The sequence below is a fragment of the Schistocerca cancellata genome, chromosome 1 (genome assembly GCF_023864275.1).
Source record: "Schistocerca cancellata isolate TAMUIC-IGC-003103 chromosome 1, iqSchCanc2.1, whole genome shotgun sequence".
Lineage (NCBI taxonomy): Eukaryota > Metazoa > Arthropoda > Insecta > Orthoptera > Acrididae > Schistocerca > Schistocerca cancellata.
Window position 1 is genome coordinate 936,988,850 of NC_064626.1, and position 267,334 is coordinate 937,256,183.

Genomic DNA, 267,334 nt, shown 5'->3' on the forward strand with positions numbered 1-267,334 from the left:
CAGACGCTGTGTGATCAAAAGTATCCGGACACCTGGCTGAAAATGACTTACAAGTTCGTGGCGCCCTCCATCGGTAATGCTGGAATTCAATATGGTGTTGGCCCACCCTTAGCCTTGATGACAGCTTCCACTCTCACAGGCATACATTCAATCAGGTGCTGGAAGGTTTGATGAGGAATGGCAGCCCATTCTTCACGGAGTGCTACACTGAGGGCGAGGCCTGGCACGAAGTCGGCGTTCCAAAATATCCCAAAGGTGTTCTATAGTATTCAGGTCAGGATTCTGTGCATGCCAGTCCATTACAGTGACGTTATTGTCGTGTAAACACTCCGCTACAGGCCGTGTATTATGGACAGGTGCTCGACTTGTTGAAAGATGCAATCGCCATCCCCGTATTGCTCTTAAACAGTGAGAAACAAGAAGATTCTTAGAACATCAATGTATACCTGTGCTGTATAGTGCCTCGCAAAACAATAAGGGGTGCAAGCCTCCTCCATGAAAAACACGACCACACCATAACACCACCGCCTCCAAAGTTTACTGTTGGCACTACTCACGCTGGCAGATGATGTTCACCGGGCATTCGCCATACCGACACCCTGCCATCGGATCGCCACATTGTGTACCGTGATTCTTCACTCCACACAAAGTTTTTCCACTGCTCAGTCATCCAACGTTTAAGCTCCTTACAGCAAGAGAGGCGTCGTTTGGCATTTACTGGCGTGATGTGTGGCTTATGAACAGACGCTCGACCATGAAATTCAAGTTTTCCCACCTCCCGCCTAACTGTCATAGTACTTGCAGTGGATCCTGATGCAGTTTGGAGTTCCTGTGTGATGGTCTGGATAGATGTCTGCCTATTAGACATTATGACCTTCTTCAACTGTCAGTGGTCTCAGTCAGTCAACAGAGCTTTTGTGCTGTACGTGTCCCTTCACGTTTCCATTTCAGATCACATTGGAAACAGTGGACCTAGGCGTGTTTAGGAAAGTGGGAACCTCGCATACAGACGTATGACACAAGTGACAGCCAATTACCAGACCACGTTCGAAGTCCGTAAGTTCCGCAGAGCGCCCCATTCTGCTCTCTCACGATGTCTAATGACTACTGAGGTCGCTGATATGGAGTACGTGGCAGTAGGTGGCAGCACAATGGATCTATATGAAAAATATGTCTTGTGACAGCCAGAGCGAGAGCACCAGCAGCAGCGAGTACTGTTTGTATAAAGCGTTTACTTTGCATTTTGTTTACGACCTTCCACTAAGGAAGGGATTCTATTTGTGTTTATCTGCTCTGCATAGTAACTAACAGTTCTTGATAAAACTTTACGTAGTTTTCGTGTTAGATTTCTTAGTGTTTTCTTGATCGTTTAGAACAGAAAGCGCCCTAAAACCGTCTTTTGTTTGTTTCGCGGCCGTTAGCCACTAGTCACTTGAATCAGCAGTTGTCTTGTGACAGCCAGAGCGAGAGCACCAGCAGCAGCGAGTACTGTTTGTATAAAGCGTTTATTTTGCATTTTGTTTACGACCTTCCACTAAGGAAGGGATTCTATTTGTGTTTATCTGCTCTGCATAGTAACTAACAGTTCTTGATAAAACTTTACGTAGTTTTCGTGTTAGATTTCTTAGTGTTTTCTTGATCGTTTAGAACAGAAAGCGCCCTAAAACCGTCTTTTGTTTGTTTCGCGGCCGTTAGCCACTAGTCACTTGAATCAGCAGTTGTCTTGTGACAGCTAGAGCGAGAGCACCAGCAGCAGCGAGTACTGTTTGTATAAAGTGTTTTTGTACTTATTTGCTGCGCTTAGCTTTTAAATAGTTTTTCTGGGAAAACCTAGCGTAGTTTTCGCGTCTCGTATTTCAGTGAGTGTTTCTTGATTATCAGAGTAGCTCATCAGAAGATTATCTTGGGAATTTGTCACCGTATAGGGTAGGGTAAACATAGTCATGTGTAGGGACTGTGGTTGTTGTGAGCGGACGCAAGGAGAATTGGCCACTCTTCGGGGGCAGGTGGAGGCTTTGTCTGTTAGGCTCATCGAGCTCGAGGCGCAGGCGTCGGCTCGTAGTGGCGTTGGGGCAACTGTGGTGAGACCTATGCCTACTTCGGTGGCCTTGGAATCACATGGAACCCCTGATGTCGCTGCGTCTTCCGGCAGTGAGCATCTTACCGGTCAGCCATCACTCCAGGGTGAATGGCGGACAGTGGTGGGCTCGCGCGTGCCTGGCCGAAAGGCGAAGGTGGGATCTGGCCGCGTGGCAGCTGCCTTACCCCTTTCCAACAGGTACGGGGTGCTTCCTAGTGGTGATGACATCGTTTCCGAGCCACCACAGGATGCCTCGCCTGTTGGGCCAGTGGCCGATTCTCCGGCAAGGTCCCGGCAGTCACAGAGGGCGGGCCTATTAGTTATAGGGAGCTCCAACGTTAGGCGGGTTATGGAGCCCCTCAGGAAAATAGCGGGTAGGTCGGGGAAGAATGCCAGTGTGCACTCGGTGTGCTTGCCGGGGGGTCTCGTCCGTAATGTGGAGGAGGCCCTTCCGGCAGCTATTGAACGCACTGGGTGTGACCGGCTGCAGATAGTAGCACATTTCGGAACGAATGACGCCTGCCGCTTGGGTTCTGAGGCCATCCTTGGTTCCTTCCGGCGGCTGGCTGATTTGGTGAAGACAACCAGCATCGCACGCGGAGTGCAAGCTGAGCTTAATATCTGCAGCATAGTGCCCAGAGTCGATCGCGGTCCTCTGGTTTGGAGCCGTGTGGAGGGTCTAAACCAGAGGCTCAGACGACTCTGCGACTATAATGGTTGCAAATTCATCGACCTCCGTTATTGGGTGGAGAACTGTAGGGCCCTCCTAGACAGGTCAGGCGTGCACTACACACCGGAAGCAGCTACTAGGGTAGCAGAGTACGTGTGGCGTGCACACGGGGGTTTTTTAGGTTAGAGGGACCCCCCCCTGGGCGAAACGATAAAATACCTGACGGCTTACCAGAGAGGACATTATCATCGTTGATAAAGAACGTCCGTCCTCAGAGACCAAAAACAGGAAAAGTTAACGTAATATTGGTAAACTGCAGGAGTATCCAGGGCAAGGTTCCTGAATTAGTATCTCTTATTGAAGGAAATAGTGCGCATATAGTATTAGGAACGGAAAGTTGGTTAAAACCGGAAGTGAACAGTAACGAAATCCTAGACACAGAATGGAATATATACCGCAAGGATAGGATAAACGCCAATGGTGGAGGAGTATTTATAGCAGTAAAGAATTCAATAATATCCAGTGAAGTTATTAGCGAATGCGAATGTGAAATAATCTGGGTTAAGCTAAGTATCAAAGGTGGGTCAGATATGATAGTCGGATGCTTCTATAGACCACCTGCATCAGCAACCGTAGTAGTTGAGCGCCTCAGAGAGAACCTGCAGAACGTCGTGAAGAAGTTTCGTGATCATACTATTGTAATAGGGGGAGACTTCAATCTACCAGGTATAGAATGGGATAGTCACACAATCAGAACTGGAGCCAGGGACAGAGACTCTTGTGACATTATCCTGACTGCCTTGTCCGAGAATTACTTCGAGCAGATAGTTAGAGAACCAACTCGTGAAGCTAACGTTTTAGACCTCATAGCAACAAATAGACCGGAACTTTTCGACTCCGTGAATGTAGAAGAGGGTATCAGTGATCATAAGTCAGTGGTTGCATCAATGACTACAAGTGTAATAAGAAATGCCAAGAAAGGAAGGAAAATATATTTGATTAACAAGAGTGATAGGGCACAAATCGCAGAATATCTGAGTGACCACTATCAAACGTTCATTTCTGAGGAAGAGGATGTGGAACAAAAATGGAAAAAATTCAGAAACATCGTCCAGTACGCCTTAGATAAGTTCGTACCGACTAAGGTCCAAAGCGAGGGGAAAGATCCACCGTGGTATAACAATCATGTACGAAAGGTACTACGGAAACAAAGAAAGCTTCATCATAGGTTTAAGAGTAGTCGAATCATAGCTGATAAGGAAAAGCTGAACGAAGCGAAAAAGAGCGTAAAGAGAGCAATGAGAGAAGCATTCAACGAATTCGAACATAAAACATTGGCAAACAATCTAAACAAGAACCCTAAAAAGTTTTGGTCATATGTAAAATCGGTAAGCGGATCTAAATCCCCTATTCAGCCACTCGTTGACCACGATGGCACCGAAACAGAGGACGACCGAAGAAAGGCAGAAATACTGAATTCAGTGTTCCGAAACTGTTTCACTGCGGAAAATCGTAACACGGTCCCTGACTTCAGCCGTCGCACGGACGCCAAAATGGAAAATATTGAAATAAACGATATCGGAATTGAAAAACAACTGCTATCACTTAGTAGCGGAAAAGCATCCGGACCAGACGAGATACCCTTAAGATTCTACAGTGATTATGCTAAAGAACTTGCCCCCTTTCTATCAGCAATTTATCGTAGATCGCTGGAAGAACGTAAAGTACCTAGCGACTGGAAGAAATCGCAGGTCGTTCCCATTTTCAAGAAGGGTCATAAATCAGATGCGAATAATTATAGGCCTATTTCGCTTACGTCAATCTGTTGTAGAATAATGGAACATGTTTTGTGTTCTCGTATTATGACGTTCTTAGATAATACAAATCTCCTTCATCATAACCAACATGGATTCCGCAAACAGAGATCATGTGAAACTCAGCTCGCCCTATTTGCCCAAGAAATTCACAGTGCCGTAGACACTGGCGAGCAGATTGATGCCGTATTCCTGGACTTCAGGAAGGCATTTGATACGGTTCCGCACTTACGTTTAGTGAAAAAAATACGAGCTTACGGAATATCGGACCAGGTTTGTGATTGGATTCAGGATTTCCTAGAAGAAAGAACACAACATGTCATTCTTAACGGTTCAAAATCTGCAGATGTAGAGGTAATTTCGGGAGTACCGCAAAGAAGCGTGATAGGACCTTTATTGTTTACAATATACAGAAATGACTTAGTTGACAACATCGGTAGCTCCGTGAGGCTATTTGCAGATGACACGGTTGTCTACAAGAAAGTAGCAACATCAGAAGACTCGTACGTACTCCAGGAAGACCTGCAGAGGATTAATGCATGGTGCGACAGCTGGCAGCTTTCCCTAAACGTAGATAAATGTAATATAATGCGCATACATAGGGGCAGAAATCCATTCCAGTACGATTATGCCATAGGTGGTAAATCATTGGAAGCGGTAACGACCGTAAAATACTTAGGAGTTACTATCCGGAGCGATCTGAAGTGGAATGATCACATAAAACAAATAGTGGGAAAAGCAGGCGCCAGGTTGAGATTCATAGGAAGAATTCTAAGAAAATGTGACTCATCGACGAAAGAAGTAGCTTACAAAACGCTTGTTCGTCCGATTCTTGAGTATTGCTCATCAGTATGGGACCCTTACCAGGTTGGATTAATAGAAGAGATAGACATGATCCAGCGAAAAGCAGCGCGATTCGTCATGGGGACATTTAGTCAGCGTGAGAGCGTTACGGAGACGCTGAACAAGCTCCAGTGGCGGACACTTCAAGAAAGGCGTTACGCAATACGGAGAGGTTTATTATCGAAATTACGAGAGAGCACATTCCGGGAAGAGATGGGCAACATATTACTACCGCCCACATATATCTCGCGTAATGATCACAACGAAAAGATCCGAGAAATTAGAGCAAATACGGAGACTTACAAGCAGTCGTTCTTCCCACGCACAATTCGTGAATGGAACAGGGAAGGGGGGATCAGATAGTGGTACAATAAGTACCCTCCGCCACACACCGTAAGGTGGCTCGCGGAGTATAGATGTAGATGTAGATGTAGATGTCATAAAGATGAGTGTGCAATAATAGGGGTGTGGTTAGGGTGTGGTTACTTTGGAGCAGATAGTGTACGAGGAAGACATACAAACGCTTGTGTCACGCTACGACAAATGCCTGCAAAATGGCGGGTGCTACGTAGAAATATAGTTTAAGATTTGTAGTTTTCTTCCAATAATTAGTTTCTGTGTCTGTACTCGTTTTGCTTTTAAGCTGTCCAATGAGATTAATGTGTCGTGGCGATCTGTCAAAAGCCTGAGTAACCTCTTTTGCAGCACACACTGCTGTGAGTCGTACAGGTAGACACGAAATGAATTTCTGGAAGGTAGCGACAGGGATGTGGAGTCACGCCGACTGGTTGCCATGACAAGTTCGGTTGAGGAACCATGGCGCGAACTGCTCGATTGAGATGGTACCAGAGATTCTCGGTTTGGTTTTAATCTGGGAGTTTGGTAGCAAGGAGAGTTCGGTAAACTGTGGTGCTCTTCGAGCGATGCAGGTACATTGTGAGCTGTGACACGTTGTATTGTCATAGCCACGGTACCAAGGGAAGACACGCTGCATGTAGGGGTGGACAGGTACATACGTACATACTTGTGTTGATTCATTGGCCTTACAGAATGATGATACCACCCAGGGAATACCACGGAAACATGCCCCAAACCGCAACGCTCCCTTCTGCCTCTGATGATTGGTGTAGAGTGTTTGCTCTCTGTCCGATGGGGCATAAAACGTCCTTGTTGTGAAATACCCACCTGTCACCTCTCAGTCGATGTCTAATTGCGGTACTGGCGTGCCAATTCCAGCCTTCTCCCTCGATGAACAACAGTCAGCATGGGTGCATGAACCAGTTACTCTCTGCATAGGCCCATACACAGCAACATCGCTTGATGGTTGTCGAGGAACTATGTTGGTAGTAGCCTCTTGGTAAATCGGGGCAGTTAGTTGCTCAACAGTTGCACTTCAGTTCGCCTGTATACATCTCCGCAGTCATCGTTCACCCGTGTCATCTGTGGACTGTGGTGCACTATAACTGCCGCGACACTGATTTCGAGTAACGAAATTTTGCCAGGAGTGGTATGATTTAACCGAAGCGGTCCCGAAATGTTTACGAACTTGGCCGTCTCGGAAGTACTTTCACAACTACTCCGAAAGCCAGCGATCAGGCAGTTTTTCACGGCAGATAAATCAGCTCAGTTTCTGCATTACAACATTGATTGCATTGTTTTCCGCATCCACCCGACGCGCTTTTCATATCATCCAATAATGGTGCTGCCACTTCGCGTTTGTGAGTGGTTACTGCAAATTGACGCCGAACATAGGCGGTCGTCAGATTAATGTGACTTGATTGTAGTAAAAGGAAGGAGGAAAGAAGCTAGGACGCTGTGGCTGCATAATAGGGAGAGTGAGGACAGGAGGGAGACGTTCAATGCGGTTAGAAAAGAAACAGCAAGAGTTCTACGAACAGAGAAAAGGAAATATCTAACTAGAATCCTAGAATCTATAGAAGTGGAAAGCAGGAATGGAAACTCAAAGAAGTTGTTTCAAAATACAAAGAAAAGTAAGAGAGGTTATCAAAGTGAAAACCTATTCATAAAAGATAAAAATCGAAATATGCTAACGCAGCTGGAAGGTATCCTAGAAAGATGGAAAGAGTATTTCTCAGAAATGTTAAATTGCACTGAACCGCACATAACCTTCAATTATGCAATGTCTGAGAGTGACAGCATTAATAATGACGAATGTAGACTCACAGAACAGGAAGTGATCCACTCCATTCAAAAGCTCAAAAACAACAAGGCAGCAGGCGAGGACCACATATCAGCAGAGATGTTAAAAGAGGGCGGAAACAAACTACACAAAGAAATTTATAACCTTATCACAATGATTTGGAAAACTGAAACACTGCCTGAAGATTGGAAAACTGTGATAATTTGTCCCATACACAAGAAAGGAAACAGAATGGAATGTGGAAATTACAGAGGAATCAGTTTGCTGAACATAACATACAAAATCCTGTCAATGACCATTCTGGCAAAACGTAAACCTTACACAGAAAACATTTTTCAAGATTACCAGGCTGGATTTCGAACAAACCGTTCCACAACTGATCATTTGTTTACTATACGACAAATCTTTGAGAAATACTGGGAATTTAACAAACACATCCACTGTCTAATCATTGACTTCCAGCGAGTCTACGAGAGCATCCACAGAAGTAGCCTCTAGAACACATTACGAGAATTTAGTATACCCAGTAAAATCATTAGGATTATACGACTGTGCATGGATGGCTCCCAGGCAGCAACGAAGTTCAGAGGATCCATATCCCCCACCTTTCCAATTAAAACAGGCTTACGACAGGGAGACGCTCTTTCATGTGTCCTCTTCAACCTTGCATTGGAGAAAGTGGTTCGGGAGAGTAATTTACATCTATACAATGGTCTCCGATTCGAACACAGTGAAGTAAAACTCCTGGCTTATGCAGATGATATACTGTTGCTGGGTGAAACTGAAGAAGAACTGAAAGACATGTACATATCTCTCGGCCACAGTGCCACCAAAATCGGGCTTTTGATTAACCAAGGGAAAACCGAATATATGGAAATAGGTCGAGTCATAAACCCAAGTCCTTACTTTGAAATTGACCAACAATCTAAATTCAGAAAAGTTCTCCAGTTTAAATACCTTGGATCACGTTTCAACAGTAAAAATATCATAACAATGGATACAAATGAAGGAATAGCCTCAGGGTCAAGATGTATGTACTCACTAAGCAACCCACTCAAAAGTAAAGCTTTGTCAATCACCGCTAAGATGAAGATATACAACACTATTATCTGCCCCATAGTACTATACGGCTCAGAAATCTGGACGCTTACAAAGAATGAAAGAGAAAAACTGAATGTTTTCGAAAGAAAAGTAATGATAAAATCTGGGGAGCTGAGTTGGAGAATGGTGCATGGAGAATTCGAACAGCAGGATCACCAAGAAAGCATTTGAAGGAACTCTCCAGGCAACAAGACCATTGTACCGACCTCGTACAAGGTGGAAAGATGACATAGAGAAGGACATCGCATCATTAGGAATTTCCGCAGGGTGGAGAGAGGCTGCGAGAGATGGAAGGCGGTGGAAGCAGATCGTTGATGCAACGCGTGGTCTACAGGGCCTGTGATCGCTGAGAAGATAGATAGAAGATAGACATTGAACTCTTGCAAGATTATAAGGCTGCGATGAGACCCTCGAAAGCAAATGAGGTACCGTGTTGTCGTATGGACCATGCAAAAGTGGGGGAGGCGGGCAGCAGGCAGGTGCGCGCACCGCCGCGCCGGCCGGCGACCTCCAGAGTGGGAGCGGCGGCGTGACTTTCTAGCCGCTGGCCGTGCCCCCGCTGTAAAAAGCGGCGCGGCGCGCGCGCGCGCTCAGTCGCGGTCGTGATGCGGCGCCCCCAGCAGCTGCCGGCGCGCGCGCTAGCCTGGCCCTGGTCGTGGTCGTGGCCGCAGGCGCAGCCGGCCGCCGCCCCCGCCGCCTCTGCCGCCCCCGCCGGCCTCGGCGCCGCCTCCGCCGCCGTCGTGCTGGTGCTGCTCGCCTCGCTCAGCCTTCTGCCCGCGGCCGCCGCCGCCTTCTCAGGTCAGTCACATGACCGAATCCAATTTGCGCAAAATCGCGATTTTGGGACTGCTGTTTTATCGGCAGTAAAAGGACCTAGAGCTCGAGACATTAAAAAAAGATCATCGAGTCCGAGTAGGACTCTCGCACTGTGGGTTCGGTACAAAGTTAATTATGACTATAGGTAGTTCATCCATTCCGGGAATCGAGAATCTCGAAGATTTTTGCCTATTATCAATATCAATACTGGAAAGATATCGGTCACAATAATACCAAGACTGTATCAGAATTTCTAGAGTAGTTCCTAAGACTAGCCTGGACATACAGAAACCAGCGAGCAGAGGACTTAAAGTTTATACGGGCAAAGACAGAAGATTTCATAAAACATGTATTTGCTTACTTATATATGATTACAATAATTGACAAAAATTATATTTTTTCGTGATGTAACTACAAAATAACAATTTTCGAATTTTTTTCCTTTACTTGTACTCTGAAACCTTGCTTAATGCCAAATTTCATGATTCCAGGCCAACAGGAATTACCCTACAGGTTTTGATGAGTGAGTTTGCCAGTATCAAAGTACGTGACATAAATTGCCTGATCTTCTGACTGCATTGACTTAGCGACTTCAATTGTTTGCACCACCAACGGACCGTAGAGCTCAGAATGTGACTCAAATTTCAACTTGATACATCTACTCGTTCCTGATAAAACGGAGTCTTAAGAGAGAGATAGAGTGAACAAAAATCACAAAAAAAATTTTTCGTATGAGATACGAGGGTAATCCCAAAAGTAAGGTCTCGTATTTTTTTATAAGTACATAGACCTGTTTATTTCTACAATGGTTTACATCAGTTTACAGCTTGAATATTTAGCTATTTTTCGACATAATGACCATTTCTGTCGATGCATTTTTGTAGACGTTGTGGCAGCTTTTGTATGCCCATGTCATACCATCTCGCCACCATGCTGTTCAGAAAGTTATGAACCTCTTCTTTCACCTCGTCGTCGGAAATGAATCGCTTTCCGGTCAAATGTTCTTTTAACCTAGGGACTACAGGGTGGGTGGGTGATTATGTTCCACTGAAACTGTTGCAGGAGAGCAACCGTTTCCCGAGCGATGTGTGGGCGAGTGTTGTCATGGAGAATGTGTACGCCCTTGCTCAACATTCCTCTTCTCCGGTTCTGAATTGTCCGTTTGAGTTTTTTCAGAGTCTCACAGTACCTGTCAGCGTTAATTGTGGTCCCGGCGATTCAGCTAACAGGACTATGTACTTATAAAAAAATAGGAGACCTTACTTTTGGGATTACCCTCGTAATTACAAATTAATGTTCTTTCGGATTTTTACTTCTACTGCTAAATGTTGCTCCTTGCCAAATTTCATGATTCTAGGTCAATAGGAAGTACACTATCGTTTTTTGCGAGTGAGTTTCCAAGCATCCAAACATGTAACATAATTTATCGTGTCTTTTGACTGCATTGTCTTAGAAGCTTCAGTTGTTTACAGTGCAAAGGGACCGTAGACCTTAGTATGTAACACAAATTTTAAGTTGATACGTCTACCTGTTACTGAGAATAATGGGTCTTAACAGACGGACAGACAAAGCAGAGAGACCGATGGACAACGAAGCGATCCTGCCGGCCGGGGTGGCCGAGCGGTTCTAGGAGGTTCAGTCTGGAACCGCGCGACCGCTACGGTCGCAGGTTCGAATCCTGCCTCGGGCATGGATGTGTGTGATGTCCTTAGGTTAGTTAGGTTTAAATAGTTCTAATTTCTAGGGGACTGATGACCTCAGATGTTAAGTCCCATAGTGCTCAGAGCCATTTGAACTATTTTTTGAAGCGATCCTCTAAGCGTTCCGCTTTTACCGATTGCGGTACGGATCCCTAAAGGCAAATTTTCAATCATTCGATCAGTATTTCCTTATAAAATGTTATGAACGAAGTTGATACACTGGTACAACAACATCTACACGCAAAACAGATTTATAGGGTCTCCTTACAGCTTCTAGCTTGAGCTGTTGCTTTTGGCTCTTACTATGTACAAGGCATAGTGAAACCTATACAACAAATGTCTAGGGATGATAGATCACGTCAAGGGGAAGAACGTTTGTTAGAGACAAAGTATTCACTGACACTTCCCGGCGATGCTATCGTTTTGTGTTGGCCATGGCCGTGAGGGAGTAGGTGTTCTGCAGCCTGCGAATGTCCTGTGTAGCGCCTATAATCCAGTCTGAGCGTAGGGAAGTACGCCAGGCAAAACTGAAGTTCCAAATTCGCTTCTAAAACACCTTTTTCTGCTCAGAGACGCTCGTTCTTAAAGTTTTTTTTTTTTAAATAGCTTTGTCACTTTGCTTCGGTAGGTGGTATGCAGCACACCTGATTGGCAGACCCTGCTAAACGTGTCTAATCTCGTCGTCCCAGGGTCGTCGAATATTAAAGGAACCTAGTGTCGCCGGGAAGCGTCAACCAACATTTTGCCTCTGAAAAGGTAGTTCCCTACCACACGATCTTTCGTCGGGCGCTGATAACCACGCAGTTGAGCGCCCCACAAAGCAAACATCATCATCATCATCACGATCTTTCGACCCTAGACGTTTGATGCAAAGACTTTGAAACACTGCCTAGATATAACTTCGACCCTTCACGGAATAGGCATTGAATCTGTTCCGTTCTCACTAACTGTCTGGACATCTCTCCGTAGGTCTTCCAACTTCTCTTCTTCCTGTCGGTCTATGAGCTAACGCCGATTTAGCGAATAGTTTACTGTCCGTTCTTTGTACTTGTTCGTACCAGATGTTACACTGTTTAGTTATGCTGCTTACAATTGGCCCTACTATTAGTTATAATCGCACTGTTTCGATTTTTTTTACAGTCCGTTCTTGAGCAGCTTTCTGTTGTTCTTGCAAATTTCATTTCTACACTTTGTATTTTACGAGATGATCTTTATGTAGGTATCCAGTATTCACCTCTATGAAAAATTTCTAGAAGAGCTATAGTTTTATAAAATTTTACTCTCGTTTCTTGTCTGGTCTTATTTTTAAATATATCCTGGGTGGTGTCACGTATATTTCCAAATCTAGCCAGTTTTACACCTAGATCTTTATTACAGTCTATGAAAATTTGACATCCAAACTAAATGAAGAACGATACTTTTTTCTAAAATCACATTATCCACAATGATTCTACATCTGACCTGAACTCTGCCGAGCGGTTGTAGACGCTTCAGTGCGAAACCGCGCTGCTACGGTCCCAGATTCGAATCCTGCCTCGGGCACGGATGTGTGTGATTTCTTAGGTTAGTTAGGTTTAAGTAGTTCTAAGTCTAGGAGACTGATGACCTCAGGTGTTAAGTCCCATAGTGCTCAGAGCCATTTGAACTGGAACTCTGCCCCAGAAAGGAATCATTTTAGTCTTGGTTTCATGGAAACGCAACATTTCATTGTTCACAAAGGTAATTCTGGTAGGTCATTGCTCTTTGTAAGTCGTATTTTTCTAGTTGCAATATTGCGAAAAAGTACGCATTTAGCATGATGGTTTTTCATATACCTTTTGAATACGTAGATATGTTACGGTTAGGTGGGAGTGAAAGTTGTATGTCTTTTAACTAGTCTCTGAAGCAGTTAAGGTTCTCACGCATCTCAGCGCCCTAAGCTACAGTGCTTTTTTCGTAGCAAACGCTATATGGGTAGTGCTTAGTTAGTGGAATGCAGGATTTGTAACAAATTTCTGGAAACATAATAGATTGGAGAAACGATAACAGTTCTAAGATCCATGCTTTTTACCAGTCTGATCTGTACTGCACGTGTGCAGTATAAACAAAGATATTTTGCAAAAAAAAAAAGAAAAAAGTCAATTTGTCATCTGACTCGTATGCTCTTCTATAAGAAATACTTAAAATGGAAAAAAACCATGCGTTAAGTGGTTAAATACGACGGTTCACACGCACAAAAATGAATTGTACGTTTTGTGTTTCTTAAGAATATTAATGAAACTTTGAAACTAAGACGGGCCGATCTTAGGATAGTTAATGGAGTTACTTAACACATCTAATTAGCAGATACTTCATTCAAACTGTATTTACTGGCTTTCGAAATAGATTTACTGGGTGTCCCAGAAATGTTATGACAAACTTCGAGGGGTTGTAGAGCGTGTCTGAAGAAACAAATCGAGAACAGTAACCAGTAGGCTAATCAGAAACGTCATCCAACGACGCTACAGAGCGTCACAGTTACAGGCGCCGGCTCCTGCCGCTAGGTCACCCCTTCAGTAGAAAACTTGACTTTACTCGTTGACGGACGCTAGGCAGACGTCTCGCAATGTTGTTTGTTATTCAGCGATCGCGACTGGTTTCCACGCTCGCCAGCAGAGGAGATGGAGCTAGCTGACAGCGTAGACAGGCCTGGTCTCCTACGAATGCAATTCTCTATTGCTTTGATGGATGACGGCTTCGGACTCACGTTACCATCTGCGAGACGTTCCGCCAACGGTCCGTTAGTGTACAAAGTCACGTTTGCTGCCGAAAGGATGCCTAGTGGCGCCTGTAACTTCGTCGCTCTGTAGCGTCGTCGGATGACGTTTCCGGACACTGATTTCTATTCTCGATTTGTTCCTCAAGACACGCTCTACAGCCGCTCAAAGTTTGTCGAAATATTTCTAGAACACGCTTTATACACTACTGGCCATTAAAATTGCTACACAACGAAGATGACGTGCTTCAGACGCGAAATTTAACCGACAGGAAGAAGATGCTGTGATATGCTAATGATTAGCTTTTCAGAGCATTCACACAAGGTTGGCGCCGGTGGTGACACCTACAACGTGCTGACATGAGGAAACTTTCCGACCGATTTCTCATACACAAACAGCAGTTGACCGGCGTTGCCTGGTGAAACGTTGTTGTGATGCCTCGTGTAAGGAGGAGAAATGCGTACCATCACGTTTCCGACTTTGATAAAGGTCTGATTCTAGCCTATCGCGACTGCGGTTTATCGTATCGGGACATTGCTACTCGCGTTGGTCGAGATCCAATGACTGTTAGCAGAGTATGGAATCGGTGGGTTCAGGAGGGTAATACGGAACGCCGTGCTGGATTCCAACGGCCTCGTATCACTAGCAGTCGAGATGACAGGCATCTTATCCGCATGGCTGTAACGGATCGTGCAGCCACGTCTCGATCCCTGAGTCAACAGATGGGGACGTTTGCAAGACAACAACCATCTGCACGAACAGTTCGACGACGTTCCCAGCAGCATGGACTATCAGCTCGTAGACCATGGCTGCGGTAACCCTTGACGCTGCATCACAGACAGGAGCGCCTGCAATGGTGTACTCAACGATGAACCTGGGTGCACAAATGGCAAAACGTCATTTTTCCGGATGAATTCAGGTTCTGTTTACAGCATCATGATGGTCGCATCCGTGTTTGGCGACATCGCGGTGAACCCAAATTGGAAGCGTGTATTCGTCATCGCCATACTGGCGTATCACCCGGTGTGGTGGTATGGGGTCCCATTAGTTACACGTCTCGGTCATCTCTTGTTCTCATTGACGGCACTTTGAACAGTGGACGCTACATTTCAGATGTGTTACGACCCGTGGCTCTACCCTTCATTCGATCCTTGCGAAACCCTACATTTCAGCAGGATAGTGCACGACCGCATGTTGCAGGTCCTGTACGGGCCTTTCTGGATACAGAAAATGTTCGACTGCTGCCCTGGCCAGCACATTCTCCAGATCTCTCACCAACTGAAAACGTCTGGTCAATGGTGGCCGAGCAACTGGCTCGTCACAATACGCCAGTCACTACTCTTGATGAACTGTGGTATCGTGTTGAAGCTGCATGGGTAGCTGTACCTGTACACGCCATCCAAGCTCTGTTTGATTCAATGCCCAGGGGTATCAAGGCCGTTATTACGGCCAGAGGTGGTTGTTCTGGGTACTGATTTCTCAGGATCTATGCACCCAAACTGTGTGAAAATGTAAACACATGTCAGTTCTAGTACAATATATTTGTCCAACGAATACCCGTTTATCATCTGCATTTCTTCTTGGTGTAGCAATTTAAATGGTCAGTAGTGTATTCCATAAATTACTTGTCAGCCGTATTTCCACTGCCAGAACAAATTGATAATGTGGACGATCGTTCGCTACACGCCTAAAAGTTACTTGCCACCACGATTTTTATTTTTTCGCGCTATAAACTAAAGCACGAGGCGCTCACTGGCACGGAATCGAATAACAGTACTAATTGATGCGCGAAGAGAAGTCACGTCCAATGGATGATCGAGAACAGGAGTGGAATGTCAGGGGGGGCGGGGGGGGGGGCGGGGGGGGGGGCCGGGAGGGGGCTATAGAAGAGAGGTCGAAACACTACTCAGAAAACAGAGGTGTTCGGTGTGGCGGTAATAATGCATGACACCCCGAAAAATTAGTGCATCTGGGAACACTAGTCACACGCAATACCTGAAACACAGCGACTTTCAGTATCCACGTAGCACTCTGTTTACGACACTTTTCGGCACCCCTTTGTATCATTAGGGGGATATTATTTTTGTACATTATTGAACTCGATCGATTGTTCGTTCCATAACTTCGACAGTTTGAAGTTTCTCTTCGATGTAGAATGTATCGCAAAACCATAAGAAAGAGTACACAGTAATCAATATTATTATGTTTAACATTCATTCCACTGATAGCAAGTGGAGTCTTCTGTAGACTCAATGCTCTCCGGCTAACACGAAACTCAGGAACGTAATTTTTACTGACTAAAATGTCGACATCGTCTGCGTAGGAACTATTTTAAATTTATTATGCCGTTTCGGTATGGGGCCACATGCTCATCTTCAACGTAACGCTGTAAATAACTTTATGTAAGTCGTAATCGTTATGAATAATCTTTGAAATACGAGTTACGATAGTGGAAGTACTGTAAATGCTTCATCATGTTAAAAACAAACGGTGACCAAATGCACGAACACCCGCAGAACAACTAGGCTCAGTTATTCTGGCCTTGTCGTTCGCTCTGTTAGTACACTGTCTGATGAATAAATCGGGTTCTCCCCTGTGTTCTATAATTTAGATGCACTTAACTAGATACAAATGATCATGACCGGATGCGAGTCCTGTAGTTAATGTTGTAGATTTAATGTAAAGTGACATATTCGTATAACTACTGTGGCAAATCATGATTTTTCTACAGAAATTTCCATTAACATGTAAATGTGTACTCACTAAAATGCATAAAGTAATTCCTAGGCTATAACAGCTTAATATCGTCAAAAGAAAAGTTTTCATTGTGTATGTGAGTCGATCATATGTTGCAATTATTTTAGAATAGCCAAGAATGACATATAACACATTTTTGTGATGCCATTATTATTAGAGCATAAAAGAATTAGTTGTAGTAAGAAATTCGTATTTGTTCAAATAACTTACGGGTTTGCTGCTGGGTAACGTCGTCGACGTTGTGCCTTGAGAATGGCAGGGTGTGCTCCTGTCGGAATATCGGCGGTGGTCGACGACGTTATCCGGCAGCAAACCCGTAAGTTATTTGTACATTCAATTCGCCGGGAAAAGTTAAGGTCTCAAAATTCGTATCTGGATTATAAAGAACTTACAGTCAACAAATCTTCGCGCTCCTTTTAAAATATACATTATTAGTAGGTATGATACTTACTGTTTCTGAGAAATTATTGAAGATATGTACCCCTGGACGAAGTACACGGTTGTCTCACAGACAATTTAGCCTTTATGTAAATTGTTCTTATCCGTAGTATTTACTGTGAAAACTGAGCTGTTGAGAGGAAGGAACACGTGTTTATAAGGCAAATTTCAGTAGGCTGTTAGACTATTGGGAAGCGGAAGTAAATATAATCGACTCTTAGAATTGCCTTTTACAGGACAAATAATACATCTTACATTTTCAGCCTTAGGTTAGCTTGAGAAATTACTCCAAAATATGTTTCTGTATGACACAGTGAAATAATAGCAAGTCATCTGTACAAGCTTCTATACTTTTATGTCATCCACCTAAGACAATATTCGCGTTACAACATTGAAATAAACCTTTGACTAGCTGTTAAGGCAGTTCTATGATATGTTCCTCCCAAATGAATTTATCACGAAGCTATTATTTCAAGAATTTAACTTTAAGTTTTATATACTGATGTTACATTTTATCCGTAATTTTATCCATATACTAGTTGCAGCTTTCTTACCGGCTCTGAACCACACACAGCAAGTTTTTTTCAGATTTTGATAAATATGCATCGAGTAAACGTTATCTAACAATATCCATGAATACACGCTCTGCTATCTGTCGCAATATTTGAATCATCTACAAACGAAAGAAACCTGGCATCTGGCAGTTTTACAGATGAAATATTTATAATACACCAAAGACAAAGCAAAGGTGTAAGGTAGAACCTTGGGGGACATCAGACGTAATTACCTTCTAGTTGGGTAATGAGTCATAGATTAACTTATGAGTCTGTCTTATTTAAAAACTTCTTTCATGTTAGAGAAACATGACTTAAACTACGACGGTATGCTGAAAAGTAGTGCCCCCGAATATTTTATGTGGAAACTCTTAAAGCTTTTTAAATAAAACAAACGTTATTAACATTATAAATCTTTTTTCTTCACGTCTACATATTTGCAGCCCTCTGCCGCTAGAGAGTTCCGATTCCTAGCGTGGAAAACAGTGGTCTTTAACGTAATTATGCCGCTGCGTGAGAACAGCGTTCTGTGATGGGGTTTCGAATTGGAAGAGTTCGTACACTCATGGAGCGCCTCGTCCTTCAGCGTCACAATACCAGACCACACACGAACGTTGCGACAAGTGCAACAATCCGACACAATGGTTTCACTGTCCTCGATCGTCTTCACTACAGTCCCGACTTGGCCCCTTCCGATTTCATCTGTATCCAAAGCTTAAAGAACACCTTCAAGGAATTCACTTTGGTAGTTGAAAATTGTACAAGCAGAGATGAGGTTGTGGCTCCGACAACAATGTCAAACGTTCTAATGACAGTATCAACAAATTGGTCTCAAGTTTAGAGAAATGTGCTCGTCACCAGCGTGACTATATTGAGTAAACATGTAGACTTGAGGAATAAAAATGCAGAATGTTAATGATGTTTGCTTTCTTTAAAAAGTTCTAAGAGTTTTCACATAAAAAATTCGGAGGCATTACTTTTTACGAATACCTCGTATTTTCCAAAGTTACCTACGATGCTGTATAATGCTAATTTACTGAGACGGTTGCTGTGATTTGCACTGTCAAATGCCCATAGCAAGTAACTGAGAATAACGTAACCTGTATTTCTTTTATGAAATGCATTATATTATAGATGTCACAGTGTTTGTTTCAATGTACGTCTGTACCGTGCATGTGTCTGTAACCTTTCCGGTTAGGTTGTTTTCATACGACGGAATCTGAGAAAACTGTCATTTACACTCAATCAGTTCGCCAACGTCCCATCCATAGCATCGATAACGAAGCGAACATACGACTTGACAGCCTTGTTCAGTTAGCAGTACTTACCGTATAAGGCTTCACAAATTTGATGAGTGGCGCCAAAAGTACATCGCCGTAAGTACAATCTAGCTGATCAGTTACAATTTAAGATTAATCTACGTACGAACCTAGTCACTGCCTCTCATAAAAACGCTCAAATTTTTGAAAAACCTTGCACCTGTCACGCACCAACTCAAAGCTTTCATCTGCTTGTCATACTTTTGCAAATCCTTTGATTACTACGATTAACGAATGACGAATTGAACCAACCATGCCGTATCAATACCAGACATGATATGGTAAGGGGTTAATAAATCGTGTGATCATACAGCTCGTGGTAGGCAATACAGAGGTTACTGGTACCCGCATAAATGAATGCCATGTATTGAAGACAACGCTTTGGAAAGTACTCGGTCCAGTCATACTAATGTGATCACCGCCTATGTTCGACGATAGTGTGCAGTGACCACTCACAGACGGCAGTTGGCAGCACCAGCACTGGAGGGTATACAGGGTGGTCCCTTGATCGTGACCGGGCCAAATATCTCACGAAATAAGCGTTAAACGAAAAAACTACAAAGGACGAAACTTGTCTACCTTGAAGGGGAAAACCAGATGGCGCTATGGTTGGCCCGCTAGATGGCTCTGCCATAGGTCAAACGGATATAAACTGTGTTTTTTTTTAATAGGAACCCACATTTTTATTACATATTCGTGTAGTACGTAAAGAAATATGAATGTTTAAGTTGGACCACTTTTTTCGCTTTGTGATAGATGGAGCTGTAATAGTCACAAATATATGGCTCACAATTGTAGACGAACAGTTCGTAACAGGTAGGTTTTCTAAATTAAAATACAAAACGTAGGTACGTTTGAACATTTTATTTCGGTTGTTCCAAATGATGCATGTACCTTTGTGAACATATCATTTCTGAGAACGCATGCTGTTACAGCGTGATTACCTGTAAACACATGCAATAAATGCTCAAAATTATGTCCGTCAACCTCAATGCATTTGGCAATACGTGTAACGACATTCCTCTCAACAGCGAGTAGTTCGCCTTCCGTAATATTCGCACATGCATTGACAATGCGCTGTCGCATGTTTGTCAGGCGTTGTCGGTGGATCACGATAACAAATATGCTTCAACTTTCCGCACAGAAAGAAATCCGGGGACGTCAGATCCGGTGAACGTGCGGGCCATGGTATGGTGCTTCGACGACCAATCCACCTGTCATGAAATATGCTATTCAATACCGCTTCTACCGCACGCGAGCTATGTGCCGGACATCCATCACGTTGGAAGTACATCGCCATTCTGTAACGCAGAGAAACATCTTGTAGTAACATCGGTAGAACATTACGTAGGAAATCAGCATACATTGCACCATTTAGATTGCCATCGATAAAATGGGGGCCAATTATCCTTCCTCCCACAATGCCGCACCATACATTAACCCGCGCAAGGTCGCTGATGTTACACTTGTCGCAGCCATCGTGGATTTTCCGTTGCCCAATAGTGCATATTATGCCGGTTTACGTTACCGCTGTTGGTGAATGACGTTTCGTCGCTAAATAGAACGCGTGCAAAAAATCTGTCATCGTCCCGTAATTTCTCTTGTGCCCAGTGGCAGAACTGTACACGACGTTCAAAGTCGTCGCCATGCAATTCCTGGTACACAGAAATATGGTACGGGTGCAATCGATGTTGATGTAGCATTCTCAACGCCGACGTTTTTGAGATTCCCGATTCTCGCGCAATTTGTCTTCTACTGATGTGCGGATTAGAAGCGACAGCAGCTAAAACGCCTACTTGGGCATCACCATTTGTTGCAGGTCGCGGTTGACGTTTCACATGTGGCTGAACACTTCCTGTTTCCTTAAGAAACGTAACTATCCGGCGAACGGTCCGGACACTTGGATGATATCGTCCAGGATACCGAGCAGCATACATAGCGCACACCCGTTGGGCATTTTGATCACAATAGCCATACATCAACACGATATCGACCTTTTCCACAATTGGTAAACGGTCCATTTTAACACGGGTAATGTATCACGAAGCAAATGCCGTCCGCACTGGCGAAATGTTACCTGATACCACGTACTTATACGTTCGTGACTATTACAGCGCCATCTATCACAAAGCGAAAAAAGTGGTCCAACTAAAACATTCATATTTCTTTACGCACTATACGAATATGTAATAAAAATGGGGGTTCCTATTAAAAAAACGCAGTTGACATCCGTTTGACCTATGGCAGCGCCATCTAGCGGGCCAACCATAGCGCCATCTGTTTCCCCCCACAAGCTAGACGAGTTTCCTTCTTTGTAGATTATCGTTTGATGCTTATTTCGTGAGATATTTGGCCCGGTCACTATCAATGGACTACCCTGTATACTGTTATTCCGTGTACTGACCCTGTGAACTAAGCTCTGGGGTATCAGTTATCTGTCCGGACTACCAGTTTTCCTCCGGTTACAAAAGGGAAAAGATGAGGTGGTTGCACTGACAAGGACAGGGTTGACTTCCTTCTTCTTCCCAGATGCGCCAGAGCTATAATCCACCACTAATGACGTTTTAGTTGACCGATCATTACGCTCTAATCTCCCTTCGTTCAACTGCCAGAAGAACATATCGCAATGCAAATTCTCAGCCTCGAACTTTTTCAACTAGTCGGGAAATTCCATTGCACTGTACGATTCGCTCTAACTTGAGATACCACATTCTGAATGACTTTACGATACTATACAATAGGATATAATATCTGTCATGCGTTACACAGTGATCAATAGAGATGTAGAGTTCCTGCTACAACCTTTATGAAATTTATTGAATTCTGCTCGTTTGTTCTTTGAAAGCGACTAGAGTGTACCATGTCAGTGTATTAGAAGGCGTTCGCGTTGGAAAGATTTTTAAAGCGTAATGCAAATTACTTTTGGAGCCACTCATCAAATTTCTGAAGGCCTTTACAGTCGCGAAACTGTTCGGTCTGGCACTGTGAAATGTGGTAAATAAAAGTTCTTGAATCATAAACAGACGTACTGAATATTGTGAGAAGAGTGTCGTAGTGAGAAACTGACTAGTTCTCTAATACTGTACCGAACAAAGAGATACAAACACTCATGAGGAAACCCATCGAGTCAATCATTACTCAGCTGAAATTTGGTCAGGTAAAAATATCAGTCGATGACGTAGTCACATGATAAAATAAATTTCAAACAGTTTTCCACACCTGCATGAGTCGCTAGATTCTGCTCTCCAAGATTCTGCTTCATTTGTGATTAAAAGAGAAAATAGTCTGAATGTGGAGAACACCTAGCTCCACGAAGTGTGTTTGTGTGTGTGTGTGTGTGTGTGTGTGTGTATACGTAAGGTGCAGTTGTCAAAAATTAATTCATGCTCTGGCGGGCAACGAAAGTAGCTTTCGTGGATTATTTTCCAGCTTGCTCTTATTATTGTCCAAGACATTTACCCCGAAAAAACACTTACATTCTTCAACTTTAGAAAATAGCTTTCGTGGATTATTTCCCAGCTTGCTCTCATTATTCTCCAAGACATTTGCCTCCGAAAAACACATTCTTCAACTTTAAACCGTGAAGAGGTAGAAAATACTCATATTTATCATTTTGTTTGACATCTTATCCTTTTGCAGATTTTTTTCCCATTGTTTACCTATTACAGCGTCGCTGGCTACCCTCCTTGCGCAGTACGTAACAAACTAAAATGACATTTCTGTAATCATATGCCTATAATTACGCATTTCCTTATTCACTTAGACGCAAGTATAATAGAAATTCTGTTCTAGAGGCCATCTTGCGTTCTAGTGATACATGTCGATGCTCAGCTTCATACAATACAAAGCAAATAAGTAAAAAGAATGAAGTGGTGCAGTAGTTAGGACAATGAGCTTTTGTGTGGGTGTATGGGGAGGAGGGGGGGGGACGGCACCTACATTTATCATTTATATTTGTCGCAATTTCTCAGAATCACTTAAACCAGGAGCCAGGATGATTCCGTCACTAAGGCCACAGCTAGTCCCCACCTGTCATTTAGCAACACTAGCGTCCACTTGTAAGACGTTAAAATACAACTTATCCTTCCTGCTGTGGCGTAAGATAAACGCTCATATTTTCACTTCTTGTAAACACTCGTCGACGTTACTTGAAATATGCGTGCGCACTAATTTTAAATTGAATGCTCGCAAACTTAAGCAGGATCTTCACTGGTTGGCGTTCTTAGGAAAGTAAAAAGAACAGAAATCACTTTGCTATTACATCTTCAGCGCCTCATTGTTCCTGTAGAAGCAGTATATCTGGAAGAATTTAATATAAATTTAAACTGAAAATCTAATAGAATGCGTAATCAATCGACAACAGATTGATGACACATCGTTTAGTTGGGTTATTAGAGTTCAAAGATTGGTTTCCGTTGCCAGATTACGGTAGTGATACTTAGTTTTTTGCCTTTTGTGTTACTATGTTTTATGTAATGCACACTCTAAAACACTAGAGAAATTACATCTATTAGATCCATATGTCTGCTTAACTTCCTAAATCATGGTTAAACAGTTTCATCGATTCTCTTGAGAGAAACAAACGAGATGGTGCGTTGGCAAATATAGGATGAGCTGCGGCTTTCAAACTCGCCGGATCTCCAATCTGGTTTAAATTTTCGCAGTTTTCCTAATTCGATTTGGATGAACACTTGGATGGTTCCTCAGAAATTCACTTTCTCTCCTTCCTTCCACTTTCCTCCACAGTAACTAGTTTCTCTCTAATAACATCGACACTGGCAAGACGTTAAAGATATTTTCCTTTTGTTTAGAACAGAGTGCAGCACTTAGTACATCAAATTCTCCTTCATAGTATTACACGAGTATTGGGATTTATCCTATCTTTTGTTGGCTAAACAAATAAATTTCTGGAGGTATGCACCGTCTATACAATTAATTGAAGGCAGTTTGTTTATTGCTATACGCGTTTCGCTTCTTTTATTTGGGAAGCATCATCAGTGGCCTGTAATACATGCTTCCTTTTATACATACGAATTTAAAGCATCCAAGGGAAAGACGGAAAACAGAAAAAAATTACGGAAATAAATTCCCCACACATTTTCGTCTCTGTTAATGCTGCTTGGTTGTATAAGGAGATTACGCACATGGAAGAATTTTCTCCCGAAACTAATGAGTTGAACATGAATATGAGATCGACATCTCGTCTGCCATAAGTACTCAAAACCTCTCCCGGATGTTTTATATTGGCCTATAATGAAATAGCGTTATTTTTTACCACAAATGTATCATTCTTTCATCTTGTTTCTTATTTTACCAGACTAAATACTATTTCAATTTTGCTGATTCGACTGAATTAAGTGATATACCATGAGATCGATTACACTGTTATCCACTCGAACTCATTTCAGCGGGTTACTTGGTACAGGCAACGTCTATGAGTCCAGTAGTAATCTAATAAATTATTCTCACAGCAATAGCGACAGTCTACTCTTATACCTCTCTTACAAAATAATGTCTCTTCTTCTGCCAGCAGTATAAAAAGACCTATAAAAGATGGCGAGATAAATATTATATTATCTATGCCCGTGAATGACAGAGATGTTTCGCAACGTCTGATGAAGACAGATGCGCTGCAGACTGGAAACCAGTAATCCAGCGTATACAGCCAACTGGCAACAACTAGTTTATCTCGCATAGTAGCACTGACATCAATTCCATGAAATATAAACCTTTAGACGTGAAAACTGTAATCCAGAAAATCAAATTCTTATGGCTGATACCCCAACTGTATTTCCACCTATTAAGTCGCTTTGTCGGTATATTATATATCCACTGCGTTGTCGCCGATGTGGTGCATATGCAGATAATTAATTCATATAAGTTACAGCTTTGGTCGAATCCCACAGACACCTCTGTTGGTAATATCTTAAGGGGCGTGTATAGTAATGCGGTCCTCAGATGCGAGCATAGAAGGTAAAATGTGTATTTCTAACGTATGGATGACTGCATGTACTGTGTATTGTTGCCATGTCTTAATTACGCCGACTTCCAAAGCCGACATTGCTAATCCACGTCAGTGTGGTGGCACGCGACCGGGGACTGGTGTTTCCAACTCTAGTGAAGAAATAATTTTTCATAATGAGCAACTTCGAGTCGCTAAAAGCGAAGACTGTTGATTCGAATACCGCCTCCGCGATAGACGTGTGTTTTGAATCTAAATATATGTCAGACAATTCATAAGACATGTTATACGCTGTGTTTCTTCTAAATACACAGAGACTGCCAATAAGATCTAATAAACTGGCTGAATCGCTAAATTTAAAAATACTAATAAACTTTTTAAGTACCAACACAGGAGCTCGGCAGGTAATTGTAACAGAAAGATGCTGGAGTAGATTTGCTTATCAGCAGACTGGACAGCAATATCCTGGGACGAATGTCAAAATTCGCCAAAGTATATCCAGAATTGTACGTGATAAAAGTTCGGTAGCTCACATGATGCTGTTCGAGAGGAGCAGGTTATGTCCTGGTATTAGATTTCGCCCTCTCTACTGCCATTAGGATCAGTCTCGAAAAACAGCAGTGTATTTCCGCTCTCCACAGTCATTTACAACGAACAGGTTCACTAAATCCTCTTCACTCTTGCTTCGCGAAGATTATGTCCCTAATGAAATTCTCATCCCACTTCATCTATCAAACAGCCATGTCATTTCAGTGTCGAGTAGATAGAAGGTAGAACACGTGATGGATTTTGACTAGTAGCAAGTGTACGCAGACCTATTTGTTCTTAAATATCATAACAATTTCGTTACCCACTCCCCATTACTATTACCTCAGACCCTGAATACACTATTGTGTAAATAAAGAAACCATTTCCGACTTAAGTCTATTGAACCCCCAGGGTCACGTCAGCTAACAATACTGAAAGCTTCTTTATGTGTTGGAATAGAATCAACAGGAAGGAGAACCGGAGAGACAGCGCAGTTTAAATACTGGTGTAGTATTCTGGAGGTGCTGCCTTCAAATCCCCGTGCGACCGCCTTTATTTATGTTTTCCGTTGGTCCCCGAAATCGCTTGAAGCGAATACCTATATGGTTCCCTAGAACAGGCCAGAGCCGATTTTCATCTCTATCCTTGTCCATCCTGAACTAGTGTTCCGTTTCTAATGATGCCATAGGCAACAAAATGCTAAACTCTAATCTGCATTCCTTCCATTAGAAAGAAGATAGAGGTTCCTCCTGCCACCTCACAGTCTGTTCTCTACCAAAAGGAGCGATAGTATAATCAGTCTTAACTCTGAGATCCGACGGGTAGATCACCATATGGTTCCATAAGACCAAGCGATTTTCCGTGTTACGCAGAATATCGGAGCTCAGATCAAATTGGTTCAAATGGCTTAAACGTAACTAGCCTAAGGACATCACACACATCCATGCCCGAGGTAGGATTCGAGCGCGGTTTCAGATTGAAGCGCCTGGAACCGCTCGGCCACCCCGGCCGGCTCGGAGGGCAGATCGTCGGAGGTAATGTGCCACTGCATGTCGTACAGTCACACTGCATGTTGCTGTAACGCAAATTAGTTCCCCCACCCGGATAAACGTAGGTTACCCCCAAGTCGTGTGTCACCACTACTAACGTTTTATGGTGCTGCACTTACAGAAAGACTGAAGCGCCTAGAGCCGCTCGGCCACACCGGCCGGCTCGGAGGGCAGATCGTCGGAGGTAATATGTCACTGGATATCTTACAGTTACACTGCATGCTGCTGTAACGCAAATTAGTTCCCCAACCCGGACAAAGTTGGGTTATCCACAAGCCGTGCGTTACCATTACTAAATCTTACAGTTACACAGCATGCTGCTATAACGCAAATTAGTTCCCCAACCCGGACAAAGTTAGGTTATCCACAAGTCATGTGTTCCCATTACTAACGTTTTATGTTGTTGTTGTTGTGGTCTTCAGTCCTGAGGCTGGTTTGATGCAGCTCTCCATGCTACTCTATCCTGTGCAAGCTTCTTCATCTCCCAATATCTACTACAACCTACATCCTTCTGAATCTGCTTACTGTATTCATCTCATGGTCTCCCCCTACGATTTTTACCCTCCACGCTGCCCTCCAATACTAAATTGGTGATCCCTTGATGCCTCAGGACATGTCCTACCAACCGATCCCTTCTTCTGGTCAAGTTGTGCCACAAACTTCTCTTCTCCCCAATCCTATTCAGTACCTCCTCATTAGTTACGTGATCTACCCACCTTATCTTCAGCATTCTTCTGTAGCACCACATTTCGAAAGCTTCTATTCTCTTCTTGTCCAAACTATTTACCGTCCATGTTTCACTTCCATACATGGCTACACTCCATACAAATACTTTCAGAAATTACTTCCTGACACTTAAATCTATACTCGATGTTAACAAATTACTCTTCTTCAGAAACGCTTTCCTTGCCATTGCCAGTCTACATTTTATATCCTCTCTACTTCGACCATCATCAGTTATTTTGCTCCCCAAATAGCAAAACTCCTTTACTACTTTAAGTGTCTCATTTCCTAATCTAATTCCCTCAGCATCACCCGACTTAATTCGACTACATTCCATTATCCTCGTTTTGCTTTTGTTGATGTTCATCTTATATCCTCCTTTCAAGACACTGTCCATTCCGTTCAACTGCTCTTCCAGGTCCTTTGCTGTCTCTGACAGAATTACAATGTCATCGGCGAACCTCAACGTTTTTATTTCTTCTCCGTGGATTTTAATTCCTATTCCAAATTTTTCTTTTGTTTCCTTTACTGCTTGCTCAATATACAGATTGAATACATCGGGGAGAGGCTACAACCCTGTCTTACTCCCTTCCCAACCACTGCTTCCCTTTCATGTCCCTCGACTCTTATAACTGCCATCTGGTTTCTGTACAAATTGTAAATAGCCTTTCGCTCCCTGTATTTTACCCCTGCCACCTTTAGAATTTGAAAAAGAGTATTCCAGTCAATATTGTCAAAAGCTTTCTCTAAGTCTACAAATGCTAGAAACGTAGGTTTGCCTTTCCTTAATCTTTCTTCTAAGATAAGTCGTAAGGACAGTATTGCCTCACGTGTTCCAGTATTTCTACGGAATCCAAACTGATCTTCCCCGAGGTCGGCTTCTACTAGTTTTTCCATTCGTCTGTAAAGAATTCGTATTAGTATTTTGCAGCTGTGGCTTATTAAACTGATTGTTCGGTAATTTTCACATCTGTCGACACCTGCTTTCTTTGGTATTGGAATTATTATATTCTTCTTGAAGTCTGAGGGTATTTCGCCTGTTTCATACATCTTGCTCACCAGATGGTAGAGTTTTGTCAGGACTGGCTCTCCCAAGGCCGTCAGTAGTTCCAATGGAATGTTGTCTACTCCGGGGGCCTTGTTTCGACTCAGGTCTTCCAGTGCTCTGTCAAACTCTTCACGCAGTATCGTATCTCCCATTTCATCTACATCTACATCATCTTCCATTTCCATAATATTGTCCTCAAGTACATCGCCCTTGTATAGACCCTCTATATACTCCTTCCACCTTTCTGCTTTCCCTTCCTTGCTTAGAACTGGGTTTCCAACTGAGCTCTTGATGTTCATACAAGTGGTTCTCTTATCTCCAAAGGTCTCTTTAATTTTCCTGTAGGCAGTATCTATCTTACCCCTAGTGAGATAAGCCTCTACATCCTTACATTTGTCCTCTAGCTATCCCTGCTTAGCCATTTTGCACTTCCTGTCGATCTCGTTTTTGAGACGTTTGTATTCCTTTTTGCCTGCTTCATTTACTGCACTTTTATATTTTCTCCTTTCATCAATTAAATTCAATATTTCTTCTGTTACCCAAGGATTTCTATTAGCCCGCGTCTTTTTACCTACTTGATCGTCTGCTGCCTTCACCACTTCATCCCTCAGAGCTACCCATTCTTCTTCTACTGTATTTCTTTCCCCCAGTCCTGTCAATTGTTCCCTTATGCTCTCCCTGAAACTCTCTACAACCTCTGGTTCTTTCAGTTTATCCAGGTCCCATCTCCTCAAATTCCCACGTTTTTGCAGTTTCTTCAGTTTTAATCTACAGGTCATAACCAATAGATTGTGGTCAGAGTCCACATCTGCCCCTGGAAATGTCTTACAATTTAAAACCTGGTTCCTAAATCTCTGTCGTACCATTATATAATCTATCTGATACCTTTTAGTATCTCCAGGGTTCTTCCATGTATACAACCTTCTTTCATGATTCTTAAACCAAGTGTTAGCTATAATTAAGTTGTGCTCTGTGCAAAATTCTACCAGGCGGCTTCCTCTTTCATTTCTTAGCCCCAATCCATATTCACCTACTACGTCTCCTTCTCTCCCTTTTCCTACACTCGAATTCCAGTCACCCATGACTATTAAATTTTCGTCTCCCTTCACTATCTGAATAATTTCTTTTATATCATCATACATTTCTTCAATTTCTTCGTCATCTGCAGAGCTAGTTGGCATATAAACTTGTACTACTGTAGTAAACATAACTGAAAGGACTCAAATAAAAGGAGCAAACAGTAAAAACGAATCGCTAAACCAAACCATAAATAAAAAAATCAATTAATAATAATACGCCTTCACGTTAATAAAAAGCTCATTAAATAATAGAGAGAATAAAAATAAGAACTTTAAACACTCTACTGTGCGTCAGTGGCCACGACTTCGGCACAACCCAAAGTAAATCCTAAATAGCATTATGGATAGTGACACCAGTGCTGCATCTGCGTCACACTGAGGTTACGACGAGGTTTTGACACTGTTGTGTTGTTCTTTGTACTCTAGATCTGTCTTCTCAAGAACCTTACATAAGATATCCTTGTGTGAAGCTCTTGCCTGTCAGAATTATTTCTTCTCTGCTACCGAGGTAGGGGATTGTCCCTTAGCTGCTCCACAATCTTGTCATTTATTCTTTAAACCCGAGCCCTCTGCAGCGCTTCAAAGCCTTATTTACGAGATGTCTAATGTCTACAGTGGTCGGCCTACACACGGTCGCCAGGAAGTGAGAGAGGTAGGGCAGCGTGTCTCAGATCGCTGCCAAGTGCCGTTTCTATTCAGTCCGTGCGCTCCACGTGAGAGGAGTCTGGCCTTCGTGGAGGGAATAAATCATCCAGACAGCGGCGAGCACCTGTGGACGCCGTGCCACTAGCGTCCGTCCTCAGCCCGTCATCCAAGCGGATTGAGAATGAGATTATCACTCTGCAGCGGAGAGTGCGCTGGTATGAAACTTCGTGGCAGATTAAAACTGTGTGCCGGACCGAGACTCGAACTCGGGACCTTTGCCTTTCGCGGGCAAGTGCTCTACCATCTGAGCTACCCAAGCACGACTCACGCCCCGTACTCACAGCTTTACTTCCGCCAATACCTCGTCTCCTACCTTCCAAACTTTACAGAAGCTCTCCCTCGAACCTTGCAGGACTAGCATTCTTGAAAGAAAGCGTACTGTGGAGACATGGCTTAGCCACAGCCTGGGGGATGTTTCCAGTATGAGATTTTCACTCTGCAGCGGAGTGTGCGCTGATATGAAACTGCTAGTTCTGCAAGGTTCGGAGGACACCTTCTGTAAAGTTTGGAAGGTAGGAGACGAGGTACTGGCGGAGGTAGAGCTGTGAGTACAGGGCGTGAGTCGTGCGTGGATAGCTCAGATGGTAGAGCACTTGCCCGCGAAAAGCAAACGTCTCGAGTTCGAGTCTCGGTCCGGCACACAGTTTTAATCTGCCAGGAAGGTTCATCGAAGTGGATTGTTTGTACTCAACACCGGTCAACGCCAAAGGCACTGGAGATGGAGCCATAGGCCATTTGGAGAAGGCTGGCATAACAAACCCTCTGGAACCTGTTTAAGGAGCCGTCAGTAGTTTTACACTGCTGCCTACTAAAACTTAAAAATCATTAAGGTCACATGCAGTATACGTCATATTGGCATGAAGTGTACTACATGCTTGGATATACAAATGATTAGCATTGCAGCGAGACTGCGCAGAAGAGATAGGGATCACACTATTTAGTTTATGTACGCATGGTTATTCTGTGATGATACAAACTTTCAGGGATCATGGAAAAAGGTAAATGTATCAATTAGAGGTAAGGCACCATGGTCTCTAAACGACCGAGTTGAAATTTATTAGTGAAATTCATTGCGATACCTCTGACAGTATAATACATGCTATCGGTACTGTTGTTGGTAAGATTGTAGGCTAGGCAGCTTCCAGAGGTGGTGGTATGGACTAAATCAAAACAGAATCTAGCCTCTAAAATGCTATGAGTACTTGGTTATCTTCCATAGTGTAAAACAGATCTCTTCTGCTGCTAACTCTTTGGTCCATATTTTTTTGAAAACGTAGTAAGACCAAAAGAAGGAAAAATATCCAGTAAATATGGGCTGTAAAAGTGCATGCTTTAGGTGCTGTAAGCACTGCTCGTCTTTGCTACTGTGAAACACGTCTCTTCTTCTGAACAAGTGCCCATAGCTCTTAAGATATGTATTTTATAGCCCACATTTACTGGGCATTTTTCCTTGTTTTCTTTGTTTCCTCCAAAAATATGGAAAACAAAGAGCTTGTAGCAGAAGAGATGTGTTTAACAGTATCGAAGATGGACAAGTGCTTAGCTTACAGCTCTTAGGATATGCATTTTAGAGTCCTCATTTACAAAACATTTTCTGTGGCCCATCCTATCACCTCTAAACGTTGCCTATCGTGCAGTCTTACCAACAACAGTACCTCCACTGTCAGAGGTATGAGAATGATTTTCGCTTATAATTTTCGGCTCGGTCGTTTTTGGATCAGTCTCCTTTACCTCACATTGATTTATTTGTCTTTCTCCTCATCCATGTGAGTTTGTAACGTCCCACGGAGTCACTCTGTGTAAGGAAAATTTACGCAGAGGGGTCCTCATTCAGAAATTGCATTTTAGTGTTGGTTGTAATCATAAGATCGTGTTACGCGTCGTGTAAGAAGGAGAAACGCACAGCAGTAAGCTTCGGAATTTGAAAGAGTCAGGCTTGTGGCCTGTTAAGGCTGCAGTTGATAACTGTACGATACTGTTGCTCACTTTGATCGGGATGCAACGACTGTCATGCGAATACCGAATCGATGAGTGCGGGAAGGCCTCATTCAACGTCACAAAGGCATTCAAATCACTCACGTGACTAGCGTCCGAGACGATAGGCATGTCGCTCATTTGGAAGTGCAGGATTGTACAGCCACGTCTTGTACATTGAATCAGGAAATGTGCATTTCTATAACCAGACAAGTAGCCACACGGACAGTGTGACCCCTTCTGGAACACCGCGGACTGTCAACATGGCAACTACTGTCGTGTCTTCCATTGGGTTAGCAGCAGACACTGGCGTGCCGGCAGCAGTGTGCCCAAAGGCAACATCGGACACCGTGTGAAAAGGCGAGACATTGCTACTCCTAAGTCCTGGTACTTTGTACTGTATGACAATGGGCGTGTCCATGCATGGAGTCTCCGAGGAGAACATGCTTTGCCAGATCGCCTTCATCAATGACATGCGAACCCAGCACCTGTCACGATGGTATGAGGAGCCATTGGATACACAACACGATCAACTCTGGTTCACACGGCCGGTAAACTGGACAGCAGGCGCTACATTTCTGACGTGTCAAGACCTGCGTGTGTGCCCTATTTCGAAGTCTCCGTGAGGTTATCTTCCAACAAGATAACGCAAGGACGCATGTTACCTGTACGTCCTTTACCTACCTCGATACAAAGGGTGTACGATTGTTGCCCTGGCCAGCACGTTCTTCCGAATCTCTCACCCATTGAAAACACTTGGTCATGGATTGAAAAGAACCAGGCAAAGTCACCTATTGCCAGCAGTACGGAATGACGTATCCGGATGTCTCATGTAAGTTCCGCTCGACACTGCCCAGCCGTGTCAAAAACACTATTGAAATCTGAGGCAGCTACTCTGTTTGGTACATTTCACCCATAATCATGTATTCTTCCTGCGATACTGTATACGTACAGTAAGGGCTATTTCGTTATTCGTTACGCTTCCTGCTGTTGCATTTGTAACCCTTGCAATACCAACAGGGGGCGGGCGGCAGCTTTGTGCGGATCTTTTGAAAATCTTCTAATCTAGTCAGGTACTTTATATTTTAAAATTTTGGAAAAAATATTTATTGTTTTTAATGAAGTCTTTCAACAGATTCCACAAAAGTTTTAAATTTTTTGGTTAAACTTAATTTTTCACATTGAATATCATATTAAATATTTTCAGGTTTAGGATCCCACTTACACGTTAATATATCTTTAAAAAGAATGTTGTGAGTACAATTCAACAATAATTAATAATTTTTTGTGTTGGTCATGAAGTATCTCCCAACCTTGGTAGTTCACATTGCCCAAAGTGCGTTTTAAGATATATCTGAAAGTGTGCTAAAAGATATTTTTAAGCTCTGGACCCTACTTAGGTATCAGTATCTCTTTAAAAAATTTGTCGTTAATAAAATTCAACAACTATTAACAAATTCTACTTTTTTAATAGTATTTTAGGGTGAGCATGAAATACCGCCACCCCCTTAGGTAAGACACGTTATTGAAAATGCTTTGGTATCTGAGAGGGTTAATGGCCAGTAATATACATGCAATGATCGTGGGAAACGGCAGAAAACCCAAAGTACAAGGACCGGACGGGGACTGGAAAAAGAAAGAAGGAAGATTAAGATTTTCCGTCCCGTCGACGACGAGGCTATTAGAGACGGATCGAATTGACGAAAGATAGGGAACCAAATCTTCCGTGCGGTTGACGTGCTACCATCACGGCGTTCGTCTTAGACAATTCAGAAAAAATACGGAAGCCTTAGATTAGGAATTTGAACGGCCGTGCCGCCCTCCTTAATATGTTTCCAATGCATTACCTCTGCGCTACCTCGCTCGGTTCGGGGATTGCAACCCTGCTCATCCAAGGAACGCCTTTGGTGTTTTCGTCAGTGTATCAGATCACAGCTCGACAAGATACAACTGCGCGATTCGTATCTTGACCGTTGCAGTGAATTCAACTTTAAAATAGGTGTTAGCTTAAACATGCTGTTGTGTGATGGTCAGTGTGTGATATCTTTAACAACTATTATAATTTTTTTCTAAAAAAATGCTTCATACTAATTGGAAAGATAAAAATTGTTGAGTCTTACTTCGAAACTGACAACTTCCCACCTCGCTGAGCATACGGGTGCACAAATCGACTCCAATACTTAACCCGCCCTTTTGAAGACTCGACTGTATTTTGCTGTCAACTAACACTTTCACTGGTACAATAGAATGGTGAAGAAAAGGGTCTACTAGTGTTCAAAAGCAATGCTAAACGTGAAATGTAAGCAAAATCCGTTCTCTTAATCGATTGTTTTGCTAAACCAGGGAACTGTTAATCAGAACTTGAAAAGAGAAATATTTCCAAACATTACAACAGAGAACAGGACATACCTCCGTAAATTTTGACCTATACTCTGCAAGCCAAACGTACATGGCTTACAGTATCATTCTCACAGTCTTTCTAGTTTCGCTAAACGCGGTAAGTATGTGAGAAGCGGTAAAACGTTTCCGATACTTCTCGGAATGACCGCTCTCCAACTTTCAAGAGTAAGCAACGTTCACAAAAAACTTATTTTCAAGCTCTGAGCTTCTTCAGCTGGAGTTGGTTGATAATTTGTATGATGCTAATGCGCAACAAGCCTGCGTGAAATACTGTACGTCTCCTCTGAATCTTCTATATCTTTTCCGTTAATCCAGTGTGATAAAGGTCCCACTCAGCCAATCAACACTGAAGAATCGATCAGAAGCGAGTTTTATAACGAACCACCAGTGTGAAAGGATTATACTTTTTAAATATTCTTCCAATTATTTAATTATAATTTATATTCTCCTGACAAATATATTTCTCTCGTCGTTTCATTTTAAGTTGTTCTCGATGGACACCGGTAAATAACTGACGGACGCGACTGATAACGGTGATTGATCGATGGTGCTTCATGAAGCATTATAGTGTCTTTTCTTCAAGTCCTATTCGTTACATCAGAACTGCGTACGTTTGGGGTTCGGATAATGTCTTCGCACAAAGTGTTCATCATCTGCAAGTCATTCCACATTAAGTAACAGTTTTAGACTGTATGTTCTTTGTCAAGCCTCAGCTACCAACGTCATCTGCCATCTCATTTACATAATTAGTGAATACTATTTACTCTACCACATTTATTATATGCAGACTACACCCGGCACTTGTAATAATCTGACCTCATTCTTTTAAGCACTCTTCAGTCCACTCGCATGATAACTCACTGTCCCGAAGCACTTTTTATCTTTTTATTTTAGTAATAAGCACCGTAGAATCTAATGGAAGGCTTTCGCAAAATTTAGCAATTCGGCGTCAACTTGGACTCCGCTGTGTGAGGCAAATGAACGGAAACAAAAAAATATCATATGTCATGGACGGGTGCTGTAGATTGCAAGTGAGCGGGGTGTGAGTGGTTCTATAGGTTCTTCACCAGCATAAAAGGCTTCCTCCCAGTAATCGACCGGATTTCGAAACTTTCGACCGTCCCAAGCACGGTACATACTCTAATGGCATAATTAAAGCCGTGGATCAATATAATGTGAGCCTATCTCTTGCTTTTTCAAAAGCATTTCATTCAGGGCCACACCGTCGCTGAAAAGGAATATATTTTCTTGTGTCACAATCATAAACGATTGCAGTTACGTTGAGTAATATCTAACTGGTAAAACACAACCTACTCTCAACAGATAAAAAGCTGAACTTTAATGTACGGTGAAGCAATGTAAAAGAATGGTTAGCATCTAAGTCCGCATTAAAGACCGAATACACCTCCTTTCGCTATAGGCGAATGATAAACTCGTCTAAATCACAGTGCTACACCAAACAGGACACACAATTATTCAACCTGATCTTTTTTTTTTTAAAAAAAAACCTTGCAACTTCCTTTATTTGTTTCTAGCACTTAGTGATTGAGCCATAAAGCCCGACTGCAACAAGCCATAGACCGTCAACTAATGGTAAATACAGAAAATTGTACGATACTGACGTAATAACTGGACAGCTTTTGATTACAAAACAAGTAATTTCAGGAATTCTTATGAAATGTAGAATTAACACTTCATAGATTAAAAAAGGGAAAATGTTTTCACGGAATTATGCTTTCAGTTTTGCATCATTTTAGTTAGTACAGTGTTCTACAGTTGCCCATTTCACGGAGCCTTGAGCAGACAAGCTGGAGCATCCTCCTCCAAGTTGTGCCACAAAACGCCCATTCACCTCACGCAGTTACCAGGAATAAGCGGCGCAGATCACTCTTCCCATTACCACGTATCTACAGGCGGTGATTCCCTGTTTACTAATGACCTCTGTCAAACGGAGTAATGTCTAGATCAAGCACGTGGTGAAGTTATTAAATGGAGCAGTTTCTCTGCCTGCTACTAATGTTCCATGTCTTTTGCGTCTACAAAGAGACAAAATGCTTCAGAATTTACAAAAACTGGGAGCTAATATGAGTGTCAAATTGCATTTTTTGCGCAATCAGTTAGATAAATTTTCTGACAACTTGGGCGATTACAGCGAATAACAAGGGTAATGGTTCCACCAGGACATCAAGATTATGGAGGAAAGATGTCAAGGCCGCTGGTATCACCATATGATGGCAGACTACACCTGGAACTTGCAGAGAGGCTGTCCAGACCAAAAACACCGAATCAAACCCCACACAAAACTTTTTCTTAATTCTTATTGATATGTTTTTGTTGATATGATTAATTTTATTATTCTTCATATCATTTATAGCACTTTCTTTGTCTGAATCATCTAATAACTTTAAAATAAACGTTTTAAAAAGTATTCTTTTTTTATAATTTAATTTCCAGTATAAATTGATTGCCTTTATCTCAAAAAGTAAAATCAATTCAACAAGAACATTATTATTTCCGTATTCGGCAGCCCAAAATTACCCGAAATTCATTAGTGAACCCTGCGCCGCGAAACCAGTGTTACCCTGTGTAATTAATACATGAACAGTTCGCCTCTTTATTATTATCAATTGCATACGACCCATATTTTTGGTTTTAAATCTTACAGTTATTTTCATATTCAAAATCACTCATTTCAAGACTATCTGTATGAGGTTAGGAATCTGTATTGGACTAGGAGAAATTATTTTATACGTTTTAAAAGAGTAGCGTTATAACAATTAATTTTTATTTAAGTAATTATTTTTTGCTCTTTAGTCTTGTGTGTGCGCATTTTTCAATCGATTTCAAACATTTTGATGACGTTACAACAGAGACATGTGGTAAATTTGTTTTATTTCAGTTTCTCTTCACCTGACTCAATCAGTATATTGCTTCCTCTTACGTATATCTCGATAAAAGACCGTGAGGGTAAAAATTTATAATGATTCGAGCTCGTACGGTTTGCCAGCATGTTGTTGGGCCCATCTGTACCGCGCTGCATGGCGTCGTGGTTGCAAAGATGGACCTCGCCATGGACGTCGGGAGTGAAGTTGCACATCATGCATCCTATTGCGCACCATTTGAGTCGTAACACGACGTCCTGTGGCTGCACGAAAAGCTTTATTCAACATGGTGGCGCTGCTATCAGAATTCCTCCAGGCGATAATCCGTAGGTTGCGGTTATCCACTGCAGTAGAAGCCCTTGGGCGTCCTGAGCGAGGCATGTCATCGACAGTTCCTGTCTCTCTGTATCTCCTCCATGTCCGAACAACATCGCTTTGGTTCACTCCGAGACGCCTGGACTCTTCCCTTGTTGAAAGCCCTTCCTGCGACAAAGTATCAAAGCGGACGCGATCGAACCCCGGGATTGACCCCCTAGGCATAGTTGAACTGCAGACAACACGAGCCGTGTACCTCCTTCCTGATGGAATGACTGGAACTGATCGGCTGTCGGACCCCCTCCGTCTAATAGGCGCTGCTCATGCATGGTTGTTTACATCTTTGGGCAGGTTTAGTGACATGTCTGAACAGTCAAAGGGACTGTGTCTGTGATACAATATCCACAGCCAACGTCTATCTTCAGGAGTTCTGGGAACCGGGGTGAAGCAAAACTTTTTTTGATGTGTGTGTGTGTGTACCGAATGGACAGATAGACAAACAAGAAAGCGACCTCATAAAAACGTGGTAAAAATGTAAAATACACACTCATTCCAAAAAATATTTTTGGCAGTGCGGCGCTGGCAGGCGCAATTCGATAATAATGAGTCGTGAGTCTTTCACGTCCTGCACACAGACAACGCGCATTTTTCAGTTCAGGAAGTGAGAATATTCGCAACCACAAACTGCACTAAACTACTAAAGAAACAATTGACCCAACCAAAGTCGCAATCGAAAAAATAAATATGCTGCTCCAATCTTTTTTCCTCTATTGCAAACACTCTCATATCTTAATGCCTGCACCTCTAAAAATCGCTTGAGAATCGTTCGAATCACCTTTCATTTAATCCATCACATTTTTTCATCAAGTGTATTCCGTTTGAATCTTTGTGTAAATTCCAAGATAAATAAAGGATATGTAGAAGAATTCAACTAAGGGGTATTGCGGAGCAGCATCGGCCACGCAAATGAGTAGAATTCCAGAGCAAATGCGACCTTTGCTTCATATTGCCTGCTGAACGATTAACGTAAATTTAAGGGTTCTAAGGAGCTGGAAGAGAAGTATACTGTTCTTAGTGAACTGGAAACACTGGCAGGTGTAGCTATAACACATCATCATTAGCCTTAATCTATTTAGGAAGAGGAACGGAAAAGGTAAATCTTCACTGTCGGACTAGGATCTGAATCCCTTCTCCCGAATGCGAGTCCAGTGTCTTAGCCATTACCTCACAAATAGGTTGTACACCAGCACCCAACTACACACCTTTCCTCCGTAGCGTCAATAAAGCACTAAAGAGGCATTCAAAGACTTTGAGGGTTACATTAGTCTATGCTTTCTGGATTACAGAAATATTAATTTTAGAACAGTGATAGTTCTATATTTCATTTGGGATGGCTTGACCATACCGTCGTCTATAGGATCATGTATGAAAAGGATCGAGATAGTCCAATCTATCTTGGTATGAACGACTGGTTTACATTTTACTTTTTATATGTGAAATAAACCCTTACTGCGGAAATACTTTTTATCGGCAAACGTAAGCAACTCACGTCTACTAGCGTACAAAATCAAATGTATGTTCATATTGACAACTGTGTAGACTATAAACCTTAAATTTTTTATTTCCTATAGTTCCTACATTTTCGCAATGGTAACTAAGGTAGCACTCACGCAGACCTCTGATACGAAGAGTATTGCAGAGAGTAACAAAACACGTAAGTATTTCAATGTGGCTCGTGAAGAAGTGGCTCTGAGCACTATGGGACTTAACAGCTATGGTCATCAGTCCCCTAGAACTTAGAACTACTTAAACCTAACTAACCTAAGGACATCACACAACACCCAGTCATCACGAGGCAGAGAAAATCCCTGACCCCGCCGGGAATCGAACCCGGGAACCCGGGCGTGGGAAGCGAGGCTCATGAAGAACCGCAGTTGAGTTGTGAGTGCTACAAACAGATTTCGCAGGCTCTGGGGCTTAGTGTCTGCTCTCAGTTCCCAGTCTCAGAGCTGCGTTTGGTCTGAGAGTTTGCCGCTGCATCGTGCTGTGTTTTTAAACATTTAGCAGTCACAGTGTAACGGGGGATCCACCTCTGCAAGCGAGTTCATTAACTCCAAGTGACGGTGTGGTGCCTCAAGATGACTACAGCGTACACAGGCAGTATTTCTTTGTACAAAAAGTTTCGAGTGTCATGTGACCCAGTGCTGGGTGCAACCATTTATTCGACGGCACTGCGGTGGATTGCGTGTCAACATCTGTACAGTCAAGATGCTTCTTAGATGGCCTCAAAAGGCAAGTCTTCCCAACTCAGAAAACGAGAGGTGCGCTCTAGAATCGAGTTTGGAATCTGTAGGCCACAAGTCAACGACGCTAAAACGACACTGGAGACACGTCTTGGGGGCTGACGTGAGACAATGTTATAAACAGACTGCAGAAGAGGAGACCATCACAATCAACGCAATAGCTAACAAACATATTCTCAGCACTTACATCGAACGTCGAAATTTACATTGAGTCGTACTGTTCAAAACCTGTATTCGTCAGTCTCACAGTAGCTGGTACAACTATCGTAACTCACTGAGGCTCAGGAAAACAAAGAGCAACATATGAAAATCACGCAATATTAACGAGTGACCTCTTGACAGCATTCCTCGCGGCATTCTTCCCCCATATCTCAGCTGTGTAGTATTCCCTAAAATAAAAGAAACCTTTGCCCTCTTAAAATACAAGGTACTTTCATCACAGATATCTACGAGCTGCTTCACGCTCTTTGGGCGTAAAACTACATGAGAAATGAGATGGTGGGCCCACACAGAATATCGCAATGTCTCCTTCTAGAGGCGATCAGCCCAATTAATACAGGGTGAATAAAAAATGCCTCACTTGGCGGTCAGTATGAGATTCTTCATCCCGATTCAAGACAAAAATGTATCTAGCGAAGTCTAGTCCCGCCAATAGGTTTAATAGATATGCTATTAAAAAAAAAAAAAAACGAGGCTCTGGCAATGCTATAGCTGAGTATAGCGTGGCCAAAAACAGGTAGCATGAACTTAGCGCTGCGCTGGAGCCGTCCCATTAGTTCACTGAGACGAGGCATTTTTTTTGTTTTTCAGTTACATTGCATCCAGTTTACACCTCCGCAATGCGGTATCTTGAGTATTTCTTTCTGTTACTGTTATCTTCATTTAAACATTAAGACATAGCGTGAACTTCTGACAGACGTAAAAGACCACTTTGTTTCGTCCATGAAACAAAAAAATTCAACAGACAATAAAAGTGGATACAGTAACATCACCAGCGTACAATGTCGTACAAAAAACACAACAGGCAGGCTGTACTAGATGGCTTATACTGCTCGTATTAAATCCATTCCATGTGATTGAAGTTCTGGTTTATCTTCACTGAGCCGGTGCGTTCACGTATGACCAACGTTCACTTTGGAGAAAATGCTCAAAGCGACAACTTCGCCACTCGCTGGATCATACTTTGCTGCACCCTGCGCAATACACTTGCCGAAGTGGAATGCAAGCGAGCTATTATGTTGTATAATCTGTGAACATTAGACTTCTGTGACCAATCCATTTCGCTGGATTCACCTCATTTAAATAGTTATGCACAATTCATTTCAAAGCAAAGTGTGACGGTGCATCACTAGGCTGAAACCATAGCTATCGCGTCATCTGTTTGTGGAGTACGTCTAGACCTTACATAACCTCTGCCCATTACTTGTGGGTGAAAATTACCAGTTTCCCGAAAGCGTTGCTCCAAGCGACGAAAAAATTCTTATCGGGATGGCGCCTTTGAGAGTATCGTCCACGTACACAACAGCAGTACCAGCAGCTCTGTTATCGGATGCACCCAGCACCAAATGCATATCGACGTATATATCGTATCTGTATTCCATCGGGAAGCCTTCCTACATGAACTTGACAGGACGGCAGGATCAGTTAGGGTTGTGCACTGCGCGGTTGGTAAACACCAGCATGCAGTTTAATGGATTCACTGTCATGTGATAGGCTATTGTCATGCGACAAAATGATGTTTTTTTGTAAACAACGAAAACTAGGGAATGGATTCTAAAAACTAAAAAGGAGCCTCACGAGGATTCGAGCCATAGCTCCATGTTGGATGTGCGTTCGATGTCCCACCAGTCTACTAAGTGAGTTACGACAGCTGGCTCGGTAGTGCGGGATACATTGCGTTGCGCTGCATGATGCGACGGTGTTGCCAACTCTTTGTTTTAACGCAAGTGTTTTCAAAATTCACACTATCTGATTTTGCTACAAAAGCTTTTGTCTTGAATTTGGATGAGCAATCACATGCCGACCTCCAAGTGCGGCATTTTTTTTTTTTTTCAGCCTGTATGCTACATATACTGCTACTACTGAAACTTCTCTAACAACGACCCTTGAACTATTGCAACATGTGGACGAAATATGCCTAAAGTCAACTGCAACGTCTGTCCATGCCTGCCACAGACTATATCGTGTTGCCATGCTACTTGACGGTTGGCTGATAAGAAATAGGCCAGTAATATCACCTCACAAATACTGGTGTTTACTTGCAAAAGTCTACAGCGCATGTTTTATAAATGAAATTGTGACACAACAGTAACATCAATTACGCAGTTCCTAGGTCTATCCAGGAGTGACGTAATATACCTATTTTAGACATCTGCTTCCGAGGCTCGAACAAGCAATGAATGTTATCCGTTCGCTGGCCCAATACTCGCTCCTCGCGAATAGTCGCCTTCAGCTTTTTCTCCGTTGCCCTTCCTTTCGTTCACCAAAATCGACAGATATAAAGGTAACTTCGGGGGTGCCCCAAGGGAGTGTGATAGGACCGTCACTGTGTTGTCTATGAGAAAGTAGCAACACCAGAAGACATAAAAGATTTGCAGGAGAACCTACAGAGGATTTATGAACGGTGCAGCCTCTGGCAGTTGATCCTGAACGTAAATAAATGTAACATATTGCGCATACATAGGAAAAGAAATCCACTACTGTTCAACTACACTATCGGTGACAAATTTCTGGAAACAGAAACCACCGTAAAATGCCTAGGAGTGTCTTATTGCACTTAAGCGGTTTTGACAGACTAATTTACCATTTGCGGAAGTTCAGTACTGGTTTATAATATATCTGGAGCAACGTAAGTGAAATGTCCACATAAAACAAATAGTAGGAAAATTAGATGCAAGACTGAGATTCAAAGAAAGAATCTTAAGGAAACGTAACTCATCCACAAAGGAGGTGGCTTACAAGGCGCTGGTTCGACCCATTCTTGAGTATTGTTCATTATTCTGGCGTCCTTAACAGGTAGGACTGATAGAAGAGATAGAGAAGATTCAAGGAAGAGCGGTGCGTTTTGGATCGTTTAGTCGGAGCGAAAACTTTACAAAATGGTTCAAATGGCTCTGAGCACTATGGGACTCAACTGCTGAGGTCATTAGTCCCCTAGAACTTAGAACTAGTTAAACCTAACTAACCTAAGGACATCACAAACATCCATGCCCGAGGCAGGATTCGAACCTGCGACCGTAGCGGTCTTGCGGTTCCAGACTGCAGCGCCTTTAACCGCACGGCCACTTCGGCCGGCGAAAACTTTACAGATATGGTATGAAGGCTTTCACGACCGGATGACATATCTTCCGGTAAACCTTCCGGGATGTAAGGTCGTGGTCCATGAAACTCTTCAGCTCCTAGCGTTTCGTCCAGAGCTGCACTGGACATCTTCAGAGGGGTGTTTCTCCTCCGGTGAGTCTTGCCGACTGACGGGTCGGACGTCTGAGAGCGACTTATACATCGTAGAAAGTGGGCGTGACCAGAGTTACACGTGATATGCAGAGATAATCTTTGTCAGAGATAAAACTTAACTATCGATCGTAATCTCGTCACGGATAAAACTGTCTAGCAATTCTGTAGTGCTACTGTCCAAATATCACTAAGTTTCATGGTCTCTTCTTTCCGATTAAAATTATCCCTATGTTTATATATTTCAATTGCTTCTCTACAAAGCCGTGGATAATAGTTCGTCGTCGTAGATAAAATTTTTGTTTCGGAAAACTTCACTTGATGATTTCCTCACTGAAAAGCGTATTCTGCTACAGCCGATTTATCTGTTTTTCCTAATCGGCAAAGACTTCTGTGTTCTTTTAACAGTGTATTTATGCTTCATTTTGTTGTTCCAATATAAACTTTACCACATGTACACGGAATTCTATATACGCCACTGGCTGATAGAGGAGCGCGTTTATCTTTTACAGACCGGAGAACATGACAAATTTTCTTCGTTGGTCTAAAAACAGGTCTAATATCGTGTTTACTTAAAATCTTTCCAATCTGGTCCGTTACTTTCTTTATAAAAGGGAGAGAGACTGTATTCTTCCATCGTTTTTCGGGCTTGTCCTTAGGCTTTTTGTTGTTTGGGTGCAGAATTCTGCTTACTTCTTTCTTTGAGTAGCCATTTTTCTCAAAAGCGTGCTTCAGATGTTTTAATTCGACGTCTAGATATTCCGGTGTGCAAATCCGTCTGGCTCTGTCAACGAGACTTTTAATCACACCTCTCTTTTGTTGTGGATGGTGGTTAGAGTTTTTATGTAGGTATCTGTCTGTGTGCGTTATTTTTCTAAAAATCTGTTGTTTCAATCTTCCATCTGTCTGTCTCATAACTAGAACATCCAAAAACGGTATTTTATCATCATTTTCTCTCTCCATGGTAAACTGGATTCTTGGATTTATATTATTAAGGTAATCAAAAAATTCGTCTAAGGCTTCTCTACCATGTGGCCAGACCACAAATGTATCGTCTACATACCGATATCAGCGAGATGGTTTCTTATCTGATTTTTCCTAGGCTAACTGTTCGAATTTCTCCATGTAGAAATTAGCTATTGCAGGACCCAATGGGTTACCCATTGCTACGCCATTAAGTTGCTCATAAAATTCATTATTCCACTGGAACTGACTGGAAGTAAGACAATGTCTGAAAAGAGCAGTCAGATCTTTGATGTAGTATCTTTATTTACTATGATTCCAGTTAACGAAGTTACGGATTTTATAACCCATTGGGTCCTGCAATAGCTAATTTCTACATGGAGAAATTTTTTGATTACCTTAATAATATAAATCCAAGAATCCAGTTTACCATGGAGAGAGAAAATGATAACAAAATACCGTTTTTGGATGTTTTAGTTATGAGGCAGACAGATGGAAGATTGAAACAACAGATTTTTAGAAAAATAACGCACACAGACAGATACCTACATAAAAACTCTAACCACCATCCACAACAAAAGAGAGGTGTGATTAAAAGTCTCGTTGACAGAGCCAGACGGATTTGCACACCGGAATATCTAGACGTCGAATTAAAACATCTGAAGCACGCTTTTGAGAAAAATGGCTACTCAAAGAAAGAAGTAAGCAGAATTCTGCACCCAAACAACAAAAAGCCTAAGGACAAGCCCGAAAAACGATGGAAGAATACAGTCTCTCTCCCTTTTATAAAGAAAGTAACGGACCAGATTGGAAAGATTTTAAGTAAACATGATATTAGACCTGTTTTTAGACCAACGAAGAAAATTTGTCATGTTCTCCGGTCTGTAAAAGATAAACGCGCTCCTCTATCAGCCAGTGGCGTATATAGAATTCCGTGTACATGTGGTAAAGTTTATATTGGAACAACAAAATGAAGCATAAATACACGGTTAAAAGAACACAGAAGTCTTTGCCGATTAGGAAAAACAGATAAATCGGCTGTAGCAGAACACGCTTTTCAGTCAGGAAATCATCAAGTGAAGTTTTCCGAAACAAAAATTTTATCTACGACGACGAACTATTACCCACGGCTTTGTAGAGAAGCAATTGAAATATATAAACATAGGGATAATTGTAATCGGAAAGAAGATACCATGAAACTTAGTGATATTTGGACAGTAGCACTACAGAATTGCTAGACAGTTTTATCCGTGACGAGATTACGATCGATAGTTAAGTTTTATCTCTGACAAAGATTATCTCTGCATATCACGTGTAACTCTGGTCACGCCCACTTTCTACGATGTATAAATCGCTCTCAGACGTCCGACCCGTCAGTCGGCAAGACTCACCGGAGGAGAAACACCCCTCTGAAGATGTCCAGCGCAGCTGTGGACGAAACGTTAGGAGCTGAAGAGTTTCATGGACCACGACCTTACATCCCGGAAGGTTTACCAGAGGATTTCCATAGATGCTTAACTAACTCCACTGGCAGACGTTACAAGATAGGCGTTGTGCACCATGGAGAGGCTTACTATTGAAATGCCGAGAGAGTACTTTCCGGGAAGACCCGGGCAACGTACTACTTCCTCTCACGTACGTCTAGCAAAAAGACCACAGCGAAAAAATTCGAGAAATTAGTGCTAATGCAGAGGCTTACTGGCAATGAATCTCCACACACGCCATTTGCGAATGGAACAAGGAATGGGGATCCGTTAGAGATACCACAAGTACTCTCCGCCACACACCGACAGGTAGCTTGCAGAATATTGATGTAGCAATGCCAGGTTTGCCGATGTTTCACCGGCATGTTTGTCTTCTTGCTCCGCCTTCTTATTAGAAGGTGTTGCATCGTTGTTACATTCTTGCTGTTGTTTTTGTATCTTTCCCCATAGTCCTCTATATTACATAGTAATTATGATGATAATAGGAGAAAAATCTAAAATATGCAAGTAATTAAAGAAAACTGTGACAAAATCAGATGGCACTCGCAGATTTCCTCGTCAGTTTTTAGCAGAGTTACGAACTCGAAGTCTGCGTACAATAAGAAAATAAGTGTTCCTGTAGTGAAATCTTGGTCAGCTTGCGCCATACAGCTCATCTATCACTATCTATCGTACGTATTACAAAGTACCACGCCACTTTTTTCCGTCTACATTTGAAGGCTAGTCTCAGGAACTACTGTAGGAATTTGGATACGGTTTTCACTAATAGACTGATTCACGAGGAACGTTTTTTGCGCACAGTCCATTACAGCCACGCTAGACAAGCCGAATTGCAGTGAATACTTAGTGCTACCCGCACGAAAGCAGATCGGATCACTACCTAACATAAAATTTCCAAGCGTTGCGGTACCCGTGTCTGTTGATGTGCCCTCAGAAGTCGTCCTCTTTCCTAAGTCATTCTGTGGCTCAAACGAAATTAAATGCTTTGTTTCTTATCCTCATGATACTCATATATGGTACTCATATAAGTATTTTGACTTTAAAATTGCAAGAATTTGCTAGAGAAATAACTTCTTCTACCTACAATTACAAAACCATTTCTTCTGAACCACTGGAGCTTTGTTTGACCAATTTGCACACTCGTTGGCGTGTTATCGAGTCAAAATAAGCGTCTAATTATCCCACTTCCCAAACTAAGCTTACTCATTACAAACAAAAATTGATAAAGAAAACAAAACTCAGATCTATTTGGTACCGCCATTTTTCAACTTACCAAAGAGAAACAAAACTTTTCCTCTTCAGTCGTTGCCTTTTATCTTTCACCAGAAACCTCCCAGTATAAATCTACACAATTTCTTCCAATCCTCTTCAAATACCATTTCTGGCTTGAGAATTAAAGAACGCTCTTCTTCTATATTCCAGTTTATTAACATAAACGTATACCATATTGTACGTCACCAAATTCCTATGGCTGGCTCCGACTTCATACTCTTGATAAAACGTACGCAGATAATTTTACTACGGACAAAGAAAGCTTGTTTTTCATGGTCCCCTAATTCATTACAATCACTGTAATAACAACAGCCTTCGCTGTTAACGGCCACATCTTCTCCGATTCACGATGTAGACGCCCGCCAGCTTCTGCGGTCCAAGTAGCTCTGCTGTCACCATAGCTCACTCGGACAGCGTACAATACGTACTACACAATAATTACCACTGCAATTAACATGCACTACAAGGTATAAATACAATATTGTATATCCTTTCCTTAATTTAAAAAACGTGTGTGAAATCTTATGGGACTTAACTGCTAAGATCACCAGTCCCTAAGATTACACACCACTTAACCTAAATTATCCAAGGACAAACACACGCACCCATGCCCGAGGGAGGACTCGAACTTCCGCCGGGATCAGCTGCACAGTCCATGACTGCAGCGCCTTAGACCGCTCGGCTAATCCCGCGCGGCTTTTCCTTAATTCTTCAAGAAAAAAAATATTTACCGTCTCGAATTCTGCGTGATGGAAATGTGCAGAACACTTGCACTACAAGGTATAAATACAATATTATTACAACACACTTTAATCAGAAGAGCAAAGTGGTATCTTACATAATCTCTTGTAAAGATGTCACAAATCCGTGCTGTGGTGCTTTTGACATCTGCTCGCTTTATTCAGATTATTTGTAAATAGTTTTGTCCCAGTTATGTTACCTGGGTGTTAAGAGGGACTAAGCTGATCGCAGGGTTCAAGCTCTGGAAAACGTCTTTAGGTGCCATTTACGATCTTAGCAGAGCGTTTAATGTAGGTGGCCCTACAGTGCCCTCAAACGTTGTTCAATCCATAACCTACCTTACTGCATTTTAGCGCTGTAGTTTAAAACGCGACTTTAAACAGGTTTAGTTGCCAGATGTGCGAACCGGCCACCTTTAAAATGCTTTGCGCTATCGCTTTAATTACAGGTAATGCTGCCACTATGTGACGCAGAAGGACGATGACGTAGTTATGACCATATGACATATGTGACTGTTTGTACTCCGTCCATTGCCCTCGTATACTGTTCCCCAAGATTGCCCTAGTCATCTGTACTTCGGATTGGCAACTGATGTGCATCAGCATGTTACAGACAGCTACCTATTCTGTAAGTTACAACATTGGGCCATCTGTCGTCTTTTAGTGCGGAATTACGACCAGCTGTACAGATATACGTACACATCATAATTATTTTGCAGTTGTTTTCACTTAATAGTGTGTGTGCCAGTTATGATGTTTTCATCAGAACCTTTTGAGGCTATTTGGTCGTGAACTTTCAAGTATATAACCTGAACAAGGAGGTAAATCTGTTCTTCTTTTTCTGCCGTACAACTTCAGACACTTACATGGCTTGCTTCTTGTTCCTGTCTCTAAGTTCTTGGCAGGTCGCTATTTTGCCAACGGTCTCACTGAGTTGTGACTACCAGCTGGGTACTATCCTCTTGCATGCATGACAGCGTTGAAAGGTAAGGGCTTTTTAACGGTTGTGTACCGGCTACTAATAGTGTTTCGCGAGTCGATTTGCACCGGTTATTTTATTGAGCATACATTATAGTGTTTTTGCGCGCCGGTTTGGATTCTCGCGCTTGTAGTGTGGGTCGTGTTGCGCGCATTCTGCCAGCAAGGCGATAGCCTGGGTGTGGTGCTACGCCTTTTTCCAACATCGCTCTTTTCAGTTAATGCTGGGATGGTCCCAAATTTTCGCCTCACTAAGTACGATATACAACCAGTTAAAATACAATAATACCATGAGCTAAGTTTACACAGATAGGTGCCGCACGAGACTTCCCTTCCTTGGGTTAACTGACGACTTTCGCACCAGGAGGGACTTAAGGCCACAAAGTTATAAATAAAACAGATGTTCGCAAAAAATACGCAAACAGCGGGTTCTGTGCGATGGGATAAACCCTAGAATAGAGAGAAAGACCGAACGAGGCGGCGCAGGGATTAGGACACTGGACTAGCATTCGGAAGGACAACGATTCAAGCCCGCTTTCGGCCATCCTGATTTAGCTTTACCGTGATTTAATTAAATCGATTCAGGCAAATTCCGAGATGGTTCCTTTCAAAGGTCACGGCCGATTTCCTTCCCCATCCTTCCCTAATGCGATGGGACAGATGACCTCGCTGTTTGGTCCCCTCCCCCAAATCAGCCAACCAGCCAGACAGAAAGTACAATTGGTTAGTTTCATTAAAGCGTCATACTAGAGTGGATATCTCAGTTTTTGAAACGTTTTCCGATGATTACCTTATTGGCTATTTACACGGCCTAACAAAAATGTGAAACACCAAGAACACATGTTGGGTAACAATGTAACTTCTTATACGTACACATCAGCAGCGGGTGTTTAAAACATCAGAGTTACAATCCTCTGTGAGAAGTAGAACGGCCACCACAATGCATTAGTGTTGTTCTTGTTGCCAATGTTATCACGCACCGTTAGGTATACGGGGTGAGTCACTAACTATTGCCACCTAGAATGACTCCGAAAGTATGATAGTAGCTGAAAGTTTGTGGGACGAATGTTGCATGGGACAACGGGGGCCATAACATAACGTTAGTTTTTTGTTGATAGGTGTGGTCGTTTCAGAGATATGAAGGTCAACTTTTTTTTTAAAGTGGGATGCTATAAAATGAAATTTTCACGCTACAGAGGAGTGTGCGCTGATATGAAACTTCCTGGCAGATTAAAACTCGGTCCGGCTCACAGTTTTAATCTGCCAGGAAGTTTCATATGGGATGCTATAGTTTGGTACTTATTTTCTGATAGCGGCTATCGAGACGAATCCAATTATGTGTAACAGTAAGGTCTTTGAAGGTCAACGAAGGTCACAAAGGTGGCATGAACGTCCATTTACAGACGGTGTTCGAAGTGATGACCTGTGGTATCAATGCAGTGCTGCAATTTCTTATCATAGATTGAGTGGTATACCTTATCATTTCGGCGCTTATCGAAGCACATGCTCTGACAATTCTCTCTCGTATATCGTGCAAATAGTAAATATTCGCTGAATACGGCGTATCCATCTAACGTGCCATTGACATGTAAACACCATTCGACGGTTTCGCAATACAACACTAAAAGGAACGGTAAGACTAGTATCGTAGAATCAAGCGAATGTGTATGATGTATTCCTTCGAAGAACAAGTCGATATGCTTCTCATTTATGGAGAATGCCAACGAAATTCAGTGAGAGCTAGAGACTTATACGCTGAAAGATATCCTCAACGTACTCATCCTAGACATCGTGCTGTATGATAAATTGAGAACAACTGAATCTTTAACGGGTCTGAAACATATCCGACAAAGGAAAGTTACCAACGAGGAATCGGAAATTGGTACTCTTGCCTCTGTGGTTCGAGATCCTTGTGTTAGTTCGCGTCAAATCGCAAGGGAATCTGGCATGGACCAGAGTAGTGTTGTTCGTGTTCTGCATCGCCATAAATATCATCCTTACCATATCAGTCAGCACCAAGAATTAACTGGTACGGACTGTATGCGCCGCATTGAATTCTGCCGATGGGCTCAACTTCAGATTCAGAGGGATGCCGCGTTTATTAATTTGATTTTATTTAGTGACGATGCTACACACGAACCATGGAAATGTTAATTTGCATAACATGCATTATTGGGCAACTGAAAATCCATGTTGGCTGCGGCAAGATGCACACCAAAAACCATGATCGGTGAATGTATGGTATGGGATTCTGGAGGACAGAATTACAGGCCTCTATTTCACCGAAGGAAATCTTAATGGTAGGAAGTATACCACAGCCCTGCAAGAAACATTAGGTCTGTTATTGGGATAAATACCTTAGGAACAAGTAACAGAATGTGGTATTAACACGATGTGTGTCCCGCACATTTTTCGCTGATGGCTAGAAATGGGTTGCAGAGACAGTTCCCATATCGTTGGATTGGACGCGGAGGAGATGTGTCGTGGCCGGCTTGTTCGCCAGACTTGACGCCTCTGGATTTTTTCTCGTGGGGATACGTAAAAGACATTATTTATAAAAACGTTCCAGCTACACCTGAAGATATGTGAGAGAGAATTGTCAGAGCATGTGCTTCGGTAAGTGCCGAAGTGATAAGGAATACCACTCAATCCATGATAAGAAGATTGCAGCACTGCATTGATACCAATAGTCATCACTTCGAACACCTTCTGTAAATGGACGTTCATGCCACCTTTTTGACCTTCGTTGACCTTCAGAGACCTAACTGTTACAAATCATTGGATTAGTCTCGATAGCCGCTATCAGAAATTAAGTACCAAACTAAAGCATCCCATTTAAAAAAACAAAGCTGACCTTCATATCTCTGACGCGACCCCACCTAGCAACAAAAAACCAGCGTCATATTATGGCCCCCGTTGTCCCATGCAACATTTTTTCCACAGACTTTTCAGCTACTTTCGGAGTTATTCTAGGTGGCAATAGTGACTCACCCTGTATACGGGGAGTAAACAGCGTCAGATTTTGAGTGATATCTGTGAAGGACACGGAGATGCCACTGATGTGAGGCAGCGTTATCAGCACCTGACAGGGTTTGAAAGGGCCCCATTGTGGGTTTCCATTTGGCCGGCTGGTAGGAACGTCGAAAATCCAGGTTTGTAGGGCGTTCGGAAGTGACAATGGCCCACTGTTGGATTTCAAGGGAACGTGAGGATAGTGAATCAAGTAACTCTTTGACATCTGCGCTTGCCAGCCGAGCACAGGTAATAGACTCGCTGTAACATTCTTTGTCATCCCGTACCTTTGGTCGGAGACTACCGGCAGCCGGACTAGAGAATTACAGTCACATGCGTAGGCTGCCATTAATACACGAAAGGCTGCTTTTGGAGTAGTGATGTGACGAGGAATCAGGGACTAGTGATAAACGGCGCCGCGTCGTGTTCAGCGATGAATCGCGGTTCTGCACTGCCCCCGAATACCATCGTCGGCGAGTATAGAGGCGACGTGGGGAGAAATACCATTTTTCCCATGTTTTGGAGAGGCGCAGCGGTGTCACTCCTGGCATCAAGTTGTGGGGAGCCGTAGAGCATGACTTCAGGTCACGGCTGGTAGTGACTGAGCAGTTTCTGCCGGCACAACAGTACGTCACGGACTTCCTGCGTCGTCTAGTTTTACCTCTCATGCGACAGTATCAATCTGCCATTTTTCAACACGACAATGTTCGTCCAAGCGTTGCATGTGTCTCTATCAACTGACTGTGTGATGTTGAGGTACTCCCGTGGCCATCGAGATCTCCAGATCTGCCCCCTACATAACATACACTACTGGCCATTAAAATTGCTACACCAAGAAGAAATGCAGATGATAAACGGGTATTCATTGGACAAATATATTGTACTAGAACTGACATGAAATTTTCACGCAATTTTGGGGCATAGATCCTGAGTAATCAGTATCCAGAACAACCACCTCTGGCCGTAATAACGGCCTTGATACGCCTGGGCATTGAATCAAACAGAGCTTGGATGGCGTGAACAGGTGCAGCTGCCCATGCAGCTTCAACACGATACCACAGTTCATCAAGAGTAGTGACTGGCGTATTGTGACGAGCCAGTTGCTCGGCCACCATTGACCAAACGCTTTCAGTTGGTGAGAGATTTGGAGAATGTGCTGGCCAGGGCAGCAGTCGAACATTTTCTGTATCCAGAAAAGTCCGTACAGGACCTGCAACATGCGGTCGTACATTATCCTGCTGAAATATAGGGTTTCGCATGGATCGAATGAAGGGTAGAGCCACGCGTCGTAACACGTCTGAAATGTAACGGCCACTGTACAAAGTGCCGTCAATGAGAACAAGAGGTGACCGAGACGTGTAACCAATGGCACCCCATACCATCACGCCGGGTGATACGCCAGTATGGCGATGACGAATACACGCTTCCAATGTGCGTTCACCGCGATGTCGCCAAACACGGATGCGACCATCATGATGCTGTAAACAGAAACTGGATTCATCCAAAAAAAAAATGATGTTTTACCATTCGTGCACCCAGATTCATCGTTGAGTACACCATCGCAGACGCTGCTGTGTGTGATGCAGCGTCAAGGGTGACCGCAGCCATGGTCTCCGAGCCGATAGTCCATGATGCTGCAAACGTCGTCGAACTGTTCGTGCAGATGGTTGTTGTCTTGCAAACGTCCCCATCTGTTGATTCAGGGATCGAGACGTGGCTGCACGATCCGTTACAGCCATGAGGATAAGATGCCTCCCATCTCGTCTGCTAGTGATACGAGGCCGTTGGGATCCAGCACGGCGTTCCGTATTACCCTCCTGAACCCACCGATTACATATTCTGCTAACAGTCATTGGATCTCGACCAACGCGAGCAGCAATGTCGTGATACGATAAACCGCAATCGCGATAGGCTACAATCCGACCTTTATCAAAGTCGGAAACGTGATGGTACTCATTTCTGCTCCTTACACGAGGCATCACAACAACGTTTCACCAGGGAGCGGCAGTCAACTGCTGTTTGTGTATACGAAATCGGTTGTAAAGTTTCCTCGTGTCAGCACGTTGTAAGTGTCGCCACCACCACGTTGTGTGAATGCTCTGAAAAGCTAATCATTTGCATATCACAGCATCTTCTTCCTGTTGGTTAAATTTCGCGTCTGTAGCACGTCATCTTCGTGGTGTAGCAATTTTAATGGCCAGTAGTGTATAAGGGACCACTCCGGAGCCGGCCGGTGTGGCCGAGCGGTTCTAGCCGCTTCAGTCTGGAACCGCGTGACCGCTACGGTCGCAGGTTCGATTCCTGCCTTGGGCATGGATGTGTGTGATGTCCTTAGGTTAGTTAGGTTTAAGTAGTTCTAAGTTCTAGGGGACTGATGACCTCAGCAGTTAAGTCCCATAGTGCTCAGAGCCATTTGAACCATTTTTGAACCACTCCAGACGTCAAATCCGTCACAGTCGCAGTAGTCAATGATATCAAGCACCAGTTACAACAACTGTGGGCCAGCTTACGTCACGGGAGGATACACCGGCTTCAGAAAACACTTCCCAGTCGAAACAGTGAGTGCGTTCAGGCCAAAGGGGGCGTGACGTCGTACGTGTAAATGGGCTAATACTGCGAAGTTCTTTGTAAATTTGGCTCTATGTAGTGTTAACCGAAATAAGATCAAATGCTCTCTTAACACTTTTCATTGATTTTTCTCATCTTCTTCTGGGTGTTTCACTTTTTTTGTCCGACAGTGTTGCTGGCAGTTTAAGGTACAGTCTGTTGTGGTGCGGACAGTAACTACACTCTGTGTACCACCGAAAGGTAAGTTACAGACGTATACTGTGTTACGATTGGATACTGAAGAACAAATAGCCACGTCCGTTTCTTATGACTTTCTCTGGGGAATGGCGAAATCGCACAAGTCCGTGGTAATGTGTAGGTAAAGGGCGTGCCGGGTTTTGTACGGCTGCGCTTGCAGGTGGCCTCGGCTGCAGAGAGGGCAGCCATCTGCGGTCAAGGACCATGTGCGATGGGCCGCGCCAAGCCGGCGGGGAAACCAGAAGCTCCGGGTGGCTGCACCCGGCGGTCTGTTTCCATTCAGCAAGGCCAGCAGGCTGCGGCAGCTGGGACGCGGCATCTGTCCTTTTGTTGCGGACAGACGACAGTCTGACCGTCGTGTCTGAAAGTGAGCCGCTGCTGCCGTTCCAGAAACGATTCTGTATTCGCGCTTCTTTCCATTTCATCGTGGTCGAGTTTACTTTCGCTGGCCGCTGCGGTGGCGAGCATACCCTGAGGTAGACGATGCGAATCCTGGCAGCGGAAGAAATTTTCGTCACCGGTGCTTGGCCAGCAACGGGGAAGAAGTAATATTGTAGAGTTCTTAAACATTAAGCCTTGTGACAATGTACAGAATTAAATTTTAACCCCTGCACAGTGTGAAAGAATTGACATTCGGGAACACGGGGTTCAAATCTCCGACCTGACATCAAATTTGGGTTATCAGTGGCTTCCTTAAATCGGTTAAGATGAATGCCGAGATGGTTTCTTTGAAAAGGACTCTGAGGATTTTGTCCCCTATCCTTAACCAGTCCGAGGTTGTACTGTCTCTCCAATCTCCTAGTCGTCGACAAGGCAATAAATCCCAGTCCTACTTTCTTCCATTATTTTACTCAATGCTCTGTGGTCTGTGGGTAAGTGACACAGTCGCTGGTTGACCGCATTCAAAATAGTACTGTTCGAATGAAGTGTGCTATGTGCAGGCTAGGATTTTTCCCGCCTCTCATCGTCATCAACACCACAAATTCAGCTTTACTCTTTACAAGCAATTGGCAGAGTCACCTACACGAAAAAGACGGGACTTAACGCTTCTGAGATGACTTGTGGACAATGGATAAAAATAACGAAATCCTTTCTAATTTATGAGGGTTATCCTTGGGAATTTCCCAGATAACAGTGCCTTAAGACATTCATCAAACAGACATTATCAAACCAGTGCCAGAACCTGTGACAGTAACAACTCGCACTAGAAAGGTGACATTAAAGGATATTATGCTCTGATTGTAATTTTCGGGATTCATGAGACTGTCAGTCTTAAAAACCAGTATTGATAGTTCGTTCTGATAACCAAGAGCAAACAAATAAATAAATGTTAAATATGTTGCTGACCGACTTTGTATACTGAGTCAGTTTGATCTGTCTGAGTCGGACGAATTGCTTGAGGCAGAGACGTAATGGTTAATAGTCATATTCTAGAAGAGCTGCTTTCAGCCCACGTCCCTTCATCTCATTTTAGGTTTTTTTTTTTTTCTTGTTTGACGTGACATCTCTCTAATTAGGAGCTGTGTCTTTCATTATCGGCATTGTCCTTCTGATCTGTCTGAATACGGCTCTACTCCTTTACACTCCCAGCTCGGATAGTTACTGACGTGAGACATACGAAACAGTTTATTAGGTGCGCTTAAAATATTGGTAAATGGAATCTACATCGTTGTTTTCTTATAAGACGACATGGAAAGAGAGCCGCTAAATCGAGTTTTTAAAGTTAAGCGAGGGAACAAGATTCGGCTGCTGAAGAAAGGATGGAGGTATCCAAGCAATCCAATTCCATGAAAATAATGTTTTCCGCCTGTAGTCTACTAGTTCTGATTGTTATAGTCGCAATACCTCGCATATGCTGAAGTGTCCTCTAACTATCTAGTACTGTCCAGCTAAAACTGTAATTATTCTTCGCTGTCTTTGCTCTTTCACGCTTCAGCGTCGTTCGCTTATTCGGAAAACAATTTTTTTCGGTTTCTTGCGTCTACCTAGAAGAGATCAAGCATCTTATCTCTGTTAACGACCTATTGCTATCTCTGCTTGGGTTCCCCATGTCGTCACCTGCCTTTGTTTTCCAAACTGCGTGCAGTTTTTCCCAACAGTAGGAGATGCCACTGTCGTTCGCAGGAGCATCACCGTCCCTTCATTTTCTTTTCAGTGATAGATAAGCCAAATTTCTGCCGCGTAGTGTTTTTGGAGACAGGATCAAATAGAGAAATACCGATTACTGCGCATAGCATACGTGTTGCCATAAGATGAAAATGTCTCTCTGTAGCCACTATTATTGCTTAGCACATGGTGCCATAAGACTCTACGGCATGGACGACGATCTTGTACATATTGACTTTCCGGAACACTGACATTTGTCACGTATGACCAAGATGAGCCCGCGCCTTTGTATCCAGGTTGCTTGATTTCCAAGTCTTTCATCGCTGTTGATGGTGCCAACTCCTCGTAAATGGCTCAACTCTGCAGTTATTTGGTTTTGGGGATACTCAACTGGAGTTCAAATGGTTCAAATGGCTCTGAGCACTATGGGACTTAACATCTATGGTCATCAGTCCCCTAGAACTTAGAACTACTTAAACCTAACTAACCTAAGGACAGCACACAACACCCAGTCATCACGAGGCAGAGAAAATCCCTGACCCCGCCGGGAATCGAACCCGGGAACCCGGGCGTGGGAAGCGATCAACTGGAGTCCAAACTGATTAAGTCAGTCGCACAATAACTGGACTTGCTACTGCAGTTCCTGTCTTATCGAATCAGCAACGATGACATCACTGGCGTAGTGCAAACTCTAGAGTATGTCTGCTACACGTATCGTGTGTCGATGACCGTGAGCAAGAGGAATAATAGTGATGGCACAGCTTGCTGACTCCTGGAGCACTCTACTTCTCGCTGTAAAGCTGCAGGGTGTCCCACATACAACCGGTACGCCCTCACGTAGCTTGAGATGTGGCAACACTGTCTCGAAAGTTGGCTACACTGCATTTTATCGAAAAGCTGTGTGTTGGTGCGTCAGTTGTTGAGAGAAACTCATATTGTTCAGTTACAGAAATGGGGCAGTTTGCATTAGAACTGATATTGCGTAGTTTTACATGAAGACAGTTTCCATTAAAGAATTTTTAAAAAAAGTTTCAAGTTGAGTATCCTGGTGGGATACTCCCAACGAGCGGCACTATTCAACATCTGCACAAGAAATGGAGGGCTCTAGAATCCGTTGAGAATGTGCAGAGGAATAAGCGACCGACCGTGAGGACCCCTGAAACTATAGACAGAATTTGCATGGACAATATGAGAACTCGCAACTCGGTAAGGAGATTATCACAGCGGGTTCTTGAATCTCGTACATCGTATCATCGTGTGCCAAAAGATATGAAATTAAAAGCCTATCGTATGAAATTCGAGGATCAGGAAAAAAGAGTTCATTACTGCAACTGAACGTTAACTTCAGTTGCTAACGGTTACTTGGTCACCTAGCTTTACCAGGCCTCAGATGGGGCCTGGTTTCGTTTGTCAGGTTATGTTATCTCCCAGAATTTCAGATACTGTTCGCAGGACAACCCACACATTCTGCATGAAGAACCTCGTCCCAATATTTTTCAATTAAATCTTAAATAGTACCAGATATCTAGAGATCTTTGACTCTTTCGATGCACAATTAAGAGGTGCAGAGAAACTGTATGCAATATTCCAACAAGATGGAACAACCGCTCACACATCCAACCGAAGTATGGCCCACATAATTAACGTGTTCCCTGAAGACAGACTTGTCAATAGACGCTCCTGGCCCCCAAGATCCCCGGAGTTAACATCCTGTGATTTTTATTAATGGAACACACTAAAAAGCAAAGCGTATACTGACAATCCTCCCACAATATATGATCTTAAAAAGAACATTACTATATAAATTAATAACATCACGCCTGCAGAATTATAGCGTGCTGCTGGTAATGTCATCTCACAAAGTCAGCGATGCATGGATGTCCATTGCCAACACTTCCAGCATCTCTTATATAAATAGGTAACTACATGTTCTTAACATTATTATTATATGTTCTTTTTTAGTTAGTTCATTGTTACTTGAATCTTAGGATTGAGGCGTGCCGGTTTTACACTGAAGAGCCAAAGAAACTGGCACACCTACCTAATATTGAGTAGGGCCCCCACGAGCACGCAGAAATGCCACAACGTAACACGACGTGGCATGGACTCGACTAATGTCTGAAGTAGAGCTGGAGGGAATTGACACCATGGATCCTGCAGGGCTGTCCATAAATCCGTAAGAGTACGACAGGATGGAGATCTCCTCTGAACAGCACGTTGCAAGGCATCCCAGATATGCTAAATAAAGAGGAGATGGTTTCACACTAGCGAAGATCAACAAGTGCTTATAGCTCCTCTGGTATATATTTTAGAGCCGATGTTTACTGGAACTCTTTACTTGTTCAGGCCCATACTACCACCACGGAAAGTTGCGTACCCTATGTTCTTAGCAACAACAGTTGCGGTACAGGTATTCCACTGTCAGAGGTTTAAGAATGATTTTAGCTTATAACTTTCGACTTGTTCGTTTCCGAAATAGGGACCCTTATCTCAAATCGATACACTTACCTGTTTCCGTAGTCCTTCAAAGTTTGTATCATCATGACGAAATCACGCTGTATATACACTCCTGGAAATGGAAAAAAGAACACATTGACACCGGTGTGTCAGACCCACCATACTTGCTCCAGACACTGCGAGAGGGCTGTACAAGCAATGATCACACGCACGGCACAGCGGACACACCAGGAACCGCGGTGTTGGCCGTCGAATGGCGCTAGCTGCGCAGCATTTGTGCACCGCCGCCGTCAGTGTCAGCCAGTTTGCCGTGGCATACGGAGCTCCATCGCAGTCTTTAACACTGGTAGCATGCCGCGACAGCGTGGACGTGAACCGTATGTGCAGTTGACGGACTTTGAGCGAGGGCGTATAGTGGGCATGCGGGAGGCCGGGTGGACGTACCGCCGAATTGCTCAACACGTGGGGCGTGAGGTCTCCACAGTACATCGATGTTGTCGCCAGTGGTCGGCGGAAGGTGCACGTGCCCGTCGACCTGGGACCGGACCGCAGCGACGCACGGATGCACGCCAAGACCGTAGGATCCTACGCAGTGCCGTAGGGGACCGCACCGCCACTTCCCAGCAAATTAGGGACACTGCTGCTCCTGGGGTATCGGCGAGGACCATTCGCAACCGTCTCCATGAAGCTGGGCTACGGTCCTGCACACCGTTAGGCCGTCTTCGGCTCACGCCTCAACATCGTGCAGCCCGCCTCCAGTGGTGTCGCGACAGGCGTGAATGGAGGGACGAATGGAGACGTGTCATCTTCAGCGATGAGAGTCGCTTCTGCCTTGGTGCCAATGATGGTCGTATGCGTGTTTGGCGCCGTGCAGGTGAGCGCCACAATCAGGACTGCATACGACCGAGGCACACAGGGCCAACACCCGGCATCATGGTGTGGGGAGCGATCTCCTACACTGGCCGTACACCACTGGTGGTCGTCGAGGGGACACTGAATAGTGCACGGTACATCCAAACCGTCATCGAACCCATCGTTCTACCATTCCTAGACCGGCAAGGGAACTTGCTGTTCCAACAGGACAATGCACGTCCGCATGTATCCCGTGCCACCCAACGTGCTCTAGAAGGTGTAAGTCAACTACCCTGGCCAGCAAGATCTCCGGATCTGTCCCCCATTGAGCATGTTTGGGACTGGATGAAGCGTCGTCTCACGCGGTCTGCACGTCCAGCACGAACGCTGGTCCAACTGAGGTGCTAGGTGGAAATGGCATGGCAAGCCGTTCCACAGGACTACATCCAGCATCTCTACGATCGTCTCCATGGGAGAATAGCAGCCTGAATTGCTGCGAAAGGTGGATATACACTGTACTAGTGCCGACATTGTGCATGCTCTGTTGCCTGTGTCTATGTGCCTGTGGTTCTGTCAGTGTGATCATGTGATGTATCTGACCCCAGGAATGTGTCAATAAAGTTTCCCCTTCCTGGGACAATGAATTCACGGTGTTCTTATTTCAATTTCCAGGAGTGTACATACATTTACAGGCACCGGCGCTTATAACTTTGTCGCTCTGTAGTGTCGTTGTATGACGTTTCCGGACATGGGTTCCTGTGTAAAACTTGATCTACAAAGTACCCTCTACGAGCTGTAGAAGTGTGTAACATGAGTTGTGACACACCCAGTACAGGTCGGACCTGGTGGTATAGAGGTAAAGCGCGTCCACGAAAACAGAGAAGTCGCAGGAAAGCATATTAGCCAGGCCATGGATTTTAAAGTATTCGTTTTAAACTAGTCTTCAACTCTGAACGATGTGGGAAGTCCTCAGAAACAGCTCTAGGTTCGGCTTCCATGTTAATCTGTAGGTCCCCTTCCCTGGTTGGATAACTGAGGTGGGTTAGGGAAACGCAAGTTGCCAAAGTGGCGTCCAATAGAAGGACTTGCATCAGACCACTGAGCTAGACGAAATTATTATTATTATCTGTATACCTAACTAAGTTCGTATGGAACCCTCAGAGGGCGAGCCCTACTCGTATTTGTCCGATTTTTTGTTATTAACCTGCTGCAAAAGAGCATGCGTACGAGAGAATGTGTGTGTGTGTGTGTGTGTGTGTGTGTGTGTGTGTGCAATTTGTACACAGGTTTTATAGCACATCCTGCTGCAAACCTTAATGCCAGGAACCTGCTAAAACAACGGGACACGTTGAGGCAGCGATAAAATCCATTCAGGAAGTTCATTGTTGGCGGTGCCGCTCTTGTAATACTGTGCTCGTTATGTGGAACGAGAGGATGCAACGGGAAGTTACGCTGATGAGACTGTGTTTTACGTTAATCATTTGACGTTGCTTCTGTACAGCACTATTTTTAGATCCGCTTGAAAAAGACACGATGTAAATGCAATTCTTCTTAGCAACTGGAGCGGCTTTTTACTAACTGAACACACAGTTGCGGACTCAGCACCCTCAGAAGTTGGACAACTACAGGATCATACATTTTATTTAATTCGTTCAAACTGAGTGCCAGTAGCGTATAGCAGTCTTGAGCTTATTCCTCCGCTTGTCCTTGACAGCAGGTTAACGGTGTCCATTGATGTCGTTGTTATAGGAAATCGACGAAAACTGTGGACACTACTGCAAGTACGATTTACTTAGCTATTGATAGGATGTTTAGCATATCTTTAGTACGATAGCACGATAGTGTCACACCTAGCCGCAACTAAGGCAAGTACTAGGCCCTAGGGTTTTTAATATTGTTTTTCGCAGTCATTAGACATTGGTAGTGTATGACTAAAAAAAACGTTTAATCATTCATTCTTATCTTAACACTTCAACATATTCAAGCACAGGGTTCAGTATTAGTATTTTTTGCAGTTTCTAAACTGAGAAATGTTCTAGTATAGATCCGCTTTTGATTTACTGTTACTTACCGAGGTGACGTACGTCGCTGCACGTTCAACGACTGGGTTTGTCGATCGTACCCTTGCTGGCAGAGGACAGTGATACACATCGCTCCCCTGAGCCAGTCTGCTTTCGAACATCTTTTGTAAATGTGATCTGTCGTCGGAAGCGTTGTTGTTGTCGTGGTCTTCAGTCCTGAGACTGGTTTGATGCAGCTCTCCATGCTGCTCTATCCTGTGCAAGCTTCTTCATCTCCCAGTACCTACTGCAGCCTACATCCTTCTGAATCTGCTTAGTGTATTCATCTCTTGGTCTCCCTCTACGATTTTTACCCTCACGCTGCCCTCCAATACTAAACTGGTGATCCCTTGATGCCTCAGAGCATGTACTACCAACCGATCCCTTCTTCTAGTCAAGTTGTACCACAAATTTTTCTTCTCTCCAATTCTATTCAATACCTTCTCATTAGTTATGTAATCTACCCATCTAATCTTCAGCATCCTTGTGTAGCACCACATTGCGAAAGCTTCTATTCTCTTCTTGTCCAAACTATTTATCGTCCACGTTTCACTTCCATACAAGGCTACACTCCATACAAATACTTTCAGAAACGACTTTCTGACACTTAAATCTATACTCGGTGTTAACAAATTTCTCTTCTTCAGAAACGCTTTCCTTGGCATTGACAATCTACATTTTATATCCTCTCTACTTCAACCATCATCAGTTATTTTGCTCCCCAAATAGCAAAACTCCTTTATTGCTTCAAGCGTCTCATTTCCTAATCTAATTCTCGCAGCATCACCCGACTTAATTCGACAACATTCCATTATCCTTGTCTTGCTTTTGTTGATGTTCATCTTATACCCTCCATTCAAGACACTGTCCATTCCGTTCAACTGCTCCTACAGGTCCTTTGCTGTCTCTGACAGAATTACAATGTCATCGGCGAACCTCAAAGATTTTATTTCTTCTCCATGGATTTTAATGCCTACTCCCAACTTTTCTTTTCTTTCCTTTACTGCTTGCTCAATATACAGATTGAATAACATCGGGGAGAGGCTACAACCCTGTCTCACTCCCTTCCAAACCACTGCTTCCCTTTCATGTCCCTCGACTATTATAACTGCCATCTGCTTTCTGTACTAACTGTAAATAGCCTTTCGCTCCCTGTATTTTACCCCTGCCACCTTCCGAATTTGAAAAAGAGTATTCCAGTCAACATTGTCTAAAGCTTTCTCTAAGTCTACAAATGCTAGAAACGGATCTTATATCCTCCCTTCAAGACACCATCCATTCCGTTCAACTGCTCTTCCAAGTCCTTTGCTGTCTCTGACAGAATTACAATGTCATCGGCGAACCTCAAAGTTTTTATTTCTTCTCCATGGATTTTAATACCTACTCCGAATTTTTCTTTTGTTTCCTTTACTGCTTGCTCAATATACAGATTGAATAACATCGGGGAGAGGCTACAACCCTGTCTTACTCCCTTCTTAACCACTGCTTCCCTTTCATGTCCCTCGACTCTTATAACTGCCATCTGGTTTCTGTACAAATTGTAAATAGCCTTTCGCTCCCTGTATTTTACCATTGCCACCTTTAGAATTTGAAAGAGAGTATTCCAGTCAACATTGTCAAAAGCTTTCTCTAAGTCTACAAATGCTAGAAACGTAGGTTTGCCTTTCCTTAATCTATTTTCTAAGATAAGTCGTAGGGTCAGTATTGCCTCACGTGTTCCAACATTTCTACGGAATCCAGACTGATCTTCCCCGAGGTCGGCTTCTACTAGTTTTTCCATTCGTCTGTAAAGAATTCGCGTTAATATTTTGCAGCTGTGACTTATTAAACTGATAGTTCGGTAATTTTCACATCTGTCAACACCTGCTTTCTTTGGGATTGGAATTATTATATTCTTCTTGAAGTCTGAGGGAATTTCGCCTGTCTCATACATCTTGCTCACCAGATGGTAGAGTTTTGCCAGGACTGGCTCTCCCAAGGCTGTCAGTAGTTCTAATGGAATGTTGTCTATTCCCTGGGCCTTGTTTCGACTCAGGTCTTTCAGTGCTCTGTCAAACTCTTCACTCAGTATCATATCTCCCATTTCATCTTCATCTACATCCTCTTCAATTTCCATAATATTGTCCTCAAGTACATGGCCCTTGTATAGATCCTCTATATACTCCTTCCACCTTTCTGCTTTCCCTTCTTTGCTTAGAACTGGGTTTCCATCTGAGCTCTTGATATTCATACAAGTGGTTCTCTTTTCTCCAAAGGTCTCTTTAATTTTTCTGTAGGCAGTATCTATCTTACCCCTAGTGAGATATGCCTCTACATCCTTACATTTGTCCTCTAGCCATCCCTGCTTAGCCATTTTGCACTTCCTGTCGATCTCATTTTTGAGACGTTTGTATTCCTTTTTGCCTGCTTCATTTACTGCATTTTTGTATTTTCTCCTTTCATCAATTAAATTCATTATCTCTTCTGTTAACCAAGGATTTCTACTAGCACTCGTCTTTTTACCTACTTGATCCTCTGTTGCCTTCACTATTTCATCCCTCAAAGCTACCCATTCTTCTTCTACTATATTTCTTTCCCCCATTCCTGTCAATCGTTCCCTTATGCTCTCCCTGAAACTCTGTACAACCTCTGGTTCTTTCAGTTTATCCAGGTCCCATCTCCTTAAATTCCCACTTTTTTGCAGTTTCTTCCGTTTAACCTTCAGTTCATAACCAATAGATTGTGGTTAGAGTCCACATCTGCCCCTGGAAATGTCTTACAGTTTAAAACCTGGTTCCTAAATCTCCGTCTTACCATTATATAATCTATCCGAAACCCTCTAGTACCTCCAGGGTTCTTCCATGTATACAACCTTCTTTCATGATTCTTGAACCAAGTGTTAGCTGTGATTAAGTTATGCTCTGTGCAAAATTCTACCAGGCGGCTTCCTCATTCATTTCTTAGCCCCAATCCATATTCACCTACTATGTTTCCTTCTCTCCCTTTTCCTACTCTCGAATTCCAATCACCCATGACTATTAGATTTTCGTCTCCCTTCACTACCTGAATAATTTCTTTTATCTCATCATACATTTCATCAATTTCTTCGTCATCTGCAGAGCTAGTTGGCCTATAAACTTGTAGTACTGTAGTAGGCGTGGGCTTCGTGTCTATCTTGGCCACAATAATGCGTTCACTACGCTGTTTGTAGTAGCTTACCCGCACTCCTGTTTTTTTTATTCATTATTAAACCTACTCCTGCATTACCCCATTTGATTTTGTATTTATAACCCTGTATTCACCTGACCAAAAGTCTTGTTCCTCCTGCCACCGAACTTCACTAATTACTACTATATCTAACTTTAACCTATCCATTTCCCTTTTTAAATTTTCCAACCTACCTGCCCGAGTAAGGGATCCAACATTCCACGCTCCGATCCGTAGAACCCCAGTTTTCTTTCTCCTGATAACGACGTCCTCTTCAGTAGTCCCCGCCCGGAGATCCGAATGGGGGACTGTTTTACCTCCGGAATATTTTACTCAAGAGGACGCCATCATCATTTAATCATACAGTAAAGCTTCATGCCCTCGGGAAAAATTACGGCCGTAGTTTCCCCTTGCTTTCTGCCGTTCGCAGTACCAGAACAGCAAAGCCGTTTTGGTTAGTGTTACAAGGCCAGATCAGTCAATCATCCAGACTGTAGCCTCTGCAACTACTGAAAAGGCTGCTGCCCCTCTTCAGGAACCACACGTTTGTCTGGCCTCTCAACAGATACCCCTCCGTTTTGGTTGCACCTACGGTACCGCTATCTGTATCGTTGAGGCACGCAAGCCTCCCTTACCAACGTCAAGGTCCATGGTTCATGGAAGCGTATAAGTCAAAAAATTATTGTCCTCACTGTAACAATGCAAAAGCTGTTCTTATTTTGTGTTTCTTTGCTTTTGTTCCTTCTTTTTTTGCTTACAGACTTTACTTAGTAAAGAAAACGTAGGTCACTCACTGGTAGCAATGCAATTCTGAAGTTTATATTTATTTACTTGTGACACAGTATGGCAGGTTTTTGTTAACAGGCGGAGACCGCAGGTCCAGCAAAACAGGAAATGAATATTATTTCCGTATAAACACACACTTGTCTAACGCAGTGCACAGAAGTACCGCCTGTCGCATGCAAGACTCGAACCTTGATTCCCACGCGCTAAAGTCGCGCGTGTAGGTCCGCAACCACATCGACGTGAATATCTCATTTGGTTTGGGATGATCAGGAGAGAAGGACCGATAGGCCCAACCGCTGCAAGTGCGACGAGGCAATTCATCTGTTGACGTCACATTTTCAACATTTTTCATCCACTTTTGGGGTATTTCCCGATATTTCCGACCGCATGCGTCTCGTATTAAATTATTTGCTTCATTGTCATCTGTGTCGCTTCGAGGATTTATAAACATTAATAACGTAACTCTCAGTCGCTTTCAGAAAACCGAGGTTGAAAATTTTAGGCGTGATTATATGCTTTGTATGGCAGCTAGTGAACAACGAGCCCGCAGCCGAGAGAATAAGAACTAGTTTCATAAGCACGAGCGCTCTGGATTGAATCTCGCCGCCGGTACAACTTTATTCTGTGAGCAGTCCGCACCAATATATGGTGATATGTTTCGTGATGCGTTGTACGCCACTAAATTGTGTGACGACCGAGAACCGTTTCTGAAGCCGGCCGGTGTGGCCGTGCAGTTCTAGGTGCTTCAGTCTGGAACCGCGTGACCGCTACGGTCGCAGGTTCGAATCCTGCCTCGGGCATGGATGTGTGTGATGTCCTTAGGTTAGTTAGGTTTAAGTAGTTCTAAGTTCTAGGGGACTGATGACCACAGATATTAAGTCCCATAGTGCTCAGAGCCATTTTGAACCGTTTCTGAATGTAAATCAAGTTTTTTTTTTGCAATAGACATATTGAAAAAACAATGCACATGCTAAAATTCGCCGTTCATTACATGTGCTGTACACTGTGGGATAGCATACGCAAATATGCAGATTACGGTAGTATCACGTAAAAACGATATAAAAGGGGAGTGCATTGGGGGATCTGTCATTTGTACTTAGGTGTTTCATGTGTAAAGATGCCCGACTGATTATTAACAGATATTGAAAGCGGAATTGTAGTTGGAGCTCGACGCATGGGACATCCCATTTCGGAAATCGTTAGGGAATTCAGTATTCTGAGATCCGCGGTATCAGGAGTGTGCTGACAATAGCGAATTTCAGTCATTACCTCCACCAAGGACGACGCATTGGTCTACGGGTTGGGCTATGGCAGCAGAAGACCAATGCGAGTACCTTTCCTAATACATAGCACAACATCGCCTGTAGCGTCTATTCTGGGCTCGTGACCATATCGGTTAGATCCCAGACGACTGGAAACCGTGGCCTGATCAGATGCGTCCCTATTTCTGTTCGTAAGAGCTGACGGTAGTGAACGAATATGGTGCAGACACCAGGAAACCACGGACAAGGCAATGTGCAAGCTGATGGTGGCTCCATAATGCTGTAGGCTGTGTTTGCATGGAATAGACTGGGTTCTTTGGTCCATATGAACCGATCAGCGACTGAAAATGACTATATTAGGCTACTTGGAGAGCATTTTCAGCCATTCATGGACTTCACGTTCCCAAACAACGATGTCATGTCACCGGTCCACTATTGTTCGCGATGAAATCCATATGGAAAAAGAGAACATTTCGACCCTTTTGCGCGTTTTGTTACTGTCAAGGTACAACAAATTAAAATATTTATTGTCGCGTTTAAAGTGAAACTACACATGGCGTGGTCAGCGAAGTGTGCTTGGCGAGAGTAAGGTTATCTGTTGTACTTCGCTAGAGAGAGTTCACACGAGTTACAGCCGCCTGGTTCCACTATTTATAAAGTTATTCTGAAGTAGAAACGTTATAAATTTTATGAAACTTATAAATCTTCCGGCAGGCTGAACAAATTAGCAGAGATAGCGTCGATTAAAAGGCTACCCTTCACCAAACGTCCTAATCAAATTTTTTTTCAGAGACTGACACTACCAGTTCAAGTGCAAAGTTCATTAACAAAATATTCCGTCCAGAGGCATTAGAACTCGGTTACGATGGGACTTATCACGGGAAAGAATGCGCGACGCCGCTTAGAATGGATCAAACAATCCTGTGGAGCAACGGAAGAAGCTGCTACGGAGGGATGAACCACGATACACCATGACGAACTCGGATTTTTGCGTGAGGTGACTGGCGAACGTTATTTACCTGAGTGTGCTGTGGCAACTTGAGAAACTCGTTGAATGCGTTGGGATAATGTGAAACTCTTTAGGGCTGACTGTCATTCTGGGCAATGACAAAACGATCACAGGTGTTGCTAGATACATTTAGTCTACAGCAAGCGTCTCATATATGACAGTAGAATAGAACTGGGCATTTGCTGTATTAACATGATAACGAGCCTGTCGACCTACAAGCAGGCGTATTTACTGAACTGATATCATGATCGAAGTACTGACCCGAACCCGGTAAATCGTCTTTGAAGTTGTGTAGACAGCGGTTGTGTGCCTCATCAATTGGCACAGGTACCCAGCAACAGCTACCCTCCAAATTCCAGGGAGGCTGGTATCATAATACACCGCCAGTGCACTGGAACCTAGCGGATTGTGTGTGTATATGTGTTTGGTTCTTATGGGGGGTCAACGGCGGGTTTATCAACGCCCTTACACTCATTAAAACAAACGAATGTGGAGATAAGCGCCGGCCGGAGTGGCCGTGCGGTTCTAGGCGCTACAGTCTGGAGCCGAGCGACCGCTACGGTCGCAGGTTCGAATCCTGCCTCGGGCATGGATGTGTGTGATGTCCTTAGGTTAGTTAGGTTTAATTAGTTCTAAGTTCTAGGCGACTGATGACCTCAGAAGTTAAGTCGCATAGTGCTCAGAGCCATTTGAAGATAAGCTATAAAACTGTTGCACTCTCTGGCACTCGTAATGATCACGCAGGCATTCTATCTCACATGCGCTAAAGCAATCAGAAAGAGGGAAAGTAGCTACACATGAAATTAAAACACAGAGAAAACAAAACACAGAGGAGCTACAAGAAAAGCATACGGAAATATGACTTGTGACCAATTACAAAAAACTTGGGTGAGCCAGTCACCCTTTTAATACATTAAAATCATCTCCCTATAATCTTGGGAAAAATTTTGGTCACTTCACAAAACTTTAAAATTGGAACCACATTCGTTTAGCCGTTCCTTAAAATAGAGGGCATAACCGCCACGGCCCGCTGGTCAGAAAATAAAAAGCAGTCCAATAAAATGTGGTGCACAGTCATCTGCACGCACACATTGGAGGGTCCTCTCGCCGGAGTAAGTAGCCATGCGTCACAGGACTGTGGCCTACGCGATGACGAGTAAAAAGTACCTCGTCCCGTCCACCGGGCAAGAAGGATGTAAACCACGGCTGAGTTATGGGCTTTACTACACGGAGCTTATTGTCGGTCACTTCCAGCCAAATCGGCTTCCCATAGACGCACGACTTTGCATCTCAACAATGAGGTGACAGCGTGCAGGGAGAAAGCACACTGAAATAACTGAGGATCACGACACGCCTTCTTGGCCGCCGTTTCGTTCCCCGCAATACTCATGTGCCCTGGTACCCAGCAGAATGAGACTTCCCTCCCCAGTCGTTGTACAGAGTGGTCCAAAAAATGTATCCACTGTTTAGAAGTCCATAACTGGCAAACTAATTGAGGCAGTTGTTTCATCTTTGGTAGTGTAATAGTTTGTAGTTCCGGCAAACTCCACACAAGCGTTGTATTGCGTTGTTTTGTTTTGTCAGATGACAGTCGCCAGATAGTCAGTGTTTTGTTCTTAGTTGCACCTTGTTGCAACGATGAAGAGTTTGCAGAGATGATTGTGTGGTCTGATGAGGCACAGTTCAAACTCAATGGTACAGTAAATGGCCACAATTGCATCTACTGGGCCGCCGAAAATCCGAACGTCCATGTAGACAAAGCCGTGAATTTGCCAGGAGTAAATGTGTGGTGTGGGTTGTCTTACCGGGACTTGATTGAGCCATTCTTCTTTGACGGCACAGTTACCGGTGAGATGTACCTTCAGAAGCTTCAGACATCCAGTTTACCTGCCATCCGAGACTTGTATGGAGACGGAAGAGTTTTCTTTCAACAAGATGGTGACCCAGCCCTCTACCAAAATCGTGTTAGGGCGTATCTCGACGAAAATCTACCAGGAAGATGGATAGGCCGTAGAGGTGCTGTGGAATATCCACCACGTTCCCCAGGCCTAACTCTTCTGGACTTTTACCTGTGGGGAACACTAAAGGACGTCGTTTATCGACAAAAACCACGCACATTGGATGAACTTCCAGAATCCATCGTACATCCATGTGCAAATCTCCAACTGAATACGTTGCAGTCAGTAGTTCGTGCTGCAGTTCGGCGGCATCGTTTGTGTGTGGATGTTAATGGTTCAAAATGGCTCTGAGCACTATGGGACTTAACATCTGAGGTCATCAGTCCCCTATAACTGAGAACTACTTAAACCTAACTAACCTAACGACATCACACATATCCATGCCTGAGGCAGGATTCGAACCTGCGACCGTAGCGGGATGTTAATGGTGACCATATCGAACACCTGCAGTGATATCTTTAAGTTGGACTTTAAGCTACACTTTCACCAAAAATGAGACAACTCCGTCAATTAGTTTGCAAGTTATGGACTTTTAAACAGTGGATACATTTTCTGGACCCCTCTGTAGTTGGAGGAGGGCATCCGGAACCCAGTGGAGAGCTCGTATGGTATAACAGTAGCAAAGCGAGATCTTACATCGCAGTGGGTGTCCGGGCACTTTTGATCACATGGTATTTACTTGTGTCTCTTCCGAGAATTTATAATACAGAAACTTTCTTGTTAATCTCGGATAAATTCAGGCAGGTAATGAAACGACGGTTCATGAAGCACCTGTATCACGAACTATCAACATTCATGGCGTAATATGTTACTACCTGTAGACTTTGAACCTGTGCTGACTGAAAAAAAAATGGCCCTGAGCACTATGGGACTCAACTGCTGAGGTCATTAGTCCCCTAGAACTTAGAACTAGTTAAACCTAACTAACCTAAGGACATCACAAACATCCATGCCCGAGGCAGGATTCGAACCTGCGACCGTAGCGGTCTTGCGGTTCCAGACTGCAGCGCCTTTAACCGCACGGCCACTTCGGCCGGCTGACTGAAAAGTGAGGAGGAATTAGTTGTAGTGTGATCATCCATTGCGTGACTTCAGTGTCCGTGGAGCGCCTTCTAACAGGGCTGCCACAGGCCGCTGGGCCTTGACATTTGGCCATTCACTGCAGAAATCCCAACCAACTGGCTTCTGCTCTCTCCCATGTCACGAATAGCAGACATATACAGTTTGCGCTGTAAAGGAACTGATTATTATATTGTTAATCACTAAGTGACGATATTTTAAGTACACGCCGCCTCTTAACAGTCACTGTGTTTTCACAACGATGGATTTACGACGCTCGGGCCCATAAGCTACGTTCGCGTTAAATTCAAAGAGGCACTTGAGTGTATCATTGTGATGTCTATCTATGAAACGGCCTGTCTTTCCCTCCGCTCTGCTCCTTCGGTGCATTCATTTTAATGTTGACTTTTCTGCTGTGTCAATCCCAAGTGATTTTTTCCAAAGAGGTATGTACATAAGAACCTAAATTTTTCTGCATATCAACTAATTTTGTGCGTAGCGTCCTCTTAAATGAGTGTTTCATATTTCCTTTTATTTAAACGTCATAAAATTATACGCATCTGATCAATTAGTTACTGTGTCTGCTGTTTTTGTTTTATCTTAAGAAGATAAATTATCTATCGCTCTACACCTAACTGTAACGAAAATTTAGTACATAAAAAGTGGCAAATATGATAGACGTCGAAAACTACTTGCCTTTGATGAGCACATGGCTATGAGATTTTCATCTTAAGGCGATTTTTCTTTACGACGGTTCACTTTTTATGTCCGTGTTTCGATTTATAATAAATGCGTTTAAGAGATTCTGTCTTGAGCAAAACAGAATTTCTTATTGTTTCTGCACTCATCCATGTTTCGGTGATGTTTCACTGAAGTGGGTTTCCTTTCACTCAACAAAACACGTGGTTACTTAAATCGCTACCTGTCTTCCGCAACCCAGTCGATTTTTCGACACACTTTGTCACATGCAGTTCTGTTGTCTGTGGCTATGATTTCCCGTTATCAACCCTCCGTGAACCGTATTGGCAACGTGCTGTTTCACTGTTTACGATACTGTCAACTGCGACACATGGTTATGTGAGAGCAAAGGGAAAATAGCTTTACATAAATCTCACTCTGCGCTGACGTTACATAATTTTGTTGCCGTTACGAAGACACATCTATTTCATTCCTTCAGTGGTGATGGCACCAGCCTGTATATTAACCATAAGCCGCCACCGCATTGTTGTCATGGAATAAATATGGAACGCGTGGCAGCACCCTTACATATTCATATCATTTGACAAACGATGTAAATTAACTTGGTCACCTCGTTGAAGAAAGGTAGCCTTAGGAAGCAGTTAACTGCTGTGGAAGGCGTGCCACAATCAGTCGCTATTGTGTTATCAAATTCGTTTTATCCTTCTTCAGCGATTTCTTTTGTTCTCACACCCATCTGCGGGAGGTGTACAGTTAGTTTCTCATACAGAAAAGATATAAGGCCCTACATTTGTTCTCAACGTGGTATTCTCTTCTTCCATTCCGTTGGTGTGACTACCAAAAGATGAGCACAACGCATCGAAAACACAGTTACGAAGTTACAGCACAATAGCACACAGCTGACAGGAACCAAAAGTTGCAGTCGACCTTTTTTTTAAGTAACCTGTTTGCGCAAATTTTGCCAGTTGATTGTACTCAGTTTTTTCGCGTATTGTACTTGCGATACTGGATAACGTTGCAGATTTATGTTATATTATTATATACAAACTATATATTTCATTTAAATAGGCTACGGTAAACAAAATGGATCAAATGGCTCTGAGCACTACGGGACTTAACTTCTGAGGTCATCAGTGCCCTAGAACTTAGAACTACTTAAACCTAACCAACCTAAGGACATCACACACATCCATGGCCGAGGCAGGATTCGAACCTGCGACCGTAGCGGTCGCGCGGTTCCAGACTGAAGCGCCTAGAACCGCTCGGCAACCGCGGCCGGCTACGGTAAACACTAATATATGACATCTATTATGATAATATTGTTGTATGCATTTCCAGGGCTAACTTTTTTTTTAAAGATCATCGCATTTGCCAGTTACTTCTTAACAACTACAGAGATTGACAACAGGTATAATTCAAGTGTGTGTAAGAATTGGAGGGGCATGTGGATTGACATGATGTATGTGTATGTTTAGTTTAGTCATTCTATAGAAAATTGCTGTATCACTAGTTTTATGTGAGGATTTCTGTTTCTCATAGGAGATCCATTTTTTTAGTTTTCTTTATAATGTGTATTATTTCCGTATTCTTTTCAGTGTCTGTGGTTATGTTCGTCTCAGATTGGTGGCAAGCAATGGCCGACCTGCTTATACTGTTTAATCGTAGTGCATCTATATCTTCTCTGTATAGGGCGCCGAATCTTCTCCCTGCCTGTCCCACATAGTAACAGGAACAATAATCGCAATAATCTTATAAATTACTGACAGGCTGTGAATTTTCAGGTCTTTTTTAACAGTATGCGTACGTCTGCCACACTTTACTTATTTTCATACTGTTATTACAATTTATGTTTTCATTTCTACATGACAAAGATTCTATCAAAAACAGGCTGCCATACGTAATTTTCGTTTGTGGGGACTGAGGAGGAACACTGGCTATACAGTTATTGTTGATTTTATATGATTTCGTCTTAATGTTACCTTGGGGATTATCAATTAATGCAGGAATGTAACTATTATTTTGTATAATGGTATTATGTTTTGTAACACAAGCTGTTCTTTTCGATCTAGTCGCATTTCACATAATCTGTTAAACATTGCCCTGAAATAAGTTACTTTATGTTGTTTTGGGTGACATACACATGTCGTGAAAGGGTTCCTAAAGATCTGGAACTCTTGTCTGTTATTACGTCTAATTATTATGCTGTCAAGGTAACTCAATGCACCCCCATTTGGTTTGCTACTGTGAGTGTGATCTTGTGTTGCATTTTATTTAACTCATCTGCAACTAACTGGATTTCATTTGTGGAACCTCGAAACAGAATCAGAGAGTTATCAACATACTTTCTACAATCTACAGTTTTGCTCTTTATCTGGAAATACTTTGCAATAGAATTAATTTCTGTGCTATTGATTTTTCCTTAACGAAAAAAAATGAAATTTGTGGTAAGGTCTTATGGGACCAAACTGCTGAGGTCATCGGTCCCTAAGCTTACTCACTACTTAATCTAACTTAAACTAACTTACGATATAGACAACACACACACTCATGCCTGAGGGTGGACTCGAACCTCCGACGGGGGGAGCCACGCGGACCTTAATGGCTAATATGTATCGCCTTTCATGGAAAAATTTAGTAACTTGTCTTGAAATTGCACCCCTCCTCACTGCTATCATTGTTACTTTATAAAACATTGCGCTTTCCTCCTCCTGTGTTAGTTCAAATGGTTCAAATGGCTCTAAGCACTATGGGACTTAACATCTGAGATCATCAGTCCCCTAAACTTAGAGCTACTTAAACCTAACTAACCTAAGGACATCACACAAATCCATGCCCGAGGCAGGATTCGAAACTACGACCGAAGCAGCAGCGCTGTTCTGGACAGAAGCGCTTAGAACCGCTCGGCCACAGCGGCCGGCTCCTGTGTTAGTACTGCAGAAAGTTAGCATCGAAAATAACTTTCGGCACTTAGTAAGAGTAGGACGGGGTACACAGCCTCTGGGGCCTGCCAAACGTCTACGGGACCAAGCGCAGCGCTGCGTTCTGCCAGTGCGAGTGAAAGCTGCAGCGGACTGCCCGCTCCCTCATCTGTTGCGTAGTGTCAGCTATCCGGAAGCGTTAACGGCGCAGGCGCCACACTGCAGGAAAGCGAAATCACCCATCAGCCTCCGCCGTCTCGTCGGGCATGCAGCCGTTAGCACTTCTGGTTTACGCACAGCGACGCACAATAGTCCACTTTCAGCACGCTTTCCCTCTCTTCTGTTTACAGCTGAGTTGCAGCAACAACTAACAAATACGTACTTTCGTTCACTTCATGTATTTTGCCGTCTACCTCATATTACGTTCTTATTTATGACGTAAATTTTGTAAGGTTGGTCTGTACACAGTTTCATCAGTCCATTCTTATTATGCGAATCCACACCGTAATAAAAAGTTACAGGATTCCGCCATATACTAATATACACTGGCAAAAGTCATGGGATAGCAATACACACATAAATGGCGGTAGCGTCACGTACACAAGGTATGAAAGGGCAGAGTATTGGCGGAGATATCACTTGTACTTAGGTGATTCGTGTCAAAGGTTTGTGACGTGATTACAGGCACAGAAAGGGACTGTTTAATGTGAAAAGGTTTCCGACTCGAATAAAAATGGAAATGAGCGTATGGCATCGTTGGCCGGGAGGCCCCTACACGGGGAAGGTCGGCCGTCAAGTGCAAGTCTTATTTCATTCGACGCCACATTTTTTTTTAAATATATATTGCTCGTTGATTTTGTTCGTGGCGGACGTCCGATGACAACCGTTCAGGTTGTTCGTTGATCCATTCACTCAGGTTTTTTATTTATTTATATTTTTTTTATTTTTATTTTTTTATTACAGAGGGGAGCTAAACCCTCTGATCGAACACGCTGAGCTACCGTGCCGGCTGCACTGGGTGACTTGCGCGCCGGTGATGAAGATGAATTGATTATGAGGACAACACAGCACGCACACGGCCGGGAATCGAACGCGGGCCCGTTTGCTCGAGGGCAAGCACGTCACCACCCAAGCTAAGCAAGTGGACTCCGACTTGAATATGGGTGCACGACGGGACTTAACAAACTTTGAACGCGGAATGGTAGATGGAGCTAGACGCATAGGACATTCCCTTTCGGAAGTCGTTACGGAATTAAAGTGTGCCGAGAATACCAAATTTCAGACATTACCTCTAACCACAAACATCGTGGTTGCCGACGACTTAACGACCGAGAGCAGCGGTGTTTGCGTAGAGTTGTCAATGCTAACAGACAAGTAACACTGCATGAAATAACAGCAGAAATCAATGTGGGACGTACGACGAACGTATCCGTTAGGACAGTGTGCGGAGATCTGGCGTTAATGGGCCACAGAACCAGACGACTGACGCGAGTGCCATTCCTAACAGCACGACATCGCCTGCAGCGCCTCTCCTGGGCTCGTGATCATATCGGTTGGATCCTAGACGACTGGAAAATCGTGGCCTGGCCAGACGAGTCCCGATGTCAGTTGGTAGGAGCGGATGGCAGGAGTTCGAGAGTGGTGCAGATCCCACGAAGCCTTGGAACTAAGTTGTCAACAAGGCACTGTTCAAGCTGGCGCTCTGGGCTTTGTTTAGAAGGAATGGACTTTGTCATCAGGTCCAGCTGAACCTATCGTTGAATGGAAATGGCTTTTTCGGCTACTTGGAGACCATTATAGCCACTCATGGACTTCGTGTCCCCAAACAACTATGGAATTTTTATTGGTCGAAATGTGCCATGTCATTGGCCCAATCGTGCGCAATTGGGTTGAAGAATAGTCTGGAGAATTCGAGCGAATGATTTGGCCAGCCAGATCGCCCGACATGAATCTCATCGAACATTGCTGGGACACAATCGAGAGGTCAGTTCGTGCAAAAAATCCTGCACTGGCAACACTTTCACTGTTGTGGACGGCTATAGAGACAAATGAACAAAGTAAGAGCATATGGACTATCAGACCAATTGTGTGATTGGATTGAGGAGTTCCTAGATAACAGGATGCAGCATGTCTTTCTCAATGGAGAGAAGTCTTCCGAAGTAAGAGTGATTTCAGGTGTGCCGCAGGGGAGTGTCATAGGACCGTTGCTAGTCACAATATACATAAATGACCTGGTGGATGACATCAGAAGTTCACTGAGACTTTTTGCAGATGATGCTGTGGTGTATCGAGAGGTTGTAACAATGGAAAATTGTTCTGAAATGCAGGAGGATCTGCAGCGAATTGATGCATGGTGCAGGGAATGGCAATTGAATCTCAATGTAGACAAGTGTAGTGTGCTGCGAATACACAGAAAGATAGATCCTTTATCATTTAGCTACAAAATAGCAGGTCAGCAACTGGAAGCAGTTAATACCATAAATTGTCTGGGAGTACGCATTAGCAGTGATTTAAAATGGAATAAGCATATAATGTTGATCGTCGGTAAAGCAGATGCCAGACTGAGATTCATTGGAAGAATCCTAAGGAAATGCAATCTGAAAACAAAGGAAGTAGGTTACAGTACACTTGTTCGCCCACTGCTTGAATACTGCTCAGCAGTGTGGGATCCGTACCAGATAGGGTTGATAGAAGATATAGAGAAGATCCAACGGAGAGCAGCGCGTTTCGTTACAGGATCATTTAGTAATCGCGAAAGCGTTACGGAGATGATAGATAAACTCCAGTGGAAGACTCTGCAGGAGAGACGCTCAGTAGCTCGGTACGGGCTTTTGTTAAAGTTTCGAGAACATACCTTCACCGAAGAGTCAAGCAGTATATTGCTCCCTCCTACGTATATCTCCCGAAGAGACCATGAGGATAAAATCAGAGAGATTAGAGGCCACACAGAGGCATACCGACAATCCTTCTTTCCACGAACAATACGAGACTGGAATAGAAGGGAGAACCGATAGAGGTACTCAAGGTACCCTCTGCCACACACCGTCAGGTGGCTTGCGGAGTATGGATGTAGATGTAGATGTAGATGTAGATGGCTCAATATTTCTGCAGGGCACTTCCACGACTTGTTGATCGCATGCCACCTTGAGTTGCTCCACTACACGAGGAAAAAGGAGGTCCGACACCATATTACGAGGTATTCCATGGCTTCTGCCACCTCAGTATATTTTTTTTATTTAAGTCGGAATCTTTTCTACACCAAATTATGGGGCAGTTCATTTTAATTTCGAAGAATTTGTAAGAACACATCACTGATTGACCCTAATTTTCAGGTACTCATGACGTGTTCTGAATAGTATTCTACCATTAGCTCAGTATCATGTGAACTTGACCGAAATCGGCGGCGGGCTTGTTGAGGCAACGGACTCACATACGGGATTTCTAATCACCATCCAGGAAATCAGATTCGTCAATTTTAAACCATACTAGCTGCTACCCGACCGCAACTGTTAAATTAGTTATCTCACAATTTTTTTGTTAATGTGCTTAAATTACGTAATCTTGCAACATGTTTCGAGTTATAACCTCGTCATCAGGCGAAAAACGCAATACATAAAACATTTAACATCAGAAACGTAGATCCTAAAGTAGTTGTATTTCATCTTGGCATGTGCTGTGGCTCTTCTTCTGCAGGTAGGCCACAGCTCACGCTAAGATAGAATTCTTCAAGGTCTATGTTTCTTTACGTTAAATGATTTTATACTGCCTTTTTCATCTGCTGATGAGGTTATACTTGGAAACATCTTATATAATTCAAGCAAGTTAACAAAACAATTGTGACGATTGGCGGCACTTGAAAAACCTGTTCATATTTCCAAATCCATTTTTTCCTGATTTCGCTATATCAATTAAAGCAAATGATTGGACGGCTCCCTTGAAACTTGAAAGCTTATACTTTGTTCAGGCCGAGATTATTTTCCATTTCCTGGTAACCAACTGTATGTCTAGTCTTTATCTTCGCATCTTCCTTTTTTTATTCATTGACTCCGACAGGAGGCACTCACAACTACACAGGACACAGTTCTGGCCACGACTGACACTTGCAAAGTATTGAGGACATTGCACAGGTGCCGTTCATAGTAAAATGCAACAGCACAACCTGCATGCTTGGCTAGCGTCTGCATTTGTGTTCAAACACGTTTTTCTCGCAGTGTTGCCATATTTCTGTCCACCCCGTGTACCGGTTCCAGTACTATCATCTTCGACGGCAGTGATCTTATTGGGAAACGGTAGCTGCAGCATAAATGATGCAGGATTGCTGCCCATAATCCATACATCGAAAGCAACAACAGAATGAACGGAATACCATGAAACCGTGGTACCATATATTATAAACACTCCATGTCGGAGTAGGAATTAGGATGTCTGAGCCAACTTTCTCTTCGGAGGCTTGTTATAAACAAAGGCAGCGTGTTGTTGAAAACAAGGTGAAATTTGCCTCATCGAATTTTTTCGGTCACTTGTAATCATCTTTGTCCGCTGTCAATTAACATCGCGGTTGTCTATGTCGTTCTGCGCAATTATAAGGTAATGAATATAAAATGATCGTATCGTATTACTGGCCGGGAGACCCTATCTGTTCGGCTGTCTCGTGCAACTATTTTTATTTGACGCCATTTCGCGAGCTACTCGTCGATGATCATGGAATGGTGATAAGAATAACACAACACCCAGCCTCAGAGCGACTATCTTCAACCTGCCCGGAAATCGATGCCGGGCTCTCTGCAGGGTTGTCAGCCGAACTGATTGCTGAGCTACGCAAATGAACGATAACGTAATGACAAGAGGTTGGAGGGTTTCTCTTGCCACTTGAAGATCTTATGCAGCCCGGGATGGAGTGTGATTACTACAGAATATTCTTAGTTATTCTGATAGGGTCCAGAAGCAACATGAACAAAAAATGGTTCAAATGGCTCTGAGCACTATGGGACTCAACTGCTGTGGTCATAAGTCCCCTAGAACTTATAACTACTTAAACCTAACTAACCTAAGGACATCACACACATCCATGCCCGAGGCAGGATTCGAACCTGCGACCGTAGCGGTCGTGCGGTTTCAGACTGTAGCGCCTTTAACCGCTCGGCCACTCCGGCCGGCAACATGAACAGTGCAGTCCGTTATGAAAATCATTTTCAATAGTCGAGTACTGATTTTCGTCCACAATCATTATTTAAAGATAACGAATGGTCATGAGTAGTCTGAGCGGTGATCACCGTGCACACAGTTGCTCTCTATTCGAGTAATACACGGGCGGTTGTCGGTACGGCTGCACCAACTGACCGCTCTCCACTATTGTGCTCTTGTTGAAAATCAGAGGTTTCTCCCATTTCGCTTTCCTTTCGGTTGGACAAGTGCAAGGACGAATACGTAATACGCCGCCTATCGTACCACACTGAAACTTCCTTTCCTGTAAACATGAACGACATTTACAGCGTGCAAAAGATCAGTTTTATAGCTCACAAATATGATCGTTTCCGGGACACTGGAGCTTCTATCACTGTGATAACCGTTTTACGTTTGTACTGTTCAAAAGTGAATAAAACTGTGACAGAAAGTTGCAGCGACCAGTTCTCCTATCTCTGGCCTTATTCACTAAACTAGGAGCAGTCAAGTAATAACCCAGAGACGTGAGGCGCTGATTGGGCACTAGACTCGCATTCGACAAGGAGGAGGTTCAAATCCCCATCCGTGCATCCAGATTTAGGTTTTGTTTCGTGATTTGTCTAAATCACGTAAGGTACATGCCGGAATGGCTTCTATGAAAAGGACATGACCAATCTCCTTCCCAATTTGAGCTTCTACCTCGTCTTAAATGACCACGCCATCGACGGAACGCTAAGCCGGATTCTTCTTATTCCTTCGAAAGAGGCATACTTTTTCCAGTTTTTCCTCCCTCATTCATTCTTTCTATGTAAGTTATGCCATGAGTTCGTTCTTGACCTGCTTTCGTAAGTCACTGAAATTTGAATAGTCTTCTGTGAATATACCCCGATCTTCCCATACCACTTCACGTCCGTATCAATTGAGGACTCCCGCAATATTATCGTGCTAATCAATGAGTTCTGTCACATTTAGTCAACTCTTCATTGGACATCGCAGCATTTTGTGGTTTCAATTTCTCACATCCGAAAAATATTCTCATTCGCAAGCTACATATTAAAGTGCTGGTGGCTCGTACTCAGCAGTTTGACCACGTCACTGCTTGCTATACGAAGGCATATGAGCCGATTTTCGAGAGAGATAAAAATAGTTAAATCAAAAAAAAGTGTTGTTAACTGCTTTTTACACCATGTTATCAAACGTCTTTGGATACCTATTGGATCACCACCTGTATGACGTCGGCTGTGGATAGAGGGATGTATTTAAAACTGTTGGACAGTTAACATCGCAGGAAGAAAATCGATGATGGAATAGAAAAAGTAAAGTAGTAGAGAGGCAGTAAATATCAGATGGGTGGGTCAGGAGAGCTCGATGACTTCGAACGTAGAATATTCATTGGATATTACCTGAGTAACAGATTCATCATAGACGTATCAACCCTTCTAAAGCTGCCCAAGTCGACTCTTGGCGATGAGATTATGAAGCGAAATCCCGAAGGAACAACAACAGCTAAACCAAGACCAGGCAGACATCATACACTGACGGACAGGGACCGTCGAGTACAGCATAGGATGGCTGGAAAAAAATCGCATGAAATCAGCAGAAGGAATCACTTGCGCCGGCCATTGTGACCGAGCGGTTGTAAGCGCTTCAGTCTGGAACCGCGCCATCGCGACGGTCGCAGGTTCGAATCCTGCATCGGGCATGGATGTGTGTGATGTCCTTAGGTTAGTTAGGTTTAAGTAGTTCTAAGTTCTAGGAGACTGTTGACCTCAGATGTTAAGTCCCATAGTGCTCAGAGCCATTTGAACCATTTGAAGCACTTGCAAGTTCCAAAGTGCAACCAACTAGATTGAAGCGCCAAAGAAACTGGTACAGGCTTGCATATTCAAGTACAGAGATATGTAACCAAGCAGAATACGGCCCTGCGGTCGACAACGCCTACATAAGACAACAAGTGTCTGGCGCGGTCGTTAGATCGGTTACTTCTGCTACAGTGGTAGGTTATCAAGATTTAAGTGAGTTCGAGCGATGGGACACAGCGTCTCCGACGTAGCGATGAAGTGTGGATTTTCCAGTACGACCATTTCACGAGTGTACCGTGAATATCAGGAAACCGGTAAAACATCAATCTCCGACATCGCTGCGGCCGGGAAAATATCCTGCAAGAACGGAACGAACGACGACTGAGGAGAATCGTTCAACGTGACAGAAGTGCAATCCTCCTGCAAATTGCTGCATATTTCAACGCTGAGCCACCAACAAGTGTCAGCGTGCGAACCATTCAACGAAACATTATTGATATGGGCTTTCGTAGCCGAAGGTACACTCGTGTACCCTTGATGACTGCACCACACAAAGCTTTCCGTCATTAACACCAACAATGAAGTGTTGATGACTGGAAACATGTTGCCTGATCAAACGAGTCTCGTTTCAAATTGTATCGAGCGGATGGACGTGTACGGGTATGGAGACAACCTCACGAATCCATGACCTAGCATATCAGTAGGGGACTGTTCAAGCTGGTGGAGGCTCTTAAATGGTGTGGGGTGTCTGCAACTGGAGTGATATGGGACCCTGATACATCTAGATACGACTCTGACAGTTGACACGTACTTAAGCTTCGTGTCTGATCACCTGCATCATTCATGTCCATTACGCATTCCGACGGCCTTGGGCAATTGCAGCAGGACAATGCGACACCCCATACGTCCAGAATTGCTAGAGTCGCTCCAGGAACACTCTTCTAAGCTTAAGCACTTCCGCTGGCCACCATACTCTCCAGACATGAACATATTGAGCATGTCTGGGATGCCTTGCAACGTTCTGTTCCCATCCCCTAGTACTCTTACGGGTTTATGGATAGCCCTGCAATTCCCCCCCAGCAATACTTTAAACATTAGTCGAGTCCATGGCACGTCGTGTTGCGGCACTTGTGCGTGCTGCGGGTGCCCTACGCCATATTAGGCAGGTGTACCAGTTTCTTTGGCTCTCGAGTGTTGATGATGACGATGTTCGGTTTGTGGGGCGGTCATCAGTGCCCGAACAAAGTCACAATTTTTACACAGTCTAATTTGAATTCAATCCAAATTATCAACTGCCACGAAAGATGATGATGATGATGACACTATGAGGACAACACAAACACCGAGTCCCCGGGCAGAGAACATCCCCAACCCGGCCGGGAGTCTAACCAAGGCCCCCGTGATCCAGAGGCAGCAACGCTAGCTGCTAGACCACGAGCTGCGGATCTTTTGAGTGTAGTGTGGTGACTAATATACAGTTAATGCATAAAGGACGAAATATCTTCGTACAAAAATGTGATAATATAATGTTAAAACGATATCGATACACTAACTTTGTTGATCTCCAGTACTGAGTACGGAAACATGTATCTGAATGTAAACCATTGGAAGATGGGCACAAGCCTGAAATCGGTCGTGTGTTAAATGAAATCACCTTCCGTTGTTACACCTACATATATAGTCCGCTAGCCTCCATGCGGTTACTGGTAGCGGTTATTATTCTACACTTTAGTGAACTATTATAAGGAATACTAAGATATTGCAAGGTTTCAAGATGCCCTCTCAAGGGCTTGCACACATAAATGCGCTTGTGGGCTGACCCTCTGCATTCCAGCTCGATAAGAGCGACCGTCAATAAGTTGGTCGTACCGGCTGTGAACGACAAATCCGACACAGATCTGGAGTTGACGGCTGGAACCTACAAACCACAAGAAACGGCAGAGGTGCTGACTCTCCTGGCCCTAGGTGCAAACGACTGAAAAAAAAAGCCTTCCTCTTATTTACACGCTGGCATGCTGATATTCCGCAAAACCTGTGTTGACAGTCATAATGCTAAGTGAAATACTGTGAATGCACAATTCGTTTTTATGTCGGTTGAATCATTATTCATGTACATTATGCTAAAGCGAAGTACTAAGCATTAATGTTAAAAAATTATTATTGTTTCGTTATTGAATTATTTTACGTATGTTATTGTCGTTATTATTAAATCATAGGGAACTGTGGTATGTTAGAAGTTGGAGTGATAACAAATTATATCTGGGGAGGAGCGGTGGAGAAAGTAAGAACTGTGACCCTTCCCCATCCCCAGAAATCACCCTGCACCTGTGACTGTGTCTACTACTGTTAAGTACATTTCCTGACGAAAAAGATGAAGCACCCAGAGGGCATGGTTAGATATCACTGTAACTTTCTACATGAGCAGACCATCGGCGGGTATCTGAATAACTAGAGTTAATTCTTTGTGTCAGATGGAAAGGCCAGAAAATGCATTAATGTTGTTCGTGTTTAGTTTTCTTCCCAGACCTGGTAGGGTGTATAACAGCGTCAGATGTAGAGTGATGACTGTGAATCACACTGAAATGCCGCGTACTCGTGTGAGACAGCGTTATCTGGACCTGGCAGTATGAAAGGGGCCTCAAAGCGGGTCCCCATTTGACCGGCTAGTCGAGGCGTGCAGCATCCAGATTTGTGAGGAATTCGAATGTGACAGTGGCCCGCTGTTGGAATCCAGGGCAGCCATACACGTCGTCAAGTTTGTGGTCGACCATGTCTGATCACCACCAGGGAAGATCACAAAATTGTGCACCCAGCACATCGTAATCCCTTGACATATTCGCCCTCCATCCGAGAACAAATAACGGACTCCGTGCATTATTCTGTGCCACCCCACACTATTGTAGGAGATCGTCAAGATTCATACTAGATAATTACCATCGCACGGGTTGGCTGCCGTTAACACCACAACACAAACGGCTGTGTTTGGAGTGGTGCCGAGACCAGAAAGCATGGACTGCTTATGTATGGCACTGCGTTGTATACTACTGGCCACTGAAATTGCTGCACCAAGAAGAAATGCAGATGATACATGGGTATTTATTGGACAAATATATTATACTAGAACTGACATGTGATTACATTTTCACGCAATTTGGGTGCATAGATCCTGAGAAATCAGTACCCAGAACAATCACCTCTGGCCGTAATAACTGCCTTGATACGCCTGGGCATTGAGTCAAACAGAGCTTGGATCGCGTGTACAGTTACAGCTGCCCATGCAGCTTCAACACGATACCACAGTTCATCAAGAATAGTGACTGGCGTATTGTTACGAGCCAGTTGCTCGGTCACCATTGACCAGACGTTTTCAATTGGTGAGAAATCTGGAGAATGTGCTGGCCAGGGCAGCAGTCGAACATTGTTCTGTATCCAGAAAGGCCCGTACAGGACCTGCAGCATGCGGTCGTGCATTTTCCTGCTGAAATGTAGGGTTTCGCAGGGATCGAATGAAGGGTAGAACCACGGGTCGTAACAGATCTGAAATGTAACGTCCACTGTTCAAAGTGCCGTCAATGAGCACAAGAGGTGACCGAGACGTGTAACCAATGGCACCCCATACCATCACGCCGGGTGATACGCCAGTATGGCGATGACGAATACACGCTTCCAATGTGCGTTCACCGAGATGTCGCCAAACACGGATGCGACCATCATGATGCTGTAAACAGAACCTGGGTTCATCCGAAAAAATGACGCTTTGCCATTCGTGCATCCAGGTTCGTCGTCGAGTACACCATCGCAGGCGCTCCTGTCTGTGGTGCAGCGTCAAGGGTAACCGCAGCCATGGTCTCCGACCTGTTAGTCCATGCTGCTTCAAACGTCGTCGAACTGTTCGTGCAGATGGTTGCTGTCTTGTAAACGTCCCCATCTGTTGCCCTCAGGGATCGAGACATGGTTGCACGATCCTTTATAGCAAAGCGGATAAGATGCCTGTCATCTCGACTGCTAGTGATACGAGGCCGTTGGGATCCAGCACGGCGTTCCGTATTACCCTCCTGAACCCACCGATTCCATATTCTGCTAACAGTTATTGGATCTCGACCAACGCGAGCAGAAATGTCGCGATACGATAAACCGCAATCGCGATAGGCTTCAATCCGACCTTTATCAAAGTCGGAAACGTGATGGTACACATTTCGACTCCTTACACGAGGCATCACAACAACGCCGGTCAACTGCTGTTTGTGTATGAGAAATCGGTTGTAAACTTTCCTCATCTCAGCACGTTGTAGGTGTCGCCACCGGCGCCAACCTTGTGTGAATGCTCTGAAAAGATAATCATTTGCATATCACAGCATCTTCTTCCTGTCGGTTAAATTTCGCGCCTGTAGCACGTCATCTTCGTGGTGTAGCAATTTTAATGGCCAGTAGTGTATTCAACGAAGAATGACGGTTCTACACTACCCCGGATGACTAACGTCGGCGACTGCACCACCTACCTGGGGAGAGGTCCTACTCTTCGAATGATTTCGAGAGGCACAGCGGAGTTACTCCTAGTGTCGAGGTGGGCAGGGACCCATCGGGTATGGTTCAAATGGCTCTGAGCACTATGGGACTTAACTTCTAAGGTCATCAGTCCCCTATAACTTAGAACTACTTAAACCTAACTAACCTAAGGACATCACACACATCCATGCCCGAGGCAGAATTCGAACCTGCGACCGTAGCGGCCGCGCGGTCCATCGGGTACGACTTCACAACACGGCAGGTAGTGACCGAGGGAATTCTGACGACGCAACGGTATGTCACGGACATCCTGGGTCCTCTTGTGCTACCTCTCATACCACAGTATCGTGGTACCATTTTTCAACAGGACAACGCTCTTCCACACATGGCAAGTGTCTCTATGTGCCCAGTCCCAGTGCTCTTTTCAAGGATATCAACTACCAGTTGCAACTGTTCTGGGGCTGTTTGCCCCAGAAGAGGATACCTCGGCTTTAGGACACCCTTTCTAACCGAATCAGTGCGTGCATCCATAACTACTGGGGTTGAACGTCGTACTAATAAATGGCCTCATACTACCAAGTTATTACTAAATGTACTCTGTTTATTCAGCCTCTTCCTTTCCTCCTCCTCTTCTGGGTCCATCACGTTTTTTGTCGGGCTGTATAGACTGCAGCTCCTTTGGTTTTCCATGTCGTGGTTTTGCACCGCACCAGTGTTGTAACAACAGGTACGAGTAGTACCTTTCCTGAAGTGACTGCAGCCTCTCCCTGTAGTGACGCAGAGCTTGTACGGTGTTGCAGGCCGCAGCTCCGCGCAGCCGCACTACAAGCGCTACAGCGGGCTGCGCGCCAGGCAGGACTCGCTGCTGCGGCTGGTGCACCACGAGCAGACGGTCGCGATCATCGAGCTCGCCTCGCCGTCCGGCCCGCTGCTCAGCTGCGAGTTCATCGAGGTCTAGTGAGTGCACACCCACTTTTTTCCCTTTATTGCTGCAGATGAATGTAGCTGTTCATCAGCGGTACAGTATTTTTATTTCTACATTGTTAAAACAACCATTAAAAAGTGAAAAACAAGCGGGTGATATTAAAAAGTACCATCATGTGGCAATGGTTGTTCTTGTTGTTGTTGTTGTTCTCTTCAGTCCAGAGACTGGTTTGATGTAGCTCTCCATGCTACTCTATCCTGTGCAAGCTTCTTCTTCTACCAGTACCTACTACAACCTACATCCTTGTGAATCTGTTTAGTGTATTCATCTCTTGGTCTCCCTCTACGATTTTTACCCTCCTCGCTGCCTTCCAATATCAAACTGGTGATCCCTTGATGCCTCAGAATATGCCCTACCAACCGATCCCTTCTTCTAGTCAAGTTGTGCCACAAATTTCTCTTCTCTCCAATTCTATTCTACACCTCCTCATTAGTTATGTGATCTACCCATCTAATCTTCAGCACTCTTCTGTAGCACCACGTTTCGAAAGCTTCTAGTCTCTTCTTGTCTAAACTATTTATCGTCCACGTTTCACTTCCATACATGGCTACACTCCATACAAATACTTTCAGAAACGACTTCCTCACACTTAAATTTATACTCGATATTAACAAATTTCTCTTCTTCAGATACGCTTTCCTTGTCAATGACAGTCTACATTTTATACCCTCCCTACATCGGCCATCATCAGTTGTTTTGCTCCTCAAATAGCAAAACTCCTTTACTACTTTAAGTGTCTCATTTCCTTATCTAATTACCTCAGCATCGCCCCACTTAATTCGACTACATTCCATTATCCTCGTTTTGCTTTTGTTGATGTTCATCTTATATCCTCCTTTCAAGACACTGTCCATTCCATTCAACTGCTCTTCCAGGTCCTTTACTGTCTCTGACAGAATTACAATGTCATCGGCGAACCTCAAAGTTTTTATTTCTTCTCCGTGGATTTTAATACCTATTCCAAATTTTTCTTTTATTTCCTTTACTGCTTGCTCAATATACAGATTGAATAGCATCGGGGAGAGGCTACAACCCTGTCTCACTCCCTTCCCAACCACTGCTTCCCTTTCATGTCCCTCGACTCTTATACTTCCCTTCTGGTTTCTGTACAAATTGTAAATAGCCTTTCGCTCCCTGTATTTTACCCCTACCACCTTCAGAATTTGAAAGAGAGTATTCCAGTCAGCTTTCTCTCAGTCTACAAATGCTAGAAATGTAGGTTTGCCTTTCCTTAATCTGAGATAAGTCGTAGGGTTATTAACATGTTATAATTGCAGCACTGACTTTGGGTATGCAGTATGGTGATGGTGGATCAGTAGAGTGGCTGGACGACTAAGACTAGAGGCTTCATGACCAGATCTGGGTGAACAGTTAGATGCAATAAGATAATGAGATCTGTAGGAGGGACGTAGAAGTGAAGCTATGGTAGGGAGCTGATATATCGGGTACTGGGACAGGATACGGCTGTATTTGTTATGAGGTTTTGGAGAAATAGGACCAGAGTTGCGATGAGAGTGTGGTGAGAGAGTGGTATCTAGGCGGCAGAGGTTGACATTGGTTCAGGGAGTATGTAGCTGAGTCATAAAGGCAAAATATGGGACAGGCAGCCAGTGTGATTTGATGAAAGATATGGAGTAGCTCAAACGTAGTCATATTTTGGAGGACAACGGTGACGAAACGGATTATGTATCGCGTAGTGAGGATAGGATGTAGAGAGATATTAGGATGGTGTTGTGTTTGTGCTGGGCGGTTGGGTACACCCATTTTGCTTTTTGTGAGACTGGTTTTTTTTTAACTTGTATTTGTAGAAGTGCAAATGGTTTCGATAACATACTAGACCTCTTAACGACAAACAACTCAAAGCAAATAGAGAGGGTCATGACGGGTACACGAATTAGTGCCCATAAGGCCATTATACGGAGATTGAATATCGTTAACATTCAAATCTACTAGCAAAAAACACAAAATACACCTCTTTTAAAAAAGTACCAACTATGTAAGCGTCTACCAAATATGACTTAAATTCGAAGAAACAGTGTTGAAGGCAAATGAAAGATTTGTACCAAGTACATTAATAATAGACGGAACACATAACTATGCTACACAAATCATGCCAGGACACTGTTGCACAAATAACGAAAAGGCATGACAAGTTTAAAAGAACGCAAAGTCTTAAATACTGGCGACGATTCACAGATACTCGAAACTTAGTACACACTTCAGTACGTGATGCTTTTAATAGTTTTCACAACTAAAGTCTGTCTCGAGATCTGGCAGAAAATCTGAAGAGTTCCTGGTCGCATGTAAAGTACACTCCTGGAAATGGAAAAAAGAACACATTGACACCGGTGTGTCAGACCCACCATACTTGCTCCGGACACTGCGAGAGGGCTGTACAAGCAATGATCACACGCACGGCACAGCGGACACACCAGGAACCGCGGTGTTGGCCGTCGAATGGCGCTAGCTGCGCAGCATTTGTGCACCGCCGCCGTCAGTGTCAGCCAGTTTGCCGTGGCATACGGAGCTCCATCGCAGTCTTTAACACTGGTAGCATGCCGCGACAGCGTGGACGTGAACCGTATGTGCAGTTGACGGACTTTGAGCGAGGGCGTATAGTGGGCATGCGGGAGGCCGGGTGGACGTACCGCCGAATTGCTCAACACGTGGGGCGTGAGGTCTCCACAGTACATCGATGTTGTCGCCAGTGGTCGGCGGAAGGTGCACGTGCCCGTCGACCTGGGACCGGACCGCAGCGACGCACGGATGCACGCCAAGACCGTAGGATCCTACGCAGTGCCGTAGGGGACCGCACCGCCACTTCCCAGCAAATTAGGGACACTGTTGCTCCTGGGGTATCGGCAAGGACCGTTCGCAACCGTCTCCATGAAGCTGGGCTACGGTCCCGCACACCGTTAGGCCGTCTTCCGCTCACGCCCCAACATCGTGCAGCCCGCCTCCAGTGGTGTCGCGACAGGCGTGAATGGAGGGACGAATGGAGACGTGTCGTCTTCAGCGATGAGAGTCGCTTCTGCCTTGGTGCCAATGATGGTCGATGCGTGTTTGGCGCCGTGCAGGTGAGCGCCACAATCAGGACTGCATACGACCGAGGCACACAGGGCCAACACCCGGCATCATGGTGTGGGGAGCGATCTCCTACACTGGCCGTACACCACTGGTGATCGTCGAGGGGACACTGAATAGTGCACGGTACATCCAAACCGTCATCGAACCCATCGTTCTACCATTCCTAGACCAGCAAGGGAACTTGCTGTTCCAACAGGACAATGCACGTCCGCATGTATCCCGTGCCACCCAACGTGCTCTAGAAGGTGTAAGTCAACTACCCTGGCCAGCAAGATCTCCGGATCTGTCCCCCATTGAGCATGTTTGGGACTGGATGAAGCGTCGTCTCACGTGGTCTGCACGTCCAGCACGAACGCTGGTCCAACTGAGGCGCCAGGTGGAAATGGCATGGCAAGCCGTTCCACAGGACTACATCCAGCATCTCTACGATCGTCTCCATGGGAGAATAGCAGGCTGCATTGCTGCGAAAGGTGGATATACACTGTACTAGTGCCGACATTGTGCATGCTCTGTTGCCTGTGTCTATGTGCCTGTGGTTCTGTCAGTGTGATCATGTGATGTATCTGACCCCAGGAATGTGTCAATAAAGTTTCCCCTTCCTGGGACAATGAATTCACGGTGTTCTTATTTCAATTTCCAGGAGTGTATATCAACGGCGATACACAATCATTACTTTCACTGCGTGACAGCAACAGTAATGTTACCCACGACAGGGTCAATAAAGCTGAATTATTAAACACTGTTTTCTGTGATTCGTTCATCAGAAGAGATGCAGTAAATACTCCAAAATTCGACTCAAGAACCTCTCCCAACATGACTAATTTGCAGACATATACCCCCTAAAAGCAAATGAATTGATAAAGGAAAATCATACGCTGCAGGTTGTATACCAGTTGCGTTTCTTTCAGTGTGTGCTGAAGAAATAGCTTGGTTTTTAGTAGTCATATACAACCACTCGTTCGACGTAAAAGACTGTAAAATTTGCTCAGGTCTCAACACCAAAAACGACACAAAAGTAATGCACTGAATTAGCGACCCATACCATCGAAATCGATTAGTAGTAGGATTTTGGAGCATATTCTGTATTCCAATTTTATCAGATGCCTTGACGAAAACAATCTATTGACACAACTCGTCACGGATTCGGAAAATATTGTTCAAGTGAAACACAACAGGCTATTTAGTTGCACGAAGTAATGAGTGCTATCGACTGGAGATCTTAAGTTGATTCCGTATTTGTAGGTTTGCAGAAGGCTGTTGACACCGTTCCTCACAAGCTGTTTCCAATCAAATTGCATGCCCATCAAGGGAGTATCCCCTCACCTGCGCTACTGGATTCGTGTTTTCCTGTCAGAAGGGTCTCTCTCTCTCTCTCTCTCTCTCTCTCTCTCACACACACACACACACACACACACACACATATACACGCCCTCTGCTGTTCTTAATCTGTATAAGCGATTTAGGAGAATATCTGACCAATCGTGTAACCGTCTTATATTCTTTGTAGATTATGCCTTCGTTTTTCGTCTAGTAAAGTTATCAGGAGATGAAAACGAATTACGAGATTATTTATACAATACATGTGCATGGTGCGGACACTGGCAATTGACAGGGAACAATTAAACTACGATGTCCTCCACATGAGTACTAAAAAAACATTTCGTTTAAATTTCGGAGACACGATAAATCGCAGACGGATGAATAAAACTTCTACTACTACTGCTACGATGATGGTTTGCACGGTGTAACTGCTGCGTAGTTTGCTATGCTGAATAGTGATGATGGTACTTCAGGAGGTTGAATGGAAGGCGATAAGGCGATGTCTAAAGGCCTTGTCACCAGATGCAGGTAAATAGGTGGGTACAATGAGATCATGAGATCTTTAGGAGCTTGGAAGTGGAACAGGGATAGGGAACGTTGTATCGAGTTTGAAAAGGAAATTTCTCACGATTATCCTGAGGACTGCCATAATATGACTTGTTATGGTCATACCTGTGATCGGGATTTGATGCAGCAGGATTGGACATGTCGCACATGGTAGGGTGGGAATGAGGTAGGAAAAAATACTCTGCTTGACAAAAAAAAAATTAAAGCACCCGGAAGACACGGTAGGTTATCAATGTAATTTCGTACACAGAGACACCGTCGGCGGATATTTAAATTACTAGAGTTGCAATTCTTTTTGACAGGTAGAACCGCCACCAATTATTGTTGTTAGTGTTTAGTATTGTTACAGGCCTGGTGGGGTATATAAGCAGCGTGAACAGCGTCAGATGCTGAGTGATAACTGTGAAGGACACGGAGATACAGCATACTCGTGTGAGACAGCGTAATCAGCATCTGATGGAGCCTGAAATGGGCCTCACGTGAATGTCCATTTGGCTGTTCGTAGATATGGCAATGAAGAATCGATGTTGGACTTAATGGGGACGTGAGGGCAGACATAATCGCCGACAAGATTACGATCGACCACGGCTGACCACCACAACAGAGGATCGCCAAATTGTCCACCAAACAGACCTTTACCTCTTCACATCTGTGCCTTCCATTCTGGAACAAGTAAATGACTCCTTGAAACAATGGTAGGAGACTAGCAGTAGCCAGACTAGGGAATTGTCACCCCATGGATAGGCTGTCGATGACACCACATCACAAATGACTGCCTTTGGAGTGGAAAACTAACCAGGAATCATGGACTGCTGATAAATGGCATCGCAAAGTGTTCAGCGTTGAATCGAGATTCCGCATTACCCCAGATGACCATCGTTGACGAATATGGCGGCTACATGAGGAGGGATCCCATTCTTCTGATGTACTGGAGAGGCACAGTGGTGCTGGTTCTCCTGGCGTCGTGATGTGGGGAGGAGGATGACTTCAGATCTTGACTGAGGGAACTGTGACGGCACAACGGTACGTCACAGACATCCTGAGTCCTTTTGTGTTAGCTCCCACGCGACTTAATCGTGGTGCCATTTTTCAACAAGACAATGCTTGTCCACACATGACGTGTGATCCCATGACCTGTCTCCATGATGTTGAGTTACTCCTGTGGGCAGCAAGATCACCAGATCTGTCCCTGATAGAACATGTGTGGGACCAATTCGGATGTCAACTATGTCCCATGGCCAGTATTCACGATATGAAAGACCAGTTGAAACCATTGTGGGCCAGCTTGCCTCAGGAGAGGTTACAACGGTTTATGACATCTTTCTCAACCGGAGCAGTGTTAGCATTCAGACGAGAGGGTGTGTTAAGCCATACTTATAAGTGGGCTCATATGCCAAGTTCTTTATAAATTTGACTCGATATGTAATCATAGAAGTAGCACCAGATATCGTCATTCCCTTCTGGGTGCTTCACTTTTCCTTGCCCAGCAGTGTAAACTGACGGGAGAAAATTAAATGGTTGTGTTTCTGGAAGTATATGGCAATGGCATCTTCGGGGGGACTGTCCTGACAAAACAGATTGTGTCTTTTTCTAATAATTTTCGGGTCTGCAGCCGGATCCCGTCAACATACTGCCACGATATTTCGGCCAAGAGACGTCCGGCCATCTCCAGATGTGGAGACAACTACTGAAGAGCAGTGCAATAAAACAAAAATTTTAGCTCCAGTTTCCAGTTTTTTGGGATCCAGTAATCAAAGAATCGGTGGCAATACGTCTTTCCGATAATCTTATAAATCGTGACAACGGCTTTCAAGTGGATAAAAACTGGAGTCCCATAATTAAAGTTATCCAGTAACATCGAAATCGACGGGGGTTTCGATACTTAATGATCAGATCATCTCTCGCTTCCACCACCGAGGCGTGCACAAACAACTCGGTGGTCCCGCGCATGTCGTCACCCTACTCACGCGCCGAAACACGCCAGCACTTTTCGCACGCGCGAGATTCGGCGCATTGAATGTACATGGGCTCTTCAGTAGTTGTCTGGTCACCTGAAGATGGCCAGACGTCTCTTGGGCGAAATATCGTGTGCAGAATGTTGATCCAACCGGCTGCACACCCAAAAATTATTAGAAGAAGAAATGCGCCAGGAAAATTTTAGATCATGTCTTCTTTGTCCGCCCCCGGTAGCTGAGTGGATTACCGGCACGGTAGCTCGGGGTGTTCGGTCAGAGAGCTGGTTGGCCTCTGTAATAAAGAAACTGAGTGGAAGGATCAACAAACGAACTTGAACAGAGGTCATGTGACGTCCGCAACGACCAAACACAACGGTCGACAACGAACAAAATGAAAAAAAAAGTGGTCAGCGTGACAGAATGTCAATCCTAAGGGCCCGGGTTCGATCCCCGGCTGAGTCGGAGTTTTTCTCCGCTCAGGGACTGGGTGTTGTGTTGTACTAATTATCATCATTTCATCCCCATCGACGCGCAAGTCACCGAAGTGGCGTCAAATCGAAAGACTTGCACCCGGCGAACGATCTACCCGACGGGCGGCCCTAGTCACACGACATTTACATTTTATATCTTCTTTGGAGAAGTTCGGGGTCGGGTGGTTGTTAGGATGCAGTGATGGATCTCTTGGACAAATGGAGACGGTCACCACTTTTAGTGGGAGGTAGATTTGCCCTGCTCTATATTTGTTACATGCCCACATCGGATCAAGGCACTTGACCAGCATGCTGTGAACGCAAGTGCAGAGTGGCTGTAAGCCGAATGCGAAAGAAAGTCGACGACCTCGTGCCGCGTATCGGCACGTGGAGGCTGCTGGGCCGCGGCGGCGTGTCTGGGTAGCGGCGGGAGGAAGCAGACGCGGAGTGTGGCAGTGAAAGCTGCTGCCACTGGCCCACTGACACGCTCAGCGGCATACTTCGCCCAGACATCCGCCCTCTTCTGATTCCAGTCGGCAGCTCTAATAGCTGTCCTATCCCAGGCTATACCCGAGTATCAGAGTACGACACACATTATTCTACAAGGAGCGACAAAAAATATTTGTCTAGGGTGCTGCTGCAGCGTATACAGGATGTTACAAAAAGGTACGGCCAAACGTTCAGGAAAAATTCCTCACACACAAAGAAAGAAAATATGTTATGTGGACATGTGTCCGGAAACGCTTACTTTCCATGTTAGAGCTCATTTTATTACTTCTCTTCAAGTCACATTAATCATGGAATGGAAACACACAGCAACAGAACGTACCTGCGTGACTTCAAACACTGTTATAGGAAATGTTCAAAATGTCCTCCGTTAGCGAGGATACATGCATCCATCCTCCGTCGCATGGAATCCCTGATGCACTGGTGCAGCCCTGGAGAATGGCGTATTGTATCACAGCCGTCCACAATACGAGCACGAAGAGTCTCTACATTTGGTACCGGGGTTGCGTAGACAAGAGCTTTCAAGTGCCCCCATAAATGAAAGTCAAGAGAGTTGAGGTCAGGAGAGCGTGGAGGCCAAGGAATTGGTCCGTCTCTACCAATCCATCGCTCACCCAATCTGTTATTGAGAAGCGTACGAACACTTCGACTGAAATGTGCAGGAGCTCCATCGTGCATGAACCACATGTTGTGTAGTACTTGTAAAGGCACATGTTCTAGCAGCACAGGTAGAGTATCCCGTATGAAATCATGATAACTTGCTCCATTGAGCGTAGGTGGAAGAACATGGGGCCCAATCAAGACATCACCAACAATGCCTGCCCAAACGTTCACAGAAAATCTGTATTGATGAGGTGATTGCACAATTGCGTGCGGATTCTCGTCAGCCCACACATGTTGATTGTGAAAATTTACAATTTGATCACATTGGAATGTAGCCACATCCGTAAAGAGAACATTTGCACTGAAATGAGGATTGACACATTGTTGGATAAACCATTCGCAGAAGTGTACCCGTGGAGGCCAATCAGCTGCTGATAGTGCCTGCACACGCTGTCATGGTACAGAAACAACTGGTTCTCCCGTAGCACTCTCCATACAGTGACGTGGTCAACGTTACCTTGTACAGCAGCAACTTCCCTGACGCTGACATTAGGGTTATCATCAACTGCACGAAGAATTGCCTCGTCCATTGCAGATGTCTTCGTCGTTCTAGGTCTTCCCCACTCGCGAGTCATAGGCTGGAATGTTCCGTGCTCCCTAAGACGCCGATCAATTGCTTCGAACGTCTTCCTGTCGGGACACCTTCGTTCTGGAAATCTGCCTCGATACAAACGTACCGCGCCACGGCTATTGCCCCGTGCTAATCCATACATCAAATGGGCATCTGCCAACTCCGCATTTGTAAACATTGCACTGACTGCAAAACCACGTTCGTGATGAACACTAACCTGTTGATGCTACGTACTGATGTGCTTGATGCTAGCACTGTAGAGCTTCGAGTCGCATGTCAACACAAGCACCGAAGTCAACATTATCTTCCTTCAATCGGGCCAACTGACGGTGAATCGAGGAAGTACAGCACATACTGACGAAACTAAAATGAGCTCTAACATGGTAATTAAGCGTTTCCGGACACAGGTCCACATAACATCTTTTCTTTATTTGTGTATGAGGAATGTTTCCTGAAAGTTTGGCCGTACCTTTGTGTAACACCCTGTATGCAATGTAGCGCGACTGTGTTGCGGGTATGTAAGTATCGACATGTAGGCAACAGATTAGTGTGGCTTTCGTGACTTTCCGACGTGTGTGGGGGCAAATGCGGAAATGTTACTTTTGGCGATGGTATTACCAAATGCAACCAAACAGGACCAATATGCTGTTATTCTTTTCTTGGCTGCAAAGAAGAAACATCGGTAAATATCCGCCGAAGAACGAAGAATGTGTATGGGACACCATATATGTCGAAAAGCACCGTTGTGGAACTCAAGTAGTTCTGATCTCTCCCCATGCAACTATCACACCTTCGGTCCCTTAAAAAAGGCCGTGAACGATCGACGATTCCTGTCGGATGAGAATGTGCAGCAGGCTGTTTCAGACTTCTCCACGCAGCAGGACACGAAGTTTTACCAAGCGGGTATCTTCAACCCTGTGGGTCGGTGGGGTGATTGCCTCACTACTCGCTGCGATTTTGTCTGATAGGCAAACCGATTCTGGACCGTACGGCCTTCGAACGGTAAATTTTTGATCACCACTTATACCACTGTTGAACTTGGCGTACTAGGCAAACTATGAGCGCGTAGGCCGTTGACCCCGCCAAGTTTCGGGGTTCTCTGACCCTGTAGCGCGTCCCAGCGGCGTTCGATTACTGGGCGACACGGCCCACGGCGGAAGTCTCAGCAGGCTCATTTATTACAGCGCTGTTTTCTCCAACGATGAAGTTTGCCTTGTAAATGAGGACAAACGCTTAAAGTTTCTTCGCGGCAGCATTCGTTAACAGTCTTAAGGAATTTAATGAAAGACGTTCTGGTAAAACACCATAGGCTGTGCACATAAAACTTCATTATTTCATTCGAGTACAAATGGTTTCGACCTCCTTGGTTATGATTAGTGCAGAGTAAAGAGCCGTTACATAACAAACCACCAACTGCGTTCCATGTAATCACATGGTCGTATAATTCGAATCAGCCTTCCACTACAGTACTGACAAGGAAACCTCCCCATCGCACCTCCCTCAGATTTAGTTATAAGTTGGCACAGTGGATAGGCCTTGAAAAACTGAACACAGATCAATCGAGAAAACAGGAAGAAGTTGTGTGGAACTATGAAAAAAATAAGCAAAATATACAAACTGAGTAGTCCATGCTCAAGATAGGCAACATCAAGGATAATATGAGCCCACGAGCGCCGTGGTCCAGTGGTTGGCGTGAGCAATTGCAGAACTAGAGGTCCTTGGTTCAAGTCTTCCCGCGAGTGAAAAGTTTACTTTCTTTATTTTCGCAAAGTTATGATCTGTCCGTTCGTTCATTGACGTCTCTGTTCACTGTAATAAGTTTAGTGTCTGTGTTTTGCGACCGCACCGCAAAACCGTGCGATTAGTAGACGAAAGGACGTGCCTCTCCAATGGGAACCGAAAACATTTGATCGCAAGGTCATAGGTCAACCGATTCCTCCACAGGAAAACACGTCTGATATATTCTATACGACACTGGTGACGGCATGTGCGTCACACGACAGGAATATGTTGTCGACCCACCTAACTTGTACACTTGGCGAATGGGTAAAAAGATTCTTCTACCTTGCCCGATACTACGGCGCAGTTACCTCACATCGGACGGACGGACGGACGGACAGATAATAATTATCTGAAAATAAAAAATTAAACTCTTCATTCGAGGGAAAACTTGAACCAAGGAGCTCTCGGTCCGCAGCGGCTCAAGCTAACCACTGGACCACGGCGCTCCTGAGCTCACACTATCCTTGATGTTGCCTATCTTGCGCATGGACTACTCAGTTTGTGTATTTTGCTTATTTTTTTTCATAGTTCCACACAACTTCTTCCTGTTTTCTCGATTGATCTGTGTTCAGTTTTTCAAGGCCTATCCACTGTGCCAACTTATAACTAAATCTGAGGGGGGTGCGATGGGGAGGTTCCCTTGTGTGTAGTAGATGGTCCAACAATGTTAAATCTTTTTCCGACTGCCATTGCCATCACACTAGTTGTGTGAATGAGCCTGACAATAGCACAAGGGTAGTAAATGAGGTCAGACGAGGACGTTGTGGTACTAGAGAATAGTGTGATGCTAAGTTTTTGCCTCACTTTTATTTTTTAATACAATTAACATTCAAGTAAGCGCTCACAAGAATATAAAAAGGTTACACAGATATGATCACTCTGGAGGAAGTTTATACGCACGTACAGAAGTATTCGTACTGAAATGACAGTTCCAAATCTTCCGTATTCCTAAGAAGTCAGTAGCTTCTAGTAAATAATATTTCAAACACTGAAATTTGACATGTGCAAACAACATATTCCAACAGAAAGAAAACTAAGTGTAAATGTACTGCGAAATCCAAACAATACTGACCTTATGGAAAATGAACCCAGTACATAAATCTTCATATGAATCCACAACGCCGTCATCACGACCACCGCCAAAACAAAAATCCGTTGACTCTTTTTGAGCATGCCTGTCCCACTAGATGAGCCTGAACTCCACCCACTAATCGTCACACTTTTCCTGTTTTGAGCTAAGGAAACCTTGCTCTCGATTATCATGAAATATAATTATTCGTTCGAATTTTTGTACCATATTTCCTTCTGTGATCTAACTGCACAGAACGTGTCACTTACTTTAAACCATTTGTTGCGTCGCACAGGAGTTGTGTCAAGTGCATGCCACTATTGCTCCGTTATTCTAGAGTAATTCCTTCGGCTGCCCCGTGTTATCTATGAAGAGTATCCTCGATATATTCCTGCATATCTTTCGGCCCCGTAAAACATACTTTCCTTCCCCAGGAAGGCATGAAATAATCTTCCTCTCATCTGCTTTCGTCGCCCTCTACTTTAGCCCTGTTTTCGATCTCTCACGTGTAAACCGGTAAATTTAACGAATTCCTGTACGTCCAGCAGGTAACGGTGCAGAAATCGGCGAGCTTCCCTTCTCCACTTTTTCTCGTCAAAATACTGTGTAGAAACGCATTTGTCCTGTGTCGGCAACATAAAAGCAATTTCCTTCCGCCACAAGCGTTGTGATCACTAGTTTCAATATTTATAATGTGATATTAATAAGCGCACACTGGAGTACAGTAAGTTAGGTGCAGAGCGTTTGTATCAATAAATTGCCTTCTTTTGTCTAACAAGGAACCCCTTGAGTGCGAGGTCGCAGAAGGTCAATGATGTTTACGGCATTCGATGCTCCACTTATTGTCTATGATGCAACTACAATATTGCCTGCTAATGGCAACAGGGGGGGGGGGGGGGGGAGGAGGGAGACTAGGGGTGTTCAGTGGTGGGCACAGCATGAGGCTATGGAGCGTAGTTGAAATGCTTGGTCGACGAGTGACTCACAACTGTGCTACAGTGTTAGTGGTGTTGATACAACACAGAGCAATGGCAACGATAAACAAAGCAAACATTGCATTATGTCCATAACAACAGTTGCCGAGGTGGACATTTCGTCATAAAGGAACCCAAGAAATTTCGCAGAGTGAGAAAGAAGTGACAGATGAAATATTAGTGTTTCTGCAAGATGAGTCAGTGAAATGCGTGGTGTCGTGTACGCTCGACTGTGCGGATGATGACGATACGTATTTAACAAGTGAAAGTGATACTGAAACAGTTGTCGAGCCATGTAGTTCATCATCCTTGTCGGACAGGGAGTCTCCAGTGAAATGTTGTATAGGACAATCTCTGTCCAAGGAGCGGGTACTAACCGTAACTACGTACATGGAAGATCATCCGCAGTATAGTGAAAAAACAGTTATGAACAGATTTCGAATAAGTCCGCTGCAATATGACTGCGTAATGCATAAGAAAAACTACGAACATTCAAGTGAGGACAACGCGCACTTTTTACAAAAACTGATGTTTGCGAGTTTCAAGGATGCTCGATACAGTTTACTGCACGTGCATGATAGTGGCCTACTACTTTATGCTCATCAAATTGTGCGCGACATAGCTTACGGCGATTTCAAGGGAAGCAGTGGATGATTGCACAACATTTAAACAGTGCTACAGAATTGAAAGCTGTAACATAACGAAATTTTAAAGAAAGCGTCAAGTTGACGATACATAGCAAACTGCAGAATCGGCCCGAAAGTTTGTAGATGAGATAAAGAAATTTATCGCACAGTTCAGTAAGGGATTTGTTCTAAACTCCAGACCAGTCACATTTTGAAGAGGAAATGCATATGAAAGAAACCCTGGAAATTAGAGGTACCAAGGTCGGCTAACATCAATGGGTTAACGCATTCATATACAATTATGACAACTTTTGGGTGGTTAATTGCCGGGAACGTCATTTATTGCGCTGCGAGAAGTTGGAGGTGCTCTGCCCCCTGCAATTCTTTCTCGTGTGCGTGATCTTATAAGGGCAGTAGGGAATATTTACGTCACAGCAAGCAAGGGTGGGAAAATGGGCGTCAGAGGACTACTACTATGGCATGAGTACTGTTTTTGGCAAGTAGCCGGTCAGAATAACTTGCTTTTGCTTGATTCTTGGTCTGCGTATAAAAATCATATTCCTTTAGAGCAAACTATGCCTCCTGAAAAGTGCGTCACTGGTAACACCTGGACCCAATGGTCAAATTCATCCTCTGGATGTCTGTTTTTTCCGCGCCTATAAAACATATTACCGCACTATTTGCATCTACGCCTTGAAGGATAGCCGTCTCACTATAAGCTCCACGATAGACTGCTTCGCATTCGTTTGCATGCCATCATATTCCATCAGTTCTCACCAGCCCGTTATACTAACATATATGCATTCTTTATGAGTGGTTACCTAGCTGGTCGTTCTGCACAGTTTGTAACTGCCAAGGAGTTCGCCGTCGATCTTGACGGTGCGAACCTTTGTGACCGCTGTGACTCGTCGTTTTTCATTCGGTGTTCAAGGTGCAAGTTAATAGGTTGTTCTGAACATTTCTTGAACGTCGACGATGTTCATTTTGTGAAGTGTAATGCATACATCCCATAGAAAGTTGATCTCTGCACATCCCGGAAACTCGTTTCCTGTCGCCCTCCTGGTGCACATGATGAGTCATTAGCAGCTAATTTTTTTCCCTGTCGTAATTGTTAACACAACACTTTCAACTGGACTTGCGACCTCGCACTCAAGACGCTCCTTGTCAGTGTGTAAGCTTGAAGTCTTGTCTGCTTCGTTACAGAAGAAAGAAGGAATATGTTAAGCGTGACATTTCATATTGTTAAACGAACCAATAAGACGTGCGATACGGCTACAATTACTTAAGCTCCGCGTTCTGGCCCTGGCAGGACAACCGTGACCGACCGACTGCCGTGTCGTCCTCTGCCAGTGGCGTCACCGAATGCGGTGTGAAGGGACGTGGGGTCAGCACACAGCTCTCCTGGGGGTTGTCGGGTTTCTTGCTCTTGAAGCCGCTGCTTCCCACTCAAGTGGCTCCTCAGTGGTCATCACGACGCCCGGAGCACCCCGCTCCAGGCCCCTGGCAGTGCCGGGAATTGAACGCGGATCCTCCGCTTAGCAGCCAGACACGCTGATCACTTTGCTGCGAAGGCGGCCCTTCAGTTACTGAGCAAAACCGAAAATCAATATGGCTGCATTCCATTCCCCTCCAATATGAGTACAGTGTCCTAAGAATTTCGGCTCACAGCACAGACTGATTGCGGGCACCAGGCGAACTGCAACATCACCCCAGCAAAATGGAACCTTCTAGTTTGTCACATACACTCAATTATATAATGCTCGTTCGATCACTCATTCTCTGACATGTCTGACATGTAGTCTTTTTATTCTTCTTGCTGGTATTAATCCACATTTACTCGTACTGCTCTCCCAGCACTGATAAACGTTTGTTCACTGCGGATCCGGCATGTGGCTCTGCTGCCCGACATCCTTAATAAATCCACATAATCTCAACCTGAGAGAGAGGAATTCGTAAGCGCCGTTTGTCTGGAACTGCCGCGGCATTCGCCTAAATCACTGATTTGTGAGAAAAAGCCTGAAAATAGCACCCAGTCTTGCCAGGTGTACCAGGAGCACGGATTCGATATGGGCCTGTATGATTTCCTTGAATCGCAGGATAGCATTCTGTGTAATACGAGCAGCTGTCAACCGATTTAACAATAAGCGCAAGGGGAAATGTAACAAGATTCTCACACTGAAGACACAACTAACGACTTAGTCTTTCAAAACAGTTTTCGTTGATCTCGTTCCACGGCATTAATTAATCGTAGTAATGAGACACTGTATCTCGTAAAGCTGCCGAATAATTTATTTTTAATTGTGCGACGTTTTCCGTTAGAGATGATTTTCCATTACCTGTTTTACAACGCTATGGATACACAACAAATTTCACGCAAAAATATTTTTTGAAAATTGTAGTAATACACAAGCAATATTTACAATTTTTTTTCTAGTAGGTGTTACTTCTCCCCCCCCCCCTCCTCTCTCTCTCTCTCTCTCTCTCTCTCTCTCTCTCTCTCTCCATATCATCCACATCTTCCGTTGAAATCACTGTAAGCTATGTCGCGCACAATTTGATGAGCATAAAGTAGTAGGTTCAAATGGCTCTGAGCACTATGCGACTTAACTTCTGAGGTCATCAGTCGCCTAGAACTTAGAACTAATTAAACCTAACTAACCTAAGGACATCACATACATCCATGCCCGAGGCAGAATTCGAACCTGCGACCGTAGCGGTCGCTCGGCTCCAGACGGTAGCGCCTAGAACCGCACGGCCACTCCGGCCGGCAAAGTAGTAGGTCACTATCCGAATTTCAAAATATAATATTTGTAAATAATATTTTTTATTGTGCAAAGGTGTATGTATGGAGTGGCAGTTACACAACGGGTAACATCATGGATGTATAATAAGGAGAGTTGTCATGACGTCGCATACATGAAGCCGGAGTTCGCCATGTTGGTAACCTCAAACATTAGCTTCTGGTGGAAGAATCTCGATGAAAAAAAGGCCAGCTTGCATTATTTACATGTGTGCTAGACGTCTGATTCAGTGTGAAGTGTGAAGGACTGACAATTTATTCATAACTGGACTCGTTCAAGCGATATTTTCTTTTATATACCTGAATTTTAGTTGCGCTGGTTACTTTTAGTGTAGTGGTTTTATTTCTGTTGTTTGACGATAGATTTCCTGTCAATGGAACTCGAAGAGAGCTCTGGTTGAACGCTGTGAGAAGGAAAAACTACAAACTGCCCAGCGATAGCAACATACGTTTTCCGCCCATTTGCGTCGTATTATTGGATCAAATATGCCTTTAAAACCAGAAAAACGTATGAAAATGCTTTCCTGACACCTGTGTTAGTCACGAAAGCACTGTAATTTTTACTATTTAAAACAACTGTTGCGTTGACAAGACAAACTAAGAATAAGAAGCAATTTTAAACAGAAGTCTTTTAATGTTTAAGGGCTATTAACATGGTGGTGCCGGCTTCAAAGCAATGTACAGCGTAAGTCTGTAGCGTATCTCCAATCCAGAGAAGATACAAAATTAAACGGCAAAGAATTGTCATTATGACTAGTATTATCTTTGCAATAAAATGTGACGGAAATTTTCAATATACATATTTTTTGTTTTCAGTTCAATTTGTTCATCCAAAAAGAAATTTGGACTCATAAAGCGAAAAAATTTCTATCTCTTCCATGAGATCCAGATATCTACCTTTGTCTGTCTTTTGTTATAAGTTGGCGTTAGTAGCGGCTATCGGAAACAGAGGCATCGCGAATATTTGTAGCTGAGCAAGTCGATGACGATGAGAGAGGCAGGTGCGGAGAACACGTGCCAGTCACTGCCACAACGTGCACTTTACTTCCTTCTTGACGAAGGAAATTTCTGACTTCAGCTGGAATCGGGCACTGAAATAACTCAGTGGCGACAGATCATAATTTGTACCAGATCAGGATTCGAACCCGGCGTTCCCAATTTACGCCAGTGGTCGCCTTAATCGCTTCGGTTATCCGAATACGTCTCCTGTCCGACCCAAACCTCCATATGCTGCGCACTACAGAGTAGTGCCCCGTGTCCATTTTCCCTCTTCGCTCGCAGCCCTACTGAATTCCCGCGAGAGGTCGGACATCATTGTGCATCTGCTCAGAGAACGCTACGCCTTAAGGCGCGTATATTACAAAGATATTATTTTCAGCATGCCTGTCCGAAAGAACCGACACCATACCTATACAGGGTGTCGCAGAAATGTTACGACAAACGTCGAGGGGTTGCAGAGAGTGTCTTGAGGAACAAATCGGGAGTAGGTACCCGTGTCCGGAAACATCATCCAACGACGCTACAGGGCGTCGAAGCTAAAGGCCCCCTCGGCTGCCACTAACTGTAACTGACCTCTATTGATATTTGACTTTATCTCACACCAAGAAGGCAATGAAATCTTTATTTTATTTGGTTGTCGTAATATTTCGTGAGAATCAGTTATAAATTACTGGCAGCTAAGAAAATCATTATGTATATTAAGAGATATCTCTGACTTCAGCACTGAATTACTACCAAGAACTGCATGTAAGAAACTCTTTTTCACTTTTACGTTGATTTAATTCCTCTCTCTTAAAACACACTGACTTTATGCTCAAGCCAAAGTTGGTGGGCAGCTTCGTGTTGTGTAGTGTCGTCTGAAAAACATATTTACTGAAAGTTAATTTAGACCACGTGACATGATAACATCATCGTACGTCGGAGCAAGAAAACTATGTGCAGGTCCTGGTAAACGGCATATACAAGAAATTTCTATTAAAGATGAAAGTAATTTAACTGTTAAAACGCAAATCCTCACTAGCTTCCGCTAGTGTAATTACAATTGCCAGTCGAACATTAATTCAATAGGATAATAAAAGGGTGAGAAATTACATGAAGATGGTTAAACAACTCTCTTTTTAATATTATTATTTCATTTAGAATAAGAAACTTACATTCATTAATACAGAAGTGCCTTCATATGTAATCTCAATCAGATCAAAAGCGGCAATGAACGATTCATTGTCGTAACTAATGTACAGGGTGGTCCATTGATAGTGACCGGGCCAAATATCTCACGAAATAAGCGTCAAATGGAAAAACTACAAAGAACGAAACTTGTCTAGCTTGAAGGGGGAAACCAGATGGCGCTATGGTTGGTTCAAATGGCTCTGAGCACTGTGGGACTTAACTTCTGAGGTCATCAGTCCCCTAGAACTTAGAACTATTTAAACCTAACTAACCTAAGGACATCACACACATCCATGCCCGAGGCAGGATTCGAAGCTGCGACCATAGCGGTCGCACGGCTCCAGTCTGTAGCGCCTAGAACCGCTCGGCCACTCCAGCCGGCGCTATGGTTGGCCCGCTAGATGGCGCTGCCATAGGTCAAACGGATAACAACTGCGTTTTTTTTAAATAGGAACCCCCATTTTTATTACATATTCGTGTAGTACGTAAAAAATATAAATGTTTTAGTCGGACCACTTTTTTCGCTTTGTGATAGATAGCGCTGTAATAGTCACTAACATATGGCTCACAATTTTAGACGAACAGTTGGTAACAGGGAGGTTTTTAAATATTAAAATACAGAACATTTTATTTCGGTTGTTCAAATGTAACATTGTGAACTTATCATTTCTGAGAACGCATCCTGTTACAGCGTGATTACCTGTAAATACCACATTAATGCAACAAATGCTCAAAATGATGTCCGTCAACCTCAATGCATTTGGCAATACATGTAACGACATTCCTCTCAACACCGACATTTCTGAAGTTCCCGATTCTCGCCCAATTTGTCTGATACTCATGTGCGGATTAGCCGCAACAGCAGCTAAAACATCTACTTCTGCATTATCATTTGTTTCAGGTCGTGGTTGACATTTCACATGTGGCTCAACACTTAAATAACGTAACTATCCGGCGAACGGTCAGGACACTTGGATGATGTCGTCCAGGATACCGAGCAGCACACATAACACGCGCCCGTTGGGCATTTTGATCACAATAGCCATACATCAACACGATATCGACCTTTTCCGCAATTGGTAAAGGGTCCATTTTAACACGGGTAATGTATCACGAAGCAAATACCATCCGCACTGGCGGAATGTTACGTGATACCACGTACTTATACGTTTGTGACTATTACAGCGCCATCTATCACAAAGCGAAAATAGTGTTCCAACTAAAACATTCATTTTTCTTTATGTACTACCCTAATATGTAATAAAAATTGGGGTTCCTATTTAAAAAAGCGCAGTTGATATCCGTTTGACCTATGGCAGCGCCATCTAGCGGGCCAACCATAGCGCCATCTGGATTCCCACTTCAAGCTAGACGAGTTTCGTTGTTTGTAGTTTTTTCGTTTGATGCTTATTTCGTGAGTTATTTGGCCTGGTCACTATCAATGGACCACCCTGAATAAATCATATCACTGTAGGCTACATTAATTTTCATGATATATAAGTAGAATTACTTGAAAAAACGGAACTGTTCCTTAAAATACTTAGTGGTTCGAAAACATGCGCCACACAGGCTACCCATTCGGCAGCAAACGCGATTTTGTACGCTGATGGACCGCAGGCGGAACGTCTCGTAATGGTGTTGTTTGTTATTCAGTGATCGCATCTGATTGCCACGATCGCCAGTGGAGAAGATGGAGCTGACTGCTGCGTAGGAAAACCTTGTCTTCTGTGAAGGGGACGATCTGTTGCCTCGGTGGATGATGGTTTTCGGACACTGGTTTCCTTTCGCAGTTTACTTCTCTCCTGAAACTCTCTAAAATCTCCATTATTTTTTGGTATAAATGAGAATGAGAAACTGCAGATGTAAACCAGTGTCCGAAACTGTCATCCCCCGAGGCAACCTAGCATCGCCTTCACAGAAGACAAGGTTTTCCTACGCAGCAGTCAGCTCCATCTTCTCCACTGGCGATCGTGGCAATCAGCTGCGATTACCGAATAACAAACAACACCATTGCAAGACGTTCCGCCTACGGTCCCGCCAGCGTACAAAGTCACGTTTGCTTCCAAAGAGGGTGGCCTAGTGACAGGCGCCGCCGGCCCCTAAAGGTTAGACACATTTTAGCGTCGCTGGACGACGTTTCCGTAAACGGGTACCTGTGCTCGATTTGTTCCTCAAGACGCCCTCTACAAGGCCTCTAAATTCGTCACATTACTTCTGGGACTCCCTGTAAAATTACTTTTCTCTGTTTTAACAGTAGAGGATAGGGAGAGGAGAATAACATTTTCTGGCCTAAATTTAAAGACGAGCTTCTCCTAGTAATTGATTCAGCGAACAGCTATAATTCCAATACGATGTAGCTTTATGGGCTAGAGACGACCATCATTTCGAAAAAACTATGTGCTGTTGTGTGAATACATCTCTTCTGGTGGAAAGTCAGGTGATATGTCACTATTTTAGACACTAACACTTATGAAATTCGGTACTGCCGAAACAAGAGGACTGCAACATAATTTTGTGCCAGTTCCCGAAGATAACTTCTTGATTTTTCTCATGATTTTCTTTACTTTTCATTTTGGAGGCCTAAAATTCTGACCCAGTTTCGTAAAGCGAATGTAGAACCAAGGTAAAATTCAGAATTGGCAATTCCAGTCTTAGCGCAAACTTACAAGGATTTAAAACAGCATCTCTGGTTTCATGAAAATAGGAATTCTACAAATGGATTCTGGACGTAAAAAAAGAATACTACCAAAACATTCGCCTTTTGACGATGTTAGTGCCAAGCACTTATGAGAACACGCTGTCTCCTATGCCGGAGCCGGCCGCTGTGACCGAGCGGTCCTAGACGCTTCAGTCCGCTGCTGCTACGGTCGCAGGTTAGAATCCTGCATCGGGCATGGATGTGTGTATGTCCTTAGGTTAGGTAGGTATAAGTAGTTCTAAGTCCAGGGGGCTGATGACCTCAGATGTTAAGTCCCATAGTGCTTAGAGCCCACCTTATGCCGGCACGGTAGCGCAGCGTGTTCGGTCAGAGGGCTAGCTGCTTTCTGTAGTAAAAAATAAATAAAAAAAATAATAAAAAAACAGAGTGAATGGATCAACGATGTACTTGAACAAGCGTCATGGGACGTTGGCCCTGAACAAATACAACGAACAAAATGAGATAAAAAAATCGCCAGCGCGACGGAATGTCATGATACGGGGCCCGGGTTCGATTCCCGGGTGGGTCGGGGATTTTCTCCGCTCAGGGACTGGGTGTTCTGTTGTCTTCATCATCATCATCTCATCCCCATCGACGCGCAAGTCGCCGAAGTGGCGTCAACTAAAAAGACTTGCACCAGGCGACCGGTCTACCCGACGGGAAGCCCTAGCCACACGACATTTCATTTCATCTCTTATATGAACTGTTTCTTGTTACATTTACAAAAATTGCTTAGCGTAGGGAGAAGAGAATGTTGCAATTTAACTTCCTGTCGATATCTAGGTCAACATAGAAGGAACATTGCATCAGTTAACTAATAGAGAAGAGGGAATCAGCCGTGTACTGGATGAAGAAACCATTCTAGTATTTGTTTAAAGAAACTATGGAAAATTATAACACCTATAGTTACACGCCAATTTGAAACCTACTCTTCGCAAAAGGTATCGGCGATGAGAGATGATCATTAATGCTCCTGTGTCCAGCACAGAAGTACGTTAGCTACGAGGGGCCGAGCTAGATGCAGTGGTTGACACTCAATCAGTGTTAGTGACAGGCAGGATTCATGTCTCGTATACCTCCATTCTGATTTAGGATTACGTCTCTTCGTTAAAACCCTTTCACGGCCTTCTCCAACTCAACCGTAGTTTCCCATTGGCTTAGACGAGGCGTTAAACAGTTTAATCGCCACCTATTTCCTGTGATGTTGAATGTGACTGATTTCTTGGGCAAAGGCTACCTTTAAAAGGACGCATTCAAGCCGTACTTGCCAATTCAGGTCAGTCCATTGCACACCGCAGCCACGCTGTTGTACCGGCGTTTCCTGCAGCATTTGGCCATCAACGGCCGTTGTTATACGTGAGCGGTCGTTAGCGTAACGCCGAGACGCTTTCACGAATAACCCGTTCTTTTTCCTCACCTTGCGGACCGTCAAGGCCGCAACACTCTGCCATCTTCCTGTCTCTCTAATTTCCATCTAAGATTTTTCAGCTTCACGCATCCGCAGATCACGAGACAAATATTGTTTGCTGAGTATTTCTGTTTAGCAGTACCCAACTCAAGAATGCTATTTTCGAGACCTGGAGCGCAATGGTTACAACGCTTAGACTCATATTCACGAAAAACACAGTTCAAACCAGCCACCGGCTTTCTACGCGTAGATTTTACGTGATTTCTCTGACTCACTTCAGATCTTAATCTAACGAAAACTGAGTTCCAGGTCGAGAGATCTCAACATCGACCAAATGTGTGACTCCTGGATTCCTTCATCTCTTCTCTTCTTCGAATACATTTGAACAGTAAGCTACTTTTGAGTCAATGTAAGATCTGCTTCGGAACCACACTGCAGCATCTACTGAATCACAGTCTTCCGTAATTCATTATACTCTACTACTACCTACAGTACAATACATTTTCAAATATTTTCGACCACCACCACAATCGCTTTTTGTCCTGTAATGTAACGCACGTATTTAGAAGAGTAATGTAAGAATACGGAGGGTGAGTATTTAGAAGAGTAATGTGGGAACATGGGGAGTGGGATATGAAGACAAATGTTTGAAAAACGCTGTATATCGTCGTAGGAGCGGAAGGAAATAACTGATAAGGTAATTATTAAAAATGCAACCTTTTATAAGTACTATAGTGTCAATCTAACAGTGAATAGAAGCAATGTTCTGGATATACAGATTGAAGTAAGGAATTACAAGTCTCCAAAGTTGTAAAGGAACGACAGCACAGGTATGAACACTGTCAGAATGATAGTAAGTCTCCAGGTAATGCATCTGATACAAACCCATATAGTGGATGGGGTACGGAATGAAGGTATGAAGCGAATAATGAAAGTAGATTCATCATTGGCACAGTGGATAGAGAGAAACAGTATGAATTGCATTGCCATAGAAGACATATGGACGGTAACAGAACAGCTCAGGAAGTGGGTGCATGAAGAACTCCAGGAAGGACGAAAAGATGTAAACACAGGAAGTAAGCAATGTAAGAATTGTAGGCGCTATGCAGGAAAGGCAGCGGACAGAACAAACGTCTATAAATAAAGTGGTTTGGAAATCTGGTTGCATTAGACAATCAGTGATGCTGTGAAATAACCATTACAGTAATAACAATACTAACACATTGTTATTTGTAAGTCTTTCCACAGAAAAGTAAAAAAATCTCTTGTCGTATTATAGTTGTGTACTGATAACATATTCCAGGCTACTTCTCCATCCATTTAACTACAGGACACATCTCACAACCCAATGTTTCCGGAAAAAGTGACAAAATTTGACGCAATGTAATAAAATACTGCTACGCATAAGGAGAATGTACAAAATGGTTCAAATGGCTCTGAGCACTATGGGACTCAACATCTTAGGTCATAAGTCCCCTAGAACTTAGAACTACTTAAACCTAACTAACCTAAGGACATCACACACACCCATGCCCGAGGCAGGATTCGAACCTGCGACCGTAGCAGTCCCGCGGTTCCGGACTGCAGCGCCAGAACCGCTAGACCACCGCGGCCGGCGGAGAATGTACATTCGTGCAAGAACTGACAGACAATAAGTAGGTGTTTTCTAGCACCATTTCTATAAAGTCACCAATTTAAACAACATTCTTTTTTTAGTCAAGTTCTATGGATCAAATTGGACTTGACGGTAAAAGACCAGTCGTAGGAAGAACAAGATTTTTGATCAGGTGAGTACGGGGTTATAAGTTCAAAATGAAATAGTGATAATGCAGGAGCAGTTCTAATAATGAATAACAAAATAAGAATACGTGTGAGCTACTATGAACAGAAAAATGTACGCATTATCGTATCCAAAATAGACACGAACCACACCCACCACAGTCCTACAAATTTAAATGCCTGCTAGCTTCACAGAAGATACAAAGAGACTGAAAGACAGTAGCACAGTTTGTTAAGGAAGTCGAAAATTTATTTGTGATGAGAGACTAGAATTCAATAGTGGGAAAATAAAAAGAAGGAAAAATAGTGGGAGAACATGAGCTTGGTGAAGGAATGAAATAGGAAGCTGCCAGTTGGAATTTTGCACGGAGTTTAATTTAAGAATCAACCAAGAAGGTTATACGTGGGAGAGACCTTGATAGGGCTTCTGATTGATGATATAATGGTCAGGCAGAGATTACAAAACAAGATCTTAAAGTACAAGACATTTCCAGGAGCAGATCTGGGCTGTGACCGTAATTTACTAACTACAAACTGCAGAATAAAACTAAAGAAATTATAAAAAGGTAGAAATTTAAGGAAATGGGGTTGGATAAACTGATAGAACCAGAGGTTGTTGCGACTTTCAGATGGAGCATTAGCCAACGATTGAAGGTCTCAAGGAAAAAATACAGAGAGTGAAAGTTTTTTTTTCCTTTTTCTACAATTTGAATAGAAATCAAACATCAGTTATACGAACTAAAGGACATGAAAGGGAAGCAGTGTTTGAGAATGTAGTGAAACACGATTGCAACCTATCCTCGAACTTACTCAATCTGTACATTGAGCAAGCAGTAAAATAAAGAAAGAAGATATAAGGAAAGCGACTTAAAGTTCGGGGAGAAGAAATAAAAACTTCGAAGTTTGCCAACGACATTGTAAATCTATCAGTGACAGCAAAAGATGTCGAAAAGCCGTTGAACGGAATAGATAGTGTCTTCAAATTGGCTATAAGATGAACAATAACAAAGTAAAATAAGGGCAATGGAATGTAGCAGAATTAAATCAGGCGACGCCGAGGGAATTAGATCATGAAATGAGATACTAAAAGTAGTAGGTGAGTTTCGTTATTTGGGCAGCAAAATAACTGGTGACAGTTGAAGTACAGAGGACATAAAATGCGGATCGGCAAGAAAAACCATTTGTAAAAAAGAAAAATTTATTATGTTTAATACAAATGTGTTAGGTAATCTGTTCTGCAGGTATTTGTTCAAGACATAGTCTTGTACGGAAGTGGAATGTGGACGATGAGCAGTTCAGACAAGAGGAGAACAGAAGCTTTTAAATGTGCTGTTACAGAAGAATGCTGAAGATCAGACGGGTAGCTCGCGTAACTAATGAGGAGGTAACAAACAGAATTGGGGAGACAAGACATTTGAGACACAACTTAACTAAAAGAAGTGATTGCTTGGTTGGACACGTTCTGAGACATCAAGGGCTCACCAACGTAGTATTAGAGGGAAGTGTGGTGAATAAAAATCGTAGAGGAAGACCGAGAAATGAATACAGTAAGCACATTCAGAATGATGTAGGTTGCAGTATTTATGCAGAGATGAAGATGCTTGCACAGGATACACTACTGTAGAGATCTGTTTCGAACCAGTCTACGGACTGAAGACCACAGCAACAACACAGTAAAAGAGCCACCAAAATCATTCTATTAAAGTGATATAAAGCACAGTCTTCACAGAGCAAACTATGTAAGACAAATGGCCCCAGAAAATAATATCTAGCGGTGATAAATCCAGTACTCGAGGACACCACAAAATAAGATCTCCCCTACCAAATTAGGAAATTGTCCATTGGGTATACTTCGAAGCTGAAATGTGATGCACCATCATGATCTATTAAAAAAAAAAAATCTGGTGGGAGTCTTCCTGATTATTTGACAAGCTGCACACGTTGCAACTCGTGACGGTTCTTCTCTCAGTAGAAAAACGTTGCATCCGCTCAACGCTGCCCACGACTGGCTCTGGGGGCACCGCAGAAAGACGTCTGGTTTGTTCGAATGCCCTGCGTGGCGGCTGCGTCCATTTACTCACTCATCCACTCTAAAACACCACGTCTGGTGGACAGTTAATCGTTATTCACCTTCCATAATCCACGCTTTTCAAACTAGATGCATTTAGTACATTCGGTCTCCTACTTTGTAAACGCAGATAAATTTTGTATAAGTTAATGACTGTATTCTGGATTACATCGTGGGCAGTTAACTTCGGAATACCAAGTTGTGAACCACGATGGGGAAGAAGGCAAATTTTCTTCGGTCTATGATGGATAACGTTGAGCACGCTTAGTATTTTCCTTACTAGTTACAGGGGTTGAACAAAAATATGGAAACACCGCTACAAATGCTTGTTTGGACATAAATGCAGATACTAGCCAAGGCTACAGGTTGCGCTGTTGTATTTGACCACAAACAGCACCTTTACAATGTCCTCAATACGTTGCAAGTGTCAGGCGTGACCAGAAAAGTGTTCTGTGTAGTTGTGAGTGCATTACACAGGAGCTAAGTGAAGTCGAACATCGGTAAATTATTTGTGCTCGTAAGGTGAGTGCTTCCGTAAGCAAGGTAGCCGAAGTGTTTGGTGCTTGAAGAGGCACTATGCAAAAGATTTTTTTTCTGCATGTAGACAAAGCGGGACAACACCATTCGATAAGTCACAATGCGGATGGAAATACATGTTGAGTGATCGTGACAGACCGACACTGAAGAGGATTGTGACAGAAAATAAGGGGACGAGAGCTGCAATTGAATGTCACACTCGCGAAGCCTGTCAGAACCAAAACAACACGAAGGGATCCCCAAAATCAGGAAAGTGTTGTTTGTTGTTGTGGTCTTCAGTCCTGAGACTGGTTTGATGCAGCTCTCCATGCTAATCTATCCTGTGCAAGCTTCTTCATCTCCCAGTACCTACTGCAGCCTACATCCTTCTGAATCTGCTTAGTGTGTTCATCTCTTGGTCTCCCTCTACGGTTTTTACCCTTCACGCTGCCCTCCAATACTAAATTGGTGATCCCTCGATGTCTCAGAACATGTCCTACCAACCGATCCCTTCTTCTAGTCAAGTTGTGCCACAAGCTCCTCTTCTCCACAATTCTATTCAATACCTCCTCATTAGTTATATGATCTACCCAAGTAATCTTCAGCATTCTTCTGTAGCACCACATTTCGAAAGCTTCTATTCTCTTCTTGTCTAAACTATTTATCGTCCACGTTTCACTTCCATACATGGCTACACTCCATACAAATACTTTCAGAAATGACTTCCTAACACTTAAATCTATACTCGATGTTAACAAATTTTTCTTCTTCAGAAACGCTTTCCTTGCCATTGCCAGTCTTCATTTTATATCCTCTCTACTTCGACCATCATCAGTTATTTTGCTCCCGAAATAGCAAAACTCCTTTACTACTTTAAGTGTCTCATTTCCTAATCTAATTCTCGCAGCATCACCCGACTTAATCCGACAACATTCCATTATCCTCGTTTTGCTTTTGTTGGTGTTCATCTTATACCCTCCATTCAAGACACTGTCCATTCCGTTCAACTGCTCTTCCAAGTCCTTTGCTAGGCGATCTAAAACTCCAAGAACGGCTCATCTTTGATGCAAATGCCCATAACAGGAAAACATAGTGCTGAAGCCATGAAACCTGGGCTGTGGAGCAATGGAAGAAAGTCATTTGGTCAGATCAGTATTGTTTCACACTGCTTCCGACTTCCGACCGAGTTTACGTCCCAAGGGCAAAACATGACGGGGTTTTGATGATAATTTGGAATGCCATATGATGGTATTCCCTGGCCCCATGGTTGCACTGCAAGGCGGCATTACTGCCAGACATCATGTGGCCATTTTGGGTGATCAGGTCCACCTCATGGTACAATGTTTGTTCCCCAATGGCGACGCTATGTTCCAAGATTGTTCACACACTTCACGTCATCCAGGACTGGTTTTGCGAGCACGAGGATGAATTGTCACATCACCCCTGGTCAGCACAGTCATCAGATGTCAGTATCATTGAGGCTTAGTGGTCTACTTTACAGAGAAGGGTCCGTGATCGTTATCCACCTCCACCATCTTTAACTGAACTTGCCACTACTTTGGAAGAAGAGTGGTATAAGATTCTTTTGAAAACAGTACAGGAGTTATATTTATTCATTCTGAGGCGACAGGTAGCTGTTTTGAATGCCAATGGGTTTCCTACACGATATTAGACACGATAACTGGTGTTTTTCGCGTTTACACATTTCTGATCACCCCATGTAATTAAGTTTTCTGACGCCGAAGTTCAACAACAGAGTTAAATTCAACAAACCACGGAAAGCACTGGGTTGTTTCTTTCACATAGTCAATTATTGCAATCCGCTAACCTATTTTCGGTCGTATAGTTTCTTCAATAACTTGTATTTCCAATACAAATTTCACATCATCTCTTAATGAATCAAAAATAAACAACTTACCACGTCTACTATCAAAAATGTTATTACTACGCGAAATGTATCATTGTCTATCGGAAAACATGTTTCCGGGGCCAAAAGATCTACCTCTTAAGCGATTTGTTCAGTTTACAGAAATGAATAAAGTGTCTCAGCTGAATTCCTAAGGGCAGCCTTTGTAATGTGTACCTAACTAAATATCTAATTCTGGTACCGTGCAAATATTCGTATCTGAGGAGCTTTCTACGACCATTAATTGGACTTGAAGAACTTCCTAGATAGCTTGAGCGATGTGGAAGACGCCTTCGGGAGCATTAACGCACTGTCATGCAGTTTCTTTATACACAAATCGATGGGACATTCCGTTCATAGCCCGCGAATTGATAAGATCATTTTATAAAGATGTCAGCTTATGGCTTAGCTTCAGAATCAATCCTTTGTCAACTCCACTACACTTTCAAAGGCATTTATCCAACTTATCTCTTTGTGCTCTAGATTAATAATCTGCAAATATCAAGCAGCACTGGATGACTGTTGGAACAGCTTGGGTCTACAATTCTTCAAAGGCCTTGTGTTCTTTGTTTGAGCTAATACCACTCGATTCGGTGTACTTCTTAAAAACAGAGCTGGTTCTACACGATTTTGAGGACCTGACCCATGTCTTTGTCATGTCAGTACCTTTTAATTTCTCATGAAGTTGGGAGTTTAGAAAAGAATAGCTGTTCAGAAGCAGTCCTTTGGTTGCAAACGGTTTGCTTCCGCCATGGCGTCAAGGTCACTTTCGTGGAGTCAGACGCTCGGCACGCGTGACAGGTGGTGACTCCTGCTGCGATACATGTACGCACGCACATAAAGCTTTTTATGTTCGGCAACTTGCCTTTGATGCTACTATAGCGTCCGCACACTGTGTACAAATTGCGAGATTACTGACGTGGCAAGTGTTTCGTGGAAGCATTTTCAGAAAAGCACTTAGAAATTTTCCAGATGGTGGTGTATTGGCCTTGCCACTAGAATACTGAAGGAAGCAATATTTAGTGTTTACCGTCTTTCTGTCTCGAGGTCGTATACTGACTACTTGTACGGGGAGAGATGGCTAGGAACAATAGGACACGGGCAATTTAAAGGGTCATCCCTGCAGTTCGCCTAAAATAATTTTAAGAAAACTTTGGAAAAGGTAATCCATGGTAGGCAGATATGGATCTGAAAGCTCTCAATATCTTACTGGTTCCGTTCATAAGTTGGATGTCTTCCCTGATAATGAATTGACCCCGAATAGGAGTCTGGTGATTTACGTACATCGCCATACCGCTCAGCTTAAGGCAGAGGGTTAGTATAAGGTAGAAGAAGGGATGGAAGCTATCTTCAGGCCATCCTGAGTTAGGTTTGCCACTGATTACTTAAAATCACTTCAGGTATATCTCCAAAAGGTACCAAGGATACAAGATGATTTAGACCGGATGGTTGTGATGAATGACAGCTAGCTATATTGTAGAAAAGTGTAAGTTAATGTGGATGAGCAGGAAAATCAAACCCGTAATGTTCAGATACAGCACTAGTAGTGTCCTGCTTGACACAGTCACATTGTTTAAATATCTGGGCGTAACACTGCAAAGTGGTATAAAATGGAACATGAGCGTGAGAACTGTAGTGGGGAAGCCGAACGGTCGACTTCGGTTTATCGGGAGAAATTTATGAAAGTGCGGATCATCTGTGAAGGAGACTGCATATAGGACGCTAGTGCGACCTATTCTTGAGTACTTCTCGAGTGTCTGGGATCCGTACCAGATCGGATTAAAGGAAGACTTCGAAGTGATTCAAAGGCGGGCTACTAGATTTGTTACCGGTAGGTTCGAACGACATGCAAGTATTACCAGATTCTTCGGGAAACCAAATTGGAATCCCTAGAAGGAAGGCAAGAGAATCAGAATTAGAAGCTGACTGCAGAATTATTCTACTGCCGCCGACACACATTTCGCTTAAGGACCTCGAAAATAAGACACGAAAAATTAGGGCTCATACGAAAGTATATACAATGTCGTTTTTTAGTCGCTCTATTTGCGATTGTAATAGGAAGGGAAACGATTAGTCATGATACAGGGAACCCTCTGACTCGCACCGTACGGTGACTTGCGGAGTGTGTATGTAGATGTCGCTGTAGATGCCATGAGTAATTCTTTTCGCTCTTGGTCGGGGTACGGCTACCAAACGCAGTTGTCTTCCTTCGATTAGAAAATGCAGTTGTCTTTCTAACTATCGATGAGACAAATATAGAGTTATGCCCTCACAAAAAAATTCAACATTTACATGCATACATACTCTGCACAGTACTGTGAAGTGCATGGCAGAGATACCACATGTTTGGGTTTCATTCCGTTCCAATTGCGTACTGAATACGGAAAGTATGACTCCGTAATAGCCTCTGTGTGTGCTGTAATTAGTCTAATCTCGTCTTCACAGTACCGGCGGCAGCGATGAACAGTGTCTGTAGAGTCGTCACTTAATACTGGTTCTTGAAACCATTTCCGTGACGCTGGATATTTCCACGAGTCACTGATTCAGGTGTGACTCATTCATTTGCAGAATATTCCGTTTTGATACAAACACTATGCAATAATTGACATTATTTTTTATGTTAACCTGGTATAAACAGTAGAAATACGTTGATAACGTGAGACCCACCTGCTCAACAGCGTATTGGTCAACCTTTGGAACGTAATACATCAGCGATCCTGCGTGACGTGAATTCGACAAGTCCTTCATATGATTCATGGGATACGTTTCACCAGGTTTCTAAACACAGAGCCCGCAATTCGCGTAAATTGTGTTTTGTGGGTGCGGATCTGGCGCCCGATAGCGTCCCAGATATGTTCAGTCGGGTTCAGATCAGGCTAAGTTCGTGGTCAAGACATCAGCGTGAATTAATCAGACTCCAAAACCATTGTATCACTCTTCTGACCTTGTGGCACCAATAATTATGCTGGTGGAAAATGTCATAGCTATTGGAGAAGACACGTGCGTTGAAAAACGGAAGATCAGGTTTTAACGTCCCGTCGAGAACGACATCGTTGGAGATTGAGCATAAACTCGCATTGTTTCAATTACTGGAAAGGTAATCAGACATTCTGTTTGAAAGAAATCATGGCGGCACTGTCGGCTCCTGGTAGCTGAGTGGTCAGCGCGACGGAATGTCATGCCTAACGGCTCGGGCTCGATTCCCGACTGGGTCGGAGATTTTCTCCGCTCAAGGACTGGGCGTTGTGTTGTCCTTATCATCATCATTTCATCCCCATCGACACGCAAGTGGCCGAAGTGGCGTCAACTCGAAAGACTTGCACCAGGCGGACGGTCTAGCCGACAGGAGGCCCTAGCCACACGGCATTTCTATTTCCATGGCGGCACTTGCCTTGAGCGATTTAGGGAAATCATGGAAAAACTGAATAACGATGGTCGGACACGGATTTGAACCGTCGCCGTCCCGAAGGTGAGTTCATGTGCTAACCACTGCCCCCCTTCGCTCGGTGTCAAATATTAAGAAGAGCAGATACTCCGCGATAATATCCACGGAGATGTACATGTAGACGAAAACGAACGACACGCGAAGCAAAGCTTAAGTATGGACGCATTTACAGGGCATCTCGAAACTCTGAGAAGGCCACAGCTCTTCTGAGTCTCGGTACCCCTGGCACTAGCTCATTGCAAACCAAATAACTTTGTGAATCCCTACTGCCTACAGGATCCGGTGCAGGCTGATGGCGAATAAAATTGAATCCATATTACTCCAGCTATTGTTTCTAGAGGGCCAATCAATTTGTTCAGCAGTCTTTGCTATGTATTTAATGACAAAAGGACGAGAAAAAAGATGGAACCTAAATATCTTATTCATAATGGATATGTGAAATACCGAGAGTGCCAATAGGAATGGGACCAAACACACAGACATTTGTTTGGATGTTAACTGACGCAGTGACGGTTTCTGGCAACTCTGGGTTGTTCTCAGTTAATGAGGTAACTTTTCTGTTTTTACGAAGCTGTTACAGCAAATACATTTTCGTGCTTATAAGCACAGATTTAACTGTTAGATTAGATTTTTATTTAATTTATTTAGTCATGTCCAGAACACACATATATAGCCGAATGACAGCAGTTTACAAACAATATAAGTACCGGTACATGATTAAATTCCATATGACATCAATTTACAAACAGTATAACTACATAATTAAATTCCATATAACATCCAAAATTTCGCCGTTTGAACTGCTGTATCGTTGGCGATAACCAGATCGTCCATCGGGCATGGGGCTGGGAGGTTTCTACAGTTCAGCAGGTGTTGATGTTCTTGCTGTTCGCCACATTCGCATGGTTCATCTCATGGGGAGAGACCCCCATTTCTTCAAATTGACCTTGCATCGGGATACACCAGTTCTCAGCCTGTTGAGGGCCTTCCATGTTTTATATGGGAGGTGACGTCCTTTAGCGAGCTCTTCTTTAGGGTTGTTCCAGTACCTCTCTGATGGTGATTTACACCAAAGTTGTATTCGACGATTTGCAGGTGATGTTAAAAGTGGTTCTGTTGAACGGAGGAAACTCTTTGTTGATCTTAATCTTGGATGTCGGTTTCACATCCGAACAAGGGGTGTCTTGGATCTGTGTCCTGTTTCTGCTTCTCTTTTTCTGCTGCTGTTCTTCTTCTGATATGTGGAGGTGCTATGCCCATGAGATGATACATTTTATTAATAGGAGTTGCTCGCAAGCAGCCAGTGACAATGAATCCTGTTTCATTAATGGCAATGTCCACTTGTTTGGCATGGTTGGAGTTCTGCCACACGGGTGCTGCATATTCATGAGCGGAGAAGCGTAAGGACAATGCAGATGTGCGAAGAACATCTGGTTGTGCCCCCTAATTGTTTCCTGTCAGTTTCCGAATGAAGTTGTTCCTAGCAGGTACTTCATTTTTTGTGTCCTTGCAGTGGACTTTGAAGGTGAAGGAACGGTCTAGCTTTACTCCCAGGTATTTTGGGGTACCGCAGTTGGTCAGTTGTTGTCCTCTCCAGGTTATGTTTAGGTTCCTTCTAGCCTCTCTGTTCCGTAAATGGAAAGCACACACTTGTGTTTTAGAGGGATTTGGTTTCAGGTAACTGTGATCATAATCGGCAGACGGTGTTTGAAGACCTGTAGTTAGTTTTTCTTCCACCTTTAGATTACTGCTGCTGTATTGCACCGACATAATTACGGAAAATTGTGTCGAAGCGCTGCTGCGTTCGCCTTGAATGATTAAGCGGAATTAGAAGAAAGTGTGCCGCTCGTTTCCCGTTGAACGGTACCCTGAGCATATGGCACGGATGACTGGTGGGGCATAGGCGTGTTCCCCTCCAACAGCAGTGTCACAGCAGCACAGCGTGTGACGAAAGACCGCGCCAGGTCAGCTGGCGCAGCATCCGGAAGCTGAAGGGCGTCGCTGGCTTTGTCCACGCTGTGACATCAACCACTCTGCAGTTGAGACGGGAGGGGGGGGGGCTGCATACCAGTCGTCAAAACATTATCATCGTCGTGTGGTTCTTGTGGCCTACAGTCCGAACAGATTTGATGCATCCCTTCGCTCTAAGTTACTCCAGCGCACATTTCTACGCTGCTGTAACCTACATCGAATAGGACCAGCGTATTGTGCGGCAAGGCTTGGTCTCCTTCAACAAATTTTACCCTCACACGCCGCCAAACTTCCCATCAATTATCAAACTGACAGTTTCTTAATGTTCCAGAAAGTGTCCTTTCAGCCGATCCCTTCTTTTAGTCAAGTTGTGGCATAATTCCTTTTCTCCCAGTGCGATTTAGTACTTGCTCGTTAGTTACGCCATGTACCCATCTTCAGCATTCCTCCGTAGTGCCACACTTCACCGAGTGAGATGGCGCAGTGTTTAGCACACTGGCCTCGCATTCGGGAGGACGACGGTTCAATCCCGCGTCCGGCCATCCTGATTTAGGTTTTCCGTGATTTCCCTAAATCGCTCCAGGCAAATGCCGGGATGGTTCCTTTGAAAGGGCACGGCCGACTTCCTTCCCCATCGTTCCCTAATCCTATGAGACCGATGACCTCGCTGTTTGATCTCTTCCCCCAAACAACCCAACCACACTTCAAAAGATTCTATTCTCTTCTTGTTTGAAATTGTTATCGTCCATGTTTCACTTCCGTGCCAGACTGCATTCCAAACAAACATTGTGAGAAAAGACTTACGTAACACTTTAATTTATATTCCATATTAACAAATTCCTCTTTTTGAGAAATGTTTTCCCTGTAGTCCGAGTTTTATATCCTCTTTACTTTGGGAGACATCAATTATTTTGCTGTCTAAATATCAAACCTCATTTACCTCTTTTAATGTCCCATTTGCTAATCTATTTCCTCGGCATCGCCTGATTTAATTCGAGTACATTCCATTACCCTTGTTATAGTTTTGTTGATGTCCATCTTATAACCTCTTTTCAAGATACTATCGATTCCGTTCAACTGCTTTCCCAAGTCCTTTGCTATTTCTGACAGAATTTCAATGTCACTGACAAACCTTAAAGCTTTTATTTCTTCTCTCTGATCTTAATTTCCTTATGCAAATTTTTATTTTCTTTCCTTCACAGCTGGCTCAAGGTATAGATTGCATGGCATCGGGGATAGGCTACAACCCTGTCTACTTCCTTCTCAGATAGTGCTTCCCTTTCATGTTCTACACCTGCTGTTTGGTTTCTGTACAGGCTGTAGAGGCATTTGAAACGACAGTGCAAAAATAAAAACCACTTACGTGTTTGGGCTAAACCTTTTTCATTTTTCGACGTAGTCTCCGTTTAGACTTATACACTTCGTCCAATGCTGTTCTAATTTGTTGATCCCTTCCGAATAATAGGAATTGTCCAAGTCTGCAGAATAGCTATTAGTTGCTGCAATCACCTCCTCGTTTGAATAAAATCTTTGTCTCGCCAGCCATTACTTCAAATTGGGGAACAAACAGTAGTAATCCGAGGGAGCCAAGTCTGGAGAATATGGGGGATGTGAAACGAGTTGGAATCCTATTTCCATTAATTCTGCGACCACAACTGCTGAGGTGTGCGCTGGTTCATTGTCCTGATGGAAAATGACTTTTTTGCGGTCCAATCGCCCGCGTTTTTCTTGCAGCTCGGTTTTCAAACGGCCCAATAACGATGAATAATATTCACCTGTAATGGTTTTATCCTTTTACAGATATTCGATTAATATTACCCCTTGCGAATCCCAAAAGACAGTCGCCATAACCTTTCCGGCCGAAGGAATGATCTTCGCCTTTTTTGGTGCAGATTCTCCCTGGGTAACCCATTGTTTAGATTGTTGTTTGGTCTCAGGTGTATAGTAATGTATCGGTGTTTCATCCACAGTGACGAAACGACGCTTAACGTCCTGCGAATTCTTCCTGAACAGCTGCAAACCATCCTTGCAACACTTCACACGATTCCGTTTTTGGTCAAGCGTGAGCAATCGCGGAACCCATCTTGCGGATAGCTTTCTCATGTCCAAATGTTTATGCAAAATATTATGTACCCGTTCATTCGAGATACCCACAGCACTAGCAATCTCAAGCACCTTAACTCCTCTGTCATCCATCACCATATCATGGATTGTATCAATGATTTCTGGAGTCGTAACCTCCACAGGGCGTCCAGGACGTTCAGCATCACTTGTGCGCATATGGCCAGGCCGAAAATTTTGAAACCACTTATAAAATGTACTAATCGAAGGTTCAGAGTTACCGTAATGTTTACCAACCTTCTCTTTAGTCTCCTGAGGCGCTTTGCTTTTCATAAAGTAATGTTTAATCACCACACGAAATTCTTTTTCGTCCATTTTTTGACAATCACTCGACTTCCTTGATTCACACGGATGCCAAACACAAATAACTAGACCTATATGGCTGAAATTTGGTGTGCGTTCTTTCCAAAGATGCTACTAACTAAAAACGACCTCGATGCGTGCCGGTGGTGCCATCTCTCGCACTTTGCACGGACTTTTCCAACACCCGTAACCTTTTGCTACCTGTATTTTATCCCGGTTATCTTCAGAATCTCAATGAGTGTATCGTAGTCAACATTGTCGAAAGATTTCCCTAAGTTTGCAGGCGCTATGCACGTAGGTGTGTGCTTCTTTAACCTCTTCTAAGATAAGTCATAAGAGTCAGCACTGCCTTACATGTTCCTACAGTTCGTCAGAACCCAAAATGGTACCCTACCAGCTATCCCAGTCTTGTGTGAATAAGTCGTGCCAGTACTTTATAACCATTGCTTACTAAACTGATAGTTTTGTAATACTCACACTTGTTATCACCTGCCTTATTTCGAAGTGGGTTTGTCACATTGTTCTTGACGTTAGGATGTCTCGATGGTCTCGTATCTCTTGCATGCGAGGTGAAACGGTTTTGCCTTGATTAGTTCTCACAAGGATCTCAATAATTCTCAGTGAATATCGTCTACTCCAAGTCTATTGTTTCGAATTAGGTCTTACCAACTATCTGCCCAAGTGAACCAAGGGGCTACCAACAATGTTTCTCGAACGACCGTTCAGTGGAAGTTGCTGCGTATGGGCCTTTGCAGCAGGCGCCTAGTTAATGCACCCATGCTGCGAAGAAGACTGGAATTTGCACGCCAATATCGCAATTGGACATCCACTGAGTGGCAACAGATGGCCTTTTCAGAAAGATCACGTTTCATGTTCTATCGGACAGACGGCCGCTGGCTAGTGTGGTATGAAATATCGGAAAACAAACACCCTGAAACAACCATTGGAGCCGGCCGGAGTGGACAAGCGGTCGCAGGTTCGAATCCTGCCTCGGGCATGGATGTGTGTGATGTCCTTAGATTAGTTAGGTTCAAGTGGTTCTAAGTTCTAGGGGACTGATGACCTCAGAGGTTGAGTCCCATAGTGTTCAGAGCCATTTGAACCATTTGAAAAACCGTTGGAAGGGTCCAGGTAGTGCAATGTGTCATACAGCTCGCAGTTTACGTGCATGGTTCGAAGAGCACCAGGATGGCTTTACCGTACTTCACTGTCCTCCAGACTCGCCGAGAATCTGTAGCGCTGTTCGCGCCATGGATACTCTATCGAAGTCTCGCTCAGCTGACCACGGCATTGGAGTCGGCGTGGGTCCACATCCCTGTCGATACCTTCCAGAACCTCAATGATTCTCTACCTGCCTGTCTCGCAGCGATCCACGCTGCAAAAGATGGCTATTGAGACTTCTTACAGACGGTCACATTAATATGACTGCACAGTGTATAACACAACCATCTCTGGCTTGAACTATACCTCCACACTCCGCAGATTAAACGCTTATTGAGTCGTAGGTGCACTCGACGCCTTGCAGCATTCGAAAAGAGGCAAAATAGCGTCGTACCACATTGCACGCCTCCAATCAGCTACTACACAATTCTGCAGCATTTGTCCACTGAAGATTTGCAGCTTTATGTCTCACTATGTGGAGTGACATGTTATGAGTTACGGGATTCTAAATGTCCAATTTCTTGCGTTTTTCGTCGCAATATTCGGTCGAACAGTTGTCGATATGGACCTTCGTAGAGGCTTGTGGTGGATGACCTCTACAGTGGCAGTGTTGAGTAGGTTATTGTCAGGATGATGACCGATGACTCCTCAAGGAAACATCATTATTAGTCACACAGTTTACTGAAGAACAAACTGTGATACTTATAGCGATGCGCTGTGATGGCAACGCCCTCCTGGACGTGTGCTGACCGCAGTGTGTGTGGCGGCGTTTATGAAACAGGCGGGCGACGGCCTGTTATGACGCCAGCGGCTGAGGACGAATGCTGACGTGCGGAGTCCGTAGCAGTACGTACACTGCCTGCCAGAAGTTTTCGATCACCTATCAGGACTGCATCTGTGGTTAAAACAGGGAGTTAGTTTTGAATATTCTAGTGTATCCCCATTCCAATATTAAAACAAGTATAAGTGGAACCTGATAGTCAAGGGAAGGTAGGATTCGGTTACTACTGTGGACGGGGCTGTGATCAGTTACTATTGGTTGCCTTTTACAGTGACACACATTTATTTTTAAAACAGTAATTCCAGACTCAACAACAAATAAAAAAATACCACACGTTATTAATGAAGGAATAAACAACTGTGTAAATGGTTCAAATGGCTCTGAGTATAAGGGGACTTAACATCTTAGGTCATCAGTCCCCTAGAACTTAGAACTACTTAAACCTAACTAACCTAAGGACATCACACACATCCATGCCCGAGGCAGGATTCGAACCTGCGACCGTAGTGGTCGCGCGGTTTCAGACTGAAGTGCCCACAGCCGCTCGGTCACAGCGGCCGGCTCAACTGTGTAAATAATAGTGTTTTCAGTGCATTACAATTTAGCAAATCACCATAAAATACAGATACAGATAATGTTAAAAAAAGCCACTGTGTTCACGGCTGAATGCCTTACACGCCAAGAAGGGCAATAAATTAAGAATGTTTAAGAACTCGCTGCAATTACAACCTACAGGTATTGAAGGTATTTAAATATCGAAAAATAAGTGGCCACAAACACAGCAGAAGGTATCAGACGCCAGGAATGGCTGTAAATAAGGTTTTAAGGCTTACTGCTAAAATACAAATATCGCATTTTTTTTTTCAAAGCAAATGACCACAATCACGGCTAAAGTCCTTACACGCCAGGAACGGCAATTATATAAAAAATATAGAAACCGGCTGTAAAACAGCAAATACAAGCAAGGTTAATTAAAAGAAACAATAAACTGACCACCAAACGGGTGAAATAAGATGATGGTAACCTTGTAACACAACCCTTACACTGCTAGATTTATTCCAGAAGGCGACCGGAACTATTAACTAGACATACATAACCTTTAATGTAGGCATTAAAAGGTATGGTTATAAATAATACAATAATAAAACAAAAGACCAGGAATCGACCTCTGAGAAGGTCCTGCAACAAACATTTTCGCGACCGATGATATAGGCAGCCAAGAGTTGCATTCACTTCACGAGTTGGTAACTCAGACTAGTGGCAGTCTAATGAATGACTAATGATAATCTTGCTGAAGCTACCTGACGTCCAATAAACCGAATGCTAGAATGGAACAACACGCCAAAGCCGGAACCGGTGGTCTGCACTACATCCCCAGAATACTGTGTTTAGAGCGCCTGGAACGAGGAAGGAACCACTACCAGATTTCACAAACCCGAAAATCTGAACAAACAAGTCACAGTACAGAACACCAGACAAACTAACAGTAACTAAAGCCCCACTCGATTTGCGTGCGAGGCAAAACCGAAATGTAACCAACCAGTCTCAGCAACCAAACGTCATTGCAGAAACAATCGCAAAACGAGCCGAAATCAAGTACCAAATAAGTGACATCAAATTCATTAGGCCCACAAATGCATACTGAACTCACTGTGACAACTCTGACGATGGTTGGCAGAATGAAACAAATCTCTTCACTGCTTTATTAGTTCACAGTTGAGTAACCACACCATCTAATCACTGAACCAAGTCCTTTTAACACAGTAGTGTCTACAAGTACGCAGATCCGCCAAACTGCACATGACAGCGTGATGATAATCTGTCACAAGATTACATATGTACGAGGGTTATTCCAAAAGTAAGGTCCGATTGATTGCCAAATTGAAACCACAGTGAACATCAGAAATGTTTTACTTGTAACAATTAGCTACACCTTTCAGCTACTTCTCTACGTAGTCGCCGTTCTGACTTAGACTTTTGTCATAGCGTTGTACCAACTTTTCAATAGCCTCATCATAGAAGGCAGCCGCCAGTGCTTTCCGCCAATTCTCCACGCTGGCCTACACCTCGTTGTCTGTGTCAAAATGTTGTCTTCAAAGACAGCGGTTCATGTGACCAGAGATGAAACTCAGGGGGAGACAATTGCGGACTGTATTGTGGGTAATCTAACATTTCCATTTGAAAACGATGCAGGAGCATCTTCATTGCCCCTGCAGAATGCGGCTGAGAATTGTCGTAAAGACGAAACAGCACGACAGTTATGTAATGTTGGCTGCATAGCTTCAGGCGAAATTTCTCACCAGGCCCTCGTACTTGGCGGCAGACACTATTTTCTAGACATCTTTACGCACTCACTGCGAGCTCAGAAATGAGAAGAGCGACGTGATGCTAACTGGGGTTATACTAGAGACACTACCCAACACATCTGTGCAAAGCTTTATCGGATTTTCATAGTCGTTTCCATTTCGCGACCGATCGGACCTTACTTTTGGAATAACCCTCGTACTACAGGGCCCACATGGGTGAATGACTCTGCTCTACTTGAATTGAAATGCACTCATCTTAAAGCTTGCTGAATCCGGTTTATGACGAGGTCGTAGTGCATGTATGTCGCCAGCGGTCCCAGCGTGTTCGTCCACTGCGCGGACCTGGCTCCTCCTGAGTCCCCAACCGAACTAGCACACTCACACGACCCGGAAAAACAACGACGTCGCCCCAAAGATAGGGCAACGGTTACTACGTATCAATAACCGCCGCTGCTGCCCCTAGCGGACAGGCAACGCTTGCGAAACCGAGTGGCGCCAGTGAACACTAGAAAAAGACAAACAACCGCAACCATACCAACTAAACGATACCCTCTGGCCTGCAACAGAGGGCGGAAACCTACAAACAGCACCAGCGCGAGCCGCAAACGGCTCAATAAGCGTGTAAAGACTAAGCGCCTCCGTTTTGTATTTGATTGGTTCTTCGCCTAGAGGGACGCTGTTGAGTAAAATGGTTCAAATGGCTCTGAGCACTATGGGACTTAACATCTGTGGTCATCAGTCCCCTAGAACTTAGAACTACTTAAACCTAACTAACCTAAGGACATCACACACATCCATGCCCGAGGCAGGATTTTAACCTGCGACCGTAGCAGTCGCGCGGTTCCGGACTGCGCGCCTAGAACCGCGAGACCACCGCGGCCGGCGCTGTTGAGTATCCACAACAACAGTGACGTGACTTTACCTGAGACAGTTCCATTCGTATAGGCCTCATTCCTTCGGCAGTCTGTGTAGCAATCAGTTCGCATTAGTATACAGTACATCGTGTGCACCTAACAGTGTGTTTGTATACCTGATCAGGTTCATACTCTATTATCTCCTAATAGGACGTGCTGTAACTGTAGCTCTGCATTGGAAAGACTATTCTAATAAGACAATAGCAACAAAAGGTCGCGTATACCAATGTACATTGGCGTATATGATGATGATAATAATAATAATAATAATAATAATAATAATAAAGATTTTATTGTCTTTAGGCCATTACAGCAACTGACAACGTCAAATGAAGTTACAATTTATAATACAGTGTGATAAGGTATTGACTACTGAAATATTTTAGCTTATATTACAATAAATGTACAGTGGGTCATCTGTTGGATTACTGCATTTTACAGTTAAAGAATTCGTTCATATCATAGAACGGGTGGGCAATAAACCATTCATGCAGTCTTTCTTTGAATGTATGTTCAGGAAGATCCTGTATGGCATGTGGCAGCTTATTAAATAGTTTGTGCCCTGTGACTTCATAGCTATTTATTGATTTTGATAGTCTGTGGTAAGGCGTGTATATGTGTGATGCTTCTTGTGTTGTAACAATGTACATTTTCTCTGCGTTTCACATCTTGTAGGTTCTTCTTCGTAAAGATTAAGACATTGTATATATAGAGGTTTATTACAGTCATAATTTTTTGTTTGGTAAATAAGGGTTTGCAGTGAGCCTTATGTGAAGAATTTGTAATTATCCTAATGGCTTTCTTCTGCAATAATAGGATGTCATGTATATGACTACAGTTACCCCACAAGATAATGCATAGGATATTATACTTTGGAAAAATGCAAAATAAGATGATCTGATGTATGTTTCAGGTACACAATTTCTGAGTTGTCTTAATAAATAAATTACTCTAGATAGCTTACTACTAATATAGTTTACATGTTGGCCCCAGGATAACTTTTCGTCTAAATAAACTCCCAGGAATTTAACAGAACTAGGGTCATCAGATAGTGGCTTGTCTCTTAGAGTGAAGATTATCTGCTGAGTTTTATTTTCATCTAGCAGGAAACCATTTGCTCTGAACCAATATGCTGCATGAGTGAGTGTATTTTCAGCACAGGTTTTAAGATCATTAAGATTGTTACTGCTATGAAGAAAAGTCGTATCATCTGCATACAATACAGTGGTGGATCTAATAAACGAGGGGCGGTCATTGATCATTGTTGCAATGGTTCAAGTGTTTCGCTATCTGGAAGACCCCGAGCAACATCGTAAAGGGGAGATCAGTTCATGCGTGTACAGACTAGCCGCCAGAGGACTTGCACTGCGCCTGAAATTCACGATGGGGTAATCAGTATGAGAGCAGCCCCAATGTCTGACTCTTCAGTGCAACGCCGTCTCGTGAACAAATTGTAAAGCGGTGCGTAGCGTCCAAAAAGTTTTTATCACGCAAAGTAAGGTCAAACGATTCATTGCGCACAGCTACATAAAAACTGGAGCGTGCAGCATTGGTACAAGGTGTTATTCACGGACGAATCTAAGACTGAAATATTTGGAAGCCATTGTCGAACGTTTGTTCGTCGCCTTCGTGGAGAGCGAATGAAGACTGAACGTGTGACGCCAACTGCGTAGCATGGTGGAGGGTCGGTCATGGTGTCGGGATGTTTCGAGGCTGAAAAGTTGCTGATCTTGTGAGAATTAATGGGACATTAAAGAATGTAGAATATCACAGGATACTGATCAACAATCCAATCTGGCAACAGCCTTATTAGTCGTGAGTGTCTTCTGTAGCAGGACAAAGATATCAAAAGTGCTTTTAAGTTGTGCAGAGGGTATTTAATTAGAAAAGAGAAGTGTGGCAAACCGAAGCATTCGATTTAGCCAAATCAGTCATCTGACTTAAATAGACATAGAACTCTAAGAAACCTAAGGTCATTTAATGTTACGGATCTACGGAATAATTTACAGGCCTGTTGAACTGCAATATCTCCAAAGACACTACAAAATCTAATTTCCAGAATGCCAAGATTTTGTGCAGCTGTTCTGAGGGCGAAGGGTGGATATTTTGAAGTGGCTAAAATCTAAACCATATTGTAGTGTACTTAATGATAGAGGAAGTATTTATTTTGTTTGTCTATTAAGTTTGTACACCGCGTTTGTATATTGAAATAAAGTATGTAGTTTTAATCATGGGTGATCGAAAACTTTTCACCGGTAACATACGATATGTACCGTCTGGGCACTGCTCAGCAGCTCAAGGTATGGCGCGCCGGAAGGTGCGGGAAGCCGCCGTGATTCCTATAGAGGAAAACGGAACTCGGCATTGATGTCCGTCCTTGGAAGCAGAGGCATGCAGCGTCAACATGCCCAGCCAGGTGTAGGGGGCTGAGCAGCTGCGCGGATCTAGTTCAAAATGGTTCAAATGGCTCTGAGCACTATGGGACTTAACATCTGTGGTCATCAGTCCCCTAGAACTTAGAACTACTTAAACCTAACTAACCTAAGGACATCACACACATCCATGCCCGAGGCAGGAATCGAACCTGCGACCGTAGCAGTCCCGCGGTTCCGGACTGAGCGCCTAGAACCGCTAGACCACCGCGGCCGGCGGCGGATCTAGTCTCGAACAGTTGTCCTCCAGGGCAGAAGGCTGGCTACAGCCGAAGTGAGCTGGCAGATGACCCAGCATCTGTAAGAAGCGAAGTCTACAGTGGTGGACTCAACGCCAACAGTCGGCTAGCGAGCCGCGGATGCCAAGTCTCGTGGTGGCTGCGTGAAGGACCTTATCACCCTGTAGACAGACGTAGATATCCATCGTAGATGGTGCTGTCACACTACAATTCCTATGGTTAAAAATGATGGGTATTTATATTGGTTCGGTGCCTGCTTGTTTCGCTGAAGCAATTCTTCCAACCACATACAGGGGCTAGGCAAAATAATGTGAATACTTGTACTTATTTGGGAATGGTTTATTAATAAGGGGTCGGACCCCCATTTGCCCGTAATACAGCTGCGATTCTTCTTGGTATTCTGGCATATAACGATTGTATAGTCTCCAGTGGAATGTTATGCCACTCTTCGATCAGAACGTCTTCTAATTCCTGTAGTGATGAGGGAAGCGGGAATCTGCTCCAGAGTCTGCACTAAAATACCGCCCACAAGGGTTCGATAATGTTCAAGTGCGGGGACTGTGCTAGCCAGGGAAGACGCTGTAATTCAGTTGCACGTTTCTCACGCAACAATTATACTGTGCTGGCTATGTGAATGGGTGCATTATGACCCTGAAATAAGGCATCGTTATTGGGAAAGAACATTTTAGTCATGGGGAGCATCTGACCGCTAAGATGTTCGCATAATCGTTGGCTATAACACTGCCTTTGAGAGTAATGATGGGAGCAGCAGAATACCATGAAATGGCTACCCACACCATCACCCTTCCACCTCCCTTCTCAACTGCTGGGATCAAGCAATCAGGATTATACGCTTCTTTTGATGTTCTCCGGACATCAAACCGGCCCGATGTTGCAAATAACGAAAACGTTGACTCGTCAGACCATATGACGTGTTTCCATTGGTCAGCCGTCCAGATTTATGCTCCTGACACCATATTTGAAGCTTCTTTGCGTTGGTTGTCGTCATTAATGGTTTCGGTACTGCAGCTCGTCCATGAATAATCGCTTTATGGAGCTCTCGGCGCACAGTGTCGATAGCTACTGGATCTCGAAAATGGCTATTGAACTCTGCAGTCACTTTAGCCGCTGTAGTTTTGTGTTGTTTTGACACAATTCGTATTAGCATAGGACGATTTCTGTCATTTAGTTTTGATTTGCGCCCATTATTACGTTGACACCATGATGTCTTTCCATGTTTTGTGTAGGCTGTCATGACTGCTGAAACAGTTGCTCTTGAAACATTCAGTAAATTGGCTGTCTTGGTTACTGATGTTCCAGCTAATCGCGCCCCCTCAATCTGCTCTCTTTGGAACTCTGTTAGGTCATTCATTGCACGTCGATCTCGGCCTCTCAATGCAAATACGAAGTGTGCACTACTCGTAAACAACCTGCACTGATGCCTAGTCCGTACTAAACACGCACAGTCCAGCGCGACACATGCCTTACCTGCGTTGTTGACCGTCAAGCACAACCGTCCCAATACTACCACTGTTCACATTATTTTGCCTATCCCCTCTATGTCTAAACAAGCCCATAGTTTTGAGGTGCAGTAACCAGAATGCCGATGCCACACGCACCCTGCCTTTCCGGTTCATCGACGTTATTGCGCTGCTGGCCCATGGCTCGGCCCGCCATGTGGAAATCAACCAGTGATGCATGGGATATAACGGTGTCTTACATCTACATCGATACTCCGTCAACCACCGTACTGTGCGCTGCGCAGGGCACCCTGTACCACTATATTAGTCATTTGTTTTCCTGTTCCACTCGTAAACAGAGCGAGAAAGAAACGGCAGCAGAATCTTCCTGCAGTCGCCTTCAAATGGCGGTTCTGTACATTTTTTCAATTATGTTCCTCAAAAGAACGTCCCCTTCCCTCCAGACATTCCCATTTGAGATCCAGAAGCACCTCCGTAACACTTGCGTATTATTCGAACCTACCAGTAACAAATCTAGTTAACCCGCCTCTGAACTGCTTCGATGTCTTCCTTTAATCTGCTCTGGTACCTGTACGGCTGATCCCCGCGGAGGTTCGAGTCCTCCCTCGGGCATGGATGTGTGTGTTTGTCCTTAGGATAATTTAGGGTAAGTAGTGTGTAAGCTTAGGGACTGATGACCTCAGCAGTTAAGTCCCATAAGATTTCACACACATTTGAGCATTTTTGCTCTGGTGCACATGCCAGTACTCAACAATGGGTCGCACTAGTGTCCTACGTGTGGTCTTCTTTGTACATGAAGCACTCTTTCCAAAAATTCTCCCAATAAACCGAAGTCGACCACTCGCATTTCCTGCTGCAATCCTCACGTGCCCTTTCCATTTCGTGTCGCTTTGCAACGATCGCCCACGTAATCAAACGAAGTGTCTGTGTCAAACAGCGTAATACTAATGCTGTATTCTAACATTACGGGTTAGTTTTTCCTACTCATCCGCATTATCTTACATTTTTCTACATTTGGAGCTAGCTGCCGTTCATCACACCAAGTAAATATTTTGTCTGAATCGTCATGTATCCTCCTACAGTCACTCAACTTCGGCACCTGCCCATACACCACAGCATCATCAGCAAACAACCACAGACGGCTGACCAACCTTTCCGTCAAATCATTTATGTGTATAGAAAATAAAACCCGACCTATCACACATCCCTGGGGAAGTCCTGACGAAACCCTTGTCTCTGACGAACACTCGCCGTCGAGGACTACATAATGGGTTTTATTACTTAAGAAGTGTTTGAAACACTCACATACTTGGAACCCTATTCCGTACAACCACACCTTCGTTAGTAGGTGGCAGTGCGGCCTGTTGCCCCTCATCATAGTTCGCAGTATAATATGCGAGAAAAGGGAAAGTTAAGTTCCACACGAGCGATGCTTTCTAAAACAGTGCTGCTTCGTGGACATAAGCTTTTCGGTCTCTAAGGAAATGTATTATATTAGAACTCAGATAGAACTCAGGACACGTTCTAGAATTCTACAGTAAACCGTTGTTAAGGATATTGGTCTGTAATTTTGCGAATTCGTTCTTCTATTCTTCTTATATACTGGAGTCGTCTGCGCTTTTTTCCACTCTCTTCGGACTTTGTGCTTGGAGAGAGATTCGCAATAAATGCAAGCTGAGTAAGGGGCCAATGCATAGAGTACTCTTTGTAAAACCGAATTTGGATTCTATCCAGACCTGGCGACCTATTTGTCTTCAAGTCTTTCAGCTGTTCCTCTACGCCAGTGGAGCTTATTACTATGTCATCCCTACGGGGCCACTCCTTATTTGCCTGCTTCCATGGTCTTTTGCAACAGGCGTGGCAGCGTTGCTATTTTACTCAGTAGCACCGAAAGGTAGTGGCGCCACTACAACTTATAGCAGCAATTCATGTCGGGTCTGAAACCGATTGTCAGTGACAAGACGTGACGTTCGTCTCCAGACCTTGTTGGTTAGAATTTTTTTTACAATTACTTTCCTTACGCCGAGTTACTTGGCTTCGAGTGGTAAATCTTTCTTTACAGACACTTTGGATAGTCGTCGTTGATACATGAACAGATATGACAACTTCCTTTAGAGTTCGGTCACGGGTGCGTCCAGACATTATAGATCCCTTTCGTCATTCTCTGACGTCTCGACATTACCCATTTCACTGGGCTTCTTCCATACAACCGATTCACACGTACACTCCTCTTCACTGTCATTACTTACGTCGGCGGATGGTATCAGTTCTTCATCTGTAGTGCTCCAAAGCGACCAGTGTGATTAATTCAAACTTAAATATGGATTGTGCAGTATCTGAGAAACTAAGAACTCAACTCCGTTCGAAAGGCCTCGCATAGCCCAACGGTACCGTCCGACCGCCGCATCATCCTCAGCAATAGGCGTCACTGGATGCAGGTATGGAGGAGCATGTGGTCAACACACCGCTCTCCCGGCCGTTGTGTTTTCGTGACCGGAGCAGCTACTTTTCACTCTAGTACGTCTTCAATTGGCCTCACAAGAGATGGTGATTAATTTTTTTGTATGGTGAGCTTGCTTGTACTGCTGTGATGGATCTTGGTTTATCTGCGCTACCACATCCTTGTTCACTCTCTCAACAAACAACATTTTCCATCAGTTTACGTTATTTCGGCTTCTGTTAAATTTCTCAGGCGTCTATAGAAAAGCACTACGGAAAGGAGACTGCTCACTCTCTTGATTTATTTTAATTTGTTTGTTTTTATAATTAACAATCCTTTGGCTACCGCCCAGGCTCTCAAATATGATGTAAGCGCCCACGGTATAGCAAATCTCTTTAAATTAGTCATTGTTATCAGGTGTCATGTTACAATCTAGTTCCCATTAAATTTTACATTGAATGCGCTGCATACCTTATTTCACTTTTATGAACAGTTTCTCGCCCAGTTTGTTCTAATTTATAATAGTAGTAAAACAAGGGATACACGTTATTACGAACCAAAACCCCAACATTTGTCTGTTGTTGAATCCTGTAGCGACATTTAAGCTTTAATGTATTGACTTCCTTAGAGAAAAAGAAGTCTCCCACAGTAACAGCATGAATTCAGCGAACAACACTCAATGAAACCCAAATCGCGCTCTTCACTCATGATATTCGGAAAATAAGCACAGGTGAACGATAGACGCCTCCTTTCTACATTTCCCGAAAGTACACAGTATCATACTGTTGACAGATACACAGACTATTTTTTAATAGCAGAAGTCAGTTTGTTGTACTGGACAGCGAATGTTCAGTCTTTAGTATCACTGCAGATATTTCTAATTAGCGAACTCTGATTGGTCTTGTGATGTACATCGTCAGCTATTGTCCACAAGAGGACTCCCTCATCGGCCGCGCGGAATTAGCCGAGAGGTCTTAGGCGCTGCAGTCACGGACTGTGCCGCTGGTCCCGGCGGAGGTTCGAGTCCTCCCTCGGGCGGCATGGGTGTGTGTGTTTGTCCTTAGGATAATTTAGGTTAAGTAGTGTGTAAGCTTAGGGACTGATGACCTTAGCAGTTTAGTCCCATAAGATTTCACACACATTTGAACATTTGAACTCCCTCATCTTTCACACATCATGGAAAATAAGAAAATGAAGAACAGGGTTTAACGCTCCGTCGATGACGAGGTCATCAGAGACGGAGCACAAGATAAGATTGGCGAACGGTAGAGGAATAAACTGTTCGTTTCCTGTTGAAGAGAACCATGCTGACATTTGCCTGGTTTGTTGAACCAGTGTCCTCCAGAAAGTGAGTCCAGTGCCTTACCACTATGCGCCGTCTAGCTCGGTCATGCATAATGTGAACTCCAGACCCCGAGGCTCGGAATAAGCAGAGGGTTAGTATAAACTGCACTTTCATTTAAACGTGCTCCATATCATACTAACAAGAGCGGACTCTAATCGAACTAATTCAGAGTGTGCCTACAAATGATGTATGTGGAACCACAGCATGCCCATTGGAACCAGCGTAGAGGCCACACCACAAAAATTTTAAATAGAATATGTCATTGTTTCATTGCTGTGGTGTGAGCCCTCTTATAATCTTAAAATAAGTATACATAATTGTGGCTATGAGATCTTTTGCGTCGGAGACCTTGGCTTAAAAGTTATCGATTAATTTACTGTGTTAGATTCTGATACAATCGTTTTCAGCTCGTGGGCTAGTGGCTACCGTTGCTACCTCTGGATCCTGGGGTCCCGGGTTCGGTTCCCGGCCGCGTCGGGAATTTTCTCCTCCTGGAAACTGGGTGTTTGTGTTGTCCTCATCATTTCATCATCATTCATGAAAGTTGTGAGACTGGACAGAGTAAAGATTGGGTAGTTGAACGCCCCACAAACCAAACATCATCATCGGATCCAATCCCAAGCTTCAAAAGATCGACTCCATCATTGTCGTCGCAGGCTTGGTGTGATTGTCGCACAACTGGCGAGGCTCACACTTGTGTGCCCAGAGGACGGCTACTGACTGCCTGGATTGCGTCACGGAGATGGCGCATGCTGAAGTAATCTGTGAAAGTAGAGGGCGCCACCAAACATGCGCCATCTCCGTTACGTAAACCCGCCAGTCCTTCTCCATGTCACGGGGGTCCTATAGCTGTGGCCTCATCCCACATCTCTGTTGCCAAATACCTCGATCTCGTCGTTATTCCTCACCCTCTTCTATTCCTCTTCTCTCCGTCACTTCTTGGATACCCCTTAGCCATCCTTTTCATAGTCTTCCTCTTCTTCTCCTTCCAGGAGTTAGCCATGAAAGTGTTCTGTTTGGCGACCTGTCTTCTTCCGCTCTTTTGACACTTGCTGACCTTCCTAGCTGTTTTTCTTCTATTCTATCCGTAATACTATAATGGGTCCCGGATTCTTCCTCATATTTCCTCATTTCTTAAGCGGTCACGTCGGGAAACTGTGCATCTCTAAGTGTCTTTCTGTTTCTTTCTGTGAGTTCCCGACACTCACTCCCATAACTTGGTATTGGTTCCACGACAGCTTTGTAAAATCGTATTTTAACTTTTAACTCATTTTTGTGGCCTGCAATACAGGACTTAATTTCTGGATTGTCGCCCTTCCCTGCCTGATCAGTTGTATTTCTCTGTAGCATATTCCAGCGCGTGACAGGTTACTACCCAGATTTTTAAACTCTTTACGCACTTTGATTTGATGTCCGCCAATGTCCAAGTTACTTCGATCTGCAAATAAACAATGTTTTCAGCCTTCAGTTGCAAGGTAATTTTAGTCGTTTACCTAGGTTTCGATTCCAGTAATGGAATCTTCTTCAGAACAACAATGAAATTATTTTGTGAGCCAAACACTGGTCATGTCACAGATTAAAAATTAAAACATTAAAGACGCATAATCATAAGATTATGTCAGTCAAAATTAAAACCATTAGGGCGAACGTAGACGGAGCTGCGCCGGCCATAAATCAGGACCACACGTAAGCTTCTAATTGAAATTGTCACGCTTTTGCACACACATTTGCTACACTCTTCCTTGCTTCTTTTTTTATGCGCGGGCTTAGATACGTTAAATTCCACCCTTCTGAAAGTTCCTCCCCACACGATAAAAATTTATTAAAAAACTTGCTTAGATATTCATTCAGAATAATTGGGCTATAGCTTACTAACTCCATTGCTAAATTCTCATGCACTGGTGATTTCCCCATTTTCATTTGTGTAGCCTCCTTCTATATCTCCTTCGTGGTTATTTTTTCTACCTCTTCACCATCTTTGTTTTCTCCGATCTCCCATTTTATTTCCTTTTACTTTTTCCTTTCTTCTGTCGTCCTCTGAGCATAAAAGATGAAGCCTTGCCAGTCCTACGACAGTCAGACTTAGACAGTCAGACGACGATGATGGAGGCAATTGTCGAAAGCTCGGCTATGCGGACGACTGCTCAATAGCTACCCAGTACGAAACCTGTGAATTATCTGAAGAAATCCTGACTTTTGATTTAGATATCCTAAGCCAATATTTCCGTAAATGGAGATTCCAACCAAACTCAAATAAAACAGAAGTTGTATGTTTTCATCTGTCCAATAGATTGGCACACAGAGCCCAGTGTGTCTGTTTTAAGGGAGACAAACTTCATCATAACATGCATCCCAAATACCTTGGGTCATGTTAGATGGGACACTTTCTTTTAAGGAGCATTTGACACGGACATCAGCTAAGCTCAAAAGCGGAAACAACATTCCCCAGAAACCCCGCGGCACAAGCTGGGGATCGTCAGCAGCCTCTCTTCGAGTATCGGCACTCGGAACTGGCACACTCAACAACAGAGTACTGTGCACTTGTCAGGCTTAATATCGAGATAATCCTACACCTGTCGCAGCCAGTACTCTCACGGAAATTGAATTCAGTGCCATCGATGACTGGAAACGCTGCTGGCAACAACACTGCCCTCCAGATATCCTGAAACAGCCCGGCATCCAGCAGAACCCTCAGGATTTGACCAGCCCGATCAACTTGGACTACCCTGAACCACATACGAACGGGCAGTGGAAGATGTGCAGACACACAAGTGAGGCAAGTAATCATCACCGTCTTGTGACTGAGGTGCGGAAAAACAGACAGTTGCTTGTGTTGTAACAAAATGTCCCACACACGCCTACGAGAGGCCTTTCGAAGATTTCCTGACGGCGGCGATGCGTGTGATAAACTCATAAAAGATCCTGATATCCGTACACAGCTGCTTTTATTTGTGTTATTTTATGCTGGAGAGCGGTGTTTAAATGTTGACAAGTAGTAGTTTTGTAATCTTTGTGTATGTGTTGCCATACGATAAATAAATAGGGAAGCGTCTCTACAGAATCGTTTCATAAGACATTTGACCAAATTTATCTCGTTCTCGTTTCATTTTCTGCAATGCTTATCCGCGGTGTGCTTCTTCAAACTCGCGCAGAAGGAATGAGCAATAGGATTGACAGAAATTCGTTAACTGCCTGCTTTTCAGATGCAAATAACCTGTGGTCTGCATCAGAAATTTTATACGCTATGCATTTCCATTACTCATCCTGTGTAGCCCACACCAATATTTATATAAAGCACACTCCGTCTTCAGGCCACAAGCAGCCCATCGGGACCATCCAACCGCCATGTCGTCCTCAGCTGAGCATGCGGATAGGAGGGGCATGTTGTCAGCACACCGCTCTCCAAGACTTATATAACGACATCCTATATTATTATGTTTTCGCTTTTACTTTACCTTTTTTATGAAAGAATGAGAAATTATACCTGTCTTTTCGAGTTTATGAGGTATGCGGTAGTCTAGTTGCTTTCTGTCTGCTGGGAGGCGCTGTTCGAGTATTATTTGTTATGTTGGTGACGGGAACGACGCCTCTGGTATATCCGTTTTACCTGGATGGATATTTGGGTGTTATGGTTAAAGAGGCGCTCTGGTGCTGGCTGTTAGTGAAATCGGTTCAGGCTCTGCTGTTGGCTGTTGAGTTCTGTTCGTAGTTCTTAAGTACGGTCTTGCTATTTTGAAGTCGTTGTGAATGTGAAAGTTCTTCAGCTTAGCTGAAGCGTTTTATCTCCTTTTCCAGGACGTGTTCACTTAAAAACATAACGCTTCACAAATGTTAGGCGTTTCCATTTATTCAATATTCTGGGTTTGCTTTGCTCCTTTTGAACAATGCGGTGTGGAATGTTCTCCACCGCGTGATGATTGGCCAAGTTAGGGCTATCTTTACCTTGTGCGAATGTGAGATTAATTGTGTCTTCGTGTGTGTGTGTGTGTGTGTGTGTGTGTTTGTGTGTGTGTGTTTCTTACTATTCTAATGTATGTGTCTTTCCGTGGGTGGACTTATGTGTGATTAGATACACCAATTTCCTCGTTCGCACAGCTCTACCTATATCCTCATGTTCTTCGTCCAGTGATCCCTCAGCTGGAATTTCTGTATTTCAAGGTGTGATCCTAGTTAGATCAAATGAGCACGTCTAAAGTCTATTTGAGCTCTTGTATTTACATAATTTAGTGAGATTTTAGTAACCTCTTTTGTCTGTGGGGAGCACGTGTCGCATGAAGTGGTGGGCCTCATGACTTAGTCTAATTCATGATTTAGTCGCGTTTCCTCATGATTTAGACTAACTTTGGTAATCGTGTGGTTTTTTTCTCTGTAATTTCGTGATTTTTATCTGTTTAACTAGGTCCTGCTCATTTAGTAATTTATTCCCTCACGAGTTCTATCCCTTTCATCATCTATATAGTGGACGCGAATTACCGTACCTTATACTTGTTTTAGATGTTCAATCACTATAAATAACTTTGCCGTAATTCCATGCTTATGGCAATGATTAATTTCTCTCCGAACTTCATCTTCTTGTGTGAATCTATTTTAAGTGCTGCAGTGAATACGTCCCTTTTCCTTTCCTTTCACTTCCATGTGGTTAATTACTATGTACAAAACTGCATTTTTTTAACATGTTCGGGGTGTGGCGAGTTGTTTAATGCTCAGACATTAGGCAGTGTTGGATTAGGATGTTCCCCTCTTATTTATCGTATGTCAATTTAAGAATAAGTATTCTCATTGAAAATTAATACCTTGAGTCCTGTCCTATTCCTTCCTATTCTATTACCACGCAGTCACCTGTATTGCAAAATGCAGTGAGCCTAATGCTAACGTTTCCTCAGAATATTTCAGAATTTTTACAAATTCTAAAAGGTACGTGATAATCATGAAACATGATTTGAGACAGAGTTCTAACCACTGGAACGCGTAGTCGGCACTTTATTAATTTGCTGCTTATTTTATTGTGTTATTACATGATTGATTTCGCTTAATTTGACTGAATTAATTTAAACCTGTGTAGTTTCAGTTATACAGTCACACAAAATTTTTCCGTCTGGACTGATCTTTAAAGCATAAAGAAAAGACTTGAGCTAGCGCTGAACCTGTAATTTTATAAAAGTTCGTACCTGACGTAAGTGGCAAACTTACGTCCGTAGGAACAGACAATGGATGTGTTCCCATAAATCGAAGGCTTGGGATTTTATCCGAATTTGACGGGGTAAGTTAACTGAGAACTTTTTAACTGTATACGTCATTATTTTGTATGAGGTTGTTCTACTGAATTTTTCAATTGATACCTGACTGAATTAACTCACCACTCACTCACAAACTCTTGAGTCAAATTCTCTGTTGCACCACATCATACACACAGCACTTCGACTCGAAAAATCATTAAGACTTTTAAAAGAATGATTAACAGAACTGTTGCAGTTTGATGCAAGCTTAGTTCAGCAGAAAATCGATTTCTTACATATCTCAGCTCACCGAACTCAGAACCCATAGAATGTTTTAGTTCCTGGCGCCAGACGCAGAGTCATGAACTTGACTTTGAAAAAACTATTTTCAGGTAACTTTATTCATTAACGTACAAGATGAGTTAAGAACCATATCACCATGCAGATAGCTTACAGACGAGGCGTACATGAAATATGTGCCCCTCAGTGAACTTATGACGTCATACTAGTTGCCTTGCCTGACATACATCGGCAACGCCCGGCTCCGTCCGAGATCCACTAGAAATCAATATGCGAATGGAAAGATGCTCGCTAAAGGTCTTAAATCTGTCATGTATTATCGAAAGGTAGGATGTATTTAAACAGGTTTCTACAAAGTATTAAAGTGGTCTGAAAAAGTAACTCGCTCCAGGCCAGGGATAATCAATTTGACTCGTAAGACCTGTAGTTTCACGTGCTGTGACACACGCCATAGGGCACGTACGACTATATATTGTCGTGGGCCGCACTTCCTGCTTCGTGACGTCACAGCAAGCTGACGACTATGCTGAACACTTTAGTGGGAAATTCAAATTCAAAAAAACACAATTTGTTTTTTAATACGAACGTATTCTCATAAAAAACCTTTTTGGTTATAATAATTGCATATAGTTACATGTCACTTTTAAAACTGAAATACTGCCTCTAGCATAGACATTATTGTCAGCTTTTGGTTCTCTCTTAAAAAACATGGTTGTTCATAACAATTTTAATGAATGGTGTTGAACACCTTGATGATATAAATTTCTTTCATTTTTTAATCTTATTAAATCATACGATCTGCAGGTTTAAAAATAACCAAATGTAGTGTTACATGCCTTTAATTCCAAAAATGCTTTAAAATGCTATTGCCGGCCGCGGTGGTCTAGCGGTTCTAGTCGCTCAGTCAGGAACCGCGCGACTGCTACGGTCGCAGGTTCGAATCCTGCCTCGGGCATGGATGTGTGTGATGTCCTTAGGTTAGTTAGGTTTAAGTAGTTCTAAGTTCTAGGGGACTGATGACCACAGATGTTAAGTCCCATAGTGCTCAGAGCCATTTAAAATGCTATTTTTGCGAGATTATTAACATAAGTTCAGCTTCGGAGTCTAAACACGGCCCTGAGAGGAACTTGTGAGGATTTTGGCTTAAATTCTGTCTTGTTACTGTTTGTAATGTTGGCAGCAGCTGAGAAGCGATATATGAGCTGTTCTGATGTACTTGAGAGAGGTTAGCCCTCGTCTCTCACTGTAATTGCTGATGATTGACAATGCCCTTAGGTACTTCAGGTGTCTCTCGCGTGTTTGAAAGCACGTTCACAGACACGAATTTACGTTTCGGAAGACTCCAATGGCACTTTCCACGCTACGGTGTGAGCGCTCTGTTTCTACCTTACTAACGGTCCGCCATGCCACGAAAATACAGAGCAATCACTTTACTGAGATTCCATATCGAAGCGTTTAGCAACAGGTAACACGGACAACTCTAGAAAGCTATTGTACTTAAGAGCTATAGCCCATAATGACAGGTGACTAGATTAACACGTGCAGGTGAGGCTTTTTCCTCCTCCTCTAATGATACTGAACGGTTGTTTTCCAAGCTGTTCCAGACACAGTTTTTCGCCCTACACAAGATTGTAACATGGCTCATTCCTTAACTGGCTTAACCAGTGTCACAGGCTGCAATGTCGCATACGAAGAGAGAGAAATTTCTGGTTTCGCTGACATCAATTCGAAGTCTTTTTGGGGAATCTGGTACCGGTTCATCGTTTGATATCCCGTCGATAGCTCAAGGCAGTGGTGTTAATATTCAAAAATAACATGTCCCAATTTCTCTCCAGTGAGCCTACTGTAGTTCATATTGTGTTCTCATAAGAACTGGGCAACCTGAGAAGCTGCATTGGTAAGTGAACTGTGTACGTCTCAAACACTAAGTGCTATACTTGAGGCTACCTTGTATAGCGAATTCCTGTAATTTCTCTCATTACTGTAAATATAACATCGATGCGTTGGGAGAGGAGGGAGGGGGGGGTGGAGGGAGGAGCTGTGCAGAGTGATGTTCAGTAGGGTGGAATAGTTCGCCAAATCCAACTTACGTATCGGCGCGTCAGAATCATTCTTTGGTGAGCTTATTTGTCAACCATCGTCAGTCACATTCATAACCAGCGGAACACAAACAAGTTGCGACCTCCTCGGTATTGTGGGGTAAAACGCATGGATGCAATGCCATCCTGGCTTAGTTTTGTCTCTGCTAGGCGTAAACGAGGATTGATTCATGCTGAGATCCTCTGTCAAGGACAGTCAAATGGAAACTGTGCAGTCACCAATATGTGTCACAGACGATTTACTGTTTCAACAGGAGTCTCTGTAACTCTAAAGACAATCGTCATAGCAGGAAATACATGCCTGTCGTAGAAATCTTGCGAAATCTGACAGAATCAGTCGTGTCTAGTAGCATACATGTCTTCATCTACTGCAAATCGACGACGAAACATATGTAGCTTCAGGTAGCCTAGAATGTAAAAGTCACAGAGTGAAGTTTCTGAGTCGTAAGGCCAACTTTGAACTATCTGAACTGCTCTCCCACTAAAATCCACTCATATGTGCATGCGTTATCAAAGATGGCAATTTGTCATTCGATTGTGTTGCATATCGTTCATACTTCATTGCAAGGGTAGCCAAGATTTTAGCTCACTAACCATGGCTGGATCCGAGTGCCAACGCGCTCAGCATTGCTTCACATTCCCCCACCGCCTTGCCGCACTGTCTGAGTGCGAGGAGGGGAGAGGGAAAAACAGCAATCGTACCGTATTTAAATGGCATGCAGTCGCACTACGTGCGACTTAGTTTTATGTTTCACGTTTCTCAACAACAAAGATCACAAACAAAACAAATTTTCAGCATAAATTAATTATTTTTGGCGCGTCGAAGACATAATATAGTTTTATCTGGTACCAGACAGAGACAGACACAGACAGTTTCATAGAGTTTTGCAGTCAAGTTGCCACATAATCGTGACTTACTTAGTTTCGTAATCGAAAAAAGATCTTTCACTCAAATATGTCGCTCAAAATATTGTAGCACGTTTACAACCTCATTATAGACTTGGAAAAGCTACCTGAGGAAAGCAGAGTAGACGTCCTGGGCAGGTTTGACGTAAATAGATTTGTCATTGAAACTGGAATTATTTTGCAGGTCAATCAGTTAAGTCTGCAAATGCACAGGGCCCTTTCAAGTGAAATGGCATATGGTCTCGAAAACAGCTCGAAAAGACATGTAGTACTGACAATGTCCTCAAAACCTTTATAAAACTGTCCTTTTTTATTCTTGCAAGGCCACAATGAATTCTTCAAACCTCATGCTCTCTTTTAACGTCAATGAGCTTAAGGAACTGGACTGCCTTGGTCCTTCTATAACGCGATTTTATTTTGAAATGCATCCCCATTGAATCAGAAAGAAGTTAAGTTACGTTGCAATGTTTTACTGTGGGCAGTTTTCAGTCAGGTCCACTTAAAATGCGAAGTCTGCCATCCATTCCGGAGGTTCTGCACTCCTTTTCCCTTCATACATTGAACAATAACGAGTTTCAAGTCGAAAAATCGTTTCAGGCACGCTCCTTGACTTAATCAACGTACTTTGCAGTACTATATGAAGTCTTCGTACTCTTCGTTCATTTCTGTTGAAGAGTGTTGCAACTGACAAATGGAATAATAGGTGCGGCTTCACCAATTTTACTATTCGTACCACCAATTTCTTCACGTTCTACATGCCTGCTAATTTAGGACAAAGTGCTTCTTGATGTACAGAAAAATGAATCCCGTGTGTCGATCGTCGTAATTTTTTGCTCTTTCATTGTCATCTAAAAGCATTAATTCTCTCTGCATTGCACTGTAATGCCGTTTCACACCAAAGAAAAAAAGGCCGGTACCCGTCGCTTATGCGAAATGAGAAATAGTCCCCTCTCTTCTGTTATTCCCATTCATTTTAAAAGATTGTGACGATAGAACACTAGACTGCCTCTTTTTGCACAAACAGCCACTGGATCTGTGAAAGTCCTTCATACCACGAACAAACAGCGAATGGTTATCAGCGCTGACACCACGATTCTGCCGAGCTGAGAGAGTGGTGCTAAACGAAATGTCGCTCTCTTCCGGATACTACCGACAAGGTCCGAGCAAATCCGAGTGACAGGCCAGGCCTTGGCTCGTCCATGGCCCGCACACGCTGCACGTTTGAAGTCTGGCACGCCGTGATCGGTCCTGCTTCATTGGATCTCTCAGTTTCAGCAGCGTGTTTTCAAATCATTCCCCATTGGGTTTTAACTACTTTAAAAAGCCGACATGTGGCGATACCTTTCAGCCATAAAACTATTTCATGACGAGTCGTCTTGAAAGCTTCAACTATTTTGTCCAGGAAAATCCACGTATAGTTTACATTTTGGGCAGTGTACTTATAAACAGTTCTGGTGGTTGGTTTTTGCTATGGTGTAGTAATACTTCAAATTCAACTTACAGGTTGTGTGGACGATTTTCTACATATTATGTTTCTATTCCATTTTTGGTGTCATTCCTCGTCTTATAACTGCCACGAGTTTTTTTTTTCCACATTTCACAGCACTAGGAACTGCAACTTGTTTTGATGCCATGTTTTGGTTTGTGTTGACGACTATCGGATGTTATTGCCGAAGATCGAATGTTATTGCCAACTTTCGAGTGTAATTTTTGAAGTACCTGTGATCTTTTATGTATGCATTCCTGTGTGTGTGTGTGTGTGTGTGTGTGTGTGTGTGTGAGTGAGTGTGTGTGTGTTTTGGTATGAAATAATATACTTTGGTGAGCTTCTTTTGTGCCGGTTTGTGTGAGAGGGACGATTTTTATCTTATCATTTCTTTTATTAATTGTAGTAGGGAGCCTGTACTGGGTGTGTTTGCTCATTTTTCACATACGCCGGGAAAATTTCAGAAGTCACATTTTTCACATGTTTGTTTTCAGAGATGGCTTTCTGATTGTGGAAGTTTTCTTGCATTTGTACAAGATATTTGTCATGGTTACTTATTCTCATTATTTTCATTTCTTGTTCCATGTTTATAGGATGGTGGTTATGGTTTTTTAAATGTTTTGCAAATGTGGACTGGTTTGTTTCGTACTTCCCACACCATTTATGTTCTTTCGACCGTGTTTTAAAATTCCTGTATGTCATGCCTATGTATACTGCATCACAAAAAAATGGCTCTGAGCACTATGGGACTTAACTTCTAAGGTCATCAGTCCCCTAGAACTTGGAACTACCTAAACCTAACTAATCTAAGGACATCACACACATCCATGCCCGAGGCAGGATTCGAACCTGCGACCGTAGCGGTCGCGCAGCTTCAGACTGCAGCGCCTAGAACCGCTCGGCCACCCTGGCCGGCATACTGCATCACAACTTTGATATTCAATTTTATATATTCCTGATCGCTGGATTAATCCCTCTTGGTAGTTGGTTGGCTTAGATATAATTGGAGGGTTTGCCCTGTCTTATATGCTATTGGGAAGCCCTGTCTCTTTAGAATGTTTGCAACTTTGTGTACTAATTTATGTGTATAAGTCATAGTGTACCATATGGTTCTTTTCTGTGTGATGTTGTCATTGTGTGTGTTTGTTGAGTGTGTTTGTAAGTTTGCAGCTTGTGAGTTATCTTGTATTCTGGAATTGTTGTCTTTATTTTCTATTTGTGTTTTTTATTTTTTGACTGTGTCATATCCATTATTCCTAGCTATTTGTATAATTGTACTCATTTCTTTTTCATAATTTCTCTTGTTGAGTGGAATCCTGTTTAATCTATGTAACATATGTCCTAGTGCTGCAAGCTTCTGATTGTGGGGATGATTAGATGTCGAATGTATTATTATGTCTGTGGCTGTTCGTTTTCTAAAGATGTTAAATTTATGTTTGCCATTTTCTTTTTTTAATGTTATTTCAAGAAAATTCCACATTTGCAGAACATTTGAAACACCATAACCACCATCCTACAAATACGTAACAAGAAATGAAAATAATGAGAATAAGCAACCATGACAAATATCTTACACAAATGCAAGAAAACTTCCACATTCAGAAACCCATCGCTGAAAACAAACATGTGATAAATGAGCAAACACATATCAGTACAGACTCAAATATTATTTCACACCAAAACACAAACACCCCAAAAAACACGGACACACTCACACACAGACACGAATGCATACATAAACAGATCACAGGTACTTCAAAAATTACACTCGGAAGTTGGCAATAGCATCCGACAGCCGGCAACACAAACCACAACATTGCATCAAAACAAGTGTTCAGCTCCTAGTGCTGTGAAATGTGGAAAAAAACCGTGGCAATTATAAGAAGAGGAATGACATCAAAAACTGAACAGAAACATAATATGAAGGGCTTATTTCAGTAGTGGTACTAGTCCATTTTTGTTCATATTGAGATACAGAGTCCTAAAGTTAAATCAGCGCTGAAAAATCTGCAGTTGAAATACCAGAAATATTCAATCATATGGCTTCTTGCTAGAGATGAACCTTTCTTTCTGTTTGTTTGGCTCATTAATTTCAGAAGCATTATAGGCAGGAAAGTGGAGGTAATGGACTTGTACCACTATTGAAATAAGCCTTAATATGTAGAAAATCGTCCACACAACGTGTAAGTAGAATTTGAAATATTACTACACCTCTCTGCCTCGTGATGACTGGGTGTTGTGTGATGTCCTTAGGTTAGTTAGGTTTAAGTAGTTCTAAGTTCTAGGGGACTGATGACCATAGATGTTAAGTCCCATAGTGCTCAGAGCCATTTGAACCATTACTACACCATAAGAAAAACCAACCACCGGAACTGTTAATAAACTATAGGTACATTGCCCAAAATGTAAACTAAATAGTAAAAATATGTACATATACCAGGCCACTGAAGATGCCTTGCAGAGAATAAAGGCGAAACGCGTACGGCACGAAAATTGTGTTTCATTCAGTTTTAGTCAGACGGTCCAAAAAGTAAAAATTATCAATATACCGTAACATTAAAGGCAACTGAGGAAGACAGGACTACAAAAGTAGAAGATGTTATCTACTGATATCTTTGCCGTTTGCTGTTTGCCTTCGTTGACAACACATCACAGTGCAATGAAGATAATTCTTTCTAAATGTTGCGTGGCAGCTGATACTGGCGTTTAGCAGACCTCTGATTATGTAAATAGATCGTGAACAATTTAGTTAACAATAAGTTTTTTTAACTCCAGTCCTTTATGAAGACTGTCTCCAAGAAAGGTAAAATACATTTTCAACTACTGCATAACAAAACACTTTTCCTTTGTTTTTCTGACACCTGACTGAAAGTCCATCATTCTGCACAGATTTTTAGATATGTAGGTGATCTTTGATAAAGATATACATTGAGCTGCGGATTACACACTTCAAATGCCATTCTGATCCGGTTATCTCCCGGCCAATTACCTAGGGCTGTGTAAGAAATGAATTTAGTGAACTGGAATTAAATTAATGGCTCTATGGGTAAATCAGGATAAATGACATAAAATGATGTCACTGCAGGCCGTATACGTATGTTTGACCTGCAATATAGAGAATGTGTAGTGACAATTGAAAATCTGTGTCAGACCGGCGCTCGCACCTAGACACTTCTTATTTTTCCCATGTATCCCCCACTGACCCTGTTCCCCCATTGGTACTACGCTTTCCCCGCATACGTCATGGGAGAACCTCTACGAGTAATGTTTAGAGATCGTAGGTGGGAACGTCAGTGACAATCTGAGTGAGGTCTGGAGGCGTGTTCAGAGAGCTTAATAGTCAAAGCTCGCGATAGTCAGGAAATCTCGGTTCTAGTCTCTTGCTGGCACAAATGTTCCATTGTCAATACATATTCACAACGTATGGCCGCAGCTTATACGCTTCAAACACCATAGTCCTCTGGTGAACACTGAAATCAGGCATTTTTTCCACCATAAGATGCCTTTAGTGAATAATGTTTTATTGAATAGTACATTCGACAGGAAGTACCAGTTTCAAGTCAACGTAAAAATCATTAAAAGAGAAGAAAACCTCACGTCCAAGGTAACTGTTGTCCCGATCAAGAAAATTTACGTTACACCCATTTTTATTGCTGTCGTATGTCCCGAACATCACATACCAACACAAGTGTGCCACGGTTCCACGACGCCCATCAGTAGGTCAAACATTTGCAAATGAGGCTTTTCTTGTTGTCCCATTTGACTTCCTACTGCCGAAACTGGACGTCAACAAACCATTAGTCACTAAAAGCAGTTTCTAGTGGTAACAATAATTTCTTCAACAATACACTACCTGACTAAATAGTGAAGCATGCAGATGGGGGAGGGGAAACAAAATAAAACTCCATGGGTTCAGAGGGTGTGTGATGTTATTTCGGTGATTAAAATTGCAATTCCAGGTTACAAAGAGAACTTGAGAATATGAGCTCCCTTATGATTATGACGGTGCACCACATCTACCATGGATCCATACACTGATTCGGTTGGGAAGCGTGTCATAAAATGGTTGTATCCTGTCCTGTGGCGAGCTGGTCCACTACTGTTGTAACTGGGCCTTGGAATCCTGGATAGTTGAACCAGGACAGAGTTGACCCTTGATATGATCCTACAGACTTTCTGCAGATCTGGGGATATTGCTGGTCACGGGAGTACCTCAACATCAAGCAGACAGTTCATATAGAGACATGCCATACGCAGACGAGCAATGTCCTGTTGAAAATGGTACAATGATACTGTCGCATGAGAGGTAACACATGACGACGCGTAACGTCCATGACGTGCTGTTGAGCAGCCAGAATTCTCTCGTGGCTCCGCACGCCATGACATCAGGAGTAGCATCGCTATGCCTTTCCAAAACATCGGAAGAATGGGGGCATCTCTCGTGTCGCTGCCATACTCGCTGTCGGTGGTCATCTGGAGTAGTGCAGAACCGCAATTCGTCCCTCAACACAATACAACGCATTCAGGAGCAGTCCTTGCTTCCCGGTGGCGGCATCTCTCCAAACGCTACCGTCTGTGTTGAGCTATTAACGGCAGCCTACGCATGGACCAGTAACTCCCTAACCTGGCTGATAGTCTCCGACCAATGGGGCAGAATGACAACCAATGATGCATGGAGTCCGGTATTTGTTCCTGGGTAGCAGACGCTGTCGTGAAGCGGTTGCGATACGCTTGGTGAACAATACGACAATCCTTCCTTGTAGTGGTCAGACATAGTCGACTGGAATCTTGACAACGAGTATGCCTGCCCTCAATTTCTCATGCAATAAAACTTAGGGCCACTGTCACATCCGAATTCCCCGGATCTGGATACTGCACGTTTCAGCCAGCCGGCTAAATGGAGACCAAAACTGTGAGTGCTTTCAAACTCTGTCAGGCGCTGATATCAATGTCTCTCTCATATGAGTATGCGACCTCACTGTGTCCGCCATAGCGATCACTCAACACCTGACGCTATTGCTTCCCTTATATGTAATACAAGGCTTGATAGTAACAATAAACACAAGCAACAGTAAAGTGCTTTGGTGTCTGTCCTTCTCCGTTACAGAGAGTTGCGTCTCTAATCATTTACATTCTCGCCCGATGGTGTGCATGTGTACGAAGTTGCATTAACATCCGACCATCTTTTCTGGATGCTTCACTTTTTTATCAGGCAGTGTATTGTAGCTATGAATCATGCCTGACAAAAAATGTTGTTTAGCAGTTGTCAAAAATCGGGCGAGGTCATTCTCATATACTGATCCGATCAGTGTATAAAAAGATAATATCTGGTTAGCCACATGTGGACGTTCGTATGTCAGTGTTGTGATGGTCACCCTCCAACACATATGCCCATTCCTCGTGCCTCGTAACACGTTATTTACTTTATTTTTTTATTATTTACATGTCAAGTTCCGTAGGACCAAATTGAGGAGCAAATCTCTAAGGTCACGGAATGTGTCCGTAGATGAAATTACAACATAAAAGTGACAAAAAATACAAATAAAATGTTTGTGAACACAAAAACAGTCAAGCCATAAGTTAGAGTAAACGCAATCAACAATATAACATAAGAATCGGCTTAATTTTTCAAGGAACTCCTCAACAGAATAGAGGGAGTGACTCTTGAGGAAACTCTTCAGTTTCGATTTGAAAGCACGTGGATTATTGCTAAGATTTTTTAATTCTTGTGGTAGCTTGTTGAAAATTTATGCAGCAGTATACTGCACAGCTTTCTGCACAAGAGTTAAGGAAGTCCGATCCAAATGCAGGTTTGATTTCTGTCGAGTATTGGCTGAGTAGAAGCTGCTTATCCTTGGGAATAAGCTGATATTGTTAACAAGAAATGGCAGTAAGGAATATATATATTGAGAGGCCAATGTCAAAATATCCAGACTAGTGAACAAGGGTCGACAAGAGGTTCGCGAACTTACACCACTTATTGCCCCAACCGTCCGTTTCTGAGCCAAAAATATCCTTTTAGAGTGGGAAGAGGTACCCCAGAATATAATACCATATGACAAAGCTAATGAAAATAAGTAAAATAGACTAATTTTCATGTCGAACGATTACTTACTCCAGATACCGTTCGAATAGTAAAAATGGCAGCATTAAGTCTTTGAACAAAATCCTGAACGTGGGCTTTCCTCGATAGTTTACTATCTATCTGAACACCTAGAAATCTGAACTGTTGAGTTTCACTAATCATGTGCCCTTCTGTGAAATTGAAACGTCGGGTTATGTTGAATTCTGTGTTAGAAACTATAAAAACTGAGTCTTATTGTGATTTAGCGTTAGTTTATTTTCTACAAGCCTTGAACTTGTGTCACATACTGCACTATTTGAAACCGAGCCAATGTTGCACACAACATCCTTTACTACCAGCAAACAGAAATATTTTAGAGTTACCCATAATACTAGAGGGCATATCATTTACATAACTAAGGAACAGGAGTGGCCCCAACACTGATCCCTGGGGCACCCCCCATTTGACTGTACCCAACTCAGAACCCACATCACAGCCATTCTCAACACTGTGAATAATGACCTTTTGCTGTCTGTTGTTAAAGTAAGAGGTGAACCAATAATGGGCTACTCCCCGTATTCCGTAATGGTACAACTTCTGGAGCAATATTTTGTGATCAACACAATCAAATGCCTTAGTTAAATCAAAAAATATGCCTAGCGTTGGAAAACTTTAGTTTAACCCATGCAGTACCTCACAGAGAAAAGAGAATATAGCATTTTCAGTGGTTAAACGACTTCTAAAGCCGAACTGTACATTTGATAGCAAATTATGTGATATAAAATGATTAATTATCCTTACGTACACAGCCTTTTCAGCAACTTTAGCAAACACTGATGACATAGAAAGAGGTCTAAAATTGTCTACATTATCCCTTTCTCCCTTTTTATAAAGCGGCTTTATTGCTAAGTACTTTAACCGTTCAAGAAACTGACCATTCCTAATAGAAAAATTACAAATATGGCTAAGTACAGGGCTAACATGTGCAGCATCGTACTTTAATATTCTGCTAGGCACTCCATCATATCCATGATTTAATTATTGGCTCACTCTCCCCCTTCTCTGTATCACAGAGGAGTATTTCGGACATCAATCTCGGAAAGGCATTTGCCAAGAAAGTTATATGATTCCCTGTAGAAACTAAATTTTTATTTAATTCACCAGCAATCCTCAGAAAATGATTGCTAAACACTGTGTATACATCTGATTTATCAGTAACAGAAATATTTTTACTACGAACTGACTTTATTTTGTCGACCTTGTGCTGCTGACCAGACACTTCCTTCACAGCTGACCACATGGTTTTAATTTTATCCTGTGAATTAGCTGTTCTGTTTGCGTACCACATAGTTTTGCCTTCCTAATAACATTTTTAAGCACCTTACAATACTGTTTGTAATGGGCCACTGTAGCTTGATTGTGACTACTTCTAACATTTTGAAAAGATACCGGCTTTGTTCTACATGATATCCTTATCCCACTAGTCAGCCATCCAGGCTGCCTTTTACTGATAATACCCGGTTTAGAATGTTGTAATGGAAAGCATCTCTCAAAGAGCATGAGAAATGTTTTAAGGAAAACATTATATTTGTCGTCCATGTTATCGGCACTATAAACATCCTGCCATTCTTGTTCCTTGACGAGGCTTAAAAAACTCTCTGTTGCCATTGGATTAGCATTCCTACATAGTTTGTAATTGTATATAGCATTTGTTTGAGTACAAAAACCTTTTAGTGTCAAAATTTGTGCATCGTTGTCTGAAAAACCATTCACCCTTTTACTGACAGAATGCCCATCTAGCAATGAAGACTGAATAAAAGTATTGTCTGTCGCTATGCTACTGTTCCCCTGCACCCTAGTTGCAAAAACTCATATGATCTGCATCAGATCATATGAGTTCAGAAGACCTACTAACGTCCTTTTTCTTGCACAATCATATACAAAATTAATACTGAAGACACCACATATAACTAATTTCTGGTACTTCCTATAAAGTGAACCAAGAATCCCCTCTAGCTTGAGCAGAAATTATCTGAAATCAAAGTTTGGGAACCTTTAAACAACAATAATCAAAAGCTTTTTTCAGAAAATTCAACTGCCCCTGCACAACATTCAAATATCTGTTCAGTGCAGTTCCGTGATAGGTCTATGGACTCAAATGGAGTACTGTTTTTTACGTACATGGCCACTCCCCCACCCCGCAAGGAACTCCTTGAAAAACAGCCAGCTAACCTCTATCCTGGTAAAGGAAGCCTCTGAATTGGCAAATTGTTTAAGTAGTGCTCCGATATACCAATAATTTCAGAGTCAACATCTATAAGCTGTTCACTAACTTTATCTCTAACACCTCTTATATTTTGATGAAATATTCTAATTCCTTCTCTACTTGGAAACATGACGTCTTTTGAAGGTGTTTCCTTAGTTAGCAGGTGCACCTGTCAGCTGACTTCAATCTAAAAGGTGCAGCTCTAACACCAACTACTACAGGAATTTTTCCATTAGTGATCCCACCACCACCCACTATACCATCACCTATAAACTTTGCCAGCCTCCCTTCCCATACCTATTGAGGTGCAGACCATAAGACTTTCGTCCAAAGTCATTAAATATGTGTCCTGTCTCGTCGTAGGAAAATGTGCGAAACATACCGTTCGCATTTCACTGGTAGGCGGAAACGACGGAGATAATGACATTTTTGACCAGTGGGAGGAATGAATGCAGACATGTGTGACTTCAAACGAGCATTCCTTTAGATGACCACTAAGAGAAGGTGTTTGGCAGGTATAAACGTTGTTAGAATCAAATTCGCACATTCCTGTGAATACTGGTACATTAAATCTTCCGGCGAAGCGCAATGACACGCGTGTTGTGAACTGTTCGTCCATCGCCGCTGAGTTGATTGACATTTATGAAACATTCTCACTGAGGTATAAAGTAGTAGCTAGAGAAACTGTCGTGTGATAATACGCCACGACAAATAGTTATTTTAGTGGTACGAGTAGTCTCGTTTATTCTCTTGTCAGGCCTCGCGTTCTGGTAGAACGCTGAAAGCTGAAATTTAAAACAAAAAAATCAATGTTGTGATACAGAAGGAAGAGCATAAAGCAAAGTCGCATCGGTAGGACTGGAGTGAATGTACACGCCAGAAAATGGGAGACACAAGCAACAGCAAAGCGAGATAACCTCGACAGCCAGGAGAAATCGGCACAGGGGAATTTCGCTACGGGATTGCCTAAGGCTACCTACCGCCAACGAGAGGTCAGCGACAGGAGAATCTTCAGTGTGGAGAGCCGCAAAGAGCTTTATTCAGATGAAAACAATGAGGTGTCTGAGAGCTACAGCACGGGCTGGATACAAAACGATCAGAGAGCTGAACGACATCTGCGACAGCGGTCGCGGAAGCGGACAGCGCCGTTTTGGAAGTTCCGCAATGGCAGTTGTGCACGGACTGGCGGTTATGCAGAACAGCTACGCAACGGCGACATTCCTGGCTCGCTGCCCAGAGACGCGGTCAGAGCGAAAGGCTTTCAGTTGCCCGCCATAGTGAAGTGTGTATAAGAAAGCATACTTACAGCTATGACAAGAACTTGGAAGGCCCTGAATTAGAAGCAAGGTCGAAATTAAAAACTGAAATACACAGTATCAATGCTCCTCAACCATATTTATTTTAAACTTCGTTATTAATCGCCTTTCGACTTTCTAGACCGCTGACGGACACCTCAGGATTGAACAAACAGTCCACCAACGTAAGCGAGAGCCGCTAGCTGCACAAAAATTTTTATTGTCAAGTGTTTCGGCAGATATTTGCGATTCCCTTTGTGCAGTGTGTAGCTGGAGACAGAACTAACAAATGCTGTCGGTTGCGTCTTTCATGCACGCTCAGTGTCGACGGAAAGCGTCGGTTTGTTTTCCGTTACAAACTAAATGAGTTTTAAAGCGGAATTTTGAGTGTCCATTCCATATAATGGACCCAAATTAGTCTATTGCGTTTTATCGATGTGTGCTAATAGGAACAGTAAGTGACAAAATAGCCACTGCGCCAGCAGAGATATCGCCCAGGCCTGCGCTGATTACTACCGCCACGCAGTAGCGCTGCTCAGTCGCTGCCGGCGTACTGGCTTTGATTCGCATTTTACTGTTACTGTTAATTCATGTCAGTAAAACGCACTGGACTAATCTGAGACCATGTTATGGAATGGGCACGTAAAATTCCGCTTTCGTTTGTTACGAGAAACAAACCGACGTTTTCCGTCGGCACTGGGAGTCGCATGAAAGACGCGACGGACAGTATTTTTTTTGGACTGACTCTTTACTACACACTGCAGAAACGAAATTTCAGATACCTGTGAAAACACCAGAGAAATTGCGCATGAAGACTCTGACAAGGAACAGCCTGTATATCTAGAGGAATATACAAGTTGTAATGCTTCAGTTTGACATGGGTACAGAACAATAGCCGGAAGGTTCTAGGCGCTTCAGTCTGGAACCGCGCGACCGCTACGGTCGCAGGTTAGAATCCTGCCTCGAGCATGGATGTGTGTGATGTCCTTAGGTTAAAAAAATGGCTCTGAGCACTATGGGACTCAACTGCTGCGGTCATAAGTCCCCTAGAACTTAAAACTACTTAAACCTAACTAACCCAAGGACAGCACACAACACCCAGCCATCACGAGGCAGAGAAAATCCCTGACCCCGCTGGGAATCGAACCCGGGAACCCGGGCGTGGGAAGCGAGAACGCTACCGCACGACCACGAGATGCGGGCTCCTTAGGTTAGTTAGGTTTAAGTAGTTCTAAGTTCTAGGGGACTGATGACCTCAGATGTTAAGTCCCATAGTGCTCTGAACCATTTGAACAGAACAATAAATATACCGTAATGATCCTTTACTCTAAAAATATGATTATAAATCCCTAAATCCACTGACTGACTGGCTGACTGACGTAAACATATTGTACTATTCGAGTTAAGTAGGTGTTGGTTAAAGTCTGTTAATTACAAACAAACGGAAAGAAATACCTTGCAGGGCTTTAGGCCGCGTCATGTTAAACTTCACTTTCTTCTACACAATCGGCGTTTCGACCCCGCCGCTGTCATTCTGTTCTTCAGGATCTTCTAGTGTCCGTCTAACCGCGAGCACCAGCAACCCCAGCAGAGATATCGAAACGCCGCTCGTGTAGAACAAATTGAAGTGTAACGTGACGCGGCCTAACATCCTACATTTTACGTTCAATGACAACGGCCTCGAAAGCCTGCAGACCTACAAATAAACAAACTGACAGATTGTCATAAGCACATTGAGATACACAACATGAAGTTATGAGTCAATAAACATTATATTATGCTGTATTCAAAGAATAAAAGTATAACAATACCAGGGCCAAAACATTACACCAATGAAGTATTAGCACAGACCACTATGTTTTATGCACTAAAATGCTGCTGAATGTGATGAACAGGGAATGGGCAAAAAGGGGAAGCGGCAAAGGGGAGGAATCAGGACACAATGGATTGTGGAGAATGGGAACAATCGTAGTATTTACAACAAGCTTATTACCTTATAGTATGTCTATGTTCCTCCAAATACCGACGGAATATTCCATATGCAAAGGAGAAAGTTGAGGGTCGCTTCTTTTGGATATTTGTGTCATTTTTTCAGTTTCGGTGTTATTGATAGTGCAGTACGAAGAGATGTCTGATGCCTTTTATAACAGCGGCTCGGTGGATCGCCAACGGCCAAGGAGTTAGGCCTGACAAACCAGTGCTTGGACCGAAACCCGTGTTGACGCATATATTGTCGTTTCATTTTTTGTTTTACTTTCGTTGTCACACTTTGATACTACCTGCAGTTCCTGCTTAATGTTAAAATTTGTAATGTTAACTACTAAGTTTCAAAATTAATACTTTCTGTCGAAAAACGATCAGATCACACGAAATTTCCTTCTGCTATTTGTGTTAGAAATATGACTGATCGACGTCTGTAGGTCTCGTATATGAGACAGAATGCTTTTGGCACTTAAATGGTTTGCTTTACCTGTTTAGGCGTCTGTCGGGTTGATGTCCCACTTCCGAGCTAGGTACATACAGGAAAGCTACACGCTTTAGACGTAAATGACTTTGAATATGAAAAAGATAAAAAAATATCAAATCATCCAAAGAAAGAACATTCGTCAGTAATAGCAGCCGCCGCAGGAAATAAGAAAAATTTCCATTCAAAGTTCAAGATCTTTGTCCTTGCGTTTTACGTGTGACTGATGGACCGTTAGAAACTCATCGAATAACTTAATAAAGTGATTAAATCACAAGACCAATTTTCGTGAAGATAATGTTCCAAACAACCGTCTAGTTACCACCATTTAAGTTTACCACAGGTTTCCTAAATCACTTCAAACAGATTACTGTAATATTTATGAGCCCAGTACCTATTTACTATCATATCCTTGTCCAACGAAGTTTATGCACCAACTCTAATGACAACGACATCGCCTTGAAGGTTACGCTTCCTACATTCCTTCAGTAGTGAATTCTCCATTGTTTCTGTGTAAAATGTAACGCATTCAGATATCTGTCACACGCACATTCATAAATTTTACCGTTTTAAGAAATTTCGAAGTTTTTCTTGCAAATGCGTCATTATTGGATAAGGGAGACCGAGAATGTGTTCATCATTCGTCACTCGTTAAATGTGAGAGTTGTGTCTCAAGTGTAAGTGTTCGGTATAGACAACCAAGATGAAATGATTGAGAGCGTAGTGTCGTGTTTGTGTTCATGAAGGCAACAAGAGAGAGAATACAGAAGTCCTGGAAAAACGAGAGTACTGCTAGACTTTTAAATTTTGCCATGGCGTCTTTTTATCGTGTATGAATATATATGTACCATTTACCTATAAAATCTGGATAGTAAAATTTGAAGCTAGCATTTAATATGGGATCAGTGTTAATTATTACATTAAATGAACAGTCTATTTGAATTAGCGAGAAGCCATTAAGAAAGGAACATTTTGTTTCCATATAGGTCCTTAATCTTTTAACAAGTAGCTTCAGTAACTTATCTGTACAATTTCGACAATTTATGTACGCACAGGTAAAGAAGAAAATGACTCATCCTATGTTAAGACTTTGATGGGTACCAAACCGATTACAGATATCACAGATGATAACACATGACTGAATCACAAATTAACACGACAGTTACCCGGACAGTAAGGAAGTAAGAGAAATAGCAATTGGCTAATACTTGTTTCCGACTTACAGACGGTGGCGACATTCAAGAGGTGAGCTGAGAGAGCAATCATAAAATCACCACACCGAGAGAGGTGGCGCAGTGGTTAGCACACTGGACTCGCATTCGGGAGGACGACGGTTCAATCCCGTCTCCGGCCATCCTGATTTAGGTTTTCCGTGATTTCCCTAAATCGCTTCAGGCAAATGCCGGGATGGTTCCTTTGAAAGGGCACGGCCGATTTCCTTCCCCATCCTTCCCTCACCCGAGCATGCGCTCCGTCTCTAATGACCTCGTTGTCGACGGGACGTTAAACACTAATATCCTCCTCCTCCTCCATAAAATCACCACGACGCTGGAATAAGATATACTCATCGCCAGTGTCACAAAATGTATGGAACTCGGTCGCCACTGCCTAAATAAAAAGCCAAAAATCACCAGACCTATGTTCCGACACTGTTGTGCTCGAAATATGAGTCCGAAACGGTCGTGTCCATTCCTGACTCAGTACTTGCCAACCGCGAATTCGTACTGTATCAGAACACAGTGATAAAACTACGACGGCTCATTTTACATCAATCAATGGAAAGAGAGCACACATGCACCGTCAAAGAAAAAAAATCAAAAACTAATCTTCACGCCAAAAATTCACAGCAAAGTTTTTGGAAAGTTAAATAACAGGCTATAATTGCAGATGTCTGCTATGAGACATTGTAAAAATTGCTCGGTGCTATTCAAAATAAATTGTGGAGAACACTGCCACAGGTATTTTGTTTACCGCTTGGCAACTGCAGAGAACAGAATGTGTACAGCATACAGATACAGTTGCAGACCTTGGGATGTTATTGCGCATCCATCGCACCGTCCAGACCTTTCACCAGTTGGCTAATACTTGTTTCCGAAGTGCAAGAAAAGACTTACAGACGGTGGCGACGTTCAAGAGGTGAGTTGAGAGAGCAATCATAAAATCACCACGACGCTGGAATAAGATAGACTCGTTGCCAGTGTCACAAAATGTATGGAACTCGGTCGCGACCATAGGAAAAAGAGGTACAAAGTATATAACAAGCATGTACATCATATTGACAGAACACTAAGTTTCTGCATAAATATTTCCTTTTTATACGAAACTTTTGGATAACCTCGCAAAGGTGGTCGCACATGATGCTCCAAAAACGAACAATAATACTGTGCATTGCCGGTCTGCCGTGGAGGAACGTTCTGCGTTGGGATAACACCATCACAGTCGTACACGAGAATCACCATAACTTTCACCATACTGGGGCTCTGATGCATTTTCGTCTTTCGCGGTGACCCATAATGCTTTGCGAAAGAAGCGGCGACACTTTCTGCGCAGCCCACCCATCATTTTGCACGACACTGCGCGGGTGCATACAGCGCAAGCTGTGGCTGCTCTGTTCGGTCGATGTGACTGGGAAGTACTCCCCGGACTTAGTCCTTGTTTTATTTGATTCCGAAGCTGAAGGAACCACTTAGTGGCATTCGCTTCAGAACTGTTCCACAGATTCGACAGGCGGTAGACCGCTCCCTTCGCACCATCAACAGAACAGGCTCTCCTAACCGTATACTACACCCACAGATCGCTGGAAACGGGTTCTACACAACCCTGGTCACTATTTTGAAGGACAGTAACAGGTGCCAACATGTAACTATTTTGTATCGGTTGTGAATAAATATTTGCCACTATTTATGTTCCAACCCTCATATTTATCAAACAAAATTAAATTTCTTAAATACTATGAAATATTTTTTGACCGGTAAATTGACGAGCCCATGCAGCACAATATGGCGGCCAAAATACCTCTGCACAGATGGCACAACTAAACGGTTCGCACTACTGAGGCTGGATTATAGGTCAGCAATCAAAATTAAACACATCCACATTATCAGGATTAAAGTCTCAATGGCGTGAACCTCGAAAATCAAATTTTGTGAAGTGCATTTCAGAATGGTGGCCACTTGAAAAAGTAGGAACCAAAAATCGACCGATTTTGTTGCCTTTAAATGTAAATAAAGAACAACGATTACGAAAAATATAGTGTTTTTTGAGGCTCACGCCAAAATTACAAGTGTCTATTTTATTAAATTCAAACACTATCCAATGTTACCGAGCAGTTCTTTTAATCATTCGAACAAGTTTGAAAAACGTTAGCCTGAAGAATACGCATTTAAACTTCTCAGTTTGATTTTTGTGTATCTAACTTCAATATTTTTGAACTTACCTTTTATCTGTTATTCCTGGACCATACAGTAAACCTTCCTCTTCTTCAAAGATCTCATTTTCTAAAGCGAATGCCTCTCTAAGTGCAATACTACCCTCGACATTGCTCTAGAACGAACGTCGGTCCGAACGGTTGAGGCGTTTCTCGTCCTTTTCGTGGCGAATGAGTAAGCCGTGATATCGATAACGACTCCCATAACTTTCATGCTATGCTTGGATACCATTAAATCCGACGTTAAAAATGATGCAAGCCCAGCTGTTAGCAATCTGAACGACTTTCACACTCCAAAACATATGTTTTCGAGCAAAAGACCGAAGTAATGAATAAGGTAACTGCACTCCTGAGTGATGTATTAAGATCAAAAGTATCCATTGGCCCGTTTATCTCAGCTTGTTTCCATTTACACCAACTTTCTGGACATTAATGGTGTTGCGGGTTGTCTTTCGTGAACTCCTGTGTCGACATAACCGCGTTTTTGATCTCATTTTCGCCGAAATCATATATGTGAGACACCAGGTAGGAAAGTATAACACCTATATCGACATTTTCTTCGATCTAGAATGTTATAATAGCTTTGCAGAGAAAACGATACCGATTGGAGTCGCAGACGGCCCAAGCGACGATAGCGGCTAGAGTGGGCGTATGCGCGCTTCCATTGAAATGTGATTTTCAGGTATAAAGAATAATTTCCCGACAAAATCCTTTTGATCACAAATTCTTAACACTATAGGGGGTCACAAATTAAAAAAAAACGATTTTTTTGAAACCTCGACACCGGGAACCCCCCCTTAATTGCGCTGATATTGCGCGCCTTGTCCATCCATCCTGCGCTCGTCTGTCAGTTTGCCACCTAGCGCGGATTCAGGGTTTGATTCTAGAGGGGTAGGGTTTGTTAATGGCTCTTCCACCTTCCCTCTCACAGATAAATATAACTTGCCATCACCCCTCCTATAACGCGCCTTAGATGCCTAGGATTTTAATAGTAATAAAAATAACATGTATAATCATAATAATAATTTGTTTACATCAGCGCTTAGTACGACGCTTTCATATAACTTCCAAATAATTGCAAATCACAGAAACAGATAATTTGAAAAGGCATTCGTCCCGATATTTGGGATTTGCATTTGTAATGAGTTGGTTCAACAAGTATAGTAGCAATACATTCTCACAGCATTGACAACGTCATAATTTGTACATGAAGTGTACATTCAACATTATCACAATTTCACTGAGCACTGCGACTGTGAACACAGGTCTGCAGACTACGGCTGCGCGAGCATGTAAATGGAGAAAATTCTGTTTCTTTCGTTCGTTTCCGACTATGTCTGGGGAAGTCTTTCCGTTATTGTTTCCTTAGTGGAGGATCTTTTTCTTCACGTCTTACCTTACTCAACTCTATGTGATTTGCCAACTCTTTTTGTCTTTTCAGATATGTAACTGGCTCCACACATGGTCAGCCTGCACCTTGTCCTTTCTGGAAAGTTATCGCCAATGAAAAGCAGCCTTTGTTAGGCATATCTCGCATTCTCTTGATTCTTTGACATTTTAAAAACTCTTAGTTTTCGTGCTGCTTTGTTCTCCGAAAGTTAGCTGAAAAATTTGTAAATTGATATACAGAGTGGTTTTGCGCAATGGAGGCAAACTGCAGGAAACGATTCCTGATAGATTAGGGAGTAAAGGAGGTTATATAAGCGTATGGCAGGGGGTAGATCCACTTCACGGAGGAGGTAAAAGATCTAAGAAAGTGAAGGTTTCAGTGATTGAAAGCACACATGTGAACACATCAGGAAAGTGGGAATGTTCTGCTTGTACTAGTGTTTTAGCTCCACTCTTAAGAGGACAATACTGTAATATTGACCATGACGGCGGTGCGCTCACACATCGGAACTACTGTTGCCGGCTCATTCCGTATAGACGTGCGTCACTGTGAGACAGTGGCCCGGTATACCACAGACCAACAGGCTGACGTTGTCTTTACATATGGACCGGCAAATGGCAATGGGCGGCGGCAGCATGACTGTGGCGTAAGAAGTATCCCCATCGACAGCAACCGCACCATAAACTGCACCAGAGTATAGTCGTTTATGGGAATGGTCAACCATGAACGGCGGGTATGCCCGGTCTGTACCTTGAAGAGACAGGTACTGAATGCTGCAGGACATCAGCACAAGACAGGTGGCCCACCAGCATGAGGTAAGTCAGACCATCGTGTGGAACGTTCTCCACGACAACTGCCAGGCTTTATTACCTACGGACTTGCCTCCGCGGCGACGATTATGCCGTTGTTTCGTCACACAGGCCACCACAGAGTTGGGATTCCTGTCATCCAGATGAAGCTAGCCATACTAGTCACAGATGAAGCTGCCTTTCGGTGGGGTGGAATCGTCAACCATCACATCACCCTGATTATAAAATCTTGGGCTACGGAAAATTCCGTTGGTTTGGTCCACCTCAGTGTGTAGCCCGTGATTATTGGCGATCACCGTATGAGACTACCCATCCTTCCACAACGCCTCAGAGGCGAGACATATCTGCGCTCCCTTTGAGTGACCAAGTCTCCTAGCCGGCCAGTGTGGCCGAGCGGTTCTAGGCGCTTCAGTCTGGAAACGCGCGACCGCTACGGTCGCAGGTTCGAATCCTGCCTCGGGCATGGATGTGTGTGATGTCCTTAGGTTAGTTAGGTTTAAGTAGTTCTAAGTTCTAGGGTACTGATGACCTCAGATGTTAAGTCCCATAGTGTTCAGAGCCATTTTTGAACCAAGTCTCATCTGGTGGAAAATATGCCTTTAGTGGTAAGAGGGATAACGTGGCTACTAAGTCATAGTACTACAGCTCACTTTCTCACTTCCGTGCGGAGGCATCACGACAATGCCTACTCCGCAGGCCGATGAATAGGATGGGTTGATACGGTTGTATGGCCCACCCATTCGCCGGACCTCAACCCATTAGATTTCTACCTGTTGGGGCACATGGAAGAAGTCGTTTATGCGGAGCCCATCCAGTACGCGCAGCCACTAGAACAAAGTACTCATGCCGCCTGCAACGCCATTCGGTTGTAGGACAGCACAGTTGAACGTGAGCGTCAGCCGCTGCTGCGCATGCTTAGAGGCCAGTGGGGCCACTTCGAACATCTTGTCTAACGCCGGCCTCATCATCACTGTACTGAACGGGATGAGGTGTTAATACACTGAGGTGGCAAAAATCATGGAATACCTCATAATATCGGGTCGGACCTCCTTTTGCCCAGCGCAGGGCAGCAGCTCGACGCAGCATGAACTCAACAAGTCGTTGGAAGCCCTTGCAAAAATACTGATCCTTTCTGCCTCTATAGCCGTCCATAATTGCAAAAGTGTTGGTGGAGCACGATTTTGTGAACCAACTGACCTCTGGAGTACATTCCAGGTAGGGCGATCTGGGTTGCCAGATCATTCGCTTGTATTCTCCGGAATGTTCTTAAACCAGTTGCGAACAGTTGTGGGCTGGTGACATGGCGCATTGTCACCCACAAAAATTCCATCATTTTTGGGTACATGAAGTCCACAAATGGCTGCAAATGGTCTCCAAGTATCCGAACATAACCATTTCCAGTCAATGATCTGTTCAGTCGGACCAGAGGGCCCAGTCCATTCCATGTAAATACAGCCTACAGCATTATGCAGCCACTACCAGCTTGCACAGAGCCTTGTTGACAACTTTTGTCCATGGCTTCGTGGTGTCTGCGCCCCACCGAACCGTGCCGTCAGCTCTTACCAACTGAAAAGTGTCTAGGGCCCAACCGATGGGTCAGGAGCCCAGGGGAGGCGCTGCAGGCGATGTCGTGCCATTAGCAAAGGCACTCGCGTCGGTAGTCTGCTGCCACAGCCCCTTAAAGCCCAATTTAGCCGCCCTATCCTAACAGATACGTTCGTCGTAAGTCCCACTTTGATTTCTGCTGCTAATTCACGCAGTGTTGCTTGTCTGTTAGCGCTGATGACTCTACGCAAACGTCGTTGCTCTTGGTCGTTAAGCAGAGACCGTCGGCCACTACGTTGTCCATGGTCAGAGGTAACGCCTGAAATTTTGTATTCTAGGCACACGGTTGAAACTGCGGATCTCGGAATTCTGAAATTTCTAACGATTTCCAAAATGGAACGCCTCATGCATCTATCTCCAACTACCATTCCGCATTAATTCCCCTGGTTCGGCAATAATCATGTCGGAAACCTCTTCACATGAATGAGCACAAATGACAACTCCGCCGATGCACTGTCATTTTATACTTTGTGTACATATACTACCTCTTTCTGTACATGTGCATATCGGCTATCCAATAACTTCTGCAACTCCCAGATATATGTCCACATAACCTTTCTCGCTCCTTACCATTTCGGGGATCGTTTCCTACACTTAGTCCCCATTTAGCAAGATCATTCTGTAAGTGAAAATGTTAATATTTAGAATATGCTCTTCGCCGGCCGGCGTGGCCGAGCGGTTCTAGGCGCTACAGTCTGGAACCGCGTGACTGCTACGGTCGCAGGTTCGAATCCTGCCTCGGGCATGGATGTGTGTGATGTCCTTAGGTTAGTTAGGTTTAAGTAGTTCTAAGTTCTAGGGGACTGATGACCTCCGATGTTAAGTCCCATAGTGCTCAGAGCCATTTGAACCATTTGAATATGCTCCTCGGACGGGGGTAAGGTTCCATAAATTTAAGGAGAGATGCAATCAATAAAACCAAGCATGAAATCTTTTTTACATTTGATTATTTATGATTTTCCGGCAACTTCAGCTTTTGTGTAATCAGCAGCATCGTCAACGAACGAAATGGGAATAAACATAAATTTGTCGAACAACAGAACACGAACAGGCAAGTTCCGATGATGTTTTCTTGAGTCCGTTCTATTGAGAAACTGCCGGCCAGTACAACACCGGACTGCAACAGTCAACCAGTTTTTCACCCTCTTATATATCGAACAGAAGCTTTCGTGCAGCCGCGTTCTTTCTTAGAGGTAGACAGTTGTTTTGGTTGAAAATCACTATTTTGTAATAGTAATCTTTTAGCTATGCACTGCCATGTCTTAAAAGAAGTACTAACTGCTGCAATACATTGAAGACGCAGTTGAATATAAATTCGACTAGTACAAGATTCCTACAAAAAAATTACGAGACACGTGTCAAACAAACCAATTCTGGGATATAAAAACATTTTTCGGCAGTTCACTTTCTCTTTATCTACATTCATCCGTCGCGTTCCCTTCTACCAAGCGAGATAGAGGACACTAGGCTCTTGTTCAGGACGAACAGATTTCAATTTTCTTACGGTCACTCTGAGTTAAGGTCACCGAATTTACTTCTGCGTCAACATCCACACTCTGTAAATCACTATGAAACGCATACAAACTGTACTTTCCATTCTGTAACATACTTGGATTTCTTCCCGTTCCATTCGGACACGGAGAGTGGAAGTAATGACTTCTTAAATCTCTCGATATATTCTATACCAGCGGGTATAATAAAGTCCTTATTATCACCCGGAAATTATTTTTCTATAGTGATGAAATTTTGTCAGTGTCGTCATTGGTCCCTCAGTGCATGATGGGGAAAATTTCAGTTAATTGTATCCATTATTTCTTTACAAGGAGTGCCAGAAGTGACTGAAGTGTAAATTGTAGAAAACTGAAGTTCGTAATGTTATAAAGTTCCTGCACTTGGAATGCAAAAGTGCCTGGAAATCCATGATGAGATATAGGGTGTTTACAGAAGTGATTGCTCATTGTGGGCCACTGTTGTGAGGTGGAAAAGGAATCTACAAAGTGGTCACAGAGCCAAGATCTAGTAATGACAGACGACGCGGTTACAGTGAAGAAAGTGGACTGTTTAACTGTGGAAGAGGGACGAGCAACCATCCAAATACTCGTGAATGAAACTCGTCTCAGTTATGGCAGTGTATAGAAAATTATTCATCACGAAATGAGGATATCTAAGATGCCTGTATCGTGGGTTCCAAATCTGGTAATCCTCTTTCCGACAGGAAACGCGGTGTGAACCTTCAAGAGAAATATTGATGCAACAGCAACAGTATGAAGATTTTTTTATCGTCTAGTAACCATGGATGATTCGCTGACCTAAAACCATGAGCTCCTCCCTACCCTCCCCAGCCCAAAAAGGTATAAGTATAGAAGTCAGCTGGGAAGGGCATGCTTTGAGTTTTTTGGGACTGTCGAGGAGTAATCGTCATAGATTACCTTGCCATCACTGGAAGATTCTAAAGCAATCTTTTGGACACGTTACGAGTAACTCTGGTTGAGAAACGCCGCGGTATGGTCTCCAGAGGCGTTGGTCTTCTGGCTGACAAGTCACCAGTTGCAGCTGACAAAACGAGTGCAAGATCTTGCGGCATCCGCCTTGTTCTCCCGATCTGGCATCGTTTTCTTGTCCCCAGAAATGAAAAATCTGTTGCATGGTCAACGAGTTAACAATACAGATGACGTCATTAATGAATCGGAACAGTGGTTTAAGGCTACATCTGCATACTTCTACAATCAAGGCATTCTGAAGGTCACGAAACTCTGGGAGGAATGTGTAAAACTGGATGGTGATTACCTAGAGAAGAATAAACAACAGTAAATCAACACAGACACTCTTATTCCATTTGAAGGGTGAGGACTATAAATTTACGATACTCCCTCGCAATTAGTCTTATTTAGTTTTTGCAATACCTAAGGGAGCGATATGCAGGAGGGGAGGCTGTAGAATGTGGCTGGATTACTCATTTAACACTGGTTCTTCGAATTTTATTGGCAGGTTTGTCTTCTATTCTCGGGCGTCTGCCAGTTCAGGTATCTCTGCATCTCCTGATGCTCTCCCATGTGTCAAACAAATCCGTCACCATTCGTTCTGCCCTTCTCTATATTACTCCTATTTGATATGGATCCCACACACTTGAGCATTATTGTAGGATGAGTTGCACGAGTGCCCTGTAAGCATTCTTCTTCGATGACTGACTGCATTTTCCCCACTATCCTGCCAATAAACGAAGTCTGACACTTGTTTTACCCATGACTGAGCCTATGTGATCGTACCATCTCATACCCTCACTTCAGGTGAATGACGGAATTGTTCCTTAAACAAGTTTAAGGTTGGTTTCCTATCCTGTCCATGTCCAATTCCAGCTGAGTTTTGTCTGTAATGACCTACCCATCGACAGATCTTTAACTCTTAAGACTCATTTTAACACTGCTAGTATTTGCAGCTATTATTCTTCAGATGCTACTTCAGTAATGTTTATCTTTTGGGTAAGAATAAATATTACTAGTTGAAATGTCCCCTTAGAACAAATTATACTCTACTGTGCTTAACCTGACACACAATGTTTTTTAGCGCAACGTAATCTGACTATCAAAGATCCCTGCAAAGGAATGGCCCTGAGTAACATTAAACTATACCTTTCACAAATAACTTACCTCACAAAAATCTTCATTACTGGAACTACTGCAATACAGCGAGCGCCACTACTGCCAGCTAAATAAAAGATTCAAACTACTGAAGGCACTAACTACTGATAGGGATAGTTAGCAAATGAAAGATTTTAATAGAGAACAAACACTGTATTTACCTTAATAGTCATAATATATATATCAGTTCATGACAAATTACAAAACTCCGCCATCTCTCTCCCCACATCCACCACTGCTGGCGGCTCACCTCCAACTGCGCAACGCTACACGCTGTTCACATCCAGCTATAGCAGTTCATGACAACAATGGCAGGCAACAATGCAAACTAGCCACATACTCCACACAGCACAGCCAGTGATTTTCATACAGAGCGCTACTTGGCATTACCAATATAAAAATCTAAACAGCCTACTTACATAGAGAAAACATAAACAGCCTACTTACATAGAAACTTACATAAAGAAAACATAAACAGCCTACTTACATAGAGAAAACATAAACAGCCTACTTACATAGTCTTTTTCAGCGGTCTTGTATTATTGTTTTTACCAAACAAGTTTCACTTGATTCTGTCAGATATCTTCAATGTCTACAAAGAAATAAAAGCGACAATTACTTCTTCAGCTACAAATATTTTGTTGTGGGTCATGTTCGGCAAAAATAATAACAAAAATTCAGTTGCAAGACTTTCCGTCCGAACATGCCTCGGAAGGACCAACGGTACCCACCAACGACCGTGTCATCCTCATCCGACAGGCTTCACTAGATGAGGATATGGAGGGACATGTCAGCACACCGCTTTCCCGGCCGTTGTCAGTTTTCGTGAGCGGAACCGAAACTTCTCAATCAAGTAGTTCCTCAATCGGCTTCACAAGGGCTGAGTGCACCCCGCTTGCAAACAGCGCTCGGCAGACCAAGTCCGACAGCGCTTAACTTCGATGATCTGACGGTAACCAACGTTACCACTGCGGCAAGGCCGTCGGCTCAGTTGCAAAAGACGAGCAATATTTCTCATCCCCTTCCTACATGTTACGTACTCGAATTCTTGCCGATAAACCTAATGCATAAAGTGTAACTTGTATACAGTTGTTATTACTGCCAGCTACTTTGTGTATCTACTGTTGTTGTTGTGGTCTTCAGTCCTGAGACTGGTTTGATGCAGCTCTCCATGCTACCCTATCCTATGCAAGCTTCTTCATCTCCCAGTACTTACTGCAACCCACATCCTTCTGAATCTGCTTAGTGTATTCATCTCTTGGTCTCCCTCTACGATTTTTACCCTCCACGTTGCCCACCAATGCTAAATTTGTGATCCCTTGATGCCTCAGAACATGTTCTACCAACCGATCCCTTCGTCTTGTCAAGTTGTGCCACATACTCCTCTTCTCCCCAATTCTATTCAATACTTCATTATTAGTTACGTGATCTACCCATATAATCTTCAGTATTCTTCTGTAGAACCACATTTCCAAAACTTCTTTTCTCTTCTTGTCCAAACTATTTATCGTCCATGTTTCACTTCCGTACATGGCTACACTCCATACAAATACTTTCAGAAACGACTTTCTGACACTTAAATCTATAATCGGTGTCAACAAATTTCTCTTCTTCAGAAACGCTTTCCTTGCCATTGCCAGTCTACATTTTATATCTTCTGTACTTCGACCATCATCAGTTATTTTGCTCCCCAAATAGCAAAACTCCTTTACTACTTTAAGTGTCTCATTTCCTAATCTAATTCCATCAGCATCACCCGACTTAATTCGACTTCATTCCATTATACTCCTTTTGCTTTTGTTTATGTTCATTTTATATCCTCCTTTCAAGACACTGTCCATTCCGTTCAACTGCTCTTCCAAGTCCTTTGCTGTCTCTGAATTACAATGTCATCGGCGAATCTCAAAGTTTTTATTTCTTCTCAATGGATTCTAATACATACTCCGAATTTTTCTTTTGTTTCCTTTACTGCTTGCTCAATATTCACATTGAATAACATTGGGGAGAGGCTACAACCCTGTCTCACTCCCTTCCCAACCACTGCTTCCCTTTCATGTCCCTCGACTCTTATAACTGCCATCTGGTTCCTGTACAAAATGTAAATAGCCTTTCGCTCCCTGTATTTTACCCCTGCCACCTTCAGAATTTGAAAGAGAGTATCCCAGCCAACATTGTCAAAAGCTTTCTCTAAGTCTACAAATGCTAGAAACGTAGGTTTGCCTTTCCTTAATCTTTCTTCTAAGATAAGTCGTAAGGTCAGTATTGCGTCATGTGTTCCAATATTTCTACGGAATCCAAACTGATCTTCCCCGAGGTCGGCTTCTACCAGTTTTTCCATTCGTCTGTAAAGAATTCGCGTTAGTATTTTGCAGCTGTGACTTATTGAAATGATCGTTCGGTACTTTTCACATCTGTCAACACCTGCTTTCTTTGGAATTGTAATTATTACATTCTTCTTTAAGTCTGAGGGTATTTCGCCTGTCTCATACATCTTGCTCACCAGATGGTAGAGTTTTGTCAGGACTGGCTCTTCCAAGGCCATCAGTAGTTCTAATGGAATGTTGTCTACTCTGGGGGCCTTTTTTCGACTCAGATCTTTCAGTGCTCTGTCAAACTCTTCACGCAGTATCGTATCTCCCATTTTATCTTCATCTACATCCTCTTCCATTTCCATAATATTGTCCTCAAGAACATCGCCCTTGTATAGACCCTCTATATACTCCTTCCACCTTTCTGCTTTCCATTCTTTGCTTAGAACTGCGTTTCCATCTGAGCTCTTGATATTCATACAAGTTGTTCTCTTTTCTCTAAAGGTCTCTTTAATTTTCCTGTAGGCAGTATCTATCTTACTCCAAGTTAGATAAGCCTCTACATCCTTACATTTGTCCTCTTAGCCAGCCCTGCTTAGCCATTTTGCACTTCCTGTCGATCTCATTTTTGAGACGTCTGTATTCCTTTTTGCCTGCTTCATTTACTGCATTTTTGTATTTTCTCCTTTCGTCAATTAAGTTCAATACTTCTTCTGTTACCCAAGGATTTCTACTAGCCCTCGTCTATTTACCTACTTGATCCTCTGCTGCCTTCACTACTTCATCCCTCAGAGCTACCCATTCTTCTTCTACTGAACTTCTTTCCCCAATTCCTGTCAATTGTTCCCTTATGCTCTCCCTGAAACTCTGTACAACCTCTGGTTCTTTCAGTTTATCCAGGTCCCATCTCCTTAAATTCCCACTTTTTTGCAGTTTCTTCCGTTTAACCTCCGTTCATAACCAATAGATTTTGGTCAGAGTCCACATCTGACCCTGGAAATGTTTTACAATTTAAAACTTGGTTCCTAAATCTCTGTCTTACCATTATATAATCTATCTGATACCTTCTAGTATCTCCAGGATCCTTCCATGTATACAATCTTCTTTCATGATTCTTGAACCAAGTGTTAGCTATGATTAAGTTATGCTCTGTGCAAACCTCTACCAGGCGGCTTCCTCTTTCATTTCTTAGCCCCAATCCATATTCACCTACTATGTTTCCTTCTCTCCCTTTTTCTACTCTCGAATTCCAGTCACCCATGACTATTAAATTTTCGTCTCCCTTCACTACCTGAATAATTTCTTTTATCTCATCATACATTTCTTCGATTTCTTCACCATCCGCAGAGCTAGTTGGCATATAAACTTGTGGGCCTCGTGTCTATCTTAGCCACAATAATGCGTTCACTATGCTGTTTGTAGTAGCTTACCCGCACTCCTATTTTTTATTCATTATTAAACCTACTCTTGCATTACCCCTATTTGATTGTGTGTTTATAACCCTGTATTCACCTGACCAAAAGTCTTGTTCCTCCTGCCACCGAACTTCACTAATTCCCACTATATCTAACTTTAACCTATCCATTTCCCTTTTTAAATTTTCTAATCTACCTGCCCGGTTAAGGGATCTGACATTCCACGCTCCGATCCGTAGAACATCAGTTTTCTTTTTCCTGATAACGACGTCCTCCTGAATAGTCCCCACCCGGAGATCCGAATGGGGGACTATTTTATCTCCGGAATATTTTACCAAACAGAACGCCATCATCATTTATCCATACAGTAAAGCTGCATGCCTTCGGGAAAAATTACGGCCGTAGTTTCCCCTTGCTTTCAGCCGTTCACAGTACCAGCACAGCAAGGCCGTTTTGGTTAATGTTGCAAGGCCAGGTCAGTCAATCATCCAGACTGTAGCCCCTGCAACTACTGAAAAGGCTGCTGCCTCTCTTCAGGAACCACACGTTTGTCTGGCCTCTCAACAGATACCCCTCCGTTGTGGTTGCACCTACGGTACGGCCATCTGTATCGCTGAGGCACGCAAGCCTACCCACCAACGGCAAGGTCCATGGTTCATGGGGATCTACTAGTGACGTACTTATCTCAGCAGCTGCCACTCACTTCAAGTAAACTACCATTCAACCTGCTGAGTATGTAATTCAGCACGATTTGGAGAACTGTCTGCGTATTTATCTAATATCGGTGGTTGGCTTAGGCAATAAAATCTGTCAAGAAATGAAAATCACTAGTATTAGTGTTACTTTGCCCAAGTGAGTCATTTGCAGAGAATAATAGTGAGGCTCCATATTTCGATTTCTTTCTTATTCGTACTATCGAATTTTGTGAGCTTATTTTCTTCATACACTAGGGTCAGAGACGACCACTATGTTCTCAGCACGTACGAAGAAGTTGATAGACGTACAACAGTAGTTGATAAGGGAGTGAAACGTGGTTGTAGCCTGCCCAGATGCTATTTTATCTGTACATGAAGCAAGCAGTAGAGGAAATCAAGGAGAATTTTGGAGGAGGAATTAAAGTTCAGGGAGAAGAAACAAAAACTTTGAGGTTTGCCAAAGACAATGTATTTCTATCACAGACAACAAAGTACACGGAAGAGCAGCCGAACGAAATGGACAGTGTCTTAAAAGGAGGATGTAAGATGTACATCAACAAAAGCAGAACAAGTGCAATGGAACGTAGTCGAATTAAATCCAACGATTCTGAGGGAATTAGATCAGGAAATGAGACACTAAATGTAGTAGATGATTTATGTTATTTGGGAGGTAAAATAGCTGACAGTGGCAGAAGTACATAGGATATAAAATGTAGGCTGGCCATGGCCAAAATGCATTCGTTAATATCGAATATACGAGGGCAGTTCAATAAGTAATGCAACACATTTTTTTCTGAAACAGGGGTTGTTTTATTCAGCATTGAAATACACCAGGTTATTCCCCAATCTTTTAGCTACACAACACTATTTTTCAACGTAATCTCCATTCAATGCTACGGCCTTACGCCACCTTGAAATGAGGGCCTGTATGCCTGCACGGTACCATTCCACTGGTCGATGTCGGATCCAACGTCGTACTGCATCAATAACTTCTTCATCATCCGCGTAGTGCCTCCCACGGATTGCGTCCTTTTTTGGGCCAAACATATGGAAATCCGACGGTGCGAGATCGGGGCTGTAGGGTGCATGAGGAAGAACAGTCCACTGAAGTGTTGTGAGCTCCTCTCGGGTGCGAAGACTTGTGTGAGGTCTTGCGTTGTCATGAAGAAGGAGAAGTTCATTCAGATTTTTGTGCCTACGAACACGCTGAAGTCGTTCCTTCAATTTCTGAAGAGTAGCACAATACACTTCAGAGTTGATCGTTTGACCATGGGGAAGGACATCGAACAGAATAACCCCTTCAGCGTCCCAGAAGACTGTAACCATGACTTTACCGGCTGAGGGTATGGCTTTAAACTTTTTCTTGGTAGGGGAGTGGGTGTGGCGCCACTCCATTGATTGACGTTTTGTTTCAGGTTCGAAGTGATGAACCCATGTTTCATCGCCTGTAACAATCTTTGATAAGAAATTGTCACCCTCAGCCACATGACGAGCAAGCAATTCCGCACAGATGGTTCTCCTTTGCTCTTTATGGTGTTCGGTTAGACAACGAGGGACCCAGCGGGAACAAACCTTTGAATATCCCAACTGGTGAACAATTGTGACAGCACTACCAACAGAGATGTCAAGTTGTGCACTGAGTTGTTTGATGGTGATCCGTCGATCATCTCGAACGAGTGTGTTCGCACGCTCCGCCATTGCAGGAGTCACAGCTGTGCACGGCCGGCCCGCACGCGGGAGATCAGACAGTCTTGCTTGACCTTGCGGCGATGATGACACACGCTTTGCCCAACGACTCACCGTGCTTTTGTCCACTGCCAGATCACCGTAGACATTCTGCAAGCGCCTATGAATATCTGAGACGCCCTGGTTTTCCGCCAAAAGAAACTCGATCACTGCCCGTTGTTTGCAACGCACATCCGTTGCAGACGCCATTTTAACAGCTCCGTACAGCGCTGCCACCTGTCGGAAGTCAATGAAACTATACGAGACGAAGCGGGAATGTTTGAAAATATTCCACAAGAAATTTCCGGTTTTTTCAACCAAAATTGGCCGAGAAAAAAAATGTGTTGCATTACTTATTGAACTGCCCTCGTAAATTTAAGCATTAGGAAGTCTTGTTTGGAGTGTAGCCTTACGTGTAAATGAAACGTGGACAACAAGCAGTTCAGACAGAAAGAGAATAGAAGCTTTAGAAATGTGGTGCTACAGAAGAATGCTGAAGATGAGGTGCGTAGGTAAACTAATGATGAGATACTGAAGAGAACTGGGCAGAAAAGAAATTTTTGGCACAACGTGACTAAAAAGAAAGGCTCGGTCGATAGGACACATTCTGAGACATCAAAGGATCACCAATTTAGTACTGGAAGGAATTAGAGGGGGGAGGATAAAATCATAGATGGAGACTAAAAGATGAATACAGTAAGCAGATTCAGGAGGATGTAGGCTGTAGTAGTTATTCTGAGATAAAAAGGCTTGTTCAGGATAGAGTAGCGTGGAGAGCTAAGACCACAACAACAGATGTACAATAGCTCAGAGACAGATGAGCCTAAGTAAAGGGAAAGACAAGAACGAGACAAGTGTGGGAGCTGTCACAGCTTTCCTCGTTTGCAGGCTGGGGTTTGGATACGAGATGACGAAACTCTAGTCGTTGACGAAACGCGTGGGACCTTACAGCACGCAGTCACCGATAAGCTGTGTAATGTATGCAAGTATTTATGTATCGCCCATCGCGACGTACAGTAGCTTCATCACCCTTGTTGTTATTTCCTAGCGTCCTGTGACTCAACTACATATATATATGGCACTTGTAAATATGTACTCGTACCTTAGACAATGGCCCAACAAGTGAGTCTGCATGATAATATAGTCAGCATCTCGCGTAGCTGCTATCGTCTGAATACTAAACAAGACGCGTTGGGGGTTCAAATTAAAATAGTGGACATGCCTTGAACCAGACAGAAAATTTTGATCTTTAGGTCTGGTTTTACATCTTCCGATAGATTATAAAACTGTTGAACTTCTCTAGCTATAATTATTCTACTTCGTATACAGATTAAGCCAGTTGCTCCTCTCATCAAGCATTGGCGCAGTGTTTAAGACAGTGTACGCTGATTAAGCAGGATCTGCCAACAGTGTTTCCTTCTATTTTCTTAAATTATTTCAGGCAGCATACGAAAGTCGGCCGTTAAATAAGACCACCTCATTATCCAGGCGGTGCCTTTGCTCTGTCTGTAATGACCTCGACGTCTAAGGGTCACCTTGTCTCGTGTTATTAAAATCATCGCTTTTTCGATGTTGGTGTTTGGTGTCCATTCGACGCATTGGAAACAAACACGAACGAAAGTACTAGGAACCCACCTTCGAGTAAAGAAGGAACTTATGCGAGTTGCATCTGACTCAAACGATTAAAGTTTGTTTTATATCTTGAGTGGACAACGCCTGACACAACACTGGTACCAATCCGGTACTGGTGCAGATGAGTCTGAAAACAATATCTAGACACTTACTTTGAGATTCCGCTATATACCGAAACCTGATAAACCTGAACGAAGCAAGTGTGGTGAAGGTTTGATGTATCGCCAACAGCGAGATCGTTAGAGACGAAGCACTAACTCGGTTGTACAATTAAAGTGACACCTTGTTGAAGGAAAGGTCTGAGATGGGAAGGTCTTTTCTCCCCTGAGGAAAACGTACGCCTGACCTCATTGGCTTCGTGAAAAAAGACATTCTTTATGGGGTTGAAATACTTATTAGAATGAAGCAGGCCTCTGTTGACCATCTGACCTGCATTTTCTAAATATAATTGTTAAAAAACGCTGAATATTCCGCAGATAAACGTAAGTTATAATTAAATTAATTTGAACGAACGACTTGGAATAAACGTATTTTAACGGATATTTCTACACGACATCCGTCGCGACAAACTTAAATTATAAAATAGTCCCTATGAAACAAGCCGTCTCGCTTTACCTGTATCTACACTACTGGCCATTATAATTGCTACACCAAGAAGAAACGCAGATTATAAACGGGTATTCATTGGACAAATATATTATACTAGAACTGACATGTGATTACATTTTCACGCAATTTGGGTGCATAGATCCTGAGAAATCACTACCCAGAACAAACACCTCTGGCCGTAATAACGGCCTTGCTACCCCTGGGCATTGAGTCAAACAGAGATTGGATGGCGTGTACACGTACAGCTGCCCATGCAGCTTCAACACGATACCACAGTTCAACAAGAGTAGTGACCGGCGTATTGTGACGAGCCCGTTGCTCGGCCACCATTGACCAGACGTTTTCAGTTGGTGAGAGATCTGCAGAATGTGCTGGCCAGGGAAGCAGTCGAACATTTTCTGTATCCAGAAAGGCCCGTACAGTACCTGCAACATGCGGTCGTGCATTATCCTTCTGAAATGTAGGGTTTCGCAGGGATCGAATGAAGGGTTGAGCCACGGGTCGGAACACATCTGAAATGTAACGTCCACTGTTCAAAGTGCCGTCAACGTGAACGAGAGGTGACCGAGACGTGTAACCAATGGCACCCCATACCATCACGCCGGGTGATACGCCAGTATGGCGATGACGACACGGATGCGACCATCATGATGCTGTAAACAGAACCTGGATTCATCCGAAAAACTGACGTTTTGTCTTTCGTGCACCCAGGTTCGTCGTTGAGTACACCATCGCAGGCGCTCCTGTCTCTGATGCAGCGTCAAGGGTAACCGCAGCCATGGTCTCCGAGCTGATAGTCCATGCTGCCGCAAACGTCGTCGAACTGTTCGTGCAGATGATTGTTGTCTTGCAAACGTCCTCATCTGTTGACTCAGGGATCGAGACGTGGCTGCACGATCCGTTACAGCCATGCGGATAATGATGCCTGTCATTTCGACTGCTAGTGATACAAGGCCGTTGGGATCCAGCACGGCGTTCATTATTACCCTCCTGACCCCACCGATTCCATTTTCTGCTAACAGTCATTGGATCTCGACCAACGCAAGCAGCAATGTCGCGATACGATAAACCGCAATCGCGATAGGCTACAATCCGACCTTTATCAAAGTCGGAAACGTGATTGTACCATTTCTCCTCCTTACACGAGGAATAACAACAACGTTTCACCAGGCAACGCCGGTCAACTGCTGTTTGTGTATGAGAAATCGGTTGGAAACTGTTCTCATGACAGCACGTTGTAGGTGTCGCCACCGGCGCCAACCTTGTGTGAATGCCCTGAAAAGCTAATCATTTGCATATCACAGCATCATCTTCCTGTCGGTTAAATTTCGCGTCTGTAGCATGTCATCTTCGTGGTGTAGCATTTTTATTGGCCAGTAGTGTATAATTGAATTAATTTGAACGAACGACTTGGAATAAACGTATTTTAATGGATATTTCTACACGACATCCTTCGCGACAAACTTAAATTATAAAATAGTCCATATGAAACAAGCTGTCTCACTTTAGCTGTATCTATGATAGTCCGGTGACTGTATCTCAGAATTAAACCAAAAGTGCACTAGAGTTCTGAAACGAAATTTCCGGACTGCTTTAAGCGATCTAATTGGCGCACGTGACCTGCAAGCAATCGCTGTATAATCAGTTTGTTCAGGACCACAGTACAGCTACGAGGGGTCAATTTCGTCCGTTATCGCCGACGATGCCACCACCTGCCTGAACCATAAGCTGCTTTCAAGAGGAGACCGCCGCCTTGTTTGCTTTCTGGCGTTCTCACGTCGACATATGCCGCTACGCATTAGTCCGTAAGGCCTTTTTCTTCGCTTCTGTCTTCATCTGACCGTGTTCCTCTACAACAGGTAACTTGTATGCCATGTAACGTGGGTTGGTAGAGACTTTAGTTTCGATGTCCTTTTCTATACGACATCCAGTTGACGACGGATACGGCTGTTTCATCTGAAAAGCAGCAATCGCTGTAAACATCCGTAAAAATCAAGTGCCAGAATGGCTACCCATGCTTCCAGCCTTCATCGCCTCCCTGTAATCCAATACAATGAGATCCTGTATGTTGTCCATCTTGTGTGTGATAGACACCCGGAACGGCTCTTAAAACTGTTTAATGATGTTTATTTATCTTGAATCTGAAGCACAAACACGAAAGAAAGAATGCCGATGTCGCTGAAAATGGTATGAACAAAAATGGTTCAAATGGCTCTAAGCACTATGGGACTTAACATCTGAGGTCATCAGTCCCCTAGACTTAGAACTACTTAAACCTGACTAACCTAAGGACGTCACATACATCCATGCCCGAGGCAGGATTCGAACCTACGACGGTAGCAGCAGCGCGGTTCCAGACTGAAGCGCCTAGAACCGCTCGGCCACAGCGGCCGGCTCGTATGAACCCCCTCAGTAATGACTGTAAGTGTTCTTGGTGTAAAATAAAAGCTAGGCGACTGACGGTGTCTTTCCGCAGAATAACGCTGTATGCTGAGTGCCTAAGCATACATTAAGGGACCTCACGACTGCCCCATGCGTGCAGTACGGTGAACTGGAGGACAATTGTTTCACATTATTATCCGGACAAACTAGCGGAAATCGTAATCACGTCCCGCTTCGGTGTGTTCCCGTAGCAGTAGCGTCGACAACGACGCTTCCGATCGGATCCATTCGTATGCTCACATTGCGGTATGACAGCTGCTCAGTCAGTTCGAGTCTAAGCTGCACTCTACTTGCTTTCTCTAAATAACTACGAGTGGAGAGCGGTAATATTCGTTCATTATTGGCATGAAATTCTGCTTAACAAATTCCTTTTGCTTTCCTCTGCTCACAGCGCGTTTAGGGCACAGAGATCAGATAGACTGGAGCAACTGGTGCAATGCAGTGCAGTGAAGACAAGGGGCTCATGGCGCAGGAAGGAAATAAAAGGAAAAAACTAGATTAAACTAGAATGGAAAGGAACAATTAGTAAGGTCGACCAGACAAGTGAAGTCGTTCGCTGTATTAAAATAATCACTTTTGGTTTCCGAAGTACTTGAGAGGCAAAGGTATGCCAATCATTCACGTACTTCACCCACGTCAAATGTTAATAATAAATTAACTGAAGCTACTGAACGAAGGCGCCTAGAAGTGATCAAATGTTGCGGCCGAGTCTATGACGCAGTGTAAGTGACGTACACAATGATGTGCAAAAAAGAATCAGCTCAAGGTTTCAATTTAGTACTAAAAAATGCTACACAGGCTAATCAAGAAACAGCTTTGTATTTTAAAATAGTTGATATAGTCCACAACTGTCTTGGCCACAGCATGCCACGGAGGTAGGATTTAAAACTTGTTTCGTGTGGGCTTCAAACGTAACATTAAAGACACTAAACTGGGCTGGCAGATACTACGCCGTTTCCACTTAAAAATACGTTTACCGTCTTCTTAAGGGTCTGGAAAACATAATTCGTACGAGGGCGAAATGTAATGATCGAACTTTGGAAGTAGATATGCTCGGAGTAGTGAAGCAACTTAAATCACTTAATAAAAGCAAGTATTCCGGTCCATACTGTATACCAAGTATGTTCCTGTCAGAGTATGCTGATACAATAGCTCCATACTTAGCAATCATACACAACCGCTCGCTCCATGAAAGATCCGTACACAAAGACTTGAAAGTTGCACAGGTCACACCAATATTCAAGAAAGGTTGTAGGAGTAATCCACTAAATCACAGGCCCATATCATTAATGTCGATATGCAGCAGGATTTTGGAGCATACGACTATATTGTGTTCGAACGTTATGAATTACCTCGAAGAGAACGGTCTTTTGGCACACAGTCAACAGGGATATAGAAAAACATCGTTCTTGTGAAACACAACTAGCTCTTTACTCACACGAAGTGCTGAGTGCTACTGACAAGGGATATCAAATTGATTCAGTATTTCTGGATTTCCAGAAGGCTTTTGACACTGTATCTCGCAAGTGGCTTGTAGTCAAATTGCGTACCTTTGGAATATCGTCTCGATTTTGTGACTGGATTCGTGATTACGTATCAGAGTAGTCACAGTTCGCAGTAGTTGACGCAAAGTCATCGATTAAAACAGAAGTGATTTCTGGCGTTCCCCAAGGTAGTATATAGGCTCTCCACTGTTCCTTATCTTTATAAACGGGTTACGAGACAATCTGAGCAGCGGTCATAGGTTGTTTGCAGATGATGCTGTCGTTTATCGTCTAGTAAAGTCATCAGAAGACCAAAACAGATTGCAAAGCGATTTAGAAAAGATATATGTATGGTGCAGGAATTGGCAATTGATCCTAAATAACGAAAAGTGTGAGGCCATCCACATGAATACTAAAAGGAATACGTTAAACTTCGGATATACGATAAATCAGTCAAATCTAAAGGCCCTAAATTCGATTAAATACCTAGGAATTACTATTACGGACTACTTAAATTGGAAAGAACAATAGAAAATATTGTAGGTAAAGCAAATCAAAGGCTGCGTTTTATTGGCAGAGCACTTAGAAAAGAATAGCAGCACGTTATGTATTATCCCCAAATAGGGAAAGAGAGTCACGGACATAATACAGGATTTGGGGTGGACATCATTAAAACAAAGATGTTTTTCGTTGTGGGGGAATCTTCCCACAAAATTTCAATCACTAACTTTCTCCTCCGTATGCGAAAATATTTTGTTGACGCTGGCCTTCATAGGGAGAAACAATAATCACAATAAAATAATGGAAATCAGAGCTCGCACGAAAAGGTATAGGTGTTCGTTTTTTCCGCACGCTCTTCGAGACTGGAATAAATGGTTTAAATGGCTCTGAGCACTATGGGACTCAACTTCTGAGGTCATTAGTCCCCTAGAACTTAGAACTAGTTAAACCTAACTAACCTAAGGACATCACACACACCCATGCCCGAGGCAGGATTCGAACCTGCGACCGTAGCGGTCTCGCGGTTCCAGACTGCAGCGCCTAGAACCGCACGACCACTTCGGCCGGCTCGAGACTGGAATAACAGAGAATTATTGCGAAGGAGATTCGATGAATCCTCTACCAGCCACGTAAGTGCGACTTGCAGAATAGCCACGTAGATGCAGATGTACCGTAGATGTGTCTTAAAAACACAAGTCATCCTAAAGTTTTGTTATCATTGTAAAAAGCTACAAAGAATCAGTGTAGCACCTAAGCCCTAGAAATCAGAGGATATGGACGTTGTGGCCGTATATGGACTCCTAGGAACGGAGGTGTCGGAAAAGGATCAGTCGACAAACTGCTTGACGAAACTTTCAGCACCTGAGAAAGATGAAGCGTCGAGTGTAAATTCTCTGACAAACGTATAAAAATAACAAAAAAGCACTTCGACGAGCTTTGTAGGGACGAGAGACTATAAGAGCCCGTAACTAGACTTATGATGACATTTTATTTACGGTAACAGAAGGAAAGTTGCTACTCACCAAATAGCTGAGACGCTGAGTCGGAGATAGGCACAACAAAAAGATTCTCACAATTAAATCTTTCGGACGTTATGGCCTTTGTCAAGAATAGATATACATATACACACACACGAACGCGCGCGCGCGCAATCGCAACTCGCACACACGACTGCGGTCTCGGGCAACTGAAACCACACTGCCACACTGCCAGTTGCGTTTGCGTGGTTGTGTGTGTGTGTCGGCAGAAGGAAGATAAAGCTGATCTACCTTATTTAATTATACGTCATCAGAAATAAATATTTCAAATCGTATTTCATTCCGTTAACCTACTGTACATACTTTTTAATACTCCTGTCGTTTAAAAGACAAATCACTTACTGACAAAAAAAAAAAGATTAGTGCATGAAATTCATTCATAATGCACTATAAACCCTTATCAAAATATGTTATATCTTATGATATTTGCATGCTAAACGCCTTCCAAGGCGCCTTGGTGTTATACTTGACTTGTCGAACATTATCTGTGCGAGCCAGGGTAGATTTCATACGATAATGAATGTTTTGTAGAATTACGATTTTACTGTAGCTACTCGATTTATGGCATTCATGTTTCTCCAACACAGACTACTTCAGACAAGCCGTGATAAATCTTCGGATGACTGGTTGCAAAATCAAAGTATTCTGCATACAGCTGCCGTGTCGAAGACTTCATATTCATTACACACATATGAACTGAACTCCGCCCGAACAGGCCATATCCCTGTGAGAATTAATGTTGTGCGACCGCAGAATAGTGTAATCAATCTAACACCTGGGTTTGTGTGCCACGGACTGACGGAACTCAGATGTTTGTTGTTTGCTTACCTTCTGAATGCTGTCGTGGCTCCGTGTTCATGCTGCATTTCACGGTTTTCTTAAGACTTTGCTGACCGAACGGACGCCTTCTTGTTACTCGCCAGCCGTTTCGTCTCAAACTGTTGCAATGCAACGGCATAGGCCACTACACGGATTCGTGTATTGTTGAGAACTGCGTCACATCGCGATTTGTTGTTTACTCTTAGAGGACATGCGAAAAATAATCACCTTATAATTCCAGAAACTATCCAGCAATAACGGTATGGCGTAATTTGACTGGGGCACTTGGGATCAACGTCCTATGATACCAGGGGACAAGGAACCATGGCACACAAATAAAATAAGGTTCAAAAATGGCTCTGAGCATTATGGGACTTAACTTCTAAGATCATCAATGCCCTAGAGCTTAGAACTACTTAAACCTAACTAATCTGAGGACATCACACACATCCATGCCCGAGGCAGGATTCGAATCTGCGACCGTAGCGGTCACACGGTTCCAGACTGTAACGCCTAGAACCGCTCGGCCACCCCAGCCGGCATAAAATAAAGAAAACTGAGTAAAATCGACCAGTCTTTCGCTATGTTAAAATAATCAAAACGTGTTCTGAAAATACTTAATAGGCAAATATACATGTTGGTAATTTACCTCCTTTAGAAACACCCTGTGGCAAAATAGGATATGGCAGCAAGAGCGTGTTCTCTTGGCGCTGTTGCTGGCGAGAGGCAGTTCTGTACCGGATGAAAAAGAGTACGTAGAAAGTAGAAGGGTAAAATTAAAGAGAAAGAAGGATGGTCAAGTAGGAGAGAGTAGAAGAAGAAGAAAGAAGAACAGAATGGAATGGAAGATACTAAAACGAGAAGAACCAGGGAGTTACGAAGGGAACCATGATGAGATTCAGGTTGTTCTGTACGGAGCATTAGCTCCATAGAACGTGCCTTTCCGTGGTATGGACACGCATGTTTCTTGTTTTCGGCTACTAGAGGAAGTCACTCCCGTTATGCCAAGCTATCCAACGTAAACAAAGTTTGCATCTGATTTTTGTTCGCTACGATTTTGTATTGATCGCAACGAAAAACGAATCGCGCGTAGTTGCAAGCACCACGACTTTACACTACGTGTCGGGTGCCAGTTAGGCTAGCTACCCACTGCCCAGGTCAAAGACCAGTCTGAATTAGCACTACTGAGCGAGGTGGAGCAGTGGCTAGGACACTGGATTCGCCTTTGAGAGGACGACGGTTCAAACACGCGTCCGGCCGTCCAGATTTAGGCCCTGATTTCCCTAAAACGCTCCAGACAAATGCTGGGATGGTTCCTTTGAAAGGGAACGGCCGATTTCCTTCCCCTCCTTCACAGCATCCGAGCTTGCGCTCCGTCTAATGACCTCGATGTCGATGGGACGTTAAACGCAGTCTTCCTTCCTTCCTTCATTTAGGACTCGAACATCATTTAACTGTAAATCTACAGTCTGTAGAGACTACTCAAGAAAGCTCCGTATTTCGAAACAGTTGACATCATAGGCAGATTTTTGTTGCCACGCCAAGCGACGGTGGTAGGATTTAAAAACTTGTTTCGATAGTACATCCAGGGTAACGCTAAACCTACTAAATCCAATGCGTTTGGTTAGTGGATACGACGCCATCAGCACCTATAGGGATATTCATTGACTTCTTAATGTTCTGACAAACATAATTGTTACCTGCAAGAAATGTACAGAACTAAGTATAGCACTACGTCTTAAAAACATAATTTATTGAATCCTACAGCTTTCTTGTTCAATATAAAGTACCATTAAGGCTCAGTATTGCACCAAAATCTTGAAATCTGAGCGTATGAGCGCTTAATCTGCATATGGCCCCTTAGGAATGCAGCTGTCATAAAGGATCATTCGACATCCTGCTTGACGAAAGTTTGAAAATCTCTAAAGAAGACACGTCGAATGTTAATTCTTTAAGAAACGGATAGAAACAACGTAGATGGATGACTAAACATTAACTAGACTTACATTAAAACTTTATTTACACAAATACTGACAACATTTACTCCCAATTAAACCAATAGCTTCAAGTAATGAAGTTAAAGGTACAGGCGGAGCAGTAACACCTCATTTAACATCCATAGCATGTGAGGAAAGCTTAAAAATGAAATAATAATATATCCTTATATTTTCCTTCTGTTTCGTCTCAGCTGATTATGATCAGAACTTCATTGAAAGAAAAAATACAGAAATTGCCCAGTACGCAAGCCTATGAGAGCCGATATCGAATTACTTTGACGTACAAACAACGATCCTGGTATATCTAACAGAACTCGTAACTACTTCAAAAGTTCAGCTTTCCATAACTAAGCCAAAAATATTTTAAAATCTTACTTTCTACCCTGACACAGGAACGATTATATTGTCTGGGAATAATATCAGCACGAGGAGGTCGGTACGTATGGTGATCAAAGGATTGTTTGGCTGACTTGCAATCGTAACAGAAATGTTGACAAATATTGACAGGCAGATCTCGAAGTAAGTCGCCACACATCTTGAAAAAACGCGCTTGGAAAACTCCAAGAACCAACTATCAGCGCATAAACTATAAATAATCTTCAGCCACCTATGTATCCATTAGACACCGACCACAGAGATCCCGGTTTCAGTCCCTGATAGAAGTGGGGACTTCTCCTCGCTCCAGTCCCTCTGGGACGGCCCAATATCTACCTATGCTTGCTGTCAAAATTAGTACCGGGTGCCCGAAATGCTACCCCCAGTCCTCATCGTACTCACCGTAGAGTCGCGGTGAATAGAAAGCCTCCATTCTACCTGCAGTCAGGCTTGTGCCACATCGGGGCCAACGAGGTAATATAAGGGCTCTGCGGCGTACGTCACAGCATATGATACAACAGGCCTCACGAGATGCAGTGACCAGTGTGGAGCGAGTTCCTGTTTCTGACCAGTTTAATACTGTAAGTAGGCTGTTTAGGTTTTTATGTTGGTAACGCCACGTAGCGCTCTGTATGAAAGTGACTGTGCTGTGTGCAGTCTGTGGCTAGTTGGACTCATTGTTGGAATATTCGCTTGTGTAGTGTTGGGCTGTTGGATATGAACAGAACGTTAATGTAGCGTTGTGCAGTTGGAGGTGAGCCGCCGCAGTGGTGGATGTGGAGAGAGATGCCATAGTTTTGAAAGGTTGCTATAAGCGGACGATCTGGACGTGTGTCCGCCAGAAAAAGGAAATTTGTATAGATGGATGTCATGAATTGATAGATTATATATATGATGACTTTTGAACACTATTAAAGTAAATACATTGTTTGTTTTCTATCAAAAACTTTCATTTGCTAACTACGCCTATCAGTAGTTAGTGCCTTCAGTAGTTAGAATCGTTTATTTAGCTGGCAGTATTGGCGCTCGCTGTATTGCAGTAGTTCGAGTAACGAAGATTTTTGTGAGGTAAGTGATTCATGAAAGGTATAGGTTATTGTTAGTCAGGGCCGTTCTTATGTATGGATTATTGAAAATCAGATTGCGTTGCGCTAAAAAATATTGTGTCAGTTTAGTGATGATCAGAATAAGTAAAGAGAGGAATGTCTGAGTACGTTCAGTTTTACTCAGCTGTCTCTGTATCAAATAACATAGAAGTTTACCAGCACAGTCAATTATAATTTTTCTAAGGAGACGTTTCAAAATACCTCGTAGCCGGCCGGTGTGGCCTTGCGGTTCTAGCGCTTCAGTTTGGAACCGCGTGACCGCTACGGTCGCAGGTTCGAATCCTGCCTCGGGCATGGATGTGTGTGATGTCCTTAGGTTAGTTAGGTTTAATTAGTTCTAAGTTCTAGGCGACTGATGACCTCAGCAGTTAAGTAGCATTGTGCTCAGAGCCATTTGAACCGTTTCAAAATACCTCGTAACTGCTTGCTTAAATACATTTACGCTCTCGATAACATATGACGTGATTAAGGGCTTAATGTTTATCTTTCCACTGACATACCGATTTTCCGCCTGGCTCAGGACATAGCCGAGAGTTCGCGAAGTACGTCGAACAAGGCAACTAATGTGACGTCACAAGTTCCTTGCGGGGCTCGTATATCCAGTGTACCCCGCTCCACAGAGACCTTCGTATCCATCCTACAGCGATTGTTCAGACGAAAGAAGGTAATTACAGCTCGCAGATCTGTCCTTGGAGGAGGTACAGTCCTCCACGTATGGTTCAATAAAAAGTACCCTTGGGCATGTACTTTACAGTAACTTGCAGAGTAGAGTTGAAGATGTAGGCTAGATATATCAGTAGAAAATAAGAGAGCACAAAATATTGGTTTTTCCAAATTAATAGACCATTTTGCACATACTAGACCGAGGAATAGTTCACTCAAGTAAGGCTAGAATTCAGGTCAGCATTGTGGCCTTCGGTCCGAAGATTGGTTTGGTGCAGCTCTCCACGCCACACTGTGCAATCCTCATCGTCTCCGTATAACTACTGCAACCTACACTCGTTTGAACCTACTTACTCCACTCATCTTGTGGTCTCTCCCTACAATTTCTACCCCACGCATTCCCGCCAGTACTAAATGTCCTTGATGTCTCAGAATGTGCCCTATAAACCGATCGCTTTTACACAAGTTGTGTTCCAAACTTCTTTTCTTCCCAGTTTATTCCGTTCTGTACCTCCTCATTGCTTACGCGATCTACTCTTGTAATATTCAGTATCCTTCTGTACCGCCACATTTCAAAAGCTACGCTCCAGACAAACACTTTCAGAAAAGACTTCCTAACACTTGAATTTATATTAAATGTTAACAAGTTCCTCTCCTTCAAATATGCTTTTCTTGCTGTCGCCAGTGTGCATTTTATATCGTCTCTACTTCGACCATCATCAGCAACCTTGCTACCCAAATACCAAAACTCAGCTGCCACTTTTAGGGTTTCATTTCTTGGTCTAATTCCCTCAGCCCTGCTTGTTACACGTCGACTGCATTGCACTACTTTTGTTTAGCTTTTAAGCGTATACATTTCATAAGCAGTCAACATTTTCCCTAGATATTTCTGCTTATGTACTATGTTGTCTTGCAATGCGATGTTCTCGTGGTCTCGCGGTAGCGTTCTCGTTTCCCGAGCACGGGGTCCCGGGTTCGATCCCCGGCGGGGTCAGGGATTTTCACCTGCTTCGAGATGACTGGGTGTTTGTGTTGTCCTCATCATTTCATCATCATCCAGGAAAGTGGCGAAATTGGACTGAGCAAAGGTTGGGAAATTGTACAGGCGCAGATAACCACGCAGTTGAGCGCCCCACAAACCAATCATCATCACACAATGCGATGTTAGGCTTTATTTCACTTTTTGTTAGATTATTCTGTGTTGTAATTACTTAATTAATCTTCAATGTTTTATTCTCAGTGTAAGAGGATTATCCTAGTGGATGAACACAGATTGTCCTTAAAAATGTTTCGTTTTGTATTTAATAAAAAATTTTCTTGGGTAGTGTGCAGTTTTCGTTATGTGCAACGATATGGTGAAGAATAGTTTTTTCACATCTTGATGAATCAAAAAAAAAATTCCTCACAAAAAAGTAAAGAATCCAGAGGACACGGTCAGACATCACTGTATACACCATAGACGTATATGTAAATGATGAGAGTAGTAGTTCTCTACGTTAGGTGGAAGGGCCACCAGAACGAATTAGTGTTGTTCGTGTTTTGTGTTGTTACTAGGCTTGGCAGTGTATATAAAGGACGTGAATAACGTGAATACGTTGAATGATCATTGTGGAGGACACGGATATAACAGCATTCTCGCGTGTGACAGCACCTGACAGAGGCCTCAGTGTCGGTCTCCGTTTGGTTGGCTGGTCAAATCGTGCAATACACAGATTTGTGAGGCATTCGACGCATTCGGATGTGACAGCGGCCCAAGGTCGAACTGTATGGAAACGTGAGGGCAGGCATATTCGTCGTCGAAGTTCTGGTGGACTACATGTGACCACCACAAGGGAGCATTGCCATGTTGTGCACCAGGTACATCGTAACCCCTTCACGTTTGCGTCTGCCAAATACAAACAAGTAATGGACTCCGTGCAATATTCTGCGCCATCCCGCACCACTGGTCGGAGCCTAGCAGCAGCCGGACTGGGGGACTTCCATCCCACGCATAGGCCGCCATTAACACCACAACACAAACCGCTGCGTCTGGAGTGGTGGCATGAGCGGGAAGCATGCACTGCTGATGAATAGCATTGCACTGTGTTCAGTGAAGGGTCACCGGGGCAAGTATTCTGGCGATCTGGGGAGAGGTCCCATTCTTCGAACGTTTTGGAGAGCTACAATGGTTTTATTCCTGACGTCATGGTGTGGGGTACCGTCAGGTACCACCTAAGATCCCGACTGGTACTGAGAACTTTGACAGCACATCATGGACATCCTACGTCTTTGTGCAAAAGGGTTGTGGTGCCATTTTTCAACAACACAATACTCGTCCACGCGTGGCACGTGTCTCTATGAACTGTATGCGTGGTTTTGAGATACTCCCGTGGCTGACAAGATCCCCATATCTGTCCCCTGATAGGATACGTGCGGGACCACCTCAGGTGTCAACTCCGTCCCGGTGTCAGTACCCAGGATATTAAGGATCAACTAAAAAAGTTGTATGGCAGCTTCCCTCGGGAGAGGATACAATGGCTTTACGACACCATTCCCAGCTCAATCAGTTCATGCAACCAGGCCAGAGCGGGTGCAACATCATACTGATTAAGCGGGTTCTCACTGCCAATTTCTTTGTAAATTTGATTACTTACCCAGTTCTAAGCAAAGAAGGGAAAGCAGAAAGGTGGAAGGAGTATACAGGGTCTGTACAAGGGCGATGTTCTTGGGGACAATATTATGGAAATGGAAGAGAATTTAAATGAAGATGAAATGGGAGATATGATGCTGCGTGAAGAGTTTGACAGAGCACTGAAAGACCCAAGTCCAAACAAGGCCCCGGGAGTAAACAACATTCCATTAGAACCACTGAAAGCCTTGGGGGAGCCAGGCCTAACAAAACTCTACCATCTAGTGAGCAAGATGTATGAGACAGGCGAAATACCCTCAGACCTCAAGAAGAATATAACGATTCGAATCCCAAAGAAAGCAGGCGTTGTAGATGTGAAAATTACCGAACTATCAGTTTAATAAGCCACGGCTGCAAAATACTAACACGAATTCTTTACAGACGAATGGAGAAGCTGGTAGAAGCAGACCTCGGGGAAGATCGGTTTGGATTCCGTAGAAATGTTGGAACACGTGAGGCAATACTGACCCTACGACTTATCTTAGAAAATAGATTAAGGAAAGGCAAATCTACGTTTCTAGCATTCGTAGACTTAGAGAAAGCTTTTGACAATGTTGACTGGAATACTCTCTTTCAAATTCTGAAGGTGGCAGGGGTAAAATACAGGGAGCGAAAGGCTATTTACAATTTGCACAGAAACCAGAAGGCAGTTATAAGAGTCGAGGGACATGAAAGGGAAGCAGTGGTTGGGAAGGGAGTGAGACAGGGTTGTAGCCTATCCCCAATGTTATTCAATCTGTATATTGAGCAAGCAGTAAAATAAACAAAAGATAAATTTGGCGTAGGAATTAAAATCCACAGAGATGAAATAAAAAATTTGAGGTTCACCATTGATATTGTAATTCTGTCAGAGACAGCAAAGGACCTGGAAGAGCAGTTCAACGGAATGTACAGTGTCTTGAAAGGAGGATATAAGATGAACATAAACAAAAACAAAACTAAGATAATGGAATGCTGTCGAATTAAATCGGGTGATGCTGCAGGAATTAGATTAGGAAATGAGACGCTTAAAGTAGTAAAGGAGTTTTGCTATTTGGGGAGCAAAATAACTGATGATGGTCGAAGTAGAGAGGATATAAAATGTAGACTGGCAGGGGCAAGGAAAGCGTTTCTGAAGAAGAGAAATTTGTTAACATCGAGTATAGATTTAAGTGTCAGGAAGTCGTTTCTGAAAGTATTTGTATGGAGTGTAGCCATGTATGGAAGTGAAACGTGGACGATAAATAGTTTAGACAAGAAGAGACTAGAAGCTTTCGAAAGGTGGTGCTACAGAAGAATGCTGAAGATTAGATGGGTAGATCACATAACTAATGAGGAGGTGTAGAATAGAATTGGAGAGAAGAGAAATTTGTGGCACAACTTGACTAGAAGAAGGGATCGGTTGGTAGGGCATATTCTGAGGCATCAAGGGATCACCAGTTTGATATTGGAAGGCAGCGAGGAGGGTAAAAATCGTAGAGGGAGACCAAGAGATGAATACACTAAACAGATTCAGAAGGATGTAGGTTGCAGTAGGTACTGGGAGATGAAGAAGTTTGCACAGGATAGAGTAGCATGGAGAGCTGCATCAGACCAGTCTCTGGACTGAGTACCACAAAAACAAGAACCCTCTGAATTCATTAAGTTTCATTTAGTTTCCTCCTGCTCCTATGAATGCTTCAGTTTTTTTCAGCAGGCAGTGTATTTTTCCTTACTAAAGTACAGTATTTAAAATAAAACGGTATTTTTTAAATTCTTACAAATTTAATTTTTTTATTCAAGTTAGAGGAGAGCGTTCAGGATGATGGTGTAGAATAGTATGGGTGTAAGCGGGAAGAGGAGGGGGTCTGGCCGGCCGGTGTGGCTGAGCGGTTCTAGGCGCTACAGTCTGGAGCCGCGCGACCGCTACGGACGCAGGTTCAATCCTGCCTCGGGCATGGATGTGTGTGATGTCCTTAGGTTAGTTAGGTTTAAGTAGTTCTAAGTTCTAGGGGACTGATAACCTCAGAAGTTAAGTCCCATAGTGCTCAGAGCCAGTTGAACCATTTGAGGGGGTCTGGCTGTGACAAATGATGCGTGGTCGACGTTTTGTTGACTCGGGAATGGGGTGTGGGCAGGTGTGTAGGTGGGAGAGAGGGCCTTACTTTACGTATAAGTACTTGCCCATGGTGCCTGTGACGGTAGTTACACCTCTGTACTGAACGCTCAAACCATGGAAAAGGTCGTCTTGAGTAGCACGCCTTGTTACGAGCCGATGGCAGTGGACGTCTACATCGAAACCCACGTGAGGCGATGCATCCCATTTGGCAACGGTGCGAACCTCAAGCAAGAGGTTAAGTTGTGCCGCTGTGATTAAACAGTCATGGATCGGGGTGGCTCCTTAACACTTAAGACGTCGGAGTTCCTTCTACGACGTGTCGTCGCCTTCGTCAGGGCGAAATGCGATTGTACACACCACTCTGTACGTCTCTCTGACTCCGTAGCTCGCGAACGTATATCAGACTTCGATGCACCTCATGATGACATCCATCGAACTCAGCATTTGGCTTGAATAAAGCAATAATGCTGGTTTCTCGATGACAGTACTCATCATCCTTCACGTACATGCTATCAGCCAGACTGAGGTTAATGTTGACTAACTCGAACGGAATAATTCTTGGAAGATCGTGAGCGATGATTGTTTCATTGGTTTCAGCAGTTTGATCGACAAATCCTAACTCACTGCCAACACTACATTTTACGTCTCTGTACAACCTGACATCACTCATCATAACCTATGTCGGAAGTAAATTTCGACATTATTTTCTTAATGTGAGGATTACCTCAGTTACAGCACAATCTGTCAAAACAACTTCTCATATTTCTAGATTAATCTGCCGTATACTGGAACCATAGTGGTAACCACCTGCATGAAGTATCCACGCTGTATGTAATTTATCTGAAATTGAGAAGGAAATGCTCGACAACGATCGTGACTTACACAAATAATACTCTTCCATCACATTTGACTCAAATAAAGAAAGAGTTGTACGACGTTGTTGTCTAGAAGACACCGAGGGCTAGGTTCAGCCGCCTGACCGGGAAAGTTTTCCTTCCTCCGCGCACAACGCCTCCATTCCTTCCGGTGTGTCAGAGTTGTGTCTTAAGTTTATGTGTTGACTCTTGTTGACTTTAATGGATGTGTGTGCAGTGCGTTGAAATGATGATGATGAGAGAAGGGAGAGCGTGAAATCTGGTGCCAGCACATAGCCTATTCCTCTTGAACAGCACCGATGGGACAGCCTCGAGCTTAATGTCGCCATTCGACAGACGTTACACCATCACAGTGTCACACGCATTCACTCCATGAGATACTGTGAAGTTAGTTAGTTCGTTATTTAATTTCACGTTCCACGGATCATTTGTACAATTGATCTTAATTGTGTGGAACGAGTCATTTGACATTCATATGATATATCCATACATAGTACAAAAGTGTATGTATAGTATGTGTGTATGTATGTTCTACATCTAACCCTAAACCACTGGACCGATTTCAACCAAACTTGGTACACAAATCTCTTACTGTTTGGAAAGAACCACTATGGGGGAAGAACAACTTACCTCTCAGAGAGGTACAAACGTGGCTCAACTGAGTTGATTTAGAAGTTCAATACAGTGTTTTTTTTCACTTTAAATTGTCATTTATAAGGACACGAAAAATTTACTAAGTTACCACTCTAAGGGCGACGATGACCTTGCTGTTTAGCGCCCTCCGCCATAAATCATCATCATCGTCGTTATTATTTCCCTGCCATGTGTTTCATTGGTCATTGGTGTTGCGCCTCTAGATGTGCAGAACTAAGTGTACTGTCCTTTTGGAATTTAAAGCCATGCCATTTGCAGAAAACTAATCAATAATACAGGATGGTTATATTTAAACGTTCGCTACTTGAGTCAGTACAGACGGAAAACTGTTTGCCTCATGGGTACCCAACTTGACAGGAATGATGGTCAGACTGCCCTGCAGGATTTGCGTTGTTAGCAGTGTGAGTCACTTGCCATTAGGCGGCGGTAATGGTGCGGCGACGCAGAGTTGAAACACAAGCAGTGTGCATTATTGCATTGTATTTGCGGGCAATGGATACAAGTGTGGACAAAAAAAGGCCTCAGTCGTAAACCTGTTTTGTCAAATTAACAGCAGTAGTGCTGCTGTTCTTCGCGACTTCCAACGCATGAAAGGAATACGGAGAGGTCTTCTTTCTGCACCGGGTTGAACAACAGGATTCGGAAGGTCGAATTAACTGGCGATTTTGGAACTGCTCCTGGGAGAGGCCGAACCATTTGCGCCACAGATTGTAGAAGTTACTGTTTCCATGGCTGAGAATGCTGGGCGCAAAGTGCAATCTTCAAGCAGTGCTCGAACTTTGTCACGACAGCTGACCGTTGTTTCGGGCAGCAGTAGAACCATCTGTAGTGCGGATCCAGGCTATCTCGGATGCAGTTGGTCGTCACACTGAGCAACGTTTGTAACCTGGAACTTAAACATGGTATGCAATTAACAAATGTTACCCTCTCTCGTCAATTTTTTTTTCGTTATTTCTCTTGCGCATGTCCTTACAAATGCTTGTCGTATGTATGTTTCGATTGGTTACAGTTCTAGTGTCATCTGCAAAAAGAACTTCATTCCACTTCTTGTATCACGAGGATCATTCAATAATTAAAAAGACAATTTGGTCGGGGGAAAAAAACTGTTAGTAGGGAAAGTTTGGTACTTTCATGGTTTTAAGTTGGCATCACTGGGATGAGCCCTGATCAGCTGATGTATCAACATTGTTTTGTTTATAACCGCTTGAAACATCCACATTAGTTGAACGTTCTGTTATTCGTTTTTTACTTGCTCAAGACGAGAAACCAGTGAATATATACTGTAGAATGCCTAACGTTTATGGTGAATGTCGCATGAATAGTGCACATTTTTAGAAGTGGGTAGAGCAGGTCAAAAATGGTCGCGACTCAGTGACTGACGAACACCGTTCTGGCCGACCAGTTGTAGTTTCAACTCCCTCACTTGAGAGTCGAATTGATGACATTATTCGTGCCGACCGCCATGTGACTGTGCAAATGATAGTTGATAAGGTTCAAGTTAGTACTGGTACAGTTCATAACATTATCTGTAACAAGCCGAAGTACCCCAAAACATGTGCAAGATGGGACCCAAAGGAGTTGACATGGCTACCCAAGGAAACAAGGTTGAGAGTGTGCACAGAGCTAAAGGAACGTTATGAAAGAGAAGGTGAACACTTCCTCAACAAAATTTTAACTTGTGATGAAACTTGGGTTCACTATTATGAGCCAGAATCAAAAAGACAAACTATAGAGTGGAAGCACACCAACTCACCTGTCAAGAAAAAAATTCAAAACCCAAGCACCAGCAGGAAAAGTCATGTTGACGGTGTTTTGGGATGCTGAAGGTCCATTTTTTTTGTGGTTATCTCGAAGAGCAGAGTACAATGAACAGCCATTACTACTCGGATATGCTATTAAACAAGGTGAGGCCAGCTATGAGAGAGAGACGTCGTGGATATCAGAGGAGAGGGGTGATTCTCCAGCACGACAACGCACGTCCTCATATTGCTCAACTAACCCGTGAAACCATCGACAATATGGGCTGGGAAGTACTGCCTCATCCCCCTTACATTCCTGATTTAGCACCTAGTGATTTCCAATTGTTTGGTGCACTGCAGGAGGCTTTACGTGGAAAGAGGTTCCAAGACAACGAGGACGTGAAAAAGTTTGTGGGAAATTGGCTCAAAGATCAAGATGAAGAGTTCTTTGCAGCCGGAATAAAAAAGCTTGTAACTCGTTGGAATAAGTGCATAAATGTTCAAGGGGATTATGTTGTAAAGTAGAAAAAATATTGTTTTTTTCTCCAGACCAATTTGTGTCTCTAATTATTGAATGACCCTCGTAGATGGAAGGTCTTTTATATATATGAGAAACAACAGAGAACAGAAGATTGAGTGATTTGGATTTTAACCCAGTACATCGGTGCTAAAAGCTGATTGATGATTCGTAACTTTACCATTTTACACCATCACATCTCGTCTCCTTGCCGACCAAATACTAGCTCTGAAAATTTCTTCCACCACCAAGATTCGTGAGGGCGTGCGCTAGTGACACCAGCTACGAAACTGTGTCACGTGACTCCATGTACTATGTACATTAGAAGTATGTTTTAACGTTATTCATACTAAGACTGACCCCAATTACCTTATGAACTCATCACACAACTTTTTAGATTAATGGTTAATCTGGTATGTACCGCAATCAAAGATCTATATGAATCATCCACTTTGAATGTAATCTATGTGAAGCTGAGACAGAAGGTTCGTTACCAGTCATCGTTTAGGTAAATAACGCTCTTTCGACACATATGACTGATTGCTGTCATTATAATACAACTTGTGAAACTTAATCACACAGTTTTTTATGCAAGAATGGCGCTAAGGTTTACTTTTACTGTTTACAGCAGGCCAATTGATGCAAAGGGAGCGCTAGCGTCGCTTTCTGAACTGGCTGTTCCTGAAGAAGTGAGATTCTGGGAGATGAAACAGTTGATGAACGAATGTGAGACGTTGCCGCCACCGCCACAAGCAGCGTTAAACGGATCTCTGAAAGCTCTATCACTGTCACCGGAGTCCGAGGCGACAGGGCGAAGCATCTCCAAGGCTACTCACACACTCCTCAGCGGCGTCGTACCAGGTAACGAACAGCGACGATGGGATTAGAGAGTGTAGGTATCATCCTCTCAACTCACACTGCGATCATCGCAGGTGTGACCTAGAAATAGGCTCAACGGATGTAAAACGAAATTTCAGTGCTGAAACCAAAATGTGTTAGATTATGCCATAGTCATGGTTCTATTTTTAAACTCTAATATTTATTAGATCATTGCCATAAATCATCTTCAATTGTTTAACAGTAACGCCTGGATAAAATTGCTCTCTAGACTTTTTCTTTTCTTGCATTGGCATTTTCAGCATGTTGCTACTGCCTATTTTTAAAGCCATACATACGCTTTCCATTTGGTCAATGTCTTGATCTTTTCCTGTTTTTAGAATGCAGCAGAGAACTTCTTGGGTCCATTTATCATCCATTCGCCTGGCTAAATGTCCCCCATCTTCATTTCATTTTCACTGTGGTCATAATTACGACTTCCACTCTCCTTCGTTCCTTGATTCATTTGGATTTTCCTGTCTCTCCTATTTGTTCCCAACATGCTGCTTCCCATTGCTCATGGAACAGCCTCAGTTTTTGAACTGTCCAGCCTGACAGAGTGGCCGAGCCGTTCTAGGCGCTTCAGTCTGGAACCGCGCGACCGCTACGGTCGCTGGTTCGAATACTGCCTCGGACATGGATGTGTGTGATGCACTTAGGTTAGTTAGGTTTAAGTAGTTCTAAGTTCTAGGGGACTGATGACCTCAGATGTTATGACCCATAGTGCTCAGAGCTATTTTTTGAACTGTCCTTGTCTCACAGGCAGGAGTCAAAACTACTAATAAAAAAGGACTGTAAATTTCCAGTTCTTCGCGAATCAGTAACTTAGTTTTCAAAATTCTATTTTGATTATCAAAATCACTCCAGGCGTTTTCTCGTATATTTATTAATTTTTTAATTTAATTTATTGGCCTTTAGCTTACACTATACTGCCAGATTGTGCTCACACAAAATATACAAATATCGACAGAAAATTAGCGTTAGAATATCTGTTTGCATACTTGCACAGCTTGTAGACGGAAATCAATGTAAAATCAAATTTAATAGAAAACTTTTGTACAGGCAATTGTCAGCGAAATGTTGGTCTTACATGCATATGAATATGACAACTGAGAACCCCTACATAGAGCCGAAAAGTCTATGATTCGGTGTTGTAAACAAACGCATATTGGCAAGCTTTAAAAGTTTTAGTAAAAGAGTCGTAGTGCTTCCCTGTAGGCCGGGTATCCAAAGGAAAGGTAACGTGCATCCTCTTTTTCTGCACAAGAGCAGAATGGTGTCTATGATGTGCAGCCTGTGAAGACGTTTACGGAAACATCCGTAGTTAAATTTGAGGCTGGTTATTAGACAGGCGAGGTGTCGAGGCACTGAATTTGTATGAGATTTTGTGGAGTAGGTGACAGACTAATCAAATGTTGTGTACGTCTTGCCTTTTTGTCTTGTTGTTTCCTCCTGTTCCAAATGACAGTCTTCTATCGTGCGTATGTGTACGACATACTGGTAATCTGTACTTGGGATTGCAGTGCAGGTAGTATGCCGTGGCCCAGGCAGTTTCTTTGCCTAAGCAGTCGACAGCCAGGTGCGGTTCGAGAACATTTTCCCAAACAAACGACTTGGCACCTCCTCCTCTTCGTCCTCCTCTCCCTCGTACACTTTCACCTTTGTCAGTTTTCGCTATTTTTGATAAGCACTGTATACAAATTTTTCACTTGGGCGCCCCTCTCAGCTTGGCGCCCCAAGCAGCCGCTGCTAATTGTGACACGTCCTCTATAGAAATCTTACAGTTGTTTGCCTCTCGTGCCCCAAGCGGCGGCTTGTGTTGCTTGGGCCTAGAACGGGCCCATTCAACAGCTCCACTGCCAAAGATCCCAGTGTTTCCACCCGAGAGAAACTAATGTAATGGCGTTTTTCATGCGTCGATTCCAATATTTCGGTAAACCTGAATTTCGGAGAGGTGCTAAAATTTTTAAATACTGCTAGAGCAGATAATCAGATGCTGTCATCCATCCAGGCTGAAGTGCTTCCAGTATAGCAACAATTTCCGCAGCCATGATACTCGACCTTGCTGGTAATTTGAATAGCCCAAGCTCCCGCAAATACGGTATGCAATACGCACTTCCGACAGGGTCACTGATTTCGGAGCCGTCAACATGGATATTTGTTGCCTCCGGATACTGTCTTAAAAACTGTTCCCAAATTTTACTGTTGTTGTGAGCCTCATGCTCATACGTAATGTCAGTTATTACGTTCATCTCAGACAGTGGGAATAGGATGATAGAACTATGGACTCTACATGCTCTAATGATCTTCCCTGAATTCCCCTGAGTATTTAAATACACTTGTACTACTGCAGGAAGAGTTCTAATGATCAGGAAGTGTCCAGTTAAGCACTGTACGGTTTGGTTTGAGGCGACAGATTTCAGGTTGTTGGATGCATATTGATTCCTTTTAAGAAGCAATTTGGCGCAGAGATACCGGCGGCGAAGATGGATAATAGAGATATGTGCTTGAACCAAGAGTGCACTGGTAGGCGGGGAGCATATTTCTGCCAAACAAGCACTTTACATTGGAGTTTATTAATTCTGTTGAGGCAGCTGTCAGTTGCAGATACATAATAATCACTCACATAATCAATATCTGGACTACCAACGTGCAGTAAGTAATCTGTTAGTGCCGTGCCGACCTCCAAGTGTCGCCGCCACGTATTCTGTGTGCGCCTTTCGTATCAGCTTATGGCCGATGAAGAATCCGAGGTATTTGACACTTTCTTCGAAGTTAAGAGGTACGGACCCAGTGCTATTACCACTGGCAGATTCGTTCTGTGCCTCGAAAACAATGTTGCATTTGATTCAGCTGTGGATGTAACCAGCCTGTTTCTTGTGAGCCAGTGTTGGAGCGCGGACATTGCGGCTGGAATTTGTGACTTGCAGTCTTCTTGGGATGTACTTTCCACGTAAACATATACATCGTCTGCATATTGCGAATCTTTCACCTTCACCAGGAGTACCTTATGAAGGGCAATAGTGTAGATATTAAACAGACGAGGGACCAAAACAGATCCTTGTGGCAACTCCACACTTGTAGTTCTTAGTCCTATCGCTCGTCCGTCACGTACGACCTGTAGTAACCAGTCAGAGAGAAAAGACAAAAAATGTTCTTTGTGTGGGCTAGGCATTGTTCGATTACTTTTGTACCTAGCGATGGGAGCACTACATCACCGTAGGTGCTGCTTAGGTCCAGAAAAAAATTGGTAGATACGTGTTTTGGATTAAAAAAAAAAGCTGTATGTTACAAACCAGATGCATGAGAAGACTTTCAATAGCTTTCTGCTTGCGAAATCCGCCTGATTACTAGGGAATAGGTCATGGTATTCAAACCACCATTTTAACTAGAATTTTACCATTCTTTCCAACACTTGATAGGCACATTGTAGTAATGATGGTTGGTACGACGCCACCGAGTCAGGGTTCTTCCCTGGTTTGAGCTCAGGTATGTCCTGCCTATCTTTAGGGGCTCCATGTTGTAATGTTCAGAGCACATTTTATTGTAAAAACGGAGTAGGTATTGTTCTTCATATGGCAGAACTGACAGCACATTGCAATGGATATTATCTAGGGCAGGAGTAGTATTTTTACCGGAGGAGAAATCTCTCTGCAGCTCGACTGCTGAGAATGGCTGTAGAGGAGGATGACTGTCTTTGGGATTTGGATCTTCTGTGCTAGGCGGGTGTTTCACGAAGGGAGATGATTTCTTATGTAACATTTGTTCCATAACGCAACTCGTAGGCAGTGAATTGTAAAGACAAAGTATCGAGGGTTTCTAGAAGCTCTTCATCTTTTAGCACACACTTGACCTTGTAGTGTCCTTAGATAGAGCATTTCAAAGGTTTTTCCAACTTGTCCTTTTCTTATTTTTCAAAAACCTCTTGGTTTCCGCTTGTATTTTTGCAGGCTGATGTGGTTTTGTTGGGATTATGGCTCTTACATTTCCTAAATGCTTCCTCGCGTTCGTTCACTTTCAGTATCCCACAACACAGGACTGGCTCTGTTTATAATCCAAAGCGGCTTCTACTGAGGAACAGCCTCTACAATGGCTTCAGTAATGCACAGTGTTGGTTTGAAATGGCTGGAAACTAGATCTTCAGATGTCTCTAATTGTGGGAGACAGCGCATGGCCAAAGTATTGTAACAGGGATGTCATACCAGCGCCTGATAGGAGCTTGTCAGATGGCTTGTAGTTAGCCAGTCCGGTATATTAAGGTCGAATTCTGAGGTTCACGTAGATACTGCTGCGGCTTGTATGTCTTGGTTGTTGCAGCTACATTCAAGAACATCGTAAGACGTATTTTTATCACAAGCATAGCTACCCCTCCTCATCCATCGTCTGTCGCATCTAATGATGTCACAGTCGGCAAGTGGAAAACCCCCGTAGTCTTAACGCTTGAGCCTGGTTTCTAAGACAATTTTCTTGGAGTCTGAGAGGGCAATGCACTGAAAATAAACAATATTAAAAAAGGACAGTCAGCATTTTGGCGAAAATGCGTTACCGTACACTCATCTCAAAATTACAGTCCTCAGTGGCCTCTGCTGCATACTCATTTATAACATCATAGCAATTGCGACTGCTTTTTACTTAATTTAAACCTGCAAGCAACAATTCAAAGTCTCTTGTATTACAGGATTTTTTTTTAATTTCTCCCATGTTTCAGTGACATCTTAATATTCCAAAATTTAAATGCCTTTTCATTATAATTCGTTATTTCTTCACAAATTCGGTATTTTACGTAACTTAATCTCCATTAATTTTGGGTCCCAAATTCGTTCACATTTATGTAATATTTATTTACACTCCTGGAAATGGAAAAAAGAACACATTGACACCGGTGTGTCAGACCCACCATACTTGCTCCGGACACTGCGAGAGGGCTGTACAAGCAATGATCACACGCACGGCACAGCGGACACACCAGGAACCGCGGTGTTGGCCGTCGAATGGCGCTAGCTGCGCAGCATTTGTGCACCGCCGCCGTCAGTGTCAGCCAGTTTGCCGTGGCATACGGAGCTCCATCGCAGTCTTTAACACTGGTAGCATGCCGCGACAGCGTGGACGTGAACCGTATGTGCAGTTGACGGACTTTGAGCGAGGGCGTATAGTGGGCATGCGGGAGGCCGGGTGGACGTACCGCCGAATTGCTCAACACGTGGGGCGTGAGGTCTCCACAGTACATCGATGTTGTCGCCAGTGGTCGGCGGAAGGTGCACGTGCCCGTCGACCTGGGACCGGACCGCAGCGACGCACGGATGCACGCCAAGACCGTAGGATCCTACGCAGTGCCGTAGGGGACCGCACCGCCACTTCCCAGCAAATTAGGGACACTGTTGCTCCTGGGGTATCGGCGAGGACCATTCGCAACCGTCTCCATGAAGCTGGGCTATGGTCCCGCACACCGTTAGGCCGTCTTCCGCTCACGCCCCAACATCGTGCAGCCCGCCTCCAGTGTTGTCGCGACAGGCGTGAATGGAGGGACGAATGGAGACGTGTCGTCTTCAGCGATGAGAGTCGCTTCTGCCTTGGTGCCAATGATGGTCGTATGCGTGTTTGGCGCCGTGCAGGTGAGCGCCACAATCAGGACTGCATACGACCGAGGCACACAGGGCCAACACCCGGCATCATGGTGTGGGGAGCGATCTCCTACACTGGCCGTACACCACTGGTGATCGTCGAGGGGGCACTGAATAGTGCACGGTACATCCAAACCGTCATCGAACCCATCGTTCTACCATTCCTAGACCGGCAAGGGAACTTGCTGTTCCAACAGGACAATGCACGTCCGCATGTATCCCGTGCCACCCAACGTGCTCTAGAAGGTGTAAGTCAACTACTCTGGCCAGCAAGATCTCCGGATCTGTCCCCCATTGAGCATGTTTGCGACTGGATGAAGCGTCGTCTCACGCGGTCTGCACGTCCAACTGAGTCGCCAGGTGGAAATGGCATGGCAAGCCGTTCCACAGGACTACATCCAGCATCTCTACGATCGTCTCCATGGGAGAATAGCAGCCTGCATTGCTGCGAAAGGTGGATATACACTGTACTAGTGCCGACATTGTGCATGCTCTGTTGCCTGTGTCTATGTGCCTGTGGTTCTGTCAGTGTGATCATGTGGTGTATCCGACCCCAGGAATGTGTCAATAAAGTTTCCCCTTCCTGGGACAATGAATTCACGGTGTTCTTATTTCAATTTCCAGGAGTGTAGTTGCTTATCTCTATTAATTCATTAGCTTCACTCGTCAATATTTGTTTTTATTGTATGCGAAACTTATGCTACCAAACAATTGTTTGTATGTTATTAGTATAGCGTTATTGACATATAATTCCATAGTTTCGTGTTATATTTAACTGATAGTGTTCACATCATTCAGCTGTAGTCAAGGTTACTGCATACAATTGCAAAATCAATAATTTTCTCTGCAAACAAAACGCAGAAAGCAATAAACAGTATTACGTATGTGTGGATATCATACCGTTCGTAATTTCCTATTGTCATTTACATCTAGGGTTGCCATATCTAGCTGGGACCTCGTCGGAACACTCTGAGATGGGGGTGTAGAAATGCAGTAAAAATGTATTTATTATAATTACTTTTTATTTAGAACATAGTTGCACGGAACTTGTTGCGGAACAAGTAGTTGGTACACCATATTTTTCGGACAGCAAGTCTTTTTTTCCCTTTACATATTTGTAAAACTCCATGCAAATCAGCTTGTAGCTAAACTAGCACTGTAAGATTGATTTCACAGTCCCTGTCAGCAGTCGATTTCTGTAATCAGTCCACTGGGCCGACATCAGCAAAAATACTCTTTCCATAGTGGCGTTGAGTGTGAGAATAGAAAAAAAAATACTTACATAATTTTAGCAGTTGGCATTTGTGTTCAGGATTTTCGGTTTCCTTAAGAAAATAAATCCACCTTTCCTCGACGAACTGTTTAGACTTCCATTCTTCAGAGTCACACTTAGTTTCTAAAAAGCTCTTCAGATACATATATTCCAGAAAACAATTGTCGCCTGAAATCTTCACACCACTTATAGTCAGGTATATAACAGTGTTTTCAATCATCAGCCAATCTGGAGTTTGAGATAGCGTCATCCAATCAAATACTTGATATTTATTAAGAGAAATAGCCCATTTCCCTAAGTAATCAAATGGTTTAGAAAGCCCATCATCTCTTCCTCAAATTTCGAAATCAAATTAATTATTTCTTGAGTATGGTGCTCATTCTTCAATTTGTTCAAATTCATCTTGATTTGCACGCCAATAAAATTGGCATTCTTCCTTTCATTTAGACATCTTTGAGCGCCTTTCATTTATTTTTTTTTTTTTTTTCTAAACAGAACCAAGTTTGACTGCAGGAACGTAAAATAAATTTCAGTGATCGGACCACCGAAAAAAATCTAAAATTGTTCTAGGTGACCCGTGTTTGGCGTCAAAAAATTGTTTTATGGAATCGAAACTTAAGAATTCTCTAAACTGCGCGAATTAACGACAACCATCTTGTTTTCGAGTGAGAAAAGAGTCTGATGATTTACATCAACATACAAGCAGAACTCTTTCAGCTTCTGTGTCCTCGCAGTATAGACTGAAAAATAATTAAATATTTTCATGAGATTATTTCAATGTCGACAGTTAAGATTCCAGCAGCGCTTTATATTGTATTGTGGAGAAATCGGCAGGACATCTAATTCCTTCTACATTGTTTCCTTGTTCTTTGATTTGGTGAATCACATTCCGCTGGCGGCGTCGATAAAGCCCTCCGAAGTTGGTACTGGTATTGTCTTCGCAAAAAGTGAGTAATTTATCTAATGGAATTTTCAGTTGTCTCCATGTCTCTAGACAAAACTTTGCAATTGTGACCGATGTTTCGTTGTTCAGTGAATCAAACTTCAAAAGCTTCTGTTGGATTTCATCAGTTTTAGTAAAGGAAACAACTTTTCAGCCTTGTGGTTCGATGCATCGGTGCCTATGCCATAAAATGAAATTTCATGCAATTGTTTTATGCATTCGGACACGGAGTGTGGCGGACAATATTTTTAACAATTGCAGTAGCTTCCGTCTTGGCTATAGACTGCTTTGCGGCGACTTTGGTGTCAGGATACATTGTAGCAGTCAGATTTACGGTACAGTTACGAGAACTGAAGATGCTTTACAACTTTATAAGCTGTTGTTAATTCTACAGCAGCAACGAGCAGTTCCTACTGGCTATCTTCTTTAATCACGTATAAATAGGCTTTTTATGTCGAAGCTACTGTGAATCCATTTGTATGATTCTTCGTAGTAACGTAATGCGTCACATCTGCCTTACCTCCTTGAAACAACTACAAATCTTACACAACGCTTCCTGATCGGTACATTCTTTCTTGACAAAAGATCACTCGTTTGTGCAATCATCCGAAAAGTGACATTCTCTCTTTCCATCCTTAGACTTTTTAGTACGCTATGATAACGCAAGTTTATTAGATGGTAAACAGTCGACTGTAACACTTTATAGTCATCGAAGTACACATCACTACACGCTTGAAGCCCTATACCTGCAGTAAACACTTCAGACATTACCAACTTGCACTTGTTGTTCGTATTACGCTTAGAAAGAATCGTCTTAACAGATCGCTATTCAAATGGGAACTTTACGATTCTTCCGCGTGGCGCTGCTTGAATTGTTCCAGCCCCTTACTACTAGAGAAGTCTGGTATTTTCTCGAATGATGGCACTAAATCTAGAAGGTGGTTGTATTGTAGATAGCCGGCCGGAGTGGCCGTGCTGTTCTAGGCGCTACAGTCTGGAACCGCGTGACCGCTACGACCGCAGGTTCGAATCCTGCCTCGGGCATGGATGTGTGTGATGTCCTTAGGTTAGTTAGGTTTAAGTAGTTCTAAGTTCTAGGGGACTGATGACCACAGCAGTTAAGTCCCATAGTGCTCAGAGCCTTTTGAACCATTTTTTGTATTGTAGATAGAGTGAATGTAACCAGCAATGCCATCTGTGAGACGACCATGTCAACATACACTTGTTGACATAAATAAAACTAACTGAGGCTGGATTTAGATGTAGCGCTAACAGATGACGCTACTTTAGTACTTGATCCAACCTCGTAACAGTATTTTGCAAAATCGGGACAATAAAGCAGATCACTGTCCTAGCTGTAAATGACTGATCATTGTCATTTTCTTCATCGTAGATATCGGGACTCACTGTGGAAATATTGTAAGGTTATTTTAGAACTCTTACACTACACCTGGAATAACGAATTAAGAAATAGCGTTTGTTCCCGAGGTAGTGCATCAAATTATGTAAAGCGATTAAGAGGAATATCTCTATTCATAGTCATTGCCACGGCAGCTGACTCACTAATATGCTGACATACTGTGAAGAAGTTAACAGAAAAATATTTCCAGATAATCAAACAAACAAAGCATCTAAAGCGTGTAGCAGATTCCGATACATTCTATTACTTCTTGGGCAGAGGTTAGTAGATCATAATAGTAAGATAGCGCAAAGAACAAACAAAAATATCTCTGCTTTTCTCTTACCTTGAGGCAATATTCCACCATCTCAGTTTTGTTTTTAGAATTACTTGCGGAGATGAAACAGAATACGCCGGCTGACCGGGCTTTCGTCACGTTGGCCAAAGTGGCAGCCGAGCAGCAAAGATGCGTGATCGTACCAGAACCGCTTACGACTGGCCCAAGTTAGCTGCGTCACATATCCATCGGCGTGCATACATGCAGATCGGCAAAATTCTGGCAACATGTGCCGCGCAGGGGCGCGAATTGGCAAAAAGCAACGGCAGTGCGAACTGAATCGCCGTACAGTACAGACGCGTTCTTCGAGAGCCTATAACTTCAATCCGCGGACCGCGTGGGTCGAGCTTGTAACGTAGCTCCTCACAGACGCGTACGGAAGTTGGTATGGCGCTCTCTGTTCGCTTCCGCCTTCGCTTCGTCGCCTTTACGAAATACACGGTGCCCTGCGATCGCGACAAAAAGGTTCGTTTCGTTCCGGACGCGCGTCCACTGTTGTGCTCACGTTACCGGACGGTGCAGTCGTCACCCTCCGGAATCGGTGTTCGAATGGAACTATTATGCAAACACAATTACCGCGATCGCCGGCTAATGGACATTGCGATCTGAGTTCGTTTTTGTCTCTAGTTCATTTACTCATTTGGCAGAATAAATACATTTTCGGCAAGTATGGTTAATAATTCTCGTTGCTATACCATCACGATAGTCTACATCCTGAACAAAGTGCGACAGTAAAGTCGGCTCGCTGCCCGAGTGATATTTAAGCGGCGACACCCACACGTTCCCGCTTCAAAAATAATTTTAGCACAGTCCTTTTCGTTTGTCTGTGTTTCAGTTCAAATTATAAACACATAGCCGTCACTTCTAGATAATTTTATTCACCATTGACTAATGTAACAGGGTTAATAATTCTAAAAATAAATAATTTGATACCCCAAGTAAGAAAGAAAATAAGTTTTTTAACTGTAAACACGACAACGATAGTGAAATTCCTCTGTTACACTTAACACTGGGCTACTCATTACAAAACCGGTTAGTTTCTAATAATCCATGATTGTTTTTCTCTTACAAATATTATTTTATACAAGCTTATGTCGATTAACCTCTATCAGTCAATAATTACAATTGATACCTTAGCAATTACATCTTGTCACAAAGACAGCTTACAATCAAGAGAGAGCAAGATACAAATGTCTGGTATTAAATAAAATCACACAGATGCTTCTGTACAAAGATTAATCAGTTGTCAATCGCATGTATTGATGAAACCTTCGGTGATATCATCGTTTTTAAAACTGAGCAAGGTGGTGCAGTGGTTAGCACACTGGACTCGCATTTGGGAGGACAACAGTTCAAACTCGCGTCAAGTCATCTTGATTTAGGTTTTCCTTGCTTTCTCTAAATCGCTTCAGGTAAATTCTGGGATGGTTCCTATCAAATGGCATGGCCGACATCCTTCCCTAATCCGATGGGACCCATGACCTTGCTGTTTGGCCCCCTCCCCCGAATGAACCCTTTTTAAACTTCGTAGCTACCACCTGTACATATTACAGGCCTGACATTTAGTGTCGGAACAATGCATTGCAAGTTCTTGACAGCGCTGCAAGTATGTCCTGTCGTCTGTTTGATAACATTCTCGTTACATGAAAAAATAACTGCCAATGTTTCCTTTTGTCAACTTTTCCCTACTTTTAAAGATTCTTATTCTGCTACCAAGCACACAAATATCATCATTAATAAATGGTAGAAAAACAGACACGTAAAAACATGAACTGCAGAATGCAATTCTAATTGAGTAGATGTACATACATACATCTTTACAATAATCTGTAGTGTTTTCATCTATCAGTCATAGTTCCTTAAACTGAGATGAAAGGTGCCTTGAATCGTGTGTAGTGGTCATCTGAACAAGAACCGTTTCATTGCCAGACCTGTCTTCCATAATAACAGTTCCTTCACTCACTTGCCTGAAAACTGTCACATACTTGCATGACAATCGTTAACAAATAAATACACTTCTATTTGATCTGCAAGGGCCCCTTCTGCCGTATCTTTGCAACTACCTGGAACAATGCAACAATGTAAAGGCCACTATTGTTGCAAAGTACTTGATTTGTACAAGCTACTGTATCGCAGAAGTACCCGGATCATGCTATATTAGTCGGAGGCGACTTCAGCCTACCTAGTATAGACTGGGATGTCTATGTGGTACAGACAAGCCGTCGTGTGAATTACTTTTGAACACACTATCCGAAAACTGTCTTGAGCAGCTACATTGACAGCCAACGCGTAATGGAAATATTTTAGATCTGGTAGCCATACCTCATCGACGGTGTCAGTGTTGATGTTGTCATTACGACTATGGTTACGAAAGTTAAAAGGTCGGTCAAGAAGGCTAGGAGAGTATTCTTACTAGAAAGAGCAGATAAGCAGCTGTTAGCATCCCACTTAGTAAATGAATCGACTTCATTTACTTCCGGTACGATGGACGTGGGAGAATTATGGGCCAATTTTAAACACATTGTAAATCACGCATTGGACAAGTATGTGCCGAAAAAGTGGGTTACGGCTGGAAATGACCCACCGTGGTTTAACAGCGCAATTCGGAGAATGCTCAGGAAGCAAAGGCAGTTGCACTCGCGATACAAGAAAGATCGGGAGAATGAGGACAGGCAAAAGCTAGTAGAGATTCGTGCTGCTGTAAAAAGAGCGATGCGCGAAGCATTCAACCACTACCACCGCCATACCTTAGCAAAAGATCTTGCTGAAAACCCAAGGAAATTCTGGTCTTACCCAAAATCGGTAAGCGAGTCGAAGGCTTCCATCCAGTCACTCACCGATCTACATCTACATCTACATCCATACTCCGCAAGCCACCTGACGGTGTGTGGCGGAAGGTACCTTGAGTACCTCTGTCGGTTCTCCCTTCTATTCCAGTCTTGTATTGTGCGTGGAAAGAAGGATTGTCGGTATGCCTCTGAGTGGGCTCTAATCTCTCTGATTAGATCAGTCTGACCTGGCAACGGAAGACAGCAAAACGAAAGCTGAAATTTTAAATTTAGCATTTGTGAAATCTTGCACGCAGGAAGATCGTACAAATATACCACCGTTTGAGTCTCGTACAGATTCCCATATGGAGGACATAGTGATAATCCCTGGGGTTGTGAAACAACTGAATGGGTTGAAAATAAATAAATGGCCAGGTCCTGATGGGATTCCAATTCGGTTTTACAGAGTGTACTCTACTGCATTGGCTCCTTGCTTAACTTGCATTTACCGCGAATCTCTTTCCCAACGTAAAGTCCCGAGCGACTGGAAAAAAGCGCAGGTGACGCCTGTATATCAGAAGGGTAGAATGACGGATCCTCAAAATTACAGACCAATATCCTTAACGTCGGTTTGTTGTAGGATTCTCGAACATATTCTCAGTTCGAATATAATGAATTTCCTTGAGACAGAGAAGTTGCTGTCCATGCATCAGCACGACTTTAGAAAGCATCGCTCCTGCGAAACGCAACTCGCTCTTTTTTCACATGATATCTTGCGAACCATGGATGAAGGGTATCAGACGGATGCCACATTCCTTGACTTCCGGAAAGCGTTTGACTCGGTGCCCCACTGCAGACTCCTAACTAAGGTACGAGCATATGGGATTGGTTCCCAATTATGTGAATGGCTCGAAGACTTCTTAAGTAATAGAAGCCAGTACGTTGCCCTCGATGGTGAGTGTTCATCAGAGGTGAGGGTATCATCTGGAGTGCCCCAGGGAAGTGTGGTAGGTCCGCTGTTGTTTTCTATCTACATAAATGATCTTTTGGATAGGGTGGATAGCAATGTGCGGCTGTTTGCTGATGATGCTGTGGTGTACGGGAAGGTGTCGTCGTTGAGTGACTGTAGGAGGATACAAGATGACTTGGACAGATGATTGGTGTAAAGAATGGCAGCTGATTCTAAATATAGATAAATGTAAATTAATGCAGATGAATAGGAAAAATAATCCCGTAATGTTTGAATACTCCATTAGTGGTGTAGCGCTTGACACAGTCATGTCGATTAAATACTTGGGCGTAACATTGCAGAGCGATATGAAGTGGGACAAGCATCTAATGGCAGTTGTGGGGAAGGCGGATAGTCGTCTTCGTTTCATTGGTAGAATTTTGGGAAGATGTGGTTCATCTGTAAAGGAGACCGCTTATAAAACACTAATACGACCTATTCTTGAGTACTGCTTGAGCGTTTGGGATCCCCATCAGGTCGGATTGAGGGAGGAAATAGAAGCAATTCAGAGGCTGGCTGCTAGATTTGTTACTGGTAGGTTTGATCATCACGCGAGTGTTACGGAAATGCTTCAGGAACTCGGCTGGGAGTCTCTAGAGAAAGGAGGCGTTCTTTTCGTGAATCGCTACTGAGGAAATTTAGAGAACCAGCATTTGAGGCTGACTGCAGTGAATTTTAGTGCGGCCAACTTACATTTCGCGGAAAAACTACAAAGATAAGATAAGAGAGATTAGGGCTCGTGCAGAGGCATATAGGCAGTTATTTTTCCCTCGTTCTGTTTGGGAGTGGAACAGGGAGAGAAGATGCTAGTTGTGGTACGAGGTACCCTCCGCCGCGCACCGTATGGTGGATTGTGGAGTATGTATGTAGATGTAGATGTAGTTGTTGAACAAGTACTTCCCTTACTTCTGAAACCTTGATCCACTCATTACACTGCAGAATCACATATTTCTACAATGTTTACGGAACTGTTCTGCTCTCTTAAAATGGAGGGAACTAATTTTTTGTTCAGTAAACCTGACATTAATTATGTTGTGCCTGACATTAATTGTCTGTAGTTTTTGTATCCATCTACAGATACTTAGCCTGGCATAAAAATAATTGCTGCACCTTGAATAAAACACACATATACACTGAAGTGCCAAAGGAACTGGCATAGGCTTGCGTATTCAAATACAGAGATATGTAAACAGGCAGAAGAAGGCACTGCAGTCGGCAACGCCTGTATAACTTGTATGAGTCTGAACGTGGTGTTATAGTCGGTGCACCAGCGATGGGACACAGCATCACCGAGATAGCAATGAAGTGGGGATTTTCCAGTATGACCATTTCACGAGTGTACCGTGAATATCAGGAATCCAGTAAAACATCAAATCTCTAACATCGCTGCAGCAGGAAAAAGATGCTGCAAGAACGAGACCAATGACAGCCCTAAAGAATCATTCAACGAGACTGAAGTGCAACCTTTCCGCAAATTGTTGCAGATTTCAATTCTGGGCCATCAACAAGTGTCAACGCGTGAATCATTCAAAGAAATATCATCAATATGGGAAGGCCCACTCCTGTATCCTTGATGACTGCACGACAAAGCTTTACACCTCACCTTGGCCCGTTAGCACTGACATTGGACTGTTGATGACTAGAAACATGTTCATAATTGCTACAGAGTGACTCCAGGAACACTTTTCTGAGTTTAAACACTTCTGATGGCCACTGAACTCCCCAGACATGAACATTATTGAGCATACATGGGATTCAGAGATCTCCACCTCCTTGTACTCTTACGGATTTATGGACAGCCCTGCAGGATTCATGCTGTCAGTTCCCTCCAGGACTACTTCAGACATTAGTCAAGTACATGCCATGTCATGTTGCGGCACTTCTGCGTGCTCGCAGGGGCCCTACATGATATTAGGCAGGTGTACCAGTTTCTTTGGCTCTTCAGTGTAAGTTAAAGAGTGCATCAATGGACAATAATTGTGTGAGTTAACAATTAGTAAAAAAAAATGTAACTCTGTTCTCAGGAATAGTGGTTGGCATGAGGCGTATCAACCTCTCTTTTCCTCAATGCCCAAACAACGGCCAATGTAATTTCCCCAATCACAACTCAAACTACTTTGAGGCAAAACACCACTATACTATACACTCATTTCATCACCTGCACTAAAGCATCATTAGCTAACAGTATTTGGTATTTACTCACAGAAGAGATTTACAAACAGCTGTCAAGTGGTCACATCACACAGAATTGTCTTATATGTACTTGGCATGTGTGCCACAGCTGCTAAGTAGGTAAATGTGACAGTAAAATTCCATAGTTTTTGGCCTAATCCCTACTGATCTTAGGAAAATCTGTCTCATCTAATCAAGAGAGTGTCATGGAATAAGGGCAGCTGACGCTTCTGATGACAAATTGTGGTGGTATTTATGTCACCAATTCCTCTTTATGCTATTTAAGAGGCCATGGGTTTCAGCTCCCTTGTCACTGTCAACAATACGAAAATGAAACTTCGCTCTACAAGCACTGATCAGCCATGTACACCAAGCATTACACTTACAATGCAATACACACGACTCTAAAATATTATCAAGTAAAAAGCATTGCTCAGTTTTGCAGTTAAAAAAGTATACAGGGTGGTCATAGACAATCTGAAAAGCTTGTCAGGAATGTTGCATGTTTGTTAAGAAATAGTCTGATACATTGTGCTGTTTCTGAGTTAATTGGCATTGAAGTTAGCCAATTAGGCTATTGCAGCTGCAAATTCAAGTGGCCCACTAGATACAAGTAATGTCAGTTGTTGTCATAGTGTAGATGATAGCACCCAAGACTGCTCATCCTTTGCCTCAGGTTTGATCCTTACTATCATTCTTTGTCCAATTTTTGTATTGCTCACTTGTTTGGTTTTAGAAAATCAGACAATTAAGACATCTGACAACACCATCTCTGGTGGACCCCCTGAAATTCTGAGAAAATGGCCTGATTTGTTACCTTCATGTTAATTAACTCAGAAATGGAACAACATATAGAAATTTTTTCTTAACGATTATTTATCAGCACAACCTTACAAGGTTTTTGGACTGTTTCTAACCACCCTGTATGTGTCTATGCCACATGGAACAATAAAAAAAGCAAAAATTAATGAAAATTAAACTCCTGTCAAACACAGTTTAGCAAACACCAGTAGAGCATGAGGAGAGAAAAAATTATTCAAAACTGATTCAGAGGAAACACAGAAACTTACAGCAATAATAACAATATATCAGCACTAATAGTTATAAAGCTGTGATCTTATTAAAAGCTCATATAGATTTCAGAAGCTGTGTCCTTGCATACAGGTACAAAGTGGTGTGGAGCAGGGGACATTGCAGAGACGTACCACGATCTGGGCAATGACAGTGAGGTGGACCGATGCTGCCGCAGCCACGACCTCTGCCCCGTGAAAGTGCGTGCCTTCCGCAAGCGCTACAATCTCACTAATCTTTCTGTCTACACAAAGTGAGTAGTGTATGGTACATTCTTTCATTTATGTAACAACTGTTAAGTTTAATTTAGTAGGGCATTGCTGGAGTCAAACTCTCTCCTGAACCCGCATTCCTATTAGTGCTAGTTCCAATGCTTTGTGTGAGGTCCAGTATGAAGTTTTAAGAGAAACATGTAGTAAGTTGAAGCTTTGAGCTAGTCTGTGAGGCTTCCTACAGGTAAAGTTTCCTCGTACATCAAAAAGTCCAGAGAGTGACTTCCATTGGGCTATTAGTTATAAATTAAATGTAACTGGAATTTTATTGTACAAATTTTGAAACTATTTTTGTGGTCCTTCTATGCAGCATAGTTCAGGAGCAAAACATACATTAGTGGGAGATGGTATCAATCATTATAAAGGGAAATGTTCTATAAAGATATGTCTTATTCTTTATAGTCTCCAGGTGTCTGAAACTGCCAGGTGCAGGTTTCAGTAAGTTAACAGATTGTTACTTGTGTCTCATCACAAACTGCTCTTTGCAAACTAGTGCTTAAAATTTCCACTGTCAATTACAACGGATTTTGAAGCTTGTGTAATGAGGCAGAGTTCTGCTAACTGGAACTGGTAATTACATTCTTCTTTAATGTGTAGATAAGAATTTAAAAGGCACTACCAATCTACAAACAGTCCCACTGTTTGAGAACAGTCAGGTTACCATGCAACAGCACTACTGTGATCGATAAGGTTCCCAGTTTCAGTGAGGTACTGTGGCAAATGCTACAAATAATGTGCAGTGACTCCATTCTGTTGCAAGCGTTTTTGAATCCTTGATGCCCTCTGAAGTTACTTCTACTTCTGTTGATGATTCTCCATCCAAGATAACTTCCTGCATCACTTCTACAGGAATGCTCAATTGGGTCACAAGTTTTGTTTGATATCCCTTATGATTATACTTTCAATAAAATGCACACACATATCTATTGTGGAATAACATTACATATGTACCAAAAAAAGAGAAACCTGCTCATATTAATTATTGCTTCTTGTCATGCAGATAACAGGAGAACTCAATTCTGTAATCTGTATAATCAGATAATTTGTAAGAGTAACTAATATATTATTAATTTTCTTTTGAATTCACAGAAACTACCAATTTTATGCTTTTCCTGTTGAAGACATGTGCATCATAAAACAAAAACTGTCTCAGCCATAGATACCTTTACAAACACAAACTCTGACTTCATCACTACACCATTTTGCTAATTTTACCAAAGCTAAAAAGTTGGAGAAGAGTGGCTGGCAAAACAAGGTGAGGAAGATCATGAGCCAATGACTGCATAACCCAGTCAGTAAGAACATTGTGTTGTACAAGACAAGCTTCAGATTTTAAGTACCACTCTGGCACAGAGTTTTAATCTGCCAAAAAGTTTCAATGCATTGCTGAAGTCACAATTTGAATTTCTAAAAGATTTCAATTTTGAAAGGGTCATTTACTTGTAAAGAGAGAGAATGTATAGTTCACTATGCAATAAATTACATTCTGCTAGGATATTCTATGATCTGTCAAAGATGTTTGATTATCCAAATGACAACATCCTTTTAGGTACAGCATGTAAGAATGTAATTGTGTCACAGGAAGTTCCGCAAAATGGTTTAAGTCACATCTCTTGGGCAGAAAACAAAGGATGTCAGTAGGAAAGAGTCCAATGTCCGACGTTAAGCTGTCGGTGTTCTTCCGACTGAGAACTAAATGTACATGGTGTCCCACAAGGCTCCATCTTCAATTTTTTGCTTTTTCTTGTGTCTATCAGTGAATCAGTAAAAATATCTGATTTTAAGTTTGTTTTGTGTCCATTGTTATGAACATTATGATAGATAGCAAATTAAGTACAGCATTCAAAAGAGTTGATAATTATATATTCTTGGGTATTAACAAATGGTTTCTAAACAATCCATTGTCATTAAACTTTGAAAAAACTCACTGTAGGCAATTTTGAACTTGCAAGAGATATTAACACAGCTCATAGATAAAATATGAGGACATGAAAATAGAAGTACATAGTTGAGAGAGTGTATTTCTTGGAACATTTTTTTCCTATTACAGAATTTGGCCAAACTTAGACTGCTTAGAACCTATGACTGTGGTACAGTCTTTTTATTCTTGTCTTCCCAGAACTTCTTCATGCCTTGGCTGATTGCTTACTCTGTTCATGTGACATCACCCTTATATGTTGTGGTTTTTGTTGTTGGATAGGAAATTTTACAGTATTAATCAGTAGCCTGCAATTTTCCCTGTCCCGCATGGTGTCTTCTGTGATGTTATCTCAAATTCCTTCTTGTCTCTTCCAGCCATCCCATGGTGTTTTTTAATCTGGAGATGAAATTAAAAATTTCCTTAAGCAATGGAAAGTCCATGTTGGAATATCAACAGTATAAGGAAAAGATAGATTGCTACTCACTGTAAAGATGATATGTTGAGTTACAGACAGGCAAAATGAAAAGACTGTTACACATTAGCTTTCAGCCAAAGATTTCTTCAGAAAAGGAAATACACACACATTCATTCACACAAGCAAGCACACCTAATGCACACATGACCACGATATCCAGCAGCTCAGACTGGAATGCAACTGTCACGTAGAAGAGAATCAGCTATCTGGATGGGGCAGAGAAGGGGAACGGATGCCAGGATATGGATGGGTGGGAGAGAGGAGCACTATCTGGCAGAGCATGCAGGGACTAGACTGCTAACAGGAGCAGTGTCGAGAAGCTGTGAAGCAGGGAGGTGGGAAGGGGGGCAGGGGAAATAGGGAGTGAATAAGTGTAGGAGCAGGGAAGGGGAAAGACAGAGCATGGCATACAAAGAGAGTGAGGGGATGATAATAGGGGGTAGATGATAGAACAGGGGGTGGGAACTGTTGGGTGGTGCTGGCCATTCATCCTGTTGGATGAATTCCCTTGCCCAGTGTGTTTCACAGCCAGACACTATCCCCCAGACCTAGGCTGCAAACATATCTTCCACACCATCCCCCCCCCCCCCAATCCTCCCACCACCACCAAGAAACAGCTACAAAGGAGTGCCCCCTTTGTCACCCAGGACCACCCCAGATTAGAAGAATTTAACCACACCCTTCATCACGGCTTTGATTACATATCATCACACCCTGAGATGAGGGACATCCTACCCAAGATCCTTTCCACCTCTCCTAAAGTAGTGTTTCATTGCCCATTCAACTTCAACAACATCCCAGTCCATCCTTCTGCCACTAACAATTCCAGTCCCTTGCCACACGGATCATACCCCTGTGGAAGACCCAGGTGCAAGACCTGCCCATTCCACCCACTCAGTATTTCCTATTCCAGTCTTCTCACGGGCTTATCCTGCCCCATCAGAGGCCAGGCCAGCTGCGAAAGTAGCCATGTCAGCTCTGCTGCAATCACTGCACAGCTCTTTATATTGGTATGACTACCAACCAGTTGTCTGCCAGGATGAACAGCCACCACCAAACTGTGGCCAAGAACAAGGTAGACCACACTATGGCACAACATGTTGCTGAAAATAACAAATTCGATTTCAGTGGCTGCTTCACTACCTGGGCCATCTGGATCTTCCCTTTCACCACCAGCTTTTCTAAGCTGAACAGATGGGTGCTATCCTTACAGCACGTTCTCTGCTCCCAGAATTATTTGAGTTTCAACCTACAGTAACATACTGGCCCCACACCTTCTACCCAACAGTTTTAGCCCCTTCTGGCTTATCTCCTTCCTATTCTTGTCCTCTCACCCTCATTGTGTGCCACCCTCTGCCAACACACCAGCCAGTCTCTCCCCTTCCCCACTCTTCTTCTTTTTTGCTCCTCATTCCTCCCCATCCCCACCTACCTGCCACCACTCGTATCCTGCTATCCCTTCCCTTTCTCTTTCTCTGAAGAAGGCTTTGGCTGAAAACTAATGTGTAACTGTCTTTTTGTCATGCCTGTCTGCAACTCAACATCACACCTTTAAGGTGAGTGGAAATCTATCTTTTCCTTATATTTTTAAAAATTTTCTTGTCATGCATTCTGTAAACATGACTGTAAAACTTTAATCTCCTGTTCCTTATTGCGTCTGTGATTGTTTCTATGTTTCTATATATTTTCAGTCCTCCACTTCAGTCAGTATCTTTGTTCTTTGGTGATCCTCAAGTTTTTCTGAATATTTTCGTTTCTTTCTTTACCAGTGCTTTTTGTTCACCTCTTTTCTTCACTATTTGGAATTTAAATCCGTATAGTGCTTCCATTTTAATTACTGTTGTGTAGTGTTTAATTTTTGCCTGGAACAATATTGATCTTTTATAATATTGGTTTTGGGACAGTTTATGCTAGTTCCATTTTCTTTGATCTTTCTTCACTTGTGGTATTATTTGTACCATTTTACTGTGTCCATTCTCCCAAATACTTACATTTATCAACTCTTTTGATGTTTTGATGTTGTTTGTATTTATTTTTCTCTGTTGTGTTTATGTTCTGTGTATTCTGTTTCCTCATACAATGTTTGTAATGTGGTTTTAGCTGCAATTTTCTGATGTCTTTCTGTCATTATCTTTTCATCTGTTTTGTCCATAGAAATTATTGCAATATCATCAGCAAAAGTGAAACATTTCACCTTGAATCTTCCTCTTCCTTGTCCTATATGGACTCTTCAATGTTTTTCTCTTTTAGTTCCTTATCCCACTCTCTTATGGCCATGAATAACACCAGATTGAAGAGAATTTGTGAGATCCCTTCCTTCTGCTGAACTCCTGTCTTAATTCTGAAGGCTTACGAAGCTTCTTGCAGGAAATTTACCGAGCGAGGTGGCGCAGTGGTTAGCACACTGGACTCGCATTCGGGAGGATGACGATTCAATCCCGTCTCCGGCCATCCTGATTTAGGTTTTCCGTGATTTCCCTAAATCCCTTCAGGCAAATGCCGGGATGGTTCCTTTGAAAGGGCACGGCCGATTTCCTTCCCCATCCTTCCCTCACCCGAGCTTGCGCTCTGTCTCTAATGACCTCGTTGTCAATGGGACATTAAACACTAATATCCTCCTCCTCCTCCTCCAGGAAATTTAACTTTTGAAGTAGTCTGTAAGTATCTGTTCAACAAATTGGTTGTTTTGTCAATACCTGCTTCTTTTAGTGTTCAGAATACTGTCTGTTGGTCTTCTGTATTGCAGTATATTTGGAAATCAATAAATGTAATGATTGTGTTAAGGTTCAGCACTTATCTGATCTGAGAATTGTCTTAAAGTTAAAAATTTGCTCTGGGCATGATCTATTTTTTCTGATTCTCACTTAGTACTCAAGGGTTGTGTGTTCTGCTTGGTCTTCTATCTTATTCAGTAGAGCTTTGGATATAATTTTGAAGGTGACTGGATTTAGAGATATGCCTTGGTAACTGTTGGTGTCTGTCCTGTCTCCCTTCTTATGTAGTGGATGAATTACAGCTTGTTTCTAATCATCCGGTATGTCTCCTTTCTCCCAGAAATCTTTAATAACTTGTAAATGGTTTCAGCTGTCCGCTTTGCTCTAATTTTCACATCTCAATTAACATTCTATCTTCACATGGCACACTGTTGTTTTGCAGCTGGCCAGTTTATTGTTCAATTTGATGCAGTGACCTTTGTGTTGGTTCCTCACAGTTTTGAAGATGGTTGAACTATTTTGGCAGTACCTCACAGTTGTCTTAGTTTTTGGTAAAAGTCTGCCTGTTGACTCTTTGAAGAGAATGCTCACTGGCTTGTTCCCTGTTGTTTCTTCTTTAAAAACTTTGTGTAAATCCCTAGTGTAGATCTGTCTGACATTTATATCTGTTTTGTCTCATAATTTTTTGTAATATTTCCATTTCTCTGTTCAAACAATTTGATGTCTGTTTTTTGGTCTCAGTGAGTGTGTTCCAGTCACTTTCCATTTTTCAGGAGTTCCATTTTTTCCAAGCTGTTAGTCTATGCTCTGTCACTTCATCACATATCTTATTCCACCATCTATGTTTCGTTCTTCTTTGTGGTTGTTCTAGTTCTTTCACTTTTTCTATCATTGCTTCCCTAATCTCAAATTCTGCATCAATTCTATGAACTTTTTTTAATTTTGCAGTTCGGTTTTTAGGTTCAAATTTGGCTTTGATTTCTGTTGAAAAGTGTTCCAAATCATTGCCTAGTCCTCTTCTGACCCATACCTTCTTTATTTATCTTTGGTTTTATGTGGTTATTGTCACATTATACAGTTGGTATGAACCTAAATGTGTAATAGGAGAAGTCCAGGTCTTCTTTCTCCTTGATAATTTTCTGAAAAAGGCTACATTAGTTTTAAGTTGAACTGTCTGAAGAAGTTGTTGAGCCTTCCTCAGCTCTTTTGGTGCATTTCTGTGCAGGAACTGCTATTGTCTTGTACTTCTCTTTTTTGATGATCCATGCATTGAAGTTTCCTACAAGTAGTTTTATGTGGTGCCTTGGTATTTCTGATGCCTTATTTTCTAGTGTTTCCCAAAATTGTTAGACTTTTTCTGGATTTTTACTGTTGTCACTGTTCCTAGAAGCATGTGCATTTATGATGGTATAGCCATTGTTTAGCCCTCTGATTCAAATGCATTCTCATCTCCATTTCTGGTTTCCAAAAGTGCTATAATTGAGACGGTTGTAAAAAAATTGCTGACACCTCACAGCACTGTTGTATGCTTTCAGCTGAAAAGCACTAACAGCTGAAAACAGTAGTCATCAAAAGAGGTGTGCCAACACTGAGGCATCACCATAGAGGCATTTACAAAATCGCGTTATATTATTGGTTGAGAAAGACTCATGGAGTTACCACACCCTGCTCACACAAATTGTCAAGGATCAGCTTATGCTGATTCAACATAGAATGCATATGTTGCATCTTTCTAATACACTCATCAATTGTTTAAGTGTCTCAGTCTTTAGGAAAGTACTGAAGTTCAATGTGCATAGCATATGTTTCTTCTTAGGCCTTATGCAAAATGTTCTTGGAAGCTCTGATTCTTCCTTACATGATGTTCTAGGCTTTCCAGAATCCAATGGCCTAGTTGCATCACTCTTTCTAGTGATGAAGGATCATTTACCTCTTTGAGTACTTTTCTGTTCAGTCTTTACCATCAGGTCTTGGTTGAAAGTAAGTTAGGGAGGGGTGTTACATCTGTGACCAAATCCCCAGATTGTCTTTAATAGGCTGCACTATATTGGAACACATGCTTTCATAGCTGACGACTTTGGCAACAGATGCTACCAATTTTTTCAGTCGCTGTTAACATGTAGACAGATGTGGACTACATAGCCACTTGCAAATCAGATATGGTATGGATTTTTGTTCTGGTTGGTGTGTTGCCTGTTTCACTAGATCCACCATACTGAGGTCCATCCTCTCTTCCTTTGACATTGTTGAGGTATCACTATTAGGAGAAAATTACTCATCCAGCATCTTTGGCACTGAGATTAATATCTGCCTTGGAAACCATTGATCTTCTTCACCTCATCTCCCATACTGCTGACTAATTGGCTTCCTCTTTCTTCTTACCAGATGACCAGCAGTTAGAAAGAGATTGTGCTACGTTGGTCATCTGGATAATCTATTAGAAACAGATAGTCCCTCATTGGTCATCTGGATAACTGAAATGGGTTTATGAACTGATAATAAATTTAGTTGTAGTGTATTACAGAACTAGTGAAATGTAGTGTATTACAGAACTAGTGAAACGCCTAAACAATTCTTATATTGTTAGATATAGGAGAGGTAAAAGTAAATAATCTGTCATTCTCTGCTTTCTATTGCTCCATAATGTCATAAAGTATAATATTATGAGGTATCTCATCAATATGGGCTAAAATGGTTGGAGTCTAAAAGCATGTAATATGAATTATTTGTGGTGTGTATTCAAGAATGTCATATAGAGCCCTGTTCAAAGAATTGGGCAATACTTCTCAGTTTAATTATCCCAAAATGAAAAATTGTCATAAATAATATATCCCATTTTCAACTAACAGTGCACTTCACAGAATGAATTCTAGGAATAAGAATGATTATCGTAGCAGAAGCGAATAAAGTGTAACAGATGGACACAACTAACTAAAAAGAAAATATAAACATTACAAACAGAACATGACAAACTCAGGTGCACTGATCATTCCTTTTGTTAATCCTCCATGGTGCATGACACTGGTCATAGACAACACTGCAAGTAATGGACTGAAGTCTGCTCTGCCCCACATACATAGAACACAGACTCTGAATTGAAATCCCACTTCTGATGATTAGTTCCTCTCCTTTTGACCACAAAGCAGAGCTGGTTGAGTGATCTCCAAGTCGTCCATCCATTTGTGTGGCGAGGAGGGAGTCATCCTTCAGGTTTAATATATCTTTCAAGATGCTGAGTTCTCATGTGGCATATTTGTAGGCTTGATTACTATAGTACTCCTAAGAGTTGGTCAGTTGTCTTGAGGAAACTCTTTCTTGATTTCATTCATGATTGCCCCACTGGTAGCTAAACAGAATATGAACTTCTGATGGTGTTGCTTTGGTCTTCTCTTTTCTGTTTGTTACTTCTCATTGAATGTCAGGAAGTGCTATTCCAGAGAAACACTATAGCTTATAACATCATGCCTTTTCAAAATCTGCTGAAGTGTAAAAGAATGTGTCATTGTTCATGACAACAGCTAATACTGAAAATAGTTTCAAGGGTGTAAATTCAGCGAAGTACAAATACTTATCTTCTTTTCTTTTTTGCTGCAAAAGCTGATTCTCGTAGATAATCTGAAATTATACCAATTTGCAGACTTTAAGTGCAATGTGTATCAAGTTGACAGATGCACCATTTTAAATAATACTGCTTATTATCACATTGTTAGGACCAATGACAAACATGGATTCCACCTCAAAATCTGACAGAGGACTGATCCACTGGCTACAAATATCTGACAGTATTTGTAGTAAATGCTGTAATGGGTTAACTGTTGTAAACAGACTTTAAGTGAGTCACAATTAAAAGTTTTGCATTGAGCTGACAATTCAGATGGCAAAATATTTCTAATTTATAGTTTATGTCTCCAAATACAAAGGTCACAGTAATTCTTACATTTTATCAGTGAAATAAGAGATGTCCAATTTAACAAAAATTCAGTCACTTCGTTCTTTACTTGTAGCCAAACAAGTTAACAAAAAATAAGTTTCTACCATGTACTGAGAGATGAAATTAAATACAGAATTCCATGATGTATACAAAATTTATGTTGGTTATCAGAAAATTAGATTTTTGTACATTTTCTAATAATACCCTTACCCTGATTTGTACAGTTGAAACACATTAACTTGTTTCTATAGCTTTGAACGCATGAAAAGTTTAAGAATATTTAATAGAAATACATTTGGGTTAACATAACATCAAAACACAATGGTACTAATATTTAATAATTTACTTTGCATCACTCATTGTTTGTGGTTACAACTTTTAAAATTACAAAAGAGCCTGACAATCTGATTCATTCCTACCAATGTTAGAAGTACATTTCAATACATACAACATTATTACATAATTATTATTTCCACAATACTTCCATAAGGTGGTTTTTACTCATGTTTGGCTGTTTTGTATTATTGTCTTTTGGTATTGTTTGCATCTTGTGTTACATGTATTTAAATAAATATTCTATATGTGACTTTGGATATGGTCAAAATCAGCAGTTATGTGTCAACATTCTCCAGAGAAGTGAGCCATAGACAGCCTCTAATGATCCAACATGTCTCACTGATAACCATACCCACTTTTTGATATGGAGGGATTGTATCATACCAGTCATGGGTATGTACCTGTAGAGAGACACAAAGCTAGTGCAGAAGGCTCACAATTTTTTATTGTTCTCACAAAGTTGTTCCTAGTATTTTGCTATTTCTGGCACCCACATTCAGTTTGTTTTTAAGACAGAGCTGTTTAGTAAAACATTGTGCAGTTCAGCATAACCCCTAGGTATTTCTATACTGTAGTATACTTTAGAGATCCTCTGTCCCCTTTTTATTATATCTTTGAGACACCATAGTGTACATATTTTGTGACTTGTTAGTCTGTGTTCTCTCAATGCTTGCATACGGTACCAAATGCTGCACTACATGATGAATGCTAGAAAACTTGTCAGTATGACTCACAAGCTGTAGTTGCTAATTCTGTAATGAGTGTCAGCTGTACAATGCTAAATGTGATCCATTGTAGTATTAACAACTTTCTTTCGGCAAAATTTCATGATTTAGATATCTATCAGTAAATTCATCTGCTCTTCCAGAAAATACATTTGTTTATTTCACATACATAACACAGGAAAAAAATAATTTTAATTTGCTGTCTGAAATAGTGTTAATGATTTACACACTTTTTTATTTCTGCATCGTCATCCGAGAAACTATATGCAACACTTTTCCTCCAATGTAAGACAGAGACACAAATATTTCTTCTGTTAATGTGTTTGTGAACATTATTGTCCTTTAAAAGTTAGGTACATGATTAATAATAAGGTCCTAAATTTAGTTTGATGTTACCACCAGTCATTATTTAATGACACACATATAAAAGACTTATAAAGAAAAAATATCTTAGCTGTACTTACATGTGATAAAATCTTTCTATTTATGAATTATGACAGTAGAAATTATTAAAAACTAATTTATACAATTTATCAAGTACTAATTCGTATACCCCCCACGATGCAAAGTAACATAATATAAAAAATTAATCACAATGTCTTTTTTGCATTTCAGTTTGCTTTCTTCCCAAATACAGATGTTCACTTTGACCAATATTTTCAGTTCCTATGCATCCTATATCCAGCTTTTAAGTGCAGGCTAAATATGCTGTTTTTTTCCCCTCCACATTTGAATAATATTCATCGGTTCTATATAGGTCACACTGTGATTGTGATGCAATGCTGTATGGGTGCCTGAAAGCAGCTAATTCAACCACAGCTGCACTGTTGGGACGAGTGTACTTCAACGTCCTGCGTGTACCTTGTATAGAAGAGCAAGCATGTTTAGTTGAGTCCTGCAAGCCAAGACGCCGATTCAGGTCTCCAAGACGCCAGTTCTGAAAAAAGGAAGTTAAGAGCTTGGTCTACTAATCAGTGCATGGTAAAAAACATGCAAAATACTTTGTGTGAAAGGAAAGTGAGTAATGATTTGAAAAAAATTATCATCACTATGGAGAAGTTCAGCCATTGCAAGAGATTTTATGGTATAATATATATGTAGATACCACTAGACTATTATTTAAAGTGTCCTGAATAAGAAAGAAAATTGGAGATAAATGATTACCACATTCTTTCACTTATTCTAAGCTTTGGCGAGGTAATGTAAAAAAGTCTTTATTAGTAGTGGTTTTCAGACACACTTATTTCAGAAAGCTACAAAGTTTCATATATTTTATCAATGTTTTGCATTGCATTGTAGCCAATAATATGAGATTTGTTTTATGAATAACAGAAATGTGCAGTGTTGTGTCCTGATCATTGCTATTGTCAAAAGTATACCTATGATCATTTGTCAGATGAAAATAGACAAGGCAGTTTCTTCATGCATGTTCTGAAATAGTAGTTCATCTACTGCGGCATTAATAGTTTGTGCAGTATTTTTGCATGTTTTTAATTGTTTATCAGTTGTTTCTAAAAACAGCTATATTTCTTTGATGATAACTATTTTTGTCGTTCTATTAGTTGTGATATTGTTATATTATTGAAACTCTAGTCCTTGTATGTGACTAAATATGGAAGTGTAACTGGTCTCTGTAATAGAATAGCACACAAATATTGTACAAATATTTATTGTGTAGTATAATAAAATAAAAAATTACATTTATGAAAAGCTTTGTTATTTTATAAAACACAAGTTTTGTGTTCTGTTCATTACAAATATGGTACACCTATTTTCATTAAGTACGAGGGCATACTGAAAAGTAATGCCTCTGAATGTTTTATGTGAAAACTCTTAAAGTTTTTTAAGTAAAACAAAATTTATTAATATTCTACATCTGTATTCTTCATGTCTACATATTTATTTATCAACATAGTCACCCTGGCAACAAACACATTCCTCCCAACAAGAGACCAATTTGTTGATACCATCAGTGTAGAATGTTTTACAAAGTTGACGAAGCCACACCCTCACCTCTGCTTGCAGCACTTCATCACTATCAAAATGAAGTGAATTGTGATTTATTTGCCTCATAACGTACATAATTCTTAGCGGGAACAAATGACGTAGCAAAAAACGAAATGAAAGACCTAGTGATCTCCCTTAAAAGAAGGATACATGAGCCAAGAAGCTCAAACGTAATCATCTTCTCTGTTCCACATTGACATGACTTGCCAGTCTGGTCATGTGTAAATAAAGAAGTGTGAAGCACAAATAAACAGATCTTAAATATACGCATGGGATTCAAAAATGTTACATATGGGGATATAAGCTGCACAGGAAGAAGATTCCACACATCCCATTGCTTACATCTCAACAGACTAGATAAGGAATTAGTTATAAAACGGATTCAAGAGATAGTGACCAGCAAACTGAATGTGCAGTGTTGTGCTACAGAGGCCATCCCTCTCAAGGACAAAAATAATGAATACTTTGGGAGCATCAACCACAAAATGCCAGGTCAGTAAAGTAATACATTCGCAGGACAAGAGCAGTGTTTTTTAAGACAGTAAAACCTTCCACCAGCACAACACCAGATGCAAGTGTATGTGTTTCATATGTGCCTCAAACATACGTCAGTCCACATGAGAATAATTGTCACTTTTGCATTATAATGAACAGGGTTTAGGAAACAAAATAGATGCTTTTGAATCATTTATCACAGGACTATCTCCACATGTAGTAATAGTTACAGAACACCACAAAACAGTGAACGACATTTAATATTGCAAATTAGAAGGCTACAACCAAGGTACATTCTACTGCAGAACACACAATGAAGGTGCCATCTACTCAAGAAAATGTAAGTTCATAACCACCATGGAAAAAGTGTTATGGGTGAACAATTTCTGTGTTGACAAAGATTTCAAAATTGCAATTCTTAAAATCACATTTTACAGCGTTTCTTTGTATGTCATAGCTTTATGTAGATCCCCCTGTGGAAACTTTGATGCTTTTCTGAAATCACTTGATGGAGTTTTAAGTAAATTAATGTCAGGCTGCAGAAGTGTAAATCTTGTCATACTGGGAGATCTGGACATCAACACACTACATGATGGTCAGGAAAGCAAGCGTTTTACAGATTGTATCCTGTCTTATGGGGCTAATGATCCAATTGGACTAGTACCCACCAGAATAGCTAACACGCATGGTAGTTCAGTTGATCATGTTATCACAAATTATGACCACATCATCCCAACAGACATAATAAATGGTCACCTCTTAGATCATTTAGGCCAAACACTAGTGCTAAAATGTTATACCAAATTCAAACCAAGAAAAATATAGGAGCACAGGTGAATATTATCTGCAAACAACATTGCTACACTAAGACATAGTTGAAGCCAGGAATCATAGGAATCAGTAATGACTACCATTGGGGTCAACAATAAATGGAATGTGTTCACAGAAATTAACACTAAGCACTTAAATAAAGCCATGCCATTAAAAAAAGTGAGTACTCAGAAAAAATCAGCCTCCAAAATCAAAACCTGTGCCATTAGATTTTATAAGAAAAGACCTGAAAGAAAAATGGAAAACATGTATAGCTTATACAGACTGACAAACTCAGAGTTACATAAAGAACTCTACAAGCAGCACAAATATAAGTACCACAAAGAAGTCAGGAGATAAATCAGAAAGAATCAGCCAACAGATACAAGGTTCAGATAATGTTTCAAAGATTTTCTGGTCAATTGTAAATAAAATCAGAAACAATGAAACAGAAACTAAAGTTAATAATGTACAATTAACTGTGAATAATGAAGATATCTCTGATCCTCTTCTAGTCAGCAATATTTTTAATAATTACTTGATAGATACTGTCGAAAATGATGTTTCTATGAAACAGGATATCAGCACTCATTTTAGTCCTGTAACAAACAGAACTGCAGTACACTACCCACAGTAAGCACATATGACATGCAGCTGCTTGTTGATAACCTCAGAAACAAAACATCAGCAGGATTAGATGAAATTTCTCCATATCTATTGGAAAAATGCAAACATGAACTAATGAAACCATTAGTTCATCTAATAAACTGTGTCCTCAAACATGGTGTGTTCCCTGATAAGTTGAAACTGTCTGCAATGAAACCAATACACAAAAAGTGGGAAATAAAGCATGTACAGAACTACAGACCCATTGCCCTAATCTCAACTTTCAGCAAACTGATAAAGAAAACAATATTTTAAAAAATCTTGGAATATTTCAACAATGCTGACATAAGTGATTTCCAGCACTGTTTCAGAAGAGGTCGAAGAACCAGGTCAGCGGATGTACAATTTGTCCATAATGTACTCGAAAAAATAAATAAAAAATCCCAAGCAGTAAGAGTGTTCACGGACCTCTCAAGGACTTTTGAGAGAGTACATTATGACTTGTTCTTATCAAAAATTGTGTAGAGTGGTGTCACTGGAAAACATATGCAATTGTTAGAAACATACTTAAAGGGTAGACAACAGTGGATGGAGATTATGTGCTCTAATGGGAAAATACTGGAGAGGAGAAGGTCAAGTATAAGAAATATAGATTTTGGTGTCCCTCAGGGCTCCATATCAGGTCCACTCCTATTTATATGCTATGTAAATGATTTCCCAAGTTATCTTGACAATAAGCGATTGAACACTATGTATGCAGACGATACATTTGGTGTCTGCTTATGCAGACAATGAGCCCAGCCTAGTTGAAGAGATACATAACTTTATTGAAAAGGCAAGAGCTCACTTTGAAAGAGAGAGCCTAAAAGTAAATACAGAAAAAACTAATGCTATTCATTTTAAACCAAGTTGTCCAAACAAACAAAATATTGTGATTGATGAAATTCTATCAAAAACCTGTACAGACTGTAAATTATTGGGTTTATGCATAGATGATTGACTTTCATGGAAGCAGCAAGCTGATTATGTCTGTAAAAAAAAATAATGCTCAGTCAATATGTATTAAGAAGATTATCACCGTATCTTAATTCAGAAATGCTAAGGACTGTATACACTACTGGACATTAAAATTGCTACACCAAGAAGAAATGCAGATGATAAACGGGTATTCATTGGACAAATATATTATACTAGAACTGACATGTGATTACATTTTCATGCAATTTGGGTGCATAGATCCTGAGAAAACAGTACCCAGAACAACCATCACTGGCCGTAATAACGGCCTTGATACACCTGGGCATTGAGTCAAACAGAGTTTGGATGGCGTGTACAGGCACAGCTGCCCATACACCTTCAACACAATACCACAGTTCATCAAGAGTAGTGGCTGGCGTATAGTGACGAGCCAGTTGCTCGGCCAACATTGACCAAACATTTTCAATTGGTGAGAGATCTGGAGAATGTGCTGGCCAGGGCAGCAGACGAACATTTTCTATACCCAGAAAGGCACATACAGGACCTGCAACATGTGGTCGTGCATTATCCTGCTGAAAAGTAGGGTTTTGCAGGGATCGAATGAAGGGTAGAGCCACGGGTAGTAACACATCTGAAATGTAACATCCACTGTTCAAAGTGCTGTCAATGCGAACAAGAGGTGACCGAGACGTGTAAGCAATGGCACCCCATACCATCATGCTGGGTTATATGCCAGTATGTCGATGAGGAATACACCCTTCCAATGTGCATTCACCGCTAAGTCGCCAGACACGGATACGACCATCACGATGCTGTAAACAGAACCTGGATTCATCCGAAAAAATGACGTTTTGCCATTCGTGCACCCAGGTTCGTCGTTGAGTACATCTTCACAGGCACTCCTGTCTGTGATGCAGTGTCAAGGGTAACCGCAGCCATGTTCTCTGAGCTGATAGTCCATGCTGCTGCAAGCATCGTCAAACTGTTCATGCAGATGGTTGTTGTCTTGCAAACGTCCCCATCTGTTGACTCAGGGATTGAGATATGGCTGCACAATCCATTACATCCATGTGGATAAGATGCCTGTCATCTCGACTGCTAGTGAAACGAGGCCCTTAGGGTCCAGCACAGCATTCCGTATAACCCTCCTGAACCCACCAATTCCATATTCTGCTAAGAGTGGTTGGATCTTGACCAACACAAGCAGCAACGTCATGATACGATAAACCGCAATCACGATAGGCTACGATCTGACCTTTATCAAAGTCAGAAACATGATGGTACGCAGTTCTCCTCCTTACACAAGGCACCACAACAACATTTCACCAGGCAACACCAGTCAACTGATGTTTGTGTATGAGAAATCAATGCAGGTGTCGTCACTGGCGCCAACCTTGTGTGAATGCTCTGAAAAGATAATCATTTGCGTATCACAGCAGCTTCTTCCTGTTGGTTAAATTTCGCGTCCATGTCATCTTCATGGTGTAGCAATTTTAATGGCCAGTAGTGTATTATGGATTAGTGTATCTTTTCTTATCTTATGGAATAGTACTGAGGAGTGGGACATGCCAAACTAATATGAAAAGAGTTTTCACACTGTAAACGTGAGCCGTGAGGATCATAGCAAAAGTAAAACTAGGAACTTCTTGCAAACCCCTATTCATTAGACACAATATTCTCACAGTTTATGCCATGTATATACTAGAAAATATAATGCTAATGAAAGAAGACACTAAGATCACAAAAAGAAACATGGATATTCGCAACTATAAAACAAGGCATAGAAAAGATTTTGATATGATCAACAGAAGATTAACAGTGAAAAGCCCCTATTGCAAAGGAGCTGTTTTTAATAACTTGTTACCAAATGAAGTTAAGGTATTGACGGGGATAATTTTAAAAAGAGAGTCAAGCAGTAGCTTATCCAAAAATGCTCTTTTAACTTGAATTTATCATGAATTATAATGTAATAAGAAATCATGTGAACTCAAAAAATTGTCATTGTAAAAACTTTATACTTGGTTGAAAATTCACTTGCATCTAAAATTACTTGTTAAGAGCAATAAACTCAATTGAATTAAATCGAATAACCTAAATCATTTGATTCAGGTATAGAAGACATGTCAAATTGTGATAAAATTCCACAATAAACAAAGAACAGCTGATGTTAACAAACAGCATCATAACATTAATACAATTTTGTTACATACACATAAAATAAAATATAATACTTAATTACCCCTTGCTCAAATTGTCATTTCATTATCTATGAATTCGTCTATTGAAGAATTTTCATATTAGTTTGGCATGTCCCACCCCACAGTACTATTCCATAAGACAAGAAAGGATACACTAATCCATAATATACAGCCCTTAGGATTTCAGAATTAAGATATGTTTATCATCTTCTTAATACATATAGATTGAGTGTCATTTTTTTACAGACATAATCAGCATTTCCTCACAGAACCTGCTGTAGCCTCATTTTTAAAATTTCTAGCTTCATAGTAAATATGTTTTTGCCCATTACCTTGTTATATATTGTCATCCCCATATACTGTGGAGTCTGTGCGTATAATTTCAATTAGTGTGTGGGTAGCATAAAATTATTTTTATTTCTTTTATTATATGTATGGTTAAAATGATTCTCCTGAAATAATATTTTTCTGCTGTGTAGAAAGATTATAATTTCATAAATGAATATGGAGGGAACGGCTAGGACAATTTTCTTTTGCAGTTTCAGTATTCAAGATGTTGTTGTTGTTGTTGTTGTCTTCAGTCCAGAGACTGGTTTGATGCAGCTCTCCATGCCACTCTATCCTATGCAAGCTTCTTCATCCCCACATAACTACTGCACCTTACATCCTTCTGAATCTGCTTAGCGTATTCATCTCTTGGCCTCGCTCAATGATTTTTACCCTCCACGCTGCCCTCCAATACTAACTCGGTGATGCCTTGATGCCTCAGAACATGTCCTACCAGTCGATCCCTTCTCCTAGTCAAGTTGTGCCACAAATTTCTCTTCTCCCCAATTCTATTCGGTACCTCCTCATTAGTTACATGATCTACCCATCTCATCTTCAGCATTCTTCTGTAGCACCACATTTCGAAAGCTTCTATTCTCTTCTTGTCTAAACTATTTATCATCCATGTTTCACATCCATACATGGCTACAATCCACACAAATACTTTTAGAAAATACTTCCTGACACTTAAATCTATACTCAGTGTTAATAAATTTCTCGTCTTCAGAAACGCTTTTCTTGCCATTGCCAGACTACATTTTATATGCTGTCTATTTCAACCATCATCAGTTAATTCACTCCCTAAATAGCAAAACCCATCTACTACTTTAACTGCCTCCTTTCCTAATCTAATTCCCCTCAGCATCACCTGATTTAATTTAACTACATTCCTTTATCGTTGTTTGGATTTTGTTGATGTTCATCTTATATCCTCCTTTCAACACACTGTCCATTCCATTCAACTGCTCTTCCAAGTCCTTTGCTATCTCTGAGAGAATTACAATGTCATTGGCAGACCTCAAAGTTTTTATTTCTTCTCCATGGATTTTAATTCCTACTCAAAATTTTTCTTTTGTTTCCTTTACTTCTTGCTCAATATATAGATTGAATAACATTGGGGATAGGCTACAACCCTCTCTCACTCCCTTCCTAACCACTGCTTCCCTTTCATGCCTCTCAATTCTTGTAACTACTATCTGGTTTCTGTACAATTTGTAAATAGCTTTCCACTCCCTGCATTTGACCCCTGCCACCTCCAGAATTTGAAAGAGAGTATTCCAGTCAAAATTGTCGAAAGCTTTCTTTAAGTATACAAATGTTTGCCTTTCCTTTATCTATCTTCTAAGATAAGTTGAAGGGTCAGTATTGCCTCACATGTTCCAACATTTCTGCGGAATCCAAACCTATCTTCCCCAAGGTCAGCTTCTACATTTTTCCATTCGTCTGTAAAGAATTTGTGTCAGTATTTTGCAGCCGTGACTTATTAAACTGATATTCGGTAATTGTCACACCTGTCAACACCTGCTTTCTTTGGCATTGGAATTATTGTATTCTTCTTGAAGTCTGAGGGTATTTCACCTGTCTCATACATCTTGCTCACCAGATGGTAGAGATTTGCAGGACTGGCTCTCCCAAGGCTACTGGTAGTTCTAATGGAGTGTTGTTTACTCCCAGGGCATTGTTTGACTTAGGTCTTTTAGTGCTTTGTCAAAATCTTCATGCAGTATCATATCTCCCATTTCATCTTTATCTACATCCTCTTCCATTTCCATAATATTGTCCTCAAGTACATCGCCCTTGTATGGACCCTCCACATACTCCTTCCACCTTCCTGCTTTCCCTTCTTTACTTAGAAATGGGATTCCATCTGAGCTCTTGATATTCATGCAAGTGGTTCTCTTTTCTCCAAAGGTCTCTTTAATTTTCCTGTAGGCAGTGTCTATCTTACCACTAGTGATATATGCCTCTACATCCTTACATTTGTCCTCTGGCCATCCCTGCTTAGCCATTTTGCACTTCGTCTCCTACCTTCCAAACTTCACAGAAGATGAGGTACTGGTATTATTGAAGCTGTGAGTTATGCTTGGGTAGCTTAGATGGTAGAGCATTTGCCCACGAAGGCAAAGGTCCCAATTTCTAGCCTTGGTCCAGCACACAGTTTTAATCTGCCAGGAAATTTCGTATCAGCATACACTCCACTGAAGAGTGAAATCTCATTCTGGAAACATCCCCCAGGTTGTGCCTAAGCCATGTTTCTGCAATATCCTTTCTTCCAGGAGTGCTAGTTCTGCAACTTTCACAGAAGAGCTTCTGTGAAGTTTGGAAGGTAGGAGATGAGGTACTGGCAGAATTTAAGCTGTGAGGATGGGTCATGAGTATTGCTTGGGTAGCTTAGATGGTAGAGCACTTGCCCGCTGAAGGCAAAGGTCCTGAGTTTGAGTCTCGGTCCAGCACACAGTTTTAATCTTCCAGGAAGTTTCATATCAGTGCACACTCCGTTGCAGAGTGAAAATCTCATTCTCATTTTTGAGACATTTGTATTCCTGTTAGCCTGCTTCATTTACTGCATTTTATATTTTCTTCTTTCATCAATTAAATTCAAACTCTCTTCTGTTACCCAAGGATTTCTACTACCCCTCATCTGTTTACCTACTTGATCCTCTGCTGCCATCACTATTTCATCTCTCAAAGCTACCCATTCTTCTTCTACTGTATTTCTTTCCCTTGTTCTTGTCAATCATTCCCTAGTGCTCTCTCTGAAACTCTCTACAACCTCTGGTTCTTTCAGTCTATCCAGATCCCATCTCCTTAAATTCCCACCTTATTGCAGTTTCTTCAGTTTTAATCTACAGTTCATAACCAACAGATGGTGGTCAGAGTCCATATATGCCCCTCGAAATGTCTTACAATTTAAAATCTGGTTCCTAAATTTCTGTCTTACCTATATATAACCTTCCAGTGTCTCCAGGCCTCTTCCACGTACGCTCCCTTCTTTCATGATTCTGAAACCATGTGTTAGCTATGATTTAGATATGCTCTGTGCAACATTCTACCAGGTGGCTTCCTCTTTCATTCCTCACCCCCATTCCATATTAACCTACTACTTTTCCTTCTCTTCCTTTTCCGAATATCGAATTACAGTCCCCCATGACTATTAAATTTTCTTTTCCCTTCACTGTCTGAATAATTTCTTTTATCTCATCACACATTTCTTCAATCTATTCGAGATACACTTCTTGAACTTCCCCAGAAAATTATCCCATATCTAAGACAGATACAAAATAACTAGGATAAGCAATTTTTTGTGTACTCAAGTCAGTGGAATTTGCTAGTATTTGCATTGGAAATGTAGAACTGCTTAGTTTATTTGAAAGAGAGTCAATATGTGTATTTCAGCTAAGTTCTTGTGTACATTTAGTCCCAGGAATTCGACCATGTCACCTTTCATACTTTGATTGTTATGTTATATTGTTATATTTTAAGTTCCACACATTTTGAGTGTTTGGTTTTGCAATGTACCATATGAGTTTTTGCAATGTTCAGTTTCATCCCATTAACTGGAACCAGTTTTCTAGGAGCTCAGAATTTTTTCTGCATCATCATCTTCAATTAAAACAGAAGTATCATCTGCAAACAGAATTATGGGGTAAGTCAATCATGTAGAATAAGAGTAGGACTGGCCCCAAAATGGAACCTTGAGGCACACCTTGTGATACTGTACTCCATTTAGAATAATAATTCACTGCATCTGAAGTGGTAGCTACCCTTTGTTTTCTGTTGTATAAGTATGTTGTCAGCCAATTTAGAGCATTGTCCTTATTCCTGCATTTGTCTAATTTGTAGATAAGCAAGTCATGTTTCACAGAGTCAGATGCTTTTGTGAGATCATGCAAGATATCTGCAGCTTTACTCCTCTGATACAATGATTTGCATATCTTTTCAATAAAGTTATTCACTGCATCCAGAGTGCTTTTTCTTGGTTGAAATCCAAATTGGTTACTTATAATCATACCATTTTTTACAATAAAGTTTTTGATTTTGTTTGCAGCTACTTTCTTTAACACTTTTGACAGGACTGGAAGAATAGAAATAGGTCAATAGTTTCCCATGTCTTCCCTCGACCCTTTCTTTAACAGAGGCTTGACTTTGGCATACTTCAAACTTCGGAAAGTATCCTGTTCAAAAAACTGGTTGAATATTTTAGTCGGGAATGTGCAGTAATTATTCTAATCTTATTCTGATGATCCCTATTTGAGCAATACATAGGGTGTTGTAGTATATTCTTAGAGTCACCATTTAAAGCCAGGCCTTGAAACTTTGTTAATAGACTTTCTCAGGATAGTTTACATCTATCTTCAAGAGTCTTCCAGTTCAGCTCCTTCAGTACTCTGTGAAGCTCTCCCTTGTATTAAACAAACCTGTGACCATTCATGCTGCCCGTCTCTGTATGCATTTTATATTCCCTGTTAGTCCTATTTCGTACAGGTTTTTTACACCTGAGCAATATTTTTGAACTGACTGCATAAGTGATTTGTAAGTGATCTCCTTTGTAGACTGATTGTACTTCCCCAGTATTCCACCAATAAACCTGCTTCACCCACAACTGAGCCTATCCCTACAGGGTGTTACACTCAGGTATTTGTATGAGTTGGCTAAATTCCAATAGTGACTCATTGATATTATAGTCATAGGATACTATGTTTTTTTTGTTTTGTGAAGTGCACAGTTTTACATTTCTGAACATTTAAAGCAAGTTGCCAATCTTTACACCACTTTGAAATCTTATCAAGATCTGACTGAATATTTATGCAGCTTCTTCCAGATAGTACTTCATTACTGATAAATGCATCACGTGCAAAAAGTCTGATGTTACTATTAATATTGTCTGCAAGGTCATGAATATACAACATGAACAGCAAGGGTCCCAACACACTTTCGCGGGGTGCACTCAAAGTTACTTCTATATCTGACAATGACTCTCCATCCAAAATAACATGCTGTGTCCTCCCTGCCAACAGGTTCTCAATCCCATTAGAAATTTGACTCAATACACCATATGATCGAACTTTTGACAACAAGCATAGATGTGGTACTGAGTCAAATGCTTGTTGGAAATCCTAGGCTTTTAGCATGTCATGTGAGAAAAATGCAAGTTGGGTTTCACAAGACTGATGTTTCCAGAATCCATGCTGGTTGGCATTGAGGAGGTCATTCTGTTCAAGATACCCCATTACATTTGAACCCAGAATATTTTCTAAGATTCTACAACAAATTGATGTCAAGGGTTTTGGATGGTAGTTTTGTGGATCACTCCTACTACCCCTTGTAGATGGGTGTGACCTGTGCCTTATTCCAAGAACTGGGCACAGTTTTCTGTCAAGGGATTTATGATAGATTATATCTAGGAGAGGGACTAACTCAGCCACAAATTCAGTATATAATGTGACAGGGACTCCATCTGGCCCTGGATCATTGTTCAATTATAACAATTTCAGTAGTTGCTCAACACCACTGACAATAACATTTATTTCATTCATCTTTTCAGTGGTAAATTGGGGCAATTTTCCTGGGTTTTCATTTGTAAAGGAACATTTGAAAATGGAGTTGAGCATTTCAGCTTTTACTTTGCTACCCTCAGTTTCACTCCCTGTCTCATTCACTAGGGACTGGACCCTAACTTTAGTGCCATTAACAGCTTTTACAAATGACCAGAATTTCTTTGGGTTCAGTGAAAAATCATTTGATAATATTCTGCTATGGTAGTCTTTGAAGGCATCACACATTGTTCTCTTGATGGCCATATGTGTTTCATTTGACATCTCTCTATCTAAAGACCTACACTTTGTTTTACACCTATTATGCAGTAATCTCTGTTGCTTTAGAAGTTTCTTTACAGTGATTGTATATTATGAAGGCTCCCTCCCATTATGGATTGCTCTACTGTGTACATAGCTGTCAAATACATGGAACTATTCTTTTAAACCTGAGTTATAGTTCCTCTACATGCTCTTTTCCTGTGCTTAAAATTTCAAGTTCCTCATTGTGATATTACAGTACTGATTTTTTGTCTAGTTTACTGGGTATATATATCTTCCTGCTTGGTTTAGTTGTTCTTTGCATTTTGGTAATCATTGTTGCCAAAACCGCATCTTGGTCACTGATGTCAGTTTCAATGTTGGCATCCTCAAACAGGTCAAGACTCTTTGTTACCATTAGATCCAATGTTTCCATCATGAGTGAGGTTCTTAATTATCCATTCTAGGCAGTTTTCATAGAAGGTATTTAGTACTGTTTCACAGGATGTCTTATCACATCCACCACTAGCGAAAATGCATTTTACCAATTAACTGTTGGATGATTAAAGTCTCCACCAATTGTTACATTACAACTGAGGAACTTACGTACAAGTGAACTGATTTTTTTTTTTTTTTTTTTAAGTTTTTGGTTACATCAGGAGACAAGTCTGGTGGGCAGTAGAAGGATCCAATTGTCATTTTATGTCCACCCCTGATACTGAGTCTTGTCCAAACAATCTCACATGCAGCTTCAATTTCTATCACAGTGGATCGAGTGACAAATACACCAGCTCCATTTCCTATTTGCCTATCTTTTCAATATATACTTAAATTTTCCCCAAAAACCTCACAGCTGTCTCATTGCTATACACAAAACAACATAAAATAGGGAGTTTGTAGAAAATTGAGATGAAATGTTGCATAGAGACAAGAATATCACTAGAGAGGGAAAAATGAAGCAGTGCCCAAAAGCTGTGGTCATAGTGACCCCTAGTACCCAAAAGAATAAAACAAAAAAATATTTAAAGCAAGCATGAGAAGCTTATGTTCACTGATTCATGATGATGATGATAATGATAATGATGTGGTCTTTAGTCCAGAGACCAGGCTGTGTGAATGAGTCAAGGTATAGGCCTATATGAACACAGGATAGATATCATATAAATTTAATTTTTATGCTGAATTAACAATAACCATCACTATACTGATTAATGCTGCTTTCTCAGTATTACTCTCCAGCTGCTGTTTACCTGTGCTTGGTACCTTAATGATTACTTGATTGCAATGATGTTAATCAACTGACATATTTTTTTCACACCTACAAATACTGAGTCTTATTTAGATTACATTATTACTTGTCATACAGCTTTATAACAAACACTGCTACTTGCCATGTAACTGACAGAAATTTCCAATCCCTGTCTCTAGACATTGAGATATATTGTAAAAAGAGTGGCTAATGAGGTACGTTTTGGATTTTCATTTGAATTGGCAGGGATACCCTATTTCTTGCTTTAAGTTTGATGGGAGATTGTTGAATATCACACCAACAAAGAACATGTCATTCTGAACCCTGGACAAGAAGGTAAAGTGTACATTAAAATTATTTTTGTGTCTTGTTTGTGACAATGTACATTGATGTTCAGTTGAAATTGATTTTATCATCAGCAAATAAAAACCATTAAGGTGTAAATGTATTGAGAAGTGAGTGTAAGAAAAATAATATTTGGTCTTTGTCATTCTCTCATTTATTCCAGAACTTGTGGCATTCACCTTCCTGGTTTTGCACGTGGTCCTACTTGTCTTGAAGTATTATAACTTAATGATTTTGAAATAATATCCTGAAAATTGATTGTAGAAAGTTTATTGCCGAATGAGTCACACCACACAGTATTTGGAATTAAGTGGTTCCTTCCCACCTTTGATGGCCAGTTCCTGTCATATAACACACAGATATTATGTATTGTACTGTATTTTTATTGATCCAGTATTGTACAGCTGTACATATGATATTGGACAGGTCAAGAGAGCTATTTACAAGTAATTTTTACAAATTGATTTTTACATTATTTTGTAGCAAGGAAATTATCTATCTTAAACAAAACAGTTAATACAAATCATAGAATTGTAAGGTTGTACATACAATATTGGACAGGTCAAGAGAACATATTTGCAAGTAATTTTTAATAAATTGATTTTACACTATTTTGTAATGAGGAAGTTAGCTATCTTTAACAAAACAGTAAATACAAATGTTGTATGGTAAAATATAAACAGCCAATACAAATGTAATAGTAAAATAGTCCAGTATATTTCATAGACATGCACAGTATATAATTTTCAGACCTAATTGAACATTTATCATTAAATTGTTTAACCCCTTTCAAAAAAATGATCAACTGCATAAAAGCAATGGTCCAAGAGATATTTTTTAGCTTATGTGTGAAGGCTCTTGGGTTCTTTGTTGCTTTGATTTCATTTGGTAAATTATTATACATTTGTATCCAAACATTTAAAACACGGTTTTGGTAGCAGGTAGTTCTGGACTGAATCATATGTAGGTCAGATTGCCGCCTTGTTGCATAGTTATGAATATCTCCATTGAATTTTAATGTGCAGTCATTGTTTAACAGGTATGATTTGACAAATGAGATGATATTATAAATGTAAGCAGAGGGCAGTGTCATAATGCCATTTGTTTTGAAATGTTGTCTGCATAATTCGTTATGTCTTAGGTTACATATTATGCGTATTGCCTTTTTTTGCATTTTGAAAATATATCTACCTCCAGGTGAGTTCCCCCAAAATATGATTCCATACTGTAATGTAGAGTGGAAGTAAGCATAATATACATGTATGAGAACAGATTTTGTGACTGATTTTTTGAGTATCCTTAAAATGTAACACACAGTTGATAGCTTTTTTGAGATATAATTTGTGTGAGTCTCCCACTTAAGATTTTCTTCAAGCCATATGCCAAGAAACTTGACAGAGTCCACACACATAAGCTCTTGGTTATTTAGAATCATATTGGGCATTTCTTGTTTTTGGGATGAGAGTCTGAAGTTGATGTACGTTGTTTTCTGTATATTTATAATCAGTTTGTTCTCGTTGAACCATTTGCTGAGTGATGACATAAGCGGTTTAATTTTTTGGTTGTGGCCCTCTGTATCAGTACCTGTTATTAGTATACTCATATCATCGGCAAATATTACAGGTAAAGACAATCGCCCTTCTGCTTCCAAAAACTTATCTGCAATACAATTGTTTTGATTTAATTCAAGTGACAATCCATTCTTTGGACAGGACAATGAAAACTTGATACAGTGGCAATACATCATAACAAAAACAGTGCACATGTTATTGTTATGATCAGCGAAGTCATCACAATTGATCACAATATACAAATTGTACCATTTGTGTATCATTATCACCCAGTGGCTACATGTATCTTAAACAAATGTGAACCTTTACTCGAAAAGTTAAAATAGTTATTAATTCACCCTTCACTTCCAGCTACAAAACCACATTGTTTGGTTAATAACATGCCTGGAACTTTCAAGGAGGTGTTGCACTGGTGATTTTGAGGTGGCCTGGATTATTAAAAGACATGTACAAATATTTGTTAAGCTCGAAAATTACATAATGTTTTGAAAATTGGCCAGGTTAGATTTCATTGTTTTGACGGTTGTTTGGTCTATGAAAAAATGTTGAAGGTTAGTAAATAATTAAAGTATACAGAACTGTGTTATGCTTCTGTGTTTAGAATAACCAAACTACAAGTATGGCATCCATCCTGAAAATAATTTTACATTATGATAATTTATGTAAAATCATAATTAGTGGCTTAATTATTCAGTGAAACATATCATCTGATTTACAAAAATATAGCAACAACAGTGCTTAGTTAGTGAGGCATGTCATCATCCAATTCAGAAAAATAACAACAGAAGAACTTTAGGGTACCTGTAAAGAGGTCAGGTGTGCACCACAAATCAGAGGCTGCTACCATGATAGCTGACTGTTTATGGGGTGCACACAAGTGTTTTTTAGACTAGGCAACTCCTCATCCAATGCAGATAACGATAGTTGTAGGAAAACCAGATTTATCAGTGAAATATTGAAAGAGAGAGTATTAAAATCCTAATGATTAACTACTGAAGTTTTTGCAACAAAGTGCCAGAGTTCAAAGTGCTCTTGAAAAGCAGCGAAGCCCTCATAATACAAGATACAGAAAGATGGTTGAAACCTGGAATTGATAGCAGTGAGACTTTTTGCAAACATTTAAGTGGGTATCAAATAAACAGGCTGATGGGAAATAGAGGTGGTGTATTTCTCACAGTAGACAAGACACTCAAATCTGTTGAGATAGAAATTGAAATTGAATGAGACTGTTTGGGCAAGACTCAGTATCAGGGGTGGGCATAAAATGGTAACTGGATCCTTCTATTGCACACCAGACTCATCTCCTGATGTACTTGAAAACTTTAGAGAAAACCTCAGTTTGCTTGTGCATAAGTACCCCGACCATACTTTAATCATTCATGGAGACTTTAATCATCCAAGAATCAATTGGGAAAATTACAGTTTTGTTAGTGATGGGTGTGATACAACATCCTGAGAAACAGTACTAAATGCATTCTCTGGAAACTACCTAGGACACACAGTTCGGAACCCCACTCATGATGGAAATATGTAGGATCTAATGGCAACAAGCAGACCTGACCTCTTCGAGGATGTCCATACTGAAATTGGTATCAGTGACCATGACACAGTTGATTGTTATGATTACCAAAGTACAAAGGGTAACTAAACCAAGCAGAAAGGTATGTATATTCAGTAAACTATATAAGAAACTAGTAGTGTCATATCTCCATGACGAATTTGAAACTTTCAGCACAGGGCAGGACCATGCAGAGGAACTATGGCTCAGGTTTAAGAGAATAGTTGACCATGCACTGGATAGATATGTATCTAGTAGTACAGTCCATAATGGGAGTGAACCTCCATAGTATACAGTCATTGCAAGGAAACTACTAGAGAAACAGAGATTACTGCATAATGGGTGTAAAACAAAGCATAGGACTATAGACAGAGATATGCTGAAGGAATCACATTTGCCTGTTCAGAGGGCAATGCATAAAGCCTTCAATAACTACCATAGCAGAATGTTGTCAAATGATCTTTCACAAAACTCAAAGAAATTCTGGCTCTATATATAAAGGCAGTTACTGGACCAAAGTTAGTGTCCAGTCTCTAAAGAATGAGGTAGGAACTTGAATTGATGGTAGCAAAGCAAAATGTGAAATGCTGAACTCTGTTTTCAAATGTTCCTTTACAAAGGAAAACCCAGGAGAACTGCCACAATTTAATCCTCATGTCACTGAAAAGATGAGTGAAATCACTATAAGTGTCAGTGGTGTTGAGAAACAGCTGAAATTGTTAAAACTGAACAAAGCTCCAGGTCCCGATGGAATCCCTATCACATTCTATACTGAATTTGTGGGTGAGTTAGCCCTTCTTCTAACAATAATCTGTTGTAGATCCGTCAAACAAGAAACTGTGCCCAGTAGTTCGAAGAAAGTACAGGTCACATGCATCTACAAGAAGGGTAGTAGAAGCGATCCACAAAATTACCATCCAATACCCTTGACACTGATTTGTTATAGAACCTTATAACATACTCTGAGAGCAAATATAACAAAGTATCTTGGACAGAACGATCTGCTCCATGCCAAAAAGCATGGTTTTTGAAAACATTAGTCATGTAAAACTCAACTCATACTTTTCTCACATGACATACTGGAAGTTTTGAGTCAATGCAGTCAGGTATATGCAGTATTTCTTGATTTTAAAAAGCGTTGGACTCAACAACATACCTAAGCTTATTGTCAAAAGTATGATCGTATGGGATATGAAGTGAAATTTATGACTGTATTCTGGACTTTTTGGTGGGGAGCATGCAGCGTGTTATCTTGGATGGAGAGTCATTATCAGATGTAGAAGTAACTTCGGGTAGGCCGCAGGGAAGTGTTTTGGGACCCTTACTGTTTCCGTTCTATGTTAATGACCTTGTGGACAATATCAATTTTCAGATATTTTACAAATGATGCAGTTATCTAAAATGAGATACTATCTGAAAGGAGCTGCATAAATATTCACTCAAATCTTGATAAGATTTCAAAGTTGCACGAAGATTGGCAACTTGCTTTAAATATTCAGGAATGTAAAACTACACACTTCACAAAATGAAAAAAAATGTAGTACCCTATGACTATAAAATACCTGGATGTAACACTTTATAAGGATATGAAATGGAAATGGAATGACCACATATGCTCAGCTGTGGGTAAATCAGGTGGTAGACTTCAGTTTATTGGTAAAATACTGGAGAAGCACAATCAGCCTACAAAGGAGACTGCTTACAAATCACTTGTATGACCCATTCTAGAATATTGCTTAAGTTTGTGGGACCCATAGCAAATAGGACTAACATGGGCTATTGAATGTTCTCAGAGGAGAGCAGCACAAATGGTCACAGGGTTGTTTGACCCATGGGAAAGTGTTACAGAGATGCTGAGGAAACTGAACTGGCAGATTCTTGAAGATAGGAGTAAAGTATTCTGAGAAAGTCTATTAGCAAAGTTTCAAGGACTGACTTTAAATGATAATTCTATGAGTATACTACAAGCCCCTATGTATTGCTCACATAGGGATCATGAGGACAAGATCAGAATAATTAGGCATGCACACAGGCATTCAATCAATCGTTCTTCCATATGTGAATGGAATCCTAATGACTGGTAAAATGGGTTATACCCTTTGCTATGCCATTTACTGTGGTTTGCAGAGTATAAATGTAGATGCACACACCTCACAAATTAATTAAGCCATTAATTAATAGTTCATTATCCAGCAAGAATAAGCGCAAAACTAGCAATGGAAACTATGGATGTCTGCATGTTCAATGACAATTATGGCATAAATTAATTACTTTCAAGTAATTAATAATAATAAATGGTTTATTTGTCCACAATAACTTTTACAGATGTAGACATAGTCTGATTATAAACATATGAACATTAATAACAGTTTAGAAATAAATATAAATTATACACAACAACATTAAAAAATTTTGATGGAGTACAAACATTTATCAATTAACAGTTGCTTTACTTTTGTCTTAAACATATTTCCATTTAACAGTTTTATGTTATCTGGCAATTTGCTATAAAAATGTCTTCCAGCATAAAATGAAGTACTATTTGTTGCTCTTTTATTACTAACTTTTAAGTGGTAGTCTTCTCTTTTTCTTGTATTATAATTATGGATTTCACTATTGATTATACTATGCTCCAGATTTTCTTTTACAAACACTAGTATAGTCCTGAGAAATACAGTGAATTCATTGTTAGTAGATTATACTTAAATCAAGTATTCTCTACAGGATTGATATTTAGTAATATTAGCTATTATCCTGACTGCTCTTTTCTGAGCCCTGAAAGCCCTACCACATTATACCATTGGTGCCCCACCTCAAATCTTGATGCCATATTGTAGATGGGAGTGAACAGTTCCAAAGTAGACTTGTCTTAAGACAGGTGACACTATTATGCTAGAAAAGCGTTTTAGCAAGTAGGTGAACACGAGATTTTTTTACACATGTAGCTGATGGGCTCCTTCCACATAAGATGTTCACCTGCTAAAATGCCCAAGAATTTATGTTTATCAATTGTTTTAACTGATCACTTTGGCTCAATATCCACCTGTTTTGATTTATAATTTAGCAGAAACTCCATGAGAACTGTCTTCTCCTTATGTAGTGCCTATTTGTTTTGGTGAGATATTCTGTGGTGAGGCTAATGTTCTCTGTATTATTTTGCACTGCTAACTGTTTTGTAAAACCCCAGCTTATGAACAAAGTATTTTCAGCATAATTTACTATGTTTGAATTTTGTGGAATTATTATAACACTGATGTACACAATAAACAAAAAGGCATGATAATGTTTCCCTGAGGGACTTCATAGTTAAGAATTTTTTAAGATGATTTTACTGTTTGTATATGTCCCCCAGTTGTATGATAGAGCTTAAAACACTGTCTCCTGTCAGCAAGGTAGGATCTTAACAAATCTAATGCCACTCTTCTGACCCCAGAAGTTTCTAATTTATATGGAAGAATAGAATGATTTACAGAATCTGAAGCCTTGGATAGGTGTAAAAAAGGTGGCAATAACTTCATTTCCGTCATCAAGTTTATTCAATACTGCTTGAAAAAAATGTAGATACAGCTGTTATTGTAGATCTTCACTTCCGGAAACTATGCTGAGAGCTTTTTAATATATTGTACTTACAGACAAATGATGGAATTGAATTCAAAATATGTTGTCAGAAAGAGTGGAACAACTGCTTTTTAACAAATGGTAGTGTTACTTCAGTTTCTGCAATTAGGTTAAAATGATTTTCCATTAAATGTTGCTGTAATTTCAACTGATTTAATTAACTGAGCTTCTAGTAAAAGCAAAGGCTTTTATAGGGGTCAACATGTGCAAAACAACTACATGAATAATAAATTTAAGTGTAACTTTGTCTAATAACATTTGAAATATTTATGTATTGGAGACATAACACCATTAGCAAAAATCCTGCTATTAATGGGAGCAGAAGACAGAACAGAATGGAGGAGTTTCCAATTTGCTACATCTACAGTTACTTCCTCTTTCAATTCATCTCTCAAAACTCTCTCTCATTTCATTTTAGGCATCCTCACTGCTCATCCAGTAAAGTCTTAACCCCTTTCTCAGTTTATGTTTTGCTTTGCTTCTCCACTGTTTCCACCGTCCCAAACTCATCCAGTTTTCATCTTTCTATCACATCAACTAGTTCTTCCACTTCCTCTTTCAAAGTTCAAACATTTATTGTTTGGACTCATAATCCATATCTAATTCTGCCTCATCTACCTTTACAACCATTTTTCATTCAGAATGCTCCCTTTGAAACCCTATGTTCTTCCAGTTTATCCAGTTCCCAACTCCTTAATTTTTTACCTTTCTGTAATTTTAATCTATCGCTCATAGCTAATAAAATTATGGCCAGAAGCATCACATGAATCTGTAAATATTTTGGTTGTCTCCATGTCTCTTCCACACATGCAACCTTCCTTCACGATTCTTACTAAGATTTTGCAAAGATTAAATTGTGCTCTGTGCAAAAATTTGCCAGTCACCTTCCCCTTTCATTCCTTTTTCCTCAGCCCATGTTTGCCTACTGTTTTTCCTTATCTTCCTTTTCCTTCAACCAAATTCTGGTCTCACATAAGAATTAATTTTTTTTCTTCTTTAATGAACTGAATAGTTTATTTCATCTCATCATACATTCTTTCAATTACTTCACCTTCTGCAGAGTCAACAGGTATGTATACTTGAAATATTGTGGTGGGTGATGGCTTTGTGTCTATCTCAGCTACAATAATGCATTCATTACATTTTTCATAGCAGTTGGCCTCCAATCCTGCTGTGTTATTCAGTATTAGTCATTCCTTGCTAGCTTTCTCCTGTTGAGGGTAAACTTTCCTTGGGGAGAGACCATTTTGGGTCACCTCTGTCATCTAGAGACCTATAAAACACCACTGCAAACTGCTCCTTTTTACAAAGATCAACAATGTATAATGTCTTTCCAGACTTGTTAACCGCATTTTAAATAAATGCATGTAGCTGGAGATATTTAACAACAAATGAGCTAGATGATACAATGAATGTGTTTAAACATTTTATTGTTTATTTACTAAACCAAGTCTATTAATGGCACTGATTGTTCCAGTAAACTCTAGCAGGCAGGTGATTCACTAATCAGTTCTTAACGTATCATTCACAATTTGCAACTAACCATTTGAACTGTTCATGTGCCTGAAAACTCTTCCCAGTAAAACTTCACAGCTCCTGTATAATCTCACTTGCAGAGAAATTCCAAGCCAAGACAGATACACAAAATAATCAAAGGCCCCACTGTTAAAAAATGCAGAAGTCTTCTAAATCGTGACAGAGTTGCTATTTAGGCAAGGACTGGACACTTTTACAGTGCAGCTAATTGCCAATCAAAACAAATCAGAATTTCTAATGCTTGAGACAGTGCTCCTTCCTAATTCATGATTAAAACCAAAGTCTCAGCTTTTTCAAGTCTCAGGCACAAGTTACTTTCTTGTCTCAACATCCAGTCCCAGTTAAACTGTGACATGTCCCGATGACATTGCTTAGCTTGCTTGGTATCGGCTCCTGCCATTGTTCCTTCCTTACCATGCCATTCCACTGTAATGTTATGCAACATATTACAAATTTGTACAATTCTGAACCAACTGATCAACGTTAATAAACATAATTGGACAAACGTTGTAACAAAAGTGCACTTAAATGCTGATTAAAATGATACTGAACACTAAATGTTTAAAAATAAATAACATCTCATAAAAATCTTCTGTTAGTTTGAATTATTACACTAGCATGAATTAATTTTGTTACTAAATCTACTATGGTTCATGGTGTGGGTTCCTGTAGTCATGTCCTAGTTCATGAACCATGGGCAACGTATGAGTGGCCAAGTAAGTGGTCCCGGCAGTCGGGATACCAGTTACTTCGGAATAAGGCTGGACATCTCGGACATATTCTGAGTCATGGTCACCTTTGTGCTCATACGGCAAAGACTACCAAATCCACCGGTTAGTCCCTCAGCCGTTAGGGGTAGAACCCAATGGGACTCGGGGCAAGTAAGGCTAGCAACCTGCTTCCCTGGTACTTTAAATATGATGCTGGCAACAATCAGAGCAAAATGCCTCGGACCTTTGGAGGTGACGGAGTCCCACCTCTAACTGACAAACCAGGGACTCCTAAGATACGACTTGGCAAACAAATGGTAATGAGATGGGGAGCTATTAATATCAATGGGGGCTACTCTGGGAAGAAGGTAGAGCTGGCAGAGGCTGCAAGTAAGATGGGGCTGGACGTTTTAGCTGTTAGTGACATTCGGGTAAGGGGTGAGAAAGAAGAGGAAGTGGGAGAACACAAGGTCTACCTGTCAGGAGTCAAAGCAGGAATAGCACAATGGGGTGTAGGGCTTTACATCAGGAAAGAAATGGAACCCAGCGTAGTTGCAATAAGGTATGTAAACGAACGACTGATGTGGATACATTTGACAGTGACTAGCAAGAAAATTAGGATTGTGTCAGTATATTCGCATTGTGAAGGGACAGATCAAGATAAGATGGATAGTTTTTATGAGGCACTCAGTGACGTAGTTGTTAGAGTAAAGGACAAGGATAGTGTTCTGCTCATGGGTGATCTTAATGCCAGGATTGGAAATCGAACAGAAGGGTATGAAAAGGTTATGGGTCAATTTGGAGAGGATATGGAGGCCAACAGGAACGGGAAACAACTCTTGGATTTCTGTGCCAGTATGGGCTTAGTAATCACAAACTCCTTTTTTAAACATAAGAACATTCACCGGTATACTTGGGAAGGCAGGGGAACCAGATCTGTCATTCACTATATAATAACAGATCAGGAATTCAGGAAGGCTGTGAGGGACACACGTGTATTCAGGGGATTCTTTGATGACACTGACCATTATTTAATCTGCAGTGAAATTGGGATTGTGAGGCCGAAAGTGCAGGAGGTCAGGTCCATATGTAGGAGGATAAGAGTGGACAAACTTCAGGATAAGGAAATCAGGCACAAGTACATAACAGCGATCTCAGAAAGGTACCAGTTAGTTGAATGTAGTCAATTACAGTCATTGGAAAAGGAATGGACAAGGTACAGGGACACAGTACTAGAAGTGGCTAAAGAATGTCTTGGAACAGTAGTGTGTAAAAGTAGGATGGAGCAAACAGCTTGGTGGAATGATACAGTCAAGGCAGCCTGTAAAAGGAAAAAGAAGGCGTATCAAAAATGGCTACATACCAGAACCCAGGTAGACAGAGAAAGTTGTGTTGAAGAAAGAAACAAAGCCAAACAGATAATTGCAGCATCCAAGAAGAAATCGTGGGAAGACTTTGGAAACAGGTTGGAGACTATGGGTCAAGCTGCTGGAAAACCATTCTGGAGTGTAATTAGCAGTCTTCGAAAGGGAGGTAAGAAGGAAATGACAAGTATTTTGGACAGGTCAGGAAAACTGCTGGTGAATCCTGCAGATGCCTTGGGCAGATGGAGGGAATATTTTGAAGAGTTGCTCAATGTAGGTGAAAATGCGATCAGTAATGTTTCAGATTTCAAGGTAGAATGGGATAGGAATGATGATGGAAATAGGATCACATTTGAGGAAGTGGAAAAAATGGTCAACAGATTGCAGTGCAATAAAGCGGCTGGGGTGGATGAAATTAAGTCGGAACTCATCAAATACAGTGGAATGTCAGGTCTTAAATGGTTACACAGGATTATAGAAATGGCCTGGGAGTCGGGACAGGTTCCATCAGACTGGACAAAAGCAGTAATCACACCAATCTTTAAACATGGAAACAGAAAAGATTGTAACAACTACAGAGGTATCTCTTTAATCAGCGTTGTGGGTAAAATCTTCTCAGGTATTGTTGAAAGGAAAGTGCGAGTATTAGTTGAGGACCAATTGGATGAAAATCAGTGTGGGTTTAGGCCTCTTAGAGGTTGTCAGGACCAGATCTTTAGCTTACGGCAAATAATGGAGAAGTGTTATGAGTGGAACAGGGAATTGTATCTATGCTTTATAGATCTAGAAAAGGCATATGACCGGGTTCCTAGGAGGAAGTTATTGTCTGTTCTACAAGATTATGGAATAGGAGGCAAACTTTTGCAAGCAATTAAAGGTCTTTACATGGATAGTCAGGCAGCAGTAAGAGTTGACGGTAAATTGAGTTCATGGTTCAGAGTAGTTTCAGGGGTAAGACAAGGCTGCAACCTGTCTCCACTGTTGTTCATATTATTTATGGACCATATGTTGAAAACAATAGACTGGCTGGGTGATATTAAGATATGTGAACACAAAATAAGCAGTCTTGCATAAGCGGATGACTTAGTTGTGATGGCAGATTCGATTGAAAGTTTGCAAAGTAATATTTCAGAGCTAGATCAGAAATGTAAGGACTATGGTATGAAGATTAGCATCTCCAAAACGAAAGTAATGTCAGTGGGAAAGAAATATAAACGGATTGAGTGCCAAATAGGAGGAACAAAGTTAGAACAGGTGGACGGTTTCAAGTACTTAGGATGCATATTCTCACAGGATGGCAACATAGTGAAAGAACTGGAAGCGAGGTGTAGCAAAGCTAATGCAGTGAGCGCTCAGCTACGATCTACTCTCTTCTGCAAGAAGGAAGTCAGTACCAAGACTAAGTTATCTGTGCACCGTTCAATCTTTCGACCAACTTTGTTGTATGGGAGCGAAAGCTGGGTGGATTCAGGCTACCTTATCAACAAGGTTGAGGTTACGGATATGAAAGTAGCTAGGATGATTGCAGGTACTAGTAGATGGGAACAATGGCAGGAGGGTGTCCACAATGAGGAAATCAAAGAAAAACTGGGAATGAACTCTATAGATGTAGCAGTCAGGGCGAACAGGCTTAGATGGTGGGGTCATGTTACACGCATGGGAGAAGCAAGGTTACCCAAGAGACTCATGGATTCAGCAGTAGAGGGTAGGAGGAGTCGGGGCAGACCAAGCAGAAGGTACCTGGATTCGGTTAAGAATGATTTTGAAGTAATAGGTTTAACATCAGAAGAGGCACCAAAGTTAGCACTGAATAGGGGATCATGGAGGAACTGTATAAGGGGGGGCTATGCTCCAGACTGAACGCTGAAAGGCATAATCAGTCTTAAATGATGATGATGATGATGACTAAATCTACTGGGTGGCATACATCAAGAAGGGGTGATAAGAGACAATAGACCTTTAATGAAGTTCATAAGACATGCAACTTGCTGGCACCTGTGTGTCCTGCTGTGTTTAAGAAATACTGACAGTTAGTCAAAATGTAATGAAACAAGTAACTAAGTGAAATGGCCAGTTTTAACTCTAGCCCATTGAAAGCATTTGATCTGTGTGCGCAGATGAAAGGAGACAACAGTCGTTTTGCAGAGAATTGTAAGACATGAGTTGCTGGTGCTGTCGCGCCCTGCAGTGTTTAGGAAATGCTTACAGTTTGATCACATTGCAACAAAATACACAATGAGACTGCCAGTTTTAACCCCTTGCACAGCAAAAGTGTCTGACCTGCATGGTGTAAAAAAAAGGAGACAGTAGCCCTTTTGTAGAGCATCATATGCCTGTGACTTTGTGACACCTGTTTGTCATACAGAGTTTGAGAAATACTGACAGTTTTGCCACAGCACAATTAAAAAGTTGTCAGGTCAAGACAGCCAGTTTAAACCCCTTGCTCATCAAAAGCATTTGACCTGCATGGGTGTATAAAAGGAGATGACAGTCCTTTTGTAGAACATTTTAAGACACATGACTTCTGGCACTTGTTTGTCCTGTGTTTAAGAAATACTGACACTTTAGTCACAAATAAATGAAACATGTGATTAATTGAGACTGCTAGTTTAATGCCAATGCAGTGGTAGAACTCCAAGCCATGAGGCAGCTTGGCTAAAGCGGTGTATGAAAACACGCAGCTAACTATGATTACCCCCAGAGCTTAAGATATATTGACAAAACACAATGAGGGAAGCTCAGCCCAGCATCTCCTGCATGGCTTAAGAGGAGCACAAATCACCCACAGGTACTGATTCTGTGATCTTTCATCCGGCATTATCCCTATTGATACTGTGTTGATTATGCTATCTGTGCTCGATCAGAAATCCCGTTCATTCTGCCCTTGCACCTTACCTGATTTCCACTACAATTTCTCACTAACTGATTAAAAGGTCTAACATTCCAGGCTCAAGCTCATAGAAGGCCAGATTTGTTTTTTTCTGGCACCCTCCTGAGAAGTTGCCACCCAGGGTTCTGAGTGGGAGACTATTTAACCTCTTGAATATTTCACCACAGAGGACCTTTTATAAATAAACTGTATTACAACCTCCTCGGATGCTGGAAGAAACTACACTTGACTTTCTTGACACTCAATTGAGCGTCATGCTTGAAAGGCCCAGCAGTCTAGTTACCCAATCACAGCTCATTCACCTACCCATGACGTGAATGTGAGATAAGGGCAGTGTGAAAGTGAAATTTGATTACATAATATATCCTGTGTGTAAAAGTCAGTTGTCATAGCACTGTTTTGGAGAGATTTTCATTGGTGACTGATAAGGATAAATTGGTGATAAGAATTCAATGGAGACAATCTTAAATAAGGAAATAGAGATTAAATGGAACAGCTTGTTTAGAATGCTACAGCCTGTAGTTAGACAGTATGATAGAAACCTGGAAACGCTTGTACAGAATGGCACCTTTGAAAAATGTATTGGTTACGATAACAACACCGCAAAAGAACTCATGATGTTTTTAAAGCCATTCAGAAATGCAACAGAAATGCTCAAAGGTATGAAGTATGCTACAGTTCAGTTTCCCACATTCAAAACTCCAGATCGGACTATCAACAACAATAGAAAATGATAGATTGCTACTTACCATACAGATGACATGTTAAATTGCTGATAGGCATACTGAAAAGCACTTACACATTATCTTTCTGCCAACACCTTCATGCATGCATTCATTCACACAAGCACACTTCACACACACTCTACCACCGTCTCCAGCAGCTCAGACTGGAATATAACTGTCACGTTTTGTTACGGGTGAATAAACTGAAAAGTCACGCTAATACTGTGCCTGAAGATGCAGAGGAACATTTAAACTACTGTACATCTAATTTTCTTGTTTAACACACACTACATGTCCAGCAAATGAAAATTGTATTTAATTTGCAGAATGCGTTTTAGTGTCACTGGTATTTTGGCAGTATTGTCTTATTACCGTCTGATAACTCTAGATACCAAGAGCATTGGAAAAAAACACTATCTCTATCTCACAGGGGAGAAAGTTGAAATTTGGAGGCTGCAGAGAATAGCAAGTCGCCATGCTTCAGATTATTAAAAATGTCAATTTCAGATAGAGGTGAGATGTTAAATACTGTGCATCAAATTTGTGATGTAATACCAGTTTCAGGTAAGCTGGAACTGAATTATAATGTGACTGTAATATCTTGTTCTGTTTTTATGATATTTGTAAGTAACTATTTAGCATTGACGAGATCCTTACCAGCCAAAAAATACATCATCGCTGTTTCTTAAGTGACTAGATTATGGACCATGTCATACTCTACCAATTAGGATGGCTTGTATTCAACCCAAATGAGTAGTGCTGACAACGATGATCAACTTAACAGGTGGAAGTATAACAGTATTCTATTTTCCATGCTATATAATTTAGTAAAAACAATGTTTTGTGCTCCAATATCAAATGTAACTAATGAATAATACCTTATCTTGGACAAATGAAACAGAATTTATCCAAAACAAGCAGATGACAACCTGACAGTTCATTTTAATTACAACACTAACAGAGAATGATCACGAGACATTTTTGTTCCTGCTAGATTTCTAAATTCTTAGGTGAGAAAATCCACATATGTAATATTGAATCAATAAATCAGGCGGTGTTATAGAAAACAGCAATGTGATTTTCCATTCAGAATCAGCCTTCATTACAAACATTGGTAGCTACTTAGTTTCCTATGAAACTTTAAACTGTTTCCAAGTTTTAATTATTGTTTAAAACAAGCTATTTTATCTTATGGCTCATAATGACATTGTGTTTGGATGCTACCTTGCAGAAATATACATCTACTGTATAACTAAAGTGATGTGAGTATAACCCCATTCTGGTGCGAGTATGGCAGAAGCAACACCAGCCTAAGGCAAATACAGCGTTGAGCACACCAGACTGGGCAGCCTCTGCTCTCACCATGGCGCCTCGTTCGACCACAGCCTGCCTACTGCTGATAATCACACTTGCACACTCTGTACACATGCGTAGTGTGCTTGAGTGAGCATTAGCAAACAAAATGCCCAATTTGCAGATGTCTCGTGTATGTTGATGCTTGATAAAATTGCTGCTCACCATATAGTGGAGATGCTGAGTCGCAGATAGACACAACAAAAAGACTGTCACAAATGAAGCATTCAGCCAGCGTTGGGTTGTGCCTAACTGCAACTCAATATCTCCATTATGTGGTGAGTAGTAACTTTCCTTTTCATAATGTTGTTACATTCCATCCTGGATTTTCCATTGTTTGATTAGCTTTATAACGCATTTATACTGTTAACTAGTTAGTTTTCTTTCTCTTTTTGTGCATTCCCATCGATGATTCAATACTTCTGCTTTTCAGTGTGTGATTTCCTTTATTCATATTTTTTTCAGTTATGTTCATATCACCCTTTCAATCCCATTAAGTGCCTCATAGTGAAAGTGATCAGAACTTCACCACTCAAGCTATTCATCCCAAAAATTGATAATATTACACTAATTTTAATTCTTATTTGATATCTTAGCCAGTGAGGCATTCACAACCTATGTAGCAGCTAATGGAAGCTACAGAAGCGATGACTTCAGCCAACTTTTTTTTTTCACTACTTGTTGTCAGCCAAAGATGCTTCAGACTGAAAATCTGTAACATTAACTAAATTTTCTGATTTTTTTTTTACATTGGGCATACTGTAAAGAGAAATAATTAACATTTGCATACTTTGGAGACTAGATGCTTCATATATTGTCACCTACACCTGTTTACACGACAGCCTAAACTGAGATGGTTGTGTGAAGCTTAACCTGCAGGTAACTGCTACCTTGGCATCGTTTCTCCAATACTCTGCAACTGCTCTACAGCAAATGTCAGTTAATTAAATTATAATTAAATAATTAATAATAGCATGCTCGATTACTTCAAGCTGCTCTCAATTTTTTTCTACTCTAGTAACATATGTTGCAGCACTTGAGATGATTTGCCCCTATTTCACTTTTTATCAACTTTAAATTTTTCACTCCTCTTTGTTAATATAGCAATCTAGAGCATTTTTCGAAACTTCTTGCCATACAGATGACTAATTCATCACTCTGGTGGGCTCCATACCCCCTTTAGTTCTTAATCACAATAATGAAATTTGGATATCATACCGTCTATTTGACAGCACGCACACTTTATGATTCTATGTCTGCAGGGCAGTTTATCTTGACAGAGCTTACAGACAGGGTTTACTAATGGGTTGGAAAGCTGAAATTGTGAAGAATAGGTGAGGGTGTTACAATGACACAACTGAATGTGGAAGGTGGGATTAGATAAAAGTCAGTCACTCTAGTAGCAGAAGAAAGAAAGGAAAGAAACAGAAGAAACTTAATCAAGACAACAGATACAAAGACAGATACTCTTCCCACGCCAGACCAAAACCCTTTCCTGGACCATACTTCACAGGTGAATGGCACCCTTACAGGCCCAAAAATTGACTCCAGTTCCCTTCTATGGAAATCTATCGTATCAACCATGTGACGACCCCTCCTTCAGTAAACTAGATGCAGCCCCACTTCATTTATGTTCAGGGACTCCTTACTACTAGAGGCACAACCATACAACAACTTTGCAATATTCCACCAAATGCTGTATTGATCCCCACAAAACTGTTAGTACCCATCCAGTAGAAAATGCTACAAGCCCTCATATAGTAGCACTCACTACAAATAGTAAACAAATCATCATTAGACTTACTTAGTTCCTCAAATGCTAGGCTGCATATCATGCAACAAGTTTCCTCCTGTAAACTCGATCAGCTGCCAGGTTTTCAGTTTCCTCCCCATTCATGTCCATGCACTGAAGATCCTTTGCGAAAGTTTGTTTACAGGTGTTAACAAGGTCATCATCTAATTCTGATACATCTGTTAGCTTCTTGATTTGGGTATTCTCCAATCTTTCATGCATGGAACACACCATTTAAAAAGACCATTCATTTTTTAAAAAATGTAACCAATCATCATTTTTAACACAGACAGCTAGTACATAACTTTTTTTTTTACATCCTATATAATAAATAACACTCTTACTTAGTGGGAGACTGGATTTGCCAGCACAGCTGGCTCCTCTTTCTTATTACCAGAATTTCTACAATTCTCTGGTTAGTTGACACACTTTGACAATGGTTCTCTCTGTACCTGAACATTGCTGTTTCCAATAGTTAAACCCAGTTGTTGTGTGTAGTAGCTCATTCAGTATCCCTCCATTTCTGGAACAAATTCCAACAATTCTAAACATTTGTTCCACAATAACTCCTGAGCATCCTACCCAGCTCTCTCATTATCCTTTCTGCAGTAGTTTTTTGAGGGTATTGCCTTGATATAAAAACAGTTTAATTCTTTCTCGAACTAAAATCTCTTTTAAATTTTGTACAATGAACTTAGCTCTATTCTCTGACAATATTCTGTTGGGTATACCTACTTCTTTAAAAAAAAAAAAATCCATCTCTCAATATCTTTACTACGGGATATGACTTTGCCTTTCTCACAGCAACAAGTCTGGAGGTAAATATGCTACTCCCTGGCTTCTAGGCAATAGGCCGTACATCTCCACAGGCACTCGTGGCAGCATGCTGTTATTTTGTCTACAGAAAAATGTGCACTCACCTTTTGGTGGTCTTCTTCTGCACGACACGCCTTCCCTATTAAAAAACAAGTACAGTTCCTCAGCTAAACAAGCTGTAAGCAGAAGCTGGCTGTGCTAAACGTACCTAAAGGTTGCATCAATATTTTCTAGTTGCAGGTTTTTACTACCTATTGAATAAAAGGAAGTTGTATGAAAATCAGTATACCATGTGTGTAAAAATGAAGCTTTGATGTTTTGTACCATCTGTTACATTCAACTTACTGTTACAAATGAAAGAGTAACTCTTAAGAGTTTTCTTTGTATATCTTTGCACTTCTCCATGCACTATGTCCTGTGTCTTTCATTAGAAAGTGATAGTAGCAAAGATGGCGACTCGTGAACAGAAAGCTTTTCATGTCTTACAGTTTCCAAGGACTAATCTGTTGTTACAGTGCAACCTTAGTTTTCGTATTAAGTTCCGTACTAATCCTCCAACTGCTTATAACACTCATAGATAGTATCACCAGTTTGATGTTACCTGCTGTCTTCGCAAAGGGAAGAGTACAGGACAATCAAGAGTAATTGAAGTGAAAGGGTCTTTCACACATAGCCCCTAGAAATCATGCAGAAGGCTAGTCGTGAATTGGCAGCTCCAATGAGATCTATGTGGAGATTTTCAAGGGGATGTTTACAGCTACTTCTTTATCGTTACAGCTGTCACAAGCTCTACAGCCTAGACTATGTTGCTGCATGACAATTGATATTTTTTGGATAGTGTAATTTTAGCGATGAATTAACATTTGACCACATAAAAATGTGAAAACACAACTTGCCCATCTGTGGGGGGAGGAGGGGGAGGGGGGGGGGATTTGAGAAAATCTCCATGAGGTGGTACAGCTACAACAAAATTATCCTAAATTGAATGTTTTTTGTGCTATATGCTGGCAGAAAGCTCACATTTTCTTGTCCCGTGAAGAACTGTAGCCAGTGTTTCTTATGTGTTAGTATGGCTCTTTCCTCAATTGGAAGCTGAACCACAGAACTTTATTTGGCAGGAAGATGGTGCGTCGCCTCACTGGCATAGCTCAGTACACAACTGGTTAAATGACATTGTACCTGCAACTTCTTGGCAGATTAAAACTGTGTGCCGCACTGAGACTCAATCTCGTGACCTTTGCCTTTCACAGGCAAGTGATCTACCAACTGAGTTACCCAAGCATGACTCACAACCCATCATTACAGCTTCAGTTCTGACAGTACCTTGTCTTCCATCTTTCAAACTTCACAGAAGATCTTCTGCAAACCTTGCCGAACTAGCACTCCTGGAAGAAAGAATATTGTGGAGACATCACTTAGCCAGAGCCTAGGGTTGTTTCCATAATGAAATTTTCACTCTGCAGTGGAGGGTGTGCCGATATAAAAGGCAAAAGTCCTGAGGTAAAATTTCATTCTGGAAACATTGTACCTGAGTGCCTGATTGGATGCTGGGTGCCAATGATAGAGCTTGTTTCGCAAGGCCTCCACATTCATCCGTTCTGATGCCATGTGATTTTTATCTTTTGAGGTTCGTAAGAGTATCCTGTGTATATGCCTCCGCTACTAGCTGATCTATCCAACGTAAGAAACACAATTGAAGCAGTTGTTGCGACTACTCCAGACAACGATCAAGGTTTGGGAAGAACTCATCTATCGACTCGATGTCTGCCGTGCTCTCAATCAACACTTGCAAGGAAAACTGTTCAAGTTGCTCTGTCATTTGATTTAAAATTTGTAAGATAAATATAATAAATGCTACAAAACCTTAAAACCACAATTTTCATTTTGAAACATATGGTACTGTCATTTCTTGGTTACAAACTTACTGCCAAATACAGTCTAATTTGAAGCTGCAATATCTACACTCACACATAATCACATGGAAAATTTACATGATTATGTGTGAAACTGAATGCTCACTCAATATTACACAAATTGGCAACTCTGAAAAATCAATGGTCATGACTTGACCATACATCATGTGGATTTTTGTTATTCAAAAAGGCACAGTTCATACAAAAAATCTGGAATTTGCACCTTTGTTGTTGTCATTTGCCCATTACCAGTACTCCATGACATTTATATAATTATAATTCTGCAAAATTAAAATATCTTTTCAGTGCTTACCATAACTGCATCAGATTGTCATGATATTTGAACCTGACTTTCTAGACTCAACAAAGAAATTCTCCAGTCCACAAAATGCATGTGAATTCTCTCACTTCTGACTGGCGGAGAGACATCATAGCCAATCAGCTAGCAGATCTTCACTTTGCTATTCCATGTCTTTTACTTTGCATCAATCACAACATAAGGATCTCTTTAATGCAACTAAAACAATTTCATACATACATTAATCAGATTATGTTCTGCTTCACCTTCTGTTTTCATCAACTAGAATAAAATACATCCAGTGCACCTGTTACTAACGAAAAACTTGTACTGAATATTGTTGATATTCCAATCTGGACTTTCCATTGTTTGTATACTAAAGTTGGAGTGATAATAGTTGTACCTCAGTTAAAGCCTCTACAATCAATTAAAATTCTATGTACCATTGTTCTGCCCACCTTCATTTAGTCTTTACACTAATGAAACTTAACAGTGACAGTGTATTTAGCATTAATCCTGACACAAACTGTCTACAGCACCCAGTCAATGCCTGCAATTGTGTATTTTTTTATGACTGAAGACGTTGTTATAGAAATGGAAGAGGACATGGATGAGGATGAGATGGGAGATATGATACTGCAAGAATTTGACAGAGAACTGAAAGACCTAAGTTGCAACAAGGCCCCTGGAGTAGCTGATATTCCCCCAGAACTACTGATATCTTGGGAGAGGCACCCATAACAAAACTATTTTACCTGCTGTGCAAGACACATGAAGATGGTGAAATACCCTAAGATTTCAAAAATACTGCAATAATTGCAGTTCTAAGGAATGCACATGTCAACAGGTGTGATTGTTAGTAAACTATCAGTTTAATAACTCATGGTTGCAAAATTCCACAGTAATGTAGGCACATGTGAGGCAATACTGACCCCATGACTTATCTTAGAAAATAGGTTAATGAAAGGCAAACCTACATTCATAACTTTTGTAGATACAGAGGAAGCTTTTAACAATCTTGACTGAATACAGTCTGAAATTCTGAAGATCACAGGGATAAAACAAAGAGAGCAAATGCTTATTTGCAACAGCATGCTGGAATGTTATCTGTATGCACTGTAACTGTTCAGCTGCACTTTGTTACAGTACATGTATGGTATCCTGACATGGTTCTTACATTTTGGGAAATACCATCTTGACAATCTGGATGATTTGAAAATGGGTCCTGAATCAGAACTAGTCATCAAGAAGAAAATAAAAGTGCAATTTGCATCTTTGGGTGTTTCTCTGTTGTATCGCTTATTTACATCTTGTGCAGAAACCAGGCGGCACTTATAGGAGTCAAGGAGCATGAAAGAGAAGCAGTGATTGAGAAGGGAATGAGACAGTGTTGTTCAGTCTGTACATTGTGCATGCAATAAAGAAACCAAAGAAAAATTTAAAATATAGAAATTGAAGTTCAGGGAGAATAAATAAAAACATTGAGGTTTGATAATAATGTTGTAATTTTGTCAGAGACAGCAAAGGGCTTGGAATAGCAGTCAAACAGAATGGGTAGTGTGGATAGTGTCTTGAAAGGAGGCTACAACATGAACATCAACAAACAAAAAACAAAGGTAATGGAATGTAGCCAAATTAAATCGGGCAGTGCTGAGGGAATTACATTAGGAAATGAGGTACTAAAAATAGTAAATGGGTTTTGCTGTTTGGGCAGTAAAATAATGGATGGAAAAAGTAGAGAGGATATAAAATGTAAAATGGCAATGGCAAGAAAATTGTTCCTGATGACGAGAATATAAATTTAAGTGTCAGGATGTTCTTTCTGAAGGGTGTAGTGCAGCCTTGCATGAAAGTGATATGTGGGTAATAAACAGTTCAGACAAGTAGAGAATAGAGGCTTTCGAAATGTGGTGCTACAGAAGAATGCTGAAGATTAGATGGGTAGATGAGGGTACCAATGAGGAGGCACTGTATATAATTAGGGAGAAAATAAGAAATATGTGGCATAATTTGACTCAAAGAAGGGATCTGTTGATAGGACGCATTCTCAGCTATCAAGGGATTATCAGTTTAGTACTGGAGTGAAGTGTGAGGGGCTAAAAATTGTAGATGGAGACTTAAGAGATGAACAGAGTAAGCATGTTCGAAAGAAAGTAGGTTGCAGTAGTTATCTGGAGATGAAGAGGCTTGCTCAGAATAGAGTAACATGGAAAGCTGCATTAAACAAGACTTTTCACTGAAGACCATAACCATCACTAACGTCAATCTACTGAATTATGGAACATTTTTATGTTAAGGAATTGTAACGTTTTGGACAGCAACAATCTGCTAAATAAAAATCAATGTACATTCTGTAAACAGAGATCTTACAAAACATAGCTCACTCTATTTGTCCTTGAAATCCAAAGTATCATAGACCACAGTACCCAGGTTCATGCAATGTTCTCGAATTCCGGAAGACATTTCATATACTTCCACACTGTCACTTTGTGAGTAAAGATGAACCAGCTGAGTAACAGTGACTGGAATTAAAGCTTCCAGACAGTTATATCTCAAAACGTTGTTCTTAATAGGAGGAATTCGACATATGTCTAGATAATATTGGAGAAACCCCAAGGAAAGCCGTTGAGAAATGACTGTTTACAACATACAGTGGCGGTCGAAATAATAGAGCCACCTCTATTGACGAGATTAAGAACTAGGATATCTATTAGTACGCGAAATCGCCACGAGTGCCGTGTTGTCAGTCCCTTGTAGACAACATCAGGGAAGACGTTGCTGCTATCTTTAGTCGTCCGAAAGGAAGCGTTTGAGCTAGACGTGTGACAAGAGGCATAAAGGTAAGAATCTTATGGGTCAAAATAATAGAGCCGCTTTACACATGTGCCTTTAAATTGATTTTTATGCAGTTGTTTTGTATGTAAATTGACGTGTGGTTTTGTTTACATTCGTCTAGATGGGCAGAGCAAAGCATACCAGTGAAGATGAGCGTATAGTAATGTTCCGGATGTTCAAAAGTGGGATGTCCATGAATAAAATAGCCAATGTCTTGCACGTTTCGCGAAAACGAGTCCAGAACGCCATGAGACGGTCAAAACAAACAAAGCCGCAGGTGGAGAACAGGGGGCGACCTCGTGTAACTACTCCTCGCGTAGACAGACTCATCACTAGGGAAGTGAAGAAAGACCCATTTTTGTCAACACCACGACTGAAAGCCATTTTGTTTAGCGACGAACATGATGTTCAACCATCAACCTCAACGATTCAAAGACGACTGAGATCTGCAAAATTGAATGGGCGCATTGCAAGAAAGAAGCCACATGTTTCACAAGCTAATGTTCGGAAAAGGTTAGCCTTTGCCCGGATAAATGAACAAAAACCTAATACTTGGTGGAGGAACATCCTTTGGTCCGATGAATCCAAGTTTAATAGGTTTGCCTCAGACGGAAAAGTCTATGTGCGCCGCTCACCAAACCAGGAATTTAATCCCAAGTACACTTTAAAAACTGTGAAATACGGTGGCGGAAGTGTTATGGTATGGGGATGTTTTTCGTGGTACGGCATTGGTCCAATACACCGTATCAACGGCATAATGAACGCAGAAATGTACAAAGACATCTTGGCAAATGTGATGCTGCCTTATGCTGAAGAGGAAATGCCGCTGAAATGGAAATTTCAGCACGATAACGATCCAAAGCATACTGCAAGGATCATAAGGCAGTTTGTTCAAGAGCACAATATTGAAGTATTAGAGTGGCCACCTCAGTCCCCTGACGCATCACCCATTGAGAACTTATGGGAGATCTTAGACAAGAGAATCGACCGCTCAAAAGCTACATCTTCAGAAAAACTGTGGGAAGAAATCCAGAGAGCCTGGTATGCGATCAGTAGTGACGAATGCAGGCGTTTAGTAGACTCTATGGGTAAGAGGTGCAGGGCAATCCTCAAAAATAAGGGTTACCCCACGAAGTACTAATGCAGTCCTATGCAAAAAAGACTGTTCCTGTACGTTTCATAAGACTGAGATCAAGTACAATATATTTGTTTCAATTGGCTCTATTTTTTTGACCCTGTGGTCTGGTATTCTTTTGAATATTATTGATTATTACTGATTATTTTGTGTTGTGTTATCGATATAACTGACTATAGTACAATGTGACTCGGTTGTAATGGTTTCCATCATAGTTCAAACATGTCTAGTAATAAATGTGCACTTTATTCCAAACCTTTGCCAGGTGGCTCTATTATTTTGACCGCCACTGTATACAAATGAGCTAGAGGATAATGTCATAAGTTTCTGTTCGCAGACAATGCTACCATCTATTACAACACTGCATCATTAGAAGACTAGCAAAATGCAGTAAGAACTGTACGATCGATAACTGCTGCAGGGACTGGCTGTTGACTCTGAACATAAATATTTGTAACATAGTTTATCGTTTGGTAACATACTGACAAAAAATTGCCAGAAACTGTAACAAAGGTAATGTATCTGGTATTAACCATACCCAGTGAGCTAAAGCGGAATGACACATAGGACTAAAGGTCAGAAAAGATGATGCCAGGTTGAGATTATTTGGAAGATTATTAAGGAAATGTGATCCACAAAAGAAGTGGCTTCCAAAACATTTGTAACACTGATTCTTAAATATGCTCGTCAGTCTGGGACTCTTATCATGTTGTTTGAGAGAGAGAGAGAAAGACAGAGGGAGGGAGGGAGGGAGGGAGGGAGAGGGGGAGGGAGAGGGGGAGGGGGGGGGGGAGAGCGAGAGAGAGAGAGAGAGAGAGAGAGAGAGAGAGAGAGAGAGATATGCATAGTGGTCCAGCAGTACTCTCCACCACACACTATTAGGGGGCTTGCAGAATATAGATATAGATCAAGACAGAGCACAGCGTGTGTGTAAAAGGAATAAACAAAACACACAACCTTTAAGAGAGGTGTGGGACAAAGTTGCTGTATGATTCTACCTCTGCTTAATTTCTGCAGTGGCAGACTTGTAGGTGAAACCTTGAATAATACAGGTGCAATACAATTAGGAGGGACACTGAAAATTATTAAATATGGAGACGATCGAGCAGTCTTAGCAGAAAGTGGAAAGATCTTTAGAATACGACGGGGGCAATTTTGGAGGGATAAAAAGGAAATGAGGAGAAATTTCAATGTGTGTCAAAATACCTACAATAAAAGTAGAGAAAATAGCACATTTACAGCCCTATAAAAATAACAATATGGGAAAAGAAATCTGGAAAAGTAAAATCCTTCACTTACTTAGGAAGCATGTTTAATGCAGATGGAGGCTACAGCACAGAAAGAACAATAGCAATTGGAAAGGAAGTATTTCGAGAAATTTAAGGATTACTGGCAACAAGAGCAACAGGAAGTGATTTGAGTTTTGCATTACGCCTTGTTTGAAGTGAAAAAAGCGAAGAAATATTTTGAAAGCTTCGAAAAGTAACTGTGGAGAAAAATGAAAGAATTTTAACAGGTAAAGGGAGTGAGGAAGCAGCTAAACAAATTGGGACCGATCAATTTTAAGGATACATGGTTTGCAAAAAAACTATCATTAAAGGAAAAATCGAAAAGAAAAAAGATCAGAAGATGAAGATATAGGATACTCACAAATTTGAGGTAAGAAATAATAACAGCAGATATTTATACTAAGATCATGATTTAATGTGTGCCTCCACATGAAATATCCAGTCAAGACGTATTAGGCGTCTGACTAGTATTTGCAGTTCTATACAGAACAAAGTTGCACTTTCTACATACTTACATATTACTAAATTAAAAGACTACCGCTGCATTTTTCTATCTATATATGAAGGCTAATCTCGGAACTATAGTAGGGATTTTGATACAGTTTTCACTAACAGACAGATCGATTCATGAGGAAGATTTGCATATGTAATATATTACTGCTACGCCAGACAAGCTATCCGACCATAGATACCACGTGCTAGTTGTGCGAAGCTGGGGAGGGTCTCTAGGTGGTGAGATAGAAACTAAAGGATGAAATACACTAAGGAAAATTAACATCTTTATAATTAATCAGTTAAAATCTCAATAAGATATTTAATCCTCCTCATTCTCGTAAAAGCGATGATTAGCTGAAATCTAAGGAAAGGAAATTACTGACTGCACTCCATTTTCCATTTGTCCAACGGTTTTTACCACCAGGACAACAGATTTATCTGAAAAGTAATCTTTTTTTCTAATAGAATATGTATTAGCAATTATTACATCAAATAGTCTGCTGCAAAACATAATATCTAATTAATGCACTTTTTTATCATTGCTCCTTTTTCCTTGACTTCTGCTAATTTTTCTTTTTCTTGTTTCTATTCATGTCTCAATTATCAAATACTTAAATTTATTTGATAGTCAGGAGATCAAATCAAAAACTTCGTAACAGAACTAAAATATTTAATTTTTTAAAAAATGATTCCTATACATGGTGTTCACAACTACTTAACAAAAGAAAACAATATTCCGTATTTCTACAACACATATTACACATAGATGAAAATTTAACAACATTTTTAATTGCTTTCTTTTGTAACCCCACTCACAAACAAAACTCGTTTCCATGAAGCTTCAGTTCCAAAACAGAGATTCAGTTGTAGAAACTAAACCCACATATTAAAAAAAGTGAGGAACTCAGACTTTTTATTCTTAATTTAAGAACTACTTTACAAATGTTGCTCAACATAATTATTAAAATATATATTACATAATAGCTTCATGGGAAATATTACTATTTATGAATACAATAACATTGGAAATAGTCTTGGACATACTTATCATGCAATGTTAAAACATCTCAGAGCGTAACATCCATGAACACAGCCAAAAGCAGGTAAGTTATGAGAATTCTGGTCCATTCACTAAGA

General features: G+C 42.1%; 2 protein-coding genes across 2 annotated transcripts; both read left to right on the plus strand.

Annotated features, from left to right (window-relative positions):
- Positions 1-9,371: 9,371 nt before the first annotated feature.
- On the plus strand, positions 9,372-227,290 carry LOC126191465 (acidic phospholipase A2 PA4-like). Its single transcript, XM_049932343.1, has 5 exons — positions 9,372-9,467; positions 87,284-87,440; positions 198,275-198,507; positions 215,209-215,368; positions 226,247-227,290. The coding sequence occupies exons 3-5, from the start codon at positions 198,351-198,353 to the stop codon at positions 226,428-226,430; spliced, it is 501 nt and encodes a 166-aa protein (XP_049788300.1). The 5' UTR covers positions 9,372-9,467; positions 87,284-87,440; positions 198,275-198,350; the 3' UTR covers positions 226,431-227,290.
- A 22,157-nt stretch (positions 227,291-249,447) lies between these two features.
- On the plus strand, positions 249,448-252,818 carry LOC126115699 (craniofacial development protein 2-like). Its single transcript, XM_049915032.1, has 2 exons — positions 249,448-250,368; positions 252,774-252,818. The coding sequence occupies exons 1-2, from the start codon at positions 249,448-249,450 to the stop codon at positions 252,816-252,818; spliced, it is 966 nt and encodes a 321-aa protein (XP_049770989.1).
- The last annotated feature ends 14,516 nt before the right edge of the window (positions 252,819-267,334 follow it).

What these genes read in the sequence shown, in the direction of transcription:
- LOC126115699 (XM_049915032.1), top strand. Translation starts at nt 249,448, where the DNA reads ATGGGACTCGGGGCAAGTAAGGCTAGCAACCTGCTTCCCTGGTACTTT. An exon ending in TGAGGCCGAAAGTGCAGGAG is followed by an intron (nt 250,369 to 252,773) that starts GTCAGGTCCATA and finishes CTGTGTGCGCAG; the next exon opens with ATGAAAGGAGACAACAGTCG.
- LOC126191465 (XM_049932343.1), top strand. Translation starts at nt 198,351, where the DNA reads ATGAAACAGTTGATGAACGAATGTGAGACGTTGCCGCCACCGCCACAA. An exon ending in CCTCAGCGGCGTCGTACCAG is followed by an intron (nt 198,508 to 215,208) that starts GTAACGAACAGC and finishes CCTTGCATACAG; the next exon opens with GTACAAAGTGGTGTGGAGCA. An exon ending in AATCTTTCTGTCTACACAAA is followed by an intron (nt 215,369 to 226,246) that starts GTGAGTAGTGTA and finishes GGTTCTATATAG; the next exon opens with GTCACACTGTGATTGTGATG.